This window comes from Podarcis melisellensis, assembly GCF_964234715.1.
Source record: "Podarcis melisellensis genome assembly, chromosome: 6".
Classification (NCBI taxonomy): Eukaryota; Metazoa; Chordata; class Lepidosauria; order Squamata; family Lacertidae; genus Podarcis; species Podarcis melisellensis.
In genome coordinates this window covers 80,933,158-81,209,927 of record NC_138538.1, presented here as the reverse complement: position 1 = coordinate 81,209,927, position 276,770 = coordinate 80,933,158, and the positions used below count along the sequence as shown (strand labels likewise).

Below are 276,770 nucleotides of genomic sequence, written 5' to 3'. Positions count from 1 at the left end.
CCACCTGTCAAATTTGTCTCAGGAGGCTGATCCTGATAAGGATCTGGCCCACAGAGCCAAAAAGTTTCCCCAGTTCTGTAATACACCCATACCCACAACTGGAGATAATTCAGCCAGGAGTTACCTCTCCCAGGGGTGTGGCTACTTCCTTTGTCAATATTGCATCGGCCTTGCATCTCTGCAATAGGTGAATAAACATTCTCTCCTAGCAAACTGCCCTCCACTTTACCCAGTTAGGAATGGAATTGTGATTTCTGGGAAAGAGTGATGCTTCTAGCATTTTTGTATGCCAGTTAGATGTAGTCTCAGAATAATGCCACTGCCTTCGTAATGGCTCTAGGATAGGTACTGTTGAAGTACCCTGACAGAGTAGGACATGGGTAGGCAAACTAAGGCCCGGGGGCTGGATCTGGCCCAATCGCTTTCTAAATCCGGCCCGTGGACAGTCCGGGAATCAGCATGTTTTTACATGAGTAGAATGTATCCTTTTATTTAAAATGCATCTCTGAGTTATTTATTGGGCATAGGGGACTTCCGGGTTAGCGCCATCGCCTAATGACGGATTCCCTCCGACCTCCGGAGGGAATCAGCTCAGCAGGGGTCGGGTCCTGGCGTGGCGGCAACGCGGGGACCCTAAAAAATCACAGGCGCGGAAGCCTGTGGACTTGGTGACTCGGTGGGCACCATTTGCGCCCCCGACCCGCGAAGGAGCCTTTTTAAAGGCTACGGAACGGGGGACGGGGAGCGGCGTGGTGCTGAGAGCCCTCTGCTTCCCCTGCTGAGTGAAGCCGCATGCCATGGACGGAGAGCGCTGACTTTTTCCTTTGAACATTCGGATTAAAAGCAACAACCCGTGAGTAATACAGAAATTGGACTTAAAAGGGAAATTTTCTTTCTGAATTTGGCACGATCGGGGAAGGCGCAAAAAGGAAGTCCATCTCCCCGCCTTGTAAACAACTTAAAGCAAGGACTAGATAACTAAGGTTGAGAGAATATCTTCTTCTTTATTGGACAAAAGTTATTAATTCCACGATTGGACAGTACAAGTAATTTTGCTGGAGGATAAGAGTTGATTTTGAGAGCTGAAGTGTAACCCCCCGGGACCCGGGAGAGATCTGCGAGAGAGCCTGTTGAAAAGATACAGAGGACTTTGACAGCTGTCAAATCAGCTGTCAAAGTTGGGGAATAAAAAGAAACTTTGTTTTTGGTGCCTTTGCTGGTTAGATTTGTTACGATTTGGATACAAACTGTTGAAAACAAAGAAGAACAATTTATTTTGATTTTTGGATTGGAACTGGAAGGATAGTAAGTAACCATAATCCCTCTAGAGGGGGTTATAGGACATTGCAAGAATGGCTGCAAGTGGAAAAATACTCATTGAGCTGAACAGGACTTTTTATCTCCTGGGAAAGCTTCAAGAACAAAGTGATATTTTGGCTACAAGGGTAACCACACTGAATGAAACAGTAAATAAATCTACTGAAACTGGAAGGGACTTGACTCAAGTCTTTGTTGCTGAACAAAAAGTCCTTGTAGCGGAAATAAAGAGATACATGATGATCTGGAGGGAAAGGAAGGAGGAGTTACAATCCTGCAGAAGATGAAGGAAGGCCAGAGGCCTGTTAGGAAGGACATCAAGGAAAATAAGAACTGGATGATGAAAATTTGGTTTGAATTGGAGAATGAAGAATGGAGAGATCTCCTTATGAGGAGATCTGAAGACCTATGGATTACAAATTTGATCAAGATGGAAGTTGGAGCTTTTGGGACATTTAGACTCAAAAGGATTAAGAAACAAGATTTGAGCTCCACTTTTAAATATAGAGGTCTGGCCGGAAGAAAAATGGACATTATCGAGACAGAGCTTCTCCGAGATTTGGGGTTTGATATAAAGGACTATCAAAAAAACTGGCAAAGAGGAACTGAGAGAGAATTGAGAGCCTCGGATGTGAGGTCTCCAGGCTGATAGCAGATAGACTGATGGACATTGGGGATTGAAACCGGGAAAAGGGGGGGGGGGAGTTTGGGAATCCAAAGGGTGTATAACTATATTTTTATTTTTTGATTTTTTTTTATTTTTTTTTGTTATGAGTATAAAAATGGGGAAATCGGGGAAGGGAACAGGGGTCGATCTTAGAAAAAGATTCTAATGTATAAAGACTGAGGTTTATAAGGTAAAATTGGTTATATAATATGAACTAAATATAATAATGAGCTAAATACAACAAGGTCAAAAATTGGGGATAAGAACTTGTTGAACCAAATAAATGGAATTGGAATACAAGAAGGGGAGGTGTGGGGAAGTCTTGGAAATATGTTATTGAAAATAAGGTTTAAATGGTGAATGCTTTTTAATTTTTCTTTTTTTTCTTTGTTTGTTCTTTTTCTTCTCTTTTCTATGGATTTTTTGAAAATTTCAATAAATAAATTATTAAAAAACATATATTTGTTGGGCATAGGAATTCGTTCATTCCCCCCCCCCCCCAAAAAAAATAGTCCAGCCCCCCCACAAGGTCTGAGGGACAGAAGACCAGGCCCCTGCTGAAAAAATTTTCTGACCCCTGGAGTAGGAGATGTATTTCACACTGTGGTTTAAGTTTTTAAGACAAACTTCAGTCCCGCCCCCACGTCCATGGCATCCATAAAGTGCCTGAAAAAAAGAGTTTAAGAATCACTGACTTACAGCCAGACAGGAGAGTCTTAAGTCTCTCTGCCTGCCTCAGCCTTCCATCTGTAAAACAGAAACAGTTGCATGCTACTTCAGAGGCTTGTTGCAAGGACCGATGAGGAAAGGAAATGCTGTTTCCTGACACAAACTTTAGAGACAGGAAGGGCTGCAAATCGAAGTAATAAACATGCACGCTCCTTTCATCACCATTTCATTAAAGACAGCAAAAAAAAAGCTTAAGAGTTTACAAGCAATGCAAAACATTTGTTTGTTTGTTTTGCTGTTGTGGTAAACTGCAGATATTGTAAAGTGGTTTCAGAATGGCCTGAAATCTGGATAAATTATGCAGTCCACAACAGTTTGCCAACGGAAGGGGACAAATAACTGCAGTCCAACACCAGAAAGGTACCAAATAAGTTACTATAGGAAATTCACTTGTGCTAGTCAGAGTCAACAGGGGGTGAAACATCAACAGGTGACAAGACCTGCAAGCTAGATTGTTCATGCAAATAAGGTAAAAGACAAATATATCTGTATATAAATAGATCAAAAGAGGCAGCACTCTGCTGCATTAAGAGATAATTGAGGGGAAAAACACACAGATAACGGGAATGCTGCGAAATGAACATAATGTACTTGCATTTTTATAAGGCAGTTGGCAGGGTTCGGCGGAGATGTGTACAAAAAGGTACCGAATCGTAGCCATATAATAAAAGAGAAAGTAAATAAACAGGGCAACCTGACTTGGGCAAAAGAGAGGGAAAAGGTTTCCAGGTTTCTCAGAGGCCGGTAAGTTTATAGGAAAGCCAGAGCAGCAGTGCAATTACATATGTAAAAGATTTAAATTGGAGGACAAAGATGGAAAATGCAGTTTAACGATGGTATATTAGCCTTGAAGTAAGAAGGAAGAGCAGGTGATCAATACTGAAAGGGAAATATGATGTGCCAGGAGATGAGAAGCGAGGAGAGGAGAGAAGAGAAGGGGGAAAGCCTTTTTCGTTCACCTCATAAGCAGAGCCGTCTTTCCCATTGGTATTAGTGGTTCATTGCGCCAGGACGCCGGCCTCTCAGGGGTGCCCTAGCGAGTGGGGGAGCTGCGTGGCTTTGCCAGAAGCCTCCTCTTTCCCAGCTAAGCACAGCTTCCCTCCCAATCCTCTGCTAAAGATGGCCCTGGTCCCGGTCGTTGTCCTCCTCCTGCTTCTGGCAAAAGGCAGCACGCAGCCTCCCCAGGCTGCCTTCTCGGGCACCCCAACACCAGAGAGCATGTCCACCAGCATGTTTTCCTGCTTGATTGCTGCCACCACGCCAGGGTGGTGGGGGAGGTAGAGAACATTTTCCACTGCCCCCTCACTTGTTTTGGATTTGCTGGGGGGGGCGCCGGAGGGATCTTTGCACTACAGCGCCGGATATGCTTAAGACGGCCCTGCTCATGAGTGTAACAAGAGGGGAAAGAATGGATCCAAGGCCTCATCTAAATCGAAGGATAAAAGGAAGAAGACACGAGCAGCCACTTGTCCCTGATTTAACTTCTCCCTCTGAGATACACTTCGGTTTAAAATAATGTCCCCTATTTTCAAGTAGAGAACTGCTTTTCACTGGTTTGCAGAGTGACCCAAAATTGTGTAGTTCCACAGCACCAACATGCTCCATTGTCATACACAGGCACATTCTCCAAGAACAAGTCCATCCCAGCTCTTCAAATTGTGGAGTCTTCTTTCTTCCTCGGCAATCACTTGTCCTTTCACAGTGGGGACATAGGTTTCTGGGCATGAGTTGATATGATGAGGGTTTGCCAAGAGAGCTTTCCTCTTGAGAGCCAGTGTGGTGTAGTGGTTAAGAGCAGTAGATTCGTAATGGACGGCAAGAATTTCCCATCGACTGCAAGAAGATCAAACCTATCCATTCTTAAGGAAATCAGCCCTGAGTGCTCACTAGAAGGACAGGTCCTGAAGCTGAGGCTCCAATACTTTGGCCACCTCATGAGAAGAGAAGACTCCCTGGAAAAGACCCTGATGTTGGGAAAGATGGAGGGCACAAGGAGAAGGGGACGGCAGAGGATGAGATGGTTGGACAGTGTTCTTGAAGCTACCAACATGAGTCTGACCAAACTGCGGGAGGCCATGGAAGACAGGAGTGCCTGGCGTGCTCTGGTCCATGGGGTCACGAAGAGTCGGACACGACTAAACGACTAAACAACAACAACAAACTGCTCTGAGGAACTTACTCATCATCTAATAAGGCATAGGGTCTGTGTGTAGCTCTCTCAGATCTCTCTTCCAAACCCATCTGCTTCTATGCCAACCAACTAGCAGTACCAAAGGTATGGTAAAACGGCTTACAAAAGATAAGCTTGCACTCACAACCGACACCTCCCTAATTATAGGAATTAAGCATTTAATTCTCAGTGTTGTCATTCTGAAAATGCAGCCCTACTCCTTGCAGTGGTTGGTGATTCACTTCTAATTGACTCCTTAATTCACTACATTAGCACCACACAACGGCCTTTAAAGACAGCATGCAAATGAAAAGCAAGAGTAAAGGTCCTCATATTTTTTTTTGCATTTATAGCAGCAGACTGGTAAGATGGACACAGAACAAGTGAAGAGCCTTCATTACTGGTTCCCTGCATCTATGGAATAGAAAGGGATGAAATGAAGAAGCCAGGAAGCATTAAATACAGGCCAAAATAGTAATCAATACAATGTGCTGGGCTGCAGAAGAAACCATAATGTCTTTCTGTTACTAGGTCAAATGACTTTTGTCCTTCAGAGATGAACCCCAACTCTCCACAGTGCAAAAAGAAAAATATAGAGAGAGATTTTGGGAACCAATTTTTAGCACGCAAAATTAATCCACACAGACCTATTTTGATAGACCTCAATTGGATAGCTGTCAGAACAATTTTAGCAACTCCCAGGTTCCTGCAACAGAGTCTTGCCCTGTTTGACAGTCACCATAAAACGCCTTTAAAAACACTCTGCAATGGGCAGATCAGGAGCATGAGGAATGGTCATTGTTACAAGCTGCCCTGAAATCAGTGAATGAGACTGTTCAAGGACTCAGGAACCAGGGTGCTGTCATAATAGCTAAATGGAACCCCACCCCCATGTGTCATGTTGAAAGGCAGTGCTAGGAACAAAACAGCCAGAGAAGCTCTTTCATGTGCTGCTTTTCAACTATGAAAGGCATTCTGCTGGTCACTGCTGGATGCAAAGTACAGGACCACTTGTACCCTACTATGATCTGTCAAGACTATCATTATATTCCTGTAACTGGCGGAGCTAGGCAAAATGTCACACTTTCTCTTCCTTGCTGCTCTGGTGGTTACTAGAGCTGTACAGCCAAGGAGCTCAATTTTATCAGTTAATTTTCACAATTTCCTCTCAGCATAGAACGTTTCCATGTATGCTGCATGTTATGTATGCAGGCATTGTAGACCGAAGCCAGGCTGAATCTCAGTCTTGGGTCATGCCTAAAACCACCTGCACTTCAGTACACACCCTGGGAATTGCTGCTACAATGCTTGGATTGGCTGTTATGCCAAGACCATATAACACCAGTCCTGAAAGACCTACCTTGGCTCCCAGTACACTTCAGAGCACAATTCAAAGTGTTGGTGCTGATCTTTAAAGCCCTAAACAGCCTCAGCCCAGCATACCTGAAGAAACGTCTCCACCCCCATCATTCAGCCCAGACACTGAGGTCCAGCTCCAAGGGCCTTCTGGTGGCTCCCTCACTACAAGAAGTGAGGTTACAGGGAACCAGGCAGGGGGCCTTCTCAGTAGTGGTGTCTGCCCTGTGGAATGCCCTCCCATCAGATGTCAAGGAAATAAACAACTATCTGACTTTTAGAAGAAGTCTGAAGGCAGCCCTGTTTAGGGAAATTTTTAATGTTTGATGTTTTATTGCATTTTTAATATTCTGTTGGGAGCTGCCTAGGGTGGTTGGAGAAACCCAGCCAGATGGGAGGGGTATAATTAATTTGTTGTTGTTGTTGTTGTTGTTATACAAAGAAGCATTTGAAACTATGCACAGGAACTTGCAGCCTAAAGTGGTTCAGTCCAGGATTCTACCTCTCAGCCTAAAGTGGTTCAGTCCAGGATTCTACCTCCTCAGCCCGTACAGTATGTACTGCAAAGCTCAGTGCAGAAACATTAATTTCACATGCATATGCAGTTTCATGACACTGTGCTGTTATTTTGGAGGGGAGCGTGAGAATTATTACAAGGAGGTCTGTAGAGATTCCAAGAACACCCTGGGCCTGGGCTAATGTGTTTTCAAAAAATCATATGTTTTGTAAACAGCCTCAATCCAGAATAAGTTTGGTGCATTGAAGTACTAAGAGATAAATGCTTTGGGAATACAGGATTGTTGCTAGTTTTCTTGAAAGAATTTCTTGCAAAAGTGGGATATAAAGTCTAATAATAATACAAGTCAGCAAATCAGAGATTACGGCATAATCTCAGAAAAGTTCTTCAAAAGTAGTGCCTGAAAGCAGAGACACTATGCGTACATATGTAACCCCCCCCTTTTTTAAATAAAAACATTTTTTTAAAAAAACAACAACTCTTGTCTATGAGAAGCTACCCTGAACCTCCATTGTATGAGCCTCATTGGCTGGCTGGGGGTATCTTGTTAATGCAGGTTTCCAAGCTGGCAATAAATAAAATGCCCATATGAAACAGATATTCACTTATCAACAGTACAGTGGTACCTCGGGTTACAGATGCTTCAGGTTACAGACTCTGCTAACCCAGAAATAGTGCTTCAGGTTAAGAACTTTGCTTCAGGATGAGAACAGAAACTGTGCAGCGGCGGCACGGCAGCAGCGGGAGACCCCATTAGTTAAGTGGTACCTCAGGTTAAGAACAGTTTCAGCTTAAGAACGGACCTCCAGAACGAATTAAGTACGTAACCAGGGGTATCACTGTACTGCAATTTATACCGCAGACTGTATTTTACTCTCTGAACTACCCTGAGTTCTTACAAAGAAGGTTGGTGTTAGGTGAGGCCAAAGCATAAATAAAGAGGGAGGGTCAGAAAGTAATGGTAGCTTAGCGAGTAAACTTGAGTTATGCAACAGAGTTACTAAGCAGTGGGTTGGAGAATGCGTCAAAAAGAAGGATGCTGGTGTCTGTTTTGAATCCAGTGCTCTGGCTATGGGTAAAGTCAAAACTTATTGTATTGCTGGCGATCCCTCCATGGTAGGCTTAGGTTCTATACATGTGTAAATAAACCATACAGTGGTACCTCAGTTTTCAAACATAATCTGTTCTGGAAGATGGTTCCGAGTTCTGAAATGGTCGAAAATCGAAAACTCAACAGCTGACAGCCAGGCCTCAGGACCTTGCACTCAGCGGAAGCCGCGTTTCATGTTTGACTTCCGAGGCGTGTTCAAAAACCGAAGCATTTACTTCCGGGTTTACGGCATTCGAAAACCGAAATGTTCATCAACACAGACCTTCAAAAACCAAGGTACCACTGCAGTGCTTTCTTTCTTAAAAAAAAAAAAGTTTAGGGGTACTCTCATTTTCCTACTCATATTGAAATACTGCCCCTCATTATGGCTGTAACTTAGATTCACAAAATGTTTAGGGGTATGCGTACCACTTCGTACCCCTCAGGAAAAAAGCACCGTACCACTGTATATCAAACAGCCGCCACAGTGTCTGCTGTACCTCATTTTTCCCAAACCCTGGGTGAAGCGCACCTGGAACCACCGGAATCTCACGCTGCTGTGGAGATTGGGTTGGCGTGTAACGATAATAGATTATCTTCCTTTCCGCTGGTTTCATAATGAAACGACATAATGAGACCAGCAGAAAGGAAGATTAAGCCAGGTAACAATAAACCCCACAGCATTAAAATCACAGTAGTGGCAATAAAACATCACTGTTTAACTAAAAGCTCAGGAAAAACAATAGGTTTAAACAGGTGCCTAAAAGCATGTAAAGCTGTTGCCAGGTGAGGTTATCTAAGAAGGGAATATTATAAACAGGGCACTGTGGGAAAGGCCCTATCCATCCTCGCCAAAGGCAGGGACATATTTAGAAGTGACTAAACAGATTGTCTCTAAATTTATGGAGGTTTATGATGACACAACCTTGAAGGCAGAAATTGAGGAGTAATTAAAGAACCTCTTATTGAGGGTGAAAGTGGAGAGCGCAAAATATGGTCTGAAGCTCAACTTCAAAAAAATGAAGATCATGGCCACTGGTCCCATCACCTCCTGGCAAATAGAAGGGGAAGAAATGGAGGCAGTGAGAGATTTTACTTTCTTGGGCTCCATGATCACTGCAGATGGTGACAGCAGCCACAAAATTAAAAGATGCCTGCTTCTTGGGAGAAAAGCAATGACAAACCTAGACAGCATCTTAAAAAGTAGAGACATCAACTTGCCAACAAAGGTCCGTATAGTAAAAGCTATGGTTTTCCCAGTAGTGATGTATGGAAGTGAGAGCTGGACCATAAAGAAGGCTGATCGCCAAAGAATTGATGCTTTTGAATTATGGTGCTGGAGGAGACTCTTGAGAGTCCCATGGACTGCAAGGAGATCAAACCTCTCCATTCTGAAGGAAATCAGCCCTGAGCGCTCACTGGAAGGACAGATTGTGAAGTTGAGGCTCCAATACTTTGGCCACCTCATGAGAAGAGAAGACTCCCTGGAAAAGACCCTGATGTTGGGAAAGATGGAGGGCACAAGGAGAAGGGGACGACAGAGGACGACATGGTTGGATAGTGTTCTTGAAGCTACCAGCATGAGTTTGACCAAACTGCAGGAGGCAGTGGAAGACAGGAATGCCTGGCGTGCTCTGGTCCATGGGGTCACGAAGAGTCGGACACGACTAAACAACTAAACAACAACAACAACAATGTAGGGACAGTTATATATTACAGCTATGTGCCTCAGTTCCACGATTCTAATGAGATTTAAGCAAATAAGCTCCCATGTATCATGCCAGTAATTAACATTGTGGTTCCAAATATTAACTTCAAGTAATACAAAATGTTCACTTTTAACCACTGCATGTAGCCCTTTGGAATACACAGCCTATGCAAAAGAGAGAGAGTGAGAGAGGAGAAGTCCGTTTCTGTTTAAAAAAGCAGCTAAATGAAAAACCATTTCCGTACGGAGGGATCTGGCAAATGTCTAGACTTTTCTTCTTCATCCCAAAAAATTAAGCCATTACTGCTAGTAGAAAGAGCCATTTTTCATACATAGTGAGGATTAAGCCAAAGAGAAATATTAAAGAGCTTATGATCATTTCCACTGAACATAATGGGATTGGATAATTTATATTTTCCATCTCATCAGAATTCTTTTATTATGAACACTAATATATCACCATTATTCAGCCCTTAATGGATTCCAACTATCATCTGGGGGGTTGCCTTGTACTGCAGGAAAGTTGAACAATCGACTAGGCAGCCAAAACGGCATGTCTTAAATTCCTTCAAGAGACTTATAAAGACATTGCATTGTGCTCATCCCTCAAAAGCTGGAAAGTCAGCAAGCTATTTTAACTAATAAAATGTCAGTCAATGGAACAGGCAGCATTTCTTTCTGTTGGTAATGTCATCCCTGGCGATATCATTGTATTGGGGACAATTCCAGAGTTTCCAGCATCAGAAAAGCAGGATAAGCACAGGCACCAGAAATTAAAACAAAACAGGAAGTGACCAAAGCTATTCTTTGCTAGGGATGAGCGACTCTTTCAATTTTGGTTTCTATCCATTTCCTGCTCTTCCTTTCCTTAGTTCCGTTCACCACATCTTGACGCTAGTTTGCAAAGTATTTTTAAAGTCCTCATGAGAATTCATTAGCATTTTACTGCAAATTTCTCCCATTTTGTATGCAGTATACATATTTTTGCAAGCAATTTTCCCTAACTTGATTTTTTAAAATAAAATAATAATAATAATAATAATAATAATAATAATAATAATAATAATGCATTTCATGCACACTTTAATGTAGTATATGTCTCTTTGTACATGCATCATCTGGTTGAAGAAGCACACTGCAAAATTCAGAGAAGTTTGACTTTTGCTCTACATATTGTTTGGGAAAGGTAGATTAATTAGGTAGATTTGTCTTTAGATATGAACTGAATCAAATTCCTCCCCAATCATTATTCCTCACTGGGGGTTTTTCTTTTTTGCCCCTTTGCAAGAACTATTCAAGTTTTCTGCTTGCACAAGTGGTTGCCTAGATTCACCAACACATCTCACCTTGCCAATAATAACTGTTGTTGTTGTTTAGTTGTTTAGTCGTGTCCGACTCTTCATGACCCCATGGACCAGAACACGACAGGCATTCCTGTCTTCCACTGCCTCCCACAGTTTGGTCAAACTCATGCTGGAGCTTCGAGAATACTATCCAACCATCTCGTTCTCTATTGTCCCCTTCTCCTTGTGCCCTCCATCTTTCCCAACATCAGGGTCTTTTCCATGGAAAGACTTTCTCATGAGGTGGCCAAAGTATTGGAGCCTCAGCTTCAGGATCTGTCCTTCCAGTGAGCACTCAGGGGTGATTTCCTTAAGAATGGATAGGTTTGATCTTCCTGCAGCCCATGGGACTCTCAAGAGTCACTTCCAACACCATAATTCAAAAGCATCAATTCTTCAGCGATCAGCCTTCTTTATGGTCCAGCTCTCACTTCCATACATCACTACTTGCCAGTAATAACTAGGGCTCTGCAAATGTTGCTGAGCATCTTCATTCCTGCCTTGAAATAACTGGTAAAATGCAGGATATAAATGTTTTCAAACATACATACACACCATAAGCCTCCCAGGGATCTGGGAGCAAAAGCCCAACAGCACCTTTCTTGAATGACACAGGAATAACAAGTGTATGCAGAGAGAGAAAACTGGTTTGATGCTTAAGCAGCAACATGAAAAATTGACTTTAATGGCAGCCGAAACTATAGTTACTAGTAATTTTGTACTATGCACTGTGTAGATACCCACCTCTGGTGACCAAGTGACCAAGCCACTAATTAATAAGCTCAGTAGAATAAATAAGTTAACTGAGTTTTAATTTAGCAGAAACAACTGAATGCACAGGCATTAAATGGACCGTCATAATAATATCAGACCATTAAAAAAAAGAAAGGTCCAGCAAGCCAAGATTCAAGGCTGTAAGGCACATTTTAATGAATGTTTTTAGCCACTGTAAAAACTTACAGAAGATTCATTGAGATCTTTTTTTTAAATAAAAAAACCCAAATGTGCCTGCAGATACAGTAACAAAAGAAGTTGGTTGTTCTTTTTTTTAAAGGCAGCAGTCAAACTGACCTTTTAATTCAAACGTTGCTAGCTTACACCTTGCAAAATCTAGGTCAGGTTTCCAGATAAAAATCATATATAATATTTTCTACATGCCTTTATCCTGCAAGCTCAGACTGGTGGTACAAGATAAAATAAACTCCTCCTTAATCTTGCTAGGGACAGGATTTAATCATACCTGCATATAGGGGGAGGGGGGTCCAAATTCCTTGAGCAAACCTGTGGTTGACTTCTGTTTCTCATTTCTCTATCAAGGATGATCAACTACAGTCGTACCTTGGAAGCTGAATGGAATCCATTCTGGAAGTCCATTTGACTTCCAAAATGCTCAGAAACCAAAGCACGGCTTCTGATTGGCTGCAGGAAGCTCCTGCAGCCAATCAGAAGCTGCGGAAGCCCCATCAGACATTCGGGTTCCAAAGAATGTTTGCAAACCGGAACACTCACTTCCGGGTTTGCAGATTCAGGTGGATAGCCATGTTGACGTGTCATAGTCATAATAAATAACAAGATGAAAGATGGAAAAAGTATTTTTTAATAATTCCAGTGGCACCTTTAAGATCAACTGAATATAAGCTTTCAAGGTATGAGCTTTCATTTATAATACACACTTCGTCAGATACTCTGAATCAGAGGTCGCGTCAACCTTATAACTGTTGATGACTGTTATGGCAGTTGGTTCCAAAGGGAGGCAAGGGATTTTTAAAGGGATAAATGACCAAAATTAGCTTTAGTGTGTATAATGGGACATGAATCCAATATCTCTATTCAGACCAGGTCTCTCCATAGTTTTTAGTTTGGTAATGAGTTGTAATTCAGCAACTTCTCTACCAAGTGTTTGTGGCGTTCAGGAGCCAAAATGTTCGAGTACCACAGAGCCTAGGACTTGCCGATCAGAAGGTCAGCAGTTCGAATCCCTGCAACGGGGTGAGCTCCTGTTGCTCTGTCCCTGCTCCTGCCAACCTAGCAGTTCAAAAGCACATCAAAGTGTGAGTAGATAAATAGGTACCGCTCCGGCTGGAAGGTAAACGGCGTTTCTGTGAGTTGCTCTGGTTCGCCAGAAGCGGCTTAGTCATGCTGGCCACATGACCCGGAAGCTGTACGCCGGCTATCTCGGCCAATAAAACGAGATGAGCACCGCAACCCCAGAGTCGGTCACGACTGGACCTAATGGTCAGGGGTCCCTTTACCTTTACCTTTACCAAGGCGTTTGGGACCCAAGGTACGACTGTTTGGGCCAGATCTGGGACTGAGACAGTATCCATCTGGGCTAGGATGATCCTCACGAGAGCCAGTGTGGTGTAGTGGTTAAGAGCGGTAGACTCGTAATCTGGTGAACTGGGTTCACTTCCCCACTCCTCCACATGCAGCTGCTGGGTGACCTTGGGCTAGTCACACTTCTCTGAAATCTCTCAGCCCCACTCATCTCACAGAGTGTTTGTTGTGGGGGAGGGAGGGAAAGGAGAATGTTAGCCGCTTTGAGACTCCTTCGGGTAGTGATAAAGTGGGATATTAAATCCAAACTCCTCTTCTTCTTCTCCTCACAGAGATATTTTGAAAGACAAAATGTTGCCACTGTATTCCCTATAAAGAAGCCAACCAGAGTCATAGCTGGTTTTTACTTCAACAGCGGTAGCAGGACAGTGTCCTCCATGAGTCTGTGAACAACTGGACAGCTGAAGGTGTGCAGGGCATCCACCGTGCTTCCTTCCATCCAGCTTGTAGTCTGCTCAAATAGACTGCTAAGTAGTCGTGGTGCCAGTCAGGGGCATAGCATGAGGAATGCCAGGCGGAGTCGTAGCCCCGGGCACATGATTTTGAGGTGGCGCAAGCCTGCTGCCAGGGGTCTCTGACCAGGTCTTACCACTGTGCCCCTGGCCCCCTTGCTGAATGGCTGCCTGGTCAGTGTTGGGGAGATGTGTCCACCAAGGGCTGCATCAGCCACCTGGGCTCCCCCTTGCATGGGCGGGCAGGCAGCACAACGCAGCCTGGTGAACCTTCTGTGCCCCACACCCGCCCGGCAGTGAGTGTTAGCCTGGTGCAGCAGGTTTTGTTCACAATCCGTGCCCAGCCGCCGGTCCCACCTGGGGCACCAATAAAGAACACAGCTGGTGCCAGGACATATCATATGCAAATGCAATAGTCTGCTTTAAGCTTGTTGGTCGATCCTGGGCCTGTTTCCTCAGCCTTTCCTCAATGGTGCTACTTTCTGTGATACATCAGGATACACCGACTATGCAAGACACGCCAGCTGGGCCAGGGCAGCAACAAACATTGTTGCTGAGGACCTAGAATGCAGGAGCTGCCCCTCACTGCATTCACGTGGGAACATTTTTGCTGAGACATGTAGTGGTTTTGAAACAGCCACAGAAATCTCTCTAGAGCCCTCCTCCCTTCACTGCCTTTTTCCTTTCTCGAGAACTGTTCACCGCCCATTTTAGCAGCTCTTTTGATAACATTTTTAAACAGTGACTTTTTCATGCAGACTACATTATTCTGGCCATTCGTAGAATGATGCAACGTAGACAACCAGATTTGACTACATTGGTTACTTCACAAAGCCAACTGCGATTGAGGGCAAGGCCTTCTGCCCTCACTCGGAATAGGTGAACACTCGGCTAAAAGAGGACACTTTTGACAAAGACCAAATGTGCTCAGAAAAACCATCCAACTCCCAATTTTGGCTTAGCTAGTCCTAACAGACAAAACCATCAAACTGAGGTTATTTTTTAAATATAATATCACCATTTAACCACTCAATATTTTTGTCAATTGTCTTCCTTAGGCAGTTGGAGGATTTTTCTTTTGATTTTGGAAGTATATTGATGAATAATAAATTACACCATAGGAACGAAACTCTAGACAAATCGAGTGGCACAATGGTGTTAGTCTAGCAGCACAAAACAGAATTTCTGAGTAAGACACCTAGGGGAATTTTGAGAGTTTGGCAGATTCCCTCCCCCCTCCCCCCCCCCGGTTATAAAACAATGAAACAGACACGATTATCCTTTCACATCTAAAATAGCAGGCTCAGCCATAAGTATGTGTGAGAGTTTTGACCCTTTGACAGTCTCAAGGGAACATTTTGAATTTCACAGTCCATCTCAACTGATGTATAAGTGCTCTGACTACAAGAGGAGATAAATGCAGTTAAAGCCGTGAAGTGTCCCCTGCCTGCTCCCTTTTGTTTGTTTCCTGATTATTACTATTTGAAGGGCCGTATGAAATGACACACTGTAGCAAACTGTTTATTAACTGAGTAGATGGTGTCTCCAAATTAAATGCCTTCAGGTCACATGAAATACAACTTCAGGTTCACTGATCATTTTTATCCCCCATTCCATATGGACCCTCCAGTAAAATACCGGTATCAGCAGGCTACAGGGACATAGGAAAGTGGCAGGCAAAATTACATGCGCAATGGCAGAAATACATGGGGGGGGGATTTCGAATATTTTCCCCACACAGCACCACGGAACAATGAATCTATCATGCCAACAATACCAGGGACCAACACATGGCCAACTAGTCCAACACATAATAATAATAATAATAATAATAATAATAATAATAATAATAATAATAATAATAATGTAATGATTTTATTACTTATACCCCACCTATCTGGCTGGGTTGCCCCAGCCACTCTGGGCAGCTTCCAACACATATAATAAAATGTCAAACTTTAAAAGTGGAGCTCCATGCAGAAGAACATAAGCATCTGAACTTATTCCAATAGCAAGGAGAATCTCAAGGTGTATCTGTACATATGTTTATATTACGTATGCAATGCAACTGTAATATGGAACCTGTTCTACATGCAGAAGTATAATAATAATAATAATAATAATAATAATAATAATAATAATAAATTTATTTATATCCTGCCCTCCCCAGCTGAAGCCAGCTAAATAACTATGCTTCCTTAAAGATCTCCTCAAAATGGCAGGCTGGCAAGAGTAATTTGTCCTTTCAGAATGCCCCTTATATCACATTGCTGTAATTTGTCTGTGCTTAGCATTTACAGGGGGCTTTCAATGTTTTAATCATATCTAATAATCTGTCATGGTAATCCTGTTAAATGGACCTGTATTATTCACCCATATTATGGATGGCTGGGCAGGATGTGTGGGGAGTGGGGGACTGAAGCCGATAGACTGTGGATTGCTCTATAAGCCACCTTATTTTACTTTTTATGTAAAGCGTTTTTACCTCATACTTCAGCCAAAAAGCCTCCCAGAGTGCCTTTCGGATCAATAACAACAGAAGACATTCTTGCCCTCAGGCTTACAAACTAAAAGAAGCAAAACGAAAGGCAAGAGGGATGGGGAAGGTGGAGGTATATAGCAACCTCAGGCACCAACTATAATTCTTAAAATGACCAGCTGGGATAGAAACAGCAACTTTGAGACAGAGGCAAACTGGCAATCTCCTTGAGCTAGCTGTCCCCTGCATAACAGTCCACACTCTAAGCCGCTGACCGCTACTAACTTCCAATACTATAAAGAATTATATTGTTATGAGTTCGGGGCTGCCAGGCTCCCTGGGCCCTGTAAGTATTAGAAAATGCTCAAGCTTTCTGGGTCCAGCAAAGGTTAAAATATAAGCTGGTCTGGCTTCCTCGTGAAGTAATTGCCTGGGAGATGAGCCATTAAGAGAGAACAAAGGGAAATGTGATGGGCCATTTGTTGTTGTTGTTGTTTAGTCATTTAGTCGTGTCCGACTCTTCATGACCCCATGGACCAGAGAGAGGACTCTGTGCCAGCTCAGAGGTAGTTAAAAAGGTAAAGGTAAAGGGACCCCTGACCATTAGGTCCAGTTGTGACCGACTCTGGGGTTGCAGCGCTCATCTCGCTTTATTGGCCGAGGGAGCCGGCATGCAGCTTGCGGATCATGTGGCCAGCATGACTAAGCTGCTTCTGGCGAACCAGAGCAGCGCACTGAAATGCCATTTACCTTCCTGCCAGAGCGGTACCTATTTATCTACTTGCACTTTGACGTGCTTTCGAACTGCTAGGTTGGCAGGAGCAGGAACCAAGCAACAGGAGCTCTCCCCGTCGTCGGGATTTGAACCGCCGACCTTCTGATCGGCAAGTCCTAGGCTCTGTGGTTTAACCCACAGCGACACCCGCATCCCCCAGAGGTAGTTAGAAGACAAAGAAAAAATTGAATTAGGGTGTTAGAGTTGGCTGTGATGTGACCAAGGGGGGAAAGGTTGCAGGCTGATAAAGGCAGAAAGCTGGAGAAAGGAAAGTACTGTGGTTGATTTCTGCTTTAATCCAAGGTTATGGCTATGGGAGCAATAAGATCCAATTGGGGTGTTAATGCTGTGAACCCCTCCATTGTAGGCTCAGGTTGCATATATGTGTAAATAAACCACATATCATAAAGACATCACAGTCTCTGCTGTGCCTCATTCCCAAAAGGAAACATGACCCTGGGTGGGTTCCTGAAACACCTGGAATCTCACACTGCTTTGTGTTTGGGGCAGCGTGAAACAATATACATTTTCTTTTTTACTGCTCCTTTTAAGTTTAAGTCAAACTGAGGCGTATTCTCTCTCTCACTCGCTCACACTCTCTGGTCTCATCGTGATTTAGATTTGGTATGGTGAAAAGCAACAGATAAAATTGCTCTGGGCAGGATCCAGCTGGACATCCCTACATAGTTTGGGTGGGAGAAAAAATATCCATGCAACTCGTTGGTTTTATAGGATACGTAGTAAAATCGATGAGAGCCGCAATATTTCAGACAAATGTTTCAGACAGTTTTGTTTCCTCAAGCTTGTGTAAAACTTTATGTGTTGCAGAGTCCCCCTCCCTGCCTCTCAGAGGGTGTGAAGCTTATAAGTTTGCTGGGAACATTTTATAGTTTGATAAATTTGCCATTATTCCTTCAAGTTAATTTTCTGAAACTTCCAATATTATTGCCATCCAGGTTTCTGGTGTATCAAGTTTGCAAAAGCCTCTGAGCTCGTAAACAATAAATTCACTCAAAGCAAGCAAATATTAAAGAAAATGACAAAGTTCAACCCACAAGGATTCAACTCCTACAATGCGAGCATGACCCTTTCTATAAGGGCTGGCCTTGCAGATTACGACTTGAATAAACAAGGGCAGTGTATCTGACCCCTTATTATTTTGCCTGGAGAAAGCATGCAGTACTGCAAAACATCACCATTTGCCTCAATCAAAAATGAGAAATGGTCTACAGATATTTATATGGATGCTGTTCTTAATATTTTTTCAGGGAACTGTAATATTAATGTTAGTGTCTGGAGGCGTTTGGAGGATGGATGGAGGCTAACAGTTTGAGGTTGAATCCTGATAAGACAGAAGTACTGTTTTGGGGGGTCAGGAGGCGGGCAGGTGTGGGGGACTCCCTGGTCCTGAATGGGGTAACTGTGCCCCTGAAGGACCAGGTGCGCAGCCTGGGAGTCATTATGGACTCACAGCTGTCCATGGAGGTGCAGGTCAGTTCTGTGTCCAGGGCAACTGTTTACCAGCTCCATCTGGTACACAGGCTGAGACCCTACCTCCCCACAGACTGTCTCGCCAGAGTGCTGAATGCTCTAGTTATGTCTCGTTTGGACTACTGCAATGTGCTCTATGTGGGGCCACCTTTGAAGGTGACCCAGAAACTACAACTAATCCAGAATGTGGCAGCTAGACTGGTGATTGCGAGCGGCCACTGAGACCACATAACACTGATCTTGAAAGACCTACACTGGCTCCCAGTATGTTTCCGAGCAAAATTCAAAGTGTTGGTGCTAACCTTTAAAGCCCTAAACGGCCTCGGTCCAGTATACCTGAAAGGGTATCTCCACTCCCATCATTCAGCCTGGACACTGAGGTCCAGCTCCAGGGACCTTCTGGCGGTTCCCTCCCTGTGAGAAGTGAGGTTACAGAGAACCAGGCAGAGTGCCTTTTCAGTAGTGGCACCTGCCCTGTGGAATGCCCTCCCATCAGATGTCAGGTAAACAAACAACTATCTGACTTTTAGAAGACACCTGAAGGCAGCACCGTTAAGGGAAGCTTTTAATGATTGATGTTTTAGCGTATTTGTAATATTCTGTTGGGAGTCACCCAGAGTGGCTGGGAAAGCCCAGCCATATGGGCAGGGTATAAATAAATATTATTATTATTATTATTATTATTATTATTATTATTATTATTATTATTATTATTTATTATTATTATTTATTTCTAGAAAAGCTCTCTGATTGATATTATTCCTGTGTCCATTTATTTCTGCTTGCAATGCTTTTTCTCAGACTGTTCCCTAGTTTGGACTTCCAATTACCAATGGACTTCACTATCCAACTTGCAGCAGTCATTGATGGATGAGACAGGGGGAAGGAACCTACTTACATGAAGCAGGACAAGCTTTTTGCTGTTCTGTGTGCTCACAAAAAAATGTCATCTATTACGCCTTCTTTGAAAAAATGGTGTTGATGAGGGGGATTTATTCTTCTCTCACTATTCCACATATTAGTCCATGGTGTGTATGGCACTATACGTCAGACTTTAAACCAAGTAGCATTTGAAGAGTGGCTATTTTTGGAGGAGCTTATTTAATCCAGGGCCATATAGATTCCCATGCTTTAAAATACTTTAAGTGCTCGTGTGTGCACAAATGCACACATGGAAACAACGTCCCACTTGTGTGTTCACGCCCTAGCGTGGATTAAGGTCTGTTATAGGAATTCTAAGGTCTTAAATATAGACCTTATAGATAATTGCACAAGGTAAACACACATACATATAAACTGCATGTCTAAAATAGTACAAGAGTGAAAAGCCATCTTGGCTGTCCTAAAGACTCTCAATATTGCCGCTCCTTAATCCCCCTTGCCCGAGAACAGGTAGGCAGATAGCAATTGGGGAAGTTCCTGAAGCGATTCCTCTCCTATATCTATGAACCCCCTCTGTATTAATTGTCTTTGCCCAGATGCTCTGCATTGAGGGATGTCTGACAGGCATCCTGATCGTCTTCCCAGGAATATTACACCTTGGCTTGCCTGAGGCATGGTAACTCCACTTTGTGTGTGATGTAATTTCTGATTGTTTGTAAAGGGGAGGTGCTTCTTCTCCAAGCCCAAATCCAAACCCTTAAAAGAGATGTTTCTTCTTGGTTCTGGGTCTCTCTTGCCTCCTTGCAAGGAGGGGGGGGGAGCTCTGTTGCAACAGAAAAATAAAGATCTGCCTTGTTTTCACTGCATCCTGCCTCCATCCAGTCATCTCTGACCGATCATGGACTTAGGGGACTCAGTCCATTGGGGAGTTGGGCAGCAAAAGCCAGCCACGCCTATTTTTTCTATACAGTGGTACCTCGGGTTAAGTACTTAATTCATTCCGGAGGTCCGTTCTTAACCTGAAACTGTTCTTAACCTGAAGCACCACTTTAGCTAATGGGGCCTCCTGCTGCCGCTGCACCGCCAAAACATGATTTCTGTTCACATCCTGAAGCAAAGTTCTTAACCCGAGGTACTATTTCTGGGTTAGTGGAGTCTGTAACCTGAAGTGTCTGTAACATGAAGCGTATGTAACCCGAGGTACCACTGTATCAGGTTCATGATGACCCACCTAATCCAGCATATCGTTTCCACTGGGAGCTATCTTGTTTTCTTCAGAATATCACAAACAGGAAAGAAAGACTGAAGTTCTTCTTCCGTATATCTGGAATTCAGAAATATGTTGTTTCTGTGCATGGAGGTGCTGTTTAGCTGTTATGGCTAATGGCTGTTGATAGGCTTATCCTTTGTAGTGACAGTGGGATCTTTATTAGCACTTGGGAGTTGGGAAAGTTTATATGCTTTCAGAGAGTTCTTTTCAGCTCACGATGTTGCCGCACGCATGCAGATGGCTCTGCGTGTGTGCCTCTTACTGCCTTTCCCCCCAGGAAATGTGGTTCCCAGCATCAGCCAGGCCCGAAATCTGTTTATAAATGCAACACAAACAAGAGAGGGTTTTAAGATCCAGAGGGGAGCAACAACCTCAGAAAACATCTGCCAAAACTAACACACACACAAACAAGGAGGAGAATGTAGTCCTCAAACAAACAAACAGAATCTTTAATTGAATGGTTTTATCATGTAGTTTAGAGCAACCAAGAATATGAATTTAACATTACAGAACTCCTGTGTGTGCCTCTGGAACCAACATGAATGGGTTGGTTAAGCTCAGTAGGGAAGAGTCATAGAACCATAGAGTTGGAAGAGACCACAAGGGCCATCGAGTCCAACCCCCTGCCAAGCAGGAAACACCATCAGAGCACTCCTGACATATGGTTGTCAAGCCTCTGCTTAAAGACCTCCAAAGAAGAAGACTCCACCACACTCCTTGGCAGCAAATTCCACTGTCAAACAGCTCTTACTGTCAGGAAGTTCTTCCTAATGTTTAGGTGGAATCTTCTTTCTTGTAGTTTGGATCCATTGCTCCGTGTCCGCTTCACTGAGTCACTCAGTGGAGAGCTAGGAAGAGGAAAGGAAAGCTTGGTCTTCTGCAGAATGGAATAATGTTTATGGGCTTATCACATTGTTTAAGAGCCAAGTGTCCTTCAAGCTGCAAATCGTAAGTTATTTGCTATGGCTCTCCTGTTCCATTGGGATTAAAGCTGTTTGCAAAGAAGCAACTCTGACATAGCTGCTTGCTAGATTAAAGGTGAGTTTGGTTTAAGAGACTGCAATATTTGCAAACAGGAATTTGTCCAAAAATCTCTTTCGGTTCAGGAGGTCTGCTGCATTGTTCATTGTTTAGTCGTTTAGTCGTGTCCTACTCTTCATGACCCCATGGACCAGAGCACGCCAGGCACTCCTGTCTTCCACTGCCTCCTTGTCATGGAGAAGGGGCTTGAATAACTCAGAGAAGCTATGAGAAGCAGGTCCACCCAAGATGGGACAGGTCATAGTGGAGAGTTTTGACTAGACGTGATCCACCTGGACCAGGAACCAGCAAGCCACTCCAGTCTTCCTGCCAAGAAAACTCCATGGACAAAAAGAACAGGCATTGTTCATACGTGAAAACAAATTACTTGCACATTTAGTTCTTTGTGGGCAGCTGTTGTATTGTTTTGTATAATTAAGGTTTCATCCAAAGAACATTTGATCATTTTAATGGTGCTTGCAAGGTCTCCACACCCCCACCACTAAGTCCCATAGGCCCCGCACTGGCAGAAATTACTCCTACAAAACAACCAGCTCTGTGGTTCTGCTCTTTGAGTGCATCTGCAGAATCCAATTTACATTCCAAAAGAAGTTTCTCGGGTAGGTGGTGAGGTATGATGATGCCAAATTCATAATACATCCAAATGTTATGAGAAGGACAAATTTGTGTTCTGAATCAGGAATTTTAACAACATTGTTAATCGTAAAAATTGTCATGAAAAATATGTTATTGTAGGGAGTTCCTTATGGAATCTTTCTTACTCACTTCTCAGTTTGCTGTCTGTGAGGCGGAGCTGCTGGGATTAAACCTACTTGATATGAGCTAAGTAAGGTAAAGGTAAAGGACCCCTGGATGGTTAAGTCCAGTCAAAGGTGACTATGGGGCTCATCTCATTTTTGGGCCGAGGGAGCCGACGTTTGTCCACAGACTGCTTTCTGAGTCATGTGGCCAGCATGACTAAACCGCATCTGGCACAACAGGACACCATGACAGAAACCAGAGCACACAGAAACACCATTTGCCTTCCTGCCACAGCAGTACCTATTTATCTACTTGCACTGGCATGCTTTCAAACTGCTAGGTTGGCAGGAGCTGGGACAGAGCAACAGGAGCTCACTCTGTTGCGGGGATTCAAACCGCCGACCTTCTGACCAGCAAACCCAAGAGGCTCAGTGGTTTTTTATGTTCTCTGATGGAAGAAAGATGAGGCACCTAGGGGAATCCTTCCAACCTCTGCAGACCCTAGAATCTGAAACAGTGGCCACACGGTAGAGTTCTGGGTGGAGAGAAATCAGTCACACAAAGTCCCAAAGTTCTATCACTTGTCCCGACATGGATGCACCCTGAACTTTTGAAGCTTGTCACCAGTGATAAGATACTCAGAGCAATCCTCTGCTGCTATCAGACGCCAGCCCTCTCTCCCAAAAGCCCTCCTGCACATAGGAATTCCACAAGCAGCAGCTGGAGTAAATAGCTACTTACTGTTTCAAAATTTTATTCTAGGAACTCTTGATACATGGTGCGGTAGTCTTCTATATGGTACTGGACCTCAACCTCTACCTTGTACATAGCTATGAAATTCTTTTCTACTTTATATGAGTTACAATTTCTTCTACCTTGCTTGGAGAATCTTTAATAAGAAGCAGAACCTTTAATATTAAACCAGTAGAGAAATTTCCATTATTATTAATTTATTGTTTTATTATTATCCAGGGAATGGTGTTGAAGAATGGATGGGAGAAACAGGGTTATAGAGAAGAATTAGTTGTCCTGCCAAAATATTCTTTAGGCTGCAACCCTATATGTACTTAGAAGAAGAAGAAGAGTTTGGATTTGATATCCCACCTTTCACTCCCTTTAAGAAGTCTCAAAGTAGCTAACATTCTCCTTTCCCTTCCTCCCCCACAACAAACACTCTGTGAGGTGAGTGGGGCTGAGAGACTTCAGAGAAGTGTGACTGGCCCAAGGTCACCCAGCAGCTGCATGTGGAGGAGCGGGGAATCGAACCCGGTTCCCCAGATTACGAGACTACCGCTCTTAACCACTACACCACACTGGTTCTCAAATCAAAGCCCCAAATCACCTTTGCTTCTGACTAAATATGCATAGTATGGAACTAGAAACCTCAATTAATCCCAATCCATAGATTCTTGAGAGTCAATGGACACAACTGCAGGCAAGAATCTCAAAGGAGGGAGAGAGATTGGCTTGGGGACCACACTTACAATGTAAGCAGTTTAGAAGGCCCCTTGCCTATCCTTTTAATAAAAAAATAGGATTAAATTACTACTTTACTGAGAATAAACCAAGCTAAAGTAGAAAGTTAAAAAGGCACCAGCACTGGTGATTTAGTACTAAACACAGGTATTTGAAAAAGCCTTTGATGGAGAATGTGTGGGCCGCTTCCCTGCTCACAATCCCAAGGTGCTTTCCTGCCAAAATGGCAGAAAGGAATGCTTCATTCAATAATAACAGATCAAATGACTGTGAAAGTGAATTTTGAGGTTTGCATTAAAGGAGCCACTCAGCAATAGCTCTCCATCACAAGGACAGCAATTGGTCTAGAGATGCGCGGAGGTGTTGAAAATTATCCTGAATCTCTCACAGTCACCAACAGGTGGTAATGCTCATTTAAGTCATAGACACACCTTGATTTTTTTCTAAATCCCTTAAAATGTCTTTGTCTGAGACCAGCCTTAAGATTTCTAGCCTGCTTATTGAGTCTTGACCTGAAGTTTCCAGATTTTCCAGGCCATCTCCAGGTGAGTGAGAATACCTTTAAAAATAGGTGTTATTAAGAAGACTGTGTATGCAACTTGCAAGTTTAAGCCTGGCATGAGCAAGCTGCAAATTATAACATAGACTCTTGGGGGGGGGGGAGCATCTGCGAGTGTCCCCACTTCATCTAGATTGCATTATATGCCATACATATAACTTAAATAATTGGGGGAGGGGGCAAATAAGCCCCACCCCACATAATCGATCACATGACATGGTGCACACAGACCATTGGAATGGTAATGTCCATCAACCGGGGCGGGGGCTCACATGTTTTATTGGGGAGCTGAAGACCCCTCAGCCCCTAGGACTTGGCTCCTATGTGAAGGGGGGGTACAGATAATGAGGTCTGAAGGAAATTAAATACATACAGTACTCAGGCTGTTCACAAGAGCAGTTTACAACAACCTACAGTGAGGGGAAGAAGTATTTGATCCCCCTTCACCTGGACCCAGGAACACCCTTTTCCCCACAACCAGGAACATATTTGCTCCTTTGTTTGACTTCGTGTTTTTCAATGACTGTGGTTAATTGAAAATGCGTAATGACATCACTGGGGCCTGTTCCTAGGTATCAGGTTTGGGCCCCAAACATCAGAATCTGGGATGCTCCTGACCTGGCAACTCTGTGTAGGTAGCATAGCTGTCAACATTTCCCTTTTTTAAAGGGAAATTCCCTTATTCCGAATAGGATTCCTCACAAGAAAAGGGAAAAGTTGACAGCTATTGTAGGTAAAGGTAAAGGGACCCCTGACCATTAGGTCCAGTTGTGGCCGACTCTGGGGTTGCAGCGCTCATATCGCTTTATTGACCGAGGGAGCCAGCATACAGCTTCCAGGTCATGTGGCCAGCATGACTAAGCCGCTTCTGGCGAACCAGAGCAGCACACAGAAACGCCGTTTAGCTTCCCGCTGGAGCGGTACCTATTTATCTAATTGCACTTTGTGCTTTCGAACTGCTAGGTTGGCAGGAGCTGGGACCGAGCAATGGGAGCTCACCCCATCGCAGGGATTCGAACTGCTGACCTTCTGATCAGCAAGTCCTAGGCTCTGTGGTTTAACCCACAGCGCCACCCACGTCCCGCTATTGTAGGTAGCCAGATCTAAATTGAGACTAGAGGGCTGATTCTTCAAACCAGGTGTTCTGATCTTGTTTTGGATTTGGCTCTGGCTTTTCCTAGGAGCTGAAAGCAGAAGATTGAAGCACAACACAGAGAAGCAAAAAACAGGAAAGGTCAGGCCTGGTGAGTTAAGAGGATGAGTACTGAAGGCAATCTTACACATACCTGTTGCCTTCTGTGACTGAAGGCAGCTCTGGAGCCTGAATCCAAATACTACAGTTCCCCAACTAGACTCCAGATGTAGGAATCTTCAGGACCTAAAGCAACAACGTCTAAGCGACAGCCAGCTCACCAAGCTGCATGAAGTGGCCCTGCAGCTTTATATTTTGATCTGATTGAGAGATAAAGGGCTCTGTCTACTTGTTAGAGATCTCCTCTGAGAAGAAGATATTTTATCTCCTATCTTAGTGCTAAGCACAACAGTGCTAAGGTCAAAAACGAAGCCTGCCAGAGCTTTAAGACTAGAAGGAAGCATCTCCGTCTTGGTGCTGAAGTGGAGGTAGGGAGAAATGCTGCCTTTTACTTTTGCAAGAATCTGGGCAAAGCAAAAAGCAGCATTTCCATCAATAATAATAATAATAATAATAATAATAAGTTTTATTTATATCCCGCCATCCCCAGCCGAAGCCGGGCTCAGGGCGGCTAACAACATTAAAACAGTACAACATTATAAAACATTATAAAAATGAATTAAAATCAAAATTGATGGCAACCATAAACTAAAGTTTTGTAAAGATTGCCAAAGGAGGGAGTCAGGCTGCGCCCTGACCAAAGGCCAGGTGGAACAGCTCTGTCTTGCAGGCCCTGCGGAAAGATGTCAAGTCCTGGAGGGCCCTTGTCTCTTGTGACAGAGCGTTCCACCAGGTTGGAGCCGCAGCCGAAAAAGCCCTGGCTCTAGTTGAGGCCAGCCTAACCTCTCTGTGGCTTGGGACCTTCAAGGTGTTTTTATTTGAAGACCGTAGGTTCCTCTGTGGGGCATACCAGGAGAGGCGGTCCCGTAGGTACGAGGGCCCTAGGCCGTATAGGGCTTTGAAGGTTAAAACCAGGACCTTAAACCTGATCCTGTACTCCACCGGGAGCCAGTGCAGCTGGTATAGCACCGGGTGAATGTGATCTCTAAGCGAAGACCCCGTAAGGAGTCTCGCTGCGGCATTCTGCACCCGCTGGAGTTTCTGGGTCAGTCTCAAGGGCAGCCCCACGTAGAGCAAGTTACAATAATCCAGTCTGGAGGTGACCGTCGCACGGATCACAGTGGCTAGGTCAGGGCGAGAGAGGTAAGGAGCCAACTGCTTAGCTTGGCGGAGATGAAAAAATGCCGCCTTTGTTATAGCTGCAATCTGCGCCTCCATGGAGAGGGAGGTATCGAAGATTACACCCAAACTCTTAACGGACGGTGCTGGCACTAATTGCACCCCCGCAAGAGATGGGAGTTGCCCCCTCAGTCCCATGTCGTCCCGTCCCAGCCAGAGGACCTCTGTCTTTGAAGGATTTAACTTCAACCGGCTCCCACGTAACCATCCAGCCACAGCCTCCAAGCATCTGATCAGTGTGTCTGGGGCCGAGTCTGGGTGGCCGTCCATCAACAGATAGAGTTGGGTGTCATCAGTATACTGATGGCAGCCCAGCCCAAAACTCCGGACAAGCTGGGTGAGGGGGCGCATAAAGATGTTAAAAAGCATCGGAGAGAGTATTGCACCCTGGGGCACACCACACACCAAGGAGTGGCAGAATGACAATTCCCCCCCAAGCGCCACCCTCTGTCCCTGACCAGAGAGAAACGAGCGTAGCCATTGAAGGACTGTGCCCTGGATCCCTACGTCGGCAAGGCGGTGGTCCAGGAGTTCGTGATCGACCATGTTGAAGACTGCTGACAGGTCTAGAAGAATCAGCAGCCCCGACCCGCCTCGATCCAGCTGCCTGCGGAGATCATCTGTTAGGGCGACCAGAGCCGTCTCGGTCCCATGACCAGCGCGGAAGCCGGACTGGAATGGATCCAGAGCCGATGTTTCATCCAGAAACCTACCAAGCTGTTCAGCAACCGCTCTCTCAATCACCTTACCCAGGAATGGAAGATTCGAAACCGGGCGGTAATTGGATAGATCTAAGGGATCTAATGATGTTTTCTTTAAGAGCGGGCGCACCACTGCCTCCTTCAGTTCCCCTGGGAATGTCCCAGTGCCAAGGGACAGATTGATGATATCCCCTAGGGGGGCCCGCACCTCGTCTGGACACGCTCTAATCAGCCAGGACGGGCACGAGTCGAGAGGACAGGTGGTGGGCTTTCCAGCTCGGAGGAGTCTGTCCACATCGGCTGGGGATATCCAGTCAAAGTGGTCCAATACTGAACCCGAGGACAGTCGAGGGGCCTCCAGTTCCTTTATTGTATCCAAATTGGCAGGGAGGTCATGGCGGAGCAACAAGACCTTCTCCGCAAAAAAGCTCGCAAATGCCTCACAGCTGTGTGTCAAATTGTTATTTAAATTTGGCTGTCCTTTGAGGGACGTTAAAGACCGAATTATACTAAATAATTGCGCCGGGCGAGAGCTAGCGGATGCAATGGAGGCCGAGAAGTAGGACTTCTTCGCGGCCTTCACTGCCATCTCGTAGGTTTTCATAAAAACCCTATAAGATGTTCTTGAAGCTCTGTCATGGGCACCCCGCCATACTCGCTCTAGCCGTCTGAGGTCCCGCTTCATTTTCCGGAGCTCCTCGGTAAACCAGGGAGCCCGGTTTCTGCGGGGTCGCAGAGGGCGCTTAGGTGCGATCTCATTGATGGCTGCCAGGAGGTGGGTATTCCAGGCCTCAACAAGCTCAGTCAATGAGTCGCCAGGGGGAGAAAGGTCCCGCAAGGCTTGACGGAATCTATCAGGGTCCATCAGCCTCTGCAGGCGAGCCCAAATTGGCTCGCCACCCAAGCAGGGTGGGGGTGGAACGTCAATCCTGGCTTTCAGAGCATAGTGATCAGACCATGGCACCTTCATCGAAGGAAACATGATCACATCTATACCGATGCCAAAGATCAAATCCAGCGTGTGGCCTGCTTGATGTGTGGGGCCCGAAACAAACTGGGAGAGCCCTAGTGTCGCCATGGAAGACACCAGGTCCAGAGCCTGTGAGGAGGGAGTGGCATCAGCATGGATGTTGAAGTCCCCCAATACCAATAGGTTAGGGAACTCCAAGGCCCAGCCGGCCACCACCTCCAGCAGGCCTGACAGGGTGGCTGCTGGTGCGCTAGGTGGCCGGTACACCAGCCAGACAGCCAAGCTCACCTCGGAGCCCCACACTAGGCCAACACATTCAATGCCGGGAATCGATGGCGATGGTAGAGCCCTGAAAGAACAATCTTCCCGGATTAATAACACCACCCCTCCCCCCCCCCGGCCCACAGTCCGCGACTGGTGGAGGACGGAGAAGCCCGGGGGCACCATCTCTCGTAAGGTAACAGTATCCCCTTCGTGCACCCAGGTCTCAGTCACACATGCCAGGTCAACCCCCTGTGAGGTGAAGAAATCTCGCAGGGTGGCGGTTTTGTTGCCTATAGACCTGACATTGCACAACACCAGTGACGGAGGTGAGTAATCCTTGCTCACCCTACCCTCGTCTCTCGGGATGGGGCGCAGATTGAAAGGGGTACGAGCATATCCGTATCTCGATCCCCTTCGCCTATGACATCTGCCCCCACCGCCATACCTCCCTCGCCCCTCCACAGTAGGAATCCCAAACCTCATATTCGCCTCCATTTACAGAATATAAAAGCAAACAAAAAACAATTACACGAAAACAAAACCAATCCCCACCCCACTCCACAGTCACCCCACCCCAACCCAAAATAAACCAAAACAAAATAAAAATACATAGATAAAAACCACCGCTTATGGTGGTACAACAAAGCAAAAAATAAAAACAGTTTAAAACATATAAAAACATATAAAATGACAATGAGGTGGGCAGAGTTAGCAATACTGTGTCTGTGTATGTAGCTATATTATTATTATTGTGGAAGGCCCTCCCACCAGATGTCAAAGAGAAAAACAACTACAGTGGTACCTCGGGTTAAGTACTTAATTCGTTCCGGAGGTCCGTTCTTAACCTGAAACTGTTCTTAACCTGAAGCACCACTTTATCTAATGGGGTCTCGTGCTGCCGCTGCGCCGCCAGAGCCCGATTTCTGTTCTTATCCTGAAGCACTATTTCTGGCTTAGTGGAGTGTGTAACCTGCAGCGTATGTAACCTGAAGCGTATGTAACCCGAGGTACCACTGTACCAGACTTTTAGAAGACATCTGAAGGCACCACTGGTTAGGGAAGCTTTTAATGTTTAATAGGTTATTGTATTTGAATATTCTGTTGGAAGCCTCCCAGAGTGGCTGGGGAAACCCAGCCAGATGGGAAGGGTATAAATAATAAATTATTATAATTATATGTAAACCAATCAGGAAACCAAGCCTTACAAGGAGTGCTTGAAGGAGCTGGGTATGTTTAGCCTGGAAAAAAGGGGACGTGATAGCCATCTTCCAATATCTGAAGGGCTGTCACACGCAAGAGGGAACAAGCTTCTTTTCTCCTGCTCTGGAGGGGAGGACTCAAACCAATGGCTTCAAGTTACAAGGAAGGAGATTCCGACGCAACATACGGAAAAACTTTCTGACAGTAAGAGCTGTTTGACAGTGGAACGGTCTCCCTTGGGAGGTTGTGGGCTCTCCTTCCTTGGAGGTTTTTAAGCAGAGGTTGGGTGGCCATCTGCCATGGGTGCTTTAGCTGAGATTCCTGGAATGCAGGGGGTTGGACTAAATGATCCTTGGGTCCCTTCCAACCGTTCTATGATTCTATATTTCTATGTACAGTATGCTGCCTTTGGTCCTTGGAAGAAAGGTGGTAAACAAGTGCAGTACAATGGTACCTCGAGTTAAGAACTTAATTCGTTCTGGAGGTCCATTCTTAACCTGAAACTGTTCTTAACCTGAGGTACCACTTTAGCTAATGGGGCCTCCCGCTGCCGCCGTGCTGCCAATGCTCGATTTCTTTTTTTATATATAAATTTTTATTAATTTTTTCCTTTACAAATAAATCCATACAACCATGTTTACAAATTTGCTATTTTTTGAACTTCCACCAGCACCTCCCATTTTTCTTATCTTCACGCATTTTCTATGTGATATTGCCAATTTAATATTTACCTTCCATCTCTGTTTCTTTTTTACAATATACCTTGTACTATCACAAAGCCTCCTTAAAACCCACTAGCGTTGTCTGTTCGTCACATATAGTTTTCAGATAATCCGTGAACTTTCCCCAGTCCTCGATGAATTTGTGAGCTTTCTGGTATCTGATTTTTCCAGTCATTTTATCCAGTTCTGCATAGTCCATAAGTTTCATTCTCCACTCATTCAAGGTCAGTAGTTCCTCTTGTTTCCATTTTTGGGCCATTAATATTCTTGCCGGCCAATGCTTGATTTCTATTCTCATCCTGAAGCAAAGTTCTTAACCCGAGGTACTATTTATGGGTTAGCAGAGTCTGTAACCTGAAGCGTCTGTAACCCAAGGTACCAATATAAATCTGCATGCAAGACACATTTGGGGCCGATGCTTCATTCCCACATATTAGTTCCTTAAAATGAAGAAGCTGGGTGACTTGGTAATCATTCTGCAAATTTGAGAGCAGTCTTTCACACATGAAGCTTTAAGGAGAATAAGCAAGGTTTGTTAAACCAAAGTTTCTGGCAGTGCTTTTTCCCCTAAAAAATAAAATAAATTGAAGGGTACTCTTACTTTGACTCAAGAAAATCACAATTTTATAGTTCAAACTGGAAAAAAATAAATACAGTAAATAGACAAAATTACAAAGATTCACAAAATGTTTAGGGGTATGCATACCCCCCAGGAAAAAAGCACTAGTTCCTGGTGTCACCCAAACTGAGAAAACTTATTTAATCCCTGCTCAGGATATCATAATTGATGTCTGAAATACAACACTGTCTTAAACGGGGCATTCGTTGGAAAAGGGCAGAATAAGATTTGCACAAAATTGACGTCTCTGCAATTACACTCTTCCTCCAACAAACTCAAGGGGCATATATAGTTCTCTACAAGGTCTAGCCCAAGTAAATAGCCCAAAGTCAGTATCTATTTAACATCTGTGTTCAGCTTTTTGATAGTTCAAGGTTTTAATCCCAACAAGAGTTTAGGCTTCTGAATTGTCACTCATCTATAGTCAAAAAGCACTACCTCCAGGTAAGCAGGATTTTTAAAACAGGGCAAGGAAAGGGTCTTTTCCCCCCTCTCAAGTTGCTGCTGTATCACAATGCTCTTTACATTATTACACACTGGCAGATAGTTTAACAACAAGCTGAGTGGATTAATAACTTTCAGAAACTTTTTTGCAAGGTCAGATTACTCCCATTAGCTTGAACAGAAAACAGCACGTATCCATATTTTAACTACTCAGCTACTTCCTTCTCCCCAGTCCCAAATTAGGAAGGGTGCTCAAAATAGCACATGAGATGCTAAAAAAAACCACCTGTTGGTGGGATCATTTAATTTAATGTTCTTTCATTTCCTTTCACAGAGAGCGTAAAACTTGTTGACTGGATCAGGCCAAAGGCCCATCTAGTCCAGCACCCTGTTCTCACTGCTATAACAAGGGTGTCTCTGGACCTTAAACTGAGGCTCATACAGCCAAAAATAATATTTAGAATATATTGGATGTTAAGTTGTGGGTGAACATATCAGACGACACAGCGATTCTTCAAACAGCTCTTGTTTATTCACAGGCCAGAACAGAACTGAACTGAAGGGTTCAGTCAGCCTGCTTATATAGAGCTCCAGTATAACGCAACTCTAACAATTTTCTAAAACTATCCAATCACTGAACGTCACTTTCGATCCCTTATTTGCATAACTATCTACAGTATCCCCCTGCTAGCCCAGGGTGAGAACTTGAGTACATAACACTGGACACCATTACGTTTGTTTAAAAAAGGGTGATCAACTGTTGGAGATGCAATAGGGATAATGCTTCTCTAAAACGTAAGTTTTTTCATTGTCCTTTATTGAAATATTTTTGGCAGGAGGTAACTGAAACCATCAACAGAACTATACAGAACAACCTTACATTTACAGAACTAAATATCCTCTTGAATTATATACCCAGCACATGGAACCTTACAGAAGGACAATACGAATGGCGTCTCCATGCCCTTACAGCTAAAAAGACTGATACTGATGAATTGGAAAAATAAAAATGCGGCTCCCTTCTACAATTGGATTGAAGACTTATACAAACTTGCAACACATGAACAACTTACCTATAAACGCAGACTTGCCATGGACAAATTCAATGATATTTGGAATGCATTCTTGCAAATGCTGTAATCGGTTAAGATCTGGTGAAGTACAACAACAACTTCGTGAAGTATAAAGTTTTGGGGGTTTTCTCCTCCACCCTTTGTTTTCTCTTCCGCACGGGTTCTGTTTCTCTTTTTCTCTCTTTTATTTAAGTCTCACATATATAGTGGTACCTCTGGTTAAGTACTTAATTCGTTCTGGAGGTCCATTCTTAACCTGAAACCGTTCTTAACCTGAAGCACCACTTTAGCTAATGCGGCCTCCTGCTGCCACGCGGCGCCACACGATTTCTATTCTCATCCTTAAGCAAAGTTCTTAACCCGAGATACTATTTCTGGGTTAGCGGAGTCTGTAACCTGAAGCGTATGTAACTTGGGGTTGTTGTTGTTTAGTCGTTTAGTCGTGTCCGACTCTTTGTGACCCCATGGACCAGAGCACGCCAGGCACTCCTGTCTTCCACTGCCTCCCGCAGTTTGGTCAGGCTCCATGTTTCCCAACATCAGGGTGTTTTCCAGGGAGTCTTCTCTTCTCATGAGGTGGCCAAAGTATTGGAGCCTCAGCTTCAGGATCTGTCCTTCCAGTGAGAACTCAGGGCTGATTTCCTTCAGAATGGATAGGTTTGATCTTCTTGCAGTCCATGGGACTCTCAAGAGTCTCCTCCAGCACCATAATTCAAAAGCATCAATTCTTCGGCGATCAGCCTTGGGGTACCACTGTATAATTATGTACTTTTTGAACCTTCAATAAATATGTTTTTTTATAAAAAAAAAACCAGTGGCCAAAAGATGTGTATTTGGGAAACCAGGGAGCAAAACAGGAACACAAGAACACACTCCCCTCCCATAGTTTCCAGCAACAGGAATTCGGAACCATTACTGCCTCCAACTGTGGAAGCAGACCACAGCCATCATGACTTGGAGCCATCAGTGCTGGGAGCTTCTCCTCCATTAATTTAGCTAATCCTCTTTTAAAGCCATCCAAGTTGATAGCATCCACTGCCTCCTGGGTGAATGAGTTCCATAGTTTGCATGCTATATGTCAAGGAGAAAAGTTTGTACATGCAAAAAGAAAAAGGAAAAAAAATGACTAATGGCTGTTATTAAGGTACCTTACTATCATGAAATTCTACTCGATATTGATCCAGAGCAGATTCCAACGTATACTTAGCAGAGTAAAAACTTAAACACGTTGCAGGATTCCCAAAAAATAGACCAGAGGCAATTGTATTTCAACCAGCAGAGCTTTACTGAAGGCAAATGAGCATAATGGTCACATATCCAATACTGTACATTCAGGACTGGCACTGTCCATAAGAAATCCAGTTGCAGCAGACTTAACTTAAACTTACAATAACTTATAACAAGTCTAAACCTTAACACTAAGCATACTATGTACAGAACACCACACCAGAAGGAAAAGAGATAGAAAGAGAAAGTGAAACCCAGGCTCCTTCTGGCCTCTTATTATAGTCAGCATGACCTTGACAGAAGAGTTAACAGAACCAGTTTAAGCCAGCTGTACTCAGCTTCTCTGAAGGAATAAGCCAAATATCATGAACCTTCTTGCTTGTTTCTTTCAAACAGAGAAGCTTCCAGAACCCTCTTGAATTAAGTAGAATAGGAAAGATCTCTACACATTAGATCAATACTTTCTGCACCAAGAAATGCAAACTGACACTTACATTGTACAGGCACTATACAGATTTGTCCACCAAAACGAAAGCTAAATCAAGACCTGGCCCAACAGTTCCCAAATCTAAGTTAGGGTATTAACGGGAGGTTAGTGTACAGGAAGCAAGCACTTAAGAACCTCATTTATTGTACATGTAACACACATAGATTGCTTACTGCCATCCACAGCAATGTCTGCAGTTTCCTCCTGCAACACCTAGATGCTGTTTCATCCCAGAGACTGCACAACTTTGTTGGCAATTAGGGTGGAGTGCTGCTCAAAAGAGGAAGTGTATTAATTCTCCATTTCCACCCCTCTTGGAGCAGCCTTAATCCCCAAAGTGCTTTTCAAATTCAGAGTTTTTAGAACCACGTAGGGAGTTCAGAAAAGGGAGCTACAGATTTGATAGGAGGGAACAATTGGAATATAGATATGCCCCACCCACACCAAACCCACATTCTCATGACTTAGCATTAACATATCCTGGACATTAGCAACAATATGGTGGCTAAGGAAGACATTATTGTCTCCTGTTGGATTCGCTTTCGTCAAAGCGAAAGCCTAACCCTTTTCAAAAATTGCTTGATTTCTTTATGAGATTGGGCATACGGCATCAGAAATCAATAAACATTTCCAAGTCACTTACAATCAATTATGTAGTTCATGTTTGTTTTGATTTCTCCTTGCCTCTCTAAAACATAAGTTGACTGCCACTCTGTATTCATTAGACAGTACTTTAATAAGCCATCAGAGTACTTCAGACAGGAAGCTACAGAATATATCAAGCTCATATTACTGTATTTGGAGAGAAAGCTGGCAGAGGGGTGGGTCAAATCAGAGCATCTTGCAGCAGGCTCTGTGATATAGAGACTGAGGCTCAAATTCCAACTCAGGGCATTAAGCTCACTAATAGGGATATTGAGAGGATAAAGTAGGATAACCCTGTTTCACTGCTCAAATAAATTACAAATTATCCAATCTACTCCATACAAGATTTTAAACATTACTGGTGCTCTACAAACAAAAACAAAAAAAAGTTTGGGGTGACAAGCAACATGCCAAATAGACAACCCAGCAGGTTCTAATCAACACGTTATACTGTGTAAAAATTTAGGGGTGCCCAATTCTCAAGAGACTGTGATCTACTTTCAGAATTAAAAACTGGCAGTGATCTAGTGATCTACTCCCACTTTTTAGGGGATCAGCTCAAAGTTGTTGAACGTTTTTTAGGGAGGAGAAATGCCCCGGGTTTTTTGTTTTTTAAAAAAGTTTTTTGGGGAAACTTCCATTTTTGAAGGGGTTAAAGGCAAGGAACGAAGTGGTAAAGTCACTCACAAAAAGATCGCTATGGATGAAAACAGCAGCACAGAGATCAAACAACAATGGAGGGCGGGGCGAGGGGGCGGGCAGGAGTCACTTTGAGCGACACTAAGGAAAGGGAGCAGAGATTGACCGTGATCTACCAAAACCTTGCGGGGATCTACCAGTAGATCGCAATCGACCTGTTGGAGATCCCTGTATCATACAGTTCATTACATTCATGTGTCCAAATATTATCTTAGTTTTTTAGCTCCAATTTTCTCCTCTCCTGGTCTGGGAGTTGAGAGTGGATTTCTGTTTAATTATATTCTGAGGGTAAATTCTTTTGTGTACTGTTATATTCTAATGGATTATTGAATATTGCATTATTTGACATAGGTTTTTTTAAAAAAACAAAAAAATCATATTTTTACTGTGACTTGTTTGTATTGGATTGGATTGTTATAAGGTGTGTGAACTTTGTTGTGTATGTTTTTCATTTCTTCAGCTTGTAAACCGCCTTGTGTGTAGCAATATAGAAAGGTGGTATTTGAAAATGAAATGAAAGAGGAAAATGAAAGAAAAACAAAGGTGCCTCAGCGGTCCCAGCAATATATTTTGATTGTTAATTCAGATGTCACCTTATGGTCCATTATTGTTGTATAACAATGCCATTTTAATGTGAAAATAATGGAACAGCTTGTCAAATATTCTGTCATGTTCACAGCAAAATCCTTGCAAATGGCTTTGAAGTTGACAGCTGAGGATGTTTATAGTGTTCTAAGCTGCAAAATAAAGTGCTTCTGGGATTTTGTGGCCTGTCTTCAACACACGTCATACAACAACCATTTATCTAAATAAGCTAATACCTTTTGTCTCGGAACATGGGCTTATATATATTAAAAAACTAGAACAAAGGAAGAGCTGAGAATAGAATAAGAAGAATATGTTTCACATGTGTTCTCAAGCTACATCCATATGTAGCAAATTTGTTCTCCTGTTTCACAGCAGTAGTATAGGCCAAGCATTCAGGAAAATTATAACTCTTGGGTATTTGAAAAGCTATATTGGAGTACTTCGGAGCTTGTGTACATCGAGAGACAGAGAGAAAGAGAAATGAAAGGTCTCTTTCATTACTGCAGAAACACACCATCCTGTTCAAATAATTCATATACGGAAACTTTACGAAGCAATATGGTTCCGCCAAAGCTTGCCTCGGTGGCATTTTTTGACCCCACAGGTACATGATTTCTATGGCTGTACTACCAAACTGATTAAGGTTTTAAATGATAATTTTAGTGATCAAGATTTAATATATATTTTTAACTGCTACTATATCTGAATTGTCTCTGTTATACCCAATTGCAATCCAATGTATTCCTGTTGTGTTTTATGATTTTCCTGATATTGTAAGTGAGCCAGAACTGTTCTGTGACTGTAATAATAAAATTCTATTCTATGGTTCGGCCAATATGTATGCATACACTATTGACAGATTTAGGCTGCAATCCTGAAATGCAGTTTCCTGGGACAATGCTCCACTGGACACAATGGGATTTACTTCGTTAAATAATTTATTCATTTTCAATAACAATCTTCCAATTAATGACAAATTAAATCAAATCAATCCAAATTACAATGATAATATACCAATTATATATTCCAATTATAAAAAAAGTTTCTTGGGACTTCCCATGCTCCAGATGTCTAGAGATAATCATCCTCATTCGTGTCTCTGCATTTTCGGTATACAGTATTTCAAATTCAAAACTAATATTATCCATCTTTATTCTCAGTCTAATCAGCCATTGTTTCTGTGGCTTGCATCTTCTGTAGCAAAGTTTTCTTCAGTGCAATCATGTGCTTTTATTTACTTTTAAATAAAAGAAGCGCAGGATTGCACTGAAGAGTGATTGCGGCATACCAGTCTCAACTCCCTGCTCCAAAAAGGCGGGATTCAATGCTTTAAAAAAAGGTTCCTGGCATCTTCCAAGGATTCACCACAGGCCTGTTTGCCATGTCAGAGACCACTGAAGCCAGGGGTGCCAACTTGAATAAAATATTGTGGAAGCCCAGGTAAGCCCCATCCCACATAATTGATTACAATCCATCACACACATTTCCCATTGAACGGTGGTGCCCATCAACTGGGGACATATGGTCCCCAATAGATTACCTCCCCGCCTCTGAAATGTGATCTTCAACAGAGAACGATTCCACACTTCTGCTGAACACAAATGTGGCAGATATTTGAATAAAGAAATGTGAAGCCCCTTTGCTAACAGCAGGCACCCTCCAAGTTCATGGCTTTGCTAATCCTGGATGGCACTTTCCGCGTCTTCAGAAGATGAGGAGGTGGCCTTGAAGCTTCTGCCATCCCTATATTATTTCTCTGAAAGTAGATATAATGAAAAAGACCACAAAATAGAAGCTGTTCAGAACATAAGCAACAGATACTCGACTCCAGCTCTCAAATGCTATGGGAAAGATAATAATAATAATAATAATAATAATAATAATAATAATAATAATAATAATAATAATTTATTATTTGTACCCCGCCAATCTGATTGGGTTTCCCCAGCCACTCTGGGTAGCTTCCAGAAAATATTAAAATACAGTGGTCTGTTAAACATTAAAAGCTTCCTTAAACAGGGCTGCCTTCAGATGTCTTCTAAAAGTCTAGTAGTAGTTGTTCTTTTTGACATCTGGTGGGAGGGTGTTCCACAGGATGGGTGCCACTACCAAGAAGGCCCTCTGCCTGGTTCCCTGTAACTTGGCTTCTCACAGTGAGGGAACCACCAGAAGGCCCTCGGATCTGGACCTCAGTGTCCGGGCAGAATGGAGACGCTCCTTCAGGTATAGAGTTCAGCATGCAGGGCTCTGTTTCCCTGAATTTTCCGGGAACACACCCCTACTTGTATTTATTGTAGCCTTTGGCCTAATTTAATGTTAGTGGCAAGGTGGAAAGATATTACAGAAAAGGGGTAGTAGGGAAAAAACTTGAATGGGTCTGGGAATCAGGAGTGGAGGAAGGGGTGGGTGGTGGGTGCGGTCCACCCCGGGTGTCACCACTGAAGGGGTGACAAAATGCCGGGCGGCACCTAACAAGGGGCCTTCAGTGCCCCTGAGCCACGCGTCTCTGTTGGAATTTCAAGCCCTTCTCACGAGAAGCTGGAGGCAGTCCAGGCACCCGGCTTCAATTCCTGTTGACCTCCCTGGCTGCATTCCCCAGCAGACGCAGGCAAGGTCTCGATCGGCGATTCTTCTCAAATGTGAGAACAACACACCCCTCTTTCCTGCCTCCCCCAGGCAGGGGAAAGAGATAGACAGAAACGTATTTACATGCTTTTTATTTCTGTCTTTGCAGCATTACAGAAAACGTGACTGCTCTCTCCATACTCCAGCAGTGTTGTGACTAACACTCCCTGTACATCCTGTACAGCTCATATTACACTCTGAGGTAATTCCGGTGCTGCGCACTGTGAAATGACTGCCCCTCTGTTCCCACAGCAGTCCCAACATTCCAATCATGTTTACACTTCAAGCTAGGACTTTGCAGCTGCATTGCTTCATTATCGTAACAGTCTCTCTTGCCCAAATGGTCCGCTCGCTGCCTCCCCCCCCCCAGCTGTAGGGCGGCTGAGTGAGAAGAGGCAGGCAGACTCTGGAGACTTTGGGCGGCTTACCCTGCCCTCACCCCACCCCTGGGCACACTGCCCAGGTGCCTGAGCAGCTTCATCCACTGCTGCTAGGAATGACATGATACAACCCAAACTAGTCAGTTGCCTATTTCCCATGCCCCCCCCAAAAAACCCATGTGAGTTTGTGAAACTCAGTTAAAGTCTACCCAAACAGCAAGCCCAGTGGGTGGGGGCACAGACGAGGCCTGGGAAGAGAATGGAATTGCTGAAATGCCAGCTTGTCTTAAACAGAGTGATTCTGTGACCTCTACCAGGTTCATTTTGCTATGGTTGGGCATCCACTCTTATAAAAAATGATTTAGAATGCAATCCTATAAGTGTCCACTTAGAAGTAAACCCCGCTATGTTCCTTCTCCCAAGTAAGTGTGCTAGATTGCAGCCAAACAGAGATACGGAAACATTTATTTTGATTTTTAAAAATAAAAAGCGCTTATACAGTAAGGGGATGTTTATACAAAATCAGGGGGGGCAGCTTATTTAATTTTTCATTTTAGTAATTTGTTTGCCAAATTTCAGCATGCAGCATAATTTTCCGGTGTCAATTTCATCTTAAAGAATTGCCCATCTGGTTATATGCTAATTATATGGTCTTGTTATCTACCATGCAAATAAGATTAGCATGGATACCAAGATACCGGTCAAGAAAAACACTTGAAGGTTAACTGCAAAAAGATTACAGCTGTGATCCTTAGAACCTGCCTTCTTGTCACAAATGGTCCATTGATGGACAGGACGCTGAATAAATGCAAGCAAATTAGCTGGAAGCCCAATTTCCAGACATGGACTTGCCATCTTGCTACAACCAAGATGAAAGCTGTTAGAACAAATAATGTAGTTTGGGGCTTCTTAAGTTTAAAGTAAACACTCACTTAAGGACTTTGGGAGGAAGTGCCCCCACACATTACATGAGAATATTAATATTTTCATCGCTATCGTCATTATTTACAGACCCCATTTTAGGACACAACCCTCACAAACCTAAATCATCATGAAATAAAATGCATATTAACAGAAGTAAAAGCAGCACGATGAAGCAACATAATAACTGTAACATATGTAGCTCAGCTAATTAGAAACTAAATTAATAGAATAGCATCACAAAATTCTATAAACTATGACTAGTAAAACAGTGCAAGTAGATAAATAGGTACTGTTGTGGCAGGAAGGCATTTCCGTGCGCTCTGGCTTCCGTCACAGTGCCCCGTTGTGCGAGAAGCAATTTAGTCCTGCTGGCCACATGACCCAGAAAGCTGTCTGTGGACAAACGCTGGCTCTCTCGGCCTGAAAGTGACATGAGCGCCACAACCCCATAGTTGCCTTTGACTGGACTAACCCGCTTCTGGCGAACCAGAGCAGCGCATGGAAATGCCATTTACCTTCCCACTGGAGCGGTACCTATTTATCTACTTGCACTTTGATGTGCTTTTGAACTGCTAGGTTGGCAGGAGCAGGGACAGAGCAATGGGAGCTCACCCTGTCGTGGGGATTTGAACCGCCGACCTTCTGATCGGCAAGTCCTAGGCTCTGTGGTTTAACCCACAGTGCCACCCGCGTCCCTCTCACTTTACCTTTACCTTTACCTAAATATTTATAGTTGTTGTTGTTGTTGTTGGTATCGTCATCGTCATTACTGAATAGGACATCTCTACTGAAGAAATGTTGGAGGGTATGACAACTTCAATGACAAATTAAAAGGGTGGGGCATTGAAAGAGGCAGCAGTGGTGGTGGAGGCCAGAGAAGGAGGCAAAGGGAGCATGGGGGCAGAGGAGAAGTTGAGCGGCACACATCTCATGGGCCCAGATCTGCCGCCCCTCCCTGCTGCCTAAGCCTGCCACCTTGAGGCGATTGCTTCACCCGCCCTCACGGGTAAGTAGGCTGTGCCAACAATGCCTTTTACTAGCCCACCTACCTAGTCATAGATTTGCATAGCACATCACTGGCCTGAAGGGTGAGGAAGTGAGAGAGACAAACCCACAAATATTTTCTGGGTTTCAAAAATATATATATATGGAAGAACACACAAAAGCTTCCCTGCTTGGCAGCAATTCTTACTCGACACAGGCAATTAGGCCTGGGTATGTGGAGCCCACTGTTGCCATTTCCCAGTGCTCTACAGTTCACTGCATCCTGAAAACTAAACAGAGGAAAGAGGCGAATTGAACACAAGAACCTTTCCATATTAGGGCAGCTCCCTGTGTTAAAAACCTGTGCCAAATCCCCAAGTAAAAATACCAGTGGAAAACACTATCCTGGCATCAGTCATAATTAGGATGAGCTTTTGCCAATCTGCTCGGGTAGCTCAAATGAAAATTTAAGCAACAGAAAGCAATTTCCACCATTAGGCAACTATCAAAACAACAAACCTCCAAGGTCTACCGCTATTCTTCTAGGCAGCTGCGTTTACGGTACCCAAGTGCCAAAACAATCAAAACCTTTCCACTATTTTCTGAACCTTTAGTACTGTTTTCTCCCCTACAGAATACTTTACTTATACCTCTTGGTTCTTTATTGTTGCCAAGTGATTTACAAGACCGTTTGCTATTTTTTTATCGCCCAAACAGGTGCTTATAATATTGTTTTTCTCTTAGCCTATTTTGCATGTAAACAGAAAGCCTGCTTTCTCTTTTAAACAAGTCGGAACGCCGGTAGGGGGATAATACTTTTTCTTTTGTAAAGACAGTTTGTACTTTACAGCCATGTGCATAAGAACCTAAAAATACAACGTGTACCTTGCTGAGGTCAGCCCAAAAGCTCCAGCATTGCTCAGCCAGAAACCCTAGGAGGCTCACAAGCCGAGGAAGATGGAGAGAGCTATCCCTTTGAGGCTCATTTCTACCCTCTTTTTAGTCAAAGGTGCACTGCCTCCGATGTGATTTTTAGCACTAACAGTCATTAACAGACATACCCTCTATGAATCTGAGTAATCCTTTTAAAAGCTATTCAGGCTAGTAGTCATCACCACATTTATTGGGAATTCCCTAAGTGAATTTGCAATGTACCCTTTCCAGCAACTATTATGGATTGATAGTAGTTTGCCCATTTAAGTCACAGAACCCTTGCCCTCCTTATGCGGAACGTTCACTTTCCAGAGTGAAATATTATTCACATGAGCTATCTGAAGATACTCTTCAACAACGTTGTTTCTGTCCCAAGTACCTACTCTGATCCCCTCCCTGTCCAGCTACTTAGCAGACACAGGCATTACACAGTCTGCAAAAGAAAGACAAACAGTGCGATACAAAGTCAAGATCTCCAGAGATGAAAGGATCGGGATTCAGCGGTTCATGGACTTTCAGGGCTGAGCCAGGGCTCAGTTGGGACTGTGAAGTGATAGAAGTCCCTCACTCTGGCTCAGCCAGCAGAATTTACACTGGTGTAAGTACCTCCAATGGGGACGCGGATGGCGCCGTGGGTTAAACCACAGAGCCTAGGACTTGCCGATCAGAAGGTCGGCGGTTCGAATCCCCGCAACGGGGTGAGTTCCCATTGCTCGGTCCCTGCTCCTGCCAACCTAGCAGTTCGAAAGCACGTCAAAGTGCAAGTAGATAAATAGGTACCGCTCTGGCGGGAAGGTAAACGGTGTTTCCATGCGCTGCTCTGGTTCTCCAGAAGCAGCTTAGTCATGCTGGCCACATGACCCAGAAGCTGTACACCGACTCCCTTGGCCAATAAAGCGAGATGAGCGTCGCAACCCCAGAATCGGTCACAACTGGACCTAATGGTCACGGGTCCCTTTACCCTTTACCTTCAAGTACCTCTAAAAGAGGTACTCCAATATATATGTGGACTGTCCCTGGATCAAATGACTCTTCTTGAAGTTCTCTAAGCTCTTAACCTAGCTCAGGGTTGTCATCTGAATTAGCCTGATGTTCAACTGAGAATCAATCGCAGCCAGTCCATCATTTGAAAAATAAGACTTTAGAGCCGTCTTTTGCAAAAATGGCAACTAGACATTCCCTTTTGGTGACTGCAGCCTTGGTTTAAGGAACCATTTGGCATCTAGCTTGCATATCTGAGTTTCTAACACTGGTTGTGGCAGGAGCAGGATGAGGCAAGCAGCGACTTAGACCTATTCTAAACTACTTTCGTTTCAGTACCAAGACCTAGCAACCCAAAAGAAGAAGGGTGGGGCAAGTCAAATCCCTGAATAAAGGTAACTTAGGCTTGCTTTGGCTGGCTCTGTTCATGTCAGCACATATCCCTGTACATGCAGTTTTCTCTCAGTGCCATTTCTTCCCTTCTATAGCACTAACATGTGTATTAGAAAAGTGGGAGAAGAATCATATATGTATTTTGCTTTTGCATATCCAAAATAAAAGCAAATGGCCATTCATCACCTGCCCTAAACTAAGGAGTAACCAACATATACTACAGATGTGCAGCTTCAGATGAGATAATTCATTTGCGCATTTGCATCTGTGGATTGTAAAAAAAGAAAAGGTTAACCAGTTAATGGTTCAGGATTGTTTAAGATGACTTGTCCCTAAATGTTGGTTCAGCTTTCCCTAAATGTTGGTACCAACTTCAGGATTTTGGGAGCCCTCCAGCAAGGCACCTATAATACACACACACACACACACACACACACACACACACATATATATAATCTGTCAAGGTAGATGCTGAATAAATGGCTCAGGCTTCACACAGGCAAAGTATCGAATATCCATTGCAAAGATTTTCATCTCTGTGGCAAGCCTTGCCTTGGTATCACCACGGGCAACAAAATGTCAATATCTGAGTGTGGGAACTTGCAGAAGGTCAAGTCTCGCATTTACTGGTGCCGAGGGGGGGGAAGATAAAAGACCACAGCACAAAACACAATTATGAGCACATTAGCTCTGTTAAACCAAATGGAGCTTAAAGTGTGCATAAAGAGCCAATTTTCAAAGGGCAGCAAAGTCACACACACCTGGCAAGCCCCCAGCCTCTTCTTAGCAAGATGTCCCTTCAACACGATGTTTGTCTAGTTATGCAGCTCCTGAATTTGGATTGGGTATAGACCCACTGTTATATCAAAGAGAAAATTGCTTTGAAAAGGTTACATCCGTAGGAAAACAGAGCTTGTAAAAGGAAAGATAAACATGAACATTTACTAATTAATTGTGCAACCCTCCAACCATGTTAAGCTAATCCATCGTTTTTCATTGTATGCTCTGGAGCATAGCTGTCAACTTACAGATTTGAAAATAAGGGACCAGCAGCCTCGAAAATAAGGAATCAGCAGCCAAAATAAGGGATCAACAATTACTTTGATAAAATACATATTTTGTTGTGTGCAAATGGCTTTAGATACCTATTAGGTCCATAAATTACCATATAGCATATATTCAACACAAAAAAACAGCAACGATTTGTTATTGACAAAGCAAGCTGGACGTAGAAAGGGTCCCATTACCTTCAGTAGCTTATCATCAATAAGGGACAGCAGCGGGGTATGGCGCTGGAATAAGGAAGTGTCCTGCCAAATAAGGGACGCTTGACAGCTATGCTCTGGAGATATCAGGACACAATTTCTATTTAACGCCAGGATTATTTTTTCCAGGCAGAACTCACCGGAAATCGGCTCTGCCGCCTCTTAGGTGGGCGCCACTGCCATTATAAGAGAACGAGGGAGGCATTCATGGTGAGTTTGGGCACCTTCATTTCTACAAAACCAGCACTACTTATTGGCAAGTAAGTGAGCAAGCCCAGTGTGAAGAGGGATTCATATTGTCCCCTCCCAAGCCCCACCTGTGAGGGGATCTTGACCTTCATGGGTCCACTTGCGATGATCTGGCTAGATAAATGATTCCATAGTCCCATCAATTTGACACCCATTCCCTTGCAGCCTGTGACAGGAGTGCAGGATCCATTTGGGGAGTTGCCTGAAGCTCCAAACTTCAACCAACACAGCCACCATTAATGGTCAACCCACAGCATGCCTGATCCATCTCTTGGATATGTCCCTCTGCTGCCTCCATCTCTTGGATATGTCCCTCTCAGGCACCCAGTCATCTGTTCTTCTCCTTAGAGCTCCTGTTTCTCCACCTCCAAACAGGTTATTTGGCCCAAGGTTCCGACAGAAAGTCAATAACAAGCAGCAGCCAAAGGCAACCATGAAAACACACCACAGGGGAGACAACACACAAATCCGAGCCAATCGAGGTGCTCCACAAAAATAAAGCATGGTTAGCCACAGTACCACTTCCCCAATAAGCAATGTCTGGGTGGATTGCAGTACCTGCCTATCCAAAAATGCCCTATAGAGGTTGGAATTGGACTTGTGCAGGAGCCAGTGTGGTGTAGTGGTTAAGAGCGGTAGATTCGTAATCTAAGGAACTGGGTTCGTGTCTCTGCTCCTCCACATGCAGCTGCTGGGTGACCTTGGGCCAGTCACACTTCTCTGAAGTCCCTCAGCCCCACTCACCCCACAGAGTGTTTGTTGTGGGGGAGGAAGGGAAAGGAGAACGTTAGCTGCTTTGAGACTCCTTCGGGTAGTGATAAAGCGGGATATCAAATCCAAACTCTTCTTCTGCGACAGGAGAAATCTCAAGAAAGCTCCCTCAGCTGATGCTTTCTGGGGACTTCATCTATCACAGTGTCCCTCTGATTTATTGTAAGTCTCCTGGGTGGCCTGTCTCTTCTCCTGACACCGGTGAAGACTTCTTCCTGTTGATTTTTCATTGCAGGAAGCAGACCATCTTGCTATGTTTGGGGAGCTATTTTCTCTGCATGTTCACAATCAAACCCTAGTGAGCTTCAGAGTTCACCTGGGACACTTCACAGACTCAGGAACCCTCGTTGCACTCCCGCTTATACAGAATATGACCTAAAATCCATTCCAGACTCTCTGACATCTGCAGCCTGATCAAATTCCCCTTTCTGGGAAGTTCATTAAGAATTACTGCCATTGTCACTGACAAATGCAAGCTAAACGTCTAACAAACACAGTTAGAAATGGCTTAATATATTCACGGTAAAATAATTGGGGTAGGGTTTTGTGTGTTTTTTGTTATACTGACTATTAGAACCAAAAGAGCAATTTTAATGAAGTGCAAGTATATTCCCACAATGACACCAATTGTGTAGGAGAGCTATTTATACATACCCCTTGGGGTTTAGCACTCACGGCATTAGGTGGAAGGTGATCGCTGCTCATTATCTTATCGTTCTAGCAACAGAATTGTATTTCCGACCTCAAATCATCATCCTGTCACATACTGGAAATGGAATATCTGGGATAGGATGGCTGATCATTATAAGCTACTCAATTAGGTGGGAGCAATATAGCCCAAATCTGCACCAAAGGCATACACCATAGATCACAATAGGATTTCCAGTCAATGTTCTTCTGCTCTTTCTTCTCTTAGCAATTAGCTTGAACCAAACTTAAGCATCCAGTTCACTTGAAAGTAAGTCCTTCTTCCTACAGCTTGGTCTAACGCAGCAGTAAATCTCACTGAAGTGGACTCCTTTTGGAAATGAAACATTGTCCAGACCCATAAAAATGTTGTTCAAATTTTACTAGCAGAACTCTTTAAAATAAAACGGAATACATCAAAGGATAAATCCAAAATAGCCATGCAAGGTCTTGTGCTCTCCAGCACAAGCTTGGCTTCTTAGAAATAAAAGAAAATTCTGAAACTTCAAACTGTGTCTCTCCCCTATTCCAGCCTCATTGGGCTTAAGCTATACAGCTGTTGGAGAGCCATTTGCATGCATTGTTCTCCCTGTAGCATTCAGAGACACTAAAAACACCACACCTTTGGAGATGGTGAATTTGCAACCCAATACCTTCTTCACATGATCAGCACAGAGTAGAAAAACAATCAACAGGTAATCATTAACTAGTTGCAGCTCAGAGAGAGGTCTTCTTGTTTTCAATGTTGCCTCATGGAAAATCACCATGTTTATACTGTTTCACCAAGACAAATTTCGACATTCTCATTTCAGTGTCAATTAAACCATCTATACTTAACAACCTGTGGCCCTGCAGATGTTGCTGGATTCCAACTCCCAGCAGACCTGACAGCACAGCCAATGATTGGGGAGGGTGGAGCAACATCTGGTTTGAAACCCCTGTTCTAAAAAATGCACACATGATCTGCTGAGTGAGCAAAGTATTCAATATCTCTATGTATTATGGGCTGGAAATTACATCCTTAAAGCATATGTGCCCAACTGAAAAGTCTGCTGGTAAAATATGTTTGTAACTCACAAAAACAACCTTGCCAAAGCTAAATTCTTTCAGTTGTCCTCACACCAGTTTTGCACTTTGTTCTGTTTAAAACACTATTCTTTACTGAAATGTGCTCAGTTATGTACTTGCTAATAGCCAAATGTAGTCACACACACAAATATGAATTTGGTAGAACTGAAGAAGCCCCTGTCTCCACACCCCAAAATACTCTATAAGCTGCTCTTGTTCATTACACTGCAATTCTGAACACTTAGTTGGGAGCAATCAAATTCAACTTAGCCTGGTTTTCTTCCAGGTAAGTAAGCACAGCATTATGTTGCAAAATGCTGAGCTCAGGGCAAGCTCTTCATATAGCCCTCCTAGCTTACACAGGCCTCCTAGCTCTTGCTCCTGTTTCCCCCTTTTCCCAGGCTTTCTCATAACAAAAGAATGAACGCCACCATATCTCAGCACTAGAACACACTATCCAAGGTATATCAGTTGGTTCTCCAAGGCTGAGTGGCTCTCCTTCAAGTCTTGTAGTTTTGCCACATCTAATTTGTTCTGATGACACTAACCACACAATACCACCGAGTGAGAAATCTTTTTAAGTAATGTGATTTTTGCAAAACTCAGACTGAAGAGTTGCTTAACTTTACTATAATAGTACAGTTATTTATAAAAATGTCAACAAGTGCACTTCTGGTCACATGCAGTGTGTAGAGAAGATACAGGCAATTTGCCTACATTTCTAAGCAATACTGGGGGGGGCGTTCTTGGCCAGTATGGCTCCCCACACTTTCCACCCCACCCCCCTAAAAAGCAAAGTTTAGAGTGTTATTATTCGGTTGTAAGCACCCCTTCTGCCCATCTTCCCTTCTCCTCTTCACATAGGAAAATCCAGTGGGAAGCTTTTCACTGTTCTGTGTGTAAATGCCAGAGGTATCAAAATAATTTGACCAGCCTGGGTATTATGCCCTTTGACTTTCTGGGATGGAAAATGCATTTCCCCCTCTGCCTCAGACAACAAAGCATTTGAGGTCCCCCAAATCACAGCTGAAACTTCTCCACACCACATTTAATTGTGTAGGTATGAACAAAGACACCTGCTTCTTGGGAGAAAAGCAATGACAAACCTAGACAGCATCTTAAAAGCAGAGACATCACCTTGCCAACAAAGTTAAAGCTATGGTTTTCCCAGTAGTGATGTATGGAAGTGAGAGCTGGACCATAAAGAAGGCTGATCGCCAAAGAATTGATGCTTTTGAATTATGGTGCTGGAGGAGACTCTTGAGAGTCCCATGGACTGCAAGAAGAACAAACCTCTCCATTCTGAAGGAAATCAGCCCTGAGTGCTCACTGGAAGGACAGATCCTGAAGCTGAAGCTCCAATGCTTTAGCCACCTCATGAGAAGAAAAGACTGCCTGGAAAGGACCCTGATGTTGGGAAAGGTGGAGGGCACAAGGAGAAGGGGACGACAGAGGACGAGATGGTTGGACAGTGTTCTCGAAGCTACCAGCATGAGTTTGACCAAACTGCAGGGGGCAGTGGAAGACAGGAGTGCCTGGCGTGCTCTGGTCCATGGGGGTCACGAAGAGTCGGACATGACTAAACAACAACAACATGAGCAAAGAGTCCCCAGGAAAGCATGAACCAAGGGTTATTGGACAGCTCCATGCAGGCATCACTAGATAAAGTGTGCACCCTGTAGTATCTGCACTATGATCAGTTCCACACAAGTGGAACCAGCCCACTTATCAATTCCCAACTCTCACCCTACCACCAAATGGCCCACACAGACTACTCCTTAGCACAAAGAGAAGATTATTAATATAGCATCATAATGTGGATTACACTTTAGAAAGCAACAGGGAAAACAGTGAAGGCAGAAGGCAGAGGAACAAGGAATAAATGTGAGAAATGAATATTGTATTCTGTTTACAGCAGCCCACAGAGAGGAACTGGAGCAATTCTATAGCCACGTGCGCACATGTTCCTTTCGGAAAGGGGCAGAAAGGCATCATATTTGCCAGTGACACATTTGTGTTGTTATCATTCTCCAAATAAATCAGTGTTGGCCAAAGCACAGCAAAAGAGTTGTCTGCCTCTCGAGGGACCACTAGGTTATGCAATCCTTCTTCATTAAATATTTCCTATCAGTGAGGGCTGACAGTTTCTATGGCAATGTAACCAAAAATTTCCCCAAGAGCAATAATGTTTCTATGAAAATATGTACACACTAGTCATCCACATAAGTGCTAATGTCACAGCAAAAAACAAAAAGTGATTTACTTAATTGGCACAGTCTTTTGCAATTCAGATCTGTGAACTCTCTTTCATTCTCCATTTAAGCTTAAATGCCAACTGAATATTTTCAATTTCAGCTTAAGATAATGAACCATTGTAGCTATTTCAAGCATAGGAAGTCAGACGTTCCCATAAATACTAACCAAAGTATTTCAAGGAGAAAATATTTAATTTTCTTCTGATTCCCTAGGGATACTCTAGTCTAGTTTATCCATGGCAGCTCCACAAAAGGTTCACAATCCATGCTTCCCAAATTCTGATTCCATCTCTCAACAGCAGCAGATACAAAAACTTTCTGCATGAAAGGGGAGGCTTATGCAGGAGCGATGGGCACACATGAAAAGCTCCTGCACAATTCATGTGTTCCATCACCCTTGAAAGTACCGATCACTTGTTGATGGGGGAAAGTTGGTGTCTGTCTTGGCTCTTCTCCTTGGACTTGAAACTGTACTCGTAACCACATCTGGAAGTTTGAAAACCTTATTGAGCAAAGCACTAAAAGGTGAAGGTAAAGGACCCCTGGACAGTTAAGTCTAGTCAAAGGCGACTATGGGGTTGCGGCACTCATCTTGCTTGTCCACAGACAGCTTTCCGGGTCATGTGGCCAGCATGACTAAACCGTTTCTGGCACAACGGAACACTGTGACAGAAGTCAGAGTGCACAGAAATGCCATTTACCTTCCCGTCGCAGTGGTACCTATTTATCTACTTCCACGGGCATGCTTTCGAACTGCTAGATTGGCAGGAGCTGGGACAGAGCAACGGGAGCTCACCCCGTCATGGGGATTACCGAACCGCTGACCTTCTGATCAGCAAACCCAAGAGGCTCAGTGGTTTAGACCACAGTGCAACCCATGCTATAGTGTCCCAACATAGGGTGACAGGCTACAAGTAGGTGACGCATGGTGGAGTACAACAAGACAACGCTAGGCGTAGCCAAGATGTTGATGCAACACTAGGAATGTGTCCCCCCCCCTTTCTTTGGAAGAGCAGGGACATCCATTTGCATGGTTCATGTCCTGAGCCCAGGACCAAGAAAGCAAACAACTATTCCTCTGCAGAGGCCGCTTCTGTGATGCAGGTTTGCAGCAGGGCTGATGCTGCCATGACTTTGGAGACAGATGGCTCAATGCTAGACCTTTACCCAGATGCCTCACCAGGAAGGGAGGCCACCCTGTTGACAGGAGGAGAAGCCAGATGCAACTCCACATTGGGAGACATCAGGCTTTGGATATCCTGTGCCATGTGAGCTAAGTGCTCCTCTGACACCCTGCTAGGCCCCACCCTGGGATCCAAGTCTCTTCCTCCCAGTCTACTGGGACACTCTCCTAGGTCAAACTATTGCTGGGATCCTAGTTTCTCATTCCCCAGACCCTACCTGTGACCATCAGACCTTGGGTCATCCTCCTGCAGACCCAGAAGCCAATCAGGGCTGGCAAGAGTGTCAACCAATCAAGAGGGAATGGAAAGTTAGCACCTGAGAGTTAAACTGTCAGATAGGACTTGGTTAGAGCCTGGATAGGATTTATAGGGCTAAGAAATAGCTCGGCTAGGGATTAGCTTGGGTGGTTAGGGAGTTGCTAGGCAGGGCAATTCAGTTTATTTCCCTGAAGGGAAGTAAAAGATCCTGGAAGGGGCTGTAAGTGCTTTACTGGCCTAGTAGAACAAATAGCCATTCTAGGAGGAATTAGTTTAATCAGAAATAAGGTTTGAAGCAGACATTTTAATTAAGATTCTTAGTTTCTTCTGTAAAGTGTTTTTCTTCTCTTTTTTGGAGTTGTATGCTCCGATTATTATTATTTTATTAAGAATATTACAGTGATTTAAAGTAAAAGAGAAAATACATAAAGAATTTAAAAGGTAGAGGAAAACAAAAGTAACCACGTGACAATAAAAGTTAATTAAGGTTACAGAACTGTATAAAATATATGTAAATGGATGAACTTATTGTTTCCCTCATGGGTCACCATGGTTTCAAAAAATACGTTCCAACATCATTAAACCATACATAACCTTTGTCTGAAAGTGATCTGTTCATGGGTTGCAAGAGTTGTCGTCTCATCTATCCATTGATCAAAAGAGGCCATATTTTTGTCCTTTCAGTATGTCAATATCAATCATTTGTAAAGTGATTCTGACTGAAACAAAATGTTGTGCCTTAGCAGAGTAACCATTAAACTTTAACCCTGATCAATTATGATTAAATAGAATTCCAGTTTTGTTTGCAAACATGCCCCATCCTTATTTTGATCCTCTGTTTCAGGAATGGATATCACGTTTCCCTTTCATATTATTAAGGATCCTTACTGCTGAATATTAGCAGACACTACTGCATAGAGGGGACGTGGGTGGTGCTGTGGGTTAAACCACAGAGCCTAGGGCTTGCCAATCAGAAGGTCGGCAGTTTGAACCCCTGCAACAGGGTAAGCTCCTGTTGCTCGGTCCCAGCTCCTGCCAACCTAGCAGTTTGAAAGCACATCAAAGTGCAAAGATAAATAGGTACCACTCCAGCGGGAAGGTAAACGGCGTTTCTGTGTGCTGCTCTGGTTTGCCAGAAAGCGGCTTAGTCATACTGGCCACATGACCCGGAAGCTGTACGCCGGCTCCCTTGGTCAGTAAAGCAAGATGAGCGCCGCAACCCCAGAGTTGTGTGCGACTGGACCTAACAGTCAGGGGTCCCTTTACCTTTACTGCATAGAGAGAAATACAGACCTCTGAAGTGATACTGACAGGGAGTGTCTAAGCTTTAAAGCATCCAGTGGGAACCCTTTTTTTCCCAGCGAAAGCCATATTCCCTTGGGGGAATCGGTCAGGGACTGCATACCAGCCGTAGGGAAAGCCAGAACCAATGATAACATTCTTTTAGATTAACTAATCCAGAATTAAGACCACTTTGCTTCAGTGGTAATCTTCAGATTAGAATTGCCAATTCCAGGCAGATCTACTTGGAAGGAAACTCCATTTGGATTGATGGTTTTGCAAATAAGCATACCTTTTTCTCTACCCAAATATATCTGCTGTTCTTGAAAGCCAGTGACAGGAATTCCTTTCATCACAGAGACAAACATAGCAGAACCCTACCTATTTGTTCTTGGCTTGAGAAAAGACTGCTATTCTCCCAGGCAAACAATAAGGATGGGAAGGAGAGCAAAAAGGAATCAATTTCTTTGTAGCAAATAAAATGTTGCCCCTTCCACTTGTTCTGAAGCCGTATAGAAATGTGTTTTGTTGTGAGGGAGAGGGCTAGTGAACCCATGCTAAAACACAAAGAAAAAGAAAGGGGGGAATGGACAGGAAGAAATGAACTTTGGTGGGATGGACGCTTCAGAAGGGAACTGCATAAATTGAGGCTCGAGTTGCATGTGGCCTCTGGGTCACAATTTACCTACCTATGCACTGCATCACCAAAAAAGATGGCAGTATTACATTCTCATCCAAAGAAATAACCTTACTAAATTTTACTCCAATCTATACACCTCCTGCAACCCATCTGAGCAGGAAATTAAAAATTTCCTAGCAGGACTGACCATGCCAACCTTAACTGCAGAGGAGCAAGAATTTGTGGACAGTCCTATCACCCCAGAGGAAATAGAGATGGTCCTCAAAAACCTGAAACCACACAAAGCTCCATGCCTTTTGGCTTTACAGCAAGCAATTCTACAATAAATTCAAAGAAATCCTTATACCGTACATGAACCACATTATTATAGGGGCCTCCATCCCAAAAACTTGGACCTCCTCCAAAATAGTCTCTACCCCAAGCCTCTGAAAGATAGCCTCAAAATAGAATCATACCGTCCAATCTCACTGATAAATCAAGACTACAAGATATCTGCATCAATCTTGGCTAACTGACTAAAAAGCTTCCTACACAAATTAATAGCCCCAGACCAGGCTGGCTTTGTCCCTGGTTGCAACATAACAGACTCCATTAGGAAGTTGCAGAATCTGGTTGAACACAGAAAACAACCAAACTCCCACTGACGATCATGTCCTTGGACATTCTCAAAGCCTTTGATTGTTTGGAATGGAAATACTGTACCTAAATTGTCCTCCGGTGGCGCTGTGGCAGCAGGAGGCCCCATTAGCTAAAGTGGTGCTTCAGGTGAAGAACAGTTTCAGGTTAAGAACGGACCTCCGGAACAAATTAAGTACTTAACCCAAGGTACCACTGTATTAACCAACATGAAATTTGGCCCCAACCTGTGGTTTAACTAGCCATCAAGGGGAATAGCACAAGCACCCATTCTCTCATAGCTGAAACAGAGCAGCAGTAAGCACACAGATGTTTGCTGCATAGTATTGCTCAATGAGGCCAGCACTTCCCCACCTTTGGTCCTTTGATTCTGTTAAACTACAAGTCCCATCATACCTGACCATTGGACCATGCTGGCTGCGGTCAATGGGAGTTGTAGTTCAACAACAACTGGCAAGCCAAGGTCGGAAAAAGCTGGATTCAGCAATACAGTGTGGCCAAGTACTGATTCACATATACATATTCATTGATTGATTATGGGAGCACAAAAGCATCAATTTGCACATGCATGGATGGAGTATTCATATCAGCTCACATCGTAAATACTTTTTTGTGTGATGTCTGCTTATACATTCTGATGCAAATGATATGGCGATGAGTAACCTAGTGGTGGAAATGCATGTGGAAACCAGATGCAAGAACAAGTTCATATGAGGTTATAAAAACTTCACAATAGCACAGGAGTGATATGCACCTATCAAACATGAACCACCCATTTAACATCACTGAAAATCAATGTTCCCATGAAACAAACTAAGGCTACAATCCTAACCCTACTTACTTGAGAGTTAAGCCCCATTGAATTCAAGAGGACTTACTTCTGAATCAACATGATTACGATTGCAGCCTTATTTCTGAAAAGAATATTTCAAAGTAGGTGTGGTAGCAGCCAAGTATTGTCTCTGGAAGCCTCAGTAGGCTTTGAGATGCAGAGTTGCGTGGATTTATTCTGGAGAAGGATTATAGAGCAGCAGTAGACTAGGGCTGGATCTAGACATATTAAAAAAAAACGTTTCAGGAAAACACATTCTAAACTTCCTAAAGGGAAATCACGTTGGCCAAAGATGGGACTCGACAGCGTCATCCAGTGTCACAGTGTTATAACGCATCTAAAACACTTTTTCTTTACCCATGTAGCGGAGTCCTAGATGTTTAGGAAAATGAGGTTCAGGTTCATAACTGGCATCTCCTGTTAGAAGAATCAAAAAGCAAAATATATTAAAGGCCTCTGCCAATCAGAGTCTACAATACTGGAGTGGATGGGCAAATAGCCTGATCTGGTACAAAGCAGTTTCCAGTGTTCTTAAGTTCAGGGCAAGGCGTGCTACAGAAAACTCATTAGGATGCACAAACAGGTGCAAACACGGCACTGTCACAGCTATTTATAAGGATTGGTTTGCTCATCTGCCTTGTTTTTCTTTTTCATAAGCATATGAAATTGCTGGATGAAAACTCATCACATTACATCTTAATTACCTGAACTTGCAATTTGACCAACAGATGTGCCCCAAGCGGACATACCACAGTGGTCCCCATTTCAGCTCAACAATTACAGTAGTCCAAATCTCTGCTCTGAGATATTGGCTAGGCAATTGTGATCTTCAGAAAGTGTCCTTTACTGAAGCATCTTGTCTTGAGAAGAAGTGCTGCTTGATAAATCTAGCACGGAGTGTACAAGAATGCACGGATGTCACTTTCACGCTACAACTTAAACAAAACACTATGAAGACCTATAAAGACTCCTTAAAATCAGCAGTGGTTCCTTTCTTTAACTTTCATTTGCCAGCAATCAGTTTTAATGATGCAGCCAGAACCATATGTGCACTTTTTACAACAAAAGTGGTTTGCCGACCATAAAAATGGTAGGCGTGAGAGAGCCATGTTGGCCTCCCTTAGAAAGAGCTCTTCCATTTAATGGCAAACAATTTGCTTTTATCTCTTCAATACTCCTGTTCCCTCACTTAGAGTCAAGAGACATAGCTGCTCCTGCTCCTGATTCATGTCTTTTCTGCCCCTCTTCCTCATAATATCTAACTTAAAACATTGTGTGACGCAGCGGCATCACCAGGGATCCACAAATTTTGTCTCGCCTGGGTAGCCAACTCAAAACATATTTTTTTCCAGAAACACAAGGAAGACCAGGAACAATTCCTTGCTCCCCTCTGCAGCTCGGAGCTCAGAATTTCAAAAAAAGGATCTCTATAGTATCAGTTGTTTTACAACAACCAACATATTTGGGATGGTCTTAAATCATTCACCTTCCCACCAGCAGTCAGAGGTTAAGGAACTGCAATACCTGACAAACTTGGCCAACTGGCACAGGCAACTCTACAATTTCATGATTCTATGCTGAGATTCCTGCATTGCAAGGGGTTGGACCAGATTTCTAAAAAATCCTTCTAACTTCTAGATTCCACTTACCATATACAGCGTGGTCTCTCTCTCTCTTTTTAATATAGCTATACAATTGGACTTTAAAACTGCCTCTCAGGCTGCAAACCTATACCCACATACCTGGGAGTAAGTCTCATTGTACATAATGGGACTTCCATCCAAGGAGATATTTTATAGGATCATACAGATAGTAACACAATTTGCCTGCAGTTTGCCTTCTGGTTTGCTTTAATTTTGATGCATATTTTCTCCCTTTTATTATTTTATTCCATTTTACATAAAATATAAATGAAAAGGTAAAATTGGTGGGTGGGAATCAGAGAGATCTGCTGCACAAGTTTTTGGGACAGCATCTTGGTTGTCCATCTCGCTTGGTTAGGAATATTCTCTGATTGTACACAGCTGCAATAGTGCTGGATTTCATGTATCAGTCTGGTCAGGGGTGGGATTGTGCCATGACTCTCTGACATATTCCACTCAAGCAAAAAGGTATCCATGCAGGTTTCAAGGAACACTGGCAAGATTGTTCGCAATCAGCATCCACCAAGACATTTTTCCCCCATTCTGAATTTCAGTTACCACTGTAAAAAGATAGGATATCTAATTAACACTTGAGACAAGGTCGCTCAGCCCCATCAGGGAAAGTAGGCAAGAAGAACCCATTCTTAAAATATGGGTCCCGGAGAAAGATATTCTTGTGATCAATACCATTTCTTTTTTAAGACCCTAAGGAGAAATTTGCAAGGGACTCGGCACACCTGAGTGCTGCAGGACTGCTGGAGAAAAACAGGTGTGGACTTTAGCATCCACTTGGCAGAAGACCACTGACGCCCCATATAAGAGCAGGATGTGCTTTAAGAGACAGAAGCTTGTAAAAGGGACTTTTTGTTTTTAGAAATTTCTCACAACCTGGTCAGAAGAGCGCCCACCAACCTGAGGTTGGGATTCACCATCAGCGCAATGTGGAACAAATACACCATGTTTTTAGAAGTGCATCGCAATCTGAGCTGACAAGCATCAATCATCGTGTCATATATGGAAGCAATGCATTTATTATTAGACATCTCTCCCAATATAAGGGGCACGTGATACAGAAGGAGCAATGCTCTACACGGGCACTGGGCTTCAGATGGCACAAGCTGATGGAGAGAAAGAGAGAGGGAGAGGGGGGGGGGAATCACTGCTAGTAGTTTCATCCTTTCCTCAAAAGGGAAAGCCAGCCTGGGTAAACACTTCAGGGATCTTACACACATCAGAGGCAGATAATCTCCTGCGTGAACTGGGAATTATTGATGGGCATGTGTGTATCCTCAGACATAAGGTAAAGGTACAGACATATATCATGAAGGGTGTTAGGAAATGTAGCGTCCACAGATAAGGAAGAAGAATAGTATGGGATAACAGCGCTATCACACTGCCGGGTTGCGTGTGTGTGTAGACATACACACAGACACACAACAGCAGTAGGCTAGACTTTACACGGGTCTGCAAGACGGGCACAAATGCGTGTGCGCGCACGGAAGAGTAACAGGTACAAAGGGCTGGCGCAGGCTCAAGTGACACTGAAATGCCGTGGGCAACTTCGAGGAGCTGATAAACATCAGGGCGCCGCCGCCAGCCTAAGGAAATAAGCCCCCTCAGCAAGAACACGCGAGCCGTTATGCATATGCACGGGAAACGTGCGGGTGCAGCTGCGGGCACGCATGCAAGCCCTCGCACGTACGGACCGACGGAGTTGCAAGAGGAACGCTGCATCCCAGCATCATTGCATCTCGAGGCGATGCGTGGTGCAAACAAAGGGCAAAAGTCAACAGAGGCATCTTCCTCGTTTGGAGGAACATCCCCTCGGAGCAGCCTCCCTTCCAACTCACCTGTCGTCGTTCTGCCATCCCTGATCGCCCAGCAACAAATCCCGGAACCTGTACCTCGGAGGAAGCGGGGGCACCTCGCTCTCCAGATCCACCATGCTGCCTTTAGGAGAGAGGGAAATAAACCCTCCAGGCTGCAAGGTACCACCAGCAGCAGCAGCCAGCAAGCAGACAAGACGGCGGCAGCAGCGACGCGTTTGGAGCCGAGAGCGGAGAGGAGGCGCCGCCGGCGCTGCGGGGCTCTATCTTTTCCCCACAGGTGAGGCTGTAACTCCCCTCCACCTGCTGCGCGAGAGACCCTCCCCCTCCTCCAGCTCCCCCGCCCGGGCGCCTGAAATCGCAACAGGAGGCAAAGTAGGAGGGGGAGAAGCGCGCGCGCGCGCTCCTGCGTGCGTCTCAGCCAACCGGGCAGCGCCTTCCGAGGCACGCGCAGCTCCTTCCAGCCGACAACAAAAGGCTCGCCTTGCTCGCTCCTATCCTCTGCCAGCACATCCCCAGCCAGCCATGCAAATGCCGTTTGGAGATGCCGCTGAGAGCGCAGCCAATCGGCGACCGCCCGGGTGGGGAAGCGGAGGTCGGTGACGTCGGCGGGAACCTCGGCCCGTCCACCAATAACGAGCCTCGCTTCGTTAGCCGATGGAGGGCAGAGGGGGGTTTCCTCGCGCAGGCCAGAACAAAGTGACTGGGGGAGAAGCAGCCGGTTAGCGGGTCTGAAAGATGCGCTCAGGATAAACCTGCGCCCATTTCCATTAAGTTCTTTGAGATTATTCCCAAATTAATGAGTTTGCAGGGGGGTTTTTCCTCTCTTCTCAAACTGGATTTGCTCGTAGGATCATAGAACAGTAGAGTTGGAAGGAATATCTGGGGTTAGCCCAACCACCAGCAATGCAGGAATCTCAATATTCATGGCAGGTGGTCATCGCAACCTCTGCTTTAAAATCTCCAAGGAACGAAAGTCCACCACCTCCCGAGGGAATCCGCTCCACTGTCGAACAGCTCCTCCTGTCAGGAAGTTCTTCCTGATGTTTAGTCAGAATCTCCTTTCTGCTGTGCCTTGAACAGCAGCTTTCTCGGCAGAAATGTGTGCATTTCTTTGCCTCTGTCACAAATGGTTCTTCTGGAAAAGGAGTTGCTGCTGAGAGCCATACAGTCAATTTGAAATTCAAGTCAAAACTCAACTACTTATATGGTTACATGTTTCTACATACAACTCAACAATCCTTAAATAAAGAACTGTTTAATTTCCCTAATGCAAAATTCCAGTATATAGGAAACAAATGCCACCGGGGTCGGGGAGGAAATCATTGTGCCCTGTGCCAGTTTCTGCAATAAAGCATTTTTTTTACTTTATCTGCTTACACAGTAACCAATGTTCTAAATAAGGATTCTCTGGTTGTCAAGATCTGTTGCTGTTTTCCCTTAAGGAGCAAAGGCAATTTAACAACACAGGTTAATGCAGCAAATTGAACAACAACAGCACAACCCTAACCTTTGTTATTTGATTTTATGTGTGAAACTTGAGTCTAATAACTTGGACATTTTGCATAATATAGAAATCTGCATTCATTCTGTCACATTTTCAACATCTGAAAATATTAGTTCAATAAATCCTGTTCGATCTTTCAGCAGTCATACACTATATAAACAATTTCTAAAACTGAGAAGTGCTTATTTAGCTCTTATGTTATTTGCCAAGTCCTTCCCACAGTAGCTGGAAGAGAGCAGTAGTTGTTCTCTCCCCAAATCACCTTGTAGAATTCCCAGTGTTATCTTAAAATATCTTACCGTTTGATAAACACGAGACTATATTGTTACAGGCCACCGCAATCTCTGCCTAGATGCTGGGAGTCTTGGCACTTAATCAGGGTTTGTGTTTCCTTCGGAAAATTAAGGTACTACAGAGGATATAATGTCTTTATGAAAGAAGTCTTTACTCAACTCCCTCTTCCATTTACATCACCCCCACCCCAACCCTGCCAATCTCCCTTTCAAAAGCCACCTGCAAAAGACACATTTCCCTTTGGTAACATCAGGCCCCCGTAACCCTGGCAACCTCCTGCTTCTTCCTTCTGTCTCTGCCCATTAAGTATTTGCCTTGTCAATCACCCTTAATGGTCGGGTGCTCTCCTCTCTTTGTCTCTTAATGGCACCTCTGTGAGACGATTTCCTGAACAGGAAAACTGGAATATCCTGTATTTTTACAGTGTGCCTGGCATCTTCCCTTACTTTTCCAAATATTAGCTAAATTATAACATTTACTAATTTAAGAATTTAGGGGGATCTGCTCCCCCCAAGAAACCTCATAGCAATATGTTTTTACACACGTAGGAGCCAACTCCTAGGGGCCAAGTTCCCTTCAGTCCCCAAATAAAATATTTGAAGTGGGCTGCCCCCCCCCCAGTTGATGGGCTTTTCTATTCAAATACAGTAGTGTGCGTGCACTGCGTCATGTGATCAATTATGTGGGGTGGGGCACATCTGGGCCTCCCCATATATTGTATTTCAAGTTGGCAGTGCTGGTTACAAGCCACCCCAATCTCCATATTGGTGTCAGATTCCAGGGTTCCAGGATCTGTGTATTCTTTGGAGATGAGGCACATCAGAGACTCTGGTGTCTTTATGATATATGGTTTATTTAAGTCAAGTCCCTGTGACGGGGTGAGCTCCCGTTGCTCAGTCCCTGCTCCTGCCAACCTAGCAGTTCGAAAGCACGTCAAAGTGCAAGTAGATAAATAGCTACCACTCTGGCGGGAAGGTAAATGGCGCTTCCGTGCGCTGCTCTGGTTCGCCAGAAGCAGCTTAGTCCTGCTGGCCACATGACCCAGAAGCTGTACGCTGGCTCCCTCGGCCAATAAAGCAAGATGAGCGCCGCAACCCCAGAATCATCCGCAACTGGACCCAATGGTCAGGGGTACCTTGTGGAACGCTCTGTCACAAGAAACTAGGGCCCTGCAAGACTTGACATCTTTCCGCAGGGCCTGCAAGACAGAGCTGTTCCACCAGGCCTTTGGTCAGGGCACAGCCTGACTCCCTCCTTTGGCAATCTTCACAGAATTCCAGCCCAATGGTTGCCATCAATTTGATTTGAATTAATTTTATATGTAATGATTTTAGAATGTTATATTATTTTATTGTTGTTAGCCGCCCTGAGCCCGGCTTCGGCTGGGGAGGGCAGGATATAAATAATTATTATTATTATTATTATTATTATTATTATTATTATTATTATTATTATTACCTTTACCTTTACAATGTGTGTCTAGATGAAGAGAATTTAAAGCATTCATACTTCAAGAGGGCCTCTTGTATATCCCATAGGTGCAGCAGACTTAGGGCTCAGAACAGATAAATCAGCCATGCCTTCTGTCTCTTTGTTGAAGCCTGTCACAGGCAGCTCCCCTGGGCTCCTCTCCTTCTTCTTTGTCTCGGCTAACCCAGTGAAACAATTTCCCTCCAGCCCACCTCATCCCAACTGAAACCCTAAGCCCTTTTTGCCTCTGCCCCCTAACAGAAGCTGGAGAAGGGGCTCCACACACCCCTTGCTGTCTGACATTGAATGTCCCGACGACCCATCAAAATATGTGACCGGTCTTTGTCCCCCAATGGTTTACACTCAGCTAGAAATCAGCAAGCTGGCCTGGCTTCTTAACATAAACTTAATCCAGGAGCCTCCAACCTTGTTAAGCCTAACTTTAATTGGACCCAGGAATTTAGGGTGCCCTGCAACCCACAAACTCATAGCATCTTCTAAGTCCCTTGTCAAAGTTGCTTCAAAATGAGTTAGTTCCCTGAGTTGGCTTATTCCCAATTCTTGCACAATTAAATGTCTAATCTGGCTACTTCCATGGTAACAATATTTTCAATCAAGATGTTCTCTTGAAAACAAACCTGTTTTTGCAACCCAGTTCTTGTCGTTTTTTTCTTTCCCTGTTGCTTGAAATCTCTCCTCGTCTTGTCAGATAACTGAGGCTAGAGGTGAATTATCAGCCATTACTTTCTTTTTCTACTTATTTGTTACCTGCCCTTGGACAAATCTGAACCTATTCTGTTTTCTGCCAAGGAAGAGTATCCAGTTGGAGGGTGTCAGTTTGAAAGGCAAGTTGAAACCTACATTCTAGTACCCGAATTTCCATTTTACTAAGGAGGAAAGGAGAGGGGGAGGGAGGGAGAGAGAGAGAGAGGGCAGATCTGTGTGAATTTCCATTCAATGTTTACTTCCCAGTACTCCAGCAAACACGGACACGGGTGGCACTGTGGGTTAAACCACAGAGCCTAGGACTTGCTGATCAGAAGGTCGGCGGTTTGAATCCCCGCAACAGGGTGAGCTCCCGTTGCTCGGTCCCTGCTCCTGCCAACCTAGCAGTTCGAAAGCACGTCAGAGTGCAAGCAGATCAATAGGTACCGCTCCCGCAGGAAGGTAAACGGCATTTCCGTGCGCTGCTCTGGTTTACCAGAAGCAGCTTAGTCCTGCTGGCCACATGACCCGGAAGCTGTACAACGGCTCCCTCGGCCAATAAAGCGAGATGAGCGCCGCAACCCCAGAGTCGGTCACGACTGGACCTAATGGTCAGGGGTCCCTTTACCTTTACCTTACTCCAGCAAAGGTGGTCTTTCTGTCCTCCAACTGCCCCTACATAGCCAGCTAGCCCTGATGTAGTTTTCAAAAAGCCCCCCCCCCCCAGCTTGCTGTTTGTTTTTCTATTCTTCCTTTTTTAATTGATTCTTATTGTTGCAATATTTCTGTGTGAACTCTTTTGTGAGGTTTGCTGAAAAGGAGTGTATAAACACCTTAAATGAAGAATACATGTTTGCTTTGTAGTGACCAGGCTGATAATATGTGCACTATGGTGGGGGGGGGGGATAAAGACCCATAGCTGAAGAGAAATTGCCACACTGTTCTATGCTGCTCTTCCCCCTGTGGCACTTGAGTTTATTTTATTCCTACAAAATCTGTTTTGCTGCAGTAAACCCCCAGTTCCTCTATTCGATGATTTCCGTAAGCAGCCCATAAGCAGCCCACACAAACATAAAAGATTGCTGTTTTTAGCTTCCCATGCTTTCATACATCACACAGCAGAATTGTGTTGTTTCATGAAGCCATTCCCCTGTTCCCTGTTAGTCTGTGAACAAAGATTTGAGTTCATCTATTTACCAGAGGTCAGGAACCAGGGGAATGGCTTTCATAAAGCATCACCGTGTTGTTATGGCTTATACAAGATTACTTTAGTGGGCAAGAAAAGAGTCAGGTTTGGATAAGTGCAATTTTCTGGAAACCACTCCCTAGAGTTCTTGCTCTACAATTAATCTGAGGGGGGAATGGACACAGCCAAGTGACACTATAGTTGTGGAATGCTCTTAGGAACCAAGTCGCAGATACTTGACATTTCCGTGTTGCAATGATTGTGGGCTTCTTCGCAAGGCTGCTGTCATTTTACAGTGCACAGACTTCATAAAAGGAGCTCACAACCTTCTGGGAGTGGACATTTAGGTCCCATTTCGTTCTGCAGATCCAGTCAGTCTTGCACAAAGAATGGCTTGTATCACCTTTTTGTACATAAAACACTGTGTTTGAATGCATTATATTAAAAATGCTTGCAGAGAGGGTTGCATTAGGGCCGGAGAGTTTTGTCTGTAGATACGGCAAGGTGTATGTTTGCTAACTGATGGCAGAACCTGGAATCCTGAGCTGCAGATCTCTCACAGCAGAAACCTCAGAACTCAGCCTCTTAGGCAGTCCGCAGAGTCTGCGGTGGTAGTGGCTCAGTTTCAAGATGATGAGACAAGCGAGTTGATAGGATGTTTTTCTCTGGGATCAGAGAGAGGAAAGTTTATTGAACTGCATTTAAGACTTAAAGAAGGCAGGAACAATAACAATAACAATAATAATAATAATAATTTATTATTTATACCCTGCCCATCTCCCTGGGCTTCCCCAGGAACACATTGCTTGCTTATTTGAGAGCAATGTGTTACTTTGCATCTTATAATGTTCATTTGTAACTATTTTAAGTCTGTTCTGCACTAAAGCTTTGAAACTCATTCTTGTGGTGGAGAGCATTGATGTCCACTCAGCACAAGGTTCAGATCAGAGATACTCTTTGCAGGAACTCTAACACTTTCCCTCAAGAAAACACTCTGAGTTGTGTATTGCTCCAGAATTGGTTTATGGTCCTGAAGTTGCGATGTTGTTTTACCATTAAAATGAGGCAAAATTGAAAACATCTCAGTCTTCTTCTTTGGATCATACCTGATGTCATTGTCTATGCAAGGGACGTGGGACTTTTCTAGGATGCTCAGAAATTGGAAATCACATGTCCAATGCCATTTTAGACCTTAAAATGTCTTGAATGACAAACTCAGTGGTCAGGCAGCCTAGAAGCATGGTTTGTCAATTAGAGCATTTGGGGGCACTTATATCACTGATTAAAAACATATTTATGTTGCTATTTTGCTGATTTTGTTTTACTGCCAGTATTGCTGAGAAAATCATTTTATCTGGTCTTTTGTTAATGCAAGCTCAAGCAAGGCGCTAGAATAGGTAGTTCCATAATTAAGTTGCTGACTGCAGCATCGTTCTGCCTGGGGAATGAAAAAAATGATTAGCAAAGTTTTTCTGTGGTGTTCTAGATACTTAATATAGCCGATGTTTCCTCCTTTGGACAGTGAGCATAACATGCCCTTGTTTCAAACTAATACTTGATAGAAACTGTCAAACCATATTTAAAGCATATTTCTCCTCCCTAAGAATCCTAGAAACTGTTAGGGGTGCTAGGAATTATAGCTCTGTGAGACATAAACGCATTTTCTCAGGATTCTTCTTTGAGGAGGGTTGCTTTTTTCCTTTTTGGTTATTTATTTAATTTCAATGCTCCCCTCTAGCTGTGAGTGACAAAGCAGCTTACTATATAAAAAGACGAAAATACATAACATAGTAACAAACAAACAAAATACCCGCTCCAGCTACACACAGAGTTTAAAAAGCCATAGATAGTTAGCCAAAGGCATGAGAGAAGAGGAATGTTTTTGCTTGGTCCTTAAATATATGTAACAAAGGCACTAGGGAAACCTCCCTGAGGAATGCGTTCCACAAATGGGGGGCCACCACAGAAAAGGCCCATTCTCATGTTGCAGCCTTCTGTGTCTCTCATGAAGGTGGCACATGAAGAAGCGCCTCAGATTATTATCACAGGGTCCAGGGATGACCATAAGGTGAAAGGCAGTCCTTGAGGTATTGTGGGTTGTGTGCTTTTAATGTGTTTTGAATGTAGGGGTGCGTGCAGCCTGAAATAAACCAGAGCCAGGAAGCCTGTTTGTTGCTTTGGCGAAATCCCAGTCCAAGCAGAGAGCCCTTTATAGTCCTCCCCGTCTAGAGATATCCCAACAGCCACCTCAAAAGTTAGCCCACAGCATCAGAATACTTTTTAAACCTGGGACAGTGGTCCCCAAACCTCTTCCTCCCATAGAGCACTTGAAAATTGCTGAGGTTCTTAGCAGACCACTTAAAGATTTGCCTGACTGCAGTTGCAATGCTGTATGATTTTTAATTGTATTTTTACAGATACGCCATGGACCACCTGAATGACGCTCACGGACCACTGGTGGTCTGTGGGCCACAGTTTGGGAATCCCTGCCCTAGAAGATGCCCCAAACCACCCTTCTAATCACATGCAGCAGCTGTACACAAAGCCAAGAGTCCTCAGTTCTCATGTTTGTGGCTCTGTCCTGGCAGGAATTTAACAAGAGCAAAATGGTTTCAGTGGTAGGTGCGCATGTATTAATTCACCACATTGATGAGACATTAACTGAACACGATTTAGGGCTGTGTTATTAGGGGCTGTGCCTCAACCCAATCAGTTGTGTGCCCTTTCCTTCTTGATAAAGATACGCATCTCAGAAGAGGGCTGTTCTTCATTTCTTCATCGGAGAGTGCCTCTGCACTGATCTCTTTTCCTGAGCATACAAACCGCACTTGGTTGGGTTCCCATGCTTCCATCTTTAATGTTAATGGAATCCAGTCTGATTTATGTGCTCTTGAATCGTTCCAGTTCAGGTTTTATACAATGCTCACGAGGTCTAGAAACGAGGCCCTGAGGCAGCTGAGGAGAAGAGATTTCTGCTGGGCTTTTCTCAAGCCTAATGTTTGTTCTAAATAAACTGGTTTGATCACCATCCGTCTTGTAAAGAGTACATCTTACAGACAGTGATGACAAGAAGACTATGAACTTATGCCCAGTATTGCATGGACTTTCCGAGACAGGCTGAGGTCTGCCTCACAGACGGAAGTCTCCTCATCCCGATTGATAAGAGAATAAGGGTGTGAGCCTTCTTTTACTTCCTCGCCCTGCTTTGTATAAGACCAACAATAGAAAACGAAAGCTGCTATTGTTGCTATCCTTGCCTTTCCCCCATATGAAGTTCATTATTCTCACACAAGCCTGGGGCCTGGCTGTGATGATAGATTGGGCAAGAGATATGGGGCATAACATAATGTTTGAAGACTGAAAAAAACTGTGGAAGAAAGGGGTTAAGTTCACTGCATGTACAGTGTTAAAGGAAAATATAATGAAAATGATGTATAGATGGTATTTGACTCCTATAAAATTAGCAAAGATATACCACAACAGTGATAACTTATCTTGGAAATGCAAAGGGAAAAAAGGGTACCTTTTATCATATGTGGTGGACCTGCCCCAAGGTGAAAGACTTATGGGAGAAGATTTATAATGAATTGAAAAAAAATGTTGAAATATACATTTCTTAAGAAACCAGAGGCCTTTCTTCTTGGAATAACAGCTTTGGAATTGCCCAAAAAAGATGTTAAATTGTTTTTGTATGCCACAACTGCAGCAAGAATTTTGTTAGCAAAGAATTGGAAAACACAAGAAGTACCAACAGTGGAAGATTGGCAGATGAAGATGAAGGATTTTTCGGAGCTAGCTGACCTGACTGGAAGAGTCCGTGACCAGAAGGAGGAGGAGGACCAGGAGGAATAGAGGAAATTTAAAGACTATTTAGCTAAATATGTTAAGATAATTTAAATTGAAAAGCTTGAAAATACCAGATAGGCTTAGGATTTAAATACATGTAATGTGTTGAATTAATATGTTTAAATGCTGAATTTGATAGAAAGAAAGAGGTTAAGTGATGAAGTTAATTTTAAGAGAATATTGGTTTTGAAAACCGTTAAAAAAGTTATATATTGAAATTCAACCGGGGGATACGAGGAAGTCACTTAACAATGATACTAAGATTGGTTTAAATAAGGTAATGATTTATTATTGTTTTTGGATTTTTTGGAAAATCAATTAAAAATTGAAAAGAAACAAAACAAAAGCCTGGGGCCTGGCTGAGTTAAATGGCACCCGAGGCTGTAACTTGTGTTCCCTGCTATGGAAACAGAATGCAATACTAGAAAGTGTGCTCTTCTTCTGTATTGTGCATTTGACAACTTTATCACCCTCACAGACGCAGGAGGTGATGGTTAAGATGATGGAGGCACTGACAAAGCATTTTTCTCCAAAGAAATACTCTGATTTTGAGACGTATAAGTTCCAGCAGGCTAGACAGAAGGAAGAAGAATGCATGAATGAGACACCTACCTGTTTCCTAGGAATTCAACAAGATTGATAGGGTGCTGCAAGCTAATATATTTCAAGGATGCCTCTGCCCATGCCTCAAGAGGCTACTATTGAAGAATGCTTTACTGCAGATTCTTTACTGTTCACATAAGTCTTATCCTGCTTTAACCAGATTCCTAAAAGCTGTTGTTCTAAATAATATGGACAGGTCAAATGCAGGACAAATGCGAACATAAATAAAATGCACTAAGAATGTAAAAGCAAGGCATACATGACACCCCCGGTCAAACAGGTTTTGCAGACATTTGAAACAAACAAACAAAGCCTGTACCCTATTGTTCACAGCAGGCATGGCCAAACTTTGCCCTCCAGCTGTTTTGGGATTACAATTCCCATCATCCTTGACCACTGGTCCTGTTAGCTAGGGATGATGGGAGTTGTAGTCCCAAAACAGCTGGAGGGCAAAGTTTGGCCATTCCTGGTTCACAGACTGCAAGTCCACAAAGCAGACAACTATCTGTCACATCATCCCCACCTATGGGTGTTTCGTGCTCCTAGTATCAAGGCAACACTAAGGTGGCAATCCTATAGCAAGATCTGCTAGGAAAGTGGCCACTTTTGTGGTAAAGTTCTCTAGCCTCAGGAAAATATATTTGGAATTGATTTCAGACAACTCTGATGGAGATTCCGAGTTCTCTGGGTAGAAATTCATTTTGACATGTAAATCTATTTTTTTATTTCATTATAGTAGTGTTAAACAAATACAAAATTCTGTGCCGTGTATACTTATGCAGCATTTTAAATGCATTTTTTAAAATGTGGAGTTTGTATGCATTTTATATTGTTCTCTTTTGATATTGCCTGCAGTTTAATTCAATAAATACTATTCTACTCTGTTCTTATCTATGAAACTAAGCATGCTACCTTTATTAGCTAATCCACTAGCCTTCCTCTGAATTCCTTATCCAAGCCATCTGTTATTTTCTCTCGAGTTTGGGAATGTGCCACAGGTGCATTATGAGGAAAAGTTCTGACCGCATTCATGACTCTAAACTGACTTCATGGAAGCCTTTGAATTACTTATCTAAATCATTTGTTTTTGGTTTTCCAATGTAGGCAGGTACTGCAGGTGTAAATGAGGGAAAGTCCTGACCTGAATTAAAAAGGGCAGAGATAAAATCATGACAGAGATTCATTCTCATCTTAGCTTGATTCAGTCCCCTGAAGGAGGCATACAAAGCACCATCCAACCACCTTAGGGACTCCACTCTGGATTTGTGTAGCACTTACTCCTTATCCTTTTCTTCTCCCAAAGACATCCAGCAAGGCAGCAGAGGTTTTGGATCAGAGTTTTCCTTCTCCTACATGGACTACCCAAGTTGGCAAGCCCCATCTGCCCCACACTTCCCTCTACAGCTTGCGCAGAAACTGCCTTCTTGACCATTAGAACCTCTTTTGGCCTTGTCCACCCCCGTATAGTCAAAGCTATGGTTTCCCCAGTAGTGATATATGGAAGTGAGAGTTGGACCATAAAGAAGGCTGATCACCGAAGAATTGATGCTTTTGAATTCTGGTGCTGGAGGAGACTCTTGAGAGTCCCATGGACTGCAAGAAGATCAAACCTCTCCATTCTGAAGGAAATCAGCCCTGAGTGCTCACTGGAAGGACAGATCCTGAAGCTGAGGCTCCAATACTTTGGCCACCTCATGAGAAGAGAAGACTCCCTGGAAAAGACCCTGATGTTGGGAAGGATGGAGGGCACAAGGAGAAGCGGACGACAGAGGACGAGATGGTTGGATAGTGTTCTCAAAGCTACCAGCATGAGTTTGACCAAACTGCAGGAGGCAGTGGAAGACAGGAGTGCATGGCATGCTCTGGTCCATGGACACGACTAAACGACTAAACAACTAAACAACAACTCAATCCACTGGAGCCTATCTTCACATCCAGGGGAAGTCCTTAGCTCATCAAGGGTTTAGGTAAAGGTAAAGAACCCCTGGACGGTTAAGTCCAGTCAAAGGCGACTATGAGGTGGGGAGCTCATCTCGCTTTCAGGCCAAGGGAGCTGCCATTTGTCCACAGACAGATTTCTGGGTCATGTGGCCAGCATGACTAAACCGCTTCTGGCACAACGGAACACTGTGACAGAAACCGGAGTGCACGGAAACGCCACAGCAGAACCTATTTATCTACTTGCACTGGTGTGCTTTCGAACTGCTAGGTTGGCAGATGCTGGGACAGAGCAACGGGAGCTCACCCTGTCATGGGGATTCAAACCGCCAACCTTCTGATTGGCAAGCCCAAGAGGCTCAGTGGTTTAGACCACAGCACCACCCGTGTCTGATCAAGGCTTTGAGACCTATCAACTGCTCTCACCTGGTTCAGCCAGCTGGCCAGAACAGTTCCCAGGATGTAGCCACTGTCACATGTGATCAGCTTCCAGGAGCCACAGGTGCGAACTGAATTCAGGGTGGGAACCTTCCCAGGAGGAACACAACATGCCCCCTACTAATGCTGCTACCCCTCCCTTAACACCCCATAGGATGTTGATATCTCAAACATTACATGTACTACTGCGGGTGGGTGGGGGGTGTTGGCAACAGCTCCTTAACCCTGTTTACTTTCTGCTTGCGTTTATTATCCAGACACGGCTGTCAACCCTGAAGCAGCAAGGGGGCACTTGAAGTGGAGAACTGGTGGGTAGAGAAGCAATTAAGCACAGAGAGACACATTTGCCTGTGCACATCGCTCCAGTGCTCTAGCTTTGACATCTCCCTCCTTTGACATCCAACTTTTGTTACAAACATATGCATGTAGTACAGCGTGAAATTGTGCCTTGAGTGGAAAAGGTGGAACCAAGTGGATGGCTGGAAAACAATGTAATGGCAGGAACCCTTTTTATCAACATACTTAGACAAGTGTGCCTAGCCTACAGATTCCTTCATTCCAACGTAGAAGGCCTTGACTTGACTGGTGCATTTTTTACCCTGGTTTTGTATCTCTGGGAACACAAATCAGTTTACAAGAAAGAGGCATCCTTGAATTTTGTAATAAGAGACTGGAAGGAGGGTTCCTGATATATTCTACATTTTTATCCTAATTTATGTATCCTCCTTATTTGCTTTCACTTGCTTTATGCAGGGCAGACAGTATATTTTATATCATGGTCTGGCTCTTGAGTTTTCTTCCAACTGTAGAAAGCACCACATCAATTTAAAATGATTATATAGTGTCATTTGAGCCCTTATGGGACCAATCTACCAGCATCATTCCAAATCTGACCTCTATATCTTTACAGACCGATCTGTTCCCTGTCTTTCTTCTCAAAACCTCCACAGCTTGACATGCTGCCTATATTTATTCCCAGTTCTGGGAGCTCAGCCAAGAGGAAGACATGGTAGTGATGCATCACTTTTTAGAGTATTCATAGGTTTTCAAACACATCATCTATATAATGCTAGTTACAAAAAAGCCTGTAAGGTATATCCCCCAAATTTGCTTGCATATGATTATTCAAGTTCAAGACCGAGACTCAGAATTCACACTCTTACGGTGTAATCCCACCATTTCAACTCAGAAGTAAGTCCTATAGAATTCAGTGGGGCTTGCTCCTCAGTAAGTGGAATTAGGATCTCATCCTTAGTCAATGTGGCGCCAACTCCAAGGGATGAGAGCTTTCCATCAAGGCTGAAGTCAATCAAAGTTTGGATGACTATTTGTCATGGATGATTTAGTTGACATTCCTGTATTGCTGGGGGTTGGTCCAGAAGGAGCGTCTCCACCCCCATCATTCTGCCCGGATGCTGAGGTCCAGCGCCGAGGGCCTTCTGGCGGTTCCCTCATTGCGGGAAGCAAAGCTACAGGGAACCAGGCAGAGGGCCTTCTCGGTAGTGGCGCCCGCCCTGTGGAACGCCCTTCCAGCAGATGTCAAAGCGATAAACAACTACCTGACATTCAGAAGACTACCTGACATTAAGGCAGCCCTGTGATATTTTACTGTATTCTTGGTTTCTATGGAAGCCGCCCAGAGTGGCTGGGGAGGCCCAGCCAGATGGGCGGGGTATAAATAATAAATGATGATGATGATGATGATGATGATGATCCTCAGGGTCCCTTCCAACTCCCCAATTCTATGATACTATGAAACTACTCATCAAACTTCTGGGCACTAGAGATGGGGCCTTTTCAGTGGTGTTTCAATATCTCTGAAACTTTCTCTGTCCCGAAAGAAGTACCCAAATGCCTTGGGAGTTGAACGTTCAGGCTCCCGAACAATCAAAAACCAGAATTGAGAGTTCTGGTTTTCGAACATTCTTTTGGAAGCCGAACATCCAGCGGGGCTTCTGCGGCTTCTGACTGGCTGCAGAAAGTTCCTGCAGCCAATTGGAAGCTGTGTCTTGGAAGTCGAACGGACTTCCAGAACGGATTCCATTTGGCTTCCAAGGTACAGACAAGGGATGTCTGTTTAATCGTATATTTGTTAGCTTTTCAAAACAACCTTAAACATGCTTTCATTTTAACTTGCGTTTTGGGGGGAAAGTGTTCCACTGGGCACAGAGTCGCCTGTGCAAACTCAAAACATATCTAAAGGGTCACCAGGTGCTAAAATTATAACCCTTTCGCATAAATGATGATATGATGATAATGATTAATCATTAAATTGCAATATGATCCAACCTACTTTAAAAGTGGCAATCCTGGAAAGAAAGTCACTGTTGCTGTTTTTTTCACTTTATAAACGCAAAATTATTATTGAACAACATCAGAGCAGGCATTGCCAAACTGGATTTAACTCATACACTGCCTCAAAAACAAAGATTTTAAGGGGAATTCCCAGTGCACCAGAAGAGATTAGGAAATGCTGTTTGTGCTTCAAGTATCTGATCCCCGCTTGGGGAATAAAGACACATGGACACAGAATGTAAGGTTAATGGGCAAGAAAAGGCCACAACTTTATTGATTACAGCATGTGAGAAAGTATTGGCTTAGGCACTGGACCATGGAAGATTTGACTCCACCTACTCGAAGAGGGGTGAGTCTGAGGAGGGGTTAACCACCAGTAGGGGGAGCCTGTTGATGCTAATACAACTATAGGCTCTCTCCTGATGTCACCGAGGGTCGTGCCATGGCCCCCCGCCACACGGGCATCGGACAGGATCCACGACCGCCGGATTCCTTTAATGGAATACCCAAAATTGAAGGGGTAGGCGATGGCCACACCTTGCCCTTCCACACACCAACAACACATTCCAATGCCTAACCACCAAATACCACGAAAGTTGTGACGATTGCTACGAGGTAGGCAAAAAAAAGCCAAGAGGCCGGTGCCAATTTGCCAGTTGGAAAAAAAATCCTACCAGGCCTCCTGGGCAACCAGGGGGACCAACCATAGGTCCATAGCAAAGTCAGGAGAAAAACTAAGCCCTAAAGGGAGTGGTGGGTGGGTGACTCGAGGTGAAAAGTGAGCGCAGTGAGGCAGAATGGCTGGCACGGCTGCATTTTGGGCAGCAAACCACGCCCCCACCGAGCCTCCCGGATAGGTGCCAAACCGGGGGCGTGGCGCACCAGCCATGAGGATAGGGCAGGGGACAGAATGCCCCCTGCATGATGCGGGAATCATCTCCCGCTCACAACACCTCCCCTCTGGAAGGAGGAGAGGCCTTCTTTACTTCTTCAGAAAGCTGTTATGGTTGAAAAGGGAAGAATGCAGGGCAGCAGTCCCCTACACTAACCTGTTGTCCCCCAGTGTGGTGCTGAACATCTTTCCGTCACCAGTGTTTGAATATGATTCAGCCACCAGTTTATCTGTTCTCTGTAGGGTGAAAGGGGAAGTTACCATCTTGTTGTTTGCCTCAGGCTACACAATGTCTTGGGCTGGCCCTGCTGGAAGGAAATGTGGTAGCCTCCTGCTTTTGAGATTTGGGGTGGTATCCTTGATGTCTTTGACTCCTTTTGCTGCTGTGCTCAAGTCTGCCAAAGTGCCCCTCTCCAAAATTTGGCAGCATTCGAAAAGGGTGACAAAGCTGAGGAAGGCGTTTCTGATCAGGCCTACTTTGCATGGTTTTGAAATCAGAACTTCTAATGGAAAGTTGCACTTTCGTGATATTCCATGGGGATTTGCTGTTGTCTCTAGGCCTTTCGAAGTGATGGAGTTACATTAGGATAATGGCTGTTTCTGTTTACACCAGGGGCTTAAATAATCACTCAGTGCCTAAGTAATTATCATGTGAGGCATTTAACACTCAGCCTCTTTAGAGGTGATGTCTTTGGGAGTCTGCTGAACAGTATGCCACCACTTAACCATTCATAGGCTGTTAGCGCCAGGAAGAAAGACATTTAGAAGCTTCAGTCAACAATGAAGAGTTCTTCAAAAGAATGGAGAATTGGTTGACAAATGACTCTTTTTAAAATAGTGTTTCTTATAAAACATCAGAAATAGTAATACATAAGCTTGTAGAGCATCCAGAGATTTATAATTTCAGTGTGCTATCAAAGCATTTTTTTTTCAACAAAGGTGTTTGGGTGTGGCTCTTTAATATCAAATATATCAATTTTGCCAGAAATGGTACATGCCGTTGCAACTCATTCCCACAACCAAAACATTTGGAAGAACCAACAGAATAAACGTCTACCTCCTACTTTTTGGTCACCACCTGACTAATAATAATAATAATAATAATAATAATAATAATAATAATAATATATTATTTATACCCCGCCCATCTGGCTGGGTCCCCCCAGCCACTCTGGGCGGCTTCCAACAAAACACTAAAATACAATAACCTATTAAACATTAAAAGCTTTCCGAAACAGGGCTGCCTTCAGATGTCTTCTAAAAGTTTGGTAGTTATTTTTCCCTTTCACATCTGGTGGGGGGCGTTCCACAGGGTGGGCGCCACTACCGAGAAGGCCCTTTACCTGGTTCCCTGGGCACTGGACCTTTATTGTTAGAAGTCAGACCTGCCAGAATAAACAAATATTTCCAAATCATCACGTTTCCCCAGCAATTGCTAGCAATGGCATGTTGCCAAAAACACAGGTCAGAGGCCTGGACTTAGCATATCTTGAAATGTATACTAACCAAGAATGTGCTTAGCACAGATTATAAGTGAAATTGTTTGGGGAGTTCCCTTCTATTCTAATACCATGATAAACTAACAAAGGAAAGCCAAGTTCCTGTTCAACAACTGTTGACTTCAAATTAAAATCTTTTGCGGTTACTGCCAATGTGAGTACATAGCAATGCATCTCATGTGATTGTGGTAAGGTGGAATGCCAGTTGAACCAGTCTCAGGCTATTCATCACTGCCCTGCCTCATCACTGGCCTAATGAAAGTCACTATAGGAAGTGTAGAAAGTTTGGGTATTTGTTTCCTACCCGACAATCAGATGTGTGACCAAGAGGCGAACCAAGAGGCTCCCTGACCAAGAGGCTGTCTTGAATCTTGATTCCTAGCCAAATTGGTGGTCACCTATGGAGCTCCTGCCCATAAAAAAGTGTTCCCAGGGCTTTGTTGTTGTTTAGTCATGTCCGACTCTTCGTGACCCCATGGACCAGAGCACGCCGGGCACTCTTGTCTTCCACTGCATCCCGCAGTTTGGTCAAACTCATCTTTATAGCTTCGAGAACACTATCCAACCATCTCGTCCTCTGTCATCCCGTTTTCCTTGTGCCCTCCATCTTTCCCCACATCAGGGTCTTTTCCAGAGAGTCTTCTCTTCTCATGAGGTGGCCAAAGTATTGGAGCCTCAGCTTCAGGATCTGTCCTTCCAGTGAGCACTAAGGGCTGATTTCCTTAAGAATGGAGAGGTTTGATCTTCTTGCAGTCCCTGGAACTCTCAAGAGTCTCAACCAAAACTCACCAGAACTCAGTTCTGTCACTTCTCAGGTGGGCACCATTGCCATTCTAAGAGAATGAGAGAGGCATTCATGGTTGTTTGGGCACCACTTTATATATATATATATATATATATATATATATATATATATATATATATATATATATATATATATATATATATATAAAATAGCACTGAGTGTTCCTTACCCTTCTCTTTGCCTTGGCTCTCCTGGGACCATGTAGGTCCACATTTTAGACCTTTCTGGGTCTAGCTTGGTGTCCCCTGGCTTCCATGAGATGGCAAAACAATGAAGTGTTTGTAAGAAATAAAAATGTTGGTTTTTCATATTTTTGATAAAATGTCAAAAGAGGTAAAAACAACAACCAATAAACCCCTAAATCATAAATTGACCCATCCACATCCATAGTACAGTGGTACCTCAGGTTACATACGCTTCAAGTTACAGACTCCGCTAACCCAGAAATAGTACCTCGGGTTAAGAACTTTGCTTCAGGATGTGAACAGAAATCTTGCTCTGGCAGCGCGGTGGCAGCAGAAGACCCCATTAGCTAAAGTGGTGCTTCAGGTTAAGAACAGTTTCAGGTTAAGAATGGACCTCCAGAACATATTAAGTACTTAACCCGAGGTACCACTGCACTAGCATATCCACAAACTTTCAATTATTTATTTTGTATACCACCCTAGACCCATAGATTTCAGGACAGTTCACAACATAAAATCCTCAAAATCCATAATAAAAACAAAAACAAAGACAACCCAATTATGCCCCCTTCCACAACACATCTTAAAAGGGCATTAGATGTTTACTAGCAGAATTTGGCTTCAAAAGCCACAATGTATTGTCACACATATAGATAAACACATGCTGCTCCAAGTACAGTGGTACCTCGGGTTAAGAACTTAATTCGTTCCGAAGGTTCGTTCTTAACCTGAAACTGTTCTTAATGAGGTACCACATAAGCTAATGGGGTCTTCCATTGCTGCCGTGCCACTGGCATGCGATTTCTGTCCTTATCCTGAAGCAAAGTTCTTCACCCGAGGTACTATTTCTGGGTTAGCGGAGTCTGTAACCTGAAGCGTCTGTAACCCGAGGTACCACTGTATATGGATTAAAGACTTAGCTAAAATTAAGCTATTGAGCTAAAAACCATAGCACCTTCTCCCCCATTTCTAGCCTATCTGCCTTAGTAAAAAGGTAAAGGGACCTCTGACTGTTAGGTCCAGTCGCAGATGACTCTGGGGTTGCGGCGCTCATCTCGCTTTACTGGCCAAGGGAGCCAGCATACAGCTTCCTGGTCATGTAGCCAGCATGACTAAGCCGCTTCTGGCGAACCAGAGCAGTGCACAGAAATGCCGTTTACCTTCCCACTGGAGCGGTACCTATTTATCTACTTGCACTTTGACGTGCTTTCGGACTGCTAGGTTGGCAGGAGCTGGGACCGAGCAACAGGAGCTTACCCTGTCGCAGGGGATTCAAACCGCCGACCTTCTGATTGGCAAGCCCTAGGCTCTGTGGTTTAACCCACAGCGCCACCCATGTCCCAATTTTCCTTATGTAGTATCAAATAATTTAACACCCCTCTTTTTAATTCACATTAAAAATGACACCTTATACAGTTTTACTTTGCAGCTTTTTTCAATTCGCGCAACCCATTTTCTGCATGCAGCATCTTGTGAGAACACCAGCTACTACATTTTCAGTTGCACCACGCACAATTTTAATTACTTTTTCATCAAGTAAATTTTTAATATAGTGGTATCGAACATCCATATGTTTTGTTCTCTTAATTGATTTTTCTGACTCAGCCGTGTTACTGCAAGCTTGATTATCCTCATAAGCTTAAATCAGTTAACAATAAACTTTGAGAAACTTTGAGAACCATTAAGAAAAACCCTACCAGAACAGGCCAAAGACCAGATACAATCAATTAAAACTAGACACCACAGGCTTATAATAATAATATTTTTTTATTTATACCCCGCCCTTCCCAGTTCAGAAAACCAGGCTCAGGGCAGCTAACAACAAATTTAAAACACTTAATTGATGCTGCAAAAAAACAGCATAAAATACGGTATAAAACATGAATAACAATAAAATCAAAAATCATTTTAGGGGGGAAATTCATCTAATAAATATTAGATGATCACCAGAGCTAGCTGGCTAAATAATTCTATTTGGGCCAGCAAGGAGATCAGGGGAGAATTATCTGTGGGATTCCACGCTAATCTCACACCCTGGAACACTCTCCTTGCAGATGTCAAGGAAATAAGCAACTATCTTACTTTTAAAAGACATCTGAAGGCGCCCTGTTTAGGGAAGTTTTTACTGTTTAATGCCGTATTGTGTTTTTAACATTCAGTTGGAAGCCACCCAGATGGGTGGGGTATAAATAATTCTTTCTTTCTTTCAAAAAACACAAAGAGGCAGGGAGTGGAGGGGAAATAAAAAATAAAATTCAGACACAAGGTTTTGATCAGCTTTTGCATAGTTCAGTGGTCGGAGGTGCCCTTGATGTGGGCAAATTCATGAGCATGAGCATGAGGATGAAGATGATGATGATGATTTATTTATACCCCGCCCATCTGTCTGGGTTTCCCCAGCCACTCTGGGCTGATCCCAACAGAATATTAAACAGAACAAAATTTCAAATATTAAAAACTTCCCTAAACAGGGATATCATGAACTGGCAGGACAATGGGGAAGAGGAGGAAGAGGATCCCGGCGAAGGGTGTAGCTGGAACTGAGATACACCTGTGGAAGGAGAGGCTGGTGTAGGAAGTACTCACAGGGGGACGGAAGGTGGCAAGGGGGATGGAGGTCAGTGCACATCACCAGAGCCAGAGGAGCCCCTGTCCCCACGAACACAGTGGGTTCTAAGGCATAGGGAGCAGCAGGAATGGCACAGTAGGAGGCTGAGGCAGGTAAGAGCCTACAGCCCAGCTCCCTAGCTGGCCAGGTGGAGCTTGCTAGCTCTGGGATGTAGGGATGTGATACCTCAGCTGGAGTAGGCTTGGAACAGGTGAGGGTCACCTGCCTCATCCAGCCCTGCAATTAGCAGGCAAAGTATAAAAGGGGAGCTGAGCTGAGGTTCTGGGTCTGCTCAACTGCCCATGTTGGTGAACCTCAGCTTGGATGCTTCAGGATCTCTGAAGGACTGTGCTTCGGTTTGGACTTTGGACACACAGCTTGATCCTGGACTGGGGTCTTGGTATACTGACTTGCTGCCAGTCGGCTAGGGTTTTAGGATGCATATTGTGCTGGTCCCAGGGGGGATGAGGTATTATTACCGTAGGCCAAGATCAACAGGGAGCCGGGCAGGTCAGCAGGAACGGAGGTAGGGCAGAAGCAGGAGTCCAGGTGGGGAAGCAGGAACACTGGTAAGGCAGAAGCAGGAATCCAGGCGAGGAATAGGCACACCGGGAGTGCCAAACAAGGACTGGGTAAAGCAGATACTTCACAACGACGTTGCTCCCGCAACCTGAGACCGGGCTGCCTGACCTTTATCTTCTTCTAAGGCCGGGGGCGGTCCCGGCCCCCGGAAGCCCCGCCTCTCTTGGCCTTAAGGCGAGCACTCCTCCTGGGAGACACCAGTTCCCTTCGCCTCTCTGCCCTAAGCCTCTGCAGATCAGGAGAGGCCGAAGGGTTACTGGGTCCTGGAGGAGGCTCACCTGTAGCCACTGAGTCTTCCAGCACCTCTGGGGCCTGAATGATTTCACCTGGTGCCTGCTCTTGAGTTTCCTCAGCAACTAGGCCTTGCCCCAGTTCAGCCGGCCCTGGAGGCGGGGACTCCTGTGCCGGCTGGGGTTCCTCCGGATCGCTCTCAGACTCGGAATCCCAGGCCATCACACATATATTTTGAATGATCTTTCATGTCTCCTTCCTCTTCCTTGCCACCCGCTCTGTAGTAATACACTAAAAAGAGGAAATGCTCTTAGTTTTTTATGTACTGTGCTGGGCCCAGGGGGTAACCCAAGCAACGCGGTCCAGGTCTGGTCCCAAATCCAAGGATTCCGCGAGGAATCAGTCCGACAGGGCCAAGGCAGGAAACCAGGCACAGGGTCTCAGGCAAGTTCTAGCAAACAGCAATGTTGCCCCCGCAACCTGGGGTGGGGTCTGACAGCCTTTTATCTTCGTCGGGGTAACGACCAGTCCTGATTCCCCAGTGACTCACCTCCCTGTCTTGCCCGAAGGCAAGCACTCCTCCTGCGAGTACTCAGGTCTCTCCTTCTCTCAGACCTTAGTCTCTGCAGCTCGGGAGATGTCTGTGGGTTACTAGATTTGGAGGCCACCTCAGCCTCTCTGGACCCAACTGATAGGGAGCAGCTGTAAGTGATTGCCCAGCTGAAGGCAATGAAGTAATCCCCGCATCTGGAGCCAGGGCAGGCTCAGGCCCCTGACTTGGCCCAGCTGGTGCTTGTTGCAGGGGAACCTGTGCAGACTGGGGCTCTTCAGAATCAAGCCCCAGACTAGGTTCAGATTCCGCCTGAGGCAAAGGATCCGGTGCGGACTGAGACTCCTCTGGTTCCGAGTCCGAGCCTGAGTCCCAGGCCATCACATGTACTACACAAATGGTACATTTTGTCAATTAGACAAATGGTCAGGACTGTGTGTTGGGAAATGACACAAGATGTGTCAACTTGTATTAAAGCTGAAGAGTTTGCCCAGGGAGAAACAAGACGGAAAGAGGAACCTTCATCCTTCCTAGACTGTTTTTCTAACCTAACCACTGACCTCTTCTAAATTGCTAGACTATTCTCAGGGTTGTTGATCTGACTTCCTGCTTCCCCTCCCTGCTTTCTCACACTCTTACTTCTGAAGCAGAGAGGAGAGGCTGCATCTTGCTTTTGTTCGTCTCCTGCAGAGATCAAACAGCAAACATGGCTGCTTTGTATCCTCAACGTTGCTAAAACTTGGAATTCTTTACTATCCAATACCGTGGTACCTTGGGTTACAGACGCTTCAGGTTACAGACTCCGCTAACCCAGAAATAGTACCTCAAATTAAGAACTTTGCTTCAGGATGAGAACAGAAATTGTGCACTGGTGGTGCGGCGGCAGCGGGAGGCCCCATTAGCTAAAGTGGTACCTCAGGTTAAGAACAGTTTCAGGTTAAGAGCAGATTAAGTTCTTAACCCAAGGTACCATTGTATGTATTTATTGTAATAAACATAACTTTTTATTTTCCATACTTAAAGGCTCGGAGTGATTGCCTTACTACTAAAGGGTGCTCAGCAGCAAGTGTTCAGAATACAACCTTTGCAAAGTTATTCAAAGTGATGTTTGCCCTGATTTGTGTATTGCTTGTTATAATAGTCTCTTAGGTACAAGCAGATCTAGGCAACTTTGGAATATGCCATCTAAAAATGAGATCCTCATTCATAATTTTAGTATTTTTACAGGGCCGGAACTAAGATCTCTTAGATGAGGTAACTGAGTAATTTGCTGGACCCAGAACTCAAATTGTTGACATCCTGGCCTGTTTTAGCTCTTTGGAAAGCATCAATAAATATAAATTGGTAGCAAACAGTTGGTGGGAAAAAGGAATCCAAGGATTTCATCATTAAAGGAAGGGTGGAGTGATAACTTCTTGTAAAAGCAACAGAGGAACAACATAGTGGTTCAAATAGAGTTTATGGATAGCTTTTAGTGGCTAGCGGGGGAAAGTATTATCTCATTAAAAATACTGAAGCATAACCAAGGCTTGCATTTTTGTTTTTTTAACCAAGCTTATTATGGCAATGTGCATAAAAGCTGATTTGCCTACTGGCACAGCGCCTTTACAATAATCAAAACAACTCCCAAGTTCCAGCTAAAACAAACTTGGTTAAGGAAAACATCAACAACTTCCAAGAAAATAGTGCATCTCCATTTTTAAAAAATGATATGCTCCTTGCCCGCATTTCATCCATTTGCTGCACTTACTGGAAGAGAAGGAAAACAGATCCTGCAAAGAATGAGGTCTGTATCCGATGAGGCTAAAAATGGCAGCAAAGATCTCTGGAACAATGTAATACCGATGTCAGTATTACAGCTCATAGCAGATCTTGAACTGGTGACCGGGCATTGATGCAACCAGTTTGTTAGTGTCAAGTGTTAGCCAAAGGAAAAAAACAGCAAGGATGTCAGGCACACAAACCGAGGGAGTCCCCTTGCACCAATAAGACAGAACCAGGCAGGTGTGGCACTGTGCTCTAAACCACTGAGCCTCTTGGGCTTGCTGATCAGAAGGTCAGCGGTTCGAATCCCCACAATGGAGTGAGCTCCCGTTGCTTGGTCCCAGTTTCTGCCAACCTAGCAATTTGAAAGCATGCCAGTGCAAGTAGAAAAATAGGTACCGCTGTGACAGTGTTCCGTTGCACCAGAAGCGGTTAAGTCATGCTGGCCACATGACTTGGAAAGCTGTCTGTGGACATACGCCAGCTCCCTCGGCCTGAAAGCGAGATGAGCGCCGCAACCCCATTAGTCGCCTGTGACTGGACTTAACCATCCAGGGGTCCTTTAACTTTACCCTTTTTAAATTACACATTGACCCCTAAAAAGGCTTTTGGGAGGGATTTGCTTGCTGGTTTCAGAATTTAAAACCAGACTACATGTTACTGTAAGAGCCAAGTGCATGAGATTTGGGGTCCCAAGTCATGTAAGAGTTTATAGTTTAAAATTGGCACATAAAACCAGGCTCATATTGGTTGCTTGTGCAGCCAGAGCAGAAACAATGTGATATGTTGGGATTGTGTGATCCCCAGTGACACTGGCCATACATGATACATTACTGAACTATTTAATACTGGACAGAGGGTTTTTTCATATTAGCTTGGTCATGATCACTACAGATGCTAACAGCAGTCACGAAATTAAAAGACGCCTGCTTCTGGGGAGAAAAGCAATGATAAACCTAGACAACATCTTAAAAAGCAGAGACATCACCTTGCCAACAAAGGCCCGTATAGTTAAAGCTATGGTTTTCCCAGTAGTGATGTATGTATGTGAGAGCTGGACCATAAAGAAGGCTGATCGCCGAAGAATTGATGCTTTTGAATTATGGTGCTGGAGGAGACTCTTGAGAGTCCCATGGACTGAAAGAAGATCAAACCTCTCCATTCTGAAGGAAATCAGCCCTGAGTGCTCACTGGAAGGACAGGTCCTGAAGCTGAGGCTCCAATACTTTGGCCACTTCATGAGAAGAGAAGACTCCCTGGAAAAGACCCTGATGTTGGGAAAGATGGAGGGCACAAGGAGAACGAGACGACGGAGGATGAGATCTTTGGACAGTGTTCTCGAAGCTATCAACATGAGTCTGACCAAACTGTGGGAGGCCATGGAAGACAAGAGTGCCTGGCGTGCTCTGGTCCATGGAGTCACGAAGAGTCGGACATGACTAAACAAACAAAAAAGAAGCAGAAATAACATTTATGCATAAAGTCATATTGATAAGATGCCTCTCGGTTGTATGGATTCTTGCAACATTATGGTAGAAATGGATTAGTTGAGCTCTGTTTGTTGCTTTTCCTATCCTTTTACGAAAATGAAAAAGTTAACACAGCCCAACAATCCACCAACAAGCCAAAGAGCTATCCTTGCTCACCATACACAAACTACCTGCATATCACAGATGTTTACTAAACCATATGTCAGGCCTATGCTGAACTCAGGTATTTTGTTTGACCATACACTGAAGGTGAGCAAACCTTGATACACACCTCTCCCCTCCCCTCTCCCCTCCTGCTGCTACCAACTTATTTCATTTTACTTTAGTTTGTGTTTGCTGTGTCCATATAAACTGAAAACATTCAATAAAACATTTTAGGAAAAAGAAGAGAAAGGGAGTACAGGAGAATGGTCCAAACATATCTAGTGGTTGTTTTCATCAATGATTATAAACTATGATTTATTGTTCAGTGTATGAGCCTGGGCATATCCCCAGGCTGATGAGCTTCTTCCTTGCCTTCTTTTCCTTTTCTGACATGGGGGTGAGGAGATTGGAAACTTTTGTTACTGTTTTTGTCTAACCACTATTTGCAAGTGATAAATAGATTAGATTAATGAAGGACTGCTATCTTTCCCATGAATACTGATGGAGGAAGATTGATAATAACGGGCACTGCAAACAGTTTGGTGGACTCAACTCCTGGGAGCAGAGAATTTCAGGCATGGGATAAAATTTGCAAAATTCAGGAATGAACTATCTGCAACCATTCTTCAGAAACTTAATCCACAGATGCATTTTGCCATAAGAACCAGTGTTTGAAAGATCCCTGTGGGTCTCTCCAAGAGTGTTCGTCATACATCTTCTAGCAGCAGGATTTAAAATGTAAATAAACCAGTAAGCCAGGGACTTGTTTTGAACAACTGGCACAGCTGAGCTGTTGAATCGTTCAACCTTGGCTGTGGTCAGGTTGGCAACCCAACAAACTGGATATCTAATTTTAAAAAGGGCTAAGCAAATGTAATGATCGACAGGCAGGCACATTGTGGGTTGTTATATTAACTGCAGGATATGCTTTATTTTAATGCCAAGGGTGTTCCTTAAATGTTCCAGGCGCTCAAAGAGAGCAACAGGAAACACAGCGCATCATGTGTTCCCATTTTTATTCCCTCTGCTGTTGTGGATGTCATCAGTAGTACTAAACATGCACCACAGTCAAAAACTAGGCTGTTGCTTCATCCCACAAAGTATGTCTAGTACAGTGGTACCTCGGGTTAAGAACTTAATTTGTTCTTAACCTGAAACTGTTCGTAACCTGAGGTACCACTTTAGCTAATGGGGCCTCCCGCTGCCGCCGCAGCATGATTTCTGTTCTCATCCTGAAGCAAAGTTCTTAACCTGAGGTACTATTTCTGGGTTAGCAGAGTCTGTAACCTGAAGCGTCTGTAACCTGAAGCGCCTGTAACCCGAGGTACCACTGTACAGTGGTGACCTTTTGCTGTGTAAAGTTTTGTATCCCTCCCTCTGCTCTCCCCATGTGCTAACCTAAATCAGTTCTGGGGTGGGCACAGAGGACTCGTGGGTAAAGGAGAGGGAGTGGACACTCCATTGTGCAAGTAGAAATCCTTAAACTGCTGGAAGTACAGTGGTGCCCCGCAAGACGAATGCCTCGCAAGACGGAAAACTTGCTAGACGAAAGAGTTTTCCGTTTTCGAGGTGCTTCGCAAAACGAATTTCCTATGGGCTTGCTTTGCAAGACGAAAGTGTCTTGTGAGTTCCTGCGGGTTTTTTTCCTTCCCCCCTTTTTTCTAAGCCGCTAAGCCGCTTATCCACTTATCCGCTAAGCCGATAAGCCGCTAAAAGCCGCTAATAGCGCTAATAGCGCTAATCCGCTAAGCCGTCAATGGGCTTGCTTCGCAAGATGAAAAAACTGCTAGTCGAAGAGACTCGCAGAACGGATTCTTTTCGTCTTGCGAGGCACCACTGTACTTCATTAGATGCCCCACTAGACTTCTGTGTACTCTGTTCTGAACCATATTGTGCTGTCTCCATATTATCTTACATTCTTTTGAACTGGGTGTAAAGTCCATCAGTTAAGGCCAAAGATACTATGATATATGCAAAGAATTACATGCCTCTGGTAAATGAAGAAGGAAGTGGAGATTGTGCTTTGTCTGCAGTTGCCTGCAGGTCAACAATGATAAATGAACTTATGATTATTCATGTACAAGTGATGGGAGGGTTTCTTGTTTTTGCTATTATTTGCTATTATTTGTGTTTTTATATTGTAAACCACTGTGTGATCTTTGGATGAAGGGTGATATAGAAATGTACCTAATAAATAAATAACATTGTGGTACATTGGCCACACATGTCAACGGGGATGTACGGATGCAGCCCGCATTGCAAGGTCCACTTACCTGTGCTATCATCTGTTTTCAAATGGACATACTGTGGGGTGCTGCAGAGTCAACCTGCAATGAGCCTTTGTTTTCAGAATGCAACCAATTGCTCCAAAAGCACTTTTCAGTTTCAGAAAATATGCAATGGTTCTAGATTGCAATTGAGCAATTTAGGGGAAAAAAATCACAAGTGCTTGGACTGACAATAAAATTATATATATAAATGGAAGGTAAATAGTTACATATCTATTAACTTAAAATGGACTGCTATTCTTTCTCTTCCCCTTTTTAAAGTTTTTCTTTTACTCTGTTTGTTGATCTGTGCAAACATCAGGTTTCTCAAAACATTTAAACAGAAAACTCTAGGCTTAAAATTTCTACCTTTACCTATTGTTAAAGAAATACATCTGGGTTTAGAAAATCTTCATTGTAACAACAGTAACATACTAAAGGAAGTAAAAATAAAGTTAAGAAAGCAATATCCCCAGCCATTTATGGTACCACAAATATCTGTCTGATCTTCTGCCTCCCTACCATGCTGACATGTCTAGTTAGCAAACATTGCAGAAGGACTGTTTGTTTTCATGTTCCGAGAAGGAACTCCCTTGGATAATTCTTAGGCCAAAACTAACGATAAACTTAATTTCGGCTGGCCAAAGTCTAGAGGAGGCTGAAGAAGTTAACCATAAAGCCAGATGGAATGAGGGGCTGGATATTGATGAAAAGTGAATTGAAGGGGGAGGAGAAAGCAAAGAACAGAGTAAGAGGACAGAAGACTCAAAAACTTCAAAGGGGAAAGAATGGGATATTTCAGCTTCTAAGACTTCAATCCAGTGCACCCATTCAGTTTAATGGATCTCAAACTTTGGGTAAACTTATTCAAGACTGGGCTGCTGTTAAGAGGTTTTTAAAAAAACAAAAACAGAATTACTACTTTTTTCATTTGTTCTCATTGAGATGTATTATACCTTTGCATCTCTCTTCCCCCAAAAGAATCATACAGAGATGGTAGGAATATTTTGGGGAAAGCAGATAATTCAATCTTCTCATTAGAAGAGTGATCCTGAGCCTTGCTTTTAAACACCAAATCTACTATTCTGAAAATATAGAACATCTATAGATGGTGGCAGAATTGGGGGGGGGGGAGGTAAAAGTTATTATTTCATTTTATAATGTATATAAAACAGAACGACTATAACGGACAAAAATTGGAAGATGAAATATGAAACCATAAAATAGGCACGCAGAATGAGTAGTTGCCTCATGGGTTAAAATAAAGTCCAGGTAAAGATTATCAGCATTTTCAGATCATCAGACATAGCCCCAGATTCACCAGGCTTGTGAATGACGAAGGCTAGTCTTGAGAATGATGCTTCCACTGTATATGTCATAAAGGAATGCCAAATCACATAAAAATGTTCATGGGGGTTCTAGTGCTTGTCGAATTCCTTGGCAAATTCTGAGCTGTTGGTACATCAAAATCTGAGATGCAAGAGAAGTAACTGGATATCTTCTATAGGCCTTTTGTGCGTCCCTGTGTGTACAGGGTTCCTTCATGCTGAATTGAAAGCACAATGATGTTCATTTTGCTGCCTGAACCAAAGGGCAACAATTAACTCTAAGACTTAAATGTTAAGTTCGTTGACCAGGAAATAAGTCCTACTGAATTCTGTAGAACTCATTTATGAATAAGCACACCTAGCAATAGGTAGTTGCTGCAATCTTGTGCACACTTCATTGAGATTATTTTTCAATGTATTTTTCCAAGGAAGCCTACACCATTGATTTGTTTAGATTGCTTTAATGCAGTTACTTTTAAAGGTGCTCGGGAACAATGTAAACGGTGGCTTTTAATTACAGATATGAGCCTAGGCAACAATTTTATTTTCAATTATCCCCAATTTAGTATTACATCTGAACCCAAAAAAACCCTGTGGTTAATATTAAGTTTCCTGAAACAAGCCAGCTTCATAAACCATGGTTTGAAATCGGCTTGTTTTAGTAAACCATAGTTCTAACTAACCACAGTTTGTCTGAGTTCAATGTAACACTACACTGCTGTCAGTAAAATGTAAACAAAAGCTGCTGATTTCATCCTCAGACATTCTGCATGGCTGTGTGTGCTATACTGAGGCTTGCATAGTCTTATAGCTTATCATTGCACTGTAACCATTCTTTGCTGTGACATCCAAATGCTGTCAGAGGTGGAATTGCACCCAATTTTTCCAAAGACATTCAACTTCCATTATAGTTCATCCATAAAAGCAGGCTCCTTGTCTCTACTTTGTTCTCCCACGTATTGAGACCACTCCCTGAATTTTGCAATCAATTGCCCCTTCAAGTCATGTGTGCACACAATACAGATACTCGTGTAAAATGTACATAACATTCATATATTAGTGAAAATAGCATATAAAAATACATTTTATCAGGGAAAACTGCTTTGCAAAAAAATAAGTATACTAGGCAAAAATTTTTTGGGGGGGGAATAAATCCACACTAACATTCTGATGAACTTTTAAAAAGGAAAGTTGCAAACTGCTATGTAAATGTGCAGAACTGAACTTTTGTGGGGAAATGATAAACTGAAAGACTGACAGATTTACCCATTCCTACCTGCTGTCTTCTGTAATTTTCTGCTGCTCCTTTACTGTTTTAGTGTTATACTTTAAGATTTATTTTAGATTACTTCGTTTTAAATTGTAAATACACGTTTTTATCCTTGCAGCCAGCTGCCTTGAGTTGAAATGTTTCAAATAAATAAGTACCGTACGTTAACGTGCAGCACCCAATACAGTGGTACTTCAGGTTACATACGCTTCAGGTTACATACGCTTCAGGTTACAGACTCTGCTAACCCAGAAATAGTACCTCAGGTTAAGAACTTTGCTTCAGGATGAGAACAGAAATCGTGCTCTGGCGGCACAGCGGCAGCAGGAGGCCCCATTAGCTAAAGTGGTGCTTCAGGTTAAGAACAGTTTCAGGTTAAGAACAGAAACGAATTAAGTACTTAACCCGAGGTACCACTGTACCTTGTTGACCTTATGTAAATGATGCAGGTCCCTTCCCCCAATAATATTCTCAGAAGAACTAAATAAGATGTCATGAACCATGTTTGGGGTTAGTGTTGGTGAAGAGCAAGGAATAGGTGTAAATGTTAGCAGCCCATATGGTAATATTTTGGAACCTCTGTAAAAATCTGGAATCCTTTGGGCAGCTTTTAGCCCAGTGCAATTCTGTTTGAGTTTTCTGGGAAATTCCCAATGAAAATAGCCACATATGTGAAGCGTGAAAGAGTGAAAGCAAACAGAGCAGGAAGGACAGAGGCAGTTGAGAAATTGGGGAAGTATTTTCTACTTCGTTTGCATAATTCTGTGCCAAAAGAAAAGGCTGATTGTGTGCATGTTGCAACAGGGTTAGAGGGGGAAGTGATTGGTGAAGTGAGAAGAAAAAGCTTAAGCAAGGCCATTCCTTGGCACAATCAGGAGAAGCTAAGTGGATGTAGCAGAGACTAAGAGGCAACCAGGCAGAATCCGTTTGCAAAGGGTGTCAACCCTTTGCAAGGCTCGGTAACGATGCCGCATTTGCTGAGCTATACTGCTCTGCTTCTGCTATGGATATGTTGCTCTGCGCAGAAGGGTAAGTAGTTGAATTTTAAACCGATGCAGAAAATAGATCTCAATGTTCAAACAATGTGGTTGATGCATCTGTATTTTACTTCTCTAAGGCTGCAATCCTAAATACTACTAATTCATTGGGATTTGGCTAGAAGAGTTGTACGAGTTCCAGATTCATTCCTTTCAGATTTCCATTGCGCAGTTAAAGATGTGAGTGGTTTGACTCAGCTGTAGTTTCAGGGATGCTTGAGAAGAGAGCTGTGCAGTGTGACCCTAAACACGTTTATTCAGAAGTATGTCCCACTAATTTCAATGGGTCAGTGGCGTAGCGTGGGTTGTCAGCACCCGGGGCAAGGCAAGTAATTTGCGCCCCCTAACCTGTGGATTTGCGCCCCCTAACTCTAACCCCCAGATGTTGCGCCCGGTGCGGCCGGGCCCCCCTGCACCCCCCACGCTACGCCACTGCAATGGGTTTTTCTCTCATGTAATTGTTCTTACCATCTTATCAAGGTGGGAGTTCTACTAGCATTCTAACCCACCCTTCCTCCAGAGCATCAGAAATGAAGACTTGGACCATATTAAGAGGCACTTTTGTGTGCATGCGTGGTGATGCTTGAGCCTCAGCTGTAAACCAGTTAGGAGTAAGTTCCGTTGAACACTCTGGATTGCAGCTGCAACTTCTGAGTAGACTGCAAATTCTACATTGTTAGTATGTACGAAATGGTAGAACCACCCAGCTGAAAATACTCCATATTAAGTAGAAACCAATTTTCCATCTCACTGAACTTTGAGAGTGTGTGTTGTTATGCACAACTGAAGTGTGAACAGAAAACAAGGAGGCTAAAAGCAGGTATATGGATCCAAGAAATTTAGCATAAACATAGAAGGGGAGAGGGTTTTGCATATTCATTTGCTTTGCAAAAAAGAAGAAGAAGAGGTGCATTTGATGTCATTGCTGAGGTTTTGTCTGCATAGGTATGATGACATAGGGCAGCATTTCTGCACCTTGAATGGTTGTATCAAAGAAGACATTCTTGTAGATGTAGCTTGTTATGGTTGGGGACTGCATTTGCTGAAAGGTGGAGAAGCAAATGGTACAACATATTGGAAATGTGGCTTAACACCAGCAGACTAATGTATGTATGGTGGTCATGCCCTGGTATATTCACCTTTTTTTGGATCCAGTTAAAGAGAGGCATTAATAAAGCAACAAAATGCTAAATTTGTGAAAGAATTGTGCTTTTCTTTTTTTGGGAAAACAAAATGCAAGCTTAAAATCAGTACTCATATCCGTTCCGTTACATTGCAATAACAGTGTCTCTTTTATATTTGTAGCGCACAATTTCACATGTAAATTGTATTTGTTATAAGAAAGCTACAGTTCTATGTACTAGCGGTGGGGAACATTTTGCCCTGTAACCCTGGGAAGCCACTATCAGTCAGTGTGGCCAGTGTTTCACAAACTTGGGTCCCTTGCTGTTGTTGGACTACAACTCCCATCATCCTTAGCTAGCAGGACCAGTGGTCAGGGATGATGGGAGTTGTAGTCCAACAACAGCAGGGGACTTAAGCTTGAGAAACACTGATGTCAACAATACTGAGCTAGATCGAACTACGACAGCTTACTATTCCATATTGTGTTAGAGTATTTTTCTTTAAAAAAGTATGCAAGCAGAAAAATATTTAGCAAGTATCTATTGCCACAGTTATTTCTAAAAATTAGTTACGATCCACCTTCTTAGCAATGAATGCTTATTCTGTGCATTCTTTAATAGCCCATCTTCAAAATATTTCTGTGTCACCGTGCACTTTGTATCACCTTGAGATGTTCTAACTAATTATTTTAGGGCTTATTGGTCACTATCTTAATGGGTACAAAATATTGATCAGATGCCATAGCTGCTATTATGCACTATGCAATGAACATGTATGTCCCAAAGCAGGGGATATGGTTAGGATGGGGGATAACCTTAGAAAAAATATTGTTTTGGCAAGCAAATTCCAGCTGGTCACTAATGTTTGGAAGTATTTCTCATACAATGTGACCCCCCCCCCACACACACACACTACACTGTGGTTTTTCACTGCCCCCACAGTTGGGGCCCACTCAAGTTATTGCCTGAGGTACAGCAGAAAATGGCATCTCTCCATAGTACCTAAGGCCAGTAAAGTTATTTTAGCATTGTATAAAAAAACCATAAACACTCTCCTCTACTCTGGGAAGGAAAATGGAACAACAATAAATTAAATAACTAACCATTTGCTACCTTTTCGTCGTGCCCAGTATTAGCCAGCACACTGTGCCAGACAATGGTGGTTACTGTGGGCATAGAGGGCCACTTTTGCATGTATTATGTGGCTGTTGCGTAGTCAGTGCTTGAAACCTTGTGAGCATCACTGGGTAGCCATTTTTGACAGCATTCCCATGGCAACTGTAATGTGTGAACCAGTCCTAATTTGTGCACTCTGCCTCCAACCTCTCTCTCTCTCTCTCTCTCTCTCTCTCTCTCTCTCTCTCTCTCTCTCTCTCTCACACACACACACACACACACACACACACACACACCACCAGCTAGAATATTCAGATCTTGCCTTGTAAATACCCTTATATTGCCACGAACTGCAAACCTCGATTGGAAGTCGACATTGGGCAAGAATGTAGTTAATCATTAGTTACGAGAGAGTCAGGCTATGCTCCTTTTTGTTAGTGCTCAAGTCCAATTCTTCATGCTGTGCTCCCAGGTATAATAGAACAAATAATATTGTAGACTTCCGTTTATATCTGTTGCTCATCGGATATTCTTGTGGGTGGTAATGGGGAAATAAGTGAGTATTTATGAGATAAGAATTCTTCGTCTGCACTGTTGATCAGGATTCCTGTTTAGATTAAAATAACCAGGAACAGCAATCTTTTCCATGCTGTCAAATCGCAAAGAGTTGTTGCTGATAACTGTTTCGAAAACCATTCTTCACCCAGAATGTTTTCTAACATGTTCTGAAATGTTTCTATTATATAAAGGCAAAGGAAGGCATGCATGTTTGGGGATCTTTTTGAAAAGCAATATTCATACATTTAAAATCTGAAAAGAAGCTGAAAGCCCATAGCTGTTATACTTCTAATGCTATTAGCCAGCAGGGCTGCATGCTATGCAAGAGCACTTAGCAGGAGCTAAGCTGAAATTCCTTAGGACACTTTTTTTTGAGAGAAATTTCTGAGACCCTCCCCCCCACCTTTCCCCGCCTCAACTCCTGGCAGAAAAAGAAGGCACCCCCACAACCAAATTTCCTCTGAATATTCTTCACCCTATTTTTGTGGCAACTTTCACACAGAAGGCAAAAATTGTGGGTGGGTTGTCGACACCATTGCCTCTGCTCCTGTTTAATAATAATAATAATAATAATAATAATAATAATAATAATAATAATAATAATAATTTATTTATACCCCGCCCATCTGGCTGAGTTTCCCCAGCCACTCTGCGCAGCTCCCAATCAAATGTTAAAAACAGTACAGCATTAAATATTAAAAACTTCCCTGAACAGGGCTGCCTTCAGATGTCTTTTAAAGATAGAATAGTTGCTTATTTCCTTCACATCTGAAGGGAGGGTGTTCCACAGGGTGGGCGCCACTACCGAGAAGGCCCTCTGTCTGGTTCCCTGTAACCTCACTTCTCGCAATGAGGGAACCACCAGAAGGCCCTCGGCGCTGGATCTCAGTGGGGCTGAACGATGGGGGTGGAGACACTCCTTCAGGTATACAGGACCGAGGCCATTTAGGGCTTTAAAGGTCAGCACCAACGCTTTGAATTGTGCTCGGAAACGTACTGGGAGCCAATGCAGATCTCTCAGGACCAGTGTTATGTAGTCCCGGCGGCCAGTCCCAGTCACCAGTCTAGTTGCCGCATTCTGGATTAATTGCAGTTTCCGAGTCACCTTCAAAGGTAGCCCCACGTGGAGCACATTGCAGTAGTCCAAGCGGGAGATAACTAGAGCATGCACTACTCTGGCGAGACAGTCTGCGGGCAGGTAGAGTCTTAGCCTGCTTACCAAGTGGAGCTGATAGACAGCCACCCTGGACACAGAATTAACCTGCGCCTCTGTGGTTTAAAGTGACCACAATGAGAAGCCTAAGATAGAAAGGAAGGAAAACATTGTGCTACTGCTAACAGTGAGTCTCACTCCTATTAGAGCTGACTCCTGTTGGAAAATGTCTTCTCCCTGTGATGAAATTTGCTGAAGTGGCCCTTCCGTCTTCTTCAGCCACAACTGAAGTGGAGAATTCCAAGAGACAATTTGTACAGGGCTCTAAATTATAATGTGAGCCTGTGAGGCCCAGCAAACTAGGGGTCTCTCTCTCTCTCTCTCTCTCTCTCTCTCTCTCTCTCTCTCTCTCTCTCTGTATGTCACTGTATAAAATTGCCTCTTCCTTCTCTCCACTACTCCCCTGCTATCACATCATTAAGTCTGTGGTGCAAGTATGGGAACACTTCTCATGTGTACATGCCCCGAAGCCCAGTCCCTTTGGTTCTTAAGAGCTGCTGTAGGCAAAGGAAGTGTTTGCCCTGAGGGGAATGGGAGAGAGCTGTCGAACCAGCTGCTGTTGGTAAAAAGGCATTTCTAGCCCCCAAGGCTACCTGAGCCTCCAGTGGCAGAACTGGATGCAGAAGCACCCCACACAAACTGCAAGTCCCTTCACAGGGAGTGTGACCGCATTCAAGGTAGGCAACTGACCAATTTCTCAGATATAGGAATGACTCACCCACAGTGCCAGGATTCAAGCTCAGCTTGTTTTCCCGCATCTATTTCACCACTGTGTCCTGGCAGTGGTCCAGGGACTTTGCAGCCTCTCCTGATTCAGATGTTATGGAGAAATAGAACTGAGTGTCATCTGCATACTGAGGGCATCTAACCCCAAAACTCCTAATGACTGCTCCCAATGGCTTCATGTAGATATTAAATAGCACTGGAGTGTAATAGTTCCATATAACACCGGTCCTGAAAGACCTACATTGGCTCTCAGTACGGTTCCAAGCACAATTCAAAGTGTTGGTGCTGACCTTTAAAGCCCTAAATAGCCTTGGCCCAGTATACCTGAAGGGGTGTCTCCACCGCCATCGTTCAGCCCAGACACTGAGGTCCAGCACCGAGGGCCTTCTGGCGGTTCCCTCACTGCGAGATATGAGGTCACAGGGAACCAGGCAGAGGGCCTTCTCAGTGGTGGCACCCTCCCTGTGGAATGCCCTCCCTTCAGATATCAAGGAAACAAACAACTATCTGACTTTTAGAAGACATCTGAAGGCAGTCCTGTTTAGGGAAGTTTTTTATGTTTGATGTGTTATTGTGTTTTTAATAATCTGTTGGGAGCCATATAAGTAATAAATTATTATTATTATTATTATTATTATTATTATTATTATTATTATTATTATTATATCCCCTGCGGCACCCCATAAAGTAGCCACCAGGGGCCCAAAAGCTATGCTACACTCTAGACTTGGTCCTAAAGGTAGTATTGGAAGCACTGCCATACCCCAATTCCCATTCCCCAGAGTTGGTTCAAGAGGATGTCATGGTCTATGGTCTCAAACACGGATGACTGATCCAGAAGCTGGAACAAGGTAATAATCCCCTTGTCCCACTCTCTGCAGAAAGGTCATGCATCAGTTTGACCGAAATGGTGGCCAGGTCTGAGCCCAGATTGGAATGGATCTAAATAATCTTTGTCCTCCAAGAATGCTTGGGGCTGCCCCACCACGGTCCTCTCCACCCCCAGCCCTAAAAGGTTTCACCCCCTGTTCCTGGGACTCCTCATGAAGGAGCTGTCCCTGAAGGAAGAACTGTGAGGGCCTCCTTCCACCTGCCTTGCTCTACCCTCTAGTCTCTGCTTCTCAATGTGTATTGTATTATTTTTATGTAGTGTGGCTTGCCACTGTTTTATTGATTATAGTTTAGATATTTATTGTTACTGCTGAGTGGATTTCTGCTTAACTTTTATATGTTGATATTATTATTTTATACTATTCTAAAGATTGTTGAATGTTACTTTTTTGATGTAGGTTGCCTATTTTAAAGTTGTTTTATTATCACATTTTTGTATTGCATTAGATTGTTATAAGATGCACATTTTTTGTTTCTTCAGCTTGTAAACCGCCTTAAGTACTGTAAGATAGAAAGACGGTATACAAATTAAAAATGATGATGATGATGGGCCAACTGCATTGCAGGGGATTAGACTAGATGACTCTGGGGTCCCCGTCAAACTCTACAGTTCTATGGACAGGGGTCTAGGGGGCACGTGGTCGGACACATTGCCTTGACTACATCAGCTGATTGCATAAGGTGAAACTGACCCTGCAAAGCATCCTCGATAACAGCACTGCATACTCTATTGGCCCGAATATAAGACCCGCTTCAGGGTGGCAGTGCTAGGAGGCAGGCGCACTCACTTCCCAATATAAGCCACACTTTAACTTTTCACAGTCGGAATTTGGAAACAAAAAGTGTGGCTTATATTCGGGCCAATATGATATTTCAACCGGAACTTCAGCAAGTGCAGAGTCACGATCACTCCAAAGCTGAGTGACTTAATCCTCCAAGTGGGCAGCCAGTTGGTCGCAGTAGGTCTTTGGGGGATCCACAGATTCCTCCCCTACACAACACATTCCTTTACAGGCTGCTTGTGAGCTTTCAGTGGGATATCACTGGCTGCTGTTGGATGCAATGCATTCGTGCAAACAGCCCCATAGGAAAGATTCCCATCTGCCTTGCACTTTAAACACTATTGATTGCCTGCAGAATGGAATTTGGGCATTCTCAGATCATGCCCGGAGGTGTAGCGGTGTTAGTCTCTTGCAGCAAAAACAGCAAAGAGTCTTCTGGTGACTGGATAGCTCAGTTGGTTAGAGCATGGTGCTGGTCACACCAAGGTTGCAGGTTCGGTCCCCATATGGGACAGCTGCATATTCTGGCATTGCAGAGGGTTGGACCAGATGATCCTCAGAGTCCCTTCCATCTCTACTATTCTATGACTCTAACTTAAAGTAGAGCATTTATAATGCCATGTGCCTTTGCAGACTGAAGTCCATCAAATTCATGAAGTGTCATTGAGTCGCATGGTTTGTTGGGGAGAGGTGGACCTGTAAATAGTGAGGTTGGAGGCAAAATGGTGATGATGATGATGCTATTGGCCAGGACAATTTGCAAAAAATAATTACTCACATGATTTCTCAAATCATGAAAAAGTTGGAGACTTCTTTTTTTTTTACAGAGAAATATCCGCATATCAAACAAAAGAAACAAATCTTGAAAAATAAGTAGAAGAAAACAAGTTTGAATGGGTCTTTCATAGTCTTTAATCAGACAGTGCACCCTTTGGATAGTATGACTGCACCCTCTAGTGGGAGCCATAATACTATATAAAATCCAACTGCACACTTGAAAAAGAGAGAGCTGAATCTGTTTTCAATAATAGTCTGAGGCTGTGCTCCAGTGACTACAAATGTAGTATTAAGTCAGATGAATCAGTTTCTTCTTTTTTCAAATTCTTTTTATTAATTTTCACTTAAATAACCAAAAAGAAAAACGAAAAATGAAAAAACAGTTACAACCATTACATAAAACCCCAAAAACACAAAAAGAAAATTAAGTAAATATCTGAGCATAACAGAAAAATAGCAACCATTTCCCATTACAATTCTTTGTCTTCTCATTTATCTCTTTATATCTTTAAATACTTAAATCGTTCCTTTGTACACCTATTGACTTCCATCCCTCCCAGTTTCAGGCTTCTTAATATAAGTAATTTATTTCTCTTGCAGTTAATAATTATAATGGTTTACACATCGTAAGATCTATATCAGTCCTGCTGTAGTTTTTATGTTCTTATAGTTCCCTTCAATGTAAGTCATAAATTTGTTCCAATCATTAATAAACTTTGTATTTTTTTGGTTTCTAATTTTTTGTGTCATTTTTGCAAGTTCTACAAATTCAAATAACTTTGTTTGCCAATCTCTAATTGCTGGGGTACTTTGACTTTTCCAATTTTGGGCAATTAATAATCTAGCGGCAGCTGTGGCATACTGAAATAATGTCTTATCTTCTTTTTTAATTTTGTCCCCAATTATTCCTAGTAGAAAGGCCTCTAGTCTTTTGGGGAATGTATATTTGAGTATTTTTTTTAACTCATTATAAATATATTCCCAGTATTTCTTCATTACATCGCATGTCCACCACATGTGGAAAAAGTTACCCTCTTTAATTTTACACTTCCAGCAAAACTTATTACCTGTTTTAGATGAATCAGTTTCATTCCTAAGCCACTAAGCTCACGTAGCCTTGTGTAGGATCATGCCGTTCAGTTAATTGATTGGCAGAGCAATCTGAATTGCCTTGCACTAGTCTGGTTTTGTATGGGATGTTAGGGGAGGAAAAGTACCTCTAGTAGGTGGCAATCATGCCTGTTCTGGGGTAGTTTGACCATAGTTGGTCTCCACCCTGCACTCAGCTCTCACCTGTGGCTCCTAGAATAAGACAAGCTCTAATGGATTGAGTGGATGAGGCCAACAGTGGGTCCAATGGTCATGAAGGTGATTTCTGCACGTCCTGCAGAAAGAAGTGAGGGGCAATGAAGTTTGTCTAGGACAGCGGTTCTCAACCTGTGGGTCCCCAGATGTTTTTGGACTACAACTCCCATCTTCCATAGGTAGCAAGGCCAGAGCTCAGGGATGATGGGAGTTGTAGTCCAACAACATCTGGGGACCCACAGGTTGAGAACCGCTGGTCTAGGAGAAGGAAGTCTCTGATCCTAAACCTCCACTGCCTTGTGGGATATCTTCAGGAGAGGAAAAGGCTAAGCAGTAAACACTACACGAATCCGGAGTAGAGCCCCTAATTTGGTTGAATGGCACCTTGTACACCTCCTTCCGGCAACTCCTGCAGCCAAGTTGGTGCTAAAAGTATTGCTCTGTTTTCCTTTGGACCACATCAGCATGGCTAGTCTCAGCAGCCCAGGCTTGCACACCACAGAGGTCACTTCAGTGCTGCTAATGTAGCAATCTAACTTCTCCCCCCAGAAGCAGACTCCATTGTCTCTTGAGACAGAAGGATGCCAACAACCGTCTGGTTGTACATGGGCCACCCCCTTTAAAATAACACCAGTATCACTTCATGAGCACAGAGCTCCTCCTTCCACCTGTCATCATTAACCAAATTTTAATTCACTAATGTATCAATTCCATAAAGTTCACTATTCATCAAGTCATTAAAGAGAATGTATTGAACTTGAAACTTGAATCCAAACAAACAAAATGTAATTGTCGGTGTTATCTCAGTTCTTGATTACTTTTATATAGAGTTTAGAGGGAAAGTTTCAGGCTTCTAAAAGCAATACCTCTAACCAGAATTTAAAGCTTTTAATCATTCTTCTATTACTATTTCTCCTTCTTTCTGTGCCACATTTCCACAGAATTGTGGCCCAAATGGCTTACAACATATCAGATGAACAATCACCATTCAAAACAGATAGCTAGATAAAGAGAAACAATTAGAAATAATACCAACATCAATAATAAAAAAGATCAATCTGTACAACATTGTGTAAAACAATGCAAATGATTGCTTCAATGAAACAATATTGCATAAAACAATACAAGTAAACTAATCTAATTTAATGTCTTAAATCTGATGAAGAAACACCCACACCTCTTGACTTCACATCCATTAACAGCAGCTCTTCAGTTGAACACCACTCAAGGTATCTAAAAGCCTTTCTGCAATCTGTTTCACATGTTAATCCCAGCCGTGCACTGCTCTGGTTTCGCCAGAAGCGGCTTAGTCATGCTGGCCACATGACCCGGAAAAAGTGTCTGCATACAAACATTGGCTCCCTCGGCCAGTAAAGCGAGGTGAGCCCCGCAACCCCAGAGTCGTTCACGACTGGACTTAACTGTCAGGGGTCCTTTATTGCATTGCATCTAACTGGGTGGGGTGTAGGTCTAAGAAACTTAATTCTTCACTAAATCTCCCTGAAGAACACTCCTGGAACAACCTTTTTAGACTCAAATTCTCTTGATCAATATTAACCCGTTATCACTGTCACCTTCCCAGGTAAGGTATTCAAGTGATTAGCGTCCTTGCTGAATTAGTGTGCTACTGGATAAGACCAGTATTTTGTGAGAATCCCAGCAACGGGGTATTCTGAACACTTTCCACTGATGGACAGCAACATACTTTCTGTTCAAACCTGACTTATAGTACAATGAAGGGAGGTTAGGTAGCAATCACAGTTACGAAGCCAGCGTTTTCATTGCTTTATTCATTGGAATCCTCAGTTCTTGCTCTTTTTTCTTCAGATACTTTAAATGTTAGTGTACAGGACCTGGAAGTCATGCTTGATTGATGCTTCCCCCCCCCCCATCACTTGTATCTAGGTGGAAATGACTGTGGACCACCGCCAAGAAGAGACCGTGAAGAACTTGCAAAATTACCAGGCAAACCATCCTATTCCCATGGGGAAGAAGTAATCTACAACTGCCGGCCTGGATATATAAAACTTGGGCGCCTTAGATTTCAGTGCAATGATGGAGAATGGGTGCAATCTGTACCACATGTAGAATGCAGAAGTAAGTAAAAGCACAACTTTGCAGAATTCAGAATCACAGGCAATTGAAATATTTTGAGCAGTTAATTTTTTCCTCTTTGTGATAATCATTGGGATGACTCATATTTTTTTTTAGCATTCTAACAGAGACCACAAGGTTCTAGTTCAGTTTGTAGGCACTATCTCTTTTTTTTTATTTGACATTTGGATTCCATTATTTGTTTCCACTCAGAGAGGTGGAGAAATATTATCATTTTCCTTTTTAACTGAAAGCTGAATACTGCCTACACTACTTCTCTTCTCCTTCTCCTTTGGTGATCACTCATAGCCAAGTAAGATTGTCTTCCATAAATTCTGGGTCCACATGTTCTTCCACAGTGGGGACATAGGTTTCTGGGTGGGAGTTGATCACAGTGAGGGTTTGCCAAGCGTGCCTTCCTCTTAGTGCGTTTCACTCTTTCGTCCTAAGTTTGAGTGTCTTCAAAGCCAATGACACCTTTGGGAAAGGCTGTTCTCCAATTGGAGCGCTTGCCAGCCAGTGTTTCCCAGCTGTCGGTGTTTATACTACATTTTTTAAGATTTGCCTTGAGAGAGTCTTTGAACGTCTTTTGTTGACCACCAGCATTACGCTTTCCATTTCTAAGTTTGGAATAGAGTAGTTGCTTTGGAAGATGAGATTCAGGTATCTGCACAACATGACCAGTCCAACAAAGTTGATGTTGAAGAATCATTGCACACACAAACACGGACACACACGGAAGCTGAGGGCCAAATACAATGTTATGAAGAAAAGTTGTTTGCCACCACAAACAGCTCCGTATCTCCCTGGTTATGACTTCTAAAAGAACTTAAGACTTCCACCCCAATTTTTCTACAGGAGGCACCTGGTGAATCAGAGCAGGAGTGGGGGAATTTTGAGCTCAGCGATGTTGCATGTCTTCTATTTCTTCATGGAGAGACAAGGAGATGCAAGGCTATTCTTCACAACCTCATATATTCCTCCTAACATTGCATGGTTCTCAAATGCCATGTTTTTCTAACCAGAAGTGTTATAATGCATTACATTTCACTTTTTTTAATTTCCAGAAAAGCCATGCGGACATCCTGGAGATATTCAGTCTGGCTCTTTTGATATTGTTAATGAAAATGAATTTGTCTTTGGTGCTCGTGTTGTGTATCGATGTGATGATGGGTAAGTTACCCCCCCCCTCCTTCAGATATTTAATCATGGTATTATTTTAAGAGCAGGTGCTTTATGATTAAAAACTCTACTGATTTAAAAAAACTCATTTTTTTAATTAAAAATAGAACATCAGCTGTATATTATCTTCTTAAATGGGTGGTTGTGGTTCGAGGACCCGACCCCCGCGAAGTAAAATGAAGACACAGGGACACGTGATATAAGGTTAATGGGCTAGAAAAGGCCACAACTTTATTGATTACAGCAATGAAAAGATATTGGCTTAGGCATTGGATCGCGAAACAAGTGGGTTTATTCACCAGGGGTTCATTTTTGTTTTTTGTTTTTTAAGATGTTGCCAGCAAGAGCAGCCTCAATCACACAGGATATCCAGGCAGGATTAAAGCAACAACTCGCCAAAGAGCAAGGAGGGAATTAAAGTAAAGGAGTAAGGGGGGGATTAAAATAAAGGAGTATGGGGGCAATTAAAGTAACGAAGTAAGGGGTAGTAAGGGGGGAATTAAAGTAAAGGAGAAAGGTAAAAGTAAGGGGGGGTAAAGCAAAGGTAAAGAGTAATGCAAAAATAAAGGTAAAGCAAAGGAGTAATTAAAGGGCAAGACTTCCCTTTCTCAGAAGTCTGCTTCAAAGTTAGCTCCACGTGACTCGCACAGGACGACAAAGAGAAATGAGGCCGGGGAAAAGGCTGGCACTGCAGCATAAAGGCTGCTGGACATGCCCCCCCCCCCATGGCACCTGGTTGGACGGCCACCGGGGGGGGGTGAGTGCCAGCCAGGTGAGCTGGAGGCAGGGGCAACGCCCCCTGCAGGAGCGGTGTTCGGGCTCCCGTCCACAACCACTCCCCTCTCTTTCAGGGAGGAGAGTCTTTGTACTTGGGTGCCTGACTGCTCTTGGGCTAAGGCACCCATTTCACCGCAAAGTATGTCAGTCAGAAGAAAACAAGTGGCTGCAAATTAGTTTTGTCAACTTTGCCTGGTGTGCAAGCTACAGCTGTTCCTGAATATTCGTGTCATCCCTAGAAACAACTAGAAAATGTTCTTTCTTTTTCAAAAGCCTCATCATGTTTCGAAGTACTATTACAGAAACTGATCCACTCATGTAATTCTATAGTTTTAAAAAAAATCAGCTTATTTTTTAAAAAAATCTTCCAGGTACAAGATGCTCAGTCATACAAATTACCGTGATTGCCGTGCAGATGGATGGAGCAATGATGTCCCTCATTGTGAAGGTAAGTGGACCTTCAGAGATCTGAAATTCAGAGTACATCGGAATTGTCTAAGGTTCTATAAGGTTAAAAAGGTAAAGGGACCCCTGACCATTAGGTCCAGTCGTGACCGACTCTGGGGTTGCGGCGCTCATCTCACTTTATTGGCAGAGGGAGCCGGCGTACAGCTTCCGGGTCATGTGGCCAGCATGACTAAGCCACTTATGGCGAACCAGAGCACTGCACGGAAACGCCATTTACCTTCCCGCTGGAGCGGTACCTATTTATCTACTTGCACTTTGACGTGCTTTCGAACTGCTAGGTGGGCAGGAGCAGGGACCGAGCAACGGGAGCTCACCCCGTCGCGGAGATTCAAACTGCCAACCTTCTGATCAGCAAGTCCTAGGCTCTGTGGTTTAACCCACAGCACCACCCACGTCCCCGTTCTATAAGGTAGCTTCCACCAATTCTTTTATTCCCTTTCTCCTTTGTTTTGAAGGCTGGGGAACTCAGAGGAGCTTTCCAGGGTGCTGCAACCCTCTGTGTATATCTGGATGTTCTTTCTAGGTGTGTAGGGGGACTGAATCTGAGCCTTTGTCCTTTAATTGTTTTACTTGGAGCAAGAAGCATTTCTCTTTTGTTCACACAGCTCCCAGGATTCCATAGTGTTATAAGTTTGTTGGTGCCAGACCACCATAATCTCCAGGCTGAGCAAGTGTTAGAATTCAATGAAGGCTTGGGATGTTAAAACTGGGTTCCAGAGCCATGTGTATTAGGCTGTATGCTAGACTCTTCTAATCCCCTGGAATCAGCAAGTGTTCAAAGCTAGTTAAATTCAGCTAGCCTCCTGTGCTGAGATGGGCCATTACGACAACAAAGGTCAAAGGAACTCATTGTGAGATGGCAAATGGTTGGGGCCTCTCCCTCAAAAGATAAAGCCACAGAGCTTAGGTTAGAAAGGTTAGAGTTAGGTGTTATGTGATGAAGAAGCAGAAGAGCAGGATGGAGAGCACAATATTTGATGCCTGTTTGAATCCAAAGTTGTGTCTATGGGAGACGCAAGACCCCTTTGGGTGTTGATGCTGTGAATCCCTCCATCATAGACTAAGGTTCTATGTATGTGTAAATAAACCATATATCACAAAACAGCACAGTCACCCCTGTGTCCCATTCTCAAATTGTGAGAAGCTATTAATATTGGTCTACTTTTTTGTGGAGGAATAGTTTCTTCTTTGCTAATGGAAACATTGATATAGCTAGCGATTCATACTGTAGATATTGAAGATTTACTGGTTTTAAAAGGAATGTTTGGCTGCTGTGATAGCCAACGCTTTAGGCTATAGACTGTATGTTATGGCCAATGGCAAAGATAAGAAAAACTGAACAGACAATCTTGTGTGTATTAAATCCACACACAGCCAGGTTTAATTTTGATAGATCTGCTCAATAATTCAGTCTGGGCCAGGCTTCCTGTTCCCTGTGTGCCAAGGGGTAGATGCCTCTCCCAACACAGTGGAGAGAGACAGATGGAAATAATCAGAAAATGATGGGGGAATTGCATTTTCTGCATTCCTCTTCAGCTGATAAATAGTACACTTGAATGTCTTCTGTTGAGTACATTCGTACCTTGGATCCCAAATGCCCTGGAACACTTCTGAACACCACAAACCCGGAAGTGTTTGTTCCAGTTTGCGAACGTTCTTTTGGAACCTGAATGTCTGACGGGGCTTCCGGGGCTTCTGATTGGGGCAGGAACTTTCTGCAGCCAATCAGAAGCTGCAATTTGGTTTTTGAATGTTTTGGAAGTTGAATGGCCTTCCGGAATGGATCCCATTTGACTTCCAAGGTACAACTGTATTATGGTTGTAGTAATTATGCTACTCATTTGCTACTGTTTTTCTTGATCACCTTCAAAAAATATATTGCTAAACTTTGCATGACGTTGTTATTTGTTTTATAGTGACGAAGTGTTTCCCAGTAAAAGCACCAGAAAATGGAAGAATCCTTATGACTGGAGTACAAGACTTAGACCAGGAATTTCTGTTTGGCCAAGTGTTACGATTTGAATGCTCCGGAAGTTTCAAAATCCAGGGATCTGAACAAATCTTTTGCACAGCTCATGGAAACTGGAGTGACGATGTACCAAGATGTGTAGGTTAGTTGAGAGGAGGGGATAAAACGAACAATCAAAAGTAGCAGAAGATATATAAAAGCTCAGTGCTTAAAGCCCCTTTTGCATGCCAAAAATTATCACCAGAGAGTTTGTATAAAATAATAGGGCTGTTCATTTAAAATTAGATCCATCAATTCCATACCCTCCAACATTTCTCTGATAAAAATAGGGATGTTCCGTTTCATAATGTTAATTTTACTATTTATACCCCACATATCTTATTGGGTTGCCCCAGACACCCTGGGCAGCTTCCAACATATATAAAAACACAATAACATTTTAAAAACTATACAGGATTAGCTAAAGATGGCTTGGGGGGTCAGATAACTCCATACCCTCCAACATTTCTCTGATGAAAATAAGGACATCCTAAGGAAAAGTGGGACATTCCAGGATCAAATCAGAAACCAAGATGGCTTCTCTAAATCAGGGGCATCCCTGGGAAATAGGAACATCCCTGGGAAATAGGGTCTGCAGTTGCCCTTAGCTTTACCTAAGTAAATCAATGATTTAATGAGTCTTTGAATTCATTGATGGTGTGTTAACATGTGTCCCTTATCACATGTGATGTTCATATGTACACGTGCCATCAATGGAAGCATGTCTTGTGATACTTGGGGGTCAGAAGATGGTTCACCATGGGGACACTTTCTTCTTTACAGTTACAGGGGGAGATTGGCAGTAGAGGTACAAAACCGAGGCTTATACATATTTATCACAGAACAATAAGCAAGTGTGCAACTGCCTATAACTATGACCATAGAGTGGAGCCTGGAGCGAAAGAGAGGGAGGTGGGGAAAGCTACTGTCATGTTATAAAGCAAGAAGAGGTTGCTAGGAATCTGGCACACTGTAATAGAGACCTAGATTTAATGGAACAACCCTGACATGTAAATTAAAAGGATTTTGTACATGCATAGGTTCCTTTGAGCCTGACATGGTGTGGTTTCCAAAGCAAGCACCTTGGATTCTCCTGGACCTTCTCAGTTCATTGAAAAATAGCTTTAAAGGGGAGGTGTGAGGCTTCCTGTCCTCTCTAGGTACCTGAGTAGAATGGAAGTAAATGACAAAGATGGAGGAGAGGCAAGGGTAAAAGGTAGAGAAAAAGGTGAGGGGAAAGCTGAACCGGGCTGGAGCAATTTTGATGAGGTCCCATAAAGACTGAATGAAGATTGAACAATGGGGGCACTCTTAAATGCTTTATTTCCTTAAAAGGTGGGGGGATGTTACTTGACACAACAGACAAGCCATCTACAAAAAAGAGGTAGGGTATTTTAAGCTTCCTGTCACAGCTGCTTGAGCACATTGTTCTCAGCCATTGGTGCTGAGTGAAAAAGTAAGAGATGAGTGTTGTTATTTAGTCGTTTAGTCGTGTCCGACTCTTCGTGACCCCATGGACCAGAGCACGCCAGTCACTCCTGTCTTCCACTGCCTCCCGCAGTTTGGTCAAACTCATGCTGGTAGCTTTGAGAACACTATCCAACCATCTCGTCCTCTGTCGTCCCCTTCTCCTTGTGCCCTCCATCTTTCCCAACAGAGAATACACACACACACACACACACACACACACACACACATAGTGACAAATTGTCAGCAAATGTTGGCTAACATTGTATGGCAGTTTGCCTAATATACACATTTTTGCAAAGCCATTTCCCTCTACATAATGCATTTTTGTATGCTATTTTCCAAATATGTATGTATTTTAATCCACACAGTACCCTAGCATATGCACCTTTCTACACATCAGTTGGCCAGAGAACTGCATTGCAAAATTCAGTGCAGTGAGAATTTTGAAGGATGTCTGTGTTTTGGTTTCTGAATTGTTTTGCGAAGGCAAATAACATTCATGTTCAAATACAGATTCACCTTCAAATATTGATAGGATCGATTCATATTTAAGCTGCTAGGAAAGGTTGTTAAAAGAGAAAAAAGTGGTGTGTCACTGTGATTCCTAAAGATTCTTTCAACACCTAGGAAACATATGGAAGCTGTTGAGAATATTTTATGTCACTGGACTTGAATTTAGTTCACTCCTGAATGAGAATAATGACTTCAGTTCTGCATTTATCCTGCTCTCGCGCGTGATTATGTGACTCCTTCTGAGTTCTGGCACCTTAGAAATGGGAATACAGTGAATGGTTCATGGAAGAAACTTTTTAGAAACATTGCATTACATCTCTTTTTGTTACAAGTTAACACCTCATTTCCTAATACAGAAATTTTGTTTGTATTTTGCGATAGAAATTACTTGCCAAGAAGAAAACATCGATCATGGATATATACTAAACCCAAAGAAACTTTACAAAGAGGGGGACCGAGTGCACTTCTCATGTTCTAATGGGTACAAGCATGCTGATAGATCGGATGCTACATGCACTCGGAATGGGTGGAGTTCAAGACTTGCGTGCATAGGTTCGTATGTTTCCAGTTCCTAGAGCTGTCGTCGTTTCAGTGTAACCCTGTGCAGGCTTACTTTGAAGTAAGCCCATTCTGTTGCACAGATCTCTCAGGGAATTGTGCACAAGACTGCAATTTTAGTCAAGTGGATTGGATTAGATGATTTAAAATAGATCAGAAGGTTGTCCTTGGTGAATCGGGACAATGATTTTTACACCTTTAAAACTATGCCATTTTGTGTTTTATACCAGTATTTATTTATTCCTCACTTACATCTTGCATATAGGAGGGAATGCTTCTACAGTGGTGTCCGGAAAGGCACCTAATAATAATAATAATAATAATAATAATAATAATAATAATAATATACCACCCAATAATCCAGAGGTTTATGACAGCAGCAAGGGAAGAGAGGAACATCTAGAATGGCAGTGGCATGTTGCAGCACTGTGCCTATATTATTTTAAAGGGACTAATAATTCGGTGATCCAAGAACAGAATACATGTGCTTTTGTTCCTTTTCAACTTTTGTTCCTTTTCAACAAAATACATATTGCTAATCAAGTAAATTTTCTTTAGCAAGTTCCGCTGATTCTGGTTTTGCAATCTTTTGCTAAGGTGTTTAGATGTGATTTTTAATCTGTTCTTATTCTACTGTTATTTTATCTTTTTGAAAGTTTAAAATTATTATTATTGTTTACTTTCTTTTTTTGTAAATTTATTTGGGTTTTTCAAATTAAATTTTACAATAACATATCAACATACAATATAGAAACAAGATTCCATAGAATCTCCTGGACTTCCCTCAACCCCGTTGTGGGTCCTATTGTTAGTCCTTTCCTCCTGCATCTTTTATAATAATCCAGATCTTTTGCATCTCCATTATGTCCAAAATTCACCATTAAACTGCAAGTGTTATTCCAACCTGACTAACAATTTTAGGTGTTTACAATGGTTTTTAAGATATAAATTTCCCCCTTTCCTTATTAAGACTTTGGTCTTTGAAATTATTGCTTTTCTATCTTATTGAAAAATTTATTAATATTTCATAAATCACTTTGTTTGTTTTTAACAAATAATAAATACGTTCTCATACTGATGTACTGAATTATATCTAGCCAGGGAAAGAGTTTGTTGCTTGATCTGTTGTTGACCAAGTGTCCTCCTTGTATTCCTCCATAGAAATTGTCTGCTCCCCACCCCAAGTAGAAAATGGCGACTTCCATCCTAAGCAGAGTCACTATGACTATCAAGACACAATCGAAACACAATGTGAGCCTGGCTATCAGCTTCAGAACCGCCAATCCCCTTCCATGTGTACAGAGACGGGGTGGTCTCCTCCTCCGATATGTATTCGTAAGTAGCTTTCTCTTTGCAGTTTCAAAACACGAACAACTAGCATTCAATGCATCCAACTTTGTAGTTTATGAATTATATGCCCATCACGATGATAGTTGAGGTGTGTGTGAAGGAAGAGCCAAGAACCTCTACCTATTGCTCTATTACTGGAGGTGAGGGGCTGTGCATGGAGGCACATGGGGTCCCTTGGACGGAGGCTGGGTTATTCACAGTCAGAGTAAGGGCTCAGATTTTTGCCCACTGAAATGTTGTTCCCAAGTACAAAGTTTTATTGCCGTCATTCACAAATATATCGGACAAAATAATAATAATGATAATAATTTATTATTTACACCCCGCCCATCTGGCTGAGTTTCCCCAGCCACTCTGGGCAGCTCCCAATCAAGTATTAAAAACAATAAAGCATTAAATATTTAAAACTTCCCTGAACAGGGCTGCCTTCAGATGTCTTTTAAAGATAGGATTGCTACTTATTTCCTTCACATCTGAAGGGAGGGTGTTCCACACGGTGGGTGCCACTACCGAGAAGGCCCTCTGTCTGGTTCCCTGTAACCTCACTTCTCACGATGAGGGAACCGCCAGAAGGCCCTTGGCACTGGATCTCAGTGTCCGGGCTGGACGATGAGGGTGGAGACGCGCCTTCAGATATACAGAAATAGGGATGCAGGCACATCTGACTGAATGTCTGCATAGGCTCGAGCTTTTTGCAAATATTTGATTTCAATGCTTGCTAAAATATCGGAGTTCCCCGCACTATTACCCTATGTCCTTGTTCTAAGGGTCAAAAGCTTATCTCTGGGCTGGAGAAGACTGTGGTCTTCAAGCCCCAGCAAACTGTCCTTCCTCAGCTCTGACTGTTCCTGGCAGCAAACGTGGGTCTGGGGACCACCTGCATCTTCTGCCACAGTCATCCATTTCTGTTTTCATACACAGACCAAAGAGGGAAACCCAGATAATATTCAGACACTGATACACTTGAGCCAAATGTGCATCCTCCCATTAAACCAGCCAGCCAAGGAAAATAGCAAGTGGAACATCCTGTTTATTTATGTTTGGCTTAACCTTTTTCTCATCTTCTCCAAAGCAAAGAACTGTGACTATATTCGGATTGAGAATGGACAACTATCTGATTCCTACGAACGCTGGAAAGACTACTATTTTCCAAGAAGGGTGGGACAAACAGTTGACTATAGTTGCAGTTATGGTTTTCTACCAAGAAATAAAGAAGATTGGGGTAGAAGTTCATGCACCAAATTAGGCTGGAGTCCAGAACCAAAATGCTTCAGTAAGTTAACATTTCCCTTGTATTCTCAACTTTGATGAGAAATGGAAACGACAAAATATGCCTCTTCCGAAAGATGTGGAAGGAAAATGTGTAACTTGGTTAAACAGTGAGTAGTCAGAGTGGAAAACTTTAAAATTTAATATAAAAATGTCTTCATATGGCACTAAAAATATAATAAGCTGAGTACCAGGTTGACCCATTTGGTATTGGCGATTGTGTTCAATATGTGGGGGGGGGGCTGATGGAAAGGCTTTCTGTGTGAGCACCACCCCCTGATATCAGTGGAAGATCTTGGCCTTTGGGCAGGTGGCTATGGACGTATGGGTGGTGTCAGGGAACTGACATCTAAAGCGCCGGAGGCGCAAAGGCTCACTGAGGGTGAGAGAGCAGTAGCAGCGGAAGAGGGAACCAGTAGAGGGCGAGCAAGAACTCCAAGGGAAAGTGAGTCGGAGGGATGGCTCAGAGACGCTTCAAGCGAAACCAGTGGGGAGGTCTCAGGACCTCCTATAGGGACACCCACACCTCGACGGAAACTGTCACGCCGAGAGGCCAGACGACGTGTTTCCGTTAAGGAGCTTTTATGTTGGAAACGTTTCCGAAAGCAGCCACTTTCGGATTCTACTAGTGATTGACGCAGCCATGCTGGAGGGGCTCCGTCACAGGCAGAGGTTTGAAAGCCTGATCAAACTCTGAGGGACTTGCATTTTACGCACAAGCAGCTCATCGTCCCATCACAGCAATCCGAAAGTCTCCGAAAGCCAGCTTGTGCAGGGAGAAGCATCATGAGCAATCCAGCCGGAACCGGGGAAGCAGGAGCAGCTGGAGGAGGTCCAAGCCTGGAAGAAAGGTACAGGGCGTTGGAGATCCAGTTGGCGCTGCAAACGGCGAGGCTTGAGGAGAGGAGGGCTCAGGATGCAGAAAAGGGAAAGGAGAAAACCACCCCGCTCGCCAGAAAGGTACCAGGATTGGTGCAGAAATTCGGGGGGGATCCCAGGAACTATCATGCCTTTAGAACAGAGATGCAATACGCTCTAAACTTGCAGTTTGATGACTTCCCCGATGAGGAATCGCGAGTGGCGTATGTGATTGGCCATCTCGAATCCGGGGCGAAAGATTGGGTTAGACCCCTGATGGCAGCGAATAATGAGATCTTAAAGGACACGAGGAAGTTTTTTCGTGCCATGGACCTGATGTTTTCCAGCGATATTGAGCAGGGGGTGGTGCGAAGGCAGTTAATGGCTTGCCAGCAAGGAAGCAGATCTGTCCGTGAGTACTGGACTGAATTTACCATGTTGATTCACAAATTGGGGTGGGACCTATCGGCGGAGCCCATCCAAATGCTTTTCGAAGAGGGGCTTTCTTCAACCGTCAAAGATGAGCTTTCCCGGGGCCCCAGGGCGGAGTCTATGGACCAGTTAACCAAATCTGCGCTGGCCATAGGAGCGCGCCAGGAGGCGAGGGCTATGGAAAAGCGGGAAGGGAAAGGAGACCGTTGGAGGGAGTTCCGCATTCCAGACATTCCAGAGCCACCTTTCCCGCCGGCAGAGCCGATGGAAGTTGGAACAGCGCGGGCGCGCGCAGTTTCAAATCCCAGTGAAGGGCGGAAAAAGGAGGGAAAGAGCGCCAAGAGATGTTATCTCTGCCAACAGCCAGGGCACTTTGCCAGAGTTTGCCCACAAAGAAAGGAATGGCAAGGGATGGCAGGAGCTGTTGGGGGAAAGGAAGAGGAAGGCAAGGAGCAAGTAAAAGCCAACGCCTGGCTGCCACCGTTGGGGCACAGCAGCCAGGCCAAAGAGCAATGAAAGTGCCCATGCCAGAACCCCCCAGACCCGCTTTAGTGATAGAGGTGTTACTAGAACTGCCAAACGGACACCCACTAAAGGTCAAGGCGCTTTTGGATTCAGGCAGCTCCTGTAATTTCATGAGTAAGGAGTTTGCAGCTGAGCACCAGATACAGACTATCCCTTTAAGTAACCCCTTGCAGGTGACTACGATTGACGGCAGAGAGCTGTTGGGGGGAGAAGTTAGCCAACAGACTGTCCCGATGATAATGAGAGTGGCAAGGCACACCGAACAGATAGCGTTTAATGTGGCCATCCTGGGAGGAGCGCCCATCATTTTGGGGATGAGCTGGCTGGCGCTACACGATCCGCTAGTGGGCTGGCATCAGAGGGTGGTCTCCTTTGGGTCAGCGCATTGCCTAGAACACTGCAAGGAGGGGAAGGTTTCGGGAGGAGACAGAGTCACCCTAGCGGGGATGGAAGTGATGGACAAAGGGAAGGTGCCCCCGCAATACGCAGATCTGAGCAACGTATTCAGCGAAAGGGAAGCAGACAAACTGCCACCGCATAGACCCTTTGACTGTCAAATCAACCTACTCCCAGGGGCCCAACTCCCAGTAGGCAAGCTGTACGCCATGTCAGACAGGGAGATGCAGGAGCTGAGGGAGTTCATTGACAAAAACTTGAAGCGAGGTTTCATCAGAGAGTCCCGAGCGGTGGGGGGCAGCCCAGTGTTCTTTGTGGACAAAAAGAACACAGACAAACCGAGACTGGTGTGTGACTTCAGGGCCCTCAATGCAGTGTCGGAGCCCCTGGCTTTCCCTATGCCCCGAATTGATGACATTTTGACCAGAGTAAGGAAGGGAAAGATTTTTACAAAACTGGACCTGCGGGGGGCGTACAATCTGATACGCATAAGGAAGGGAGATGAATGGAAGACCACCATGTTTACCCCGTTGGGAGCCTTTGAATACCTCGTTATGCCCTTCGGTCTACAAGGGGGCTCCGCGTGTTTTCAAGCTTTTATAAACCACGTTCTGGGACCTTTGCTCTACAAGAATTGTGTGGCCTTTTTAGACGACGTGTTGGTGTATTCGGAAAATGAGGAACAGCATGTGAGGGACGTTCGAGAAGTGTTGGGCAGGCTGCAAGCCAACCAGCTGTGGGTGAAACTGGAGAAGTGCCAGTTTCATACCAAGGAGGTGGAATTCCTGGGGTACCGCTTGTCAGACAAGGGATTGGCCATGGATCCAGGCAAGGTCCAAGCGGTACTGGAATGGAAGACACCGAAGACCAAGAAGGACGTGCAAAGATTCTTGGGATTTGGGAACTTTTATCGGAAGTTCATCAAGAACTTTGCCCACTTGACGGCGCCCATCACCGACTGTCTCAGCAGCAAGAAGAAATTTGTTTGGACGGCAGAGGCGGATCGAGCCTTTGAAGAACTGAAAAGGGCTTTCGCCTCGGAAGAACAACTTCTGCATGTGGATTTACGAAAACCCATGAGAGTGGAAACAGATGCATCCGACCGGGCGGTAGGGGCGGTCCTTCTTCAACCGGGGAGGAGTGCGTCGGAGTGGAGACCGTGTGCCTTCTTCTCGCGGAAGCTGAATAAGTCCGAGAGGAATTACACGGTGTATGACAGGGAACTACTTGCCATTCACGAAGCATTCCGGAGGTGGAGACATTTATTAATTGGGGCACAACACAAGGTGCAAGTGTGCACCGACCACAAAAATTTAGAGTATTGGAGAACAGCTCGAGTGCTCAACCAACGACAAGTGAGATGGGCACAGGAATTCTCCAAATTTAACTTTGAGATTTGTTATGTGCCAGGCCCAGAAAACGTCAGGGCGGACGCGCTCTCACGCAAACCAGAATATTGGGAAGGGGAGGGGGTGATCGAAGAGAGACATGTCATCCCGGAGGACCGCTGGGTGTGTGGGGCGGCGATGGTGGGGCAACGAGAACTGGTGGAGGAAACGGAAAATGATGAATATGCCCAGGATAAGCTCAGAGGTCTCAGGGGGGAGGGCGAGAGCCCCGGAGGTTTTGAGGAAAGAAATGGGGCATTGTATTACAAAGGGGCACTGTATATACCCGAAGGTGAATTGAGGGGGAGAGTACTCAAGCAGTTGCATGATAGCCCCACGGTGGGACATTTTGGGCAACACAAGACCATGTGGTTGGTTACCAGGGAATTTTGGTGGCCTAAGGTGAGGGAAGATGTAAGGGAGTATGTAAGAGGGTGTGACCAATGTCAGCGAGCCAAAGGGGAAAGAAGGGCGCCGGCAGGGTTATTAGAACCTTTACCCACACCAGAACGGCCTTGGGAAGCGATATCAATAGATTTTATGACGGATCTGCCAAGGTCCAAGGGGAAAACAGCCATCATGGTAGTAGTAGACCTGTTAACTAAGATGTGCCACTTTGTAGCATGCTCACATGCAGTCACAGCGGAAGAAACGGCGAAGTTGTTTGTGGAACATATCTTTAGGTTGCACGGGGCTCCCTCGAGGGTGATCTCAGATCGAGGCAAACAATTTACTTCCAGGTTCTGGAGGAAGCTCATGAGCTTGTTACACGTGGAAGTCAATTTTTCAACTGCCCGGCACCCTGAAACCAACGGGCAGGCGGAAAGGGCAAATGGCATTCTTCAACAATATCTTAGGTGTTATGTCAATGACAGAGAGAACGATTGGGTCGAAAAGTTGGCGTTGGCAGAATTTGCCTACAATAATGCGGAGAATGTGTCCACAGGGATGAGTCCCTTTTTGGCTAATTACGGGTGTCACCCCAGGGCATTTCCAGGGGAAGGAGGGGAGAGATGGAGCGTCCCAGCGGCTGAACATTTTGTAGAAGAGATGGAAGCCATCCATCAGCAGCTCCAGCTCAACTTAGAAAGGGCTAAGGCACAATATAAGAAGCAGGCAGACAAGAACAGAAGGGAAGGTGAAACCATAAGGGTGGGGGATCAAGTGTGGTTGTCAACCCAAGGGTTGCCGTTCAAAGGGGGTTGTAAGAAACTGAGGCCCAGAAGATTGGGACCCTTTGAGGTGATTTAGCAGGTCAACCCGGTAGCTTTCAAACTCCGATTACCCAATCACATGAAATTGCACCCAGTGTTCCACAGGTCGTTACTGTCACCATACAGGGGAGGAGGTGAAGGGGAGCACGTCAGGGGACCAGCCTTGGAAGAGAGGGAACGCCGCAACCATGTAGCGGAAATCCTCGATTCCAGGTGGAAGGGAAATCAGGTGGAGTATTTAGTGGCGTGGGAAGGGGAACCGGAGTCAGAAAACACCTGGGTAAGTGCGCAGGAAGTCAATGACGAGGTTTTAACAGAAACGTTCCATCAAAGGTTCCCGAGGAAACCTCAGCCGATAGCAAGGTTTAGGAGGGAGTATTTCGGCACCACCGATGAGGAAGAGGAAATGGAAGGGTTCGCGGAGTCGGAGTTGGAAGAGGGAGTGGACTCTGATGACGAAGAGTACCTAGAGAGTAGGAACAGCAACAAGTGGAAGGAAGTGTTCGCGACGTCGGAAGATGAGGGAGGTTCTTTCAAGGGTTTTACCTCCTCACCGCCAGTAGGAGAGGAGACGGGAGGGGGTGAAGGGGGCCCTGGAGGGGAGGTGGATGTCAGGGAACTGACATCTAAAGCGCCGGAGGCGCAAAGGCTCACTGAGGGTGAGAGAGCAGTAGCAGCGGAAGAGGGAACCAGTAGAGGGCGAGCAAGAACTCCAAGGGAAAGTGAGTCGGAGGGATGGCTCAGAGACGCTTCAAGCGAAACCAGTGGGGAGGTCTCAGGACCTCCTATAGGGACACCCACACCTCGACGGAAACTGTCACGCCGAGAGGCCAGACGACGTGTTTCCGTTAAGGAGCTTTTATGTTGGAAACGTTTCCGAAAGCAGCCACTTTCGGATTCTACTAGTGATTGACGCAGCCATGCTGGAGGGGCTCCGTCACAGGCAGAGGTTTGAAAGCCTGATCAAACTCTGAGGGACTTGCATTTTATGCACAAGCAGCTCATCGTCCCATCACAGGTGGGTTGGATCATCTTAATCTCTCATCCTTGTGATCGCCGCACAAGTACATTGTAAGTCCCTTCTGTCAAATGCCTGTGTAATATTTTAAGACAAAATCCTAAATATACGCCTATTCTTTAAGTATAAAAAATCATAGTTATAATGGTATTTGAAGGGGTTCCATGGTACACTTTTTCCTTTAACAAAAAATCTAACTGCTCAAGTCTGGTGTAATAAGTAGCTAGTGGCCATAGTGCTTTATGATGTGACACCCCTTCCTGGGTAATTGTATGGAGAGAAAAATGGTTGCCCTCCGATATCTATGGAGTCACCTCTCTTTTTCTCTATATGTCACACATCACAATGTGTCCCGTCCCCCCGCTTCCAGGGGCCTCTTGTTAGTGATGGATAAATCTGTTAGTTTTAGTTTCTTTGGGTTTCTAATTTTTCCAATCTGAAGTTCATTTCTCCACATTTCCACATCAGTTTATTGGTTTGAGTGTGTGGTGTTTGTGTGTGTGTGTGTGTGTGTGTGTGTGTGTTTGTGTAGTGACAAATTGTCAGTAAATGCTGGCTAACATTGTATGGCAGTTTGCCTAACATACACATTTTTGCAAAGCCATTTCCCCCTACACAATGCATTTTTGTATGCTACTTTCCAAATATGTATGTATTTTAATCCACACAGTACCCTAGCATATGCACCTTTCTACACATCAGTGCCCGGTAGGGGAGCATTACTCTCCTGGCATCACTGCCAGTTAGAGAAAGGGGAAGGTCAAGGCAGTGAGGATCTCAGCACAGTGCAGTGGCAGTGACAGTGACAGTGCTGAATTGACTCTGCCACTGCACCTGTGTCGCAATTCCCCACTGCCTTGCCCCCCACTCTTGGTAGTTGGCAGCAATGTACAATGTTGGGTAGCCCAGGTGAGCAGTTCCAAACCACCCACACCAGCCAGCCAGCCACAACTCACTCTCTCTCTCTCTCTCTCTCTCTCTCTCCCCGTATGTGTGTGAGAGTGAGTGAATATATATATATATATATATATATATATATATATATATATATATATATATATATATATATATTTGCTTTCGTAGATTTTCACGGGTACAGGAATGCAGGTTTTGGTGTCCTCGGGTGTCTTCCCGTGTAAAAGTTGGGGTGTCTAGGCGACGTTTCGACGAGGTCTCACTCGTCATCTTCAGGCTGGTGCTTTCGGCTTCTTGTTACTGGAACAGAGCAGGATCTCAGTGTTTGAGTTCCTATAAATACTGTTGAGGGGGTGTGGTGTATAGCCTCCAATGTTCTGGGCAGAGAGGAAGTTCCCAGGCTAGTGTGCCTTTTCTTCTTTTGTTCCTTAATTACTTGAGGGATATCTTGAGTGATTTCTTGAGTGATATCCTGAGTACCACTTAGGTGGGTCATTAGGTGTGGATTAGTTGCTAAAGTCTTTGTGTCTTGACCTCTTGAACTTTGTGAAGAGTTTTTCTGAGAAGATGGCTGTACTGCACTTAGTTGTGCTCTGGCTTGGCTTCGTGTATAGGGGCGAGCTGTGGTTTTGTGGCCTGTGTCAGCCAGATCTGTGTAGGGATTGCAGGGGGGTGCAGCATCCGGAGGTGCCACCATGGTTTGGCTACTGGATGGTGTCTGTAATTTATCTGTGGAGAGGGTCTGGGTTTGGGTCTGGTGTGGTTGATTGGTGATGGCGTTCTGTGTGCCTCTGGATCTGGTGTCAGTTTTTGTGGGGAGGGCTAATTTCCAGATGTCTGGCAAGCGGGATGTGTCGTCACGCTTGTTCATGTTGTGAGGGTGTTTCTCTATCTCGATGGCTTCCATGATTATTCTCTTGTGGTGATGTTCCATGTTAAAGAGCAATTTGGAATCTGCAAAATTAATTTCGTGTCCTGTTTCTTTCATGTGTTGGAAAAGAGAGGAAGTTTTTTCTTCTTTTTTGACGGCATTCTTGTGTTCTGCGATACGTGCATTTATTCGTCTGTTTGTTTGTCCAATGTACGTGGCTGGGCAGACTTTGCAGGGTATTTCATAGACCCCTTGGTTTTCCAACTGGATTTTATCCTTGGGGTTTCTGAGGATATTGGCTATTTTTTGGTTGGTGCAAAAGGCTGTTTTGATATTGTGTTTATGGAGGATTTTGCTAATTTTATCTGTAGTGCCCTTGATATAAGGAAGGAGGGCCATGCCCTTGTTTTCTTCTGTGTCTTGGTTTTTGGGGGGTGTTTCTTTTTGGATTAGCTTCGTAACCCTGTTTTGCTGGTATCCATTGGCAATTAACACATTTGAGAGATTCTGTAACTCAGTTGTCAAGTGGTCTTTGTCAGCCAGGCGTTTGGTTCTGGAGATGAGAGTCTTGGCTACGGAGTTTATTTGTGCAGGGTGGTGGTGTGATTGTGCATGTAAGTAGCGGTTGGTGTGTGTTTTTTCCCGGTAGATAGTGTGTCCTAGGGAGCCATCAGGTTTTTTGTAGATTAGGACGTCAAGGAAGGGAAGTTGGTTGTTGGCTTCTATTTCCATAGTGAATTGTATTTTGGGGTGTAGGCTGTTGAGATGTGTGAGGAAGCTATCCAGTTTTTCCTTCCCGTGTGGCCAAATTACAAAGGTGTCGTCAACATATCTGAGCCAAAGTTTGGGTTTGTGTTCTGACTTGTCTAAAGCATTGGTTTCAAAGTGTTCCATGTACAGGTTTGCGATGACCGGTGAGAGGGGTGATCCCATAGGTGCTCCTTCTATCTGTTTGTATCTTTGTCCATTGTGGATGAAGTACGTGTTGGTTAGGCAGTGGTTGGTCAGGTCCAAGATGTATTCGGGGGGATTGTATTTGTTTTGAATGGCTGTCAAGGCTTCATTAATGGGCACTTGTGTGAAGAGAGATACAACATCGAAGCTCACAAGTAGGTCATTAGGATGTAGGTTTTGCTTCTTTATTGTTTCTATGAACTGGAAGGAGTTTGGAACGTGTGAAGAGATGGATTCTGCATAGGGCTGAAGTTGCTTGGCGAGAAATTTAGCGAGATTTTGTAGAGGTGAGCCTATGGAGCTGACTATTGGTCTGAGTGGTGTTCCTTCTTTGTGTATCTTGGGGAGGCCGTAGAGTTTGGGGCATCTGGATGATTTTTCTCTGGGGATGATTCTTAGCTGGATTTCTTCACTGATAGGAGAGGCTTTTATTTTGGATTTGGTGGTTTTTTCCAGATAGGTGGTGGGATCTGTTTTTATAGGTTGGTAGGTAGGATCTTGGAGTAGGTTTGATAGTTTTGCTTGGTAGTCCGATGTGTTCATCACAACAGTGGCATTACCTTTGTCTGCTGGGAGAATGATTATGTTGTTGTCTTTCCTCAGGTTGTTGAGTGCTTTCTGTTCTTCTTTGTGTAAATTGCTTCTGGGTGGTTTGCTGGAGCAGAGGATGTTGGTGACTTCAAGTCTGATTTTATTGGCTTCATCTGGGTTGATTTTGGTTAGGCTAGCTTCGACTCCGCATATGATGTTTTCCGTGGGGATGCGTCTCGGGGCGACTGCAAAGTTGAAACCTTTGGAGAGTACTTTGGTTTCAGTTGTGGTGAGGATCCTGTCTGATATGTTATGTACTGTTTGTTTCATGGGTTGTTGTGGAGGGTGGCTGGGCTTCTGGCGTTTCTCTAGTTTGTGGAGTTTGTTGGTGTGTGTGTCTGTCTTATGTGAGGTCTCCGTTTCAGCTCTCCAGACGGCTAGTTGTTTGCATTTGTCCCAGAGTGCAGGGTGGATTTTGTTACAGAGTTTGAGGTGAAGAGTGAGCAGATCTTTGTTGGTTTGGTTTAGTAGGTATCTTTTCTTGTGTAGTTCGTTTCTGATTAGGGATAGTTCAGTTCGTTTCAGGATCCTTTCGGTAGCTGGGGTTTTAGAATGGAATTTAAGTTGGAAGCATGTGGGAATTAAGTTGTTGTCTCGGCAGTTGCGTAGGAACAAGAGATCACATAAGATGGTGGCTCTTCGGACTTCTAGTTTCTCGTAGGTTCTTGTCAGCTGGAAGGTTTCCTCCCCGTAGAGGTGAGATATTTGCTTTCGTAGATTTTCACGGGTACAGGAATGCAGGTTTTGGTGTCCTCGGGTGTCTTCCCGTGTAAAAGTTGGGGTGTCTAGGCGACGTTTCGACGAGGTCTCACTCGTCATCTTCAGGCTGGTGCTTTCGGCTTCTTGTTACTGGAACAGAGCAGGATCTCAGTGTTTGAGTTCCTATAAATACTGTTGAGGGGGTGTGGTGTATAGCCTCCAATGTTCTGGGCAGAGAGGAAGTTCCCAGGCTGAAGATGACGAGTGAGACCTCGTCGAAACGTCGCCTAGACACCCCAACTTTTACACGGGAAGACACCCGAGGACACCAAAACCTGCATATATATATATATATATAGTGACAAATCGTCAGCAAATGTTGGCTAATATTGTATGGCAATTTGCCTAACATACACATTTTTGCAAAGCCATTTCCCCCTACACAATGCATTTTTGTATGCTACTTTCCAAATATGTATGTATTTTAATCCACACAGTACCCTAGCATATGCACCTTTCTACACATCAGTTGGCCAGAGAACTGCATTGCAAAATTCAGAGCAGTGAGAATTTCGAAGGATGTCTGTGTTTTGGTTTCTGAATTGTTTTGCGAAGGCAAATAACATTCACATTCAAATACAGATTCACCTTCAAATATGAATCAGATCAATTCATATTTAAGCAGCTAGGAAAGGTTGTTAAAAGAGAAAAAAGTGGTGTGACACTATGACACCTAAAGATTATTTCAACACATGAAGGGGTCCATAAAAGACCTATTTTATAAATCACATTGTGTGTCTATTTTCTACATATATATGTTGCAAAAGCATATAGGAAAACTTTAAACCAAGTCTCTCGAGTAATGCACCATCTATCTTGAAAATAATATTTCAATTGTGGTTCAAGGACCCGATCCCCGCATAGTGGAATGAAAACACAAGGACAGGTGATATAAGGTTAATGGGCAAGAAAAGGCCACAACTTTATTGATTACAGCAAGTGAAAAGGTATTGGCTTAGGCACTGGATTACGTCATCTGACTCCACCCACTCGGAGAGGGGTGAGTCTAAAACAGGGGGTTTATTCACCAGTAGGTGGAGCCTGTTGATGCTAATCCAACTATAAGCTCTCCCCTGATGTCACCGAGAGTCGTGCCATGGCCTCCCGCCATGCAGGCATCGGACAGAATACACGACCGCCGGATTCCTTTAATGGAATACCCAAAATTGAAGGCGTAGGCGATGGCCATACTTAGCCCTTCCACACACCACAATGCATTATTCCAATGCCTAACCTACCCACCAATACCACGAAAGTTGTGGCGATTGCTATGAGGTAGGCGAAAAACCAAAAAGCCTAATGCCAAATGGAAAAATTCCTACCAGGCCCCCCGGACAACCAGGGCGACCAACCTAAGGTCCATAGCAAGGCCAAAAGAAAGCTGAGACCCTGAGCTGTAAGGGAGTGGAGGGTGGGTGACTTGCGACGGTCCAACGAAGAGAGAGGCCAGGAGGCTGGCACGGCAGCAATTTGCGCTGCCGTACAAGCCCCCTCGAAGGCACCTGGTTGGGTGCCTGTCAGTGGGCGTGGGCGCCAGCCAGGTGAGTGGGAGGCAGGGGGCTAACGCCCCCTGCTTGAGGCAGAGTCTGGCCCCGACCACAACCACTCCCCTCTTTGCAGGAGGAGAATCTTTGCCAAAATATATGTCAATCAATTATGTAAGCTTCTTTTTTTTCCTTTTAGAAAAATGTGATATTCCTAGACTGCTTGCACATGGTACATTCAATGCCCATACTTCGCAGAAGTTCATAGAAGGTGATGAAATTTCGTATTCTTGTGGGGTTGGATATGATCCTATAAACCAACAAGCTAAGGCCGTGTGCACCAAAAATGGCTGGTCACCTACTCCACGTTGTAATGTAAAAAGTAAGTGTTATTTATGGAATCCAATTTGACAATATAGAACCTGAGAACCTGGAGCCTGCCCTGTCCTGCTGTGAACAACCAGTACATTATATTATTTTCTTGGACTTCTCACAGTTATAGGAAAGCTTAAGGATGTGCATGTTTGCAAATCTCATGAGTAGCAGAGGAAAAGAGGCCTTTGCAGCACCTATCTCTTCTGAACGTCCCCTCTTCACTGGGTGAAGCAATCACAGGCAGTCTGGGTACTTACCAAACATGTGGTAGATGGAGCTGAACCTGGAAGAACTTGTTTAATATTTGTACTCAAAGGGTGGGACTTCTGACAGGCTGTGGAATGAACCTTAAAGTCTCTCTAAAACCTGAGCTACATAACTTAACCAGACTAGATCTCAGTTGAGAAATTTATGAAACATTGTAGTGGACTTCACAAGAAGCTGATTCTTAGCTAACAAAGCTCACCATAATTTATGGGTTCATGTATCTAATATGTTCCTTTTCCTCATTAGAAATATGTCGACCCGCGAAACCACCAAATGGCTTTTTCACTGAAAGAAGAAACCAATATAATTTGAATGACAAAACATCATATCGCTGTCAGCCTGGCTTCACAACTCCACAAGGACTTGAAACAGGAGATATACAATGCCATGAAGAAGGGTGGAAGCCTGAACCAAAGTGTATCAGTAAGCAGTTTAAAGAATCATCTATTATGGATGAAAAATGGGTTGGTTTAGACCACACATTGGAAAAGTCATTAACTTAAGCTTAAAAAGCAGTCTGCTCTGATAACCATGTGCAACCTGGCTAAACTCTACACAATACGGACTTCTTCTGTCTGTTTCCTCCATCTTCTTTCAGTGGTAGTAATTTCGAAAGCAAAATATTGAGGAACGTATTACAGCAGGAGACTCAAACTAACAACAAGAAATTGTTTTCTTGCCAATCAATTGATGAGAGGCAAAGTTCTAGGCCTCATTGATGAAATGCAAACTGGCAAATCCATCTTAGAGTAGTCAAAGAACTCAAATGTGAAATTGCTGTCCATTTAGCTACAATATGTAACTTGTCCCTCAGATTAGCCTTCATAATAAGGCCTGGAAAATAGCTAATGTATCCAGGGAAGCTGGTGATACTAAATTGTTCATGGTCATTGTAACAAAAAGAGACAGTGAAGAGCTCCAAAAGGGACTCTCCAAACTGAGTGAATTGGTGGTAGAATGGCAAAGGCAATTCAATTTAAACAACTGTAAAGTGATGCATATTGGGGCAAAAAAATCTTAATTTCACACGTATGTTCATGGAGTCTGAACTAGCAAGATTTTAGAGCATGTAAACTGATGATATAAAACCAATCATAAATATAATTCATTCTTTATTTCCTCAGAGACATGCCAAGTACCAACTCAAAATAATGTAATCTTTAACACAAGTCAATCGGTTTTCTTGTTTGAAGAAATACTTCACTACAAATGTAAAGATGGGTTTGAAACCATTAAAAAGGCCACAGGTGACCATGTAGTATGCACAGAGAATGGGTGGAGTCCAAATCCTGAATGTCTACGTAAGTTATAATTTATCATTGTTTAATTATATAATTACATTACACAGCCTTGATATAATTATATAACACAGCCTTTGTCAATCAAACAAGGTTTGTTTCACTGATGTTTTCTATGTGGTTACATACACAGGCCACTAGTTTATAATCTTTCAGAAGCAAGGCCTCCAATTATCCTAGATATAGACTTTAGGATTATCTAGTATGTAATAACCAGCTATACTCTGGTTTCTCTTCAGATATTGCTATAACCAGCAATATCCTTTATTTTCTTCAAGTAATTTTCTCCCAGTGATTCCTAACGATTTTACATAACTAAAATACCTCAAGTTGGCATACATCAGTGATCTAATTAATAATGATCAGTAAGAATATATGTACTCATCTTGGATGTAATAAAGTAAGATATGAAGCTGGATTTTTAGCAATCTGATTCTGTAGATGAAATTGCTACATATAGGAGTCAGGCAACTTGCTCTGTGTTTAACAATGTGTCTGGCTTGCTCAGAGTTCATAGAAAACATCTGAGAATACAATACCCCAACTGAAGCACCTTTTTTGCAGTGGTTCCTCCATCCAGGCAGACTGATAAGAATCCTTCACCTGGAAGGTAAAGGAATTCAATGAAGAAGAAAACAAAAACAGGAAAGCAAAAAGTTAATGGAATATATCCAAGCTCAGGTTGTTCAAAGAATTCACACCATCTTCTAGATCAAGTGTAACACCAGCAACTCACCTGAGTGTGCCAGTTGTTGTTGTTGTGAGAAAATAGAATTTGACTTCTTCTAGAGAGATTTTCAGGCACGAAAATTTTGAAGGTATGAGGAAGGTGGACTCACCCAATAGCTGAGAAACATGGCATGATGTCTTGTTAAAGATTTATTGGTCTCCACTCCCAGGGGGTCAGAGGTTATGCAAGCCTGCAATAAGTTTGATGAACATTTGCAAACATTTTGCTCAGCAGGTTAATTTCAGGCAGGTTTGTTTTGAAATGCACTTAATTATATTCAATCTGCTTTGCTCAACATTTCCTTTAGCAATACATTGTGATGGTTTCCTTCTGGAGAAAGGGCTACTTGACCCTAGAAAGAACCAATATCAGCATGGAGACGTGGTGAAATTTTCCTGCCACGGAAACTACAAAAGAGTTGGGCCTGACTCTGCCCAGTGTTATCATTTTGGATGGTCTCCACAGCCCCCAACATGTAAAGGTATCCAATTTTTTTTATAGCTTATACAAAAAGTAAATATCAGTGCGCTTGTTATTCTTAAAAATTTCCTGGCAGCCTTTTTTAATAATGTTTCTCCCAAGTCTTACTGGGGAAGATTTCACTGGCTAGTGCACAGATATATATATTTTGTTTAGTGTTGTGTGGTCAATGGAGTATGGGAAGGAGGTGACGCCGATGGCACTGTGGTCTCAACCACTAAGCCTCTTGGGCTTGCCAATTGGAAGGTCGGGGGTTCGAATCCGCGCAATGGGGTGAGCAAATTAGCTGCTGGAGTTTGGATTACATATAAATAAAGGCAGCTCCATGTATAGCAATGGAGGAAGAATCTGTTTTTAACAGATTTATGTAGGGAATTTGCTGGTTCCAACCTGATTGAGATTTGCTTACATTGCACTGCCTATTGCATTGAACCAGCCAGTTATGTCCAAGCTGTCGCTGCTTTGCTGAGTTCTGAAAGAGAAAGAAAATGCCTGAAATGAAATGAAACACAAAATTATATGGTATGTTATGCACACAATATACCCCATTATATAGTCCCATTTGATACAGGTAAATTTCATCATATGCAGGGGTTACATTCCTTGCTACCATGTGTATAAGCAAAATTATGTAAAGCAGGAGTAACCCCAGAATAGCCCTGTGTGAGCATCCCTACCTATTTGTAGCTGGGGGGGGGGGGTTCATTCAGCAACATGGCAACCATTTCCCCCTGGCTTCCTCTACGCAGTTATTGGTAATGGGTGAAACTAGGAGCTACATGAGTAGTGCTGATCATTTGAGTCTTTCCCACATAAATGACACGATCCATTCCACACAACTGGCTGGAACTCAGCACATCCAACATCATTTCATAATTGTGAAAATTCTATGTGGAAGGGTGTGCTGTCTAGACTTATTTTGAGTCAACAGATACAAGACTGAAGTGATGATCTCTTACTTTCAGCAAAAGTCGATCCTTGTCAGCCACCCCCCAGCATTTCGGATGGCAGTATTAGCGGTGACCTTAAGGAAGGATATGAACATGGAGAAAAGGTGGAATACAAGTGTAATTTCGGATTTGCAATGACTGGATCAAAGTTGATTGAGTGTTTGGATGGACAGTGGACATCTTTACCACTCTGCAAAGGTAAATTACAGGTGCAACTAAAGCATGTTCGCAGGGCAAATGGTATGTGCAGATAAAACTGTTTTTGTTAACTCAGCAAAGTCCACCATGTGCATATATTCCACTAGGATTTCTTTTCTATTTACATGCTGGAATTTTCTGTCCCAGAAGTTTCCCAAGTAGCTGGAGAAGAAAAAGGTCTGCCGAAGGGAAAGTGGAGCGTAACATTTGATGTCTCCATTTGAAGCAGAATCAGACCATCTTAAGTGTCTTCATGCTTTGCTTTATCATTGAAATGCTATGTTTAAACTAAAGCTCCCAAATGTGGTATAAAAGAATCCATTTCTAAATTCCAGTCTTAAGTTTCCAATGCTTGGGACTGGGAATAAGATCAAAACTGAACAGAGAAAAGTAACAACAAATCAATGCTCAGTTATTAAGAATGAAGTTAAAATCATACAAGCCATAATAATATCAAAGTCTGCCTCTTCATTCTACTTGTGCAATATATACTGATGAGCTGAAAAATGAAGAGCTGCCCTTGGCATTTTTTATCTGGCGTGTAGGAGAGGCTGAAGAGAATGAGCAGCCAAAACAATTGAGGACTGAGATTATAGTTTTAAGAAAATTAAGAACTCATATTTTGTTTCACATCATTTCCTTCTGTTTTCAACAGAGGAACCCAGAGCTTGTGAAGTACCTCCAAATATTAGAAATGGACACCCTGTCAGTCTTGACTCAGATAGATATCTGCATGGCGAAACTGTGGCATATGAATGTAATGAAAGATTTTACATTGTTGGAACTAAAGAAGCTGTGTGTCTGCATGGGCAGTGGGAGTTACCATTATGTATTGGTAAGCTATTATTATTGTTTATTGAATTTATATACCACCCTACACCCAGGGGTCTCAGGGCGGTTCACAGAATAAAATCAAGATATAAAACCACAAAATACATAATAAAAACAGAAACAACAAGCCAATAGCCTCCCCCCAAAAAAAAAAATTTTTTTTTTTTTTTTATAAAAATTTTTATTAAGATTTTTTACAGATACATATTTAACAAACAAAATAGGTTTCATAACATCTTTTCATTCTATTGCGGACTCCCTCACGTCTCCCGCTTCCACTCTCATCATTAAAAACGAATTTTTCCAAGCAAATTATCATCTTGTTTATACTCTTAAGTGCAATGTTTAGGTTAAACTCAAATAAAAAATTATAATTTAATGGTAGACAGTTATTTCTGCTCTGGCTTCCTTGTTAGGATTCAACCAAATTACAATACTTTTGTAAATAAATCTTAAATTTCTTCCAGTCTTCTTCAACCCTCTCCTCTCCCAGGTCGCGGATTCTGCCAGTCATCTCAGCCAGTTGCATATAGTCCATCAGCTGCATCTGCCATTCTTCCAGTGTTGGTAGATCTTGGGTTTTCCAGCTCTTAGCAATAAGTATCCTTGCCGCCGTTGTAGCGTACATAAAAAATGTTCTATCCTTCTTTAACACGTTCTGGCCGACCATGCCCAGAAGGAAGGCCTCTGGTTTCTTGGTGAAGGTATACTTAAATACCTTTTTTAACTCATTATATATCATTTCCCAAAAGGCCTTCACTTTAGGGCAGGTCCACCAGAGGTGAAAGAATGTTCCTTCATTTTCCTTACATTTCCAACATTTGTTATCAGACGAATGGTATATTTTAGCCAATTTCACTGGGGTCATGTACCATCTATATATCATTTTCATTACATTTTCCTTCAGAGCATTACATGCTGTGAAGTTCAGCCCGGTAGTCCATAACCTTTCCCAGTCCTCAAACATAATGTTGTGCCCAATATCCTGGGCCCACTTTATCATAGCCGATTTAACCAATTCGTCTTGTGTGTTCCATTTCAGCAGCAAGTTATACATTTTTGAAAGTACCTTAGTCTTAGGTTCTAGCAGTTCTGTCTCCAGTTTCGATTTCTCCACCTGGAATCCTAACTTTTTATCAATCTTAAACACTTCCTTAATCTGAGCATAGTGTAACCAGTCTCGCACTTTATCTTTCATTTTCTCTAAACTCTGCAGTTTCCAATTGTCTCCATCCCTTTCTAGTATTTCCCAATATTTTGGCCAATTGGCCTCCATATTGGGTCTTTTTCGGGCCTTGGCCTCCAAAGGTGACAGCCACCTCGGTGTTTTGTTTTCTAATAAGTCTTTGTATCTTGTCCAGACATTAAATATTGCTTTTCTGACAATATGGTTCTTAAAGACCTTGTTGATCTTAACCTTGTCATACCATAAATATGCATGCCATCCAAATGCATTGTTAAAACCTTCCAAATCCAGCACATCCGTGTCCTCCAGAAGTAGCCAGTCTTTTAGCCAGCAGAAAGCTGCGGCTTCATAGTACAACTTTAAGTCTGGCAGGGCAAAGCCCCCTCTTTCTTTTGCGTCCGTTAATATCTTAAACTTAATTCTGGGCTTTTTGCCCTGCCAGACAAATTTGGAGATATCTTTCTGCCACTTCCGGAAGCACTCCGTTTTATCTACAATCTGCAATGTCTGAAACAAAAATAACATTTTTGGCAATACATTCATCTTAATAGCAGCTATTCGACCTAACAATGAAAGTTTCAGTTTTGACCAGCTATCCAAGTCTCTCTTAATTTCAGACCAACATTTTTCATAATTATCTTTAAACAGACTCAAATTCTTTGCTGTTATGTTTACCCCTAGGTATTTAACTTTCTTAACCACAGTTAACTCTGTCTCTCTCTGAAACCGTTCCGACTCAATATCTGTCAAGTTTTTTCCCAACACCTTGGTTTTTTGCTTATTTAGTTTAAATCCCAAAAAAAAATTTTTAAAGGGTAAATCAAATCAACCAAAGGCCTGGTTAAAAAGGAAGGTTTTGCCTGGCGCCTTAACAGTGTCTAATGAAGGTGCCAGGCGAATTTCCCTGGGGAGAGCATTCCACAGACAGGGAGCCACTGCAGAGAAGGCCCATTGTCGTGTTGTCACCCTCTGGACCTCTCGAGGAGGAGGTACATAAAGGAGGGCCTCAGAAGATGATCTTTGGCAGGTTCATAGGGAAAGAGGCGGTCCTTGAGGTGTTGTGGTCCTGAGCCGGTTAAGGCTTTATAGGTCAAAACCAGCACTTTGAATTGAGCCCGGAAACTAATTGGTAGCCAGTGCAGTCGGACCAGGATCGGTGTAATATGCTCAAACAGCCTTGCTCCAGTGAGCAGCCTGGCCACTGAATTCTGCACCAGCTGATGTTTCCAAATCGTCTTCAGAGGCAGCCCTACATATAACGCATTGCCGTAATCTAACCTTGAGGTTACCAGAGCATAAACAAGAGCAGTTAGGCTATCCCTGTCCAGATAGGGGAGTAGCTGATGGAAGGCACTCTGGGCTACCTGAGCCTCGAGCAACAGCAAAGGATCCAGGAGTATCCCCAAGCTACAACCCTGCTCCTTCAGAGGAAGTGTAACCCCATCAAGAGCAGGCGACCTCCCACCTATCTGGTCTAGGAAACCACCCACTAACAGTAGCTCAGTCTTATCTGGATTGAGCTTCAGTTTGTTGGTTCTCATCCAGTCCATTACCAAGGCAAGACACTGGTCCAACACTTCCACTGCCTCACCTGGAGATGTAAAGGAGAAATAGAGCTGAGTGTCAAGCTATACCATTACAAATAAGTGCAACTCATATTTATATAGACACTTTTCATATTTAATTACCATTTATTAACATAAGCAATTATATGCTTGTGATCCATTGGATGGGAAATTAGACCTACTGCCAGGAGACCTCTGCCACAGACATACTTTGTGGTCTTAATCAAGTCTGTTACTACTTCTTCACCTCTGCTGCCCTATAAAAATGGCAATAATTATGGTTTCTCCTCCAAAACTGCTGCAAGGATTGACTGCAATAAAGACTGAAAGGCGTATTGGAAAATAGATGTGCATGAAAAATACCAGTGAGATTTTCTAGTTGTTTAACTCCATTTGATTGTGATTTGCTAACAAACAACTTTACTTGAACAATATTTGAATTGTTAGATGTTGCAGCAAAATGTAGACGTCCACAGAATGCAGAGTTTGTACCATTTGCTTCTCTGGAGAAAATGTTTATGCACAACAACGTTGCAACCTACATCTGTGGTTCCAATCAACATAAAACAAAATGTGTTAATGGAAAATGGTCACCTGAGCCAGAATGCACAGGTACAGTTTTGCATGCTATATACAAATGCATGGTTTCTCAACTTGAGTGACAGATGTGGCCACTGGAAGCAAGAGTGGGACAGACCTGTTCAGGAGTGCCTTCCTGGGTAGGCTAGACTCAGCTCCTTTGGAAAGATCACATAAAGCTTCCTTTAAGTTTGCATGAATTCTGCATGCCTTATGTACTCGGCTGGTGTGAGATCAGGATATTACTTTATCCACTTCAGGAGCAGAAGCATTGCTGCCACATGGGAAAGGCAATCAATCGACCCAAGGACAGAATTAGCAGCTTGCAAAGCAGTCACTACAGGCTGTTGGTTCTTGCAAACAGAGGCACAGAGTGTATTTTCCCTTCTGCATCCCTGTCTGAGAGCACCATCCCTGGAGGTCAACTCAACTGTGGTGCCCAGGATTCAGAAACACATAAAACTGGATTAGGTGGCATATCTTGCTACTTTCTCAACAGTGACCTTCCGGTAGCTTTATAATAGTAAAATCTGGGTTGAGTTCACATGTCAGATTTAGGTTGCCAGCAAGAACCTTTTTGGTATACCACAAGAAGTGTGCAAAGCTGAACTGAACCATACACAGGATAAACACTGCAATAGAGGAAGGGTAGCATGCAAATATTTCAGGAGCGACAGCAACTCTCCACACTTCTGAAGACAGACACCTCACCTGCACTGAGTTTTGGAGAGCCTGATGAGGCAACATGGGGATCTCACTGGAACTAAACTGGAGAAGTTCTGCTTCTCTTGCAGGTTTCACCAGGCAGCTCTTTGGTTCAAGACCAATGCAACTAACTCATTGCAACATTGAATCCATTCAAGGGATAAGGAGGTTTGACTGGATGCTCACTTGTCATAGATTCTTAAATGCTCATCTCTTTCATCGTTTCCTTGCATAACTCTGTATCATTGAATTCTAATGGACTTTTATTTATTTATTAAAGCATTCTGTCCACCACCACCTCAGCTTCCCAATGCCATTGACATAACCGATACGAGAAACTATAAGAGTGGTGAGGAGATAAGCTTCAGATGTCAGGAGAACTTCTTTCTTCAAGGGCCACAAAAAATAAAATGTGACAATGGAAAGTGGCAAACCCCACCGCGCTGTTTAGGTTAGTATGATCTTCCTTTCGTATTTCCCTTTTTTGTTTTCAAGAAGTCAGAGAATTGAGGGCGGTGGTGTGTGATTTATAAACTAAAGAAGCATAACCTTTTTTAAAAACGAAAAGAAACTAGAAAATATAAATGACAATGTGGCCTAAAAATGGCAATTCCTCTCTCAAATTATTCTAAGGACACAGTGAAATTTTGGAACCTACTCATACAGAAGACAGGGACAGCCACCAAGTTAGATGGCTTGAAAAGAGGACTGGAGAAATTCATGGAGAGGGCCATTGATGCCTCTGCTTTGCATATACCAGTTGCTGCAAATCACAGGAAGGGAGATTGCTCTTACGCTCAGATCAGGCTTGTGGGTCTCCAACAGACATTTGGCGGCCCACTTGAGGAACAGAACGCTGGCCTAGAAGGGCCATTGACCTGACCCACCAGGCTCTTCTTATGTTCTTCTTATTTAATAATGGGGATTCAAACCAGGGATGTGGGTGCTGCTGTGGTCTAAACCACTGAGCCTCTTGGGCTTGCTGCAATGGGGTAAGCTCCCGTTGCTCTGCCCAGCTCCTGCCAACCTAGCAGTTCAAAAGCACGCCAGTGAAAGTAGATAAATGGGTACTGCTGTGGCGGGAAGGTAAACGGTGTTTCCGTCATGGTGTTCCATTGTGCCAGAAGCGGTTTAATCATGCTGGCTACATGACCCGGAAAGCTGTCTGTGGACAAACACTGGCTCCCTTGGCCTGAAAGCAAGATGAGCGCCGCAACCCATCTAGGGGTCCTTTACCTTTTTTTATAAATAGTAATGCACTTGTGAGGTAATAAAGATGTTTATTCAATAGATCAGTGGTACCCAAACTGTGCTCCATGGAGCACTCGGTGCTCCACAAAGCATCTCCAAGTGCTCTGCAAAGAGATTGGAAAGGAAAACAAACAAACAAACAAACACTCTGGAAATGTTTTTATGCCATTTAATTGTATTCATGAAGACCGCATGCTATATAACTCCCTTTCCAGATACAAGATGTGGAGACCCCCCTGCAATTGCCCATGGTGAGGTAAATAATAGTTCCCAGAGAAAGTATCTTTCTGGTGAAAGTGTGGAGTATCATTGCCATGAAGGTTTTGAACTTGGGGAATCAAGTACTTCAACATGCGAAAATAGGGAGTGGTCCCCACCGCCAACTTGCAGAGGTAAGAAAATATGCTTATGATATAATAATAATTTATTATTTACACTCCACCCATCTGGCTGTGTTTCCCCAGCCACTCTGGGCGGCTCTCAACGGAATATTAAAAACACGATAAAACATCAAACTTCCCTAAACAGAGCTACCTTCAGATGTCTTCTAAAAGTCAGATATTTGTTTATTTCCTAGACCCTCAGAGCTGGACCTCAGCTTCCATTCAAAAGTGGAGGGTAACTATATATCCAATGCAGAGCTTTCAATGAGACTTCAGTCTTATTCCATCAAGAGTATGCATGGAAGACATTTTGCCAAACTGTCAGGGAACGGGAGGCAGAGAAGGAGGAGAGAATGGGCACTTACAGAGATCCTGTGCCTTTAATTAGCAGTTGCTCCTCTTCGGATGAGGAAGGAGACAAAGGGCTGTTGGGAGACAATGAAACTGAGAGGGGGATCCATTTCCGGGATCCAGCCACTCTCAGAACAGATGAAGAAGGGGGGCTGGGCTTAGGAGGTGGATCTGCTGGGGGGGGGGGAAGCGGAAAGAGCCATTCGCGGCAACTGGCTGATTGTGATGGTGTCGTTCTTTTGAACTCTTGTAAATACTTTGAAGCAACCAATAAATCTCTGTAAATATGGCTGGATTTCCGGACTCTTATCTCTGCTAGCATTCACAACTCATATTTGACACAAACCTATAGAAATTGTGACACTGCCTCACTTGAAGTGTCCTGCCAACCAGCAAACATTCAGAGTTTTGAAATATTCTCCCCCTTGCAGAATTGAGGGTAATTCAACTTGCAGTCTAACATTTTGTTGCTTTAATACAGTGGTGCCTCGCAAGACGAAATTAATTCGTTCCGCAAGTCTTTTCATCTTGCGAGTTTTTCGTCTTGCGCAGCACGGTTTCCCATAGGAATGCATTGAAAATCAATCAATGCGTTCCTATGGAAACCGCCTTCAGACCAGGTCCGGGGACAGTCTGTCCCCCGACCTCTTCTGAAGGCTGGGGGGAAAACAAGGGCTTTTCTTCCCACCCCCAGCATTTTAAAAAACCCTGGGACAGCAGAGGACTTTGCAGGGGGGAGCAAAGACTTTCGCCCCCCGCCAGCCTTCAGAAGAGGTCCAGAAAGTCTTTGCTTCCCACCGCCAGCATTTAAAAGAGGTCCCTGGAGATTTCCCTATGGGCTTTCTTCTTGCGAAGCAAGCCCATAGGCAAATTTGTCTTGCGAAGCAACTCGCAAACGGAAAACCCTTTCGTCTTGCGGGTTTTCCTTCTTGCGAGGCATTCGTCTTGCGGGGCACCACTGTATTTCAACCATGACCTTCCTTTTGGTTTGGGGCAGCACGTGAATGTCTCAGAAACTTTTCAGGGCTCCTCAGTGAGACGCTGGTTTACTGGCTTACCATCCCTAGTCAGAACAGACAAGCGTCTGTGAAAGAAAACTTGATCGATAGAACCTGATCCACATTTACTGGTTTTCCCCTGTAATGCACAGCAGCAAAAGGCATAATGTGTATTATGGGCTGCACTGTAAGATTATATGGGGCAGTGGCAAAACCCAACAGCTATAGCCAGTGCTTATTTTCTAAGAAAATGTTTAGGGGTACTCTCATTTTGACTCAAGAAAATCACCATTTTATAGTTCAAATTGGGGGGAATAGAGTAAATGGATAAAAGTACAAAGATTCACAAAATGTTTAGGGGTATGCGTACCCCAGGAAAAAAGCACTGGGTATAGCCACTGCCCTGCTTAAACCGAGAATGTGCTTTAGGTTGTGACTCCAGAATCCCTCAATATTTAGGATTTCTTTGGGAGTCAAATTGAAACTTGAGAGCAGGCAATTAGGAAGGTGGTATAAAAGTTTGAAAACCTCTGGACTAAGGACCTGGCCAGACTTAAACATGTATCTAAATTCTGTATATTAGTCATAGCAGACATATTAAATTACTAAACCATCTGTTTTCTTTCCCAGTAATATTTATGTTCTTCAACATTTAACCCATTGTGAACTTCTCTGATTACTGATCCCTCTGCCCACTTTCTGCCTGCCTTCATGTCTCACTCTTGGGGGGAAAACAACCAACAACACACAACTCCCTTCAGCCTTTGAAATGCAGCTTTGTTCAGTATTTTAGTAGGCAAATCCAGACACAGGTATGGTGATATTTTTTGAGAATCATATTTTCATTTGTATTATCTTCTCAGAAAAGTCATGTGGGATGCCCCCCAGACTCATTGATGCTGCATATGAAGGATTAATAAAAAATCACTATGAGCCTGGGGACCTGATACCTTTCAGCTGTGCACCAGGTTATGCTACAGAAGGACCACGGAATATTACATGCCACAAAGGAAAGTGGTCGGAAGCTTCAACCTGTGAAGGTATGTTGCATGTTTTGCCTGGGTATCAATTCTAAAGGTAGTTTACTTCTGGGAACAGAGCAATTCAACCACTGGTTTGAACAGCAAGGAGCATAGTGAACAAGCAAGTACATCTCTGTAGATGTTTAGGCTCACAAATGTGATTCTGCTTAAAATCCTTTACATCTCCAGTTAAAATGATCTGGTGTAGAAAGGCTTGGAATGAACTCTGGTGATACCTTGGAGAGTTCTGCTGATCAGCTTTGGCAATACAGTGCTACATCGGTTTACGAACTTAATCCGTTCTGGAAGTCCGTTCTTTAACCAAAGTGTTCTTAAACCAAGGCGTGCTTTCCCATAGAATGTAATGGAAAATGGATTAATCCGTTCCAGACGATGAAAAACAACCCCTAAAACAGCAATTTAACATGGATTTTACTATCTAACGAGACCATTGATCCATAAAATGAAGGCAATAATCAATGTACTGTACTATAAAATAAATAAGACAGTATTGTAGATGATAAAAAAAAAAATCCTTACGTACACTGATGATAGTCATTGTTTGCTTTTATCCATTTCTGCAGTCACACAATCAACCAGTAGCTGTACTGGGTTCCACACAGTCACAAAAACGAAGGCACAATCCACAGTCACAAGTCAGTCCCATAAAATGAAGAACAAGTCACAGTCAAAAATGTAAGAGCCACACAAACCAAAAGGCAAATATATAGCAAAAACAAAAGCTCCAAATGTCACCTCTGCATTGTGTGGGTGCTCAGGACTCAATAGCCAACAGACTCAACAGGAAGCCTCTGATTAGCAGTGGGGGACTCAATTAACAAATGAAACACACTCAACAAGAAGCAGAACATGTTCCGTTTCCAAGGCAAAGTTCATAAACCAAAACACCTACTTCCAGGTTTGCAGCATTCTATTTCCAATTTGTTCATAAACTAAGCTGTTCTTAAATCAAGCTACCACTGTGGTGTGCTCGATCAGGCAAGAATCTGGACTCACTCACACTGACCTTTCCTCCTGCACTTTCTAGGCAGAGCTCCAAGCTTTAAAGCTCCATATCTGAGAGCTTTTCTGTGGATTTCTGTTTGCTCTGATTCAGCAATGAATGGGTATTTGTGGGGAAAGACAACTTCCGATTTATGTGAATGCTACTAGATGCAGAACGTTCTCTGACAAATCAGAGAAGTGGTCAGCCACTCCTACGCTTGGAGAAAAGAGAGCTTCTGATCAACATCACAGGTCCTTCTAGTGCAGCCTTCCTGCTGCCCTGGGGTACCCTTTTATTTGTATCAGCACTTGAGCAGTCCCTTCAAGCAGTGTGTCCCATCGTACTGTACCTCCCTTATCAACCCAGGAAGAAGTGGGCCCACATCACACACAAAACCTCTTTTGGGGTTGGAATCTTGCTGTGAAATCTATATAACGTTAAAAACCTGAAAACAGTAAGTTTTTAGATGAAGGTTCTTACTGCCAGCACTAGTTCCTTCTGGCAAATCCTCTCTGGTGGTGTTAACACTGTTGCAAGTGATGGAGGGGGCAACAACTCCTTCTTTGCTTCCCTCCCATGCCTCACAAACAGAGAGGGTAAACAGCAGTGATTACTTCAACCTACTATCATTCTCCAAAGGGCAACCTCCTGACTCCTCCTCCATCTCCCATCTCCAATCTCAAAAGCATTAAGGAGAGGAATGTAGATCCCCACTCTGCCGTATTTCCCGCTCTATAAGACGCATCAGACCACAAGACGCACCTAGTTTTTGGAGGAGGAAAACAAGAAAAAAAATATATTCTGAATCTCAGAAGCCAGAACAGCAAGAGGGATCGCTGCACAGTGAAAGCAGCAATCCCTCTTGCTGTTCTGGCTTCTGGGATAGCTGCACAGCCTGCATTCGCTCCATAAGACGCACACACATTATTTCTCCTTACTTTTTAGGAGGGAAAAAGTGAGTCTTATACAGCAAAAAATATGGTAATTTCCAATTTGTTTTATGAAGGAATTGGGAAGTGGGATCATGACATTGCAAGTGTGGATGAATGGAATGGATGCTTTTTTAGAACTTGGTATGTTTGGATGAATGGAATGGGTGGTTGGGGGCAACATTTATTATTTTTTTGTGGAGTGAGGCATTTTTGCCCCACCATTAGATTGTAGGGCCTCAGAGGCTGGCAGCATTCAAATCCTGTCCCCAGGCTTAAACTTCCCCACCCCTGATGTAAACTGTTGCTAAGTGATACATAATGTAAATTGGTTTTCTGATGGTTATATTTAGGAATTTTGTGCTGAATCCCAGGTTCTGCTGCCATCATAATTGTAGATGTCCCTTTGTCAAATTTAAATTTTGCACTGAAGAAATAATATTGCCTAATACAATTCAATTAAAGGGCAGTGGCAACATCCAGCCAAGTTATTCAACGTAGTTATTCTTCCCACTGAAATCTATGCGACATAGAGCTTAACTTGGCCTATATTATAGCAGAACAAATCAAGTATCTTAGAGATACAGTGGTACCTCAGGTTAAGTACTTAATTCATTCCGGAGGTCCATTCTTAACCTGAAACTGTTCTTAACCTGAAGCACCACTTTAGCTAATGGGGCCCCCCGCTGCTGCCGTGCCGCCGGAGCCCGATTTCTGTTCTCATCCTGAAGCAAAGTTCTTAACCTGAAGCACTATTTCTGGGTTAGCGGAGTCTGTAACCTGAAGCGTATGTAACCCGAGGTACCACTGTACTTAAACTAAATGGCCTTGGGTTAAAATAACTATCTGTCTGAGGTATGGATGGATCTGTCAATTTCAGTTCTTCCAGCTTCTCATTTTTCCTGGGCTGCCCAGACAAGAAGACCCCCCCCCTCAGCTTTGCTGATGTGGTTCAAAGGGAAGCAGAGCAATACATATGGCACCAGCTTGGCTGTAGCAGTTGCTGGAATGAGGTGTTCAAGGTGCCATCCAACTGTTTTAGGGACTCTGCTCTGGATTTGTGTAGAGTTTACTTCCCTTCTCCTAAAGATATCCCGCAAGGCAGTGAAGGTTCAGGATCAGAGCTTTCCTTCTCCTAGATGTGCTGCCTAGTTGGTGAACCCCATCTGCCCCTCACAGCATTTGCAGAAACTGCCTTCTTAACTGTTGGACCCACTGTTGGTCTTTGCATGCAGGTGTGGTAGTAAACCAATGTTTGGCTTTAGTTAGGCATTGGACAGCAGGATTGCAGTTAAGCTTGGTTCTCCTTAACCATGATCTGTAAACATAGGGGCCGAGACATTTGGGGGTGACTTCTTTCCCTTGCACAGGGACGCGGGTGGTGCTGTGGATTAAACCACTGAGCCTAGGGCTTGCCGATTGGAAGGTCGGCAGTTCGAATCCCCGTTATGGGGTGAGCTCCTGTTGCTCGGTCCCTGCTCCTGCCAACCTAGCAGTTCGAAAGCACGCCAAAAAGTGCAAGTAGATAAATAGGTACCCCTCCGGCGGGAAGGTAAATGGCATTTCTGTGCTCTGGTATGGTTCGCAAGAAGCAGCTTAGTCATGCTGGCCACATGACCCGGAAGCTGTACACTGGCTCCCTCGGCCAGTAAAGCGAGATGAGTGCCGCAACCACAGAGTCGTCCATGACTGGACCTAATGGTCAGGGGTCCCTTTACCTCTTTCCCTTGCATGGCAGCCAGCTGGGGAGGACGGAGTCCACCTGCTGCTGGGGTCATGCTGCAGCCTCATTTGGCTCCACCGCTCAGCTCTCTGTGATGTTGCACATGTGACATCAGAGTGTTGCATCAGGCCCCTGCAATGGTTTTGAGAAGTTGGTGACCCTGTCTGTAAGCAAGGTTTGCTTGCATTAAGCTCTTGCACTCTTTGTGTTTGTTCACATTAGGTTCTATTCTTTTCTTTAAAAAGAATGATGGGTATCTATTATGCAGAAAGCAGAATTTGTGGAGGAAACGCTTATTTGTTGGTTTCCTCTCCCCATTTAGATGCAACCTGCGGAGAGCCCCCTTCAGTTGCCAGTGCTGACATTGTGGCGGGGACAGCAGAGGTCTATCTGCCTGACCATGAGGTGCATTATCAGTGCCATGAAGGTTTTGAAATATCTGGATCGCCTAATGTAACATGTCAAAATAAAGAGTGGTCACAACCACCGACATGTGTAGGTAAGACCTGGCATTGCAGGTGATGATGATGATGATATTTTTTATTATTTATACCTCACCTATCTGGCTGGATTTCCCCAGCTACTCTGGGCAGCTTACAAGATACCTAAAAACAAAATAAAAGCATCAATCCTTAAAAACTTCGCTAAACAGGGCTGTCTTCAGATGTCTTCTAAAAGTTGGATAGTTGTTTATTTCCTTGACATCTGATGGGAGGGCATTCCACAGGGTGGGTGCCACTACCCCTGGTTCCCTGTAACCTCACATCTCGCAATGAGGGAATTGCCACAAGGCCCTCGGAGCTGGACCTCAGTGTCCGAGCAGAACGATGGGGGTGGAGATGCTCCTTCAGGTATACTGGGTTCCTGATCTTCCTTCTGTGTGCCAAACATAAATGTGACAAAGGAAGTGGAAGAAACTGAGAAGATATTACAAAATGTGTGATGGCCAAGGCAGATATTTTATTTCTGAGTTAAAACTGGAGGCATGATTTACTGTTACAGCCAAAGAAGGTTATTTTTAAAGTCCTAACAAGGAGAATTATCCACCTGTGTGAGTCCCTGTTTTCCGTGTGCCCCCCTCTGAAGGCTGGCAATTTTGCCTCTGCACAGGGAAATACCGCATGATAGAATGGTATCCCAGTATTAAGACATGCCTCTTTCCAGTCAGCCTCAGATGGGGAAGGGCAGCAATAGAGCATGGAAACTGCCTCTCAGACTGTGCATTTTGGGCTCAGAGAAGACTTGAATTGTATAGGAGAATTTCAATATTGCAATGTACTAGCAGGGATCGAAGATGGGTTTTGTATGCGCAATGCGGCACGTTCAATCCCTGGCATCTCCAGGTGGAGGCTAGGACAAACCACTGCCTGAACTCCTGGCGAGCTTCTACCAGTCCATATGGACCAGTGATGGGGAATCTGTGCCCCCCAGATGTTGTTGCACTTCCCATCATCTCTGACCATCAACCTTGCTAGCTGGGGATGATGGGAGATGTAGTACAACAACATCTGGAGGGCCACAAGATCCTGGACACAGATAAAATTGAGCTAGGTGGACATCAGTGCTTTTTGTGTTCCAGGCAGCAGAATTGCCATATGCACCTTGACTTACCCTTAAATGACCCAATACAGCTGCCATTTTCAGGGACTTTTCTTCCTGGACTCATTTACAAAAGTGTAGTGTGGGTAGTTTCCCATGAGGCAAGACACAGTGATAACAACAAGAACCTTTATTGAACGGAACTGGACAACAGGGGCAAAGGAACTGCTTATGTACATTTCTGAAGGCCTGGGACTCTCCTACTCCCAACATGATTGGCTGACTAAACTTCCAAGCTGTGAATTATGACTCAGAGTTTAAGGGCCGAAGGCAGAGGCCCAAGTCCTGAAATGTTCTGTGATTGGATATCATGTATCAAATCAGAACATAGGGGCTCAGAATTCTTAGTCCAGACTCAAGCTCAGGCAAACACAGACCACTGAATACATAACAAAAAGCAAACACTTTTGACCTCTAACTTTTATAGCTAAGAATGACAGCACTGGGGTTGCAGGCTCGTGGCTTGAGGTTGCAACCCTACAAGCATGTGCTCTTTTCTCAGCTTCCTCCAGTGCAAGTTTATTCTGAGTCGAACAGGGCTCTTTCCTAAGTCCATGTGTTTATGGTAGATAGGAGTAGATAGGAGCCCATACCCTCGATGGGGGTTGGAGACCAGCAATTCTCACAGTTAGGACAGTATCCTCTCTTATGACATCTTTTGTCCAGTCTCAGAATGTTGGAACAAACTGGTAGGTGCTGTTTTGTGGGAACAGAATGCATTTTCAAGGACTGAAGAAGCTTTCTCTATCATTTCAGATGTAACATGCCCTCCCCCACCCCGGGTTTCTAATGGTCAGATTACGACTGATCTCAAGCAAAGGTACTTGCCTCTTGAGAAGGTGCGCTATCGCTGTTACCAAGGATACAGCCTTTTTGGATCTTTTACAGTAAAGTGTGTGAACAAAGAATGGACAGAACCACCAAGATGCATAGGTATTTGATGTCCAATTTTTTAAATAGTCTAAAAGAGAGGAATATAACATTCTTCCTTTTAAAAAAATTAAGTTGTATGTTAAATTTTGCACTGTGCGGATTCTTGCATAGTCTTGGACTGTCATTTATTATTTACCTTCTGCTAATCTCTGGGCTATGAGGAATATACCAGAGGGAGTCAAGACTGAAGTGTATACTATGGGAAAACCAACAAGCTTCATCTAAAATGGGCCTGATGGAGATTCCTATGGGATCACTCAGTAGTTGGAGGTGGTAGTTTTCCTTCATTGACCAATCATCACAATTGTGATTGGGAAGAAATCCATGCAGACCAAATTGGTCTTCCACAGCACAAGATGGCTTGCGATGCTTATTTAAATCAATTTGAGCTATTTGCGATGTAATCATCTGTTTGTGGCACATGTTGATCTAGACTATGTCGATCTGTTTCCAGTCTCCCTCTCAGATGACTGTGATCCATAGCAAAGGATAGACCAGAAGTATTTTTGTCTCTTCCAGCACTAGTAGCCAGTGTCCGTTGAGCTGTAATAAGTACAGAAGAACTGAGATATCTCAACCTTTCTATAATAAATTCAAGTAGAATTTATAGTACTTGATGCATTCTCAAGACACACACGTGCCCTCTTGTTCTCTAGGAAATTGTTGAGTCAATTGTTCAGCTGGATTACTCAGCTCTAGATGACTGGGAGCTGCCTGTGTACCTTGAAGTATGCCATTTGAGGGGGTGAGAGGTGTGTTGTTATATGTGCTGTGGATCATTTAGACATTCGTTTCACCATTTGGCTAACCCTTATAACCTCATAAGTAAGAATAATATTAGGGTTTTTTACACCATCAATGCATAAGGTGCTTTAAAGCATAAGAGTGGGGGTGGAGGGGAGACCATGCAGAAAAATAAGAACAGGTCCGTTCCTGAAAGAGCTTACAAACTGAACTTTAGTACATTGGAGAGGTAGGAACATAAATACTGGATGAGACTAAAGGTTCATCTACTGTGCTTTGCACAGTACCTAACAGGATGGCTTTGGAAAACCCACATGGAGGACAAAATCTGGACGGGGACAAGGCAAGAAAGAGAGAGAGGTGAATAGGTCATATTCAAATATGTCTGCCCAAAATGATGGGGTGCACCCTGCCTCATCCCATCCCACTTCAGACATTTCTAAGCAGAAAGCCAAATGCTTCATGGGAAAGGCGGTTTTAGAACCAGTGGAATTGCCCCCATTCAACTGCAGCAAACTTAGTGCTTCAAGATGTTGATGGACTGTAACTCCCCTGACCATTCGCCAGTCTGTGACAGATTGGAGTTGTAGTCCGGCAACACCTAGATAGCATCACACTGGCTACCCCCAAGTTGCATGTTTGGGGCAGGAGTTTCAGACATCACAGGCAGAAAGGAGAAAATTAACAGAGGTGTTTATGAAAACACAAGACCTTCAGGAACCAGCATTTTATAAACTTCTATGCTTCTGCGGAATCAATTTTTACAAATAGACACTTGCAAGATACTGAAAGAGTTTTTCAAAAACAGCAGAATATGATAAATTTTGATAGTGAAGAGCTGAGCAAAATTCAGAGGACAGCCGCCGCCTCCTCCCAATGAGATCCCATCCATGTCAAAATAGGTTCTAGTTGTTTTAATGATTTAATGATTGGTCTATTTGACCAACTGGGACACAGGTGGCGCTGTGGGTTAAAGCCTCAGTGCCTAGGACTTGCCGATCAAAAGGTCGGCGGTTCGAATCCCTGCGGCGGGGTGCGCTCCCGCTGCTCGGTCCCAGCGCCTGCCAACCTAGCAGTTCGAAAGCACCTCCAGGTGCAAGTAGATAAATAGGGACCGCTTACCAGCGGGAAGGTAAACGGCGTTTCCGTGTGCAGCTCTGGCTCGCCAGATGCAGCTTTGTCACGCTGGCCACGTGACCCGGAAGTGTCTTCGGACAGCGCTGGCCCCTGGCCTCTTAAGTGAGATGGGCGCACAACCCCAGAGTCTGTCAAGACTGGCCCGTACGGGCAGGGGTACCTTTACCTTTACCTTTACCTATTTGACCAACTAAGGAGGTGCTGATGGAATGTCAGCCACACTTGAAGAGACATTAGAAAGACAATTTGTTCACTGATTATTTCACCCAGCAGATATACATAGCTCAATAAAACGTATATTAAAACTTTTCTTCCTTTTTTAATTAAATCTTTGCATGATATTTTTCTTTTTTCCTGATGTAGAAGCTGAATTCTAGAAATGCTTGTGTGCACAGTCATATGTGTAATCCTAATAAGTGCCATGTAATAGATTCCTTTTTCTGTTTCAATGCATCACCACAGATGCTGCAGGAAAATGTGGTCCTCCACCTCCTATTGAAAATGGAGACTTTCTGGGCACATCAACTTCACAATATATGCCAGGGGCATATGTACAGTATAAGTGCCAAGCTCTCTACAATATGCAAGGAGATGAATATGTACAATGTGTCAACGGGCATTGGACAGATACACCAACATGCATAGGTACAGGAAATTTCTCTAAATATTTGCTTTTTCTGTTCTATTGAAGGATATTCAATAAATTCAAAAACCTGTGACCTAGTGGCACCAGTGTGGTGTCAGCAGTTGGCATTGTTCTATATGTGTTTTTGCTTTACTACACACTTTTAGTTACCCTCCATCCCAGCTCCTCCCACAAACTACAGGTAGTTCTCTCATGAAGCAAAGTGAGCCAACCACCAAACTCTGGATGCCTTTACTAATAATAATAGGCAGTCATGTGGTCTAACAGTCCCCCAGAATGCACAAGCTCTTTCCCTTTGCAAGGTTTTCCTCTCAGACACTGACTTTCCACTTTCCTCGCAGCAGTGAATTCAAATTCCCCTCAATGCCTCTCCCTGCAAACAGCTAGGACATCAACAAACTATTAGATGGGCCTCAAGGTTAATCATATCTATAACTTCATGTTGTACAGTGGTACCTCTGGTTACGTACTTAATTCGTTCCGGAGGTTCGTTCTTAACCTGAAACTGTTCTTAACCTGAAGCACCACTTTAGCTAAAGGGGTCTCCCGCTGCTGCCGCGCCGCAGCGTGATTTCTGTTCTCATCCTGAAGCAAAGTTCTTAACCCGAGGTACTATTTCTGGGTTAGCAGAGTCTGTAACCTGAAGCGTTTGTAACCTAAAGCGTCTGTAACCTAGGTACCACTGTATACCCATTTGGTCTGCAGGAAAGTATCTCCTGCAAGAGTGTGTGATTGGAACTGAGTACTTATAAACTTCTGTAGTACAGTGGTACCTCAGGTTAAGAATTTAATTCGTTCCGGAGGTCCGTTCTAAACCTGAAACTGTTCTTAACCTGAGGTACCACTTTAGCTAATGGGGCCTCCCGCTGTCGCCGCACGATTTCTGTTCTCATCCTGAAGCAAAGTTCTTAACCCGAGGTACTATTTCTGAGTTAGCGGAGTCTGTAACCTGAAGCGTATGTAACCCAAGGAACCACTGTAATATTTTGGACAAAAATCAATAGTTTAAGAAGAACATTAACAATAACATTAACAGTTCCAGCTTACTATAAAGAACCGCTTGGAGAAATCTCTGTATCGTCTGCTTTGTCAACCCACTACTTAATAATTACTGGCAACCCTCACATCTTGTTCTGCTGTTACTGAATGCCCTGATAGGCCTCAATAAAACATTCCTCCATGACTTGATCATGGATGAGGGGGCTGACCTGCTATCTTCCTCTCCAGGAAGCCAATCCACCTGGGAGCCAGGGTTGAGTTGTTCCTGCTGTTGGGCCAGAGACACAAAACAGAGATCCTGTTGGTGTACTGTTTGATCTGATGTTCACCAGCCTCTCTGTTTAAGCTAGTGGAGATGATCTGGGGAGTTGTACTGGAGAATCCCCAAGCACTTCATATAATCATAGTGTTGAAAGGGACCCCAAGGGTCATCTAGTCTAAGCCCTCCAATGCAGGAATCTCAGCTAAAGCATCCATGGCAGATGGCTATCCAACCTCTGCTTAAAAACCTCAAGGAAGCAGAGTCCACAGCCTCCTGAGGGAGGTGGAACAGCTCTTAATGTCAGAAAGTTTTTTCTGGTGTTTAGTCAGAATCTCCTTTCTTGTAACTTGAAGCCATTGGTTTGAGCCAGAGCAGGAAAAAACTAGCTTGTTCCCTCTCTCATGTGGCAGCCCTTGCGATATTTGTGCTTGGAGACTTCATTTACATGCTGAGGCTGCATAGTCCAGACCGACTCAAAGACCTCATAGCTACCATGACAACAGCAGGGGTCTATCAGTACAATGTGGGCCCGATTTATGTCATACCTTCAATTTGACCTTTGTCCTAAAGCAGATTGTGAATGTCCCATTGGTGGGAGTGGTTGTCACAGGTGGATTATGTCCTGGTGAAGTTGACTTTGTGGTAGCAGGTTTCCCTGCAGGGGGGAGTAGGGGATCATTGGGATGGTCTGCCGATGGAAACCTATAGAACATGAGAGATTCCCTTTGCTCTGGGGGATTTCCCTACCAATGCTGTGAAGCCCCTAGTTTCACTATGGAATGATGTAACAATGGAAGGACTGTCAATAAAATCACTACCAAGTGCCCTTTCTGTCATCCCACCAAAAAGGTCATGTTGGAATAAAAAGTGCTGAGGTCTTCTTGAAAAACTTGGTAAACCACATACTGGTATAAAACAAAAAAAAATCCTTCCAGTAGCACCTTAAAGACCAACTAAGTTAGTTCTTGGTATGAGCTTTCGTGTGCATGCACACTTCTTCAGATACACTGAAACAGAAGTTACCAGACCCTTCTATATAGTGAGAAGGTGGGGAGGGGTATTACTCAGAAGGGTGGTGGGAATGGGTGATTGGCAGATAGGGTGGTGGGAGGAGAGTCGTCAACAGGCTCATCACAGCTATCTGCCAATCACCCATTCCCACCACCTTTCTGAGTAATACCCCTCCCCACCTTCTCACTATATAGAAGGGTCTGGAAACTTCTGTTTCAGTGTATCTGAAGAAGTGTGCATGCACACGAAAGCTCATACCAAGAACTAACTTAGTTGGTCTTTAAGGTGCTACTGGAAGGAATTTTTTTTGTTTTGACTATGGCAGACCAACACGGCTACCTATCTGTAACACATACTGGTATATAATGTATAATAATATTGGTATTAGACCCCAATTCAGAAAGCGCCGAATTAAATGTGGACTGCTACTGATGCATTCTTCATGTTGGCTGATTCTCAACTCAGAAAATCTAAAGCTTGTGACTCCCAATTGGTTTTAATGGGAAAAATATTCAAATTGCTATTTCTTTATTCATTTGACAGAAGTCAATGAACTTTTAGGTACAGTAGGCCCCAAGCTTTACTTATTTTTCCTCAGAGGAGACCCACTGATGGGACCACATTATCAATCTAAATTTATTTCAGTGGGTTTGATTGAGTATGACTAACTTTGGACACAATCCAAAGAGTTGTTGTTTTTTTGTTTTGGTCAAGTGAATTCCTCGTTGTCAAATTAATCTCTTAGATGACATGATTTGTGCCTTTCTACAGCTCCTTGTACAGCAACTGAAGAAGATATGAATCGAAACAATATACAGCTGAAGTGGAAATACGCTAATAAAATCTATTCCGCATCTGGAGACGTGACAGAGTTTGCCTGCAAAAGGGGCTTTCAGAAACACCCATCGTCACCTCCCTTCAGAGCCCAATGTAGAGACGGCAAGTTGGACTACCCAAGATGTATACCTGTAGGTACATTGCAGTTAAAGCATAATAACAGAAAATTCAACACACATAGCTGTGATTTTTGTTAAGCTATAGAAAGCAATGTGCATTACAAAATAAATGTCTTTGAAATTTTCTTGGTCTACAGCATATTTTCAATTTTTATCCATCTATACCTGTTTTACTCATCTCCTCCCAGAGTTACTCTTTTTAGCGTGTTCTCACTAACAGAGAGCACGTGTTGCGGTTGGGGAACAGACCACCATCATGACTAGGCATATTTTGGAAGGAACCCAAGCCTTGAAGGGTTAATTGGGTTGCTGGGGATTTTTGAGTGTTGCCAATTTGAAGGAGGGGTCAGAGGCTATAAATATAGGAGCCAGAAGATAGGACGGCCTCTTGGTCGTTTGCAACGGATCAAGGAGCAGCCTGTACCTGAATCGGTTGTATTTGGCCTTATTATTTAATTCTTCCCCATTTTTCTCCTTTATTCCCTCTCCTCTCATTCTCCGCCCTTGTCCCTCTCCTTGGCTTTCTTCCTACCCGCCTGTGTTTCTTCCTTTCTTTTACCCCTCTTAATAGATCTCTATTTATAAGAAGGCTGTGGGTGGGATCCCCCCCCCAGCCGGGGGAGGCTTTGCCTTCCCTGCCTGCGCCCAGACTAATTGGTTTCGGACCCCGAGTTCTTGGGGTGGGTAGGGGTCTGCCGCCATTGCCTGAGCCTGCAGGACTCGGCATCTGCCTCTCGACCTCAGGCTCTTACTGCGGTTTTCTCCCGCTCTCCCGCGGCTCCGCGGCTGCGGTTGAGGCCGGGTTCCCCTTCCATCCCGCCTACCCCCCCCCCGTACAGTGCGTTTAGGCCTTACCTGGACGTACCTTCGGCTCCCGGATCCGTCGCGGCTGCCGTTTTTGCTCCCGACGGCCCGGATCGCTGGGGGAAGGAAAGGAAAAGCGAAAATTAGAGTCGGGCGCTGGCGCGGCTAGCGCCTGCTTTGCTTACCTTTTTGAGGGCGCGCGGCCAGGCAGAGGCGCTGCGGGAGTAGCGGAGGTGCGCGGGAGGCCCGCGCGGGCCTTCTGGGCCTCGGCGCGGCCTTTACGTGCTGCGTTGATCTCGCTGTGTCACTGCGGCCCTCCATTTTGTTCGCGTGGTGCGATTGGGAGTGCTGGTTTACCTCCCGATTGCCTGTGCGCCCTCTGGTGGCCATCGGGAGCTATTACAACTCGTTGCTCGTGAGCTCCCCCTGTGGCCAGGCTGGTATTGCAGCTTCTTTGATTTATTCTGGCTAGGCCTACCAGCGCCACCTGCTGGCTGGCCTGAACATTGCATCTACTTAAAAATAGTACTAATAATAATAAATTTAATTTAGCTTGCTTTGATTGAATCGATTTTATTAGGCCTTTTTGTTTCACAGGTTGCTCAATTGAGGGGGCACCTCTTTTAATTGGGGCCTGCACTGGCTGCCTCCCCCCCCCCTGCTGGCCGCCTTTAGGCGTTGCATAATATCTACAATTTAGGTGCTTAATTATAGTTTGATTTGTTCCTTTATTTGTTTGCGACTGTTGAGTTATTCAATTGTGTATTTAACTAATTATTGGTTATTTGATCCTTGAGGGAGCTGTTTGTGAGAACAACAGTGAAGGTGCTTTCGTCTGAAAGGGGATTGGTTACCTACCATTCTCCACTGCAGTTCATAGCAATTGTAATTGCAATTATTGTGGTGAATTTAATCTTGTTTTTCACTTGTTCCCATTATAGCAGGTATGGCTCCAAAGAAGGTTGCAGCTCGCCCTGGCCTATCCTCCACTGCAAAACGGCCTATTAGAGGCCCATCTCAGGCGCTACGCTCACCTGCTCCTGGACAGCCAGTGGGGCGGGTGCAGTCCTTGGTGGCCAGCATGGCCGGCGACCCGGCAGCTTTGACTCGCTTTGCAGCTCAGATGGACGGTTTCCTGCAGCAATGCTCCAGTCAGCCGTCTACATCAGCTGGGCCGTCTCTTCCAGTGGGGGCGTCATCGCCATTGCTATCGTCATCTAGCGAGGATGGAAGAGAAGGATTGTCAGCTGGGGGCAGGGGAAATGGCCCCCAATTTTCCCAGTCCCATTACTCACCTGCTTTGCATGGCAGGGCGCAGAGGTCAGGCCGTTCCTCCCGGAGAGCCTCAGGGAGAGGGGCCCCTTCGGCGCCTTCTGCCCGCCGGGGTGGGATCCTGCTCCCCCCGGCTGCGGCAGATTCAGTCTCCAGCTTCTCACGTGTAGTTTCTTCTCCATCAGTCCCAGGTCCTTCGCAGCCAAACCGGGACTCTGAGTCTTCCATTGAGGACAGCTTACCAGTTCCGGCTAGGAAGTCTTCAGGCGGAAAGCGTCGCCGCAGGAGATCTTCCCGGAAGCATGCAAAGCGGGGGAGGAATGACTCTTCTACATCTGATACCGGTACGTCATCGTCTAGCTCTGATGAGGAGGCAGGCAGTTCATTGGGGCTTTATTGGGGTTTTGGAGAAACTGCCTCTGGGCTTCCAAAGTGGGCTTGGCAACGTCGGTCCAACACTCACCGGGCCAAGTATGGCGCTGAGCAAGAGTATAGGGACGGCGTATTGGTGCCTGACATTAAAGTCTCCACCAATTCTGCCAGAGATGTTATTCCGGGGTTGCATTTGCCATCAAAATTAAGGTCTAGGATATTGAATGGCCGTTACGTGGACATGTTTAAGTTGGCCCCACCCTCCGAGGACCAGGAGAAGGGTAGCTCTTCCAAAAAGCGCCCTGGCGCCTCCTCAGCTGACAGAACTTTCGAGCTCTGGCTCGATTGCTTCCAGGTCTTCGCTGGAGTGGTGATGGCAGCTTATCCTAGGAGATCTCTTCACTTGATGGTTTATCTTTCCATCGTTCGCTCTGCATTTTCCAGAGCTGGTGAAAAAGCCGCGATAAAATACGATGAGAACTTCAGGCGCCGCGCGGCAAAGATCCCCTCGGCCCGCTGGGATCGTAAGGATCTTGACGTGTGGACCTCTTATGTGGCCCCACTCATCGATAAAAAGGCGCCGGATCTGCAAAAGGCTAAGCTAGGGTCCCCAAAGACTGGCCGTCGCCTGTTTTGTTGGGAGTTCAACAAAGGCTCCTGCCAGCGCCCGGGGTGCAAGTTTTCTCACACGTGTGAAAGATGCAATGGCTTCCACCCTGCTTCCGCTTGTTTTGCGGGTCGGCGGCCCTTTCGTGGGGGAAGAGGGGGTTCTCAGCAAACCCCCAAACCTACCACGTCCTCTACTGCCCCAGGAACAGGGAAATAGCGCATTGACCTCTCTAGCTTACACGCCGGTTCGATGGCAGGTTTTACAAATTTGGTTGCAGGCTTACCCTAACAGGGATGCTGCATGTTATTTGAATGATGGTTTTTCCTATGGTTTTCGGATTCCGGTAGCCATGACTCCCGTGGCACGGAATCCTGCTAATCAGAAATCAGTTCGTGAGCTTCCTCAGATAGCCCGCAAGAAGATTGCAAAGGAGGTGGCCATACGGCGTATGGCTGGTCCTTTCGACGCCCCCCCTTTTCATAATCTGCATATATCCCCACTGGGTATTGTGCCAAAGAAGGCGCCAGGTGAATTTCGTTTGATTCATAATTTGTCACATCCGAAAGGTACGTCAGTCAACGATGTTATTCCCCCGGAGCTTTGCTCCGTAAGGTACGCATCGCTTGATCAAGCGATCAAGATGATTCGGAAGTTTGGCCGGGCAGCGTTATTGGCAAAATGCGATATTGAGTCTGCTTTTCGCCTTTTGCCAATTCATCCAGAAGATTTTTGGCTGCTAGGTTTTCAGTTTGAGGGCAAGTATTATTTTGACAAGGCTATGCCTATGGGATGTTCAATCGCATGTGCCGCATTTGAATCATTTAGTACTTTTTTGGAGTGGGCCCTTAAATCAAAAACTGGTCTGGGCGGTGTTACTCATTATTTGGATGACTTTTTACTGGCCTCAGATTCTGATTCCGGTGATTGCGCGGTGCTGCTGCGCGCATTTGCCGAACTCACTCAAGAAATGGGGGTGCCCCTAGCCGCCGATAAGACGGAGGGTCCTTCCACCCGGCTTACTTACCTGGGTATCCTTTTGGATACGGTAGCTCAAACCTCCAGTTTGCCAAATGACAAACTGGTGGCGTTGAAGAAGGTAATAGAGGAATTGATCCCTTTGAGGAAGGTGTCTCTTAGGCAGCTCCAGTCACTTTTGGGACACTTGAATTTTGCCTGCAGAGTGGTGGCACCGGGGCGCCCCTTTTGTTCTCGCCTGGCTCGGCTCACGTCTGGTCTTAAGGCCCCTCATCATCGGGTGCGCCTTTCCAATGAGGTGAGGGCCGATCTTTCCATCTGGTTGGAATTCCTTCAGGAATTCAATGGGGTCTCATTGTGGCAAGATACTTTGAACTTGCATAATGACTTCCAGGTGCAGTCTGATGCGGCGGGCTCGCTTGGCTTTGGGCTGTACTGGAAGGGCCGTTGGTGTGCAAAACGTTGGCCAAAGGAATGGCAGGGAGGAGAGATTACGCGGGACTTAACATTTCTCGAGTTTTTTCCCATTGCAGTGGCTGTGCATTTGTGGGTCGAGGAATTCAGGAACCGTCGTGTCTGCTTCTGGACTGATAACCAGGCGGTGGTGACAGTGCTGGCCAAACTGTCGTCACGCTCCCCCCGGGTGTCGGCCCTTTTGCGGGCCTTTGTGTTGCACTGTTTACGTTTTAACATAGTTTTCTCAGCCCGTTTTATTCCTGGGGTGTCTAACGAAATTGCTGATGCTCTGTCCCGTTTTCAGATGGAGCGGTTCAGACTTCTGGTTCCAGAGGCACGAATACGTCCGGAATATTTCCCGGATCATCTCTGGAACCTTGGCAGCAATTAGTTTTGCAGGGAGTAGCGGCATCAGTTTCCCCTTCTACCTTAAGATCTTATACAAAAGTTTGGGATGATTTTGTAATTTTTATGCGGCAAGCCGCCTGCGAGGTAAAAGAGGTACCGCCCACGTCTGCGCAGGTGTTGCGATATTTGGCTCATTTATTCCAATTGGGGCGGGCGGCCAGGACGATTAGGATGCAAGCTGCCGCAATAGCATTTTTCTGTAAGGTGTTCTTTGATAAGGATCCTTGTGCGAAGTATATTGTTCGCAAGGCCCTGGAGGGGTGGAGTAGGCTTTGCCCGTCCAGGCCGGCAAACAGGCAACCCATATCTTTTGACATGTTGTGCAGAATGAGGAAAAAGCTGCGGGGGGTGTGCTGGTCAGGGTATGAGGCTCGCCTGTTCTCAGCCGCTTTCTCTATTGCCTTTTTTGGTGCCTTACGAGTGGGGGAAATAGTGGTGGAAATACACAGGGACGGCCGTACTCGGGGCATTTTGATTCAGGACATACAGTTAGCCCCTGCCGAATTAAGAATCACGATCAGGCATTCCAAGACGGACCAGAGGGGCAAAGGGGCCATCCTTCGCCTCCCTGCTACGTGTGAAGCAGGCCCCTGCCCGGTAAAAGATGTCAGGAGGTATATGGCTGTGCGTACCCAAGGGGATGGGCCTCTGCTTCGGCATGAGGATGGGTCACCCTTAACGAGGCATCAATTTGCGAAAGTGATGCGAAAGGCAATTGCGGCGGGTGGCGGCTCAGCATCTGATTTCGCCCCTCATTCATTTAGGATTGGGGCCGCAACGACGGCAGCCCATTGGGGCTTGTCAGCGGCCAGGATAAAGGAATTGGGCCGATGGAAATCTGATGTGTACAGGAGTTATATTCGTTAAGCGTGATCCTTACATTGTTTTGTTTATTCATCTCAGGTTTAGCAGCTGTTCGCATTTGGATGGTGGGGCACAGCATCATCCACTGGGCAGGTGTGGCAGCACGGCAGTCTGGAATGGGTCCAGGTCTCGGCCTTCCTTCACATATTCAGTTGTCTTGGCTGTCCAGACGGGGAATGCGCTGGTCGGAGCTCCTGCCTCGGATCAGGAGGCAGTTGCTACGGGAAGGACCCCCATCGGCCATTGTGGTGCAGCTGGGTGAGAACGACCTGGTTTCTACGGACTGTTTTTACTTGCGTGCTCTAATTATGTTGGACTTGGAGGTGCTGCGGGCAATGGTCCCTACAGCAAAAATATTTTGGTCAAGGCTGCTGCAACGGCGTGCGTGGAGGGGCAGTCGTTGCCCAGCCGCCATTGAGAGGGCCAGAAAACGCATTAACTCCGCCGTGTCGAAAAAGATCATGGAGCTGGGTGGAGACGTGATTTTTCATCCTGAGATTTCTTCTCAGAGGCCATCAATGTTTCGAAATGATGGCACGCACCTTTCTGATCCTGGGAATGAGGTTTGGTTAGGTGCGGTGGTGGCCAAGCTGAGGTCTTGGCTGGGGCTGTGAGTGGTTTGGCGGTGAGCTGTGGGCTCCATGGCGGTTAGGCATTGGTTAAATTGGTTCTTGGAGGGGTAAGTGCCTACCCCTCCAAATGATGCTGAAAGGGAATTCCGTTAAAGGAATCCAGGGGCTTGCCATTCATTCGTCCTTTTCCGTGGAGCCGGACTTGGGCCGTGCAAGCCCCACCGGAACATGAGGGTGAGAGGTGTTGGACTGGTTCCCAGCCTCATTTCTCCCCAATATTTGTTTCCCATGCTGGCTTCTGGTGGTGCCCAGAAGTTCCAGCTCTGTCCTTTGGGGGCAAGGACAGATAGTCAAACCAATGCCTAAGCAACCACTCACATTTGCTGTATTTGAATAAAGTTGTGGCCAAAATTATGCCAAAAACCTAAACAAAAATTAACGTGTGATGTGTGAATTTTTGGGGGGTGGTACTGTGGAACTCAACACGCAAAGCGTGTTCTCACTAACAGAGAGCACGTGTTGCGGTTGGGGAACAGACCACCATCATGACTAGGCATATTTTGGAAGGAACCCAAGCCTTGAAGGGTTAATTGGGTTGCTGGGGATTTTTGAGTGTTGCCAATTTGAAGGAGGGGTCAGAGGCTATAAATATAGGAGCCAGAAGATAGGACGGCCTCTTGGTCGTTTGCAACGGATCACCCGCCCTCCCTCCCTTTTTATAGGGTGGTTCTTGGTTTATTGACCTTGCTATGCCTGTCATGGGGTCGTTCGCCTTGGTGCGGGGGCCTGGTAGGAATTTTGCCATTTGGCTGATTGGCTGGTGCCATCTGGTTTTTGCCTACTGCGTAGCAAATCGTCACAACTTGTAAGGTTGGCGGTTAGGCATTGGTTAAATTGGTTCTTGGAGGGGTAAGTGCCTACCCCTCCAAATGATGCTGAAAGGGAATTCCGTTAAAGGAATCCAGGGGCTTGCCATTCATTCGTCCTTTTCCGTGGAGCCGGACTTGGGCCGTGCAAGCCCCACCGGAACATGAGGGTGAGAGGTGTTGGACTGGTTCCCAGCCTCATTTCTCCCCAATATTTGTTTCCCATGCTGGCTTCTGGTGGTGCCCAGAAGTTCCAGCTCTGTCCTTTGGGGGCAAGGACAGATAGTCAAACCAATGCCTAAGCAACCACTCACATTTGCTGTATTTGAATAAAGTTGTGGCCAAAATTATGCCAAAAACCTAAACAAAAATTAACGTGTGATGTGTGAATTTTTGGGGGGTGGTACTGTGGAACTCAACACGCAATGTTGTTCATCATCTCTTATTTTCTCCTCTCACCTTCCCTTTCTTTCACTGTTTTCTCCTTTCTCTCTCAAAGTCCTAGGCAGAATTAAAATGAGGAAAAAGTAGTTCTGCTGCCACAAGTAAAGCCCAAATTAAGCCATGACACAATCTACTTTGGGTATGAAATGCCACAAGTGTGTTAGCACTTCCTTACTCAGCCTTTAGAATAAATTCACCAGGACCATTTAAACTTCAGTGCTCCTAAGCATCAGAATCATCACATTGTGCAGTAAGCATCTCTTGTTGCTCTTTCACTCTGAATGAATGGATTCATAATGTTCCCCAGGATAGTTCCATAATTCACCCCCCCCCCAAAAAAAATCTCAGCTGGTATCATAAATACAGCAGCAGTGTGGTGTAGTAGTTAAGAGCAGTAGACCCATAATCTGGTGAACCGGGTTCGCGTCTCCGCTCCTCCACATGCAGCTGCTGGGTGACCTTGGGCCAGTCACACTTCTCTGAAGTCTCTCAGCCTCAATCACCTCACAGAGTGTTTGTTGTGGGGGAGGAAGGGAAAGGAGATTGTTAGCCGCTTTGAGACTCCTTCAGGTAGTGATAAAGTGAGATATCAAATCCAAACTACAACTCCTCCTTCTCCTCCTCCTTCTCCTCCTCCTCCTCCTCCTCCTCCTCCTCTTCTTCTTCTTCTTCTTCTTCTTCTTCTTTGTGGTGCAACACTGAGTCTGTATTAGCACCTGATTTCTGACTGGTTTTTCAAGTCCCCGCGACGGGGTGAGCTCCCGTTGCTCGGTCCCTGCTCCTGCCAATCTAGCAGTTCGAAAGCACGTCAAAGTGCAAGTAGATAAATAGGTACCACTCCAGCGGGAAGGTAAACGACGTTTCCATACGCTGTTCTGGTTCGCCAGAAGTGGCTTAGTCATGCTGGCCACATGACCCAGAAAAACTAACTGCAGACAAACGCCAGCTCCCTCAGCCTATAGAACAAGATGAGCACTGCAACCCCAGAGTCATCCATGACTGGTCTTAACTGTCAGGGGTCCTTTACCTTTTTTTTTTTAACTTGGGTTGAGTCCAACCCTTTAAATTGGTGTCAAAGTTTATCTATCAATATCAAAAATGTTTGCCTAACAAGGCATATTTTGTACATGTGGAATGTGATTTTTAATGCCATCACTCACGGAAAATGATGTTTGACCTTTTATTGTAACACAGATAATTGGGAAAGTAATAATGGCAGCAATGATTGTGCAATGGGGTTATCAGTGTCTGTTGAGTGACTCTAGACACACAAAAATTGAAACCATCTTATAATTATTACATAGTGTTGCTTGCAGATGGAACCAGTTTAATATAATAAATTAATCAAATACTTTTAGTAGGTATCTACACAAAGGATAATTATGTATGTATGTAATCTTACATTTTCATTGCTTTCTTTCTATTTAACAGTGACAACAAAAGTAATTGGAAGAAGCATACAGAAGACATTTTTAACCAGCACCTGATCTTCAAAATTCATTGGTGATTTATTTTTAATATTATCAAATCAAGCTACTTCTTCACAAACACCAATAGATTTTCCCATGGATTATATGCACCTGCTCACAAAGGATCATGGACCTAAAATTGGAAGCCTACTTCCTTGAAGACACACTTGTAACTTTTAAGGATTGATACAATGAGTATAGATGTAGGCCTGCTTCACTTTCAATAAATTCTACTTTAAAGCATCGTGGAAAATGTTATAGGAAGTAAAGAAATACACCAGGAGACAGTAACCCGAGAGTTTTGTATAAACATTTCCAGCTCTGGACTTTTGAATTCTCAGTGAGGACCAGCAGCTGTAAATAATTCACTAGTTGTGTAAAACTGCAGTGAATTTTTGTAAGCTTGTAGGGCTATTATGTTCATTAAAAAATAAAAATAAAAGCACTTGTTTTAAAAAAAATTGTGTCCTTTGTTAGTATATAATAAAAACGCATAGCATACAAATTATTGGTTTTTTAATGTACTAGTAGCAAACTGACATACCTGTGGGAGGAAACCCCATTGAGTACGTTGAAACTTAGTTCTGGGTTAACGTTTATAGGATTGTAGTATTACAGAGGCGGATTTAGATCAGTGTGACTAGTTCTGCTGCACTGGGCACTGAGGCTGGGGCATCACAGGGCATCACAACCATGACATGGTGAATTGAACAGAACAGAAGGGGGGGTTGCTGAATTTGGGCCCCACATAGGACACTGCTGAAATCTGAAAGACCAAATTATGTCCCTGACTATTACTATTGCTTGTGAATATGCTCAGACAAGCGTATTGACCCTTTGGCATATTAACAGCCCCACAGATCGAGATATGTGGCTGCGTTGGTGGCTACTGGAATTTGGGAGTAACGATCTGTTTCTTATGCCCTTAAATCCCAATATTAACAAACCATGAAAGTATCTGTCAGATCAGCCTTTCTAGTCCTGTTTTCCACAGTAAGCAATCATATACCTCTGGCACTCCCAAAATGCAATAACATTATCTTGTGCATGTTCCCTAACTAGGGATAGATTTTGTTTCTTTTGCTTCTCTGTTTCCCAATCTTAAGTTCTCTTGCTCCCTTTATATATTTTGCTGTTTTATAAATGAATAATAAATAATAATCAAAATGAAAACAACAACCCAATAACCCCCCCCAAAAAAACCCCCACATTTTAAAAGGGTATAGGACAGTGGTGGCGAACCTTTTGGAGACAGAGTGCCCAAACTGCAACCCAAAACCCACTCATTTATCACAAAGTGCCAACACAGCAATTTAACATGACAAACCTAGACAGCGTCTTAAAAAGCAGAGACATCAGCTTGCCAACAAAGGTCCATATAGTTAAAGATATGGTTTTCCCAGTAGTGATGTATGGAAGTGAAAGCTGGACCATAAAGGAGGCTGATCGCCAAAGACTTGATGCTTTTGAATTATAGTGCTGGAGGAGACTCTTGAGAGTCCCATGGACTGCAAGAAGATAAAACCTTCCATTCTGAAAGAAATCAGCCCTGGGTGCTCACTGGAAAGACGGATCCTGAAACTAAGGCTCCAATACTTTGGCCACCACATGAGAAGAGAAGACTCCCTGAAAATGACCCTGAAGTCGGGAAAGATTGAGGGCACAAGGAGAAGGGGACGGCAGAGGATGAGATGGTTGGACAGTGTTCTCGAAGCTAGCAACATGAGTCTGACCAAACTGCGGGAGGCAGTGGAAGACAGGAGTGCTCTGGCGTGCTCTGGTCCATGGGGTCACGAAGAGTCAGACACGAATAAACAACAACAATAATTAATATACCGTTAAAAAACAAGCTTTTGTGGGGGGCTGCCATGAGTTGTTGAGCTTTTGGGGGGCATTGCCCAGAATTTTGGAGTGGAGTGCCAAGACTTGCAGAGCTTTGGGGGGGGGGGCTTGGATCAATGTTGTTTTTTGGGGGGTGGAACACTCACATGTATTATAAATACTTCCTGTGGCACACGGAGCAGACACAACACATAGTCTCAACAATCGCAGGCAGCAACCAATCACACGAACTACAGCCGCTGACTATCTCCTGCTCGCTGCAAAAAATCCCACCAATCGCTGGGGGGGGGAGGCAGGAAAACACCTGCTTGGCGGCCAATAAACTGTCTCTAAGCTGCTGTGGGAGCCGCGCACTTGAGGGATTGGTTTACGCACGAGGAAATGTGGGGAGAAGTGGCTGCCCAATTTGAATACCCCAAACAACAGCACTGCTGGCACAATGACTCATGCCATAGGTTTGCCACCACTAGTATAGGGTATCAGTCCTTGTCCACACCATTTCACATTTTTTGAAAATGAAAAAAACTGTTCATGCTAAACAAACCATTTTGCATCCAAAATTTGCCAGTGTATTTCAAGTCTCCTTTTTCCTAATAATCAACTTGGTGACCCCGTTCCTATCAGTTTGGCAGAGGAATGTTGATCACCCATAGACGGAAGAATGCCTACAGCTCATTTCATACATTCCAAAGCCACTTTTCACTCACACAAGTCACAAAGCATCATACAAACAATAAATAACAATAACAGAATGCAACATCACAACATAAAGCAAATAAAATAATTTAAAAAACCATCAGTAAAACAGTAAAACAATTAAAAACCATCAGTGAAACAATGCCCGCAGGTCACGGATTTTGCCAAAATCCCAAAAGTGTGAGATTCACTCAAAAATGATGCCAAAAACCTGCAAATTGCCCCCTGCAAGGCTTTTTGGTGCAAACGCCGCATTTCCAGGTAAGCTGAAAAATGAGCCCTCAGTGCCCAGAACGAGGGGTCACGGTCTTCGCCAAAATACTGACATTTTCCCACAGGTTAAAGTACTGAGGGCTGTTTTTTTGGGTATATAATAAAACGTGCTTTTTGCATCACCAATCCATTCAGGGGAGCATTTGCAACAGTTTGGCACCATATTTGAGTGAATTTCATAATTTTTGAAATTGTGACCCCAGCGGGTTAGGGTTTTTTTTAAAAAAAAAATGTTTTTCCGAATGTGAAAGTGTCGAGGGCATATTTTATGGCCTATGATAAAAACCCTTCTGTTTCCACTGCCACACCTCTCAGAGGAGAATTTAAAACCGTTTGGCACCATTTTTGACTGAATGGGGTAACGTCAGGTTCTTGCGGAAATTGTTTGGGATTTTAAAAATTAAAAAAAATTCTGCAGCGTAAGGCATCGAGGCCTGATTTCTAAGCCTAGAATAAAAAACTTTCTCTTTCCCCCACCAAACCTTTCAGGGGAGCATTTTCAACAGTTTGGCACCATTTTTGAGTGAACTGGATGATGTCAGAATTTTAGTGCAATTCTGACCCCGCAGGTTAGGGATTTTTCCAAAAAAAAAAAAAAAGATTTTGTGCAGGTTAAGTAGTTGACACTTGATTAATTAGCCTAGCATAAAAACTGTTCAGTTTCCCCCACCAAACCTTTCAGGGGAGCAGTTTCAACAGTTTGGCACAATTTTTGAGTTATTTGGATGGCGTCAGTATTTTTGGTGAAATTCTGACCCCACGGGTTAAAGATTTTTTCAAAGAAAGATTTTCAGCAGCATCCGGAGTTGAGGCCTGATTTCTTAACCTAGGATAAAAACCCTTCTGTTTTCACTGCCAAACATTTCAGGGGAGCGTTTGCAACGGTTTGGCACAATTTTTGAGTGAATTGCATAAGGTCAGATTTTTTGTGAAATTCTGACGCCCAGGGTCACAATTTCAGCAAAAATCTGGATTTCTCCAATTCACTCACAAATGGTGCCAAATGGTTGCAAATACTCCCCTGAAAGGTTAGGCGGCGGAAACAGAAGGCTTATACTGACAGAACAAGAAATCAACCCTCCACAACTTAAGCTCCGGAAAAAGATTTTTTTGAAAAAATCCCTAAGCCCCGGAGTCACAATTTCAACAAAAATCTGATATTCTGCAATTCACTAAAAAAATGGGGCCCAGCAGTTGCAAGTGCTCCCTTGAAAGCTATTTCAGTGGAAACAGATTTGTTTTTATCATCGGAAAAAGAATTAGCCACGATGACGGAACTTGTGGAAAAACTTTTTTTAAAAAAAAGTCCCTAACCCTAAGTGACAATTTCAGAAAAAATCTGACGTTCTGCAATTCATTCAAAAATGGTGCCCAGATGTTGCAACTGCTCCCCTGAAAGGTTTTTTGGTGGAAACAGAAGGGTTTTTATCATCGTGGGGAAAATTAGCCCTCGATGACTGAACCTGCGGAAAAACATTTTTTTCAAAAAAAATCCCTAAGTCACTATTTCAGCAAAAATCTGACGTTCTGCAATTCACTCAAAAATGGTGCCCAGCTGTTGTGAATGCTCCCCTGAAAGGTTTTTTGGGGGAAACAGAAGGCTTTTTATCATTGGAAAAAGAATTAGCCTTCGACGACTGAACTTGCGGAAATTTTTTTTAAAAAAAAAATCCCTAAGCCGCGCGGTCACAATTTCAGCAGAAATCTGATGTTCTGCAATTCACTCAGAAATGGTGCCCAGCTGTTGAAAATGCTCCCCTGACAGTTATTTCGGTGGAAACAGAAGGCTTTTTATCATCGGAAAAAGAATTAGCCCTCAATGACTGAACTTGCGGAAAAACTTTTTTTGAAAAATCCCTAAGCCGCGTGGTCACAATTTCAGGAAAACATCTGACGTTCTGCAATTCACTCAAAAATGGTGCCAAACGGTTGCAAATGCTCCCCAGAAAATGTTGCCCAGCTCTTGTAAATGCTCCCCTGAGAGGTTTTTCTGTGGAAACAGAAAGGTTTTTATCATAGGAAAAGGAATTAGCCCTGAACGACTGAACTTGCACAAAATTTCTTTTTTGAAAAATCCCTAAGCCGCTCTGTCGCAATTTCAGCAAAAATCTGACTTTCGGCAATTCGCTCAAAAATGGTGCCAAACGGTTGCAAATGCTCCCCTGAAAGGTTTTTCGGTGGAAACAGAAAGGTTTTTATCATAGGAAAAATAATTAGCCCTGAACAACTGAACGTGCAGAAAATTTCTTTTTTGAAAAATCCCTAAGCCGCTCTGTCGCAATTTCAGCAAAAATCTGACTTTCGGCAATTCACTCAAAAATGGTGCCAAACTGTTGCAAATGCTCCCTTGAAATGCTTTTCAGACAAAACAGGAGGATTTTTATCACAAGACAAGAAATTAGACCACAACTTACCCTGCAGAAAAAGGTATTTTTGAAAAAAAATCCCTAACACAATTTCAGCAAAAATCTGACGTTCTGCAATTCACTCCAAAATAGTCCCTAATTGATGCAAATGCTACCCTGAGAGGTTTTTCAGTGGAAACAGAAGGGTTTTTATCATCGGAAAAAGAATTAGCCCTCCACAACTTGCCCTGCAGAAAAAGTTTTTTTTAAAAAAATCCCTAAGCCCCTGGTTCACAATTTCAGCAGAAATCTGACTTTCTGCAATTCACTCAAAAATGGTGCCAAACAGTTGCAAATGCTCCCCTGAGAGGTTTGGCGGTCGATACAGAAGGCTTTTTATCACAGGACATGAAATGAGCCCTCGGCAACTTTACCGGCAGAAATAGATTTTTTTGAAAAAAACCCTAAGCCCCGGGGTCACAATTTCATAAAAAATCTGACTTTCTGCAATACACTCAAAAATGGTGCCAAACGGTTGCAAATGCTCCCCTGAGAGGTTTGGCGGTCGATACAGAAGGCTTTTTATCACAGGACATGAAATGAGCCCTCGGCAACTTTACCAGCAGAAAAATATTTTTTTGAAAAAATCCCTAAGCCCCGGGGTCACAATTTCATCAAAAATCTGACTTTCAGCAATTCACTCAAAAATGGTGCCAAACGGTTGAAAATGCTCCCCTGAAAGGTTCGGCGGTGGAAACAAAAAGCTTTTTATCACGGGACAGGAAATCAGCCCTTGACAACTTCACCGGCAGAAAAAGATTTTTTTAAAAAAATCCCTAAGCCCCGGAGTCACAATTTCATCAATATTTTCACTTTCTCCAATTCACTCAAAAATAGTACCAAACGGTTGCCAATGATCCCCTGAGAGGTCTGGCGGTCGAATCAGAAGGCTTTTTATCACAGGAAAAGAAATCAGCCCTCGACAACTTCACCGGCAGAAAAAGATTTTTTTGGAAAAATCCCTAAGCCCCGGGGTCACAATTTCATCAAAAATCTGACTTTCGGCAATTCACTCAAAAATGGTGTCAAACAGTTGCAAATGCTCCCCTGAAAGGTTTGGCGGTCAAAACAGAAGTCTTTTTATCACAGGACAAGAAATCAGCCCTCAACAACTTAACCGGCAGAAAAAGATTTTTTTGAAAAAATCCCTAAGCCCCGATGTCACAATTTCATCAAAAATCTGACTTTCTCCAATTCACTCAAAAGTGGTACCACATGGTTGCAAATGCTCCCCTGAGAGGTTTGACAGTCGAAACAGAAGGCTTTTTATCACAGGAAAAGAAATCAGCCCTCAACAACTTAACCGGCAGAAACAGACTTTTTTGAAAAAATCCCTAAGCCCCGGGGTCACAATTTCATCAAAAATCTGACTTTTGGCAATTCACTCGAAAATGGTGCCAAACGGTTGCAAATGCTCCCCTGAAAGGTTTGGCGGTTGAAAAATAAGGCTTTTTATCATAGGACAAGAAATCAGCCCTCGACAACTTCACCGGCAGAAAAAGATTTTTTTGGAAAAATCCCTAAGCCCCGGGGTCACAATTTCATCAAAAATCTGACTTTCGGCAATTCACTCAAAAATGGTGCCAAACAGTTGCAAATGCTCCCCTGAAAGGTTTGGCGGTCGAAACAGAAGTATTTTTATCACAGGACAAGAAATCACCCCTCAACAACTTTACCGGCAGAAAAATATTTTTTTGAAAAAATCCCTAAGCCCCGGGGTCACAATTTCATCAAAAATCTGACTTTCTCCAATTCACTCATAAATGGTACCATATGATTGCATATGCTCCCCTGAGAGGTTTGGCGGTCGAATCAGAAGGCTTTTTATCACAGGAACAGAAATCAGCCCTCGACAACTTCACTGGCAGAAAAAGATTTCTTGGGGAAAATCCCCAAGCCCCGGGGTCACAATTTCATCAAAAATCTGACTTTCGGCAATTCACTCAAAAATGATGCCAAAGGGTTGCAAATGCTCCCCTGGAAGGTTTGGCGGTGGAAACAGAAGGCTTTTTATCACGGGACAGGAAATCAGCCCTTGACAACTTCACCGGCAGAAAAAGATTTTTTTGAAAAAATCCCTAAGCCCCAGAGTCACAATTTCATCAATATTTTCACTTTCTCCAATTCACTCAAAAATGGTACCAAACGGTTGCCAATGATCCCCTGAGAGGTTTGTTTTTTTAAAAAAAAAATATTACATTTTCAATTACAAAGTCAGAAATATAAGAAACTTAAAAGAAAAGAAAACAAACGAAAAAAGAAGAAAGAAAAAGCGATCCAACTTTCAAAGACATTTTTACATTACTAACTGGACTTCCCCACATCTCCCTCACCCTGCGTTCTTTACAATAAACATATCAGCAAATTATTACCTTGTTTTGTACCTTATTTATATCTTTCAAATATTATACTTCTGGATTTAAAGTACTTTTTATCAATTACTTATACCTTAAAATAAACATAAAATAACTTTAAATTTCAGCTTTTTCTTACTTATAACTTAATCTCCTGTTCTCCCAGTCTAGTTGCAGGGGCTAGAATTTCCAAATCATGCAGATTCTTAACATTCATACAACTTATAATGTTTTTGTAAGTAGTCCTTAAATTTTTTCCAGTCCTCTTCCATTGTTTCTTCTCCCAAATCTCAGATTCTGCCCGTCATTTCGGCCAGTTCCATCAATTGCGTCTACCACTCTTCCAGTGTGGGAAGATCTTGTATCTTCCAGTATTTTGCAATGAGTATTCTTGCTGCTGTAGTTGCATACATAAAAAAAGTTCTATCCTTCTTTAACACCTTTTGGTCAACAATGCCCAGGAGGAAGGCCTCTGGTTTCTTAGGGAAGGGATACTTAAACACCTTTTTTAACTCATGATAGATCATTTCCCAGAAGGCCTTCACTTTTGGACAAGTCCACCAAAGGTGAAAGAATGTCCCTTCAGCCCCCTTACATTTCCAACATTTATTATCAGACCGGTGATATATTTTTGCAAGCTTGACTGGGGTCATGTACCACCTATATATCATTTTCATAATATTTTCCTTCAGGGCATTACATGCTGTGAATTTCATTCCAGTGGTCCATAACCTTTGCCAGTCTTCAAACATAATGTTGTACCCAATATCTTGAGCCCATTTTATCATGGCTGATTTGACTGTCTCATCCTGAGTGTTCCATTTAAGCAGCAAGTTATACATTCTCAAAAGTACCTTAGTCTTAGGTTCTAACAGTTCTGTCTCTAATTTCGATTTTTCCACCTGGAATCCTATTTTTTTGTCCAACTTAAAAACCTCTTGAATTTGAGCATAATGAAACCAATCTTGCACCTTATTCTTTAATTTTTTCAAAGCTCTGCAGCCTCCAGTTGTCTCCAATTTTTTCTATTATTTCCCAATATTTCGGCCAGCCGGCCTCCATATTGGGTCTTTTTCGAACCTTGGCCTCCACTGGTGATAACCACCTCGGGGTCTTACCTTCTAATAAGTCTTTGTATTTTGTCCAGACCATAAATATAGCTTTCCTGACAATATGGTTTTTAAACATTTTATGGACCTTTACCTTGTCGTACCACAAGTATGCATGCCATCCAAAAGCATTATTGTACCCTTCCAGATCTAGGACATCAGTGTTCTCAAGGAGTAGCCAATCTTTCATCCAGCAGAAAGCCGCAGCTTCATAATATAACCTTAAATCTGGCAGGGCAAACCCCCCTCTTTCTTTTGCATCAGTTAGCATTTTAATTTTTATTTGGGGCTTTTTGCCCTGCCAGACAAACCTAGAAATGTCTTTCTGCCACTTCCCAAAACATTCCACTCTGTCCACGATCTGTAGGGTCTGAAACAAAAATAACATCTTCGGCAATACATTCATTTTTATAGCTGCAATTCGACCCAACAAGGAAAGTTTCAATCTTGACCAAGTCTCTAAATCTTTCTTAATTTCTGACCAACATTTTTCATAATTATCTTTAAATAGATTCAAATTTTTGGCAGACAGGTTTACCCCTAGATATTTTACCTTTTTAACGACATTTAGCTCTGTCTCTTTCTGAAACCCCTCCATTTCCAAAGGTGTAAAATTTTTCTCCAAAACCTTAGTTTTTTGCTTGTTCAGTTTGAACCCCGCCACCCGACCAAATTCATAAATTAATTCTAACACTCTCTTCGTACTAGATTCTGGCTCCTGTAATGTTAAAACCAAATCATCTGCAAAAGCTTTCAGTTTAAATTGTTTCACTCCAACCTGTATTCCTTGTATCAACCGGTCTTCCCTAATCATGTTCAAAAGCACCTCCAGGACAGAAATAAATAACAGAGGGGATAGGGGGCAACCTTGTCGTGTTCCTTTTTCAATTTTGAACTCTTCTGTCACCACATTGTTAACTATCAGTTTAGCTTTCTGCTCTGAATAAATTGCCTCTATTCCATTTTCAAACCCCCGTCCCACTCCCATCCCTTCCAAGTTTTTCTTATAAACCTCCAAGAAATGTTATCAAAGGCCTTCTCCGCATCAACAAAAATTAACACTGATTTTGATCCCCTGAGAAGTTTGGCGGTCGAAACAGAAGGCTTTTTATCACAGGAAAAGAAATCAGCCCTCGACAACATCACCGGTAGAAAAATATTTTTATGAAAAAATCCCTAAGCCCGGGGTCACAATTTCATCAAAAATCTTACTTTCGGCAATTTACTCAAAAATCATGCCAAACGGTTGCAAATGCTCCCCTGAAAGGTTTGGCGGTGGAAACAGAAGGCTTTTTATCACAGGACAAGAAATCAGACCTCGACAACTTAACCGGCAGAAAAAGATTTTTTTGAAAAAATCCCTAAGCCCTGGAGTCACAATTTTATCAAAAATCTCACTTTCTCCAATTCTTTTTTTAAAAAGATATTTATTGAGATTTTACAAACAAAGGAAATTACAATATAAGAAAAGAAAAATAAAAAGAAAAGGAGAAAAAAATACAAAAAAACAGAAAAAGTACAAAATATCTGAAAAATAAAAAAACAGTTAAAAACAAATCAATCTTTTCGTGTCTCATATTTCAATTACTCGTTTTCTGACCTCCTCACACCTCCCTTTTTTGTATTCCAGTTCACATAGTTAATTCAGCAAATCCTTTCCCTCTTTGTTTTTATCTTAATTATAAATCTTAACATATTGAACATCATATTTTCATCTAATTATCAATCCTTTTTTGCATAATCTTTTAACCTTGTTACTAAAGCGGTTTCACTTCAATCCAACATCATTTTAACATTCATTAATTTTACAATGTTTCTGCAAATAGTCTTTAAATTTCTTCCAGTCTTCTTCCACCAACTCTTCTCCCTGGTCTCGGATTCTGCCAGTCATTTCCGCCAATTCCATATAGTCTATCACTTTCATCTGCCATTCTTCCAAGGTGGGTAGATCTTGTGTCTTCCAATACTTTGCGATGAGTATTCTTGCTGCTGTTGTAGCATACATAAAGAAAGTCCTATCCTTCTTTGGCACCAATTGGCCGACCATGCCCAGGAGAAAGGCCTCTGGTTTCTTCAAGAAGGTATATTTAAATACCTTTTTCAATTCATTATAGATCATCTCCCAGAAAGCCTTAATCTTTGGGCACGTCCACCAAAGGTGAAAGAATGTACCTTCATTTTCTTTACATTTCCAACACTTATTATCGGGCAAATGATATATTTCTGCAAGCTTGACTGGTGTCATGTACCACCTGTATATCATTTTCATAATATTCTCTCTTAAGGCATTACATGCCGTGAATTTCATACCTGTGGTCCACAACTGTTCCCAGTCAGCAAACATTATATTATGTCCAACATCTTGTGCCCATTTAATCATAGCAGATTTAACCGTTTCATCCTGAGTATTCCATTTCAACAGCAAGTTATACATTCTTGATAATATCTTAGTTTGGGGATCTAACAGTTCTGTTTCCAATTTTGATTTTTCCACCTGGAAGCCAATTTTTTTGTCCAAATTGTAAGCCTTCCTTATTTGATAATAATGAAACCAATCTCGCACTTTGTCTTTTAATTTCTCAAAACTCTGCAATTTCAGTTTGTCACCCTCCTGTTCCAAAATCTCCCAATATTTTGGCCATTTGGCCTCCATATTGAGCTTTTTCTGAGCCTTCGCTTCCTTCGGTGATAGCCACCTTGGGGTTTTATTTTCAAGTAAATCTTTATATCTTGTCCAGACATTAAACAATGCTCTTCTGACAATATGGTTTCTAAATGCTTTGTGTGCTTTAACTTTGTCATACCACAGATATGCATGCCACCCAAAAACGTTATTAAAGCCTTCTAAATCCAAAATGTCTGTGTTCCCAAGAAGCAGCCATTCTTTCAACCAGCAAAATGCTTCTGATTCATAATAGAGTTTAAGGTCTGTCAGGGCAAATCCACCTTTGTCCTTTGCGTCAGTTAATATTTTAAATTTTATTCTGGGCTTCTTGCCCTGCCAGACAAATCTAGAAATGTCTCTCTGCCACTTCTTGAAACAGTCCATTTTGTCCAAAATTTGCAATGATTGAAACAAAAATAACATTCTTGGCAATACATTCATCTTTATAACAGCAATTCGACCAAACAAGGAAAGCTTCAAGTTTGACCATATTTCAAGATCCTTTTTCACTTCTGACCAACATTTCTCATAGTTGTCTTTAAATAAATTTACTTTCTTAACCAGTGTTAAACCAGTCTCCTTCTGAAACCTCTCTTTCTCAATTGGTGTTAAATTTTTCTCGAGAACCTTAGTTTTTAACTTGTTCAACTTAAATCCTGCCACTTGACCAAATTCCTGAATCAATTCTAATACTCTTTTGATACTAGATTCTGGCTCCTGTAATGTCAATACTAAATCATCTGCAAAAGCTTTAAGTTTGTAGTGTTTAGCTCCGACCTGAATACCTTTGATCAGATGGTCCCTTCTAATCATATTTAGCAAAACCTCCAGGACTGAAATAAAAAGCAATGGGGAAATTGGGCAGCCTTCTCGAGTCCTTTCTCCATCATAAATTCTTCTGTCACCACGTTGTTAACTATCAATTTGGCCTTTTGTTGTGAGTAAATTGCACCACAAACAACCCTGAACTACAGAATAACACAACAGGAAATTGAAAGTGCCATCCAGAACATGCAATTAGGCAAATCCCCAGGCCCAGATGGACTTACCTCCAAGTACTATAAGGTATTAAAAGACTATTTGATTCAGCCATTAATGGAGGTATGTAATCAAATTATGGAGGGGAAGGGGGCACCAGAATCGTGGAAAGAAGCCTTCATCACCTTGATACCAAAACTGGAATCTGAAAAGACTCAACTTAAGAATTACCGTCCCATCTCACTCCTGAACGTGGATTATAAAATCTTTGCTGATATTTTGGCAAGTAGATTTTAAAAAGTTTCAAATGAAGTAATTCATAAAGACCAAGCAGGCTTTCTCCCTGGCAGACATTTGTCTGACAACACTAGGAATATTATTGATGTTTTGGAGTTATTGCAGACAAATATGAACACGAAAGCAGTGTTAATTTTCATTGATGCAGAGAAGGCCTTCGACAATATATCTTGGAAATTTATGAAGAGAAATTTGGAAGGGATGGGAGTGGGAAGGGCGTTCCAAAATGGTATAGAAGCAATCTATTCAGAGCAAAAGGCTAAACTGATAGTGAACAATGTGGTGACAGAAGAGTTTAAAATTGAAAAAGGGACACGACAGGGGTGCCCCTTATCACCTCTGTTATTTATCTCTGTCCTGGAGGTGCTGCTGAATATGATCAGGAAGGATCAGCTGGTGGAAGGAATACAGGTCAGAGGAAAACAATATAAACTGAAAGCTTTTGCAGATGACCTGGTTTTAACACTACAGGAGCCAGAACCTAGTACAAAAAGAGTTTTAGAACTAATTTATGAGTTTGGTCGGGTGGCGGGTTTCAGGTTGAATAAACAAAAAACTAAGGTCTTGGCAAAAAATTTGACACCTTCAGAAATAGATGGGTTCCAGAAGGAAACGGAGTTAAATGTGGCTAAAAAAGTGAAGTACCTGGGGGTCAATTTGTCTGGTAAAAATTTGAACTTATTCAAAGATAATTATGATAAATGTTGGTCAGAAATTAAAAAGGATTTAGAAATTTGGTCAAGATTAAAACTTTCCTTGTTGGGAAGAATCGCAGCTGTAAAGATGAATGTATTGCCAAAGATGTTATTTTTGTTTCAAACCCTGCAGATCGTGGACAGAGTGGAATGTTTTGGAAAGTGGCAGAAGGACATTACGAAGTTTGTCTGGCAGGGCAAAAAGCCCCGGATAAAACTTAAAATATTAACAGATGCAAAAGAAAGAGGGGGATTTGCCCTGACGGACTTAAGGTTATACTATGAGGCTGCATCCTTCTGCTGGATGAAGGATTGGTTTTTATTAGAAAACACTGATGTCCTAGATCTGGAAGGGTTTAACAACGCTTTTGGATGGCACGCATACTTGTGGTACGACAAGGTAAAGGTTCACAAACTGTTTAAGAACCATATTGTCAGGAGAGCTTTGTTTATTGTCTGGACTAAATATAAGGACTTACTTGAAAATAAGACGCCGAGGTGGCTATCACCAACGGAGGCAAAGGCCTCAAAACTACTTAATATGGAGAGTGGCTGGGCAAAATACTGGGAGATAATAGAAAAAGTTGGAGACAACTGGAGGTTGCAGAGTTTAGAAAAAATAAAAGATAAGGTGCGAGACTGGTTACACTATGCCCAAATTCAAGAGACTTTTAAAAAAGATAAAAAGATTGGTTTCCAGGTGGAAAAATCAAAATTAGAGACAGAACTACTTGAACCTAAGACGAAAGTGCTTTCAAGAATGTATAACTTGCTGCTTATATGGAACACTCAAGACGAGATAGTTAAATCAGCCATGATAAAATGGGCTCAAGATATTGGGTACAACATTATGTTTGAAGACTGGGAAAGGTTATGAAATTCACGGCATGTAATGCCTTGAAAGAAAACATTATGAAAATGATATACAGGTGGTACATGACCCCAGTCAAACTTGCAAAGATATATCATCTGTCTGATAATAAGTGTTGGAAGTGTAAGGAGGCTGAAGGAACATTCTTTCACCTCTGGTGGACATGCCCGAGGGTGAAGGCCTTCTGGGAAATGGTTTATAATGAGTTGAAAAAGGTATTTAAGTATACCTTTCACAAGAAACCAGAGGCCTTCCTCCTGGGCATTGTGGGCCAGAGAGTGTTAAAGAAGGATAGAACTTTCTTTTTATATGCAACTACAGCAGCAAGAATTCTTTTAGCCAAATATTAGAAGGCACAGGAGCTACCCACGCTGGAAGAGTGGCATACGCAACTGATGGACTACATGGAATTGGCTGAAATGACTGGCAGAATCCGAGACCTGGGAGAAGAGGCAGTGGAAGAGGACTGGAAAAAATTTAAGGACTATTTACAAAAATATTATAAGTTATATGAATGTTGAGAATTTGCTAAGTTTTGGGACAACAAGCTTCAGTAATTAAATTTTGATTATGGTGGAAACTAAGTTACGACTGTGAAATGACTAAAGTTTAGAGTAAAGTTTTTATTCTGAGGATCGATGGAAAAGCGAGTTAATAACAAATACCCTAAATCTAAAATACAATTAGATGAAAGTACAAAAACGCAGGAAACAAGGTATCAATTTGCTGTTATTTTTCTTTATTGTAAAGGATGCAGGGGGTGGAGGATGTGGGGAAGTCCAGTGGATCATGAAAAACTGTTTGTAAAATGTGAATTTTTTCCTTTTATAATCTTCTTTTTTTTCTTTTTTGTAAAGCCGCTTTTGTTGAATTATTGACGATGTATTCGACCTTGGAAAAAAGCAATAAAAAATATTATTATACTAAATAAATTTACTTTCTTAACCAGTGTTAAACCAGTCTCCTTCTGAAACCTCTCTTTCTCAATTGGTGTTAAATTTTTCTCGAGAACCTTAGTTTTTAACTTGTTCAACTTAAATCCTGCCACTTGACCAAATTCCTGAATCAATTCTAATACTCTTTTGGTACTAGATTCTGGCTCCTGTAATGTCAATACTAAATCATCTGCAAAAGCTTTAAGTTTGTAGTGTTTAGCTCCGACCTGAATACCTTTGATCAGATGGTCCCTTCTAATCATATTTAGCAAAACCTCCAGGACTGAAATAAAAAGCAATGGGGAAATTGGGCAGCCTTCTCGAGTCCCTTTCTCCATCATAAATTCTTCTGTCACCACGTTGTTAACTATCAATTTGGCCTTTTGTTGTGAGTAAATTGCACCTATACCATTTTCAAAACCTTGACCAACCCCCATCCCCTGAAGATTTTTCTTCATAAAACTCCAAAATATTATCAAAAGCTTTCTCCACATCAACAAATATCAAAACTGCTTTAGTATTAATGTTCACTTGCAGCTTCTCTAAAATGTTAATTATATTTCTCGTGTTGTCAGACAAGTGTCAGACCAGCTTGGTCTTTGTGTATCTCCTCAACTAGTACTTTTTTCAATCTTTTAGCCAATATATCTGCAAAAATTTTATAATCCACATTAGGCAGGGATATGGGGCGGTAGTTCTTAAGTTGTGTTTTTTCGGACTCAGTTTTTGGTATAAGTGTAATATAAGCTTCCTTCCACGACTCAGGCACTTTTTCCCCCTCCAAAATTTCATTACAAACCTCCTTTAGTGGTTGAATTAACCAATCTTTCAAAGATCTATAGTATTTTGAGGTTAAACCGTCCAGCCCTGGAGATTTGCCCAGCTGCATATTTTGGATGGCACCTTCCACCTCTTGATCTGTTATTTTACAATTCAGCATTAATTTATTTTCTTGAGAGATTTCTTGTAACCCATTTGTTCTTAAAAATTTATCTATGTCGGTCTCTTTCTGTGGCCCTTGTGTATATAGTTGTTTGAAATATCTCTGGAAGCACTTTCTAATCTCCACTGGATTCTGTATATTCTTTCCTTCCACTTCCAAGTTTGTAATGGTATTCAGTTTTTGTCTTTTTTCATCTACCAAGCCAGCAGTTTCCCACATTTATTAGCCGATTCAAATGTCTTTTGCCTCATCTGGTTGATTTTCCATTCTATTTCCTGATTTATCATTTTCATATATTGTACTTGATACAACTTTATTTCTCTCAGAATCTCTTGCGACTTTGGTTTCACTCTTAATTTCTTCTCTCCTTCTTTTATTTTCTCCAAAAGGTTTGGCGGTCGAAACAGAAGGCTTTTTATCACAGGACAAGAAATCAGCCCTCAACAACTTAACCGGCAGAAAAAGATTTTTTTGAAAAAATCCCTAAGCCCCGGGATCACTCTGTCCCTTCCCCCACCTCCCGCAAAAGCCAGAGATAGCCCCGCGAAGCCTCCACAGGGCACCGGGATAAAGGCTCCCTGTGCCCTGCGGAGGCTTCATGAGGCTAAGCCAGAAGCTACAACAGCTAGAGGGAGTGCTGTGCAGCACTCCCTGTAGATGTTCTCGCTTTGGGATAGCCGCGCAGCCTGCATTTGCTCCATAAGACACACACACATTTCCCCTTACTTTTTAGGAGGGAAAAAGTGCGTCTTATAGAGCGAAAAATACGGTAATGCTTTTCCAAATGTTCTATCAGTGAAAGCATGTCTGCTCAATTGATGAAATCATCTCGCCTCTCATCTTCCCCATGTGCTATTCTGAGGGATTTCCCTGACTCCCTCCAGAGCCAATGGCACAGGGGTAGGAGATGGGTGAAAGTTGTGCTGCACTGGCAGAAGTCATTGTATGGGTTTCCACAAGCAGGACTCAAAACCAGTGTTGGATTACCAAATAGGCAGAGTAGGCATCATGCCTTTTAGGGGCCCCATGACAATGGATCATAACTGGTTTATTAAAATTGTTGATTGGTAAAATAAAAAACGTATTAAGAGATAATTTGTGAGGGGAGCCCTGAGATTTTGACTGCCTATGGACCTCTGCGGGGTTTTATCCAGCACTGTCCCAGACAGCTGCTTTTGTATGGTAGCCAAAGCCACATGCAGTTACTTCTAAGTGGTCAATCCTTGGGATTCCTGTGGATTCCTCACAAATCCTTCACTCAGGCAGTGGGTTGGAAGGCATATGGATCTGCCATCAGGTTCCTCCCTCAGGAAGTGTGCTGGGATCTAAGTGCACACAGGAGTGGTACCTATTTATGTACTTGCACTTTGATGTGCTTTCGAACTGCTAGGTTGGCAGGAGCAGGGACAGAGCAACGGGAGCTCACCCCGTCATGGGGATTCGAACCGCCGACCTTCTGATTGGCAAGTCTTAGGCTCTGTGGTTTAACCCACAGCTCCACCCATGTCCCAAAACATATGGTCATAGTTAACGTCAATTCCCTATACCGCCCCACACCCAAGCATTTTCATTTTCTGATTTCTTCACAGCAAGCTGCTCTTAGAGGTGTAAGAACAAGGCCGGCAGAATCATTCTGGTCAACAACTAATGAGTGGACTTTACCCTTTTGGTTTACTGTCAGAATTGCAACACTCACAGACCTTTTGCAAATAATCTTAATTGTCTTAAAAATTCAACTGTGTCATGCATTTCTGCAATTCTTCCTCTTGACAGGTTGCGCTGTGAGACAAAAACAAGCAAGCAAACAAAGCAGCATGAAATAAACTATGATAACAGAGCAAAATAAAATAACTGTTGAAACCAAAGACAGAGAAATATTTTGTTGCTGCCAGGATTGCATCAGAGAACTCACGGGTCGTGTGTAAATAAACTGAGTTGGGTTAAAAAGTACCTTGCACATTTCCCTAATTCTTGCTCTTTTCAGACTGCTCTATCAAACACAAAAGGCATTTTAAAAACATGGCAAAGGGCTAAAGAAAATAATTGGAGGTTCCAAAGAGAGGAAAAAGATATTTGCAGATCATTGGAATATGTTGACAGCTGAAAGTGAAGATTTTGTGGTACGGAGCATTGCAAGCTTCCTGAAATAATATGAAGAGCTGGCTGGTCTTTATTATTCCATTTCTTCTTCTGACATCTTGTCCTTCCCTAAATGGTAAGTTGTGTAGGCGGCTGACAATTTTTTTTACCAGGGAAGTTCCTTATGGGCTGGATCTAACTCAATTGTACTTGGGGCCCAATGAAATCAGTGTGGAAAAATAGAGGTTATTAACTTAAGTCCCTAACAACTTAAAGCCTTTACTATCCTAAGTCATTATTAACTAAAATACTATTAACCTATAACACAATCCTATACATATCCACTCAGAAAGACCCAGCAGGACTTAGTCCTCGGAAAATGTGCATAGGATTGTGGCATTAGTGTGGAACCAACACTTAAAAAAACAAGTTAGTTTCACCAGCATGGTAGAACTAGGACTTCAGGTAGGAATAGAGATGGGAAGGCCTGGAAAAAAACTGGAAAAAATGGGGGGAGGGACAGGTTTCCCCCCGGTTTTTCCCCGAAGCTGTTTTTTCCCCAGAAAAATTGAAAAAAAAATATGTTTTGATATAGTGTGAATATTCCACGCACTATTTTTTTTCTTCAAATTTTTCCTGGGGAAAAAAAGGCTTTGGAAAAACCTGAAAAAAACCTGTTTCCTCCTCCCAATTTGTCCATTTTTCCCCAGTCCTTCCAGCACCCACACTTTGGAGCTCCTTGCCGATTAACACCAGGCACCTGCTCTCACTGTAATCTTTCTGGCAATTGCTCAAAACATTTCCGTTAGGGCCAGCCCATCTGAACACGTAGAAGCTGCATGCAATTTACTTCCTTATAACCACTGCTGACTTTAATCATCTGTTGAATACTCTTAAATGCCTGCTTTTAACTGTGTTTTATCAATCATTTTAATAATTCTGTTGTATATTTTTGTAAACTGTTTAGAAAGCTCTCTTACCACCATGTGGTTTATAATATATAATAACAAATTCAATTAAACACACACACACACTCCTGCATGCGCAGGTGTGATTTTCAGTGCCGCGGAAGCGAGTCCCCACACTGTGCTGCACTGCGCTGCTTTAGCGCAGTGTGTGGGGACTCGCCGAGCGTGCAGCTTGGTTCGGGGGTGGCTCATGGGCCAGTTAAACGACCCCTGTGGGCCGCTTGTGGCCCATGGGCCTTAGGTTATCTACCCCTGTTCTTTTGAAAAAATCCCTAAGGGGTCACAATTTGAGAAAAAAATCTGACTTTCGGCAATTCACTCAAAAATGGTGCCAAACGATTGCAAATGCTCCCCTGAAAGGTTTGGCGGTCGAAACAGAAGGCTTTTTATCACAGGACAAGAAATCAGCCTTCGACAACTTCACCGGAGGAAAAAGATTTTTTTGAAAAAATCCCTAAGCCCCGGGGTCACAATTTCAGCAAAAATCTGAATTTCTCCAATTTACTCTAAATTGGTGCCAAATGGTTGTGTCAATTGACCTGAATGTGTGTGAATTATTATAAATATAACACCACAGACAGGTTTTACTTTGCAGTGGGACTGTTTACTGCCACATCTTAAGAACTGGAAAAATCAAGTTATGTATTATATGCATGTTGAAAACAACTGGAAGACACCATATAATAAATCCACATATATAATGTGACGGTTTCCCTTTTCCAGTATGTGTGCAGTCAATAAAGTACTACTGTTTTTTAATCAAGACTTGCAAAACTATATTCTTAAGGCTTTAAAATGTGATAAAACTGATAGTTTCAAGAGCAGCAGCCTCCACAGTGCAGCAAATACTAATTCACGTTTTTTTTAAAAAAAAAACACGTTCCATGTTCCACCAGGTGGAGTTGAAGAGATGTGAATGAAACAGCTACATCTCTTACCAGCAAGTACTAATATTGAGATTAGATTTGGTTTTAAAGGGTAATAATCTGCTGAGTGTTAGTCTGGGCCCTGAGGTATTTTCAAATGACATCTCTAATATCGTTCTAATACAGGGGCAAAGTGTTAAACAGGTCAGATTAGATCCAGCCATTGTAAAATTTGCTTTACATTGATAACTCAGGGTTTCATCCTTGTTGCTAGCTGCCTTGTGGGCTTTCCAGAGGAAAGGCAAAGTAGCACAGGAGCCAAATCCAGGGGACTGTGGGTGCTCAGGCACCCACAATAATATAATTGTGGGAGTCCGGCACCCACAAAGTCAATGGAAAAAACCGACAGGGAAAGAAGTAGTTTGGATCCGTTCTCCTGTGCCAGAAAGTGAGGCATCCTTTTCTGAGGGGTACGGCTCAGTCGCAGAGGCCTCTCTGCCTCTGCCTCTGAGTCCGAGTCCCTCTCTGCAGAAAGTGTGCCTCACTGGCTGTGTAAAATCACATGCAGTATGTGCAGGTGCGTGTGTGTGACATCGCATATCCATGTGTGGCGGCGGGCACATGCAAACCTGAGGACAAGGTGGCGCTCCTGCAGAGTATAACATTTTTAAATTAAGAAAATCAAATCTACCCTATCATTGCCATAATATTTTCAGGAGAACAGGAAGATTTTAATCCCAGTGTCTCCTAATGAACACCTTTTTGTATGGAGTAGTGGCTAAGGCACACATTCTTTCGCCAGCAATTTCTGCTGATATAATGCATTTTGCATGTTATTTTCACCAATTCATTTCCTGCATACTTTCCCTAAAAGGTGCATTTTTGTATTCACTGTTTTATTGGAGAACCTTCTCCCAAAATTGTATGAGTTTTGAAGGACAACTGTGTTTTGGTTCTTGTGTTGTTTTGTGAAATGAGAATTGGATATATTTGGCTTTAAATGCAAAGTGAATTGAATTTATCCCTTACTAGGTTAATAGATGGCTAAAAGGGCTTGCCCAAAAGTTTTCAACACTTGCAAGAAGGTATCTTTCTTCTTTGGTCTCATTGCCAGGGCTATACCAAAGGGCCAGTGCTTCGACCACTGTTGCCAGAATTGCAACATAAAACTGACCCACCTTCTGCAAACATGCCTTGCTGGGTTAAAGAGTTCATGTTCCCCGTTCCAGTAATTCTTCCTCTTCTCATGACACAGAGCCATGAACCACTGGTGAAACCAAAAGTGACTTTTGCAAGGTCAGTCATTAGAAAAATTAGAAGAAGGTGAGCAGCAAACACTGCTATGAAGAACTTGCTGGTCTATCTTCTTCCATTTCTTCAGTGGACATGCTGTACTTCCCAAAATGGTGAGTGATGGTGGAAAAGGGCAACCTTTTGCCAAGGTAAATGGTCACTGCAGTATTAATAATAGAAACATTTGCATTCAGCAGGTGTGGAAAGATGTAAGTTAATTCAGCACTGTTTTATGTATAAAGCTGCAAAGTTTTTTGGTCCATTTGTGTTGGCAGTTCTCCAAGGATTACCAGAGACATTTCACTAACACTGTAATAAGGTTTTGATATTAACTAATTAATGACAGAATATTTCCCCTTCAGTAAAAGGCGAAAGATTTATACGATCTGAGGTGAAACCAGAGTATGGGTATGACTAATGGGTTGCTAAAGAATTGCAAAATAAGGATGCAGCAAAAGGGAGGTATGGGGAAGTCGGAGGAAAGAAGGTGTATGAAAATAAGATTATGATTTAAATGTTTTGTATGTCTTTGTTTTGTGTTTTGTTTGTTTCTTATTATGTGTTTGAAAAATGAATAAAAATTATTTTTTTAAAAAAAGAATATTTCCCCTTCACCCTTACATGCACATAAATGTTAGAGTGTCTTTGCTCAGCTAATTGAAGAAGCAACGTTGTGTTGAAGTGACTGAAGGAGCAATTGATAGTAGCAGTGGAAGAGGAAGCTCTCTCAGGCGGGGGGGGGGCGGGGGATTCAACTGTATCTGTGAAAATCAAGATGAAAGGGTGACCCAGGGCTACATAGATATATTTATAATTTTGTATCATTAATATGTTTTCTTTTCTTTTTGTATTTAGTTGTTCTTATGCTATATTGTTTTCTATTATTCTCTTTAGTTTAGTTGGGATTTTATGCTATGTTAGGTTGGAAACCTGTAATAAAATTGACTTTTAAAAAAAATAAAAGATAGTGGTAGATTCTTTGAGGATTAGGGTGGTGTTGGAATCAACTATGCTTAATGTAGCAATAATAGCCATGCCTTTGTGATTGCACATAACCCTTTCGGTGCTTTTTTTTGCTTAACTGGCTGAAGAAGGTGATATATTACTACATGGATCATTCCAGTTATGACCATCCTTTTCTGTATGGTTAACATAATCAGGAGTCCAATAAATAGAAGTTCATTAATTTGATCCCTTGTAATTCCATTCACAAATTGACTGATAGAAATTAATGAATTACCATCCAAAAAATGTTAGGAAAAAGAATTTACTAAATTTAAAATATATCTTTGGAAAGTGTTGGTAATGTTGGCTTGTATTTGATTTATGAAGTTTACTACAATCCTCCTCCTCCTCCTCCTTCTTCTTATTACTATTATTAAGTTGGTTTTGATGGTAAATGTGATTGCAGTGTGCGAAGAACCGCCTGACATTGATTTTGGGGAAATAAGAAGTGGTGAGAAGGCTGCTTACGTTGAAAGTGACAGAGTGCAATACAACTGCAACCCTGGATTTGCATTGGAAGGCTCTGAGTGGATAACATGCAGTGGACAAAAGTGGACACCACCACCAAAATGCTTGGGTAAGAGGCCATCTCCTCTTTGAATGCTACAACCTTCAAATTAGGCTGTGGATTGTCCAACAGGACCTTTGATAGCTTCTCTCCATGCAAAGCTGTGTTTTCAGGCTAGAAACATGAACGCAGAGTGTGAGAATCTCATCTCCAGGAGACAAATGTGGTCTTTTCAGCCTCTCTAACCGAGCCTCGAAGGGACGCGGGTGGCGCTGTGGGTAAAACCTCAGCGCCTAGGACTTGCCGATTGTCAGGTCAGCGGTTCGAATCCCCGTGGCGGAGTGCGCTCCCGTTGCTCAGTCCCAGGGCCTGCCAACCTAGCAGTTCGAAAGCACCCCTGGGTGCAAGTAGATAAATAGGGACCGCTTACTAGCGGGAAGGTAAACGGCGTTTCCTTGTGCTGCGCTGGTGCTGGCTCGCCAGAGCAGCTTCGTTACGCTGGCCACGTGACCCGGAAGTGTCCTTGGACAGCGCTGGCCCCCGGCCTCTTAAGTGAGATGGGCGCACAACCCTAGAGTTGGACACGACTGGCCTGTATGGGCAGGTGTACCTTTACCTTTACTTTAACCGAGCCTCGGTATCCTCCCTAGATAATAGTTCCTCAGAAGCTGTGCCCCTCACCAGCCTGTTTTGCACCCTCCTTGAATGTTTTTGCTTTCCTGGATGAGGCTCCGCATGCCACGGTTGCTGCCAGCCCGAGATGGAAAAAGAGGAACATGCCTCTTTCCCCAGCTTGGGACGGCAGCAGCCATGGCTGTCCTCTCCTTTGCTCATCAAGATATGCCAATCCTCCCTGAAGACAATGACAAATGTGAGCCAATCCTTAGAGTACAAAGAGGGCAAACGGAATAGGGCACATGAAGAAATGAGCACCAGTGATTATCCCTGACTTGTGTCCCCATCGCCACCTTTTTGTCTTTCAGCACCTTGTATTGTCACAAAACAACAGCTAGAGGCCAAAAACCTGCTTCTGTCTGGGAACCGAGTACGGACACAACTGATTCAACATAATCATATGTTGCAGTTCCAGTGCAGGGAAGGGCATGTCCTCACGGTGCCTATGGACAGGAAGTGTCTTGATGGGCACATGGATTTGCCTTCGTGTATCTCTGGTAAAGACATTGTTCATCTTGAAAAATTGCTCAACAGATACTCAAATATCCGAAGGGTTTGTAGGCACCACACTTTCCATTTTGACTGGTTCCACAGGTTCCAAGGCTGCCTTCCTCATTTCTTCACAAATTTTCACACACACCCTCCACAGAATTGGTTTTATCCTGCTATAAGCACATGGAGACAAGGCTGTAGTGGTTGTTTTCAGTCCACTGCACTGTGGTTTGATTGGACCAGGACTGTTGCACCAGAAATAGGCCTGCGTGTGCTGGGTATCCAGTTAGTATGAATGTATGTGGACCAGAGGCATGTACATAATATTTTGTTATTATTATTTGTACCTCTTCCATATGACTGGGCTGCCCCAGACACTCTGGCGATGAGAATCAGTGTATCCAGTGCTATTTTTCTAGATAAAGAGGTGCCGGAACTCATCATGAATACCTCACTTTTTCTCTCATAAAGGCAATGGAACCCACCTGAGAGATGCTGGAACACAGTTCTGGCCGGAAAAAAAGCTCTGAGTTGTCATGCTTAACACATGCTGTTAAATGTAGTTCATAACGTTTAACGCTGTGTTAATTGTGTTATTGTTTCTTGTGAATTACTTTGGAATCCTGGTTTGGGCCAAAAAAATTAGCCTTGAAAAACTGTTCCCAACATGCATGACCTACAGAATGCATTAATTTCCCCAACCACTTGGTGCTACATTTTCTGCCATGTCCCATGAAACATACTGGAAAAGAACTAGCATGCTTCAGATTCTGAGCGAATCACATAATTGCAGTTATGAGATTAATGCCCACCAGTTCAACCCACCAGTTCTTTAGTGCAGTCAAAGCCCCAACAGACCTTGGTAGTTACGGGCCACGTGAGCCATAAGTGGCACATGAGCCATAAGTGACTCCCCCCCTGCTATAAATATTCCAGGGTAGTGAGAGTATTTGCTGTTCTTCACTCTTGGCCCTTGGTTGCTGAACTAAGTCATCATTCTTATTGCTTTATTGTTTACCAGAAAGAGGGAAAAACTGTAGCCGCCCACCTGCTATTGAGAATGGAGACATTATTACCTTATCAAAGAAGCAGTACAAGGCTGGCTCTTCAGTTCAGTTCAAATGCCAAAAATATTATGCTCTGGAAGGAGATAACAGAACTTTTTGTGATAATGGGACCTGGACAAAAGCACCTGTTTGTTTAGGTAAGAACAAAGGTAGTGCTTATATTATTTGCATGAGTGAGCTTAGAATATCATTTAAGGAAATTCATTGCTGTCATTTGTATTGTCTGACTTCCGGTTTCATTAATATTACAGACGGCTTCTCTGGGACGTTTGAATCATATGGGGCAAATTCATGGTAAAGGATGTGAGATAAAGCATGGGAGATACCTAATTCATATCTTTCTTTTGAGTGCACTGCTTTTAAGCAAGCCAGGGCCAACTGTAGCTGGGAGAAAAAATCTTTTCTGGCTATGTAAACCAGTGACTGCAAAAAGCCTCTGTGGGAGCCTCTAAATTGAAGGATTGGAGGGTGGAAAAGTTTTGCCCTATGAGGAAGAAGGAAAAGGTTATGTGAGATGATGGTTATTCCATTTTAAAGAGGGTACCCCTCCTTTCCCTGACACTCCACCAGGCCACGTGAGATGTAGGGCCTGCAAGATTTCTCAGGAAGATCATCCTTCCTCTTCTTCTTTTTAAAATATTTTTATTCAAGTTTACAATTTACATTTACAACCCCATATCTAATCTTTGGACTTCCCTCCACCCTCCATGGGTCCCACTGTCAATCTTTTTTCAACTGCATCTTATATTATTCTCAGTTTTTTTTCTTAAAATGCCATGTTTTACCACAGTACTTGTTACATTACAAGTTTTGTTACAATCCTGCTAAAGTTTTTAGTTCTTTACAGTGTTCTCCAAGGTAATTTATAATTCTTCCCCATTCCTTATTAAAATTTCTGTCTTCTTGGTTTCTAATCTTCCCAGTCATATTCGCCATTTCAGCGTAGTCCATCATCTTTATCAACCATTCTTCTCTGGATGGGACTTTATCTTCTTTCCATCTCCTGTCCAAAAGTAGCTGTGCTGCTGTTGTCATGTGCATAAAAAGTCTTTTCTGCTTCATTGGTATTTCTGTACCTAAAATTCCTAATAGGAAAGTGTCTTGTTTTGCATCCTTCCTATTCAACCATGGCAGCTGATGACTTTCCATGGGCTTGTCAGCCTGTAGGATGGCACCTATATATATTGGGTGCCTTCATGAACAGAATTAATTTTCTTTCTCCTCACAGAACCCTGTGCAATCTCTTTGGCTGAAATGGAAAACCGGAAGATAGAAATTAAAAGGAGGTTGGATGGAGACATATCTGAAAGCATTTATGTACCACGTGGTGGTTCTGTTGAGTTCACCTGTAAAATGGGCTACATGGTTACACCAAATCCTTCGCAATCTGTTTCTGTAATCCAGTGCAATGGAGATTCAATTGTGTATCCTGAATGCAAAGGTAACTCAAGTTAGAAATGGAAGGATACTGAGTGGTTGTTGTTCCTGTTTAATTTTTAAATTATTGATAATCTTTCTTATCAATCATTTTATTGCTTTATCTTTTTTTTTTTGTAAGCTGCTTTGAGATTTGTTGGTTTTTAACATATAATAATGAATGTTCATACCCATGTGCTGAATAATATCTAGCCAGGAAAAGAATTTGTTGCTTGATCTGCTGCTGACCAAATGTACTTCTTGCATTCCTTCATAGAAATTGTCTGCTCCCCACCACAAGTAGAAAATGGCAACTTTCAGCCTAATCAGATTCAGTATGAATATCAAGAAACAATCGAAACACAGTGTGAGTCTGGGTATCAGCTTCAGAGCCGCCAAGCCACTTCCACGTGTACAGAGACAGGGTGGTCTCCTCCTCCGATATGTATTCGTAAGTAGCTTTCTCTTTGCAATTTCAAAACATGAGCAGATAGCATTCAATGCATCCGAAAATATTAGAGTTCCCTGCACCATAAGCCTGAGTGCTTGTCTGGGGACCACCTGCATCTGCTGCCACAGTCATCTATTTCTGTTTTCATAACCAGACCAAAGGAGGAAACCCAGATAATATTTAGACACTGATACCCTTGAGCCAAATGTGCAACCTCCATTAAACCAGCCAGCCAAGGAAAATAGCAAGTGGAACATCCTGATTTATTTATGTTTCGCTTAACCTTTTTCTCATCTTCTCCAAAGCAAAGAACTGTGACTATATTCGGATTGAGAATGGACAACTATCTGATACCTACGAACGCTGGAAAGACTACTATTTTCCAAGAAGGGTGGGACAAACAGTTGACTATCGTTGCCGTGATGGTTTTCTACCAAGAAATAAAGAAACATGGGGTAGAAGTTCATGTACCAAATTCGGCTGGAGTCCAGAACCAAAATGCTTCAGTAAGTTAACATTTTCCTTGCATTCTCAGCTTTGATCAGAAATGGAAACGGCCATGTACAAACACAAAATATGCCTATTCCGAAAGATGTGGAAGGAAAATGTGAAACATGGTTAGACAGTGCGTAATCAGAGTGGAAAACTTTAAAATTTAATATGAAAATGTCTTCATATGGAACCAAAAATATAATAAGCTGAGTTCCAGGCTGACCCATTTGGTAGTGGCGATTGTGTTCCATAAGTGGGGGGGGGGGGCTGATGGAAAAGATTTCTGTGTGATCACCACCCCCTAATATCAGTGGAAGATCTTGGTATCTGGGCAAGTGGCTATGGACGTAGGGGTGGGTTGAATCATATTAATGTCTCATTCCTGTCACCTCAGAACAAGCACATTGTTAATTCCTTCTTTCAAATGCCTGCAAATTTTTAAAAGACAAAATCCTAAAAATCCATATATTCTCTAAGTATAAAAAGAAGAGTTATAATGGTATTTCAATCACCAAAATATGTGTCTATCAATGATGTAACATATCTACTTTTTTGCTTTTAGAAAAATGTGATATTCCTATACTGCTTGCACATGGTACATTCAATGCCCATACTTCGCAGAAGTTCATAGAAGGTGATGAAATTTCGTATTCTTGTGAGGTTGGATATGATCCTATCAATCAACAAGCTAAGGCCATGTGCACCAAAAATGGCTGGTCACCTACTCCACGTTGTAACGTAAAAAGTAAGTGTTATTTATGGAATCCAATTTGACAATACAGAACCTGAGAACCTGGAGCCTGCCCTGTCCTGCTGTGAACAACCAGGACATTATATTATTTTCTTGGACTTCTCACAGTTATAGGAAAGCTTAAGGGTGTGCATGTCTGCAAATCCCATGTTGATTTAATAATAATAATAATAATATATTATTATTTATACCCCGCCCATCTGGCTGGGCTTCCCCAGCCACTCTGGGCGGCTTCCAAAATAATATTAAAATACTGTAATACATCAAACATTAAAAGCTTCCCTAAACAGGGCTGCCTTCAGATGTCTTCTAAAAGTCTGGTAGTTGTTCTCTTTGACATCTGGTGGGAGGGCGTTCCACAGGGAGGGTGCCACTACCGAGAAGGCCCTCTGCCTGGTTCCCTGTAACTTGGCTTCTTGCAGTGAGGGAACCGCCAGAAGGCCCTCGGTGCTGGACCTCAGTGTCCGGGTAGAATGATGGGGGTGGAGACGCTCCTTCAGATATACTGGACCGAGGCCGTTTAGGGCTTTAAAGGTCAGCACCAACACTTTGAATTGTGCTTGGAAGCGTAATGGGAGCCAATGTAGGTCTTTCAAGACTGGTGTTATATGGTCTCGGTGGCCGCTCCCAGTCACCAGTCTAGCTGCCGCATTCTGGATTAGTTGTAGTTCCCGGGTCACCTTCAAAGGTAACCCCACGTAGAGCGCATTGCAGTAGTCCAAGCGGGAGATAACCAGAGCATGCACCACTCTGGCGAGGCAGTCCGCAGGCATATAGGGTCTCAGCCTGTTTACCAGATGGAGCTGGTAAACATCTGCCCTGGACACGGATTTGACCTGTGCCTCCATGGGCAGCTGTGAGTCCAAAATGACTTCCGGGTCAGCGCCATCAGGTAATGGCGGATTCCACTTGATCTGGAGGGGACCGGCTCCGTGGGAATCGGGTCTGTACCGCTAAAGCGATGCGGGGACCCTACAGGAATCACAGGCGGTGAAGCCTGTGAACGTGGGACTCGGCAGGCACCTTTTGCGCCCCCCCAACTCACAAGGAAACCCTTTTACGGGCTTCGGAGCAGAGCGGGGCGAGCAGCGCGGTGCTGTGAGTCAATTGCTTCTTCCACAGAGTGAAGCTGCATGGCCATTGCTGGAGAGCGCTGACTTTTTCCTGGGACAATTGGACTATAAAAGTAACTACCCGTGAGTAGGGGAAATTGGACTTATTTATAAAGAAAGGGGGGGAGACTTAATTGGCTACTGAAGCGGGGAGGTCTAAACAGGAAGTCCGCCTTCCGTTTTTTAAATAGATCAAAGCAAAGAGACTTTTAAGCTAAAGCGCTGGAATTACACTTGAAAGGGACTGTTTTGTAACTCGATAATTTTCTGAACCCCCTACCTGGGAAGCAGGGAAGGAAGGGGGCTGTTTTTGGACTGTATAAACCTGCAAGAGAGAGGGAAAGAGCTTAAAATCCACCGCTCAAACCTGGGAACGGTCTGCCAGTGAAAAAGACTGTTGCTTTTTAGACTGCGTGTTAGCTGTCATTAGAAGGATTTTTGACAGCAAGAGAGATACATTGTGATCAGCTTTAATACTTTGTTTGCTAAAGGGAGAAAAAGCAACTGGAAGGTAACAAAAATTGGAACTGTTTCATTTTCTCGGTTGGAGTCTTTTTAAAAAAGGGAAAATTACTTCTTTTCTGGACTATTGCAACTGTTTCCACCTAGAGGGACCCTTAGAAATTGATACAAGGGGAATTTTCCACTGGTAAACAGGAATTGCTTATCTGAGACTGACCTTGGCTCTTCTGCTGTTTTATTGTTATGGCAGATGGGAAAGAGAAAGTAGACTTGTCATCTTTAGACAGAACAACGAGGTCTGGGAAGACCTTGGGGCAGCGAAGGCAATCAACTGCTGGCCTTCCTATTGTATCTGGGACTGTATCAACACAATCTAAGTCCAGTGGAATGTCTTCAGAAGATGCTCTAGCGAATGCATTGGCTAATATTAATGAAACTTTGTTACAACTCAGTACGAGGGTCGAAGAGACCAATAAGAGGGTTGAGGAGACAAATAAGAAGGTTGATACTGCAAATAAAAAAATTGACTTAAATACAGAAACATTAGATAGTCTGGGGCAAAAGGTCAACAGTAACACAGAATCTATTCAGAAATTGTTGCAGGAATCGACCTTGACCCAGGAAAAAACTGCTACTGTGGAATTTAAGGTAGCACAACTGGAAACAGAGAAGGTTCCAGACCTACAGAAACAAATTGAAGATCATAAGCTGACGTTGAAAAACAGACGAACCTAAGGATTAGAGCTGTACCTGAATTGGAGAAGGGCACCCTGACAGATTTCTTGACACAAGAATTTGGAGAGTTTTGGAAGTTGGAATTGAAACAAGAAGACTTTAAAATCGTGAGGGCTTTCAGACTAGGAAAAGGAGGAAAGAAGATCAAAATAAGGGATTGTTTGATTACCCTCCAATCTAAAGAAGAAAGAGACAAAATTTTGGGTTTGCATTTCCAGAACCCTTTGATAATTCTTCAATCAAGAGTGAAAATTTTCAAAGATATACCGAAACACCTTTTGGATCTTAGATCCAGTTTTGGAGACTTGGTTGCCCTGCTGAGAAAGAACAAAATTATTTTCAGGTGGGAATTCCCCCAAGGCCTATCTTTTAGCTACAAAAGAAGAAAGATAAAAATAAGATCAGTGGAGGAGAAGGATAGGTTTTTGGGAAATCACGAAGAAGACCTGCAGAAAGGACTTGGAAAAGAGCCAGAAGCATTGGACAAGAGTTCACCAAAAAAAAGGGAAACCAACGCCAACAACTGATACAGACAAACTACTGGGTGCAGTTGGAGAAAAAGCAAAGTATGTAAGTATATCATGACACTGCAAGCATTAAGTTGGAATGTTAATGGACTGAACTCCCCGGAAAAGAGGGGGAGAGTATTTCATATCTTTAAAAAAGAACATTTGGACCTGATTTGCTTACAAGAAACACATGTGACAAGGCTACATCGGAAAATTCTGAGTAATAAAAGATTAGGAGAGGAATTTATTTCATCAGATAAAGTTAAGAAAAGAGGAGTAGTACTTTATGCAAAGGAAAGCCTGTCACCGAAATTTTTATTTAAAGATGATCAAGGAAGATTTGTTGCAATTGAAATCCAATTACAAGGAGAGAAGTTTTTGATAGTAGGTATCTATGCACCGAATGAGGGAAAATCGGAATTTTTCAAGAAATTGCATGAAATTTTAATGGACTATTTAGACTACAATATGATCTTGATGGGAGATAGGAATGGAGTGGTATCTACAAATATGGATAAAGCCCAGAGACAGGTGGTGACAAAAGATGGCAGATTACCAAAGACGTTTTTTGAAATGGCTGACAATATGGACCTTGTTGAGATTTGGAGAAATAAGAAACCCCTTGGGAAGAGAAGGAACTTTCTTCTCTGAAGCCAAAATGACATGGACAAGAATTGACCAAATTTGGGTAACTAGGGGACTGGCCCCGAAGATTAAAAAAAAGCGGAAATCTGCCCTAAAACTTGCTCCGACCATAATGCCGTGAAGATGGAAAAGATATTAACACCAATTGGTTCCTTTAGATGGAGGATGAATGACTCTCTGTTTAGGAATGAGGAAATGACTAAAAAGGCCCCAAAAAACTTGAGAGACTATTTTGAGATAAATATGAATACCACTACTGAAAAAAAGAGTAATTTGGGATGCAAGTAAAGCAGTTATGAGAGGGTTTTTCATACAACAAAATGCAATTAAGAAGAGAGCCCAAAAGGAAAAAAAGGGGAAAAAATTGGAGAAAATAAAGGAAGGAGAAAAGAGACTGAGGGTAAAACCGAAATCACAGGAGATCCTGAGAGAGATAAAGCTACATCAAGTACAATTTATGAAATTGATGAATCAGGAAATAGAATGGAAGATTAAACAGATGAGACAAAAGACATTTGAATCGGCTAATAAATGCGGGAAACTGCTGGCTTGGCAAATGAAAAAAAGACAAAAACTTAACACTATCACTAATTTGGGACTTCCGGTCGGCGCCAGCGTTAATGGCGGTCCTTGCTTCGAGCTCCGAAGCAGGACTGCTCCGTGAGTTCGGGTCTGACCCGCTACGGCGAGCGGGGGACCCCTAAAATCACAGGCGCTGAAGCCTGTGAGCAAGGAGATTCGGTGGGCACCTTTGCGCCCCCCGATATCGCGAAAGAGCCTTTTTAAAGGCTCCGGAGCGGCATCGGGAGTGAGCGCGGTGCTGAGGATCGCAACCCAGCCCACGGAGCGAAGCCGCGTCGCCATTGACGGAGAGCGCCGATTCCTTCCTGAAATTACCGATTGGCAGCAGTACCCATGAGTAAGACCAACAAATAAAGTGAACGGGACTTTAAATTTTAAGATTTAAGAAGATTAGGCTGAAAACGGGCAAGGCAAAAAATCAAGGAAGTCTGCCTCCCGGAACTGCATGATTGATTGAGCAACGAAAGGAGCAAGCTGTATTTAAAGGGAACGTATCTAGACTTTTTAAACTTGTTAACCTGACATCGAAAGAGGACCTCCCCCCCTAAGGAGTAGGAGAGGGGGGAAGAAAATTCACTTAACTTTGTTTGCTTGGGGAAAGGAGTTTGGAACGGGAACTTCTGCTGTCAATACCTCTGGCCAGGCTGCCGGAGCAGCGAGCGCCTGGGAGTGAACTGTCATACTAAATGGTGGATACAAAGTGTCATTCGCCTGACAGAAAGTAACAGGACTTTAGTGAACAAAACTGTAACTGTAACGTTTCAAATTGTAACAAAATAGGACTTTTACTTGGACTTTCACTTTTGGAACTTTCCATGGCTACTTCCTTCCCTGTTTCTTTGTTCCTGTAATGGATACAATGTACTCCCTCTAGAGGCTTAAAAGAGAGACTGCTGTACTGAGACAGAAACAGTGGGATTTTCCACCTGCAACTGTTCCTGTGGGAACGACCTTGAGATATGAGCGGCCCACTGGATGAAATATCAACAAGATCCAAAGCAAAGCAGGCTCAGGCTCAAAAGAAAAGAGGCTCCTTGACAGGAACATCAGCAGCACAGGAAAGAGTAACAACGGTATCAATGGATTCCATGACACAGGCTCTACTCAGGATAAATGAATCCCTAGAATCACTCACTAAGCAATCCACAGAGAACTCCAAGAAATTGACAGAACTGACAACAAGACTGGATTTGAACACGACGATAATATCAACTAATACAGACTCTATAAATCGTTTAATTCAGGAAAGCTCAGAGACAAGGAAAATAGCTGAGAGCGCCAGGACCACGGCTGAGGAAACTAAAGGGAAATTTGTTCCTATTGCAAAGAAAGTATATGAACATGACGAAGCCTTGGCCCTTATGGAACTGGAGAGGAAAGGCAAGAACTTAAAATTGAGATTGGTACCTGAGGAGGAGGAGGACAAGCTTGGGGAATTTCTTACAGATAAGTTCCAAGAATTTTGGAGTGACGAGCTACAGGAAGAGGAAGAGGAGTTTGCAATAACTACAGCCTTCCGGATTGGCAGAAAGCAAGGCAAGAAACCAAGGGATTGTTTAATTACTTTGAGATCTAAGGAAGAAAGAGACAAAATATTGAACCTACACTTCCAGAAGGCACTGGTTATTAAAAATTCCCAAATACAGATTTTCAAAGATATTCCCAGATACTTCTTGGAGGTGAGAACACAATTTAAAGACTTAGTTGACTTATTGAAACAAAACAATATTCCATTCAGGTGGGAATTCCCACAAGGGCTATCTTTCAACTTTAAAGGGAAGAAAATCAAAATAAAAACAATTCAAGACAAAGAACATTTTCTGGAGAGAAACCTTGAGGACTTTCAGAAAGGAACTGTGAGAGAGAGGGAAACACTGGATATTGCAAACCTATCGTTTGGATTGAACCCAGCACCGACTGACGAGGAACAAGAACTTGGAGCAGTTGGCGGGAAAAATACCCAATAACAAAATGTCCCTGCAACTTCTGAGCTGGAACTGTAATGGTCTGAACCACCCCCGAAAAAGAGATCAAGTTTTTCATATATTAAAGAAAGAACAATTAGACATAATCTGTTTGCAAGAAACTCATATTGCCAGGATACACAGGAAACTTTTGATAAACAAGAGATTAGGACAGGAATTCGTTTCCTCAGATAAAGTTAAGAAAAGAGGGGTGGTGATTTATGCCAAGGAAAAATGGGAACCAAAAATGATCTTTAAAGATGAGGAAGGAAGATACCTGGCAGTAGAAATTCAAATTCAAGGAGAAAAGATTCTAATCGTTGGAGTTTATGCACCTAATGAGGGGAAGGCAGAGTTTTTCAAGAAGTTGCATGAGACTTTAATGGACTTTATGGACTTTAAAATCATTATGATGGGAGATTTCAACGGAGTTGTCTCCACAAATATGGACAAGGCACAAAGACAAGTAATATCTAAGGACGGGAGACTACCAAAGACTTTTTTTGAACTGACTGACACCATGGACTTAATTGATATTTGGAGAACTAGGAACCCTCTGGAAAGAAAGGGAACCTTTTTCTCGGAAGCAAAAATGACCTGGACTAGAATTGATCAAATTTGGATTTCTAGCAATCTGGCACCAAGAGTGAAAAAAACAGAAATCTGCACAAAAACCTGTTCTGACCATAATGCAGTCAAGATGGAAATGAAATTAACAACGGCTGGAACCTTTAGATGGAGAATGAATGACACCCTATTCAGAGATGAAGAAATTTATCAAAAGGCCCAAAAAATATTGAAGGATTATTTTGAGATAAATTTGAAAACGGAGGTGGAAAAAAGAATAGTATGGGACGCAAGTAAGGCCGTGATGCGTGGATTCTTAATTCAGCAAAATTCCATAAAGAGGAAGAAACAAAATGAGAGGAAGGAAAAGATTCTGAACAAGATAAAAGAAGGAGAAAAGAAATTGAGATCCAAACCGAAGTCTCATGAGATTTTAAGAGAAATAAAATACCATCAGACGCAATATATGGAATTGATGAATCAAGAAATAGAATGGAAGATAAAGCAAATGAGACAAAAGACATTTGAATCGGCAGATAAATGCGGGAAACTGCTGTCATGGCAACTGAAAAAGAGGCAAAAGCTAAATACTGTGACATCCCTGGAAATAGATGGGAAAATTATTAACAAACCAAATGAAATAAGCATCTGTTTTCAAAGTTTTTTCAAAAAGCTGTATGCACAAGGGCCTACAAACGAATCTGAAATAGAGGAATTTGTTAAAAAATACGGACTATCAAAGATTTCAGAACAAAATAAAAGGATTTTGAATGAAAAAATTACAGAACAGGAAATAGAGGGTGCCATCCAGAATATGAAATTGGGGAAATCACCAGGACCAGACGGTTTGACTGCGAAATACTACAAAGATCTTAAAGAATGGCTAATACAGCCATTGAAGGAAGTATGTAACCAGATATTAGAGGGGAAAAAGGCTCCCGAATCGTGGAGAGAAGCATTCATCTCACTTATACCGAAGACAGAAACTGAGAAACATCAAGTTAAGAACTACCGCCCTATATCACTCTTGAATGTGGATTACAAAATTTTTGCAGACGTTTTGGCGAAAAGGTTTAAAAGAGTTTTGGTGGAGGAGATTCATAAGAACCAAACAGGCTTTCTCCCAGGGAGACACATGTCAGATAATGTAAGGAACATCATAGACATTTTGGAGTTGCTGGAGGTGGACATTAACAGAAAGGCAGTTTTAATATTTGTGGACGCTGAGAAGGCCTTTGACAACATTTCTTGGAAATTTATGAAGAAGAATCTCCATGGGATGGGGGTAGGCCAAGAGTTTGAAAACGGTATAGGTGCAATATACTCTGAACAAAGAGCTAAACTAATTGTGAACAATGTGGTAATGGACGAAATACCAATAGAAAAAGGTACACGACAGGGATGCCCTATATCCCCTCTACTTTTTATATCTGTCCTGGAGGTTCTATTAAATATGATCAGAAAGGACCAGCTGGTAAAAGGAATACAGGTCGGGTCTAAACAATATAAGTTAAGGGCATTTGCAGATGATTTGGTATTAACTTTGCAACAGCCAGAGGCTAGTGCCAAAAGAGTTTTAGAATTAATGGAGATATTCGGCCAGGTCGCAGGATTTAAACTAAATAAACAGAAAACAAAGGTGCTGGAAAAAAATCTAACAAAAGAGGAGAAAGATAGGTTTCAAAGTGAAACCGGGTTGGAAATAGCAAAAAAGGTTAAGTACCTGGGGGTAAATCTAACATCTAAAAATGTGAACCTATTTAAAGACAATTATGAAAAATGCTGGACAGAAGTTAAAAAAGATCTAGATATATGGTCTAGGCTGAAACTTTCCTTGTTAGGCCGAATTGCTGTTATCAAGATGAATGTATTGCCAAGAATGTTGTTTTTATTCCAGACGTTGCAGATTCTAGACAAAATGGACTGCTTCAAGAAGTGGCAGAAAGATATATCTAAATTTGTCTGGCAGGGCAAAAAACCCAGAATAAAATTTAAGATTTTAACTGATGCAAAAGACAGAGGGGGCTTCGCCCTGCCGGACTTAAGACTTTATTATGAATCAGCAGCATTTTGCTGGTTGAAGCAATGGCTACTTCTTGAAGATACAGACATTCTTGATCTGGAAGGATATGATAATAGTTTTGGTTGGCATGCATATCTGTGGTATGACAAGGTAAAGGTCTATAAAAGTTTTAAAAACCATATTGTCAGGAAAGCACTGTATAATGTTTGGAATAGATACAAGGATTTACTGGAAAGTAAAACCCCTAGGTGGTTGTCACCAATGGAAGCGAAAGCAGTGAAAAAAATTAACATGGACTCTAATTGGCCTAAGTATTGTGAAATTTTAGAACATGATGGTGAAAAATTGAAGCTACAAAGTTTTGAGAAGCTAAAGCATAAAGTTCGAGATTGGTTACACTATCGTCAGATAAATGAGATGTTTAAGCAAGACAGGAAACTTGGTTTTCAGAAGGAGAGGTCAAAGTTAGAAACAGAATTGTTAGAATCCAATACTAAGAATCTATCTAAAATGTACAATTTGCTGTTGAAATGGAATACACAGGATGAAACGGTGAAATCAGCTATGATTAAATGGGCACAGGATATCGGTCATGATATTATGTTTGATGACTGGGAACAGTTATGGACCACCGGTGTTAAATTTACGGCATGTAATGCCCTGAAAGAGAACATAATGAAAATGATTTATAGGTGGTACATGACCCCAGTCAAGCTTGCAAAGATCTATCATCTGCCCAATAACAAATGTTGGAAATGTAATGAGGCTGAAGGTACTTTTTATCATCTTTGGTGGACCTGCCCAAAGATTAAAGCCTACTGGGAAATGATCTATAATGAAATTAAGAAAGTCCTTAAGTGGACATTTGTAAAGAAACCGGAGGCTTTTCTCTTGGGCATGGTTGGCCAATTGGTACCAAAGAAGGATAGGACATTTTTTATGTACGCAACCACAGCAGCAAGAATCCTGTTGGCAAAGTATTGGAAGACGCAAGAACTACCTACTCTGGAAGAATGGCAATCGAAGGTGACGGAATATATGGGACTGGCAGAGATGACCGGCAGAATCCGTGACCAGAGGAAAGAGACAGTGGAAGAGGACTGGGGGAAATTTAAAATATACTTTAAAAACTATTGTAAAATTGTGGACTGATAAGATGTTAAGGGGTAAGAAACAAAGAATTACAGCTGTAAATCTTAAATTTTAAGAAAACTCAAAAGGGACTTGACTAAAGATCGATTGACGAGTTGCTCGAAAAAATGGCAAAACAAGGATGTGGCGAAGGGAAGGCATGGGGAAGTCAATATTTGTTGTCTGTTTTTGATGTTTGTGCTTGTTTTGTATTGTCTTTAATATGTGTAAAAACTAATAAAAATTTTTTTTTAAAAAAACACTATCACTAATTTGTTAGTGGAGGGGAAGAACATACAGAATCCTGTGGAGATTAGGAAGTGTTTTCAGAAGTATTTTAAACAGCTATATACACAGGAGAGCCAGAAAGAAATGGACATTGACCGATTTTTGAAAATAAATGGATTACAAAAAATCTCTCAAGAGAATAAATTAATGCTAAATTATAAAATAACAGACCAAGAGGTGGAAGGAGCCATTCAGAATATGAAATTGGGCAAATCTCCAGGGCCGGATGGCTTGACTGCAAGATATTATAGATCTTTGAAAGAATGGTTAGTACAGCCTTTGAAGGAAGTCTGTAATGAAATACTGGAGGGAGAAAAGGCACCAGAGTCGTGGAAAGAAGCCTACATCACACTTATACCGAAAACAGAATCAGAGAAGACACAGCTTAAGAACTACCGTCCCATATCTTTACTCAATGTGGATTACAAAATTTTCGCTGAAATTATGGCTAAAAGATTTTAAAAGGTATTGGTAGAAGAAATTCATAAAGATCAAGCGGGCTTTCTCCCGGGGAGAAATTTGTTAGACACCACAAGGAATATAATTAATATTTTAGAAAAATTACAAGTGAATATTAACACTAAAGCAGTTTTGATATTTGTGGACGCGGAGAAAGCCTTTGATAATATTTCTTGGAGTTTCATGAAGAAAAATTGACAAGGAATGGGGGTAGGCCAAGGTTTTGAAAATGGTATAGGTGCAATTTATTCAGAACAAAAAGCTAAGTTAATTGTGAATAATGTAGTTACAGAAGAGTTTAAGATTGAGAAAGGAACACGACAGGGTTGCCCAATCTCTCCATTGCTTTTTATATTGGTCCTGGAGGTTCTGCTTAATATGATTAGAAAGGACCAATTGGTTAAAGGTATACAACTCAGAGCTAAACAGTATAAATTGAAAGCTTTTTGCTGATGATTTAGTTTTGACATTACAGGAGCCAGAATCCAGTACTAAAAGAGTATTGCAATTAATTCAAGAATTTGGTCATGTTGCGGGATTTAAGTTGAACAAGCTGAAAACTAAGGTGTTAGGAAAATTTTAACAGTGATTGAGAAAGAGAGGTTTCAGAAGGAGACAGGATTAACATTGGTTAAGAAAGTGAAATACCTGGGGGTCAATATGACTGCTAAGAATGTGAATTTATTTAAAGATAATTATGAAAAATGTTGGATGGAAGTGAAAAATGATTTAGAAATATGGTCAAAATTGAAGTTATCGTTGCTGTGATAAAGATGAATGTATTGCCTAGGATGCTGTTTTTGTTTCAAACATTGCAAATTCTGGACAAGATGAACTGTTTCAAGAAATGGCAGAGAGATATTTCTAGATTTGTCTGGCAGGGCAAGAAACCTCGAATAAAATTTAAGATTTTAACTGATGCTAAAGAAAGAGGTGGATTTGCCCTGCCAGATTTTAAACTTTATTATGAATCAGCAGCATTTTGCTGGCTGAAAGAATGGCTGCTTCTTGAAAACACGGACATTTTGGATCTAGAAGGTTTTAATAATGTTTTTGGATGGCATACATACCTGTGGTATGACAAGGTCAAAGCACATAAAGCGTTTAAAAACCATATTGTCAGGAAAGCACTGTTTAATGTCTGGATGAGACATAACGACTTGCTTGAAAGTAAAACGCCAAGATGGCTGTCACCAATGGAGGCTAAGGCTCTGAAAAAACTCAATATGGAGGCAAATTGGCCGAAATATTGGGAAATTTTGGAACAAGAAGGAGATAGATTAAAACTGCAGAGCTTTGACAGACTAAAAAATAAAGTACGAGATTGGCTTCATTATTATCAAATAAGGGAGGTTTATAACTTGGACAAGAAAATTGGCTTTCAGGTGGAAAAATCAAAATTGGAAACAGAATTGTTAGATCCTAAAACTAAGAATTTATCAAGAATGTATAACTTGCTGTTGAAATGGAATACACAAGATGAAATGGTTAAATCTGTTATGATTAAATGGGCACAAGATGTTGGACATAACATTATGATGGCTGACTGGGAAAAGTTATGGACCACAGGTATGAAGTTCACGGCATGTAATGCCTTAAGAGAGAATATAATGAAAATGATTTACAGGTGGTACTTAACACCAGTCAAGCTTGCAAAAAATTATCATTTGCCCGATAATAAATGTTGGAAATGTAAAGAGATTGAGGGCAGATTCTTTCACCTTTGGTGGACATGCCCAAAGATTAAGACCTTCTGGGAGATGATCTATAATGAAATGAAAAAGGTATTTAAATATACCTTCCAGAAGAAACCAGAGGCCTTTCTCTTGGGCATGGTCAGCCAACTGGTGCGAAAGGAGGATAGAACTTTTTTTATGTACGCCACAACAGCAGCAAGAATACTTATTGCAAAGTATTGGAAATCACAAGATCTACCCACCCAGGAAGAATGGCAGACGAAGGTGATGGAATATATGGAACTGGCTGAGATGACTGGCAGAATCCGGGACCAAGGAGAAGAGTCGGTGGAAGAAGATTGGAAAAAATTTAAAACTTATCTTCAAAAATATTGTAAAATTAAGGATTGTTAGAAAGATGTTGGAAAAATAAAATTATGTGGCTTTGGCAGAAATGACAAATTTGTTGCTGACCAAATGTCCTTCTTGCATTCCTTCATAGAAATTGTCTGCTCCCCACCACAAGTAGAAAATGGCAACTTTCAGCCTAATCAGATTCAGTATGAATATCAAGACACAATCGAAACACAGTGTGCGTCTGGGTATCAGCTTCAGAGCCGCCAAGCCACTTCCACGTGTACAGAGACGGGGTGGTCTCCTCCTCCAATATGTATTCGTAAGTAGCTTTCTCTTTGCAGTTTCAAAACATGAGCAGATAGCATTCAATGCATCCGAAAATATTAGAGTTCCCTGCACCATAACCCTGAGTGCTTGTCTGGGGACCACCTGCATCTGCTGCCACAGTCATCTATTTCTGTTTTCATAACCAGACCAAAGGAGGAAACCCAGATAATATTTAGACACTGATACCCTTGAGCCAAATGTGCAACCTCCATTAAACCAGCCAGCCAAGGAAAATAGCAAGTGGAACATCCTGATTTATTTATGTTTGGCTTAACTTTTTTCTCATCTTCTCCAAAGCAAAGAACTGTGACTATATTCGGATTGAGAATGGACAACTATCTGATACCTATGAACGCTGGAAAGACTACTATTTTCCAAGAAGGGTGGGACAAACAGTTGACTATTATTGCAGTTATGGTTTTCTACCAAGAAATAAAGAAACATGGGGTAGAAGTTCATGCACCAAATTCGGCTGGAGTCCAGAACCAAAATGCTTCAGTAAGTTAACATTTTCCTTGCATTCTCAACTTTGATCAGAAATGGAAACGGCCATGTGCAAACACAAAATATGCCTATTCCGAAAGATGTGGAAGGAAAATGTGAAACATGATTAGACAGTGAGTAATCAGAGTGGAAAACTTTAAAATTTAATATGAAAATGTCTTCATATGGCACCAAAAATATAATAAGCTGAGTACCAGGCTGACCCATTTGGTAGTGGCGATTGTGTTCCATAAGTGGGGGGGGGGGCTGATGGAAAAGATTTCTGTGTGATCACCACCCCCTGATATCAGTGGAAGATCTTGGCATTTGGGCAAGTGGCTATGGACGTAGGGGTGGGTTGAATCATATTAATGTCTCATTCCTGTCACCTCAGAACAAGCACATTGTTAATTCCTTCTTTCAAATGCCTGCAAATTTTTAAAAGACAAAATCCTAAAAATCCATATATTCTCTAAGTATAAAAAGAAGAGTTATAATGGTATTTCAATCACCAAAATATGTGTCTATCAATGATGTAACATATCTACTTTTTTGCTTTTAGAAAAATGTGATATTCCTATACTGCTTGCACATGGTACATTCAATGCCCATACTTCGCAGAAGTTCATAGAAGGTGATGAAATTTCGTATTCTTGTGAGGTTGGATATGATCCTATCAATCAACAAGCTAAGGCCATGTGCACCAAAAATGGCTGGTCACCTACTCCACGTTGTAACGTAAAAAGTAAGTGTTATTTATGGAATCCAATTTGACAATACAGAACCTGAGAACCTGGAGCCTGCCCTGTCCTGCTGTGAACAACCAGTACATTATATTATTTTCTTGGACTTCTCACAGTTATAGGAAAGCTTAAGGGTGTGTGTGTCTGCAAATCCCATGTTGATTTAATAATAATAATAATATATTATTATTTATACCCCGCCCATCTGGCTGGGCTTCCCCAGCCACTCTGGGCGGCTTCCAAAATAATATTAAAATACTGTAATACATCAAACATTAAAAGCTTCCCTAAACAGGGCTGCCTTCAGATGTCTTCTAAAAGTCTGGTAGTTGCTGTTCTCTTTGACATCTGGTGGGAGGGCGTTCCACAGGGAGGGTGCCACTACCGAGAAGGCCCTCTGCCTGGTTCCCTGTAACTTGGCTTCTTGCAGTGAGGGAACCGCCAGAAGGCCCTCGGTGCTGGACCTCAGTGTCCGGGTAGAACGATCGGAGTGGAGACGCTCCTTCAGATATACTGGACCAAGGCCATTTAGGGCTTTAAAGGTCAGCACCAACACTTTGAATTGTGCTCAGAAACGTACTGGCAGCCAATGTAGGTCTTTCAAGACCAGTGTTATATGGTCTCGGTGCCGCTCCCAGTCACCAGTTTGGCTGCCGTGTTCTGGATTAGTTGTAGTTTTGGGGTCACCTTCAAAGGTAGCCCCACATAGAGCGCATTGCAGTAGTCCAAGTGGGAGATAACCAGAGCATGCACCACTCTGGCGAGGCAGTCCGCAGGCAGATAGGGTCTCAGCCTGTGTACCAGATGGAGCTGATAAACAGCTGCCCTGGACACGGATTTGACCTGTGCCTCCATGGACAGCTGTGAGTCCAAAATGACTCCCAGGCTGCACACCTGGTCCTTCAGGGGCACAGTTACCCCATTCAGGACCAGGGAATCCTCCACACCTGCCTGCCTCCTGTCCCCCAAAAACAGTACTTCTGTCTTGCCAGGATTCAACCTCAATCTGTTAGCCGCCATCCATCCTCCAACTGCCTCCAGACACTCACACAGGACCTTCACCGCCTTCACTGGTTCTGATTTAAAAGAGAGGTACAGCTGGGTATCATCCGCATTGTGATGGCCTGGGATTCCGATTCAGAGGATGAACCAGAGGAATCCCAGCCTGCACAGGAGTCCCCGCCTCCAGGGCCGGCTGAACTGGGGCAAGGCCTAGATGCTGAAGAGCCTGCACCTGTGACAGAGCATCAGGAGCTGGCCCCAGGTGAAGCCCTTCTGGCCCCAGAGGGGCTTGACGACTCAGTGGCCACAGGTGAGCCTCCTCCAGGGCCCAGTAACCCTTCGGCCTCTCCTGATCTGCAGAGGCTTAGGGCAGAGAGGCGAAGGGAACTGGTTGCCCCCAGGAGGAGTGCTCGCCTTAAGGCCAGAGGAGGCGGGGCTCCTGGGGGCCGGGACTGCCCCCGGCCTTAGAAGAGGATAAAAGCCCAGTCAGCCCGGCCCCAGGTTGCGGGAGCAATGTCGTTGTTGGCTTCGGACCTTCCTGTGTTCCTGATCCCTGCTCGGCCTCCTGTTCCTGACCATCCGGTGCTCCTGTTCCCTGCTCAGCCTCCTGTTCCTGACCATCCGGTGCACCTGTTCCCTGCTCGGCCTCCTGTTCCTGTTCATCCGGTGTTCCTGTTCCCTGCTCAGCCTCCTGTTCCAGCGTTCTTGTTCCCCGCCCGGCTCTCCACCTCGGTCCTTGCCCCTCTGGACTCTGCTTACACCCACGGTACCTTACCCCCGGGACCAGCACACGCATACTGATGAACACCCAGCCCAAACCCCCTGATGATCTCTCCCAGTGGCTGCATGTAGATGTTAAAAAACATGAGCGAGACGACGGAACCCTGAGATACACCACAAGTGAGAGCCCATGGGTCTGAACACTCATCCCCCCCCACCACTTTCTGAACACGGCCCAGGAGGAAGGAGCGGAACCACTGTATGACAGTGCCCCCAGCTCCCAGCCCCTCAAGACGGTCCAGAAGGATGTTATGGTCGATGATATCAAACGCCGTTGAGAGATCCAGCAGAACTAGGAAACAGCTCTCACCTTTGTCCCTAGCCCACCGGAGATCATCAACCAGTGCGACCAAGGCAGTTTCAGTCCCATGATGAGGCCTGAATCCCGACTGGAAGGGATCCAAATGGTCCGCTTCTTCCAGGCGTACCTGGAGTTGTTCAGCAACCACTCGCCCAATCACCTTGCCCAAGAATGGAAGATTTGAGACTGGGCAATAGTTGGCCATCGTGGCCGCATCTAAAGATGGTTTTTTAAGAAGCAGTTTAATAACCGCCTCTTTCAGCGGGTCTGGGAAGGCTTCCTCATGGAGGGAAGCATTCACCACCCCACGAAGCCCATCGCCCAGCCCTTCATGGCTAGCTTTTATAAGCCAGGATGTGCAAGGATCAAGGAGACAGGTGGTTGGTTTCACTGTTAAAAGTTATAGGAAAGCTTAAGGATGTGCATGTATGCAACTTCCATGATGATTTGCAAGGAGTGGCAGAGGAATAGAGCTCTTTGTAGCACCCACCATGTCCTTTCAACAGGACATCACAATCATTAACACTCTGTGTAAGCGCAACATATGAAGTGGAAAGAACTAAGCTTGGGAACAATTGGAGCTCTTCAGAACCTCCTCCTCCTGGCCCATCCCTGTAGCTGCTACCAGCAGCCCAAAGAAGGAAGATATGGAAAAGCATCGTTGGTTGACTTTTGTCCTGGGCCCGGCTCTGGAGTAAAATGCCAGTCGCTGTGCATCACTGTCCTAGTCGATGGCAGCAGCAACCAAAATGATAAGCAAGGAGGAAAGTTATGCAGAACTGAGTTTAATTCTGAGTCAGCTCTAGGAACTGCCTTCCATGTCTCACCTCCCGGTCACCATCGTCAGTTACATACACTCCAACATTCCACGAGGGAAAAGTGGGACACCCACACACATGCCATCCTCCCTGCCCCATATCTGTGCTCCTCCACTCCCCCAGTCACCCAAACTTGGCACTCTCTACCTACCCCATCACAATACTTCTTGGTGCACGCACCACCCCAGTCTTGGTATTCCTTCACCCACCCCCCCTCCCCTGTCCTATCCTCTGCCTCTTCCTCCTCTGGTACCACAGACATACTTCCTGAAGCCACCTTCCGCAAGTGCTGCGATGGAAGGAAGAAGTAAAACAGTGACACGTGGGGGCAAGATAGGCTTTGCTTCTGGTTTTGTTTTTTTGGGGGCCCTGCACTCCGGTGTGAGCCAATTGACTCAAGCCACAGTGTGGGACCCCCCAAAATGCCTGGCTTTGGGTCCCAGCCAAAAGCATGGGAGCAAAATGGGACATGTGGGATTAGGATTGGAAGCCAGAAAGACTTCTGTCAATCCAGGATATTCTGCTTAAAAGATACAGTAGGGCAGTATGCATTCATGGTCTCATGGCTTCCATCCCAGTGATGAAGGAGTGATGAAGTTTGCCACTTCTTTGAAAGCTGAGCTGAGGAACAATGCCCACCGTAGCTTTCATCCTCCAAAACGCTATTAGGTGTGCTGAGGTAGCAGTTTGAATGTCAGGATGAAAGGGGAGCTTCCAGAGAATGGTAGAACTTGTGGCCGTTTTCTGCTCTTGGAGGAAGTAGCAGGAGGTCTAGGAGACCCAAAGATCAGAGGACATACATATTATATTTGGCTCCCACAGAATTAAGCAGGTACACATTGTAGATAGCTCTTGTCAAGTGTTGCAGTTAGTTTAAAGCTATTTACTGGACAACTTGATCTATGTTGACTTTAGGTTACAAACTAAAGGATAAACTATGCGAGGGGAGGGGAGAATAGGTGCCAGCCAACCAATCCTCTCCCCACCCAATTGGCCTCCTTTGCCCCTAGCAATTCTTATATTTAGTATCTTTCTGCTGGGATAACCCTTGAAATCTGAGGCTGATTTGTAGAAGAAGAAGAAGAAGAAGAAGAAAAAGAAGAAGAAGAAGAAGAAGAAGAAGAAGAAGAAGAAGAAGAAGAAGAAGAAGAAGAAGAAGAAGAAGAAGATTCCTTCCAAGGACCTCTACTATTAGAAAAGAGCTTCAAATTGATGACCCAAAATGTGTATAGCTTTGTCTGGATAAATGGAAATAAAAAGGGACAACAGGTAAATTAGCTGATTTCCAAACTATGTGTTGCCTCCATCATGGGCTGAGCAAATGTCAGCTACTTGGTGCCCACCTCCATTGCCTCAGAGATTTTCAGTGGACTCTGCTGCCTGGTAAGCATAGGCCAAAAGACCTTAGCTGATAGGAAAAATGGAAAGGTAGGGGGGGTAATTGTTTTGTTGGGCATAGGATTTATTTAAAGCAGACTGGGAAAAGGAAGTTGGATGGTTAGGCCTGGTTCAAATATGTTTACCCAAAAAGAAGTAGAATGATGTCCTTCTCAATGACACCAGAGTGCAAATACCGTATTTTTCGCTCTATATGACACACTTTTCCCCGTCCCAAAATTAAGTGGAAATGTGTGTGCATCCTAACGGGTGAATGCAGGCTCCTTGGCTTCAGCAATAGCAAAGCGAAGCCTCCGAAGTGCAGAGGGAGCGCTCCCTCCGCGCTCTGGAGGCTACGCGTTGCTTTTGCTGAAGCCTGGAGAGCGAGAGGGGTCGGTGTGCACTGACCCCTCTTGCTCTCCAGGCTTCAGGGATGACTCTCCTGGCTTCAGCAGAGAGGGAGAGCTGCGCAGTGCCCCTTCAGTGAAGCGGGAGGAGAAATGGAAGGGGCTCCGTTTCTCCTGCCGCTTCGCTGAAGGGGCGCTGAGCAGAGAGGGGGAGAATTTTTTTTTCCTGTTCTCCCCCTCCTATGGTCCAGTGAGTCCTATAGAGCAAAAAATACGGTAACTTACAAGGCAATCCTAAGCAGTTGTGGGGAGTTAAGCTATGCATAATTTTGCCAGCATCTCCGGAAGCTGGTGCTGTGTTGGCATGATTATTTTTCTCTTGCTGACAATTTTATAATTCTGTCCCTTACCTCTGAAAGAAATGGGAACCTCAAATTTGAGACTGATATATTTAAGGCAGCAGATCCAGGGAACTATCAGGGGATTGAGGAGGCAGCTGGATCCAGTGGATTCAAGACTATTCTGTTGCCGATTAAGATGTATCTACACAAATCATAGTTAATACAAAACATAGTTAAAATGCAATACATGCTTAACAGAAAAATCTATGCATGTTACCTTATATTTTCATTGTTTGTTTCATATTTAACAGAAACAGAATGAATGGAATGAAGCGGATGTCCGACATTTTTATCCAGCGTTATGATCTTCAAAAGTCATCCAAAACTTCCGGAGGCGGCGCAAAACAGCAATGGCGGTCCTCTTTACCCAGTGAAGAGGGGCTCCGCGAAAAAGGGTTTTCCGCTACGGCGAAGCGGAGACCCATCCAGATAAACCGCAGGCAGAGCGAGCCTGTGGCCGTGGGACTCGGCGGGTGCCAGAAGCCCCCCCAGAAGCGAGGAAGGGACCTCGTAAGAGGCTCCGGATCGTGAACGGGGGAGCGGCGCTGTGAGTTCATCGCTCTTTTCGCGGAAGTGAAGCCGCGCTGCTGTTGCTGATGAGCACCGACCTTTCTTCTTGAAAAACATCGAGATTGGCTGCAATTTACCCGTGAGTAAGGGGTACCAAAGAACTGATTAAGGATCAACTTAAATTTGTTTATTTTGGCTGAAAACGGGAGGCGAGTAACAGGAAGTCCGCCTTCCGGTCCTGCTAATCGGAGCAAAGCAAAGAACCCGATGCGGGCTGAAGTGTTAAAAAGAGACTTTGAAAGAAATAAGAAGGGGCATTAATAGACTGTGTGTTTTTAGAAATCGAAAAAGGGTGAAGAAATAAATGTTTTAGTCCAGTGTGTTAGAGAATCTTCCTCCTATTGTGAAGAGACGTGGAATTGAAGGGGACAACCGAGTTATTGGACTGCCAGTGTTGCAAATGAGTACTGTCAGGCTGCAGAAACTTTTCTTTTAACATAAACTGTTGCACTGATGGATACACTATCGCTTTAATACTGTTATTGAAACCTCTCTGTTACCTTGTGGCACTAATTCGAAACAGAACTCTCTGAAATCCTCCTTTCTGAACTTGGGGATTTCAGTCGAAATAGGAGCTTTGATGGTGGAAAAGAAACTTTCTTTCCTTTGAAAACCCCCCCTAGTGGATTTGCGGAGACATAGTAGCCTGGGAACTGTATCTTATTGGGATTTTTTGTGGTTTAATTGTTTATACTCTGGACTTGCCTTTCTCATGGACTGAAAGACTATTTGACCTTGAACAGCAGCTGGGGAATGAGTGGCCCAGCGAAAACAAGAGCAGCTAAAGCTAAGGAAGCTTTAGCTGAGGAAGTTAAAGAAAAGAAAAAAGACAAGAGAGCTGGGCAGCTGGTCCAAACAACCTTGATTCACCATCGTAGATCCTCGGTGCCTACTGTGTTGACGGCGCAGGAGGAGGAAGTTGAAACGCCTGCTACAGAAGAAATGGCAGCTGGAGGAACTGATCCAGTCTTGAAACAAATTTTGGAACAATTGGCACTTTTGAATAAGAAGGTGGACGATCAGTCATCTAAAATTGATAGAGCTACATCTACTATCAGCAAGTTAACAGATCAGGTTTCGCAGCATACCCAGGCTATTGAGAAACTGCAAGGAGCTACGGCGGAGAACTACAAATTAGCTGCGGAAGCCAATCAAAAAGCTGAGCAAGCGTGCAAGAAGGTGGAAGAGATCAAAGGGGAAGTAAGACCTCTGAGAAGACAGGTAGGAGAACAGCAAGCCTACCTGTCAATGGTGGAACTGAAAAGTAAGGAATGTAATCTTAGGCTGAGGGCTGTCCCAGAGTTGGAACAGGGCAACCTAGAGAAATTCTTGACGGAGCTGTTTTCTAAATTTTGGGGGGTTGAAGAAGATAAAGACTTCAAGATCGTGACGGCCTTCAGACTGGGAAGATCGGTTAAAAAAGATAAGTCCAGAGACTGTTTGGTTTGTTTGAGAACAAGAGAGGAAAGAGACAAGATATTAGGCCAACACTTTAAAAAATCCCTGGAAGTCGAAGGTAAAAGGGCAGAAATTTATAGAGATATTCCTAAATATTTGTTGGACCTTAGAGCCACATATACAGACTTGGCCAAATTGTTAAGATACAACGCAATCCCATACAGGTGGGAATTTCCTCAAGGTCTGTCATTTACCTATAAAGGAAAGAAGGTAAGAATCAAAACGCCAGAAGACCACCAGAAGTTCCTACACGACAACGAGGAGGACCTCCAAAAGAGAGCCGCAGATTCTTGGCCTCCACCACCGGGATTACCACCAGGATCCACACCATCTGGAGGCGGCCCGGCACCACAGCTTCCGGAAAAGGAAGACAAATTAGATACCCAACTGTGATATCCAAGAAGTAGACCGGGATGTCTCTACAGCTTCTTAGCTGGAATATAAATGGCGGGAATTCTCCAGAAAAACGCAGAAAAGTATTTCATATTTTGAAAAAAGAACAATTGGACATTATTTGCCTGCAAGAAACACATGTGACAAGACTCCATAGAAAAGTGCTAATTAATAAAAGGTTAGGCCAAGAATTTATTTCATCGGATAAAGTTAAGAAAAGAGGAGTGGTGATCTATGCAAAGGAGAACTTGTCCCCAAAATTTGTATTTAAAGACGAACAGGGCAGAATTTTGGCAATTGAAATCCAGACACAAGGAGAAAAGTTTTTAATTCTAGGAATCTACGCCCCAAATGATGGAAAATCGGAATTTTTTAAGAAGCTGCATGAGATTATGCTGGACTATTTGGACTATAACAACATTATCATGTTGGGAGATATGAACGGTGTCGCCTCAGTGAATATGGATAAGTCACAAAGTGCTAATATAACGAAAGATGGCAGACTTCCAAAAACCTTTTTTGAAATGACTGACAATTTGGATTTGATCGACATATGGAGGATCAAGAACCCTCTAGGGAAAGAAGGAACTTTCTTTTCTGAGGCCCATATGACATGGACGCGAATCGACCAAATATGGATAACTAGAGGGCTGGCACCTAAGACCAGAAAAGTGGAAATCTGCCCAAAAACCTGCTCCGACCACAACGCCTTGAGAATGGAATTGAGACTAAATACAACCGGATCGTTCAGATGGAGAATGAATGACGCCTTGTTAAGAGATCAGGAGATTGTTAAGAAGGCCCAAAAAGTTTTAAAGGACTATTTTGAAATAAACTTAAAGACAAATGTGGAAAAAAGAATAATCTGGGACGCAAGCAAAGCAGTGATAAGAGGGTTTCTAATACAACAGAACACGATTAAAAAAAGACTCTGGAATGAAAAGAAGGAGAAGATCTTGGAGAAAATAAGAGAAGGAGAGAGAAAACTGAGATCCAGGCCCAAATCGAAGGAAGTATTGAGAGAAGTGAAGTTTTTCCAGGCACAATATTCGAAACTGATAAATCAAGAGGTGGAATGGAAAATTAAACAAATGAAACAAAGATCCTTTGAATCTGCAAACAAATGTGGAAAATTGTTAGCCTGGCAGTTGAAAAAGAGACAAAAACTTAACACAGTTACAAATCTAGAGATTGAAGGGAGAATGGTTCAGAAACCCGAAGAAATCAGAAGGTCCTTCCAGAAATATTTTAAAGAACTCTATTCTCAAAGGCCACAAAAAAGCTCAGAGGTGGACCAATTTGTCATAACTAATGGATTACAAAAAATACCCCAGGAAATGAGAGCAACCCTGAACTGTAATATTACAACCCAAGAAATTGAATGCGCCATTCAGAACCTCCAACTGGGCAAATCTCCGGGACCTGATGGGCTTACTTCCAAATATTATAAGGTACTGAAGGACTCATTGACACAACCATTGTTGGAAGTTTGCAATCAGATTATGGAGGGGAGGAAGGCACCGGAAACGTGGAAAGAAGCCTTCATCACGTTGATCCCAAAACTAGAATCTGAAAAAACTCAACTTAAAAACTACCGTCCTATCTCACTCCTAAATGTGGATTATAAAATTTTTGCAGACATTTTGGCAAGTAGGTTTAAGAAAGTCTTAAATGAAGTTATTCATAAGGACCAAGCAGGCTTTCTCCCTGGTAGGCATTTATTTGACAACACAAGAAACATCATTGACATTTTGGAGTTTTTACAGATTAATTCAAACACAAGAGCGGTGTTGATTTTTATTGATGCGGAGAAGGCCTTTGACAACATTTCTTGGCTGTTTATGAAGAAAAATTTGGAAAGGATGGGAGTAGGGCGGGGGTTTGAAAATGGAATAGAAGCAATTTATTCAGAACAAAAGGCCAAATTGATAGTAAACAACGTGGTGACAGAGGAGTTTAAAATTGAAAAAGGGACACGACAGGGGTGCCCTCTATCTCCTCTGCTGTTTATTTCAGTTCTGGAGGTGCTACTGAACATGATCAGAAACGACCAGTTGACACAGGGAATTGTGGTCGGAGAGAAACAATATAAACTGAAAGCTTTCGCAGACGACTTGGTATTAACATTACAGGAGCCAGCCTCTAGTACTAAAAGAGCGTTAGAATTAATTTCTGATTTTGGTCGGGTGGCGGGATTCAAGCTGAATAAACAAAAAACTAAAGTTTTAGCAAAAAACTTGACAACTACTGAAATAGAGGAGTTCAGAAAAGAAACAGAACTAAATGTGGTCAAAAAAGTAAAGTACCTAGGGGTCCATTTGACCTCCAAAAATTTGAATTTATTTAAGGACAACTATGAGAAATGTTGGGCAGAGATAAAAAGAGATCTGGAAACATGGTCAAGATTAAAACTTTCCTTGTTGGGCAGAATAGCTGCCATAAAGATGAATGTATTGCCGAAAATGCTATTTTTGTTTCAGTCCCTCCAGGTCGTGGATAAGGTGGAATGTTTTGGAAAATGGCAGAGGGATTTGTCCAAATTTGTCTGGCAGGGCAAAAAGCCCCGAATAAAGTTTAAAATACTAACAGATGCGAAAGAAAGAGGGGGGTTTGCCCTGCCGGACTTGAGGTTATATTACGAAGCTGCAGCCCTCTGCTGGTTGAAGGATTGGATCTTATTGGAGAACACCGATGTCCTTGACCTGGAGGGATTTGATAATGCTTTTGGGTGGCATGCATATTTGTGGTATGACAAGGTTAAAGTTCATAAATTGTTCAAAAACCATATTGTCAGAAGGGCAATTTTCATGGTCTGGTCAAAATATAAAGACTTATTGGAGAGTAAAACTCCGAGGTGGCTCTCACCGATGGAGGCCAAAGCACGTAAAAGACTCAATATGGAGGCCCACTGGCCTAAATATTGGGAAATAATTGAAAAAATTGGAGATAAATGGAGGTTACAGAGTATGGAAAAGTTAAAAAACAAGGTGCGAGATTGGTTGCATTATGCTCAAATTCAGGAAGTTTTTAAAGCAGACAAAAAAGTGGGTTTTCAGGAGGAAAAATCGAAACTAGAAACAGAGTTGCTTGAGCCAAAATCCAAGCTAATTTCGAGAATGTATAACTTGCTGCTTAAATGGAACACACAGGATGAGATTGTCAAATCCTCTATGATAAAGTGGGCACAGGATTTGGGGCATAACATTATGTTTGAAGACTGGGAAAGGTTATGGAACACCGGAATGAAATTCACGGCATGTACTGCCTTGAAGGAAAACATTATGAAAATGATATACCGGTGGTACATGACCCCAGTCAAGCTTGCAAAGATATATCACCTGTCTGACAATAAATGCTGGAAATGTAAGGAAGAGGAAGGGACATTTTTACACCTCTGGTGGACCTGCCCGAAAGTGAAGGCCTTCTGGGAAATGATACATAATGAACTAAAAAAGGTGCTGAGATTCACCTTACCTAAGAAACCGGAGGCCTTCCTTCTGGGCATGGTAGACCAGAGGATGGTCAAGAAAGATAGAATTTTCTTTATGTACGCTACTACAGCAGCGAGGATTCTGTTGGCAAAGCACTGGAAGACACAAAATTTACCCACATTGGAAGAATGGCAGACGCAGCTGATGGACTATATGGAGTTGGCTGAAATGACTGGCAGAATTCGAGACTCGGGAGAAGAAGAAACGGAGGAAGTTTGGAAAAATTTTAAGGACTATTTGAAAAAGCATTATAAGTTGTATGAATGTTAAAAAATGCTCCTTTCTAGGAAGGTATAGCTTCAGTATCGGCAAATTTCTGAATTGATAAATAAGACACTATAAGACAGAAGTGAGGTAACGAAATATTTTTATTGTGTGGAAATTAAAAATTAATGCAATTGTATCGAAATGTTTACATCAGATAACACGATAAAATGGAAGATATATTGTTATGTACAAAACAAGTCAACAAATTGCTGAGGTTTTGGTTACACAGGGAATGCAGTGCTCGGGAGATGGGGGAAGTCCATTGGATTCATGGAAGTATGTATTTGAAAGTGGAAATTTGTTTATTAAAAACCTAATAAAATATTTATAAAAAAAAAAAAAAACAAAAGTCATCCATCACTTATCCTTAATGCTTAATGTTATCAAATCATACTGGCTCCCCCCAAATATATATATATATATATATATATATATATATATATATATATATATATATATATATATATATATATATTTCCCAGAAAAGATCATAGATCTAAAATTGGGAACTTACTTCATTGAAGCAACACCTGCAATTTTATCACTGGTAGGGATATCAAATGGTCTGATCCACTTTGATAAAATACAGTTTAAAATATGACAAGTTTAAAATAAACAAAGGGCAAATATACCCAAAGAAGCATTAGTGCAAAATATTTGCACACACATTTCTTGCTGTAGATGTTTGAACTACTAGTGAGGAGTGCAGCCTAAATAATGGACTGGTGCATAATTGCAATGAAGCTCTTTTTTAAACTACAGCGATTTTCTGTTCCTTAAAAAATAAAATAAAACATGCACCAGAAAAATGTTTTTTTAATCATTATATAATTAAAAATAACTTGCAAAAAAAGTTTAATGCTTTGATTATATTAATAAAGATGTTGATATGATTTATATTGAAATTTTGGATTTGTTCCTACAATGTTCTGACTATGGGCATATTAACACCATCAACATTCTTACCATCAATACTTGTGGTTTAATTTTTGTGGTTTTCAACAAAGCCATGTGTCATAATGTCTATCATCACTGATCAAATGTGGACAACTCTCTCTCCTCTGGTCTGTCTTATTATGTCTTACTGGTGTCTTTGGGGTGCCCTACTGCTGGAGTATACACAAATAAAAAGGGTCGTGCTTTGTTTTTATAGGTCACAGTAGAAACTCCTCATTGAATCATTCCGGTGCTGTCTTGTATACATACGGCACTACCAAATGTGGGGGGTCAATTCTGACCATGTAATCATCTCCTGCAACAGGGTGGTGGTGAGAAAATTAACCTTGCCACTTGACTGTGGACAAGAATGACAGATTTGTCTGTGACTGGGAAATGAGAGATCTAATTCTTCCCTGTCTGTGGGTGTGAAAGGAAGGACTGAATCCTACCCTGCTTGCAACCATCTGGAGTTTTACTTCCAAATACGAAAACTGAAATTTCCAAACAGCAGTGGGGGCTGGATGACATTTCATTCATTCATTCATTCATTGTCAGAAGGCCCAGTATACCTGAAGGAGCATCTCCACCCCCATAATTCAGCCCAGACACTGAGGTCCAGCGCCAAGGGCCTTCTGGTGGTTCCCTCACTGTGAGAAGCGAACCTCCCATCAGATGTCAAAGAAATTAACAACTGTCTGACGTTTAGAACACATCTGAAGGCAGCCCTGTTAAGGGACGTTTTTAATGACTGATGTTTCAATGTATTTTTAATATTTTGTTGGAAGCCACCCAAAGTGGCTGGAAACCCAGCCAAATGGGCAGGGTATAAATACTAAATTATTATTATTATTATCATTATTATTGCATATTTAAGAAGGAAACTGGAGAAAAATAGAAAGGGGGGGATTAAATTAAATTAAAGAAGGGGAGGAGAAGAAAGAGACCCATCAATGTTAAGCAAATATTGCTAACAATAACAGCAAACCTCTGTTAGTTCACATTGAGGATATAGTGACCATCTGTACATGTATATTAAATTAAGTATATAAGTTAAGCCCTCCAGATGTCCAAATGGAAATCCACATGAAACTGACTCCTATATAAAATATTGTTAGCAACCACGCCAATCCCTCCCAAGTCATGCATGGGATTCCAGAGGTCTGTCAGCATCACCCTTGAGCCAGTGTACCAACTGGACTCATGCACTTCAGCCCCGACTGGGCTAGGCGAGCTGGGTAGCACTGCCAGAGACCTCCTTTCCCACAGGAACTGGTCACAGTGCTGTGGACTCACAGCTTGGAGCTGAGAGCACCGGATTCACTGTCTCAATAATGCAGTCGTTGCGCAGCAGCGTTTTGCAGAGTCTTGCAGAGTATAAACCACTCGGTGAGCAGCTCTGTAAAGTATCTTCTTTTATTCTATAACTACAGCTATAATACAAACTATATACAGAGCTAAATATTCTGAGCATACATCAATGCTACTCTGAGTGCCTGCAGCTGCTCTTAGCAGCAATCTTATCTCTAAATACTATCTCTTGCACTCACTCTCCGACACACTGACTGACTCTCTCTCTCACACACACACAGAAACTCACTCACTTGACTAATTAAGTAGAGAGCAGTACATTGCTCCTCCTCTCTGTAGAGTCAGCAGAGACCTCAGGAGATGATCAGGAGATTCTTGGGTATGGGAGGTGTGAAATCTCCTCAAGGTCTTGGCTCTCAACTAGGGTCTGTGCTCCTGTGGAGACTGTGACACAGCAGAATATGTGAATAAACCATATTAAGAAATGTGGTTTATTCACATATTTACACCTGAGTTTGGAGGGAGGGAGGATGATAATCTCAAGAGGGGCTTGTTCCCCATAGCGTCTCCCCAGGCTTGCCTTCAGCCAGCCTGTCAAAAAATGGATCTCTCCCTTTGTTCTTCTTCCAAGCACAGCTTGCTAAAGACACTCTTGTTGTCACCTCACATGCACACCCCATCACCTTTGTCACCTCTGCCCACACTCTACATTCCTCTTAGATGGGCCATCCACACTTTTTGTCATGTTAATGCCTCTTTCCCAGGTGAGGCCCTGGCTTGGAAAGAAAGCTTCACCTGTATTTTACCACTGTCCTGCAAGCTTCTCTTCCATACTCCACATAATCAAAATCCTACCATTTATGAATTCCTAGGGTTTAGGAGGGTCTCCCCCCCCCCAAAAAAAACAACCCTTTCAACACCTCCAGATGTCCAAATAGATATCCACATGAAACTGATTAAATATGTTCAAATGTAGTCAAGCCACTGAGGTTCTCAGGCTGCAACGTAATAGATGGTGTGGGAACCAGGACTGCTTTCGGGGAAACTCACAGGAACTTAGTTCTGGCACCTCTCAGGTGGGCACCATTGCCATTCTAAGAGAACAAGGGTGGTGTTCATGGTGAGTTCCGGCACCTCTTTTTTCTAGAAAAATAGCATTGGGGGAAAACAGATGCTGTTGCTGAAGGCTATGTAAGACTGTGGGTTTGCGTGTCAAGGTCCCCAGGTCCACCCCAATAACTCACACATCACACAGAATTTTTGTTTAAGATTTTTGGCATAATTTTGGCCACAACTTTATTAAAATACAAATTTGTGAGTGGTTGCTTAGGCATTGGTTGGGACTATCTGCCCCCACCATGGGGGACAGACTGACATTCTGCACGATGCAAAAGTCAGAATGGGGGAATACACTTGGGGGTTACGCGGAGCAGGGAACCTGCCCTCACCCCAAATGCAACCAGGAGCTCATTGCTATGGCCCGAGCCCCCTTGACAGAGTGGACAAGCAATAGTTAGCCCCCAATTCCTTTAACGGAATCCCTTGCAGCAGCAGCATTAGAGGGGCAGGCACAGCCAATCCATGCCCCTCAACCAACCAAACCATAAACCAATGCCTAACCGCAACCTTATAAGTTGTGACGATTTGCTACGCAGTAGGCAAAAACCAAATGGCCCCAGTCAATCAGCCAGATGGACAAAATTCCTACCAGGCCCCCGCTCCAAAGCAGACGACCCCATGACAGGCATAGCAAGGTCAAAGCGAACAACCCTCTTCTAGGGAGGGAGGGACGGGCAGTCCGTTGCACGGGCGAAAAGAGGAAGCCCTAGCCTCGTGCAAGGAGTTTTAGTATTTCTGGCTGTCAATCAATAAATGGCAACATTAACTTCTTCCCAACAACAAGGGAAGCCCCAATCGCATCAGTGCCCAATAATCAGTTAGCCCGCCCCCAACTTTGGAGTGTCCTGGCGGCCCCCACCGCAAAACACGTGCTCTCCATGAAGGAGAACACGCTTTGTAAGATCTGTGGAGAGAACAGAAAGGGTTATTCCCTCAGATCTGTTCACTCTTCTGTCAGCCTGCAATGCTTCCAAATGGTTTGGCTCACCTCTTGGTTGCATTTACTTTTTCATTTCTACATGTGATGGTGTCCAGAGATGTTGCCTCCGATGCCGCTTGCATTCCCCATCATTCTGCACTGGCACCCCACTTTGGGCAGCCCTGGGAGCGTGTGCCAACAGCGGAAAAGCCAGCAAAGGAACCCGCAGCTTGGTGCACACAACAGGATGTGTTGCACAGTGCCCACAACATTACACGGCGCTCCGGGTGCTGCGCGCGCAGCTGAAACAGTTAACCGCCATGTGGGGTGGGGGAGGCAGTGGGCAGACAGCGCGGCAACTGTGCCGCCCAACATTTTGTCCCCCCAGCCCCCCTTTGTATGCCACTGTGAGTGGGGCGCTGTTACCCCTTTTGGTTGGCCCTGCATACCACAACCATTTTAAAGGTTCTAAAGGAGGTAAACAACTATTTCCTTTTAAAAAGTCAACAACTTTGGGGTCCCTGCCCCTAAGAAAAGGTTGACAATTCTGGGCAACCTAGGGGCGCCGGGTGGATTTTTGCACCTCGGCGCCACATATGCTTAAGACGGCCCTGTGAATAAGCTCAGTAGAAGGCAGTTCTCTCCTGTTCTGCTCAGAGTGTCTCCTTCATTCCTCTTTACAGACTGTAGTTTCAAGGATGGGACTGGGGCAATGAGAAGAAGATCGTCACCTCCACTTGGGTTGACTGTGTGCTATAAGACTGATCTCCTCATAATGCAGTGTCTTCCATTTTACAGAGTGTACATTCAAGAAGGGGAGGGGAGGGAAAGTGCCCTGCTGCAGGAATTCCTTTCCTCTTCTTAGATGGTATTTTTGAGGGACGGGCAAAGACAGTGCCATCCTGTTTCGTCACCCATTATGAAATGGGAACGTGCTGCCCCAACTCACCACCGCCCAATCCTCTCTTTTAACATATGCCATGCTGCTATTAAACATATGGTCATAGTTAACATCAAATCCCCACACCCAAGCATTTTCATACTCTGATTTCTTCACAGCAAGCTGCTCTTAGAGGTGCAAGAACAAGGCTGGCAGAATAATTCTGGTCAACAACTAATGAGTGGACTTTACCCTTTTGGTTTACTGTCAGAATTGCAACACTCACAGACCTTTTGCAAATAATCTTAATTGTCTTAAAAATTCAACTGTGTTGGGCATTTCTGCAATTCTTCCTCTTGACAGGTTGCGCTGTGAGACAAAATCAAGCAAGCAAACAAAGCAGCATGAAATAAACTATGATAACAGAGCAAAATAAAATAACAATTGAAACCAAAGACAGAGAAATATTTTGTTGCTGCCAGGATTGCATCAGAGAACTCACGGGTCGTGTGTAAATAAACTGAGTTGGGTTAAAAAGTACCTTGCACATTCCCCTAATTCTTGCTCTTTTCAGATTGGTCTATCAAACACAAAAAGCGTTTTTAAAACATGGCAAAGGGCTAAAGAAAATAATTGGAGGTTCCAAAGAGAGGGAAAAGATATTTGCAGATCATTGGAATATGTTGACAGCTGAAAGTGAAGATTTTGTGGTACGGAGCATTGCAAGCTTCCTGAAATAATATGAAGAGCTGGCTGGTCTTTATTATTCCATTTCTTCTTCTGACATCTTGTCCTTCCCTAAATGGTAAGTTGTGTAGGTGGCTGACAATTTTTTTTACCAGGGAAGTTGGATGTTGCCAGATTCCTTATGGGCTGGATCTAACTCAATTGTACTTGGGGCCCAGTGAAATCAGTGTGGAAAAATAGAGGTTATTAACTTAAGTCCCTAACAAAACTTAAATTCTTTACTAACCTAAGTCATTATTAACTAAAACACTACTAACCTATAACCTGTAACCCAGTCCTATACATATCCACTCAGAAAGCCCCAGCAAGACTTAGTCCTGGGAAAATGTGCATAGGATTATGGCATTAGTGTGGAACCAACACTTAAAAAAACAAGTTAGTTTCACCAGCATGGTAGAAGTAGAACTTCAGGTAGGAAGAGAGATGGGAAGGCCTGGGAAAAAACTGGAAAAAATGGGGGGAGGGACAGGTTTCCCCCTGGTTTTTCCCCGAAGCCGGTTTTTCCCCAGAAAAAAATGAAAAAAATATATATTGATATTGTTTGAATATTCCACGCACTATTTGTTTTCTTCAAATTTTTCCTGGGGAAAAAAAGGCTTTGGAAAAAACCTGAAAAAACCTGTTCCCTTCCCCCAATTTTTCAAATTTTCCCCAGTCCTTCCAGCACCCACACTTTGGAGCTCCTTGCCGATTGACACCAGGCAGCTGCTCTCACTGTAATCTTTCCGGCAATTGCTCAAAACATTTTCATTAGGGCCAGCCCATCTGAACATATAGAAGCTGCATGCAATTTGCTTCCTTTTAACCACTGCTGTGGGTCCCCAGATGTTGTTGAACTACAACTCCCATCATCCCTGAGCTCTGGCCTTGCTAGCTAGGGGTGATGGGAGTTGTAGTTCAACAACATCTGGGGACCCACAGGCTGAGAAAGGCTGATCTATTGAATACTCTTAAATGCCTGCTTTTAACTGTGTTTTATCAATCATTTTAATATTCTGTTGTATGTTTTTTGTAAACTGTTTAGAAAGCTCTCTTACCATCATGCAGGCTATAATATATAATAACAAATACAATTAAACACACACACTCCTTTTCCTTTCAAACAGAGTTTCAGCCTTAGTGCAACATACTATTCAGTTACTGGATGTTGGTTACTTCTGGACCTGGCATGCAAAAAAAAAAAAATTGCCTTATGCTTTGCCCTGGCTATCCTCAAATAGATATGGAAAGGCCTGGGGTGAGGGAACAAAAAAATGGGGGGGGGACAGGTTTCCCCCCTGTTTTTTTCCAAAGCTGTTTTTTAGAAGTCCATGAGAAAAACGACAAAGAGGAAGAGCAAGAAGAAATGGAAAACGATAGCAGTACAGTGGGACTTCGGGTTACATATGCTTCAGGTTACATAGGCTTCAGGTTACAGACTCCGCTAACCCGGAAATAGTACCTCGGGTTAAGAACTTTGCTTCAGGATAAGAACAGAAAGCGTGCAGCGGCAGCGGGAGGACCCATTAGTTAAAGCGGTGCTTCAGGTTAAGAACAGTTTCAGGTTAAGAACAGACCTCCGGAACGAATTAAGTACTTAACCCGAGGTACCACTGTAGTTCAGAAAATGAGATAGACATGTATATGTTGTGTCTTCTCTCTCTTTTTAAAGCACTACTCAAAGGGTAGACCTTCTATGGAGCTTAAATATTGAAGTGGACCTTAATTTTATTTGCTGTTGGTGCTAAGGGGCAAATCTGATTATTTTTTATGTTGATGGTTTCTTGCTTTTTTTGTTGCTTTTGAGGGAAAGGGGGTGGTTACATGTTTTACTGCAAGTATAATACTTTTATCTACACCAGGGGTCAGCAAGGTTCACTGCTGCGGAGCCCCCTCTTTGGGCCAGCTTGCGGGCACACTTGATGGCACCCACCCACTATTTCCGACATCTGCACCTGCGCAGACGCGGTTTTTGGCACCTACATCTGCACAGATGCGATTTTCAGCGCCGCGGAAGCGAGTCCCCGTGCTGCACTGCGCTGCTTTAGTGCAGTGTGTGCGGCTCAGTTCGGGGGCGGCTCGGGGGCCAGTTAAACGACCCCCGTGGGCCGCTTGGGGCCCATGGGCCTTAGGTTATCTACCCCTGTTCTACACTGAGTTTCACGCAATTTGTAAAACTACTCCACACTGAACTTTTTTTCAATTTTTCCAAAATTTCCATTTTTTCCAGAAAAAAACGGGGGGGGGGGACGGACGTTTTTTTCCTCATGGCTTCAAAATTTCCAGAAATTTTACATCTCTAGGTAGAAATCAGATTGAAACTGCATCCTCCCCCTCCATTGCATTATGGCAGGGTTTCCCAAAGTTGGGTAGTACCATCACCCCTGACTGGTACTACTAGCTAAGGATGTTGGGAGTTGTAGTCCAAAAACAGCTAGAGACCTGCTTTCTGCTTAAGTATCTGAGTTGTGGTGCAATGAAGGGAGATTATTAAGTTATGAGGCCAACGTTTTTATTGCATAATTCCAACTCAGTTCTTTTTCACTTCCTTCAAATTCTTTAAAATTTACAGGTCAAAGGGTGCCATCTATTGTTGATTTTACTGATGTTATTTTAATTGAAGACTGCCGACCACCACCAATAAGAGACCACGAAGAACTTGCAGACATATCAGACAAAAAGTCCTATTCACATGGGGATGAAGTAATTTACAATTGCCAGCCTGGGTATATAAAATTTGGGCGCATAAAATTGCAGTGTAACAATGGGAAATGGGTACAATCCACACCACATGTGCAATGCAGAAGTAAGTAGAAACATAACTTTATAAAATTCACAAGCTATTGAAATATTTGAACAGTTTATTTTTTTCTCTCCTTGTGATAAGCCTTGGGATGGCCCATTTTATTAAAAAAAAACAGCAACAACAAGGCAATACAAGGTTGCATTTCACTTTGTAGCCACTAACCCTTTTTCTGTTTGCTTTGGGTTTCATATGATTGGAGGTCTAAGACCACCAGAGTTGGTAAGGACAAGAATGTGCCCTAGTCTTGTGGATAAGCAGAGGGCTGGAGAGTTCTGCAAAACTTGCAAAGGATCAGCTGGAGGCACACTTGTCCAGGATCCCGTGACTGAACCATTAATTGTATCTCCCCATTTCCCCCCTTGTTTCCGGGGTTGCTTTGACTTAAAAAGAGAGCTGGGGACATAAATTACCAGGTAACAGACACTTCCGTGGTCCTGAATGGGGTAACTGTGCCCCTGAAGGACCCGGTGTGCAGCCTGGGAGTCATATTGGACTTACAGCTGTCCAGGGAGGCACAGGTTATTTCTGTGTCCAGGGCAGCTGTCTACCAGCTCTATCTGGTACACAGGCTGAGACCCTACCTGCCCGCGGACTGTCTTGCTAGAATGGTGCATGCTCCGGTTATCTCCCGCTTGGACTACTGCAATGCGCTCTACATGGGGCTACGCTTGAAGGTGACTCGGAAACTGCAATTAATCCAGAATGCGGCAGCTAGACTGGTGACTGGGAGTGGCCGCCGGGACCACATAACACCAGTCCTGAGAGATCTGCATTGGCTCCCAGTGCGTTTCCAAGCACAATTCAAAGTGTTGGTGCTGACCTTTAAAGCCCTAAACGGCCTCGGTCCTGTATACCTGAAGGAGCGTCTCCACCCCCATCATTAAGCCCTGACACTGAGATCCAGCGCCGAGGGCCTTTTGGTGGTTCCCTCATTGCGAGAAGTGAGGTTACAGGGAACCAGACAGAGGGCCTTCTCGGCAGTGGCGCCCGCCCTGTAGAACACCCTCCCTTCAGATGTGAAGGAAATAAGCAGCTATCCTATCTTTAAAAGACATCTGAAGGCAGCCCTGTTTAGGGAAGTTTTTAATATTTAATGCTGTATTGTTTTTACCACTTGATTGGGAGCTACCCAGAGTGGCTGGGAAAACTCAGCCAGATGGGCGGGGTATAAATAATTATTATTATTATTATTATTATTATTATTATTATTATTATTATTGGATGTTATGCAGCAGTGGGGCTGGAAAGGGGCTGGGAGATGTTCTAAGCATCTCACCATCACTACAGCTATCACTACAGCCAACATCATCTCCCTCATTAAGCTTTATAAAAGAAGGCATTTGATTTGACAGCATCATGTTAAGACTTTCCCCACAAATCTGTCTATAAGAGGCACCCAGTGAATCAGAGCAGGGATGGGGAAAGTCTGAGCACGATGATGTCACGTGTCTTCCTTTACTTCACGTTACTAGAAAGAAAGGAAGAGGAGATTCAAGGTTGCTCTTCTTAGCAGCCTTCATACATTTCTCACAACATAGCATCGTTTTCAAGCACATTCTTATAGCCATAAGTGTTATCTTGCTTTACACTTAATTTCCTTAATTTCCAGAAAGGCCTTGTGGGCATCCTGGAGATATCAAATTTGGCTCTTTAGAACTTGTTAATGGAGACGAATTTGTCTTTGGTGCTCGTGTCGTGTATCGGTGCAATGAAGGGTAAATATCCCCTGCCCCTCTTCTCTTCAGATATTTAGTCATGGTAGTATCTTTAGGACAGCTGATATATATATATATATATATATATATATATACACACACACACACACACACACATATACATACATACACACACACACATATATATATATATATATATAGGGATGTGGGTGGCATTGTGGTCTAAACCACTAAACCTCTTGGGCTTGCCGATCACAAAGTCAACAGTTCAAATCCCGATGGGGTGAGCTCCCATTGCTCAGTCCCAGCTCCTGCCAACCTAGCAGTTCGAAAGCACAACAGTGCAAGTAGATAAATAAATACCGCTGTGGCGGGAAGGTAAACAGTGTTTCCTGGTTTCCATATTGGTGTCCCGTTGTGCCAGAAGCAGTTTAGTTATGCTGACCACATGACCCAGATAATTGTCTGTGGACAAACGCCGGCTCCCTCGGCCTGAAAGGGAGATGAGCGCCGAAACCCCATAGTCACCTTTGACTGGACTTAACCGTCCAGGGGTCCTTTACTTTTATTTTTTGACTATATGTGCATATATATAATGCATATAATGTATATAATGCAAGTACCCAAGTGAATACTCAGAAGGACCCAACAGAGCTTCTTTCATGCAGTAACAGATAAATAGTAAAACTGGGAAACAACAAGCAATGGGAAAACTCTGTTGAATTTGCTCCCACTCCCCCAAGCAGGGGTTAAACCAGAAATGTTATGAGGGATCAGAAGGTGTCCCCTCTGCCATTTATGTTGCCCTCGAACCAATGCTAAGCAAACTCCTGCCAGCTCCCAGATCTCAGACACATTCTGGCCTGCTTCCCTCCTCTTAAGGCTTGGTAATCCTGCCTGTGATGGATACTGGGGAGGAAGATTTGTTCAAGGGCTCCTGCAATCCCCAGGGTCTAGCCATATTGCGGTGCTAATCTGGTTATAATGACCAAAGGGATGAGGAGAGAGAGAAATCTCTTCTACCCTATTTGCCTTCTTTCTGCAAAAACTCCTAGCCTGAAGAAAAAGGTGAGCAAGGAAGGAGTGTGTTTGTATATTGGAAGGAGTTGTATATTGGAAGGAGTTGGCAAGAGCCAGTGTGGTGTGGTGGTTAAGAGCGGTGGACTCGTAATCTGGGGAACCGGATTCGCTTCCGCACTCCTCCACATGTAGCTGCTGGGTGACCTTGGGCTAGTCACACTTCTTTGAAGTCTCTCAGCTTCACTCACCTCACAGAGTGATTGTTGTGGGGGAGGAAGGGAAAGGAGAATGTTAGCCGCTTTGAGATTCCTTCGGGTAGTGATAAAGCAGGATATCAAATCCAAACTCTTCTTCTTCTTCCTCTCCCTGATACTCAGTTTTCAACATTCAGCCAGTATGGGGGAACTGAGGATTTGAATACTCACCTCACTTTAGTGACCAGCTCTCCTGAATCCATTCAGTTTGAGTCTGAGCTAACCTGTGATGAACACTCATGCCAACTCTAGGGGGGGGGAAGTAGAAAATAATCCTGCTATTCTAGAAGTATTTGTTTGAGTCTCGGTGTGTTTCAACGTTATTCCAAAGCTGCTCCTGTCATGTGATTATTTGGTTTTAAAATGGTTCGGTTTCATTTTTTAAAAAAACTTGCAGGTTTCAGATGCTCAGTCCTACAGACTACCGTGATTGTCGTGCAGATGGATGGAGCAATGAGGTCCCTCGTTGTGAAGGTAAGTGGACCTCTACAGATCTTGGCTGGGACTCAAAGTACTGCAGAATTGCTTGAGTTTTTACTAGGTGTCTCCTCACAGTTTTCTCCTGCCCATCCCTCTCTTTTGTTGCGTGGCGAGTTCCCGCCTCCCCCCTTAGAAATAAAGACATGAGACACAAGAATTCAAGTTAATGGGTCAAATTAGGCCACAACTTTATTGATTACAGGAATTGAGCGGTATTGGCTTAGGCATTGGTCCTATCAACTCACTGACTTCAGCCTGCTTGCTTGAAGACCGGTGAGGGTTAACCACCAGTAGGGGGAGTCCCGCTGATGCACATCAACTAGGAGCTCCCCCGGGGTCACCACTCGGGGGCGTGCCATGGGCCCACACCTCCATAGGCTTAGGACAAGGCCACACCCCCGGAATCCTTTACCGGACTACCCTTTGTTTTGGGGACCGTGATGGCGCTTCCTTCCCCGCTTCATCTGCATAACAATACAACAATACCCCTACCAATGCCTAACCGCCAATACCAAGGAGATGTGACAGTTTGCTATGAGGTAGGCGAAAACCAAGTGGCTGGTGCCAATCTGCCAGTTGGGAAAATTCCAGGCCCCTTGACGGCGACCAACCGAAGTCCATAGCAACGTCAGAGAGCCTAGCCTAGCAGGTGGGAGGGAAGGGAAAAACCTGGTCAGCTGCGGCGCGGGAAAGAGGGAGACCCTCAGCCGCGCCAGACCTAAGTAAGACGAGGCCACACCCGCCAGGCCAGCCAATTGGCTGGCCAGGGGTATGATGCGTCCGAGGATTCCCTGGTATCGCAGGGGCTGAAGCCAGCCCCCGCAAGTGTGGGGAGGGGCGTGAAACCCACAACCCCACCTCCTCCCTAGCTCGGAAGTGGCTTTCTCGCAGCAACTGCTGCCCTCATATCCCTGAAAAGCTCCTCCTAAAGGCCAGAGAAACCACAGAGCAGCTTTTCAAGATGCTGCAGCTGAACGCTTAGCAACTCTTTGTTTTTGTCTGGGTGTGCTTTCTGAATCTGTGCCTTTGCCCTTTGCAGTGAGTGGAACATTCTGGTTTGGTTTTTTGGGCTTACCTTTTTATTTTATCTTTTCCAAAGCAAAGAACTGTGCCTATGTCCGAATAGAGAATGGTTTCCTAGCTAGCAAGTATGAACACTCTAAAAACAACTACTTTCCAAGCAGCATTGGACAAGTGATTTCCTACAGTTGCCACCCTGGTTTCCTGACCCCAAATAAAGAAGAATGGCCTAGAATTACATGCACCAAATTTGGATGGAATCCAGAACCGAAATGCCTCAGTAAGTAGATGTTTATTGCATTCTCCTCTTGGCTCAGAAATAGAAATATAAGTCTAATAGAAAAATTAACTGTGGAGGCCTTGTGAGACTGGTAAGAATATATAAAGCACAGTCAAATGCTACAGACACAACTTCGATCTTTTATTGTGTTTCCAGTGAGCTTTTATTGTGCTCTGTGATTAAAGACACCATGTAAAACAACATCCATCATTGCTAGAGAGCTGTTACTGAAAATATTGCATCTATAGATAGTAATTGACTCCAAAGAAGTTATCCCTGATAAAACTTAATATTTCTCATATACTTTGGAGAGGGTGTGGCACGGTTGGTGCATACCTCCACATGAGATGGGGTTGCACCAGGTACAAGTATTTTAAAAGCTGGTATGACATGAGATTAATGAAATTACTGGTCGATTATGTATATTTTCTGAGTTTTTCTTTAGCAACCAGCAACTGGCTGACTTGTAGCATTTCTGACTTTGTGTGCTTGCTAGGAATAGTGTGCATGCATAATGGGTTACAAGGGGTTCTGCCACTGCAACCATTCTTCCTCCAGGAAAAATCTGATTGGTCAGGGTTCTGTTACTACTTACAACACCAAAACCACTGGGTTTAAAAAATATTTTTTTTCTATTGGAAAAAAACTGTAAATGCTAAGAAGATTGGATAACTAAGAAGCAGCTATCATGTAGGAATTGTGAACCCTTGCCCCTGTAATTGTTTTGGGGGTTGAATAGTGATCCTTAAAATGTAACCGAAACTTTTGCTGGGATGGATTAGCAAAACTACCCATCCTGTATTTTTGTTACTATCCCTCCTTCTTCATCCCCCCTTTTTGGTGTAAACCCCAGAAAGGCACCACACTGTAGTAGCCTAGAAAAATTATCCGTGTGAGCACCAGGCAAACTTCCTTGGGGAAAGCATTCCAGAGACAGGGCCTCATCACTGACAAAGCTGTCTTAACTAATCTTTTTACCTCTAGAGCAATGTGACCCTTCAATACCCTTTGCACATGGTAGATTCATTTTCCTAAATCAGCAGACCTTCAGAGAGGGTGAAGAAATTTCATTTTCTTGTGATGAGGGCTATGATACTCCAAATCCAGTAGGAACAGCCATGTGCACAAAAAATGGCTGGTCGCCTGCTCCACGTTGCGCCACGAAAAGTGAGTGTTATTCGCGGCATCTTATCTGAGACTATAGAACCCAAGGAACTGTTCTGCTGTAAACAGCAGGTTACATGGTTTTCTTTGACTTCTTAAAGCTTAAACTGTGCATGTTTACAAATCCCATGCGTGGCAGAGGAAAGAGGCATTTGCAGCAGCCACCCCTTCTATATCCTCTCCACAGGGTAAAACAACCACTAGCGCTCTGGGTATGCACCACCCCTGGGAGAACTTGCAGCTCTTTAGAACAGGCATAGGCAAACTCGGCCCTGCAGATGTTTTTGGCCTACAGCTCCCATGGTCCCTAGCTAACAGGACCAGTGATCAGGCATGATGGGAATTGTAGTCCCAAAACATCTGGAGGGCCAAGTTTGCCTATGCCTGCTTTAGAATCTCTCTATCCCTCTTGACATTTTTTGTTGCTGCTACCACTAGCCCAGAGAAGGAAGTGTAGAAAAGTGTAGTTGGTTCCCCTTTGTCTTGGGCCCAGCTCCAGAGTACAATTTATGTACAGTGGTACCTCGGGTTACATATGCTTCAGGTTACATACACTTCAGGTTACAGACTCCGCTAACGAATTAAGACTCTGCTAACGAGTTAACGGACCTCCGGAATGAATTAAGTATTTAACCTGAGGTACCACTGTACTTCATCAGGCATTTTAACTGAATATGGATTTTATAGTTTTACGGTAACTCTCTCTTTTTACCTTTACTCTTTTGAATTACTTGTGCTTAGAGATGATTATAATTAAACAGTAAAGTGGTGCCTCAGGTTAAGTACTTAATTCGTTCTGGAGGTCCATTCTTAACCTGAAACTGTTCTTAACCTGAAGCACCACTTTAGCTAATGGGGCCTTCTGCTGCCGCCGCGCCGCCAGAGCACAATTTCTGTTCTCATCCTGAAGCAAAGTTCTTAACCTGAAGCACTATTTCTGGGTTAGCAGAGTCTGTAACCTGAAGTGTATGTAACCTGAAGCGTATGTAACCTGAGGTACCACTGTAAAAGTCTTCAGTAGGTCAAGCCTTCAGCAGAAGTCTACCCCATCCAACATTTAGGTCAACCCTCTCTGACTTCAACTGGGAGTTCCATAAAAGCGTGTCCACAAAACTGCACACACTGGTCCTGTGGTAGAATCTGAGCCATGGGGGACCACAACCAGTGAATCTATAGAAGACCTCCATGATTGGGCAAACACAGAATGAATCAGGCAGTTCTTAAGCTATCCTGGGCCAAAGTTGCTAAAGGCCTTTTGAATTAATACAAGAATAGTTGCAACACAAGTGGCAGAAGGATGGTTTTTAAGGCTCTAGGAAACTATGGTCAAAATCCAGGAAGCTCCCAAGGTTCAGAGAAAAAGGGGCTTTGCAGTCTCGTAGCTGGTGCAATCAAGCGCTGAAACTTCCCAGCCCACCAGTCTATAGGGTTTCCAAGGGTTGTTATCCTGTCTCCTGTTTGCTGTCTTCTTAGCCAGCGTGTCCTTGTTATTTGTAGTTTATGGGGAGGCCAGTAAAGCTTTTCTCCTTAGAAGGCTTATGGGTTTAGATGTAAATGCTGTGATTTGCATCCATATATTGGGGGGTGGAGTGGGGTTAAATTTAATCCTTCTCTTCCCACACTATATTACAATGTAGGAGCCAACCTGGGCAGCAGTGTTTAAAAAGGGGAGGTTGGGTATGTGTGTAAAGACAACATGACCACATCTGGTCACACTGTGTAAATCAATAAATGTGCTGACATTATTGTTGATGAATAGCACCTAATGCTCTTGATCAGCAATTTTATATGCAGAGTGGATATACAGCCCTGCCTGTGAGACCAACTGAAAAGCACCTCAGCAAAAACTGGATGGCCAGTCCTCAAGACAGAGTGATGGATTTGCTCTAGCAAAACCATTCTAATAATTTGATGCTGACACCTTCTTTTCTTTCGTAAAACATCTCTTTCCATTTCAAATGACACGATACAGTGGTACCTCAGTTTCCGAGTGTATAACCAGCTCCAAGTCTCTCTCCAGTACATTAGTTTCAAGCTAACATAGTAAAACTAAGATGCTAAAAATAATAATAGCTATGTTTAGTTATATTAATCTCTTTTCCTCAACATTTTGTCCAGCAATATGTGAAGGTCTCCTGTTGGAGCATGGGGATATTCAGCCAAGAAAAGACCAGTATCAACCCAACGATGTTTTGCAATTTTTCTGTCATGAAGGATTCACAATAGTTGGGCCTGCTTCTGCCCAGTGTTATCCCTTTGGCTGGTCTCCACTGCCTCCCCTCTGTAAAGGTACCTATTTCTCCACAGACTATTAAAGGAAGTTCCGTCACAAATGTGCTTTGTGTTCTTATAAGTGTGTGTACCTTATTTGGTCAGGCACCATTGTCCTGTGTTCTTTGTTAGTCAGAGAGGAGGCAAAGTGCTCATCCTAGGGAAGATGACATCAGCCTTTTCGTTGCGGCCGTTTACCTCCATGTTTTGATAAATTTGTTTTCTTGTGTATTTTAATTTGTACTATTTTATAATTGGTTTTATAGTTGTAAACCACTTTGAAGCCACCTTACCAATTAAGCCGTATAAGTATAAATTAATTATGATAAATAAATAATAATAACAATAATTTATTGTGGTGTGTGAAGAAGGGACTCTCCAGTTGATGCCAATGGATGAGTAGGCTCATGAAAATGATGAGATTAGAACCCATAGCTTGGTGCTGGGTCCTTTCCTCCCAACTGTCTCCTAGCTGAAACTCAGGGAACTGAGCAGCTGCAGTGCCTGGAATAGTTGTGAAAACTGGGCATTAGGCTGAAATTCAATTTTAGATGTAAGCCATCTGGAGATCTTGGGATGCGGGTGGCGCTGTGGGTTAAACCACAGAGCTTAGGGCTTGCCGATCAGAAGGTCGGGGTGAGCTCCCATTGCTTGGTCCCTGCTCCTGTCAACCTAACAGTTCGAAAGCACGTTAGAGTGCAAGTAGATAAATAGGTACCGCTCCCGCGGGAAAGTAAACGGCGTTTCCGTGTGCTGTTCTGGTTCGCCAGAAGTGGCTTAGTCATGCTGGCCACATGACCTGGAAGCTGTATGCCGGCTCCCTCGGCCAATAAAGCGAGATGAGCACCGCAACCCCAGAGTCGGTCATGACTGGACCTAATGGTCAGGGGTCCCTTTACCTTTACCTATCTGGAGATCTTGGTAACAAGTGACTAATAAATCTGTTGTTGTTGTTGTTGTTAGTGTAAATACCTGTCTGTAGTAAAGGTAAAGGACACCTGGATGGTTAAGTCCAGTCAAAGGCGACTGTCTGGTTGCGGAGCTCATCTCACTTTCAGGCTGAGGGAGCCGGTGTTTGTCCGCATACAGCTTTCCAGGTCATGTGGCCAGCAGGACTAAACCACTGGTGCAACACTATGATGGAAGCCAGAGCACACAGAAATGCCATTTACCTTCCTGCTGCAGCGGTACCTATTTATCTACTTGCACTGTACGCTTTCGAACTGCTAGGTTGGCAGGAGCTGGGACAGAGCAACAGGAGCTCACTCCGCCATGGGGATTCAAACTGCTGACCTTTCCTATCAGTGGTTTAGACCACAGTGCCATCTGTGTCACCTGTGAATAGTGTTGTGCAAACCTTATTAGGTGAGGAATTATGTTTGCTTACTTCTAGAACAAGTCAAGCACTGTAAGGCACCAGCCAACATTAGGAATGGCAGTATTGTTGATGATCTTCTTGAAGAATACCAGCATGGTGACCAAGTGGAATATGAGTGTAACATCAAATTTGTGATGACTGGATCAAAGATAATAGAGTGTGTTGATGGGAAATGGACACCTGTACCTTCTTGTACAGGTAAGCCATGGTTGCAATCCATATAAAATAAGTGTGTACACAATGTACTCTGTGTGTGTAATCATTTTCCATGATTTTATGTAGTCCAATGATTCCTGCATCTGAGAAAGCGGAAGAGAACATCTTAAATATTCTCTCCTGATTTCTCTGCTCTGAAGGTATCTTAAATGTTGTGTACAGGGTCCTTTCCCCAGCTTTAATAATACTAACATAAACGTATCAACCGTGTTTAAAACAACCAGATATTTCTTGCACCACATTAAGTAATTGCAATGGCATGTGACAAATTAATTTCCAATGAAAACTATTGAAAGGTGAACCCTGAAAGTTTATATATTGACCCTTTCACCTGACACTGCCAGTGAACGCTTAGTGCCTGGAATATGAGTTAGGAACAGAGAGCTGTCCTTGACTTCTGAGAACAATGGATTTGCCACACTAAGTAAGATCCTTTTTCAATTAATAAAGCTGCCTTCTGATCGGGGTCTAAACATAATCTGGAGTATTTTCTTTCACATTCCTTTATGCCTTTTGCAGTAGAGGAAAAGAAATGTGGTCCACCACCCAGTATTCCAAATGGGCATGCAGCTGGAACAGTCAGAGAAGAATATATTCATGGTGAGGATGTGGAATATGAATGTGAAGAAAACTTCGTCATCGTTCAGACCAGCTTAGCCAGGTGTCTTCATGGACTTTGGGAATTACCTAGATGTGCAGGTAAGCAGTTTACTAAGCTGTGATTCTCACCGTAGTATCTAAGGGGTTGCGCTATTATGAAGTGTCCAAAACTCATACTTGTGTAGGGATGTCCCAAATTGCAAAATTCATCTCATCTTGGTCTTGGTTGAAATAAATCCATATAATATCTAAGAAGCCCATACAGTGGTACCTTGGGTTAAGTACTTAATTCATTCTGGAGGTCCATTCTTAACTTGAAACTGTTCTTAACCTGAAGCACCACTTTAGCTAATGGGGCCTCCTGCTGCTGCCGCACCGCCAGAGCCCAATTTCTGTTCTTATCCTGAAGCAAAGTTCTTAACCTGAAGCACTATTTCTGGGTTAGCAGAGTCTGTAACCTGAAGCGTATGTAACCCGAGGTACCACTGTACATTATTATTTTTTGTTGGTCAAATAAAGCAAAATAACCTTCACAACTAAGTGGCCCAATATGTGAATGCACTTATTATGGGATTTTATTTTATTTTTGTGACTATGGAAGAGTAACAACATGATGCTCCTCCAAGTACATTCTATGTAGCCTTGAGCAAGTCATTGCATCTCAGCCTCAGTTTCCTGTCTGTAAAATTGAGAATAATTTTGATCTCTTTGCCGCAAAGATTAATTTCCATAAATTCTCTCTCTGTGTGTATATATATATAAAGGTAAAGGTAGAGGGACCCCTGACCATTAGGTCCAGTCGCGGACGACTCTAGGGTTGCGGTGCGCATCTCACTTTATTGGCTGAGGGAGCCGGCATACAGCTTCTGGGTAATGTGGCCAGGATGACTAAGCCACTTCTGGCAAACCAGAGCAGTGCACGGAAATGCCGTTTACCTTCCCGCCGGAGCGGTACCTATTTATCTACTTGCACTTTGACATGCTTTCAAACTGCTAGGTTGGCAGGAGCAGGGACCGAGCAATGGGAGCTCACCCCGTCATGGGGATTCGAACCGCCGACCTTCTGATTGGCAAGTCCTAGGCTCTGTGGTTTAACCCACAGTGCCACCTGCGTCCCACATGTGTGTGTATATATATATATATATAGAGAGAGAGAGAGAGTTTGAGAACTTATCCAGACATTTTCAGGCTTATTAATTCATGTAAATGTGTATGCCTTAACTATTAAGCCACCTCACTTGAACAATATTTGAATTATTAGATTTTTCAACAAAATGTGCACGTCCAAATATGCCTAAGAATGCAACTTTTGCATCAGCTGTTCCTCTGAAAAGTCAGTATGACAACAATGATGTCCTCAGCTATATCTGTGATTCCAGGCTTCGTGAAGCTAAATGTGTTGAGGGAGAATGGTTACCCAAACCGGAATGCAAAGGTATGTTCTTTTTTCCGTTGCTTTCTTAACTTAGGTAACTGACATAGCTGGTAGTCAAAAACTGAAGGCAAAATGCAAATACAATATACATTGGGGCATGTTCCATCCTCAGAAATTTTGTTTCCTTTTGAGGGGAGTGAGATTTCCACCTGTTCACTTCTCCTGCCCCTACTCAAGAGGGGAAATAATGAAAAATAACAGTTTGCAAATGCTTTTGTAGGTCGGTCGTGCTGCTTCCGTAAAGCCGAGACAAAACTCGACAGCAGAGGCTCAAAAGCAGCTGTAAAAACAAACCACCACCAAGTGAAACCACAACATAGATTATTTTTATTCCTTCTTAATTTGGGGACAGAATTGGTTCTCCTGGTGAGGCTTGAGCTGTGTCACTAGTAGCCTCTAGACTGAAGGACTGCTGTTTCTTAAAAATGATGGAGAGGGATGAGATGAGGAAGATGTTAGGTGTCAAGATGCCTTGAGCAGCTCCTGGCTGGCTGCCCAGGGAAGCATAAAGACAAGGAAAAGTTTCTTGCCCTCCTTTTTTATTTCAGTATTACAGAGAGAGGCTATAGAACCCAGCCTCTTGAATAATGGCTTCCGGTCTAACAGCCCTTCTCTGAGTTGACCAGTTCAGAGTAGTTGGAACTACTCCAAGCCGGATTGAACCAGTCCAAGCTGGTTGGAACCAGTTCAGACTGGTTAGAACCAGTCCAAGACAGTTTGAAACAGTCGAAGACAGTTTGAAAACAGTCGAAGACAGTTTGAACCGGTCCAAGCCAGTTGGACCCGGTTCAGACCAGTTGGAACTGGTTCAAGCTGGTTGGAACTGGTTCAGACTGATTGGAACTAGCCCAAGCCAGTTTGAACTGGTCAAAGCCGGTTGGAACCGGTTTGGACTGGTTGGAACCGGTTCAAGCCGGTTAGAACCGGTTCAAGCTGGTTGGAACCAGTTCAGACTGGTTTGAACCGGTCCAAGCCAGTTTGAAGCGGTTCAGACTGGTTAGAACTGGTTCAAGCCAGTTGGGACCAGTTCAGAGCGGTTGGAACAAGTCCAAACCAGTTTGTACCAGTTCAAGCCAGTTGGAACCGGTTCACGCTGGTTGGAACTGGTTCAAGCCGGTTGGAACCGGTTCAGGCGGGTTGGAACCGGTTCAGACTGGTTGGAACTAGTCCAAGCAATTTCGAGCCGGTCCAAGTCGGTTGGAACCGGTTCAGACCTGTTAGAACCTGTCCAAGCCGGTTTGAACCGGTTCAAGCCGGTTGGAACTGGGACAGACTGGTTGGAACTAGTCCAAGCCAGTTTGAACCGATCCAAGCCAGTTTGAACCGGTCCAAGCCGGTTGGAATCGGTTCAAGCTGGTTGGAACCAGTTAAGACTGGTTGGAACCGGTTCAAACCGGTTGGATCCAGTTCAAAGCGGTTGGACCCGGTCCAAACCAGTTTAAGCCGGTTGGAACCGGTTCCAGCCGGTTGGAACTGCTTAAGGCTGGTTGGAACAGGTTCAGACTGGTTGGAACCAGTTCAAGCCAGTTGAAACCAGTTCAGACCAGTTTGAACGGGTCGAATCCGGTTTGAACCGGTTCAAGCAGGTTGGAACCGGTTCAGACTGGTTGGAACCGGTTCAAGCTGGTTGGAACCAGTTCAGACGGGTTTGAACCAGTCCAAGCCAGTTTGAAGCGGTTCAGACTGGTTGGAACCGGTTCAAGCCTCTTGGAACCAGTTCAGACTGGTTTGAACCGGTCCAAGCCGGTTTGAAACAGTTTAAGCCGGTTGGAACCGGTTCAGACTAGTTGGAACCGGTTCAAGCCGGTTGGAACCAGTTAAGGCTGGTTGGAACCGGTTCAAGCTGGTTGGAACCAGTTCAGACTGGTTTGAACCGGTCCAAGCCAGTTGGAACCAGTTAAGACTGGTTGGAACTGGTTCAAACCGATTGGATCCAGTTCAGAGCGGTTGGACCCGGTCCAAACCAGTTTGAACCCGTTTAAGCCGGTTGGAACTGGTTCCAGCCGGTTGGAACCGGTTAAGGCTGGGTGTAACAGGTTCAGACTGGTTGGAACCAGTTCAAGCCAGTTGAAACCATTTCAGACTGGTTTGAACGGGTTGAATTCGGTTTGAACCGATTCAAGCTGGTTGGAACCAGTTCAGACTGGTTTGAACCGGTCCAAGCCAGTTTGAAGTGGTTCAGACTGGTTAGAACTGGTTCAAGCCGGTTGGGACGAGTTCAGAGTGGTTGGAACCAGTCCAAACCAGTTTGAACCAGTTTAAGCCACTTGGAACCAGTTCAGACTGGTTGGAACCGGTCCAAGCCATTTGGAACAGGTTAAGGCTGGTTGGAACCGATTCAAGCCGGTCGGAACCGGTTCAAGCCAGTTGGAACCGGTTCAGGCTGGTTGGAACAGGTCCAAGCCGGTTGGAACCGGTAAAGGCTGGTTGGAACTGGTTCAGACTGGTTGGAACTAATCCAAGCCGGTTTGAACCGGACCAAGCTGGTTGGAGCCAGTTCAGACCGGTTAAAACTGTTCAAGCCAGTTGGAACCGGTTCAAGCTGGTTGGAACCGGTTCAGGCTGCTTGGAACCAGTTCAGACTGGTTGGAACTAGTCCAAGCCAGTTCGAGCTGGTCCAAGTCGGGTGGAACCAGTTCAGACCTGTTAGAACCTGTCCAAGCCGGTTTGAACCGTTTCAAGCCAGTTGGAACCAGTTCAGACTGGTTGGAACTGGTTCAAACCGGTTGGATCCAGTTCAGAGCTGTTGGATCCGGTCCAAACCAGTTTGAACCAGTTTAAGCCGGTTGGAACCGGTTCAGACTAGTTGGAACCGGTTCAAGCCGGTTGGAACCGGCTAAGGCTGGTTGGAACAGGTTCAGACTGGTTGGAACTAGTCCAAGCCTGTTTGAACCGGACCAAGGATGGTTGGAGCCAGTTCATACCGATTACAACCGGTCCAAGCTATTTTGAACCGGTCTAGGCCTGTTTGAACTGGTCTATGTCAGTTGGAACCGGTTCAGACTTTTTTGAACCGATTCCAACCAGTCTGAACCGGTTCAGAGTGGTAGGAACCTGTTCAAGCCGGTTGGAACCAGTTCAGAGCGGTTGGAACAAGTATAAACCTGTTTGAACTGGTTTTAGCCGGTTGGAACCGGTTCAGACTAGTTGGAACCGGTTCAAGCCGGTCGGAACCGGTTCAAGCCGGTTGGAACCGGTTCAGGCTGGTTGGAACAGGTCCAAGCCGGTTGGAACCGGTTCAAACCGGTTGGATCCAGTTCAGAGCTGTTGGATCCGGTCCAAACCAGTTTGAACCAGTTTAAGCCGGTTGGAACCGGTTCAGACTAGTTGGAACCGGTTCAAGCCGGTTGGAACCGGCTAAGGCTGGTTGGAACAGGTTCAGACTGGTTGGAACTAGTCCAAGCCTGTTTGAACCGGACCAAGGATGGTTGGAGCCAGTTCATACCGATTACAACCGGTCCAAGCTATTTTGAACCGGTCTAGGCCTGTTTGAACTGGTCTATGTCAGTTGGAACCGGTTCAGACTTTTTTGAACCGATTCCAACCAGTCTGAACCGGTTCAGAGTGGTAGGAACCTGTTCAAGCCGGTTGGAACCAGTTCAGAGCGGTTGGAACAAGTATAAACCTGTTTGAACTGGTTTTAGCCGGTTGGAACCGGTTCAGACTAGTTGGAACCGGTTCAAGCCGGTCGGAACCGGTTCAAGCCGGTTGGAACCGGTTCAGGCTGGTTGGAACAGGTCCAAGCCGGTTGGAACCGGTTCAAACCGGTTGGATCCAGTTCAGAGCGGTTGGAACCGGTCCAAACCAGTTTGAACCAGTTTAAGCCGGTTGGAACCGGTTCAGACTAGTTGGAAGTGGTTCAAGTCAGTTGGAACCGGTTAAGGCTGGTTGGAACATGTTCAAACTGGTTGGAACTAGTCCAAGCCTGTTTGAACTGGACCAAGGATGGTTGGAGCCAGTTCAGACCGATTAGAACCGGTCCAAGCTATTTTGAACCGGTCTAGGCCTGTTTGAACTTTTCTATGTCAGTTGGAACCGGTTCAGACTGGTTGGAACCGATTCAGACTGGTTGGAACCAGTTCAAGCCGGTTGGAGCCAGTTCAGACCGGTTAGAACCGGTCCAAGCTGGTTTGAAACGATTCCAGCTGGTTTGAACTGGTCTATGTCAGTTGGAACCGGTTCAGACCGGTTGGAACCCGTCCAAGCCGATTGGAACTGGTTCAGACTGGTTGGAACTGGTTCAAGCCAGTTGGAACCGGTTCAAGCTGGTTTGAACCAGTTCAGACTGGTTTGAACTGGTTCAGACTGGTTGGAACTAGTCCAAGCCGGTTGGAGCCAGTTCAGACCGGTTAGAACCAGTCCAAGCTGGTTTGAAACGGTTCCAGCTGGTTTGAACTGGTCTATGTCAGTTGGAACCGGTTCAGACCGGTTGGAACCAGCCCATGCCGATTGGAACTGGTTCAGACTGGTTGGAACTGGTTCAAGCCAGTTGGAACCAGTTCAAAGTGGTCGGAACTAGTCCAAGCCGGTTTGAACCAGTCAAAGCCTGTTTGAACCGGACCAAGGACGGTTGGAGCCAGTTCAGGCTGGCTGGAACAGGTTCAGACTGGTTGGAACTAGTCCAAGCCTGCTTGAACCGGACCAAGGACGGTTGGAGCCAGTTCAGACCGATTAGAACCGATACAAGCTGTTTTGAACCGGTCCAGGCCAGTTTGAACTGGTCTATGTCAGTTGGAACTGGTTCAGACTGGTTGGAACCGATTCAGAATGGTTGGAACCAGTTCAAGCCAGTTGGAACCAGTTCAGACCGGTTTGAACTGGTCCAATCTGGTTTGAACCAGTCCAAGCCGGTTGGTACTGGTTCAGACTGGTTGGAACCAGTTCAGGCTGGTTGGATCCTGTCCAAGCCGGCTGGAACCAGTTAAGGCCGTTTGGAACCGGTTGAGACTGGTTGGAACTAGTCCAAGCCGTTTGGAACTGGACCAAGCCGGTTGGAGCCAGTTCAGAGCGGTTTGAACCAGTCAAAGCCATTTGGAACTGGTTCAGACTGGTTGGAACTGATTCAAGCCAGTTGGAACTGGTTCAAAGTGGTTGGAACTAGTCCAAGCTGGTTTGAACCAGTCGAAGCCGGTTGGAACCAGTTCAGAGTTGTTGGAAACGGTCCAAACCAGTTTGAACCAGTCCAAGCCGTTTGGAACTGGTTCAGACTGGTTGGAACTGGTCCAAGCCAGTTGGAACCGGTTCAGACTGGTTGGAACTAGTCCAAGCCGGTTTGAACCTGTCCAAGACAGTTGGAACCTGTTCAAACTCCTTGGAACCGGCTCAAGCCGGTTAAAACTGGTTCAGGCCTTTGGAACCAGCCCAGACCACTTGGAACCATTTCATACCAGTTCGAACAGGTCCAAGCTGGTTGGAACTAGTCCAAGCCAGTTTGAACCAGTACAAACCGGTTGGAACCTGCCCAGACCAGTTGGAACTGGCTCAGCTCCAAGCAAGTTGGACCTTGTCCAGGTCAGTTGGAGCAGGTCTAGGCCAGTTGGAACCAGCCCAGACCGGTTGGAACCAGCCCAGGCCAGTTGGAACCAGCTCAGACCGGTTGGAACAGGTCCAAGCCAGTTGGAACTGTTCCACTCCAGTTTGAACCAGTCCAAGCCAATTTTAACTGGTTGAAACTGGTTGGAACCAGCCCAGACCAGTTGGAACAGATCCAGGCCGGTTCCAACTGGCCCAGAGCTGTTTGAACTGGTTCAGACAGGTTTGAACCTGTTCAAACTAGTTGGAACCAGCTCAAGCCGGTTAAAAACAGGTTCAGGCTTGTTGGAACCAGCCCAGACTGCTTCGTACTGTTTCATACCTGTTGGAACAGGCCCAAGCCGGTTGGAACTAGTTCAGACTGGTTGGAACAGGTCCAAGGCGCTTGGGACCAGTTCAGACTGGTTGGAACTGGTCCAGGCTGTTTGGAACCAGTGTTCTAGGTGCAACAGCCCTGCTGTTTCTGTATTTATTTTATTCTTTCAAAAAGAGTTTCATTCGGTTGTGAGGTAACCCTAAACTGATATGCACAATATAATTTCCATAATAAATAAAATGAGGAAATTCATTCCATCAGGAGTTCATTGCACTGCATCAGACGCCCTTATGGTACATTGAGCTTTGAGAGGATTGGTCAGGCAACATGGGAAACTCACGGGAAAAGGCATAATAAGTTCTCCAGTGCATACAGGAATCCATAGAATGATTTCTTGGATTGTGGCCAGTGCAATTAACTAATTATAGTTATAAATGTGAACCCATTCATGCCGATGACACAAAACGATTTTACTAATTTATAATTTATTCTGAATCCTTAGTAGAGACATTGCGGTATAGCAGTTCGAGAGTCGGATACTAACCTACCTCACAGAGTTGTTTTGGCGATTAAATGAGGTGGGGCAGAACTATGTCCACCACTGGGAGCTCCTTGAAGGAAAAAGCAATAAAATAAATACAATAATAATAGCATATGTTTGATATGTTGTTGTTGTAGACCTCTGCCCACCTCCACCCCAGATTCCTAATGCCATTGATGTAGCTGAGCCGAGAACCTACGAGAGTGGTGAACAGATAAATTTCCTGTGTGAGAAGCGTTTTGTGCTTCAAGGGCCACAGAACATATCATGCGAGGATGGCAAGTGGCAACTGCCTCCGCGCTGTGTTGGTTGGTATGCTCTTACTTGAATATTTTGCCTTTGGGGAAATTAAATGAAGATGCATGCTGAATTCTGTTTTGCCAAAGCAACACTGCAGGCATGCGGGTGGCGCTGTGGTCTAAACCACTGAGCCTCTTGGGCTTGCCGATCGGAAGGTCAGCGGTTCAAATCCCCGCAACGGGGTGAGTTCCTGTTGCTCTGTCCCAGCTCCTGCCAACCTAGCAGTTCGAAAGCACAATAGTGCAAGTAGATGAATTGGTATTGCTGCAGGGGGAAGGTAAACAGTGTTTCCGTGCACTCTGGTTTCCGTCACGGTGTTCCGTTGCGCCAGAAGTGGTTTAGTCATGCTGCCCACATGACCCGGAAAGCTGTTTGTGGACAAATGCTGTCTCCCTCGGCCTGAAAGCGAGATGAGTGCCGCAACTCCATAGTCGCCTTTGACTAGACTTAACTATCCAGGGCTCCTTTACCTTACCTTACCATTACTCAGTCCAGGTGTGTGTCTTCTATGTTGAGTATGTGTATCTGCAACAAAAGACAAATGCCACCACCATCCCCTCGTTTTCTCTGCAACAATGAAGCTGTGGCAGCAGCTGCCCCTTCTACTTGAGGAAGTGAGAAGCTTCAACCCATGTAAAACATAACAAAGACGTCCTTTCAGCTACTTGACTTTATTTCACTCACCAATGGTGCTTAATGACTGATTCATAGAAGCCATTTGCTTTGTATGTGGCATTGGGTTCCAGAATGCTTGACTGGCGCACACTGGCATCAGTACCAGCTTGCAACAAAGGGGCCATCTCTGTGTGTTTGCTTTAACGGCACACTCACTGCTCAGAGTAAAGTTGTTTTCTGCTGCTCCAGAGAAGCGGACACGGAGCAATGGTTCCAAACTACAAAAAAGAAGATTCCACCTAAACATTAGGAAGAACTTCCTGACAGTAAGAGCTGTTTGACAGTGGAATTTGCTGCCAAGGTGTGTGGTGGAGTCTCCTTCTTTGGAGGTCTTTAAGCAGAGGCTTGACAACCATATGTCAGGAGTGCTCTGATGGTGTTTCCTGCTTGGCAGGGGGTTGGACTCGATGGCCCTTGTGGTCTCTTCCAACTCTATGATTCTATGATTCTATGAAGTCAAACCACCGACACAGTCTTCGGCATGCAAAGAGCGCCAAATAAAGCAAGCAACACAGGATGGCCATATTTCCAAGCTCAATGCCAGATTTGGCATCCCTTGTAAGAGGAGCACAGGCACCGGCATTTTCATCCATTTTCATGTTTTTGCATTGTAGATGTATCAACGGTCACCGTGCAGCACAGCACAGACTTTCCCATTGCTCCTGGAAGCCAGAGCAACCCCATGCCTGCAACAAGTGATGGCATGAGCAGCAGAGACCTTTTAGATTTCTTACACACTATCCATGCCGCAGGTGAGTTAGCAGCCCTAAAGCATAGGATTGTGGTTTACAAATGCACATCAGGTCGGCTGCCGTTTCATACGCCTTTGGTTTTTTTATACAGTAAGATCACTCGAGAGGCGCATGGCTGTGCTTGAGCAGGAGCTGCAGGAGCTAAAGAGAGAGAGAATGAAGACTAAGTAGCAAACCATTCTAGAAGCCAGTCCTGAAGAATGGAAGGAGAACGTAAACAAGAACATGAGATCATAGTCACGTGACACACCGTTCCTGTATCCATTCCTTTTACTAAAGACTTTTTGGAAACCCACTGTGAATTGTTTGCAAGGCACTTGAGGGCTGTGGCGATTACACAGGGCCCCCGGATGTTTGACGGTCTATTGACCCTGTGCCACCACTGTGATTGCTTTCTTCGCTGCCACCAACCTGTTTCTCCTCACGGGTACATACGGAGTCCAGACAGTTGTTAACATTAACAAATAATCAAGTTTATTTTTATAGGCATGAACAAGCTTATGGTTTCAGTTAATTTTTCTTGGCAGTTCCTTAAGTTCCTTAACTGTCCTATGCATTCCTAACAACTTTAAACTGATTATTCCAACTATCTATCTGACTCCACCTAACAATTCCTCTCACTCTTTCACCACACAACTTGACCAACCCACAGACTTAACCTCCCTCTTCCTTCTTCAACTCCCAACTCTCAACTGACTTTCACACAGCTCCACTCTCACTCCAACTCCTCCTATCAGTTTCTCTCTGGCCAATCACATCACATCACACTCATTTAACCCTTTCCTTATGACCCACCTAGGAGGCAAACGCCACAAGGGCAAAGTCCCTTGCCCTTCTAGCTGTGCTGTTTTTCTACCATGAATGCCTCCTTCTTTCTCTTATAATGGCAATGGTGTCCACCTGCGAGATGCCAGAACTGGAAAAAGCCCTGCTTTCTGGCAATCCCAGTGCCACATCCCACCTGCTACAGTTCCCAGAGAGGTGCCCAGATGCTGCTTCAACTTCCTGGGGTCATTTTCAGTTGATGCAGCCTAATGACATAAACAAGGTCCTCGTGGAGATGCAGATAGCAACGTGTCTGCTCAAACCTTGCTGCTCACGGCTTACTAAAGCTTGCTAAGGGGGCATGGCTGAGCAGGTAGTATTACATGGTTCTGCTCTTAACTGCCTGGTTGCTACCAGAATGTAGTATTAGGAGATGGTTGCATTGTTCTGTGGCTTTTAAGCTGTGAGGTCCAGTAAGAATCCATTCTGTATCCTATGACAGTCAACATCAATATGAGACTGCAGGGAGATACTATCCAGGATTTTGGTGCATGGTCTCATTAGTATGCAGAATACAGATAACTGTCTCTCCATTCCATCAGAATCAAGAGAAGTTGGGAAGGTGTTTGACTAATGGGCAGGATGGGTGCCAATAGTAGGGCTGCCACATGTCCTCTTTTTCCAGGACAAGTCCTCTTTTTCATGATGAGACTCTCCAGAGAGATCCATAGTTAAATGTGCCCTTTTTTTTTTTGCTCTTCAAAATATGGCAACCCTACAATAAAGAGAAGCTTTATCCTGATACGACAGAGGTGCTGAGGGTGGTGCTTTGTTGTCCAGGAAGTAGTCATGCAGCTTGTTCTGCCTTCCTCCTTTCCCTCTTAAATACCTTGCAAGCTTTGCCACAACAGCACAATTGTACAGCCTCTCTGCTCATTCTGATTTGCGCCTTTCCCTGGCATCTAGCATAAAACAATCTTACTGTATATAGCATATTAATCCTCTTTGTTGCACTGGGAGTTTTTTAATATGGCTTAATAAAAAGAAAGACAGGATCCAGATCTAATTGTGTGCATATTAATCTCCCTATTCTGTTTCTTATTGGAGACCCAAATCCCTTTGCTTTGTGATGAAGCTGCTATAAATAAAGTTTCCAATGTGGATCGTTCTACGTTTCCAGCATTTATTAGCTAAGTTTCCAGTTGCCTTTTGAATTCTTTCAGGGTCCGGTCCATATACCAGCTATCATTTTATAGCAGTTATCATTAGCATTTGACATAATGAAAACTTAAGGCCAGTTTCCCAAATGTACTCACATACAAGAGTGGCTAGGTAGTGGAGCAGGATAGCAAAGCTGATCTTCCAACAGGAGAGTCACTGATGCTTACCTGGTTGATATGGGTCTAGAGAGGTGGCAAGAAACAGGGCTGTGAGGGTACACTGATGCAATCCTGACCTCACAAACACACTCCCACACTGGACAGGTTGGTGGGAGTAACATCGCTTTTGGGAGGCCGGATATTTTGGTATATATATATATATAAAATCATGTTGTGATGACTGGTGCTTAGCAGCACTGAAATTTAAATGGATGTGGTGAATTTATTCCAATGGCTGAGTGAGGAATCACATTTTTCCCCCTGATTGTGAGTTAAAACCCCTAGGTGTGCTGTGCCATGGCTTAATCTGGGTTGTTACTAGCGTTATCAGAACCACTTTTTATCTTTTTAATTCTGTTTAGGACTTTAAGAGAGGAGGATGAAAAGAGTGAAAGGAAAGAGAGTGAGTAGGAGAAAATAAGAGATGGTAAAAAACAGAGGGGAAAACACAGGGAGGAAATGAGAAAAATGAACATACATATATGGTTAAACGCTAAACTTTGGAACGAGAGTCTAAAATTCACTGCATGCTCTGCTTTAAAAGAGAATGTTATGAAAATGGTCTATCGTTGGTATCTCACTCCCACCAAACTGGCAAAAATGTATAGGGCAAGTAGCAAAACTTGCTGTAAATGCAAGGAAAAGGACGGCGATTTTCACCACATGTGGTGGTCATGTAACAAAATAAAAGAGTTTTGGGAATCGATCTATAATGAGTTTAAAAAGATGTTAAATATACTTTTCAAAAAAAGCTGGAAGAATTTTTGCTAGGCTTGGTGGGAGAAAATATTAAGAAGACAGACTAAAGACTATATTTGTATGCAACAACAGCAGCTAGAGGTTTGATAGCCCAAAAGTGGAAGTCATAGGAGAATCCAACTGTAAGGGAATGGCAGATAAAGTTGGTCTCTGCCAGTGCCAGATGTTGCAGGGCACACAGTGGAGGCAGTGGTGGCAATGGGTCGTTCTAAAAGAATTATAATATGGATAATTAAAGGTTGCATTGAGCTTTATTCCATGAAAGAAGAAAGGGTTAATCTATCCCACTCACTTGAGTGGACTCAAAGCACAAACAGTCACATAGAAAAAACAAGTTCCTGCCAAGTAAATTCCCAGGAACAATGCGGATGTAATAACTTGCCATCTGTTAGCTAAAAAACCCAAAAAAAAACTGGATTCAAGTGGAATTGATTGAAGGGAAAGTGAAATTACTGAAGGCTGCATACAACATACTATTAGAATGGGAGACAAAAGATGAAGAGGTAAAATCAGTCATGATTAAATGGGCCAAATATATAGGTTGCAACATTATGATGGAAGATTTGGAAAAATTATGGAAAACTGATTTAAAACTTACAGACTGTTCCCTGTTAGGGAACAGGAGAGTTATATGTAGATGATGTACAGATGGTATGTGACACAGGGCAGCTAGGGAAAATGTACAAAACTAGTTCAAATATATGTTGGAAGTGTAAGGAAAAGGAAGGGACATTTTATCATATGTGGTGGGACTGTAATGTAAATAAAAATATTTGGGAAATGATATATAACAAATTGAAGAAAATCTTCCATCTAACATTTGTCAAAAAAAAACCTGAAGCATTTTTGTTAGGGATTGTAGGGAAAGACCTGCCAAAAAAAGCTGGAAAATATCTTCATGTATGTGACAACGACCGCAAAAGTCCTAATAGCACAAGGATGGAAGACTGAAGAAATGCCAACTAAAGAATCATGGCAAGAAAAACTGATGGACTATGCAGAACAGGCAAAATTGACACATAAGCCATGGAACAAGGATAACTGTGACTTTAAAGATGAATGGGGACTCTTTACAAAGTATTTGAAGAGGCAACAAAGTGAATTGGACTTCTTGGCAGGTTTCGAATAAACATTCACAAACTTTTTATTGACAATAATAAGTCAAACAATTTAAGGATCTGTACAAATTTGTAACATGCAGAGAACAGCCTTTACAGAGAAACCAAAGACTGGAACCGAGGGAAGTCGGGGGTGGGGTGGGGCTTTGTGGGGGGGGGAGGGGGGAGGGAGGAAAATTAAGGATGATATGTGTCAGGGAACTGCCATCAGCTCAGAGGCGAGAGGTGGAAGGGCAGCTGGGTTACAGGGAGCCCCCCAAGATCGTGAGAAGCAGCACTTCCTCCTTGGAGGAGGGAAGCCCCGCCTCTAGTGGGGAAGGGATGCAGGACTCAGAGGATGCAAGAGAGAGCCAAGACACTGTGCATGAGCAAAGCGGGGGGGAGGCAGGTCCCCCTTTAGCCACGCCCTCTCTGCGCAGTAGGTTTACGTGTAGAGAGGGGAGGCGTTGGATGGGTGTCAAGAGACTACAGCGGTGCCTCGCTAGACGAAATTAATCCGTTCCACGATTCTCTTCGTCTAGCGGTTTTTTTGTCTTGCGAAGCAAGCCCATTGACACCTTAGCGGATTAGTGCTAGAGCTGTCAAGCGGCTTCCAGCGATCAGCTGTTAAGCGGCTTATCAGTGGAACAGCTGATAAGCGGCTTAGCGGCTTAGGAAAAGGGCAAAAAAAGCAAAAAAAAACCTGCCGGGGGACGCAAGATTTTTTCGTCTTTTGAAGCAACCCCATAGGGAAATTCGTTTTGCGAAGCGCCTCCAAAACGGAAAAACCCTTTCGTCTAGCGGGTTTTTCGTCTTGCGAGTCGTTTGTCTTGCGGGGCACCACTGTACTCTGCTGGGGGAAGTTTAAGGACCGCCCACTCTCAGATTCTGCTAGTGACTGAGCAAGACATGGAATTGAGACATTGTGCACTGTAAATGTTTTTGCACCAATAATAAAGCCTTTGAAAAGACCAGTAGGGATCTTGCCTGTTCGCTCTCGAGCAACCACGCCAGCAGGCACAACAATATTTTTTTGGATAATATGTTTTGTTTAAATTTTCAATAAAAATACTTTTTTAAAAAAACAGCTGGTTGTGATATATTAAGAAGTGCCACATTCCGAATGCTTATCAAAATAGGAAATATTACATTGTTTCAAGATCCCAGTTTCATGGATTTTGCACTGTTGCTTTAGCTATTCACTTTCCTATTTCAAGGGGGGTCAGAATTTCACCCAAAATCTGACGTTATCCAATTCACTCAAAAATGGTGCCAAACAGTTGCAAATTCTCCCCTGCAAAGTTTGGAGGTAGAAACAGAAGGCTTTTTATTATAGGCCAAAAATATCAGCCCTCAACACCTTAACCTGTGCCGTCATAATTTTTCCGAAAAAATCCCTAACCCGCAGTGTCACAATTTCATGAAAAATTAGATGTCATTAAATTGTCTCAAAAATGGTGCCAAGCTGTTGCAAATTCTCCCCTGCATGGTTTGGCAGTGTAAACAGCATATTTTATCATAGACCAAAAAGCTAGCCCTCAACGCCTTAACCCATGGAAAAACATTTTTTCAAAAAAAAGGTCACAATTTCACCAAAAATCTGACGTTATCCAATTGTCTCAAAAATAGTACCAAACTGTTGCAAATTCTCCCCTGCAAGTTTTGGCAGTGCAAAAACTACATTTTATCATAGGCCAAAAAAATCAGCCCTCGGTACTTTAACCCGCGGAAAAACGTCAGAATTTTGGCGAAAACCGTAACCCCTCGGACTGGGCGCCGAGGGCTCATTTTTCAGCCTACCCGGAAACATGGCGTTTGCACCAAAAAACCTTGCAGGGGGCAATTTGCAGGTGTTTGGCACCATTTTTGAGTGAATTGCACAGCATCGGGATTTTGGTGAAATACGTGACCCACAGGCATTGTTTCACTGAGGGTTTGTAATTGTTCTACTGATTTACGAATGGTTTGTTAATTATTTTATTTGTTTTATGTTGTAATTGTTATGTTCCATTCTGTGATTGTTATTTATTGTTTGTAAGATGCTTTGTGACTTGTGTGAGTGAAAGGTGGCTTTGGAATGTATGAAATGAGCTGTAGGCATTCTTCCGTCTATGGGTGATCAACACTCCTCTGCCAAACTGATAGGAACGGGGTCACCAAGTTCATTATTAGGAAAAATGAGACTTGAAATACACTGGCAAATTTTGGACGCAAAACGTTTGTTTAGCATGAACAGATCTTTTCTTTTTCAAAAAATGTGAAATGGTGTGGACAAGGACTGATATCCTATACTAGCGGTGGCAAACTTATGGCATGAGTCATTGCACCAGCAGTGCTGTTGTTTGGGGTTCTCAAATTGGGCAGCCACGGTTAAAGGCATTCAGGTCGGAGTCAAAAATTACAAGTTAAGGGCATTTGCAGATGACCTAGTATTAACTTTGCAACAGCCAGACACTAGTACCAAAAGAGTATTAGAATTAATTGAGACATTTGGTCAAGTAGCGGGATTTAAACTGAACAAACAGAAAATGAAAGTGTTGGAAAAAAATTTAACAATGGAAGAAAGAGAGAGATTTCAGAGCGAAACAGGGTTGGAAATAACAAAAAAAGTGAAATACCTGGGGGTGAACTTAACATCTAAGAATGTGAATTTATTTAAAGACAATTATGAAAAGTATTGGACAGAAGTAAAGAAAGATTTGGAAATATGGTCTAGACTGAAACTTTCCTTGTTAGGCCGAATTGCTGTTATTAAGATGAATGTATTGCCTAGAATGTTATTTTTGTTTCAGACGTTACAGATTTTGGACAAGATGGACTGCTTCAAGAAGTGGCAGAAAGACATATCCAAATTTGTCTGGCAGGGCAAAAAGCCCAGAATAAAATTTAAGATTTTAACTGATGCAAAAGATAGAGGGGGCTTCGCCCTGCCGGACTTAAGACTTTATTATGAATCAGCAGCTTTTTGCTGGTTGAAACACTGGCTACTTCTTGAAGACACAGACATTTTGGATTTGGAAGGGTATGATAATAACTTCAGTTGGCATGCATATTTATGGTATGACAAGGTAAAGGTGTATAAAAGTTTCAAAAACCATATTGTCAGGAAAGCGTTATACAATGTTTGGATTCGATATAAAGACTTGTTGGAAAGTAAAACTCCCAGGTGGTTGTCACCAATGGAAGCTAAGGCGGTGAAAAAAACTTAATATGGATTCAAATTGGCCAAAATACTGTGAAATCCTAGAACAAGATGGTGAGAAGCTTAAACTTCAGAATATGAGAAACTAAAGTTCAAAGTTCGAGATTGGTTACATTACCATCAGATAAATGAGACATTTAAGCAGGACAGGAAAATAGGATTTCAGAAGGAGAGGTCAAAGTTAGAAACAGAACTGTTAGAACCCAATACTAAGAACCAGTCTAGAATGTATAACTTGCTGTTGAAATGGAATACACAGGATGAAACGGTGAAATCAGCTATGATTAAATGGGCACAGGATATCGGTCATGACATTATGTTTGCTGACTGGGAACAGTTATGGACCACTGGTGTTAAGTTCACGGCATGTAATGCCTTAAAAGAGAACATAATGAAAATGATTTATAGGTGGTACATGACCCCAGTCAAGCTTGCAAAAATTTACCATTTGCCCAATAATAAATGCTGGAAATGTAATGAGACTGAAGGTACCTTTTACCACCTTTGGTGGACCTGCCCAAAGATTAAAGCCTTTTGGGAAATGATCTATAATGAAATTAAGAAGGTCCTTAAGTGGACTTTTCCTAAGAAACCTGAGGCTTTTCTCTTGGGCATGGTCAGCCAACTGGTGCCAAAGAAGGATAGGACTTTTTTCATGTATGCTACTACAGCAGCAAGAATTCTTCTGGCAAAGTATTGGAAGACGCAAGAACTATCTACTCTGGAAGAATGGCAGACAAAGGTGACAGACTTCATGGGACTAGCAGAGATGACCGGCAGAATCCGAGACCAGGGGAAAGAGACAGTGGAAGAGGACTGGAAGAAATTTAAAACATATCTTAAAAACTGTTGTAAAATTGAGGAGTGTTAAGATGTCAAGGGGTAAGAAGTAGAGAATTACAGCTGTAACTGATAAGTTTAAGGAAATTTAATGAAAGGGAATTAATAGATAAACTGACTAAAGGGTTGCTAAAAAATTTTGGAATAAGGATGCAGCGAAAGGGAGGTATGGGGAAGTCGGTATATGTTTAATGTTGTGTATGTTTTTGTTTTGTCTTTTGTTTGTTTTTTATTATGTGTTGGAAAAATGAATAAAAACTTTTATTAAAAAAAATCAAATTGGGCAGCCACTTCCCCCCACATTTCCTCATGCGTAAACCGATCCCTCAAGTGTGCGGCTCCCACAGCAGCTTAAAGACAGTTTATTGGCCGCCAAGCAGATGTTTTCCTGCCTCTCTCCCCCAGTGATTGGTGGGATTTTTTGCAGTGAGCAGGAGATAGTCAGCGGCTGTAGTTCGTGTGATTGGTTGCTGCCTGCGATTGTTGAGACTATGTGTTGTGTCTGCTCCGTGTGCCACAGGAAGTATTTATAATACATGTGAGTGTTCCACCCCCCAAAAAACAACATTGATCCAAGCCCCTGCAAAATCTCTGTAAATCTTGGCACCCCCAAAAAACTCTGGGCAATGACCCCCAAAAGCTGAAGGCAACCCCCCCAAAAGCTCATTTTTAATGGTATATTAATTATTGTTGTTGTTTAGTTGTTTAGTTGTGTCCGACTCTTCGCAACCCCATGGACCAGAGCACGCCAGGCACTTCTGTCTTCCACTGCCTCCCGCAGTTTGGTCAAACTCATGCTGGTAGCTTCGAGAACACTATCCAACCATCTCGTCCTCTGTCATCCCCTTCTCCTTGTGCCCTTCATCTTTCCCAACATCAGGGTCTTTTCCAGGGAGTCTTCTCTTCTCATGAGGTGGCCAAAGTATTGAAGCCTCAGCTTCAGGATCTGTCCTTCTAGTGAGCACTCAGGGCTGATTTCCTTCAGAATGGATAGGTTTGATCTTCTTGCACTCCATGGGACTCTCAAGAGTCTCCTCCAGCACCATAATTCAAAAGCATCGATTCTTCGGTGACCAGCCTTCTTAATGGTCCAGCTCTCACTTCCATACATCACTACTGGGAAAACCATAGCTTTAACTATACGGACCTTTGTTGGCAAGGTGATGTCTCTGCTTTTCAAGATGCTGTCTAGGTTTGTCATATTAAATTGCTGTGTTGGCACTTTGCGATAAATGAGTGGGTTTTGGGTTGCAGTTTGGGCACTCTGTCTCCAAAAGGTTTGCCACCACTGTCCTATACCCTTTTAAAATGGGGGGGGGGGGTTATTGGGTTGTTGTTTTCATTTTGATTATTATTTATTATTCATTTATAAAACAGCAAAATATATAAAGGGAGCAAGAGGACTTAAGACTGGGAAACAGAGAAGCAAAAGAAACAAAATCTATCCCTAGTTAGGGAACATGCACAAGATAATGTTATTGCATTATGGGCGTACCAGAGGTATATGATTGCTTACTGTGGAAAACAGGACTAGAAAGGCTGATTTGACAGATACTTTCATTGGGATTTAAGGACATAAGAAACAGATCTTTACTCCCAAATTCCAGTAGCCACCAGCGCAGCCACATATCTCGATCTGTGGGGCTGTTAATATGCCAAAGGGTCAATACGCTTGTCTGAGCATATTCACAAGCAATAGTAATAGTCAGGGACATAATTTGGTCTTTCAGATTTCAGCAGTGTCCTATGTGGGGCCCAAATTCAGCAACCCCCCCCCCCCTTCTGTTCTGTTCAATTCACCATGTCATGGTTGTGATGCCCTGTGATGCCCCAGACTCAGTGCCCAGTGCAGCAGAACTAGTCACACTGATCTAAATCCGCCTCTGTAATACTACAATCCTATAAACGTTAACCCAGAACTAAGTTTCAACGTACTCAATGGGGTTTCCTCCCACAGGTATGTAAGCTTGCTACTAGTACATTAAAAAACCAATAATTTGTATGCTATGCGTTTTTATTATATACTAACAAAGGACACAATTTTTTTAAAACAAGTGCTTTCATTTTTATTTTTTAATGAACATAATAGCCCTACAAGCTTACAAAAATTCACTGCAGTTTTACACAACTAGTGAATTATTTACAGCTGCTGGTCCTCACTGAGAATTCAAAAGTCCAGAGCTGGAAATGTTTATACAAAACTCTCGGGTTACTGTCTCCTGGTGTATTTCTTTACTTCCTATAACATTTTCCACGATGCTTTAAAGTAGAATTTATTGAAAGTGAAGCAGGCCTACATCTATACTCATTGTATCAATCCTTAAAAGTTACAAGTGTGTCTTCAAGGAAGTAGGCTTCCAATTTTAGGTCCATGATCCTTTGTGAGCAGGTGCATATAATCCATGGGGAAATCTATTGGTGTTTGTGAAGAAGTAGCTTGATTTGATAATATTAAAAATAAATCACCAATGAATTTTGAAGATCAGGTGCTGGTTAAAAATGTCTTCTGTATGCTTCTTTCAATTACTTTTGTTGTCACTGTTAAATAGAAAGAAAGCAATGAAAATGTAAGGTTACATACATACATACATACATAATTATTTTTCGTGTAGATACCTACTAAGAGTCTTTGATTACTTTATTATATTAAACTGGTTCCATATGCAAGCAACACTATGTAATAATTATAAGATGGTTTCAAATTTTTTTTGGCTAGAGTCACTCAGCAGACACTGATAACCCCATTGCACAATCATTGCTGCCATTATTACTTTCCCAATTATCTGTGTTGCAATAAAAGGTCAAACATCATTTTCCGTGAGTGATGGCATTAAAAATCACATTCCACATGTACAAAATATGCCTTGTTAGGCAAACATTTCTGATATTGATAGGTAAACTTTAACACCAATTTAAAGGGTTGGACTCAACCCAAGTTTTTTTTTAAAAAGGTAAAGGACCCCTGACAGTTAAGTCCAGTCATGGATGACTCTGGGGTTGCAGTGCTCATCTTGCTTTATTGGCCAAGGGAGCCGGCGTACAGCTTCCGGGTCATGTGGTCAGCATGACTAAGCCACTTCTGGCGAACCAGAGCAGCGCACGGAAGCGCCGTTTACCTTCCCGCCAGAGTGGTAGCTATTTATCTACTTGCACTTTGACATGCTTTCGAACTGCTAGGTTGGCAGGAGCAGGGACCGAGCAACGGGAGCTCACCCCGTCGCGGGGACTTGAAAAACCAGTCAGAAATCAGGTGCTAATACAGACTCAGTCTTGCACCGCAAAGAAGAAGAAGAAGAGGAGGAGAAGTTTGGATTTGATATCCCACTTTATCACTACCCGAAGGACTCTCAAAGTGGCTAACATTCTCCTTTCCCTTCCTCCCCCACAACAAACACTCTGTGAGGTGAGTGGGGCTGAGAGACTTCAAAGAAGTGTGACTGGCCCAAGGTCACCCAGCAGCTGCATGTGGAGGAGCGGAGACATGAACCCGGTTCCCCAGATTACGAGACTGCCGCTCTTAACTACTACACCACACTGCTGCTGTATTTATGATACCAGCTGAGATTTTTTTTTGGGGGGGGGTGAATTATGGAACTATCCTGGGGAACATTATGAATCCATTCATTCAGAGTGAAAGAGCGACAAGAGATGCTTACTCCACAATGTGATGATTCTGATGCTTAGGAGCACTGAAGTTTAAATGGTCCTGGTGAATTTATTCTAATGGCTGAGTAAGGAAGCACTAACACACTTGTGGCATTTCATACCCAAAGGTGGATTGTGTCATGGCTTAATTTGGGCTTTACTTGTGGCAGCAGAACTACTTTTTCCTCATTTTAATTCTCCCTAAGACTTTGAGAGAGAAAGGAGAAAACAGTGAAAGAAAGGGAAGGTGAGAGGAGAAAATAAGAGATGATGAACAACAAAGAAGAGTAACTCTGGGAGGAGATGAGAAAAACAGGTATAGATGGATAAAAATTGAAAATATGCTGTAGACCAAGAAAATTTCAAAGACATTTATTTTGTAATGCACATTGCTTTCTATAGCTTAACAAAAATCACAGCTATGTGTGTTGAATTTTCTGTTATTATGCTTTAACTGCAATGTACCTACAGGTATACATCTTGGGTAGTCCAACTTGCCCTCTCTACATTGGGCTCTGAAGGGAGGCGAGGATGGATCTTTCTGAAAGCCCCTTTTGCAGTCAAAATCTGTCACGTCTCCAGATGCGAAATAGATTTTATTAGCGTATTTCCACTTCAGCTGTATATTGTTTCGATTCATATCTTCTTCAGTTGCTGTACAAGGAGCTGTAGAAAGGCACAAATCATGTCATCTAAGAGATTAATTTGCAATGAGGAATTCACTTGACCAAAACGAAAAACAAAAACCAACAGCCCTTTGGATTGTGTCTAAAGTTAGTCATACTCAGTCAAACCCACTGAAATAAATTGAGATTGAGAATGTGGTCCCATCAGTGGGTCTCCTCTGAGGAAAAATAAGTAAAGTTTCTGTCAAATGAATAAATAAATAAATAAATAAATAGCAATTTGAATATTTTTCCCATTAAAACCAATTGGGAGTCACAAGCGTTAGATTTTCTGAGTTGAGATTCAGCCAATGTGAAGAAATCATCAGTAGCAGTCCACATTTAATTGGGTGCTTTCTGAATTGGGGTCTGATACCAATATTATTATACTTTATAAAGCAGTATGTGGCTGTTGTCATGGTAGCTATGAGGTCCTTGAGTCAGTCTACACTATGCAGCCTCAGCATGTAAATGAAGTCTCCAAGCACAAATATCGCAAGGGCTGTCACATGGGAGAGGGAACAAGCTAATTTTTTCCTGTTCTGGCTCAAACCAATGGCTTCAAGTTACAAGAAAGGAGATTCTGACTAAACACCAGAAAAAAACTTTCGGACAGTAAGAGCTGTTCCACCTCCCTCGGGAGGTTGTGGACTCTGCTTCCTTGAGGTTTTTAAGCAGAGGTTGGATAGCCATCTGCCATGGATGCTGAGATTCCTGCATTGCAGGGGCTTAAACTAGATGACCCTTGGGGGTCCCTTTCAACTCTATGATTCTATGATTCTATGAAGTGCTTGGGGATTCTCCAGTACATCTCCCCAGATCATCTCCACTAGCTTAAACAGAGAGGCTGGTGAACATCAGATCAAACAGTACACCAACAGGACCCCTGTTTTGTGTCTCTGGCCCAACAGCAGGAACAACTCAACCCTGGCTCCCAGGTGGATTGGCTTCCTGGAGAGGAAGATAGCAGGTCAGCCCCCTCATCCATGATCAAGTCATGGAGGAATGTTTTATTGAGGCCTATCAGGGCATTCAGTAACAGCAGAACAAGATGTGAGGGTTGCCTGTAATGACAGCCCAAATTTTGTCAGAAGATGCAACAACCGTAAGATATCTCCTGTCCCTTCGCCTTACCTGGGGTAAAGAACAATATGGTCTCCACAAGTGGTTATTGTTAATGTTCTTCTTAAACTATTGATTTTTGTCCAAAACATTACAACGTGAAGTTTGAAGGCTCATTATAGATGTGATTAACCTTAAGGCCCATCTAATAGTTTGTTGATGCAGCTGTTTGCAGGCACTGAGACACTGAGGGGAATTTGAATTCACTGCTGTGAGGAAAGTGGAAAGTCAGTGTCTGAGAGGAAAACCTTGCAAAGGGAAAGACCCACATGGTTGCCTATTATCAGTAAAGGCGCCCAAAGTTTGGTGGATGGCTCACTTTGCTTCATGAGAGAACTACCTGTAGTTCATGGGAGGAGCTGGGATGGAGGGTAACTAAAAGTGTGTAGTAAAGCAAAAACACATATAGAACAATGCCAACTGCTGACACCACACTGGTGCCACTAGGTCACAAGTTTTTGAATTTATTGAATATCCTTCAATAGAATCGAAAAAGCAAAGATTTAGAGAAATTTCCTGTACCTGTGCATGTTGGTGTGTCTGTCCAATGCCCATTGACACATTGTACATATTCATCTCCTTGCATATTGTAGAGAGCTTGGCACTTATACTGTACATATGCCCCTGGCATATATTGTGAAGTTGATGTGCCCAGAAAGTCTCCATTTTCAATAGGAGGTGGAGGACCACATTTTCCTGCAACATCTGTGGTGATGCATTGAAACAGAAAAAGGATTCTATCACATGGCACTTATTAGGATTACACATATGACTGTGCACACAAGCATTTCTAGAATTCAGCTTCTACATCAGGAAAAAAGAAAAATATCATGCAAAGATTTAATTTAAAAAGGAAGAAAAGTTTTAATATACCTTTTATTGAGCTATGTATATCTGCTGGGTGAAATAATCAGTGAACAAATTGTCTTTCTAATGTCTCTTCAAGTGTGGCTGACATTCCATCAGCACCTCCTTAGTTGGTCAAACAGACCAATCATTAAAACAACTAGAACCTATTTTGACATGTATCTCATTGGGAAGAGGTGACGGCTGTCCTCTGAATTTTGCTCAGCTCTTCACTATCAAAATTTATCATATTCTGCTGTTTTTGAAAATCTCTTTCAGTATCTTGCAAGTGTCTATTTGTAAAAATTGATTCTGCAGAAGCATAGAAGTTTATAAAATGCTGGTGCCTGAAGGTCTTGTGTTTTCATAAACACCTCTGTTAATTTTCTCCTTTCTGCCTGTGATGTCTGGAACTCCTGCCCCAAACATGCAACTTGGGGGTAGCCAGTGTGATGCTATCTAGGTGTTGCCGGACTACAACTCCAATCTGTCACAGACTGGCCAATGGTCAGGGGAGTTACAGTCCATCAACATCTTGAAGCACTAAGTTTGCTGCAGTTGAATGGGGGTCATTCCACTGGTTCTAAAACCGCCTTTCCCATGAAGCATTTGGCTTTCTGCTTAGCAATGTCTGAAGTGGGATGGGATGAGGCAGGGTGCACCCCATCATTTTGGGCAGACATATTTGAAGATGACCTATTCATCTCTCTCTCTTTCTTGCCTTGTCCCCGTCCAGATTTTGTCCTCCATGTGGGTTTTCCAAAGCCATCCCGTTGGGTACTGTGCAAAGCACAGTAGATGAATCTTTAGTCTCATCCAATATTGTGTTTATGTTCCTACCTCTCCAGTCTACTAAAGTTCAGTTTGTAAGCTCTTTCAGGAACGGACCTGTTCTTATTTTTCTGCATGGTCTCCCCTCCACCCCCACTCTTATGCTTTAAAGCACCTTATGCATTGATGGTGTAAAAAACCCTAATATTATTCTTACTTATGAGGTTATAAGGGTTAGCCAAATGGTGGAACAAATGTCCAAATGATCCACAACACATATAACAACACAACTCTCACCACCTCAAATGGCATACTTCAAGTACACAGGCAGCTCCCAGTCATCTAGAGCTGAGTAATCCAGCTGAACAATTGACTCAACAATTTCCTAGAGAACAAGAGGGCACGTGTGTGTCTTGAGAATGCATCAAGTACTATAAATTCTAAACGGCCTTGGTCCAGTATACCTGAAGGAGCATCTCCACCCCCATCGTTCTGCCCGGACGCTGAGGTCCAGCACCGAGGGCCTTCTGGCGGTTCCCTCATTGCGAGAAGCAAAGCTACAGGGAACCAGGCAGAGGGTCTTCTCGGTAGTGGCGCCCGCCCTGTGGAACGCCCTCCCATCAGATGTCAAAGAGATAAACAACTACCTGATATTCGGAAGACATCTGAAGGCAGCCCTGTTCAGGGAAGTTTTTAACGTGTGATATTTTACTGTATTTTTGGTTTCTATGGAAGCCGCCCAGCCAGATGGGTGGGGTATAAATAATAAATAAATTATTATTATTATTATTATTATTATTATTATTATTATTAGAATTTATTATAGAAAGGTTGAGGTATCTCAGTTCTTCTGTACTTATTACAGTTCAAGGGACACTGGCTACTAGTGCTGGAAAAGACAAAAATACTTCTAGTCCATCCTTTGCTATGGATCACAGTCATCTGAGAGGGAGACTGGAAACAGATCAACATAGTCTAGATCAACATGTGCCACAAACAGATGATTACATCGTAAATAGCTCAAATTGATTTAAAAAAGCATCGCAAGCCACCTTGTGCTGTGGGAGACCAATTGGGTCTGCATGGATTTCTTCCCACCCAATCACAATCGTGATGATTGGTCAATGAAGGAAAACTACCACCTCCAACTACTGAGTGATCCCATAGAAATCTCCATCAGGCCCATTTTAGATGAAGCTTGTTGGTTTTCCCATAGTATACACTTCAGTCTTGACTCCCTCTGGTATATTCCTCATAGCCCAGAGATTAGCAGAAGGTAAAGAATATATGACAGTCCAAGACTATGCAAGAATCCACAGAGTGCAAAATTTAACATACAACTTTATTTTTAAAAGGAAGGATGTTATATTCCTCTCTTTTAGAATACAGTGGTACCTCTGGTCACAAACTTAATTCGTTCCGGTGGTCCATTCTTAACCTGAAACTGTTCTTAACCTGAGGTACCACTTTAGCTATTGGGGCCTCCCGCTGTTGCCACACTGCCACTGCCACACTGCCACTGCCACCACCACACAATTTCTCTTCTCATCCTGAGGAAAAGTTCAAAAACCCAAGGTACTACTTCTGGGTTAGCGGAGTCTGTAACCTGAAGTGTCTGTAACCCGAGATGTCTGTAACCCGAGGTACCACTGTATTTTTAAAATTGGACATCAAATACCTATGCATCTTGGTGGTTCTGTCCATTCTTTGTTCACACACTTTACTGTAAAAGCTCCAAAAAGGCTGTATCCGTGGTGACAGCGATAGCGCACCTTCTCAAGAGGCAAGTACCTTTGCTTGAGATCAGTCGTAATCTGACCATTAGAAACCCGGGGTGGGGGAGGGCATGTTACATCTGAAATGATAGAGAAAGCTTCTTCAGTCCTTGAAAATGCATTCTGTTCCCACAAAACAGCACCTACCAGTTTGTTCCAACATTCTGGTTTTTTTTTAAAAAAATAATATTTTATTGAATTTTACAAGAAAAAAACAAAAGAGAATTTAACAATCCAACATAAAAATCCACAAATATTACAAAGAAAAAACAAAAAAGAAGAAAAAGAAAAACACATAAAAAACAAATTTAGCATAAAAAAGAAACTCTCTTTCAAATTTGTAGCCTTCAAAACCTTATTTCCCTTACTTCCACCCACTTCCTTTCTTGTATTCCACTTAAAAATTTATTCAGCAAGATCATTCTTATTCATTTTCATCCTTTATCCCTCCCTTTACACTCTTATTTAACTTAATCACTAGAACCCCTTCTTTTCCTTTTCAATGTCCTCAACATTCAAAAGTTTTACAATGTTTTTGTAGATAGGCTTTAAACTTCTTCCAGTCCTTTTCCACTTGCTCTTCTCCTTGATCTCAAATTCTGCCGGTCATTTCAGCCAGTTCCATATAGTCTATTACTTGCATCTGCCATTCTTCCAAGGTGGGTAGATCTTGCGTCTTCCAATGCTTTGCGATGAGTATTCTTGCTGCTGCTGTAGCATACATAAAAAAGGTTCTATCCTTCTTTAACACCAACTGGCCGACCATACCCAGGAGAAAGGCCTCTGGTTTCTTCAAGAAAGTATACTTAAATACCTTTTTCAGTTCATTATATATCATCTCCCAGAAAACCTTAATCCTTGGGCACGTCCACCAGAGGTGAAAGAATGCCCCTTCAGTTTCCTTGCATTTCCAACATTTATTATCGGGCAGGTGATAAATTTTTGCAAGCTTGACTGGGGTCATGTACCACCTATATATCATTTTCATAATATTCTCTCTTAAGGCATTACATGCCATAAATTTCATATCGGTGGTCCACAACTGTTCCCAGTCAGCAAACATAATGTTATGACCAACATCTTGAGCCCATTTTATCATAGCAGATTTTACTGTTTCGTCCTCAGTATTCCATTTCAACAGCAGATTATACATTCTTGACAATATCTTAGCATTGGGTTCTAACAATTCTGTTTCCAACTTTGATTTTTCCACCTGGAAACCGATTTTCCTATCCAAATTATAGGCCTCTCTTACTTGAAAGTAATGTAACCAGTCACGCACCTTATCTTTAAGTTCTCATAACTCTGCAATTTCACTTTATCTCCCTCCTGTTCCAAAATTTCCCAATATTTAGGCCAGTCAGATTCCATATTAAGCTTTTTCAAAGCCTTTGCTTCCATAGGTGAAAGCCACCTTGGGGTTTTATTTTCCAGAAAATCTTTATATTTCATCCAGACATTAAACAATGCTTTCCTGACAATATGGTTTTTAAATGCTTTGTAAACTTTAGCCTTACCGTACCACAGATATGCATGCCAGCCAAAAACATTATCATATCCTTCCAAATCTAAAATGTCCGTGTTTTCAAGAAGTAGCCAATTCTTCAACCAGCAGAAAGCTGCTGCTTCATAATATAACTTAAAGTCCGGCAGGGCAAACCCCCCTCTTTCCTTTGCGTCAGTAAGAATTTTATATTTTATTCTGGGCTTTTTGCCCTGCCAGACAAATCTAGAAAATTCTTTTTGCCACTTCTCTAAACAGTCCATTTTGTCAATGATTTGTAACGTCTGAAACAAAAACAACATTCTTGGCAATACATTCATTTTAATAACAGCAATTCTACCCAGTAAGGAAAGCTTCAAGTTTGTCCAAATTTCAAGATCTTTTTTCACTTCTGACCAACACTTCTCATAATTGTCTTTAAATAAATTTACATTCTTCGAAGTCAAGTCCCCCCCCCCCAGGTATTTTACTTTTTTCACTAATGTTAAGCCTGTTTCTTCCTGAAACCTTTCCTTCTCTACCGGTGTTAAATTTTTCTCTAAAACCATAGTTTTGAGTTTGTTCAACTTAAAACCTGCCACCTGACCAAATTCTTGTATTATTTCCAGAGCTCTTTTAGAACTAGGGATTGGATCCTGTAATGTCAATACCAGATCATCTGCAAAAGCTTTGAGTTTATAGTGTTTAACTCCGACCTGTATACCCTGAATCTGTTGGTCCCTTCTAATCATGTTCAGCAAGACCTCCAGGACTGAGATAAAAAGCAACGGGGAAATTGGGCAACCTTGTCGTGTCCCTTTCTCTATCTTAACTTCTTCTGTGACTACATTGTTCACTATTAATTTTGCCTTTTGTTCTGAATAAATCGCACCTATACCGTTTCCAAACCTTTCTCCAACCCCCATCCCTTGCAAATTTTTCCTCATAAAACTCCAAGAAATATTGTCAAAGGCTTTCAATGAATATCAATACAGCTTTTGTATTAATATTAACTTGTAATTTTTCCAAAATGTCTATTAAATTTCTCGTATTATTTGACAGTTGCCTGCCTGGGAGAAAGCCAGCTTGGTCTTTATGTATCATTGTTACTAAAACTTTTTTCAGTCTTTTAGCCAAAATATCAGCAAAAATTTTATAATCCACATTGAGTAGGGGTATGGGGCGGTAGTTCTTAAGTTGTGTCTTTTCTACCTCATTTTTCGGTATAAGCGTGATGTAAGCTTCTTTCCACGACTCCGGCGCTCTTTTCCCTTCCATAATTTCATTGCAAACCTCCGTTAGAGGTTGAATTAAATAGTCTTTCATATCCTTGTAATATTTGGAGGTTAGCGCGTCCGGGCCTGGAGACTTGCCTAGCTGCAAATTCTTGATGGCACCTTCGACCTCCTGTTTAGAAATTTTATCATTCAATATTAATTTATTCTCTTGAGATATTTTTTGTAGTCCATTTGTTTCCAAAAATTTCTCAATTTTAATTTCATTCTGTGGCCCTTGTGCATACAGTTGTTTAAAATATCTCTGGAAGCAATCTTGAATCTCCCGTGGGTTTTGTATGTTCCTTCCATCTACTTCAAGGTTAGTCACAGTATTTAATTTCTGTCTTTTCTTCAGCTGCCAAGCTAGCAGCTTTCCACACTTATTGGCCGACTCAAAGGTTTTTTGTCTCATTTGTTTAATTTTCCATTCTATGTCCTGATTGACCATTTTCAAATATTGTGCCTGGTAAAGTTTAATATCTCGTAAGATCTCTTGAGACTTGGGTTTAGTTCTTAATCTCTTCTCGCCTTCTCTAATTTTCTCTAAAATCTTTTCTTTCTTTTCCTCTTGAAGTTTCCTCTTTATAGCATTTTGCTGAATCAAAAAACCCCTCATTACAGCTTTACTTGCATCCCAGATTACTCTTTTTTCCACAGTAGTCTTCAAATTTATTTCAAAATAATCTTTCAAAGTTTTTTGGGCCTTCTTAATAATTTCTGAGTCTCTAAACAAGGTGTCATTCATTTTCCATCTGAAGGAACCAATCCGTGTTAATTTCATATCCATCCTCACTGGGTTATGGTCGGAGCAAATTTTTGGGCAGATCTCCACCTTTCGAATCTTGGGTGCCATCCCTCTTGTAATCCAGATTTGGTCGATTCTTGTCCAAGTCAAGTTGGCTTCAGAGAAGAAAGTCCCCTCTCTACCTAGGGGATTTTTAGTTCTCCAAATGTCAATCAAATACATATTGTCTGTCAGTTCAAAAAAGGTCTTTAGTAATCTTCCATCTTTTGTGACTACCTGTCTTTCAGATTTATCCATGTATGTCGACACAACGCCATTCATGTCTCCCATCAAAATAATGTTTTGGTCCATAAAGTCCATTAATGTCTCATGCAGTTTCTTGTAAAACTCTGATTTCCCCTCATTAGGTGCATAGACTCCAATTATTACTAATTTCTCTCCTTGAAATTGTATCTCAATTGCGACAAACCGTCCATGTTCATCTTTAAGGAGAAATTTTGGTGATAATTTCTCTTTTGCATAAATCACAACCCCTCTTTTTTTTACTTTGTCCTATGAAATGAATTCTTGGCCTAACTTTTTATTAATCAATAATTTCCTATGGAGTCTTGTTATATGTGTTTCTTGTAGACAAATTAGGTCCAAGTGTTCTTTTTTCAACATATGGAAAGTCTTCTTCCTTTTACTAGGGGAGTTCAAACCTCTAATGTTCCAAGTTAACATCTGCAGAGACATGTTGTTGTTGTTATGATGTTCCTCCAACTGCTCCTAAAAGTTGCTCTTGATTTGACGGCTGTGTCTCTTTCTCTAGTTGGTCCAGTCCCAAGGGGGCTCTTCCTAGATCAAGTGGTCCCAATCCTGGTGTTTCCGAATCTTTTGTTCTGGCCTCACTTTGTAATTCTTCTCCAAAGTCTCTCAGGAAACTCACTTTATCTTCCTCTGATCTTATCTTTATTTTCTTTCCTTTAAATGTAAACGAGAGGCATTGCGGAAATTCCCACCTGAACAAAATGCTGTTTCTTCTTAGCAGGTCCACTAAGTTTCCATAGTTGGCTCTAAGGTCGAGTAGGTGTTTCAGAATATCTTTAAAAATCTCAATTCTCACCCCTCTGATCTCGAGTGCTTTCTGATAGTGGAGACTCCGTATTTTATCTCTTTCTTCTTTTGACCTTAAGGCAATCAAACAGTCTCTCGCTCTATTTTTCCTTTTGACCCTTCCTAGTCGAAAAGCACTCACTATCTTAAATTCTTCTTTGTCTGGCTCCAGGTCCCAGCACTCCTCAAATTCCAATGTAAGAAGTTCTATTAAATCTCCTTCTTCTGTTTCTGGGACCGCCCTAATTCTCAAATTAGTCTGTTTCTCTTTAAGTTCAATCAGAGAGAATTACCTTATAATCATCCAATTTTTTATTTATTGGCGGTATCTTTTGTTCAACTGCCAATACCCTCTCTTTTGCTTCCTCTGCTGTCTTCTTTGTCTCCTTAGATTCCTGCAGCAATCTGTCAATAGCCTGGGTATTGGTATTTACATTTGTCCCCAAGTCATTTACTTTATGCCCCAAATCCTTAATAGTCGAGGTATTTAAGTCAATTTTAGCTGTCAAATTTTGTAGGGCAGATAAGATCTTGTGTAATGTTGCAGAGTCTGATCCTGTTCCTTTTGGTTCTTCCCTTTCTGTAACTTGTGGGGCAGGAAGTCCTGCTGATGATGTTCTTCTATGTAGATATTGTTGCTGTGCCTGTAGCTGCTGCTGTTGTTTAGCTTTGGCTCTTGTTGATACTTTTTCTGGAGGCTTTTCTTGCGACTTATCTGGTTGTTTTTCTTGATCCATTACTTTGCCTCTAGAAGTCAAGGTCACACACACAGTTCCCAAGCTTACTTCTTAACCATAAGCAATAACAGCTGCAGTGGAAAATCCCCAGCTATATCACAAAGTTCCTCTAGAGGAGCAAAATGCCAAGTTGTTTCATCAATGGTTGCTAAACAATAACTTCATAAGCTCCCCAGTTATCTTCCCAGTTGTTGCAGGAATAAAATAGTTATAAACTTGGAAGCACCTTTTAAATGTTGCCAGTCTTTCTCAGAATTCAACAGGAAAAGTTACAATGTCCATAGAACGGTGCGTTCACAGTAGCCTTCCAGTTGTTTAAAACAGACCAACAGACCAATATCAAGGATAGAGCGGTGGATTTTTTATCCCCCCTTTCTCTGTTTAGGGGGGTTTCTTTTGGTCTGACAGTGAAATTTAGCTCTGTTCAGAAGGAAAGTCAATGGTTCAAAGTTCCCTTGTCCCTTGCTTTAATTCTATTTACAAGATCGGCAAAGCGGACTTCCTGTTTGCACTTTGCCGATTTCAGGTCCAAATTCAAATTCAAGTTCAAAGTCCCGATCAAAGCGTCAAGTTCAAATTCAAAGTCCAATTTTAGTAAGTCTTATGCTTTGATCTTTTCCAAATTTCCAAATTCTTATTCACGGATAGCTGTTTTGATCCGACGTTTCACAGGAAAAAGGCCAGCGCTCTCCAGCAATTGCTGCGCAGCTTCCCTCCGCAGAAGTAGCGATCGACTCCAGCACAGCGCTGCACCCCCGCTCTGCTCCGGGGCTCTTTTCAGAGCTCCTTTGACAGTTCAGGGGGGCGCAAAAATGTGCCCACTGAGTCCCACAGCCCCAGGCTTCTCCCGCCTGCGGGTTTTTTAAGGGTCCTCCGCTTCGCTGTAGCGGTGGACCCGATTTCTGCGGAGCTTCTCCCTCCGTTTCAGAGGGAATCCGCCATTACCGATGGCGCCGCCTCCGGAAGTCCTCCGTTTGTTCCAACATTCTGAGACTGGACGAAAGATGTCATAAGAGAGGATACTGTCCTAACTGTGAGAATTGCTGGTCTCCAACCCCCATCAAGGGTATAGGCTCCTATCTACCCAGCTGTAACCATAATCACATGGTTCAGAGCCCCTATGTTCTGATTCGATACATTATATCCTCTGCCATTGGCCCTTAAACTGAGTCATAATCATAGCTGTCAACCATCCTTTATTTGGCAGGAAAGTCCTTTATTCCAGCGCCGTGTCCCACTACTGTCCCTTATTGATGATGTCCCTTAAATTTCCCGGGTTTCAAAGGAAGCAGTTCCTCTCCCTCCCTCCCTGCCGGCCAGGGAGGAGGTAGGGTCCAACTGTGTTGCTTGGCTGCGTTGCTCACCCAATAAGGAGTCTAAGAACGATGCCTTGTGCCAATCAAATCGGCCGCATTGCCTGCGGACTCGCCTTTGCTCAGCGCTTCCCAGCAGAGAGGTGACAGTGGTTTTCCTTGCTGCATCCCCTTTGCTGGGTTGCTGCGCTGTGGCAACCATTGCTTGAGGCTTCGTTTGGCTGCTGGCTGGGCTTTCTGACTTTGTCTCGGAGGGGCTCAGAACATACCTGTGCTTGGAAAATCCCTTATTTTGGCTGCTGATCCCTTATTTTTGAGGCTGCTGGTCCCTTGTTTTCAAATCTGTAAGGTGACAGCTATGGTCATAATTCACAGCTTGGAAGTTTAGGCAGCCAATCACGTTGGGAGTGGGAGTGGCCCAGGCCTTCAGAAATGTACATAAGCAGTTCCTTTGCCCCTGTTGTCCAGTTCCGTTAGTTCAATAAAGGTTCCTGTTGTTATCAATGTGTCTTGCCTCGTGGGAAGCCATCTACACTACACTTTTGTAAATGAGTGCAGGAAGATAGGTCCCTGAAAATGGCAGCTGTATTGGGTCATTTAAGGGTAAGTCAAGGTGCATATGGCAACTCCTCTTCCCTGCTCCCTGGAACACAAAAAGCACTGAAATCTACAAGCTTTACAGGCACGCAGGAAACTGCTTTATGTAGAGTCAGACCACTGGTCCACTTAGCTCAATTTTATCTGTGTCCAGGATCCTGTGGCCCTCCAGATGTTGTTGGACTACATCTCCCATCATCCCCGGCCAGCAAGGTTGATGGTCAGAGATGATGGGAAGTGCAACAACATCTGGGGGCCACATGTTGCCCATCCCTGCTCCATATGGACTGGTAGAGGCTCTCCAGGAGTTCAGGCAGGGGTTTGTCCTAGCCTCTACCTGGAGATGCCAGGGATTAAACATGGCACTTTGCGCATAGAAAACCTGTCTTTGATCCCTGCTAGTATATTACCATATTGAAATTCTCCTATACAATTCAAGTCAATGCACAGTCTGAGAGGCAGTTTCCATGCTCTATTGCTGCCTTTCCCCATCTGAGGCTGACTGGAAAGAGGCATGTCTTAATACTGGGATACCATTCTATCATGCAATATTTCCCAGTGCAAAGGCAAAATTGCCAGGCTTCAGAGGAGGGCACACGGAAAACAGGGACTCCCATGGGGGGATAGTTCTCCTTGTTAGGACTTTAAAAATAAATTTCTTTGGCTGTAACAGTAAAGCACGCCTCCATTTTTAACTCAGAAATAAAATACAGTGGTACCTCGGGTTAAGTACTTTTAATTCGTTCCGAAGGTCCATTCTTATCCTGAAACTGTTCTTAACCTGAAGCACCACTTTAGCCAATGGGGCCTCCCACTGCTGCCGCGCTGCCGGAGCACGATTTCTGTTCTCTTCCTGAAGCAAAGTTCTTAACCTGAAGCACTATTTCTGGGTTAGCGGAGTCTGTAACCTGAAGCGTATGTAACCCGAGGTACCACTGTATCTGCCTTGGCAATCAGATATTTTGTAATCTCTTCCCAGCTTCTTCCACTTCCTTTTTTACATTTATGTTTGGCACACAGAAGGAAGATCAGGAAGCCAGTATACATAAACAGCATCTCCACCCCCATCATTCTGCTTGGACACTGAGGTCCAGCTCTGAGGGCCTTCTGGCAGTTCCCTCACTGTGAGATGTGAGGTTACAGGGAACCAGGGAGAGGGCCTTCTCAGTAGTGGCACCCACCCTGTGGAATGCTCTCCCATCAGATGTCAAGGAAATAAACAACTTTCCAACTTTTAGAAGACATCTGAAGACATCCTTGTTTAGGGACGTTTTTAAGGATTGATGCTTTTATTTTGTTTTTAGATATCTTGTAAGCTGCCCAGTAGGGACGTGGGTGGCACTGTGGGTAAAACCTCAGTGCCTAGGACTTGCTGATTGTAAGGTCGGTGGTTCGAATCCCTGCGGCGGGGTGAGCTCCCATCGTTTGGTCCCAGCTCCTGCCCACCTAGCAGTTCGAAAGCACCCTTAAGTGTAAGTAGATATATAGGTACCGCTTTATAGCGGGAAGGTAAACGGCGTTTCCATGTGCTGCGCTGGTGCAGGCTCGCCAGAGCAGCTTCGTCACGCTGGCCATGTGACCCAGAAGTGTCTCCGGACAGTGCTGGCTCCCGGCCTCTTAAGTGAGATGGGCGCACAACCCTAGAGTTGGACATGACTGGCCCGTACGGACAGGGGTACCTTTACCTTTAAGCTGCCCAGAGTGCAGACAGATCAGCAGGGTATAAATAATAAATTATTATCATCATCATCATCATCATACTCATCTGCAATGCCAGGTCTTACCTACACATGTCGGTGGTTGTGACCACTCTTTATTTTGACATATTACATTAGGCGATCCAGAGATTTCAAAACCTTCACGGCACTGATAATGCACCTCGTGGTCAGGCAGATAGACCTCTGCTGTCCCCGCCACAATGTCAGCACTGGCAACTGCAGGGGGCTCTCCGCAGGTTGCATCTAAATGGGGAGAGGAAACCAACAAATAAGCGTTTCCTCCACAAATTCTGCTTTCTGCATAATAGATACCCATCATTCTTTTTAAAAAAAGAATACCAGAACCTAATGTGAACAAACACAAAGAGTGCAAGAGCTTAATGCAAGCAAACCTTGCTTACAGACAGGGTTGCCAACTTCTCAAAAACATTGCAGGGGCCCTATGCAACGCTTTCAAACTGCTAGGTTGGCAGGAGCAGGGACCGAGCAACGGGAGCTCACCCTGTTGCAGGGATTCGAACCGCCAGCTTTCCGATTGGCAAGCCCTAGGCTCAGTGGTTTAACCCACAGCGCCACCCGCTCCCCGTGCAAGGGAAAGAAGTCACCCCCAAATGTCTCAGCCCCTAGGAGTTGGTGCCTATGTTTACAGATCATGGTTAAGGGGGACCAAGCTTAACTGCAATCCTGCTGTCCAATGCCTAACTAAAGCCAAACATTGGTTTAACTACTGTAGCCTTTTTAGACATTACCAACTGGTGGGGTCTGCGTTGCTCCCGGACACCGAGGTTTGGTTCAGAGAAAGAGTTTATTCTGCTCTCCGGATAGCAGAAGGCACTTGCGTGGTCAGTCCACAGCAAGTCCAAAGAAATGAGAAATTTCATGCAGTATATATATCCTCCAGGCACCCTCTCCCCCCTTCCCCAGGAATTCAAGCACGTCAGCTTATACACGTAAGTTGACATCCATGACCATAAACAGTTATTCCTGTTCCGGCACTCTTGACCATAAAAGGTTGTTCCTGTTCCTATACTTTTATCTTGGGGCAGGAGGTCACCAACTCCTGGTGCCGTTCCCAGGTCTCTTGTCAGACTTGACAAGGTCTGTGTGCGTCTTTGTGGTCTTTGTGGTCAGGATGTAAGATAAGACCCAGACGTGCCATCCCTGCTCTACTGGAACTGGCAAGGCCACTCATTACCATCACGGACTGATAAGGGAGAGGGCTTTGAGCACTTGTTTATACAAGTCCCTAAAACAGTTGGATAGCACCTTGTACACCTCATTCCAGCAACTGCTGCAGCCAAGCTGGTGCCAAATGTATTGCTCTGCTTTCCTTCGAACCACATCAGTGAAGCCGAAAGGGGGGTCTTCTTGTCTGGGCAGCCCAGGAAAAATGAGAAGCGGGAAGAACTGAAATTGACAGATGCATCCATACCTCAGACAGATAGTTATTTTAACCCAAGGTCATTTTGTTTAAGTATCTCTAAGATACTTGATTTGTTTTGCTATAATATAGGCATAGTTGAGCTCTATGTTGCATAGATTTCAGTGGGAAGAATAACTACGTTCTCAAACTCGGCTGGATGTTGCCACTACCCTTTAATTGAATTGTATTAGGCAATATTATTTCTTCAGGGCAGAATTTTAATTTGACAAAGGAATTTTGTCAATTTATGATGGCAGCAGAACCTGGGATTCAGCACTAAATTCCTAAATATAACCATCAGAAAAAATGTTTGATATTATATTGTGGTTTTAATATTTTGTTGGGAGCTGCCTAGAGTAGCTAGGGAAACCAAGCCAGATGGGCAGGGTATAAACAAGAAAATTATTATTATTATTATTCTGCCTGGGTATGCAAAGAAGAGTGGGATATACAGTCAATCAATCAATCAATCAGCTTACATGATATATTTTGCTTCATCAGCTGTGTAGGGGACAACAGGGGAAAAGTGTAAGACAATTGGTTGCTCCTTATGGCATCAGCTGCCATTCGTGTTACATCTAATTCCTGCCATTCTATTCCAGCGGCTCCCAAACTTCTTGGAGAGAAATTTATCATGGAGCACTATCTCCACCCTTATACCAAAGACACATATTTATTTATTTTCCTTTCCAATCTCTTCACGGAGCACTTGGAGATGCTTTGTGGAGCACCGATTGCTCCATGCAGCACAGTTTGGGAACCACTGATCTATTGAATAAGCATCTTTATTACCTCACGAGTGCATTACTATTTCACAAAAAAAGGCAAAGGACCCCTGGATGGTTAAGTCCAGTCAAAGGCGACTATGGAGTTGCGGCGCTCATTTTGCTTTCAGGCCAAGGGAGCCGGTGTTTGTCCACAGACAGCTTTCCGGGTCATGTGGCCAGCATGTCTAAACCGCTTCTGGCACAATGGAACACTGTGACGGAAACCAGAGCACACAGAAAAGCCGTTTACCTTCCCGCCGCAGCAGTACCTATTTATCTACTTGCACTGGTGTGCTTTTGAACTGCTAGGTTGGCAGGAGCTGGGCAGAGCAACGGGAGCTTACCTCATTGCGGCAAGCCCAAGAGGCTCAGTGGTTTAGACCACAGCAGCACCCACATCCCTGGTTTGAGTCCCCATTATTAAATAAGAAGAACATAAGAAGAGCCTGGTGGGTCAGGTCAATGGCCCTTCTAGGCCAGCGTTCTGTCCTCAAGTGGGCAGCCAAATGTCTGTTGGAGACCCGCAAGCCTGATCTGAGCATAAGAGCAGTCTCCCTTCCTGTGATTTGTAGCAACTGGTATATGCAAAGCAGAGGCATCAATGGCCCTCTCCATGAATTTCTCCAGTCCTCTTTTCAAGCCATCTAACCTGGTGGCTATCACTGTCTTCCGTATGAATAGGTTCCAAAGTTTAACTGTGTCCTTAGAATAATTTGAGAGAGGAATTGCCATTTTTAGGCCACATTGTCATTTATATTTTCTAGTTTCTTTTCTTTCTTTTAAAAAAAGTTATGCTTCTTTAGTTTATAAATCACACACCACTACCCTCAGGAGCTGTGATGGAGAGTAACTAGAAGTGTGTAATAAAGCAAAAACACATATAGAACAATGGCAACTGACACCACACTGGTGCCAGTAGGTCACAGGCTTTTGAATTTATTGAATATCCTTCAATAGAACAGAAAAAGCAAAGAGTTAGAGAAATTTCCTTTACCTATGCATGTTGGTGTATCTGTCCAATGCCCGTTGACACATTGTACATCTTGATTTCCTTGCATATTGTAGTGACTTTGGCACATATACCATACTTTTGCCCCTGGCATATATTCCATCTGTCTAGTGCCCAGAAAGTCTGCATTTTCAACAGGAGGTGGAGGACCACATCTTCTCTTGACAGCTATGGTGATGCATTGAAACAGAAAAAGAATCTATTACATAGCACCTATTGGGATTACACATATACGGCTGTTTGTGAGTCAGGAGACGGAAGCAAAGAAGGAACTGCTCCCCACCACTATCACTTGCAACCATGTTAACACCACCATCTTGCCAAGGAACCTCCATATCTAGAACTGGTGCTCACAAGTTACAATTGTCAAGGTTTCAATGATAGAGTTCCCAGCAAAATTCCAAAGAGAACCCCTGGGGAAAGTCATGTTTGTGCCATGGACCCACTTCTTCCTGGGTTGATAAGGGAGGTACAGTATGATGGGACACGCTGCTTGGGGTGACAGCTCAGATGCAGATACAATAAAAAGGTATCCAATAGCATCAGGAAGGCTGCACTAGAAGGATCTGAGATATTGATCAGAAGCTCTCTTTCCTCCAAGCATAGGAGTGGTCAAACACCTCTCTGATTTGTCTGAGAACATTCTGCATCTCATAACATTCACATAACTAGGAAGTTGTCTTATACTGAGACAGAGGCCTCATCCAGACTTCCCTTTGTGCCACATTTCTAGGTACAGGTTCACACTTTAAAAGCTCTGTGCCAGAGCTTTTTGCCCTGGCTCCTTCCTCACAAAAACTTATTACCACTGAATCAGAGCAAACAGCAATCTGTAGAATCACTCAGATATGGAGCTTTAAAACTTGGAGCTGTATCTAGAAAAACGAAATGTATATATATAACTGTGGATGTGCCCAGATTATTGCCCAGTCTAGCACACTACTGTCAATGCTCCTGCAGCCAATCGGAAGCCGCTTCTTGATTCCCGAACCGTTTCAGGAGTTGAACAGACCCCCCAGGATGGATTAAGTTTGGGAACCAAGGTTCCACTGTATACTGAATCCCAGAAATGTCAGGAGTGGATCACATTTTCATGAGACTTTGCATCTTCTTGGAGGATATTCAAGGATCCTACAGAATGACAAATGCAGCAGTGCCCACCATTATAAACTTTCAAGGTGATGCTGTAGGAAAGCACTGGGTGTATTCTGGAGACTGCTATCAATTCTCATAGAGCGAACAGTAAGGACTATCAAACATGCCTGACCAATGAGCCTTGGTGAACTGAACATGTTCCAGATTGAACTGCAAAGCTCTGGAGCAGATTTGCAGCATTCTTTAGATTCTGAGTCAATGTGGAAGTGCTTCCTCCCAGAGGCAAAGAGCTGGAAAAGGGATTGTGGGTTAAACCACAGAGCCTAGGACTTGCTGATCAGAAGGTTGGCAGTTCAAATCCCCGCGACGGGGTGAGCTCCCGTTGCTCGGTCCCTGCTTCTACCAACCTAGCAGTTCGAAAGCACGTCAAAGTGCAAATAGATAAATAGGTATCACTCCAGCGGGAAGGTAAACAGCTTTTCCGTGAGCTGCTCTGGTTCGCCAGAAGCGGCTTAGTCATGCTGGCCACATGACCTGGAAGCTGTAGGCTGGCTCCCTTGGCCAATAAAGCGAGATGAGCGCTGCAACCCCAGAGTCGGTCACGACTGGATCTAATAGTCAGGGGTCCCTTCCTGGCAGTTTCCCACTTGACTCACACTTTCTAAGCATGGGTCCAAAGAGTTTCCCCCTTGCCCCACTCCTTTCCAAGGGAAAAACCACTCTTTAGTGATAGATCAGAACAAATGGCAATCTGGGGGAAATCCAGAATCCTGTTAGCTCCAATTGAGCACTAAAGAGTGGTTTCTTTCTGGGGGGTGACAGAAAGAGTGGAACAATGGGAGATGTGGATAAGCCAGTCTGTATATACATGTGTATATAAGTACATACTGATGCAGACCACTAAAAATAAGCAACAATAATGTCCCTCCACCCTTCAATATTTGTGCTAAGACATGCAGATTCCACTTACTGCTGCACTGTGGTAGAGGTGACCATCCATTCCTTGTGCATTCTGCTATATTTTGTCCATCAGCTGGATGAAATCCACTGTCACAATGAATTTGAATTAGATCCTCACCATGATATATATTCCTTCGAGGTCTAAAAGTGCCATGAGCCACTTTTGGAGGGTTACATGTAATTTCTATTTACAAAAACAATGAAGTAAACATGTGACATGGAAACAGAAAAACAAGTGGCAAAACCACTTAGATTAGAGGCGCTGCTTTCTCTTTGTCTATGAAGGGTTGTTGCTGTTGTTGTTTTAAGCCAATCTATTTACCCAGTAGTATCAGGGCAAAAAGGACAAATCCTACTGTAAGGGGCTCAGGAGCAGAGGCACAGGGGAGAGAGGAAATGGAGAGCGAAGGGGAAGAATCTGAGGGCAGCATAGGGGAGTATGACAGTGGCCCGAGAGATTCCATGAGCTTCTCCAGCGAATCAGAAGATTCCCAGAGGGGGGCGCCGATGGCCAGGGCAAGGGGGGTCCCAGGGGGGACGCACCAGAAGCAAGGGGCCAGCGGGGACTCCCAAAGCAGCAGCTAGAGATCAGGACCAGCTTCCCCACCAGAGCGTAGTGTATCAGGGCCAGCGTCTCCTCCAGCAGGGAGAGAAGATGAGCCAGGGCTGACCACGCTACATTCGGAGAGTGAGGGGACGGAGGGGAAGTCAGGTCCAGCTAGCCTCCCCGAAGGGGGAAGCAGTGACAGGAACAGTGTAACGGTCAGGAGGAAGGTTGCCGGCTGGGCGCGCGCACCAAGTTCAAATGTACAGACGCGCGGGACAGCAGGAAACCCGGATTGGGAACCAGGTCCTAAAGCCCGCCGGAGGCAGGGGGAAGACTCAGGGGACTCAGCGTCAGAAGAGTCTAGAAAGAGCAAGACCCCAGCGGACAGGCGGACCCAGAGGAGGAAAGAGCAAAGGAGGAGGTGGAGCAAGGCTAGAGTCTTAAACTGGTGTCTGGGGGGAGGAGATTCAGACGGAGCTTCAGCGGTCTAGAGTTTGAGACGTAGAGCTGCACGCTGCGGCTTTGAAATCGAAACTGAACTTCAATAAAGACTTTTATAAACAGTAACGAACTGGCGTTGGTCCTTCGTGAGCTGGGACCTCGGGCAGCTCTGACACCTACAATCTAAATTTCAATAGGGGCACAGGATGGAAAGAAGAAAGGCAAAGATAGCAATGACACAAGGAAGAATTGGAATGGGAGAGAAAAGTGTCACTGGAGAGGAATATGAGAAAATGCTCCTATTATGTGGTTATTGTTTCAACGAGGGATGAGGGGTGTGGAGCTCAGACAAAGGTTTCACTGAAGACATGAGTTCTGAAGAAGTTGGAAAGAGAAACCGCTGGTCATCATGCATGCTGATTTTAATTTCAGAGGTCGAGTTATGGAGCCCACATAACCATTGCAGGGCAACAGAACAGAGCATTTTCAGAAGCAGGAAAAAAAGATTTAGAAGAACAAACTAAGGGAAAACAGCCCAATGAGAACTTGGTGTATTCTTTAACCAGTGATTATTGAGATTCTTCAAGCAGTATATAAATTTTGTTATTTTCAAAATAATGCCATATTGAATTACCTTCACATTCAGGATACACAATTGCTTCTCCATTGCATCGGATTACAAAAGCAGACGGGGAATGATTTGCTGCAGGATTATGCCCTGGTTTACAGGCAAGCTCAAGAGAAGTACCACGTTGTACATATAAGTTTTGAAAACGATGCTCATCCGATTGCCCGACCACTTCAAGTTTCTTGCTTTCCATTTCAGCCAGTGAGATTGCACAGGGCTCTGTGATGAGAATGAAAATCGATTCTGTTCATGAAGGCAACCAGAGTATGTATTTGCCATATTGGACAACTTAAACAAAAAGGAAGATTTTATATACATCAGTCATGCGAACACAAGTCAATTTTTTTGACATACCATTGCATTTGGAAAAAGCAACAAATTCTCTCTCTCTCTCTCTCTCTCTCTCTCTCTCTCTCTCTCTCTCTCTCTCAGCAAACAGCATTTCCAGAATAATCATTAAAGTCATGTGAGAACCTGTGGCCTGCAGGCAGAATATGGTCTGTCAGGCTATTGCAAGTAGTCTACCAGGCCTGGCCAAGTAAAACTCCTCTTCTGCTTTGAAGTATCATTGCTAAGAAGTCTTACTGGTCAGGAAACAGCACTAAGACCTCCTATCACTGGTACTACAGCACCACTTAAGTGGTTTAGTAATGGCATTATTTTCCAAAGGGTGAACTCGTTTTTGGCATTCATATAGTGCAAGGATGGGGAAGCTGTGGCCCTCCAGATATTGTTGGACTACAACTCCCATCATCCTTGACCGTGTTGACTAGAGATGATGGGAGCTGGAGTCAAACAACATCTGGAAGGCCACAGTTTCTCCCAATCACAGACACTGTGCTTGTTAAGTTTCCAAAGTACTTCAAATAGATGATGATGATGATGATGGTGATGATTTATTTATACCCCACCCATCTGTCTGGGTTCCCTCAGTCACTCTGGGCGGCTCCCAACAGAAAATTAAAAACACGATAAAACATCAGATATTAAAAAGTTCCCTAAACAGGGCTGCCTTCAGATGTCTTCTAGAAGTCAGATAGTTGTTTATTTCCTTGAATCTGATGGGAAGGCGGTCCACAGGGTAGGCACCACTACCAAGAAGGCCCTCTGCCTGGTTCCCTGTAACTGCGCTTCTCACAGTGAGGGAACCACCAGAAGGCCCTCAGAGCTGGACCTCAGTGTCCGGGCTAAACTATGGGGGTGGAGACGCTCTTTCAGGTATACTGGGCCGAGGCTGTTTAGGACTTTAAAGGTCAACACCAACACTTTGAATTCTGCTTGGAAACGTTATTCCAGCAACTAATTTTCATAGTATTAGTATCAGTATTAATTTTCATAGTATTAGTACCTATGCTTTCAAGTACATATGCTTTCAAGATATGAACTAGGATTGTCCCTCTCCATATCTCACATGCTTCATGGTGATGCTTTACTAAGGAGAAACAATTATGTGAACCTTTCCCAAATATATCACATATAGACAAAATTAATGAAGCAACCCTATATGCATGCCAGAAGATGGAATTTCTATCAAAACAGAGGGGGGAAAGTTCTTACCTAGACAAATGGGCACTTTTGTCCAGTTCCCATTGTTACAAAAAGTTCTGTTTTCTCCTTCCATGGCATAATATTTTTGGCATTTGAATTCTACTGAAGAACCAGATGCATATTGCTTCTGTGATAAGGTGATAATGTCTCCATTCTCAATAGTGGGTGTGTGGCTACAGTTTTTCCCCATTTCTGGTAAATAATAAATTGATAAGAACAGTGACTTAGTACAGTTACCAAAGGTCAAAAATAAAGGACTTTGAAATCCCTTTATTCAAATCAGGCATGTTGAGATGGAGTATTTCTCTCTCTCTTGAGATACAGTGGTACCTCTGGTTATGAACTTAATTCGTTCTGCAGGTTCGTTCTTAACCTGAAACCATTCTTAACCTGAGGTACCACTTTAGCTAATGGGGCCTACCACTGCCACCGCGTGCCACTGTGCAATTTCTGTTCTCATCCTGAGGTAAAGTTCTTAACCCGAGGTACTACTTCCGGGTTAGCGGAGTCTGTAACCCAAGTGTTTGTAACCCAAGGTGTTTGTAACCTGAGGTACCACTGTATTTGAAACAGAGGAAAAGCCAGTTCCAACTCAGATACAATAACATGGCATCTAAATAATGCAACCAAGGTAATCACCTCCTGGCTGCAAATTGATTCCCTCAGAATAGGAAGCTTTGAAGGAAGAATTTCAAGATGTGGTTTTGCCCTTTGTCTTCTCCACCCTATGGTGTGAAAAGACTAGTGGCAACACCTTGCGCAGTGCCCTGACTCTGGCTGAGTTCTTGCAGACAGCACTGCTGCTTGTCTTCCTTACTCTGGGGTGGAGAAGACGAGTGGTGATATCTTGTGGAAACCTCTGGCTCTCGCTACGTTTGCAAGAGGGGGGCACTTTGACAGCAGCGGAAGTTAGGGGTGGAGTGCAGTGGGGGGTCAGGGGACTGCACATTCCCTTTTCACCTCAGGTGGCGAAACTGGACACACCACCTCTGGCCCCAGATGAACATGGTTCTTGTGTGCAAGTGCCGTATGAATAAAAACTAGATTTCTAGCAGAATCCAGCTATGGTCCACTGGACAGAGAACAAGCACTGGGGCCCTGCAGCAACTCAGATAATTTGGAGACTCTCTGAACCAATGAGAAAGACAGCACTGGAAGCGTTCACTTTTGAACTGGAAAGCAAGGTAGTTATAGACCATTTGAACATTTAAATAACCACGGAGGAATTTTTCAATATGAATAGCATGTTTACCAGAGATACACAATGGTAAATCCAAGTGCCCATCGATACACTTCCTGACTGAAGGAGCTGTGATGACATGTCCTTCCTTGCACAGGAACTGCAGGAACTGGTTATGCTGAATCACCTGGGACCGTCTTCGCTTCCCAGGCAGGAGCAGGTCTTTTGCGTCTAGCTGTTGTTTTGTGATACCGCAAGGTGCTAAAAGAAAGAAAGGGAGGGGAGGCGGGGATTATCACTGGGACTCATTTTTCTGTGTGTCCTATTCCATTTGCCCTCTTTGTGCTGCAAGGTTACCTCATATCTGTCTTTATGTGTTCAAAACAGGAGGATGTAAACACATGAGGAAACACAAAAGGGACAAACTCATTTGCTGCACCCACTCAGTCATTCATTGTGGTTTCTGTCAACTTCCATTTACCGTATTTTTTGCACCATAACACTCACTTTTTTCCTCCTAAAAAGCAAGGGGAAATGTCTGTGTGTGTTATGGAGGGAATGCCTACGGGTGGCATGCCTACAGATTTTCCTCCTCTAAAAACTATGTGTGTGTTATGGTCGGGTGTGTGTTCTAGAGCGAAAAATACGGTAAGTCCTGAAAAACCCCATTAAGATCAACATGGGAGTAAAAATAGTCTCTAACCTGCCACCCACTGAAATGTATGGGGATGTATTCAATAGCACCACCCTATAGAAGTAACTCCCATTCAGTGCAATGGGCTTAATCCTTGGGATGGAGTATAGGAGTACAGCCTGTATGTCATTGGTTTGTGACCCTTCTTTTCTTTTTTCCCCTCACATTCTTGAGAAAAGGAACAAGAGCTCCAAGATGCAAACTGGCCCAAAGTGACACCTTGATTCCATGTTGGAGGTAGGATGTGAATTCAGATCCGGTCCAACTCTCAAACAATATGGCAACTCTGGCTATCGATTTTTGCACTAAATAACTATGATACAGAATGTGAATTCTCTAGTTTCCTCAAATTACAGCATTCTGCCCAATTATGCAAATCTGTTGATCCATATTAGCAGAATTAAAGTAGCCATACAGTGTAAAGAAGAGGGATCTGTGATCCCTCAAATATTATTGAATTATACCTCATATCATGAAGGGAGTTGCTGTCCAACAACAATCCAGAAGGCCAGCAGTTCCCAATTCTTGACAGAGTGTTTAAGTCCTCAAACATGGGGAAAGCAATGTTGCATGCAGCTGAGTTTCCAGAGGCTATGTTGGACACCCCACATTTTGATTTAGAGTTTGCAATATTGAAAGTCAAGATGCCTCCTTACCCAAACACCTGGGTGCAGGTGTCCACTTTTGCCCACGACACGTTATCCATTCAGTGCCTTCCAAGACATATCCAGGGCTGCACTTGTATTGTGTTCTGTCACCCTCCAGGTACCTGGCCTTCTCATCACTTATCATTTCCCCAAAATCAATGTCAGGTGGTTCTAGACAAACTGCAATTATATTTACCATCAATATCAACATTCTCACATTTTCCTGAAAGCACAGTAAATATCAGGGACCATGCTGTGGAGGACTGCACTGAGGAGGAATGGTGGGAGCCTCCTCCTGCCCCCCACCCCCTGATCCTGATCCAGATCCTGAATTTTCCCAGGAGCAGGAGCACAGTATAGATTGGGAACAGTGGTTTGCAGAGGGGCATAGTTCAGAAGGCAGAAGCTGGGATATACTGGATGGTGAAGACCTAGAAAAAAAACACTGGAAGGGAGAGGGTTAACAGATTCACAGTCTCTAGACAGCATTCCTCCACCGCCCTCCCAAAAGCTGGAAGGGCTCAGAAAGTCACAGAACAGAAAGCACAGAGGGGACAAGCTGAGATTACGAGACGTAGAAGTGACATAGGTTCATAGGGACAGAAGGGGGTGGGCTATTTAATTGGGAGCACCGCTATTACTAAGAGATGAGTTCTTAGTTCTCTTTCTGTGATTACTAAAGTTTCTAATTAGTAAGAAGAATCCTTTTCCTTTGTTCTGCTTATCTACAGCCACGGAGGAGGACGCCAATTCCCTGAAGACCGACAGTAAATAAATAAAGCTGTACTTTGAAACCAAACACAAGTCAAATATTTCCCTTTAAAAAAAAATGTAAGCTGATGCTTTCATTTTAATGTTATGTTAACGTTAGATTTTTTAAAAATATTTATCTGTTGCAGCCTTATAGTTTTTGAACTAACTATAACTGGTAAAACACATTTTGAATGTTGGAACTCTGAAAGACACATTAAAAATGTGTTAAATAAATGCATCTTAAATCCAATATTTTGGTAATCTTCAAGTACAAGCATTTATAAGGCTGAAATGCTCTACCATTTACAATATAATAATAATAATAATCATCTTTTATTATTTGTACCCTGCCCATCTGGCTGGGTTTCCCCAGCCACTCTGGGCGGCTTCCCACGAAGATTAAAAATACATTGAAATGTCACACATTAAAAACTTCCCTAAACAGGGCTGCCTTCAGATGTCTTCTAAATGTCAGATAGTTGTTTATTCCTTGGACATCTGATGCGAGGGCATTTACAAGTTGATATATTAATAAAATCATTACTGCTAAGTATACTGTTGAGCTTTTCATACATTAAAAAGTGTGGGCTCACCATTTTGGGAAGTACAGCATGTCCACAGAAGAAATGGAAGAACGGAGAACAGCCAGCTTTCCATAGCACTGCTTGTTGCTCCAGGCCACAGAATACTCACTTTCTACAACTAATTTTTCTAATGACTGTCCTTGCGAAAAAAAGTCACTGGTGGTTCATGGCTCTGTGCCATGAGATGAGGAAGGATTACTGGAATGGGGAACATGAACTTTTAAACCAACAAGCAGTGTTTGCAAAAGATTTGCATTGGCACAGCACTTGGTGTGATGATGGCAGATAGGCGGAAGAGCAACAAACCTTTCTTACCAAGTTGCAAACTTCTGAGAAAGCCCTTTTAGCGGTATAACAGCCATGAAATTAAAAGACGCCTGCTTGTTGAGAGAAAAGCAATGACAAACCTAGACAGCATCTTAAAAAGCAGAGACATCAACTTGCGAACAAAGGACCGTATACTTAAAGCTATGGTTTTCCCCGTCGTGATGTATGGAAGTGAGAGCTGGACCATAAAGAAGGCTGATCACTGAAGAATTGATGCTTTTGAATTATGGAGGAGACTCTTGAGAGTCCCATGGACTGCAAGAAGATTAAACCTACCAATTCTGAGGAAATCAGCCCTGAGTACTCACTGGAAGGACAGATCCTGAAGCTGAGGCTCCAATACTTTGGCCACCTCATGAGAAGAGAAGACTCCCTGGAAAAGACCCTGATGTTGGGAAAGATGGAGGGCACAAGGAGAAGGGGACGACAGAGGACGAGATGGTTGGACAGTGTTCTCACAGCTACCAGCATGAGTTTGACCAAACTGCGGGAGGCAGTGGAAGACAGGACTGCCTGGCGTGCTCTGGTCTATGGGGTCACGAAGAGTCGGACACAACTAAACAACAACAAAACAGCAATGTGCACTACTAGGCAGAGCCAGCTCAGCTCCACCAGTGTGCTTGCAAGGAGTGCTTGCAAAAGATTTGCATTGGCACAGCACGTGGTGTGGTGACGGCAGCTAGGCAGAACAGCAACAAACCTTTCTTACCAAGTTGCAAACTTCAGAGAAAGCCCTTTTAGCTGTCCTCTAACAGCAATGTGCACTACTAGGAAGGGCCAGCTCAGCCCCACCAGTGGCAGAGAAGCAGCACCAGCACTGAAGCCAATTTGGGGTGAGATTGCATCCATTTCGGGTGAGACCTCGCCTGAAATCGGCACGCTTTCACTTGAAATTGGCAGCAATGGAGGCACAAGGGCCAACTTATCCATTGGGGGGGTGGCACGCAAAACTACATGGCGCCCTTCTCCCTCCTGCCCGCCACGTGGCAGTAGCGGGACTGCTGAGGAAGCCCGCGTGGCAAGCGAGCCTTGAGCTGCCCAGCTCAGGGGGCGAGGAGGACGAGGAGGGGGAGAGGCACCAAGAACATCACTTGCACCACGGCGCCAAATATGCTTAAGATGGCCTGGCAGGCACCACTTCTCTGCCAGTGCCAGATGTTGCAGGGCACTGTGGAGGCAGTGGTGGCAATGGGTCGTTCTAAAGGAATTATAATATGGATAAGTAAAGGTTGCATTGAGCTTTATTCCATGAAAAAAGAAAGGGTTAATCTATCCCACTCACTTGAGTGGACTCAAAGCACAAA

The 276,770-nt window shown here is 43.3% G+C and overlaps 5 protein-coding genes and 1 long non-coding RNA gene across 17 annotated transcripts in view; 3 read left to right on the top strand and 3 right to left on the bottom strand.

The window, feature by feature from the left end:
* The window catches only part of KCNT2 (potassium sodium-activated channel subfamily T member 2), a 222,334-nt gene extending 163,477 nt beyond the window's left edge, over window positions 1–58,857 (bottom strand). For 3 of the 5 annotated variants that reach the window (XM_081914811.1, XM_081914813.1, XM_081914814.1), the window contains exon 1: window positions 58,310–58,857. In XM_081914811.1, coding sequence (XP_081770937.1) covers window positions 58,310–58,404 — 95 coding nt within the window. In that variant the 5' untranslated portion in view covers window positions 58,405–58,857. The remainder of the gene's footprint in view (window positions 1–58,309) is intronic. The other 2 variants (XM_081914810.1, XM_081914812.1) reach the window with 2 other exon arrangements.
* A 30,167-nt stretch (window positions 58,858–89,024) lies between these two features.
* On the top strand, window positions 89,025–155,492 carry CFH (complement factor H). Of its 5 annotated transcripts, XM_081914804.1 has the most exons (23): window positions 89,027–89,211; window positions 99,617–99,808; window positions 100,873–100,978; window positions 102,136–102,212; window positions 104,149–104,343; window positions 106,605–106,775; window positions 107,943–108,116; window positions 109,204–109,404; window positions 121,005–121,187; window positions 121,694–121,870; window positions 122,572–122,748; window positions 123,783–123,956; window positions 124,921–125,103; window positions 125,759–125,938; window positions 129,133–129,297; window positions 130,250–130,420; window positions 131,436–131,612; window positions 133,816–133,992; window positions 137,955–138,131; window positions 139,988–140,164; window positions 142,508–142,690; window positions 145,735–145,931; window positions 154,994–155,492. In XM_081914804.1, exons 1-23 carry the CDS (start codon window positions 89,148–89,150, stop codon window positions 154,994–154,996), a joined length of 3,681 nt encoding a protein of 1,226 aa, XP_081770930.1. In that variant the 5' UTR covers window positions 89,027–89,147; the 3' UTR covers window positions 154,997–155,492. The 5 variants fall into 5 exon arrangements, with proteins under 5 accessions (XP_081770934.1, XP_081770933.1, XP_081770930.1 ...); XM_081914807.1 differs by lacking the exon at window positions 139,988–140,164 and having other exon boundaries at window positions 89,026–89,211; XM_081914806.1 differs by lacking the exon at window positions 121,694–121,870.
* A 17,587-nt stretch (window positions 155,493–173,079) lies between these two features.
* LOC309371824 (complement factor H-like) lies at window positions 173,080–202,549 on the top strand. Its single transcript, XM_081914873.1, has 13 exons — window positions 173,080–173,309; window positions 176,263–176,413; window positions 177,712–177,882; window positions 178,797–178,985; window positions 180,002–180,184; window positions 181,276–181,488; window positions 181,741–181,914; window positions 182,220–182,420; window positions 182,969–183,151; window positions 195,813–195,986; window positions 196,292–196,492; window positions 197,040–197,222; window positions 202,498–202,549. The coding sequence occupies exons 2-13, from the start codon at window positions 176,350–176,352 to the stop codon at window positions 202,506–202,508; spliced, it is 1,947 nt and encodes a 648-aa protein (XP_081770999.1). The 5' UTR covers window positions 173,080–173,309; window positions 176,263–176,349; the 3' UTR covers window positions 202,509–202,549.
* An 11,571-nt stretch (window positions 202,550–214,120) lies between these two features.
* LOC309371823 (complement factor H-related protein 5-like) lies at window positions 214,121–237,376 on the top strand. The gene is made up of 13 exons (XM_081914872.1): window positions 214,121–214,395; window positions 216,889–217,122; window positions 218,732–218,837; window positions 220,470–220,546; window positions 221,652–221,852; window positions 222,837–223,019; window positions 225,135–225,305; window positions 226,681–226,863; window positions 227,401–227,580; window positions 228,743–228,916; window positions 235,443–235,613; window positions 236,895–237,032; window positions 237,124–237,376. The coding sequence occupies exons 1-13, from the start codon at window positions 214,332–214,334 to the stop codon at window positions 237,201–237,203; spliced, it is 1,962 nt and encodes a 653-aa protein (XP_081770998.1). The 5' UTR covers window positions 214,121–214,331; the 3' UTR covers window positions 237,204–237,376.
* A 9,694-nt stretch (window positions 237,377–247,070) lies between these two features.
* On the bottom strand, window positions 247,071–275,425 carry LOC309371834 (complement factor H-related protein 1-like). Of its 4 annotated transcripts, XM_081914897.1 has the most exons (10): window positions 275,149–275,413; window positions 273,812–273,982; window positions 272,534–272,722; window positions 271,291–271,473; window positions 269,740–269,952; window positions 268,128–268,301; window positions 253,802–253,978; window positions 251,029–251,211; window positions 249,189–249,385; window positions 247,071–247,612 (listed from the first exon to the last, which is right to left on the bottom strand). In XM_081914897.1, exons 1-10 carry the CDS (start codon window positions 275,210–275,212, stop codon window positions 247,610–247,612), a joined length of 1,554 nt encoding a protein of 517 aa, XP_081771023.1. In that variant the 5' UTR covers window positions 275,213–275,413; the 3' UTR covers window positions 247,071–247,609. The 4 variants fall into 4 exon arrangements, with proteins under 4 accessions (XP_081771023.1, XP_081771022.1, XP_081771024.1 ...); XM_081914896.1 differs by lacking the exon at window positions 247,071–247,612 and having other exon boundaries at window positions 249,076–249,385; window positions 275,149–275,418; XM_081914898.1 differs by lacking the exons at window positions 247,071–247,612; window positions 253,802–253,978 and having other exon boundaries at window positions 249,076–249,385; window positions 275,149–275,425.
* LOC309371883 lies at window positions 262,926–266,224 on the bottom strand. Its single transcript, XR_014169310.1, has 2 exons — window positions 266,048–266,224; window positions 262,926–263,106 (listed from the first exon to the last, which is right to left on the bottom strand). It is a non-coding gene; the product is annotated as an uncharacterized lncRNA (long non-coding RNA).
* Window positions 275,426–276,770: the final 1,345 nt, after the last annotated feature.

Excerpts from the sequence above, each read along its gene's own strand:
- LOC309371824 (XM_081914873.1), top strand. The coding sequence starts at position 176,350 with ATGAAGAACTTGCTGGTCTATCTTCTTCCATTTCTTCAGTGGACATGC. Across the intron at positions 181,915-182,219 it reads TCCTCCTCCGATATGTATTC|CAAAGAACTGTGACTATATT; the intron begins GTAAGTAGCTTT and ends TCTTCTCCAAAG. Across the intron at positions 182,421-182,968 it reads TCCAGAACCAAAATGCTTCA|AAAAATGTGATATTCCTATA; the intron begins GTAAGTTAACAT and ends TTTTGCTTTTAG.
- LOC309371823 (XM_081914872.1), top strand. The coding sequence starts at position 214,332 with ATGAAGAGCTGGCTGGTCTTTATTATTCCATTTCTTCTTCTGACATCT. Across the intron at positions 217,123-218,731 it reads ACCACATGTGCAATGCAGAA|AAAGGCCTTGTGGGCATCCT; the intron begins GTAAGTAGAAAC and ends CTTAATTTCCAG. Across the intron at positions 228,917-235,442 it reads ACCCAAACCGGAATGCAAAG|ACCTCTGCCCACCTCCACCC; the intron begins GTATGTTCTTTT and ends TTGTTGTTGTAG.
- CFH (XM_081914804.1), top strand. The coding sequence starts at position 89,148 with ATGCCGCATTTGCTGAGCTATACTGCTCTGCTTCTGCTATGGATATGT. Across the intron at positions 108,117-109,203 it reads TCCTCCTCCGATATGTATTC|CAAAGAACTGTGACTATATT; the intron begins GTAAGTAGCTTT and ends TCTTCTCCAAAG. Across the intron at positions 125,104-125,758 it reads ATCTTTACCACTCTGCAAAG|AGGAACCCAGAGCTTGTGAA; the intron begins GTAAATTACAGG and ends TGTTTTCAACAG.
- LOC309371834 (XM_081914896.1), bottom strand. The coding sequence starts at position 275,212 with ATGGAAAGCTGGCTGTTCTCCGTTCTTCCATTTCTTCTGTGGACATGC. Across the intron at positions 269,953-271,290 it reads AAAAGTGCCCATTTGTCTAG|AGCCCTGTGCAATCTCACTG; the intron begins GTAAGAACTTTC and ends TTCTCATCACAG. Across the intron at positions 251,212-253,801 it reads AGAACCACCAAGATGCATAG|ATGTTGCAGGAAAATGTGGT; the intron begins GTATTTGATGTC and ends GCATCACCACAG.